The sequence below is a fragment of the Panthera pardus genome, unplaced genomic scaffold, assembly GCF_024362965.1.
Source record: "Panthera pardus isolate Hobbes unplaced genomic scaffold, ASM2436296v1 HiC_scaffold_3, whole genome shotgun sequence".
Classification (NCBI taxonomy): domain Eukaryota; kingdom Metazoa; phylum Chordata; class Mammalia; order Carnivora; family Felidae; genus Panthera; species Panthera pardus.
The window spans coordinates 51097786-51381996 of record NW_026526876.1 but is presented as its reverse complement, the minus strand read 5'-3'; the positions used below and the strand labels follow the sequence as shown (position 1 = coordinate 51381996).

The 284211-nt window shown below is 45.4% G+C and overlaps 10 protein-coding genes and 2 non-coding genes across 38 annotated transcripts; 6 read left to right on the top strand and 6 right to left on the bottom strand.

The window, feature by feature from the left end:
• Nucleotides 1–15618: 15618 nt before the first annotated feature.
• On the bottom strand, nucleotides 15619–60585 carry CCT6B (chaperonin containing TCP1 subunit 6B). Of its 4 annotated transcripts, none has more exons than XM_019423937.2 (14): nucleotides 60367–60585; nucleotides 44634–44697; nucleotides 43705–43839; nucleotides 37876–38049; nucleotides 35657–35760; nucleotides 30182–30292; nucleotides 29635–29794; nucleotides 27079–27161; nucleotides 26402–26522; nucleotides 25948–26095; nucleotides 19614–19747; nucleotides 17642–17744; nucleotides 16315–16387; nucleotides 15619–15803 (listed from the first exon to the last, which is right to left on the bottom strand). In XM_019423937.2, the coding sequence occupies exons 2-14, from the start codon at nucleotides 44634–44636 to the stop codon at nucleotides 15731–15733; spliced, it is 1422 nt and encodes a 473-aa protein (XP_019279482.2). In that variant the 5' UTR covers nucleotides 44637–44697; nucleotides 60367–60585; the 3' UTR covers nucleotides 15619–15730. The 4 variants fall into 4 exon arrangements, with proteins under 4 accessions (XP_019279482.2, XP_019279478.2, XP_019279479.2 ...); XM_019423933.2 differs by lacking the exon at nucleotides 60367–60585 and adding an exon at nucleotides 46347–46578; XM_019423934.2 differs by lacking the exon at nucleotides 60367–60585 and adding an exon at nucleotides 46347–46576 and having other exon boundaries at nucleotides 26402–26498.
• Nucleotides 46638–48069, top strand: ZNF830 (zinc finger protein 830). The gene has a single exon (XM_019423948.2). The coding sequence runs from the start codon at nucleotides 46662–46664 to the stop codon at nucleotides 47772–47774; it is 1113 nt and encodes a 370-aa protein (XP_019279493.2). The 5' UTR covers nucleotides 46638–46661; the 3' UTR covers nucleotides 47775–48069.
• Nucleotides 60586–62830: 2245 nt separating the features above from the next.
• Nucleotides 62831–62936, bottom strand: LOC128774410 (U6 spliceosomal RNA). Its single transcript, XR_008418978.1, has one exon. It is a non-coding gene; the product is annotated as a U6 spliceosomal RNA (small nuclear RNA).
• Nucleotides 62937–63719: 783 nt separating this feature from the next.
• On the top strand, nucleotides 63720–85111 carry LIG3 (DNA ligase 3). 5 transcript variants are annotated; one of them, XM_019423928.2, is made up of 20 exons: nucleotides 63720–63848; nucleotides 65923–66476; nucleotides 69908–70051; nucleotides 71868–72065; nucleotides 73046–73197; nucleotides 73891–74057; nucleotides 74170–74247; nucleotides 74712–74880; nucleotides 76339–76494; nucleotides 78242–78373; nucleotides 78765–78844; nucleotides 79183–79270; nucleotides 79642–79719; nucleotides 80046–80169; nucleotides 80776–80918; nucleotides 81265–81339; nucleotides 81752–81898; nucleotides 82546–82738; nucleotides 83122–83204; nucleotides 84321–85111. In XM_019423928.2, the coding sequence occupies exons 2-20, from the start codon at nucleotides 65927–65929 to the stop codon at nucleotides 84552–84554; spliced, it is 2991 nt and encodes a 996-aa protein (XP_019279473.2). In that variant the 5' UTR covers nucleotides 63720–63848; nucleotides 65923–65926; the 3' UTR covers nucleotides 84555–85111. The 5 variants fall into 5 exon arrangements, with proteins under 5 accessions (XP_019279473.2, XP_019279475.2, XP_019279476.2 ...); XM_019423930.2 differs by having other exon boundaries at nucleotides 63834–63852; XM_019423931.2 differs by lacking the exons at nucleotides 63720–63848; nucleotides 84321–85111 and adding exons at nucleotides 63987–64704; nucleotides 83385–83542.
• A 2491-nt stretch (nucleotides 85112–87602) lies between these two features.
• Nucleotides 87603–153584, bottom strand: RFFL (ring finger and FYVE like domain containing E3 ubiquitin protein ligase). Of its 10 annotated transcripts, none has more exons than XM_053893510.1 (8): nucleotides 153366–153583; nucleotides 105530–105637; nucleotides 105239–105426; nucleotides 98296–98709; nucleotides 95106–95189; nucleotides 93931–94141; nucleotides 92677–92700; nucleotides 87603–90284 (listed from the first exon to the last, which is right to left on the bottom strand). In XM_053893510.1, exons 2-8 carry the CDS (start codon nucleotides 105612–105614, stop codon nucleotides 90103–90105), a joined length of 1188 nt encoding a protein of 395 aa, XP_053749485.1. In that variant the 5' UTR covers nucleotides 105615–105637; nucleotides 153366–153583; the 3' UTR covers nucleotides 87603–90102. The 10 variants fall into 10 exon arrangements, with proteins under 10 accessions (XP_053749485.1, XP_053749486.1, XP_019279488.2 ...); XM_053893511.1 differs by having other exon boundaries at nucleotides 98296–98706; nucleotides 153366–153582; XM_019423943.2 differs by lacking the exon at nucleotides 105530–105637 and adding an exon at nucleotides 137970–138096 and having other exon boundaries at nucleotides 153366–153581.
• Nucleotides 153585–159573: 5989 nt separating this feature from the next.
• RAD51D (RAD51 paralog D) lies at nucleotides 159574–176338 on the bottom strand. Its single transcript, XM_019423953.2, has 10 exons — nucleotides 176016–176338; nucleotides 175623–175684; nucleotides 175289–175407; nucleotides 167379–167460; nucleotides 167014–167148; nucleotides 166411–166506; nucleotides 162938–163028; nucleotides 162746–162816; nucleotides 160370–160534; nucleotides 159574–160224 (listed from the first exon to the last, which is right to left on the bottom strand). Exons 1-10 carry the CDS (start codon nucleotides 176095–176097, stop codon nucleotides 160141–160143), a joined length of 987 nt encoding a protein of 328 aa, XP_019279498.1. The 5' UTR covers nucleotides 176098–176338; the 3' UTR covers nucleotides 159574–160140.
• A 1208-nt stretch (nucleotides 176339–177546) lies between these two features.
• FNDC8 (fibronectin type III domain containing 8) lies at nucleotides 177547–184502 on the top strand. Of its 2 annotated transcripts, none has more exons than XM_019423955.2 (4): nucleotides 177547–177956; nucleotides 181422–181791; nucleotides 183271–183480; nucleotides 184040–184502. In XM_019423955.2, exons 1-4 carry the CDS (start codon nucleotides 177748–177750, stop codon nucleotides 184190–184192), a joined length of 942 nt encoding a protein of 313 aa, XP_019279500.2. In that variant the 5' UTR covers nucleotides 177547–177747; the 3' UTR covers nucleotides 184193–184502. The 2 variants fall into 2 exon arrangements, with proteins under 2 accessions (XP_019279500.2, XP_019279499.2); XM_019423954.2 differs by having other exon boundaries at nucleotides 177584–177956; nucleotides 183271–183507.
• On the top strand, nucleotides 179077–179149 carry TRNAE-CUC (transfer RNA glutamic acid (anticodon CUC)). Its single transcript has one exon. It is a non-coding gene; the product is annotated as a tRNA-Glu (tRNA).
• Nucleotides 184503–185833: 1331 nt separating the features above from the next.
• On the bottom strand, nucleotides 185834–189333 carry LOC128774224 (notchless protein homolog 1). Its single transcript, XM_053892768.1, has 6 exons — nucleotides 189225–189333; nucleotides 189030–189076; nucleotides 188098–188300; nucleotides 187035–187194; nucleotides 186851–186921; nucleotides 185834–186181 (listed from the first exon to the last, which is right to left on the bottom strand). The coding sequence occupies exons 1-6, from the start codon at nucleotides 189310–189312 to the stop codon at nucleotides 186169–186171; spliced, it is 582 nt and encodes a 193-aa protein (XP_053748743.1). The 5' UTR covers nucleotides 189313–189333; the 3' UTR covers nucleotides 185834–186168.
• A 480-nt stretch (nucleotides 189334–189813) lies between these two features.
• Nucleotides 189814–193824, bottom strand: LOC109251941 (notchless protein homolog 1). Its single transcript, XM_019423949.2, has 7 exons — nucleotides 193804–193824; nucleotides 193543–193692; nucleotides 192349–192566; nucleotides 191676–191755; nucleotides 190693–190769; nucleotides 190422–190519; nucleotides 189814–190067 (listed from the first exon to the last, which is right to left on the bottom strand). The coding sequence occupies exons 1-7, from the start codon at nucleotides 193822–193824 to the stop codon at nucleotides 189824–189826; spliced, it is 888 nt and encodes a 295-aa protein (XP_019279494.2). The 3' UTR covers nucleotides 189814–189823.
• Nucleotides 193825–197441: 3617 nt separating this feature from the next.
• Nucleotides 197442–227105, top strand: UNC45B (unc-45 myosin chaperone B). Of its 3 annotated transcripts, none has more exons than XM_019423958.2 (20): nucleotides 197442–197551; nucleotides 198154–198321; nucleotides 198884–198920; nucleotides 200523–200698; nucleotides 202274–202363; nucleotides 204593–204760; nucleotides 205355–205523; nucleotides 208110–208280; nucleotides 210908–211079; nucleotides 213769–214069; nucleotides 214961–215055; nucleotides 215225–215366; nucleotides 216054–216194; nucleotides 217381–217508; nucleotides 218385–218451; nucleotides 219437–219550; nucleotides 219914–220029; nucleotides 220910–221027; nucleotides 223278–223433; nucleotides 226436–227105. In XM_019423958.2, the coding sequence occupies exons 2-20, from the start codon at nucleotides 198154–198156 to the stop codon at nucleotides 226694–226696; spliced, it is 2790 nt and encodes a 929-aa protein (XP_019279503.1). In that variant the 5' UTR covers nucleotides 197442–197551; the 3' UTR covers nucleotides 226697–227105. The 3 variants fall into 3 exon arrangements, with proteins under 3 accessions (XP_019279503.1, XP_019279501.1, XP_019279502.1); XM_019423956.2 differs by lacking the exon at nucleotides 197442–197551 and adding an exon at nucleotides 197682–197804; XM_019423957.2 differs by lacking the exon at nucleotides 197442–197551 and adding an exon at nucleotides 197776–197876.
• A 24989-nt stretch (nucleotides 227106–252094) lies between these two features.
• On the top strand, nucleotides 252095–280663 carry LOC109251945 (schlafen family member 5-like). Of its 8 annotated transcripts, none has more exons than XM_053892699.1 (7): nucleotides 252095–252210; nucleotides 252721–252954; nucleotides 268224–268367; nucleotides 269796–270834; nucleotides 272069–272194; nucleotides 276324–277044; nucleotides 277210–280663. In XM_053892699.1, exons 4-7 carry the CDS (start codon nucleotides 269823–269825, stop codon nucleotides 278015–278017), a joined length of 2667 nt encoding a protein of 888 aa, XP_053748674.1. In that variant the 5' UTR covers nucleotides 252095–252210; nucleotides 252721–252954; nucleotides 268224–268367; nucleotides 269796–269822; the 3' UTR covers nucleotides 278018–280663. The 8 variants fall into 8 exon arrangements, with proteins under 8 accessions (XP_053748674.1, XP_053748673.1, XP_053748672.1 ...); XM_053892698.1 differs by lacking the exon at nucleotides 252721–252954 and adding an exon at nucleotides 252458–252656 and having other exon boundaries at nucleotides 268266–268367; XM_053892697.1 differs by lacking the exon at nucleotides 252721–252954 and adding an exon at nucleotides 252458–252656.
• Nucleotides 280664–284211: the final 3548 nt, after the last annotated feature.

The window sequence follows — 284211 nt, the reverse complement described above, 5'->3', positions numbered from 1 at the left end:
TATGTAGTGACAGGGACCTGCACAAAGATGGCTTGAAGAAGGCTGGGCAAGGTTGGGGCGGGGGGTGGGCAGGGAGCTCAAGGGGTGACTTATCTCCCATACTGTTTTTCTCCCCATGAAATTCAATGATGATGCTATCCATTCAGTGCTTGAGAATTTCACAAAGTGCTTTCCTTCTTATTTGATCCTTTCATGGGTTGTGAAGAAACTCATCATCATGCCCAAGTTATAGACAAGGACACTGAGACTCAAGAGGTTAGGTAACCTTACCAGGAAGTGGCAAACACAAGATTCAAGTACGAGCTTTGCCTGACTCCAAATCCCATGCTCTTTCATTCATCCAAAAGCACTTATGGGCATCTACGTAGTGGCAGGCACTGAACCAAGTATTCATACATGCGAAAGGTGCTTCTCTCAGAAGGATCCCTTGGTTTGTGCCTGTCTCCTACATCCTTCACTCGGCCCCATAAGGAACATGCATCTCATTCCTGGCTGAAGCAAGTGACAGCCTTGGGGCAGATAGGGGAAAAACACTCGTGAGCTCCTGCTCTGAGCTTGGTTTTTTGTGTATTACATCACAGAGTCCTTCCATCAGCTAGCTCAGCAAGGTAGATGTGGCTGGAGCTGCTTGGCCAATCCAGTGTCATGCTTCCCTACTTCTGGAGAATGAGAACTCTGGTTTTACAGAGAGTGTCAATGAGCCTAACTAAAGACTCGTTTTAAAGTCTCTACTTCAATTAGGTATAGCCATAAGACTCAGTTGTAGCCAACGAAATGTCAAAGAAGTCATTGTGTGAGACTTCTGGAAAAGATCCTTAAATCAAACAGACTCTGAGGTAGGCCCTTTGGGCTATTTCTCCTTTTCTCCCACTTCCTGCCTGGAACTCAGTTATGATGACTGAATATCTAATAGACATCATGGATCATAAAGGACACTCTGAGGATGGGAATCTTATGTTCAGAATAGTGGAACAAAAAAAGTAGGGTCCTGGGTCCCAGATGATACTGAGGAACCACTATACAAGCCTGATCTCCCTGCCTCTGAACATGGGTCAGAAATAAACCTCTTTATTATTAATCAAGTTACTACTATTCCTCATCTCATTTGCTGGCAGTCAAATGCATGCCTTAACAGATACAATGGTTATTACCATCATCCCCATCTGGAAACTGAGGCTGACACATTGTCCCAAATCCCACAGCCAAGTAAGGGAAAGAAACAGGATTCAAAGTTGAATCTGTTTCCAAAAGCCACGCCCCTCCCATCCCTTTGGTAAGAGCCCTCCCTGTTCACTCTCAGTAATTCATGAGAAGGCACAGGCATTACAGCGATTTTAAACAGCCAACATCCCTACATCCCTTGTTCTTGTCTTAGAGATACACACCAGAGCAGATTGTCTTCCCAGTTACCCGTACACTCTAGATGAATTAACCACATACCAGGTAGCAGGCAGATTTTTAATTTCCCATTCAATACCTCCTCTGTCTCCAAGTCCCAAGTTGCCAGGTTCTTCAGGACTCCAGGAAGAAAGTCCCCAAAACCATTCTCATACAAACTTGACAATCTTCTCTTAGGACACCTTGTGCTTATTAATTCCTTAGAGTTTCTAGATACCAGACAATGTTGTCTGGGAACACAGTTCTTCCTCTAATACTATGTTAAATTGAAGAGATGAGCGGGGGCATCTGGATGGTTCAGTCGGTTAAGCGTCCCCCTCTTGATTTTGGCTCAGGTCACAATCTCACAGTTCATAGGTTCAAGCCCGGCATTGGGCTCGGCACAGCCTGCTTGGGACTCTCTCTCTCTCTCCCTCTCCCTCTCTCTCTTTGCTCCTCCCCTGCTTACATTCTCTCTCTCTCAAAATAAATAAATAAATAAAACTTGAAGGAAAAAAAAGAGGTGAGTGGACATCTTTGGTTAAGGAAGTTTCCTTCTACTCTTAAGTTTATTGAGTTGTACCATGAAATTTGTTAATGATCTTCCTTATGTGTGCATATTGAGATAATTGTATGGGTTTTGCCCTTTATTCTATTAATATGGCATATTATATTAATTGATTTTTTAATATAAAAACAACTTTTCATTCCTGGGATAAATCCCACTTGGGCCATATACTGCATAATCTTTTTTGTGATACTGGATTCAGCTTGCTAATATTTATTGAGGATTTCTGCTTAGATATTGTTCTATAGTTTTCTTGTGATATCAGGAATATTGTGTTGGGGGCCCCCAAGACCATCCTCAGGTTCATTGATTCACTAAGAAGACTCAAAGTGCTCAGTATATAGTCATACTCATGGCTATAATTTATTACAGAAAAAGAATACAAAGAAAAATCAACAAAGGCACATGGGACTAAGTCCAAAAGAAGTCAAGTGCAAGTTTTCCAAGGCCCTCTCTCACTGGAGTCAGTCAGGATGCTCTTAATTCTCCCAGCAAAAAACTGTGACACCTGTGAAGTGTTGCCAACCAGGGAAGGACATCAGAGGCTCAGTGACCAGGGTTTTTACTGGAGGCTGGTCACGTGGGTGCCCTATGCCTGAGATAAACCCAAGTTCCAGACTCCCAAAAGGAAAGCAAATGTTCAGCATAAACCATATTATTGACAGCTTATCTTAGGCACAGTGAGCCACTCTTACCAGTTATGGTGGTGGGAACACCCCCAAATCCAAGCTACCGGATGCCGACTAGGAACAAATCTTGGAAGCAGGCCTTTGAAAGGAGTCAGGCCTGCTATGTTAGCTCTTTTCTGCACACTTGCATTTAATTTTTTTAATATTTATATCTGAGAGAGACAGAGAGACAGAGTATGAGCAGTGAGGGGCAGAGAGAGAGGGAGACACAGAATCCGAAGCAGGCCCCAGGCTCTGAGCTATCAGCACAGAGCCCGATGTGGGGCTCAAACTCACGAACGGTGAGATCATGACCTGAGATGAAGTCAGATGCTTAAATGACTGAGCCACCCAGGCACCCCTCTACACACCTGCATTTAAAACAAAAACCCAGAAAGCCGATAATGCTTAATACAAAAGAATTAAATGCTGATGTTGGAATTTTAGCCACAGGAGGTAGAAAAGTTTGAGTGTCAGGACATTGTTGGTGCCCTGAGACCATACTCTTTCAGCTTACCCACATGTGTGTGTAAGATCAAGCCTGCATCTCCAGAAAATTTAATTTGGAGCAACAGAAAAGAACTCCCAACTCATGTCACACAATGCTTAAGCAGAAATATTTTCCCTACACTGTAGGGAAAATGGCTTCACAGGCCTTATGGTCTTTCAGCAATATTAGGCCCCCGCCCCCCCCCCAAAAAAACTATGTAAGTTTCATCAGTCATAGTCTAGGGTAGAGACTGACAGCGTATCAAATGGGGAAACAGGAAAGAAACCACTCATTTGACTCACCACTTTGGCATATTCTCAGGCACCCAACCTGTCTCCAGGCAGCATGATCCTGGTCCCACAGTCAAAGCAATGTTGACACTTCTTGAGCTCCAACAGCTAAAGCCAGAAGCTTCCAGGGTTATTGTCACTAGTTGATTTTACTCTATTTATGTCACCAGCTATGCCCCTAACACTTCTCTTATGCATACCATTGATAGTAATTAAAATAATAGCTAAACAGCTGTTAAGTACAAAATATGAACCAAGAACTCTGTGAAGCAATTTATACATACTAACTTATGCCCACAACAATCCTGTAAGATAGGTACAATACTGTCCCCCTTTTACAGATGAGAAAATTTTAGTTAACTGGCCCCAGGTTACACAGCCAATAGATGGTCGAGACAGAATATGATCCCACACACTCTGGTTCCAGAGCCAGAATTCTTAACTGCCAGCACAACCCAGTTCTACAAAGACAACTCCATGACAGAAAGTCTCCAACACTGTCTTTCCCACAGGATAGCCCATCACATTCTCTGAGCCAGATCGGGGGTGAGAGAGAAAAGAGAACTTCTTGAGGCTGTTAGTGAAGACAAAGAAGCAGGTAATACAAATGATATACAATTGGGTAGATTCCTGAAGAAAGTTTCCTTCAGTGGTACCATCTTCCAGAGGACATCTGGAAATGCAAGGGCATTCTTAGTTGTCACAAGGAATGGGGGTGTACTGCCTGAGTGCTAGGAATGTGGAACATCGCCAATGGATAGGACAGTCAAGCACAATGAATGGTGACTCCCATATGTCAACAGCACCCCCGCTAACAAACACTGCATACAACTCCAGGGCTAGAGAAGAAAGAGGCAACAGGAAAGGTCCTTTTAAGCTCACTGCTTTCACAGCCTTACCCTATGCATCTTGAGCTTTTGTGAAGTACCTGCCAGGCAAGCATATGGCCCGAACCTGTTCTTCAACCTCTGCATCTAGATTTATCTCCTGCATGGGCAGGAGCCAGATTTAGGCCCACAGGCTATTTGTCCAACAAGACACTTGGCTCCATCCTGGCCCAGGGAACTAGCAAACACGGGGCTATGCCAGCTGACTCTGGGACAAAGCAACTGAGAAATGTTAAGAAAGTCTCAGAAGGAAGGAAACTGCAGTCATTGCTCATTGTGACTGTCATCAGCTCAGTTCTGTACCATCAAGAGCACAGAGAACATGGCAAACCTGATCATGGGAAAACCATTCTTACCATTTGTAGGCTCTGGGGAAATATCAGCACTCTGGTACTTCTCTCTCTGTCCCCAAACATAATGCCCAGTAAAGGCTCAGTGAAGACTCCAACTCAGATGCCCAAGTCTCCTTTTTAAAGAAAGGCTAATATTTATGAAAAAAGTAAAGAGCAGTGTAATCAAGAATTCATAAGTGTATGTTGTAAGGCAATCTTTAGAAATAGCTTAGCAGCAGGTCGCCTGGGTGGCTCAGTTGGTTAAGCACCCAACTTCATTTCAGGTCATGATCTCACAGACTGTGGGTTCAAGCCCCATGTCGGGCTCTGTGCTGACAGCTTGGAGCCTGGAGCCTGCTTCAGAGTCTGTGTCTGCCTCTCTCTCTGCTCCTACCCTCCTCACTCTCTCAAAAATGAATAAACATTAAAAAAATAAAAAAATAAAAAAAAAGAAATAGCTTAGCAGCAGCTGTTTGTGTTTCACTAAGGCATTAAATCACTGATCTTCTAAATTCTAAAACACTGATCTTCCAGTTTCCCATTCCTGTCCCTTTCCCATATAGCCTAAACATCTGGCCAGGAAAAGTATGATTGAAGATTAACTCTAATTCATGAGGCACCTGATTTCCTGGTTGATAAGCTTAAAGACCTTAATCTAGAATAGGATAAGGAAAGCAAGTCTATTTACAGAGTCACTAGGGATGTCCTTAATGATTGTATCCCTGTTCCCCTAGATCTCTTTGACAATTATATAGGCAGCTGTAAAGGAAGAGTGAATGGATTGTTACAAGGCCTTAATACTTAGAGATATTAAACTGAATTATGTTCAAGAGCCAAAACCCTGGGATGGCAGTGTATTGTGGGAGGTTGGGAGGGTAGTAATGTATGACTATCAGACAGGATCAAAACATAAAGCAATAGTGATGGCACCAATAAAGTGATCTCAAAGAAAGAGTTATTGTTATGGAATGGACTATAAAAAAAAAAAGATAGGTAAGAAACAAACTGTTAGGAGAATGGCAGACAGGGGGATAACATTCTTGGCTCATGATACTTTAACTGAAACTGAGAGGTTTATGAAACAAACTTGGGATAAAGTCTTTTTTTTAAATTATTTTTAAGGGAATTGTTACAAATTTTCACATATTTAAAAGTTGGCTACTCTACAGAAGACAGAAAATTAGTTAAGCAATTTGCATTAAAACAGGATAGGTCTGGCAGTTGTAGCACATATAACATTTAGCTGATGTGGATGACCTCCCGTCAATTCACAAACACAAGAAAATGCCAGATAAAATGCAGCATACTTGAAACTATACGGCACATTATGATATACTATTTTATACTCATTAGGATGGCCATTATGGAAAAAAAATAACAGGGGCATCTGGGTGGCTCCGTCGGCTAAGCATCCAACTCTTGGTTTTGGCTCAGGTCACAATCTCCCAGTTTGTGGGTTCGAGGCCCATGTTGGGCTCTGTGCTGACAGCTCGGATCCTGGAGCCTGCTTCAGATTCTGTCTCTGTCTTTCTGCCCCTCCCCTGCTTACTCGCTCTCTCTCTAAAATATAAAATAAAATAAAATAAAATAAAATAAAATAAAACAAATCAAATAAAACAAAATAAAACAAAAAAACAAAACAAAACAAAATAAAATAAAATAAAATAAAATAAAATAAAATAAAACAAAATAAAAATAACAGAAAAGAACAGGTGTTGGCAAGGACGCAGAGAAATTGGAACCCTTGTGTACTGCTGGTAGTTATGTAAAATGTATGGTGATGGCTCAAAAATTTAAACACAGGTTATCACATGATCCAACAATTCCGCTTCTGCGTATATATCTCAAAAACTGAAAGCAAGGACACAAAGAGATATTTATATACACATGTTCATACCCATTATTCACAATAGCCAAAAGGTAGAAGCAACCCAAGTGCCCGTCAACAGATGAGTAGATAAATGAAATATGGTGTACCTATGCAATGGAACATTATTCAGTCTTAAAAAGGAAGGAAATTCCAACACTTGCCATAATAGAGATAAATCTTAAAGCCATTATGCTAAGTGAAATAAGCCAGTCACAGAAGGACAAATACGATATGATTCTACTCATATGAGGTACTTAGAGTAGTCAGACTCAATAGAAACAGAAAGTAGAATGGCGGTTGCCAGAGACTGTGGAGAGAAGATAATAGGGAGTTGTTGTTTAATGGGTAAAGCATTTCGGTTTTGAAAGAAAAAAGTTCTGGAGATGGATGGTGGTAATGGCGGCACATCAATATGAACGACTTAATGCCACTGAACTGTACACTTTAAATGATTAAAATAGTAAATTTTATGTTATGCATATTTTACACAATTTGAATAATAGCAGAAAACAAGCAAACAAACAAAAAATAAAAACTATCCTGAACTTTAAAAGAGAGGTATATTTTCCTCATGAGAAAACCCACAGAGAATGATAAACTCTAAAGATGAATAGTAGATAGAAGCCCAGGAAAATAAGAAACTAGACATAAGATCCAGTCCAGGTGTCAAGTTTTGATGCCCACACAGAAACATGGCCATCCTGGAAGAACAGAGTTGATACCAGGCCCTAAGTGAGAGAAGGGCCTTGGAAAGGCCACCTCTCTGTGATGCTACACAAACTCTCCCCACCTTACTGCCACGCAAAGCAGTAAGGGAACTTGCTCCGCTCAGGGCTCCTACAAGAAACTGAAGCCCGAAGTCTGCACTGTACTCAGGCTCGGATGAAGATTTTATGCTACCTGATGGGGCACCTGGCTGGCTGAGCTGGTAGAGCTTGTGACTCTTGATCTCAGGGCTATGAGTTCAAGCCCCACAATTGGCCATAAAGCTTACTGTTAAAAAAAAACAAAAAAACAAAACTTTATGCTACCGGAGTTTTTAAAAAAGGTAAAAGTGAGTTCCCATGCTCTATAAATTGGTGACGGGAACACAAACTGGTACAACCCCTAGTGAGGGGAATTTGGCAATATTGTTGAAATTGCAAAGCATATACTATAGCAGAAAACAAGGAAATAATATTTTCAAAGTGCTGAGGGAAAATAATGGTTAACTTAGAATTCTCCACTCAGCTAAATTACCACTCAGTGGTAGGGGGGCAGTGTAAAAAACCTCTTGAGGGAAGCAAAACCGAGAATATCACTGCCAGACTCACACGACAAGGACTAAGGATATATGCATCAGTAAGAAAGAAAGTGAGCCCAGATGGAAAAAGATAGTTACAAGAAAGAATGGTGAACAAAGAAATGAGTAAGCATATGGAAATTATAAACAATAACTGGCTATATAAAACAATAATTATTATGACTAACTAAGGGGATTTAAAAATAAGATGGAACAAAATACTGAATAAGAACACATGTAAAACAAGAGGGGATGACTATATTTAAAATGTTTTAACGAGTTTATAATGCTAGGGAGGAGCAGAAAGTTAGTAACTACATTAAGTATGCAAGTTAAAATTTTTAAAGTAATAATAAGATAGATGATTTCCAAACTAGCAGAGGTAAAAGAGGGGGAATAAACTATAAAATTGTGCCATTCCAAAAGAAGTAAAAGAAGAAAAGCATAAAAAAGAGAGGTAAGCAGAAAGTACCAAAATTATATGGAAGAAATAAATCCAATATATCAGTAATCATAAAAAATTAACTTGCCAGTTAAAAGTGTCAGAGGAGCACATGGGTGGCTCAGTCAAACATCTGACTCTTGATTTCAGCTCAGGTCATGATCTCATAGTTTGTGGGTTTGAGCCCCGTGTCAGTCTCCACACTGACAGTGTGAAGCCTGCTTGGGATTCTCTCTCTCCCTCTCTCTCTCTCTCTCTGCCCTTCCCTCACTTGCACTTTCTCTCTCTTTCAAAAGTAAATAGATAAACTTTACAAAGACAGTGTCGGGCATCTGGGTGGTTCGGGTGGTTCAGTTGGTTAAGCGTCTGACTTCAGCTCTGGTCGTGATCTCATAGTTCATGAGATGAAGTGCCACACAGGGCTCTATGCTGACAGCATAGAGCCTGGAGCCTGCTTCAGATTCTGTGTCTCCCTCTCTCTCTGCCCCTCCCCCGCCTGCGGTCTGTGTCTCTTTCTGTCTCACAAAAATAAACATTAAAAAAATCTTTTAATGTCAGAATTTTAAAAATAAAAATCTAGTTATAGGCTGTTTTTAGAGTCATACTTAAAACTTAATAACAAAGAAAGTAAAAGAATGGAAAAAGAAAAATATTATCTTCTCTCCACCCACCCCATCCACCCCATCATAGCTAAAAGAGCCAGAATCTCTAGAGTAACACAAAACAAGATAAGACTTCAAAGGAAAAAGCATCAATTTATAGAGGGTTTCTATAAAAATATAAATTATCAGAACAGACTCAAAGGAAAACACTTAAGACCTATAACAATGAAAAACATCAGTAGTCAAAAATCTACTCCTCCCATTTAAAAACTGTCCAGAAATTGTCCAGAGAGAACTCTCCATTTTAATGACTCAACTATTCCAAAGAAAAGAGTATGAAAAATAACTCCCAACTCATTTTATGAGGTAACTATGTCATTTATACCAAACAAGGATACAGATGGTCCCCAGCTTACAATGGTCCAATTTACAATTTTTTGACTACACAATGCTGCAAAAGCATGTTTAAGGTATGCTAGGCTAAGTTACACGGTGTTAGGTAGGTTAGGTACATCAAATGCATTTTTAACTTAGTATCTTTTCTTTACTTTTTTTTAAAATTTATTTTGAGAGAGAGAGGGAGTGAGAGAATCCCAAGCAGGTTCTGCCCTATCAGACCAGAGCCCAAATCGGGGCTCGAACTCACAAACCATGAGATCATGACCCAGGCCAAAACCAAGAGTCAGCCGCTTAACTGACTGAGCCACCCCTCAACTTACAATATTTTCAACTTATGATGGGTTTATCAGGATTTAATTTCATCATAAATCAAGGAAAGGCTGTAGTGAACAAGTAGAACCAATACTGCTTATGAACACATGCATAAATTTAAATCAATATTAGCATCAAGTGCAGCAACATACAAAAAGTTAATACAAAATTTCATTGAATCCAAAATGTCACTGACTGTAAGATACACCATTACTTTAAATACTAAGAAAGAAAATCTGCTGTCATTCAACCATAACATAATGCTTTCTTATCACTCATACATTTTATTCCATACTTAACTGAAGAAGCTTTTTTAGACTCACATAGGTTTTGTCATCTATCATTCTCATGCAGCAAAAAAAAAAAAGGTAAGATCCCCATATTTACAGTCTAGCTCCTCTAAATCACTTTTAAACTCAGTCTTTGATATTCATTCTTGCCATCAAGAGGTGGTGGTACATTTCATTGAAGATACTCTACTGCTATTTCTGGCATTTTCTTCTAAGCCACTGGCACACATTCTGAAAGTTTTGATGCTGAAAGTTTCTTTACCGTACCAGAAGACAACAACAAAAGTTTTCAATCAAAAATCAGGACTCATATTTCTTCTCAAGTGATCCTTACATGGTTGCTGATTAAAACACTAAGGAATTACAGGTGACCAAGTTCAAACAAAAGCAATTAGAAGATGCCATTGACTGTGAAATATATTCTAATGACAGAAATGTGAAAAATCTGCATCTCAGAATCAACAAATGTGGTATATCAAATCAAACAGGATTTATCTCAGGAATACAAGAATAGTTTAACATTAGAAACTATTAAAGTAAGTCACCACATTAACAGATTAAAGAAAAAAATCTCAATGTACAGAAAGCATTTGATAAAACTCAATAAGCATAACTTTTTTATTTACTTTTTAACATTTTATTTTATTTTTGAGACAGAGAGAGACAGAGCATGAACGGGGGAGGGTCAGAGAGAGAGGGAGACACAAAATTGGAAGCAGGCTCCAGGCTCTGAGCCATCAGCCCAGAGCCTGACGCGGGGCTCGAACTCACAGACCGCGAGATTGTGACCTGAGCCGAAGTCGGACGCTCAACCGACTGAGCCACCCAGGCGCCCCAAGCATAACTTTTTAAAAAAAACCTCTTAGCAAAACAGAAATAGAAAGGAACAGACTTAAGCCTTTATAGCTAGCTACCTGCCAACATTTCACAACAAAAACAAACAAAACTAGTAAAATAGTAGAAACATCCCCTCTAAAGGCAAGAACAAAATATAAGTGACTGCCATCACTGCTTCCATTTAATATTATAACATGTAAGGTCTCAGAAACTTCAGTGCAACAGAAAAAAAGCAGAGGCAGTACAAGGATTGTTAACACAAAAGAATTATTATTATCAACCCAAATAATCCAAAATAATCTACAGAAAAACTACTGCAATAATAAGAGTTTGGCAAGGTTGTGGAATACAAAAGCCAATATATAAACCTCCATAAAGGGCCAATAGTACAGTGACAAATAATTAAAAAGTACATTTTTTTAAACATCCTATTCATAATAGCTTCCAAAATAAGACACATAGGAATAAATCTAACCAAAGATACATTTTTATATGGAAAATCTAAAGCTTTATTGTAAAAAAAACATTTACTAATGTTAAACAACTGAAGCACTTAGTAAGATACAAATGAAGTGATATCAAATATTTATGAGGTGTGTATATATATTCTACATTCATTTCTACCTGAAAAAAATCTATAAAATAATTGCAGTTCTAATCAAAACACATAACAAACTGATCCTAAAATTCATATGAAAGAAAGAAAAGATGAGATCCAGGAATAGCCAAAACAATCTGGAAGAAAATAAAGAAGGGGTTGGGGGACCATCCTACCACATATCAAGAATTTTTATAAAGTTTTAAGAATTAAAACAATATTGCATACCAATATTGTTTTATGACAATCTACCAGACCTTATGACAATCTACCAGACCAAGGGAACAAAATATTTAAACCAGAAATAAACACAAATTTAAAAATTTGATCAATTCAAGGCAATGCAATGTATGATAGAGGTGATATCATAAATCAGCCAGTCTGAGAATACTTGGTTGTCTATGGGGGGGGGGGGGGGGTGGGAATAGATCCACAACACATACAAAAATGAAAATAAATTCCAATGAATTAAAGGCCTAAAAGTGATAAAATTTGAAAACTCATAAAATATAAGAAAATATCTTTATTGCTGAAGTAGAGGTGCGAAAAATTCAGTATATAAGAATAAAAATATATGTGTCAAATTATTTTGTGTACTTTGCAAAGGTAAGAAGACCTCAGTCTGGGAGAAAATATTGCGAAATATGGATAGACAGACAGATAGAAATACCAATCTGAAAGACAAATCCAATGAAAAAATACATAACAATGTGAATAGGCAATTTTATAGAACTGAAAATGGCCAACAGATTTATGAAAATATGTTCAATTACACTAGTAATCACGGCAATCCCTATTAAGACAAGATATAAATTTTTTTTTTATTTAAAAAAATTTTTTTAAGTTTATTTATTCTTGAGAGATAGAGAGAGACAGAGCATGAGTAGGGGAGGGGCAGAGAGAAAGGAGGAGACACAGAATCTGAAGCAGGCTTCCGGCTCTGAGCCGTCAGCATAGAGCCCGACGCCAGCCTCAAACTCACGAACTGCGAGATGGTGACCTGAGCTGAAGCCGGACGCTTAACCGACTGAGCCACCCAGACACCCCAAGACAAGATATAATTTTATACCCTTCAGGTGGGCAAGAATTACAACTTTAAAAATACCAAGACTTGGTAAGGTTATAAGGGCAAGTAACTATTATATATTGCTGTGGAGAATGTAAAGTGAAATAATCACTTAGTAAATATAAAGATGAGGAACATTAAACCCAAGCCATTCCATTTCTAGGTATAATCTCTAGGAACACTCTCATATATGTGCCCAAGAAGACATATACACAGAAACTCAATGCTGCAATGTTTAAAATGATGTAGAGTTAGAAATAACCAAAAGGTCCATTGATGGATAAGTACATTATAGTATAGAAACACACTTGAAAACAGCTAAAATGAAAGGATAAATGAATGAATGGATAAATCGCAAAACCATATGTCAAGTAGGAAATTAAAGCAGTAAAAGTATATACATTTTATACACTTTTAAAACCCAAAAAGAAAAATTTTGCATTGCTACAGGCATATGCATACATATAAAAAGGTTTTTTTTTAAGTGCATGAGGATGATACATATCAAAGATCAAAGACTACCTCTAGGCAGTCTTTTTCTAGGGAGAAAGAGTGGGAAAAGCAAATGATGGTGTGTGGGAGGGAAAGAGTGGCAATTTAACAGCATCTGCACTTTATTTCTTTAAAGAAAATCTGAAGCCAACATGACAAAATGTTACTATTTGTTAAAGCTAGGTGGAGGGTACAAAGGTGTTAATCATACTTTTTCAATCTTTTCAATATATTTGAAATATTCCATAATTTAAACATTTTACATAGAAAAGAGAAAGTCTGGCAGTATGCATAATATACACATCTTAAAAGGTCTATCCTATAAAACAAAGATAGAAGCTAAAGGAAGAGATGTTTGTTTTTACTGGGAAAAAAAAATTGAAAACTCAATTAAATAATCACAGAATAGCCATACAATGAAATGTCATGTAACCACAAAAAAATTATATAGCTCAGAAGCACGGTTATTAACCCAGAAAGATGTTGACAACATACGAAGTCAGGGGGAAAAGGGGTATAAAAATACAGGTTTTTGTTCTTTTTTAAAATTTTTTTAATGTTTTATTTTGGAGAGAGAGAGAGAGAGAGAGAGAAAGTGGGAGAGGGGCAGAGAGAGAAGGGAGACAGAAGATACAAAGCGGGTTCCACGCTGACAGCAGAGAGCCCAATGCAGGGCTGGAGCCCATGAACCGTGAGATCATGACCTGAGCCAAAGTTGGACATTTAACCAATTGAGCCACCCAGGTGCCCCAAAAGTAGAGGTTTTCAACAAAGTCAGGAAATGGTTAAACAAACCTCCCATATGCACTAACAGAGGCCCAAGTCCCACTAAGGCACCTGCCATATTTTAATCTCCTTATCAACTTGTGTCCATGGAAAGAAATGAACTACAAGCAGCCCAATGATAATAAGAAGTACAATAGATTCATTCCAGTGTTTCAAACAAGAAAGCTTTTGCTATAATACTGAAACAGAAGAGCTGCATTCAAAGCCAAAAACAATTATTTCCCAATGTTGGTGCCAACAATCCCCACCTTTGCAGATGAAACCTGCTCTATTTAACCATCCAGTCGGAGAACTAGCACAGAAGCATAAGTTGCTGATCATATATACCAAAAATCCAGGTAAAATATAACATACTACAATCAAAATAAACTGTCATGTATCAGTGAAATCCAAAGCTATAGTCACAAAGTGATGTCATATTTGTAAGAGGAACGAGTGGCAGCAAGAAGTTACTGAAGGACTTTCGAGGGAGAATAAAATGTTTGCCTGTTATATCTTCTGATAAACTGGAAATTGACTTGAGTACTAGAAAACCTGTGCTCCCTATTTTGTTCACTAAAAGTTGTCGAAAGGTCTAAGAATCATAATGGATTCTATTTTATGAAAAGTACAGTAGCCTATGAAAGGAAAACTGTTTCCTCTTCTCAAAACACTTCTGACTCCAAATGTGTATGGGGTTTTCACACAGCAATCAATTCTACAACTCTCCAGATACCAAGTGGGTGTTCTACAAACAATTCTGACACCAACTACCTGGAGTTAGTGCAGACCCCACAGACCAAGGGCTCACTCCCACAAGACTGCCCCCCACTTCACCTGATCTTAGCCAAAAGGCCGAGAAGCAATTAAGACTGACCTCCCACTTCAGACACCAATTGCAAGTAATGGGTACCCATATTAACTCACACTTCTGTCCAACAGGGCTAGAAATCAGGGTGCCCATGACCCCCTCCTCATGTTTGATAATCTGCTACAGCAGCTCACAGAACTCACGTACTTAGATTTAGTAGCTTATTATAAAGGATATTATAAAAGATATAAATGAACAACCTAATGAAGAGGTCCATGGTGTGAGGTCAGAAGGTTCCCAGACCCAGGAGCTTCTGTTCCCAGGAGGGTTGGAGCACACTCTCTTTACACAGGCTTCATCACATAGGCATGACCTATGACCTAGCAACTCAATCTCCAGCCCTTCTACCTATCCCAGAGGTAGAGGGGTAGAGTGGGAGGTGTGAGGGAGAGGCTGAAAGTTCTAACCCTCCCATCACAAGGTTGGTCCCTCAAGGCATCCAACTGCCCTCCTAAGGGCCCATCAGTCACTCATTAGCATACAAAAAGACACTCATTAATTTCAGAGATTCCAGTGGTGTTAGAAGCTCTCTAGGCCTGGGAGTGCCTGGATGGCTCCATCAGTTGAGCATCCAACTTCTGCTCAGGTCATGATCTTGTGGTTTCTGTGTTCAAGTCCCACATCAGGCTCTGTGCTGATAGCTCAGAGCCCGGAGCCTGCTTTGGATTCCGTGTCTCTGTCTCTCTGTTCTTCCTTTGCTAGTTCTCTCTCTCTCTGTCACTCAAAAATAAGTAAACATTTAAAAAAAAAAAAGAAGCTCTCCAGCCTGGGAAGTGGAAACTAAGACCAAATACTATAACCGAAAAAAAAAAAAAAAAAAAAAAAGCTCCTATCACCCCTATTCCTCAAGAAATTACAGTTTTAAAAGCTCTTGTACCAGGAACCGAGGATGAAGACCAAATATATATTTCTATTATTTCATAATATTATACATACAATAAAGGGTAAGAAGTTAGAAATCTTTTTTTGTATATACTTATTTAAGTAATTTCTACCCTCAATGTGGAGCTCGAGCTCACAACCCCAAGATCAAGAGTCACATGCTCTTCTGAGCCAGCCAAGTGCCCCAAATGTTAGAACTCTTAAGAACAAATATTTTCACTATTATTCCTTTACTGTGAAAATATTTCTTGTATTCTTTATACTTTGATGAAGTATTATTGAGACTGCTAAGACCAACAAATATAAACTGGATTTATTGTACAAAACTTGAGAATGGCTCAGTATATAACGGTAGTTGGATATAAGGTATACTAAATCTCAGCTTCCAGAAGAGTTGGTTTTGAACTCAGTCACCCTTTAAGAGAAGACATACCAGCTCGCATAATTTCATCAACCAGGAGAATGTTGGTGGCAATCACTGTGCTGAGGAAAAAGATAATAGGGTGAGTACAGTCTACCAACCCACTCCCATCTTTTCCCCTGGCAATCTTTAGCTACTAAAAGTACTTTGTTCATCAATGATGTTGGTATGAGATCTTATGAGACAAAGCTATTATAAATACAAACATCAACTCTTGTATTATAATTTCAACTCCTTTGCTGATAAAGTAAAAGTTTGATTTTATAGTGTAGCAAAACTGAGCTCATTTTTGGCACATCATTTGCCTTTCCCCACTATGCATTTGGTACTATTTTAATTTCCCTCTTTCCCTTCCCCCTCAAATAAACAGTAAGATAAACATTTCTTATATATCACACTACTAGAATTAAAATGGAAAAGGGACTGAAAAATGATGGAAGCTTTGTTAATAACTGGATACCACACCTTTTCATACACTTAACCATTTTTCTACTATAGAGTAGTAAAAATAATAGACAAGTTTTAATGTTATTATGTCCCTAAAAGTCTTTATTTTTATTAATATGAATTTACCAAGAGTGAAGAAGTTGTTTTTTCACACAATAGTTATCCCAAACTCCTGCATCAGCTGCTAACATTGGCTCACCTGCAAAGTAAAAACAATGTTAACAGTACAATCTTGGTATATTCTGTTAATGCTGGTTATATATTCTAACAGTACTTAATGTACCAACAAAGCTATGGTGTCCAGGTCACAATGAACTCCATGGTATCAAATCAAATCCAGTGGCCAGTTCTCAGGCCTCATCTATCAGCAACACTTAACACGGCCTCCTCACTACTCTTTCTCACTTGCCTCCCAGGCCACCATGTTCAGCCTGACTTTTTTCTTTTTTGTTAGTGGCTCCTTTTCTGTTGACTTTCTTGGATTTTCCTCTTCTTCCCTTAATTTTGGAATACCCAAAAGCTCAGTCCTGGATTCTTTCCTTCTCCCTCTACACTCACTCCTTAGGTGATTTCATCCAGTCTTCTTGATTTAAACCATGTGCACTTTGGCAACTCGCAAGTTTTTATCTCCAATCCAGACCTCTTTTTTTTTTTTTTAAGTTTTTCTTTTAATTATTGATTTTTGAGACACACACACACACAGAGTGCGAGGCGGGGAGGAGCAGAGATAGAGGGAGACCCAGAATCTGAAGCAGGCTCTGGGCTCCAGGCTGTCAGCACAGAGCCCAGGGTGGCTTCGAACTCACGAACCAGAAGATCTTGACCTGAGCGGAAATCGGCGCTTAACCAACTGAGCCACCCAAGTGCCCCCAACCCAGAATTATTTCTTGAGCTCCATACTCGTACTTCCAATTGTCTATTTCACTTGAAAGTCAAAGACACTTCAAACTTAGCTTTGCCAAAACTCAGTGCTGACCTCCCCCCACACAACCTGCTGCACCCACAGTTCTTCAATGAGGTTAATGACAATTTCAACCTTCCAGCTGTTCAGTGGACTTCCCTCCACAGAACAACCACAGTGATCCTTTTAAACATAATTAGGCCATGTCCCACCTCTACTAAAAATTGCTCCCTATTTCACTACAGTCAAAGTCAAAGTCCTTGGACTGGCCCACATGCCCCTGCATGATCTTTCTATTACTTCTCTCATCTCCTTCCTCCTCCTCAAAAACTTCAAACACTGGCTTTTCCACTGGCTGTTCCCTCTGCCTAGGATACTCTTTCCCCAGTTCCCTAACATGGCTACTTCGTCACTTCCTTTGATTTCTTTCTACAGACATATCCTCAATTAGCTCTACCCTGACCACCCTCTCTTTTTAAATTGCAAACTTCTGGGTCACTGGAGTATAACCTCTTTCTTTACTGAGCAGCTAATTTTTCTTCACTTTCTTACCTGTATTCAAGTCTATGCCAACAGGTTGTTTTGATTCTGAATGTTCAGCCTGAACTTTTACTAGAGTTTCCTGCAGGTCATAACCAGAATTCTGAGCAAGAACCTTTAGGAATAAAAATAATAATAAATATATGTATGAAATACCTTCACACATATATTTGAATATCAAAGATAATAAATAAGCCACTGCTCTCTAGTCTTGTGAAAACACACTTATAATACAGTAATCCCCTCCTTTTAAAGAATTCCATTCTTTGAGAGAGAGTGCATGCACACAAGCAAGCGGGCAAAGGGCAGAGGGGGAGGGAGATGAAGAATCTTAAGCAGGTTCCATGCCCAGCACAGAGCCCAACTCAGGGCTCAATCTCACAACTGTGAGATCATGGCCTGAGACAAAATCAAGAGTCTAATGCTTAACCAACTGAGCCACCCAGGTACCCTTGAAGAATTCTGTCCTTAATCTAAACCAAATTAGTATTTTATGTCTCTAGCAGCTTTTATATTTACTTAAACATTTTCCATATGTACATCACACTAAATTCTGAGGACATTATAGTACCCCCATCCCCACCCCACTACAGTAATTTCCCTACTTGCAAAAGATCTCTTAAAAAATGGAAAGAGGGACACCTGGCTGGCTCAGTTGGAAGAGTGTGTAACTCCGTCTCAGGGTTGTGAGTTTGAGCTTCACATTGGGTGTAGAGGATAGATAGATAGATAGATAGATAGATAGATAGATAGATAGATAAAGAAGTAGAATGGTATGGTTTCTTCTCGTCCCTCTAGCCACACATTTTCCAGCTTTTCCTAGATACCTGCTAAAAGAACCCTTCATATTTGCAGGATGCTTGTGTCCCTCACCAACATGAAGACAGTCATGACCTGTGACAACAGGAATGGAGCTAATAGCACTCCAGACCAGGTTTATTTCCAAGTAGTACAAAACCAACAGCTGATAAGTAAGGAACCACCACTGTATACCAGGCTTACCAGTTTGTGTCAACTACAGGATCATTACTTAACTGACTTTGCTGTTTTGGGGAAAGAGAAAAATAGATATCTGACCCTCAAAGATTCCACAAATTGTGAATAATTTAAAGCAATTACCAAAGAGACTTTGCTAGCATTGTTCTTTTTTTTTATTTTTTTATTAAAAAAAATTTTTTAATGTTTATTTATTTTTGAGACAGAGAGAGACAGAGCGTGAACAGGGGAGGGGCAGAGAGAGAGAGGGAGACACAGAATCTGAAACAGGCTCCAGGTTCTGAGCTGTCAGTACAGAGCCCGACGCAGGGCTCGAAATCACAGACCATGAGATCATGACCTGAGCCGAAGTCAGACGCTTAACCGACCGAGCCACCCAGGTGCACCGCTAGCATTGTTCTTAATGTTTTTAATTCATGGTAATAACATCTTTGACATGGTCTTCTGTGTTTCTAAGTGGTTCACAACCAGATTAAGGCAAAGGAAAAGGAATGGTAGTCTGTTTCCTTTGTTGACACATGGAAAAAATACCTGGTTTCTCTCCTTTTCCAGGAATTATAATGAAAATGACAAAAGCATGCTAGTATTTGGAGTTCTCATTCCCACAGTTTAAAATAATAATTAATACTTTGGATACCACCAACAAAACAAAAATCTACGCAAAAGTCTAGTTAAATTTTAAGTTCTAAACTTTTTCATTATGATTAATCATAAACCATTTTTGAAGGAAATTTCTGGACTTACTTCCACTTTTGGAGCTCAGAGATTAGCAAGGGGGTAACTTAGTGATTTCAGGAAACTCTGACAAGGATTCTGAGCTATTATCCCAAAAGTTTCCCTGCTTTTGCTGTAAAATATCTTAGACAAAACTGTGTGGGGAAATGCAAATTAAAACTCTCTCTACTCTGGTGTTAGATAATGTGGGCAATTTGTAATCCAACACCCTTAGATCTAACCAGTTGTTCTTTAGCCATTAGGATAGTTGTACCTTAGGAATAATGAGTAAGGCATTAGCAAAAGCTTGTACTCCAAGACGAGCTCTTCCTTTTACACTATGCTTGTAATTAACAAGAGCTTCAGCTATTGCCACTTCAACTGCACCTGCTCCTGGAACCACACAACCTATTGGAGGAAAAAAGATTGGCAAGACATTCCATACAGGGAAAAATAATTAAACAAAATAAACAAACAAAAAAAATAGAGAAAAAAGCAATTAGCTATTCAGGTGTGTTCTATTACCTATTATATGGCCTACATCTAAAATATACCTAAGCAGACACAGAAATAAAGTAAGTTGCATAGTTCAGTGATTACTTAGATGTCTTATGAAGCATCCTGAAGTTACATACCATTAAAAAATTAGGCATGGTACAGACAACTGGCTGCAACCAGCTTATTTAATTGTTTGTAAAAGTAGACATTCTTCCCACCTTCATCTTATTCCTTTATGACTACATGTAAAAGGTAATTATTTATCACGTATAGGGACAGGTAATAAACTGTAACATCCGATTTGAAAAAAATTTAGGCCAAGATGATTTGGCCACCATTTTGGTATGGAATTCTTGGGACTTAATGAAGTATTTGTTTTCTATACTGAAGCAAAACCCAAACTGCTACCTAAGGAAAAAATATAGGTGTTTTCATTATTCTAAGGCAAAAGCTCTGTTTAAAAACATCAATTTTCACAACAGGATATGACTTTTATACCTGCTGGTATGGTTTTATAAAGTTTATGACTCTCCTTTGAATCAGCAAATTTGTTTTGGAATCACCCATCTTTAAAACAAAACAAGAAGAATCTCTCCTTTGTCCCACATCATTTTTTTTAATATTTGTTTATCTATTTTGAGAGAGAGAGAGTGAGCAGGAGAGGGGCAGAGAGAGAAGGAGAGAAAGAATCCCAAGCAGGCACCGCGCTGTCAGCACAGAACCCGATGCAGGGCTTGAACCCATGAACCGTGAGATCATAACCTGGGCCGGAATCAAGAGTAGGATGCTTAAAATGACTGAGCCACCCAGGTGTCCCTATCCCACATCATTTTTTAATTACTAGCCCCTTCTTCTGCTTCTCTGTACCACAAAACTGTTCAAAAGAGTTGTCTACCCACAAGATGATTGCATCCTTGCTTCCCATTCACACTTTTAAAAAGTTAAAAGCTCCCAAGGCGTCTGGGTGGCTCACTCTATTGAGTGCCTGACTTCGGCTCAGGTCATGATCTCACAGTTTGTGGGTTCGAGCCCCACATTGGGCTCTGTGCTGACAGCTCAGAGCCTGGAGCCTGCTTCTGATTCTGTGTCTCCCTCTCTCTCTGCCCCTCCCCCACTCGCACTCTGTCTCCCTCTGTCTCAAAAATAAATAAACATTAAAAAAAAAAATTTTTTTAAGTTAAAAGTTCCCTGTGGTGTTACACTGTACGTTAATTATACTGGAATTAAAACATAATTTTAAAAAACTTTTTTAAGTTCCTGTGAAATACTGAATATACACAAAAGAATATTTATATGTGTAAAGTACAAAGAATAAATGCACAAATAAATGTACTCATGTACTTCCCACCCGGCTTAAGAAACGGAACATTGCCAGTAACTTTGAAAACCTCCCTGATATCATTCTGTGAAAACACAACATATCACAATTTGTGGGATGCTACTCAAGCAATACCTGAAGAGAAACTTATATCACTAAACACCTATGCTAAAAAGAAGAAGGGTCTCAAACCAACGACCTCAGCTTTCACCTTAAGAACTAGAAAAGAGCAAATAAAACCTAATATAAACAGAGAAAAGAAATAATGAGAGTGGAAATCAATGAAATAAAAATGAACAGTGTCCAAAAAAAATAAACAATGTCAGAAATGAAAAAGGTAATATCACTATAGATTCCACAGACATGAGAAGCATAATAGTAAGGGAATATTATGAACAATTTTATGCTAATAAATTTGAAAAGTTAAGGGATTAGCAAACTTTCTATAAAAGATCAGATATAAATACTTCAGGTTCTATGAACCACACCATCTCTTTTTAACTAATCAACTCTGCCACCATAGCACAAAAAGAGCCACAGACAATACATATATGAATGGGTATAGCTGTACCCCAATAAAACTTTATTTACCAAAACCAGGCAGCAAAAAGGATTTAGCTCATGGGCAGTAGTTTGATCATCTTAACAGATGAAATGGACAAATTTCTTGAAAGACACAAACTCAAAAAAGACAGATAACCTGAATACCCCTGTCTCTATTAAAAAGATTGAATTCATAGTAAAATTTTCCCATTAAGAAAACTCCAGACCCAGATAGCTTTACTGGTGAATTCTACCAAACATTTAAGAAATAAATACCAATTCTACACAAGATTTCAACACTTTCAGAAAATTAAAGAGGAGAGAATACTTTCCAACTCATTCTATGAGGTCACCATTATTCTAACAGCAAAAAAGATAAAGGCATTACAAGAAAGAAAATACACAAGTACCCCTTATGAACATAGATATAAAAATTCTTAACAGCATAGAGGCGCCTGGGTGGCTCAGTCGGTTAAGAGTCCTACTTCCACCCAGGTCATGATCTCAGAGTTCATGAGATCTAGCCCTATGTTGGGCTCCACGCTAGGCATGGAGCCTGCTTAGGATTCTCTCTCTACCTCTCTCTCTGCCCTTCCCTCATTTGCACTCTCTCTCTCTCTCTCTCAAAATAAATAAATAAAACTTAAAAAAATTCTTAACAGCATATTAGCAAATCAAGTCCAATAATATATAGAAATACATAGCAGCATTACTTACAATACACAAAAGATGAAGTGATCTAAGTTTCCATCACTGGATAAATAGATAAATAAAATGTGGTTTATACATACAATACAGTATTATTCAGCCTGAAGAAGCAAGGAAATTCTGACACATCATTCAAGGATGAACCTTGAAGACATCGTGCTAAGTGAAATAAGCCGGCCCAAAAAGACAGATACTGGATGATTCCACTCAAATGAGGTACATAGAATAGTCAAATTCATAGAGACAGAAAGCAGAATAGTGGCTTCCATGAGCTGGGAGGAGAGGGGAATGGAGAGTTATTATTTAATGGGTATAAAGTTTCAGTACTTAAGATGGAAAATGTTCTGTGGATACATGATCATGATGGCTACACAACAGTGTGAAAGAAAGTATTTATTGCCACTGAACTGTAATACTTACAAATGATTAAAATGACAAACTATATACTTATATCCACAATTTAAAAAAAATAATTTTAAAAACTGTAATCCGTTTTTAAAGAAAATAATACATCATAAGTAAGTAGGGTTTACCCCAAGAATGTAAGTTTGGTTGAACATTTGACAATCAATGTAATTTACCACATTAATAAACTTAAAGAGAAAAAACATATAATCATCTCAATAGATCAACAGAAAAGCAACTGACAAAATCCAACATCTATTCATGATAAAAAGTCTCAGCAAGAGAGGGGAACTTCCTCAATATGACAGAGGGCTTCTATGAAAACCCTACAGCTAAATATCATACATAATAGAGAAAGGCTGAATATTTTCCCCCCATTATCAGGAGCAAGGAAAGAATGCCCACTCTCACTATTTCCATTCAACAATGTATTGCAGCTTCTAGCCCATGAAATAAAGAGAAAAAGGAAATAAAAAATATCCAGATTGGAAAGAAACAAGTAAAACGGTCTTTATTAGCAGACAACATGATTATTTATATAGACAACTCAATTAAATCTGTAAGAAAGCTACTAGAATAAGTGAGTTTAACAAGGTTGCAGAATTCAAGATCAGTAAACAAAAATCAGTATCTATATGTTAATCAGAAATTAAAATTTTAAAAACATCATGTATAATAGGATCAAAATTCATGAAATACATAGATACATCTGAAAAAAATATATGCCACTAAGAATCACAAAATATTGCTGGGGTAAAAAAATATATATATATATACACACATATACATATACATATGTATATGTATATGTGTGTATATATATATATATTGCTGAGACAGAGTCAAGAAGGCCCAAATAGGGGCGCCTGGAGAGCTCAGTCAGTTGAGTCTGACTCTTGATTTTGGCTCAGGTCATGATCTCCTGGTTCATGGGATCCAGCCCTGCATCAACCTCTGTACTAACAATGTGGAGCCTGCTTGGGATTCTCTCCACCTCTCTCTCTCTCCCTACGTCTCTCTCTCTCTCTCTCTCTCAAAATAAATAAATAAACTTAAAAAAAACTTATTTTAAAAAAAGAAGGCTGAAATAAATAGATATACCATGACTCAATATTGTTAAGATATCAAGATTATCAATTATTCCCAAAATGTTCTACAGATTCAGTGAAATTCTAATCAAAATCTCAGCAGTCTTTTTAGTAGTGACAAGCTGATTCTAAAATTCATATGGAAATGCAAAAGATTTTAAATAACCAAAATAACTTAGAAAAGAACAACATGAGAGGATTAACATTGCTGATTTCAAGACTTATTATAAAGTTACAGTAATCAGGATAGTACATTAATATTGAGACAGACAAACAGATCAGTGGAACAGAATAAAAACCCAGAAATAAAACCACACAAATATGGACAAATGGTCTTCATCAAAGATGCAAAAGCAACACATTGGTGAAAGAAGAGTCTTTTCAACAAACGTAGCTATAACACTTCGATCAAAGGTATATTATGGTATACCTAAGAGTTGATTTGCTGGGTCATATAGTATCTCTGTGTTTAACTTTGAAAAAAGAAAAATTTTTTAATGTTTATTTATTTTTGATAGAACACAAGCGAGGGAGGAGAAGAGAGAGAAGGAGACACAGAATCTGAAGCAGGCTCCAGGCTCTGAGCTGTCAGCACAGAGCCCAATGCGGGGCTCAAACTCACAAACCATGAGATCATGACCCGAGCCAAAGTCGGACACCCAACTGACCAAGCCACCCAGGTGCCCCTAATTTTTAAATTTTTAAATGTTTATTCATTTTTGAGAGACAGAGACAGAGTGCAAGCAGGGAAGAGGCAGAGAGAGAGGGAGACACAGAATCCAAAACAGGCTCCAGGCTCTGAGCTGTCAGCACAGAGCCCGACGCGGGGCTCGAACCCACGGACCATGAGATCATGACGTGAGCTGGTCAGTCACCCAATGAACTGAGCCACCCAGGCACCCTGTCTCTGTGTTTAACTTGTTAAGGAACTCCCAGCTATTTTCCAACAGTTCCCACCAGCAATGTTGAAGGCTCCAATCTCTCCACATCTTTGCCAACATTTATTATCATCCAGATTTTTTGATTTATAGCCATCCTAACAGTTGTGAAATGGTATCTCTTTATGGTTTTCATTTTCATTTTCCCAATGACTATGTTGAGCATTTTCCATGTGCTTATCGTTCTATTTTAAACGTCTGTTTTTTATTGAATTATCTACCTCAACTCCTTTTAGAAGGTAGTTTATAAATTATCAATAAATAATAAATGCTAATATTCCATCCTAATCATTCTTAAAATTACACTACATCTAAGGTAACAGAATGAGTTCTAAGCTATTAAATCCTTTTCATGGTTTTAAAAATAAATTTCTAAAAATAAAAAAACTTTATTATAGTGTGGGGTAACAGTCTTTCCATCCTGGAACTATGGCCTAGTTTGTCCATAACCTTGCAGAGAAGGCCCCAGGGCTGGTGAATGAACACCAGCATTTGGTGCTGGTAAGGTCACAACTTACCTGAAGCCCCGACTGGCCACATTTTGGCACTATGCCAAATTAAGCTGGCTCCTCCAATTCCTGCTGAGATCCCTACAGCTATTCAGAGCTTGAAAAAAATAGCCAAAAGCACTCAAACTGGTAGCTTCAAAAGGTTCACAGTTAAGGAATCTCGCTGACTGGTTTGGAGGCCACTGAGGTGTGGATGTGGTTTTATGTCGGTAAGATCATAGGCAAGCATGGCACCATTGGCTATAATGTTTGAAGACCAATCTTTAACATCTATTTACATTTGGTTTGTTATTTGAGCCCTCTTGGACCATGTGTAATCACACTGGTATTTGAATAAACTAAGATAACGTATCAAAAAAAAGATACTATAGCGTTAAATTAAGTGCTTTTTCATTTCATAAACAGAAGCTAATTAAAAGGGCAGCATACTCACTACAAATAATGCAAAGGAAAAATCTTCACAATCCAAATTATAAATTGTCCAAAGTGAAATAAAGAAGAGTAATCAGTCATATCTTCTAAAATACTGTGTGTACCATGACAGATTTAGTACCGCTTTTAAAATACATAAGGTTCATATCCATCATAAAAAAGAGCCTACCATCTTCAATGGCATTTTTGATGGCACGAAGTCCATCCCTTAGAGCATCCTTGATTTGTGTGAGAGTATGCTTATTTGGTCCTTTAACCAACAAGGTGACAGAACGAGGGTTAACACAGGCCTCGATAAAAGTGAACTTTTCTTCACCCTAGAGGGTAATCCAAGAAGATATAACTCTAATATTTAATGTCATTATGAAGTGAAGTCCTAGTTTATAATATTAGAATCCAATCTTGCAAATTTTTCTCATCAAACATAACTAAATAGACACTAAGAGCAGTTAAGTTATATTTGAACTCTTAACAAACATTTAGAAAGATAAATTGTAAAATACATCCTGGGGATTATTCAGATATCAAAAGGTAAAGCCTGAATGAAAAGATTTAGTACGTAAAAAAAAAAAAAAAAAAAGTTTACTCTTCACTTTATAACCACTGCCCACAGATATACTCACTAATGTACACTCATGTACAAGACCAGCATGCCCCAAACAATGTATACTGAGGTCTTCAAGAGAATTCACAGCCATTCCACCACAAGCAAGAGAGAGTCTGAAATTACAGAGGTCGTCGTAGCTTTGATTATGGTAAGCATGAAAGACTTAATTTCTCAAAGGTGAAAAAATACCTAACACAGAAGACTGCATTGTCACTGTATTGTACTGTTTTTAAAATCTGGGTTTTTAAAAAAATTTTTAAGTTAATTTATTTATTTTTGAGAGAAAGAGAGAGCACACAGGGGAGGGGCAGAGAGAGAGGGAGAGAGAGAAAATCTCAAGCAGGCTCCGCACTGTCAGTGCAGAGCCCAATGTGGGGCCCAAACTCACGAAACCATGAGATCATGACCTGAGCTGAAACCAAGAGTCATATGCTTAACTGACTGAGCCACCCAGGCACCCCTAAAATCTGTTTTAAGAAGATGAAAACCTTTGTCCTGCAACAAATTCTGAGGTAGGTTAACAATCTTGATTTTTGACATTTCCATTATTTATTGAAATTAAAAACAAAATTTGGAACATGTATGCTACTGCTTTGCTCAACAATGTTTACATGCAAGTTAAAAGGAATATCATGGAATCATTTCAATTTAATCTGCTAAAAACTTAGGATACATAATTATCTGCAAGCTTACCTTTCCATATTTCTTCTTTTTGCCCTGCGAAGAGCTACTATGCCATGTTTTGCAAGAGCATCTAAGGAAAATGGATCAATTCCCTAAAATCAAATTAGCAAAAAGTTATAAGCACATCTTAAGCCACTAGTTCTCAAACTTTTTTACCTCAGCACTGCTTCACATTCTTAAAAATTAAGAACCCAAAAAACTTTTATGTGGACTCTATCTACAAGTTATCATAAATTAAAATTCAAAACAATAGTAAACTCATTTTATGTTAACATAAATAACATTTTTAAGTGAAAACTTACTATACTTTCATAAACAAAAAAAAATATGTAGGTTAAAGTAATGGCACTGTTTCACATTTTTTATATCGTTTTAATGTCGGTCTTAACAGAAGACATATGGAGTCTCATCTGCTTCTTCCTTCAATATGGTGTGATATTTTGTTTTGGTTAAAGTATATGAAGAAAGCTTGGCCTCACACAAATACATACTGGGAAAAAGAGGAATATTTTAATAACTTTTCAGATAAATGTGGGTGTTCTTCTTTGATACTACACCAAAACTCAGTAAATAATAGTTTCTTAAAGGTTAGTTTTGAGGTGAAATATGGAACTTATCAATAAACTTTTCTTCTTTAAAATTTTTTTAAAATGTTTATTTTTAAGATAGAGAGAGGGACAGAGTGTGAGCGGGGGAGGGATAGAGAGAGAGGGAGACACAAAATCCGAAGCAGGCTGCAGGGTCTGAGCTGTCAGCACAGAGCCCAGCACGGGGCTCAAACTAACGAACCCTGAGATCATGACCTGAGCCAAAGTCCGACACTTAACCAACTAAGCCACCCATGGGCCCCTCAATAAAATTTTCATACTCTCTCATATGAAAATCCACCTGTCTGGGGCACCTGGGTGGCTCAGTTAAGCGTCCAACTCCTGATTTTGGCTCAGGTCATGATCTCACAGTTCATGATTTCAAGCCCCATGTAGGTCTCTGCACTGACAGTGCGGGGCCTGTTGAGATCCTCTCTCTTCCTCTCTCTCTGCCCCTCCCCTGCTCACTCATGCTCACTCCCTCTCTCTCTCTCTCTCGAAAATAAATAAACTTTAAAATAATAATAATAATAAAATAAAATCCACTTGCCTGTCTTACACTTCGAGTGTATTATTTACCCATGTATGATTTTGTTAAATCATATGGTTTTTTTGTCATTTAGAAAACCTTGAGGGTGGGGGATAGGCTAGATGGGTGATGGGTATTAAAGAGGGGACTTGTGATGAGTACTGGGTGTTGTATGTAAGTGATGAATCACTGAATTCTATTCCTGAAACTAATATTGCACTGTATGTTACCTAACTAGAATTTAAATAAAAATCTGAAAAGAAAAAAAGAAGAAAACATTGGTTCACTATGTTAAGCAGAGCTTCCAAATGCTGATACATTTCATAGTTCTACAATATCAGAAATATCACATTTGCTAATATCACCATTAACATTATCAGAAAAGTCCTTTGGGGTGCCTGGGTGGCTCAGTCGGTTAAACGTCCGACTTCGGCTCAGGTCACGATCTCGCGGTCCGTGAGTTCGAGCCCCGCGTCGGGCTCTGGGCTGATGGCTCAGAGCCTGGAGCCTGCTTCTGATTCTGTGTCTCCCTCTCTCTCTGCCCCTCCCCCATTCATGCTCTGTCTCTCTCTGTCTCAAAAATAAATAAAACGTTAAAAAAAAAATTAAAAAAAAGAAAAGTCCTTTAAGTATTGGAGAGCTGTGACATTCACAATGGCAGATACGAGTTTTCCAAAATTTTAATTTTTGCTTGAAAGCTCAAATTTATTGGCAACAAATACTGTCAACTGTTTTCCTTGAAGTGACAGAACCACTTCTTCCTTTTTGAGAAAAACCTGCCAAATACCCACATCTAAATAACCACAGTTTGTCAGTTACTTTTTTTTTTAAGTAATCTGTCTGCCCAACGTATGCCTTGAACTCACAACCCTGAGATCAATAGTCACTTGCTCTACCCACTGAGCCAACCAGCTGCCCCTGTCAGTTAATTCTTTAAAGTAAAAATGGCATTCCATGAAAAAAGTGGCTAGGTCAGCTTGCAACTCTATTATACAAGAGTTTTCCTTCAAGATAACCATATTCTGACGTGCAGATTTCACACTCCGTCACACAGAATTATAAAAGGATGCCTATGTAAGGATCAAAATTCAATAAAATTAATAAGTTTTACCACTTCATCAAGATATTCTCCAATGAAACTTTTTTTTTTAACTGCAAGTGTACGGTAGAATGGGAAAAAGAATATAATGACTATTAGTACAGTTTGGTGCTACTGCTTTGATTTGTACTAATGCACCAGTAGTTTTACCTAACGTTGCCTTTGCATGATCACTGCAAATGTCAGCACAATGTGAAAGGCATTATTATTACTATTATTATCATGAAAATAATTTTGACCTCATAGACTCCCTGAAATGGTCTTATGGACTCCCGGGAATCCACAGACCACACTCTGAGAAATGGTGAAAAACATTTACACATAGTTAAAATCAAAATTTTCTTTCTCACCTTTTGATTAATGACAACAAATCCTTTACTGGACTGAGCACAGACTTTGTCTTTCAGGTCTATTATTTTTTGTACTCGATCTTCAATAAATTTTCTTTCAGCTTTTACCAGTTTCTCTTTCTCTTCAGCAGACTTATAAAAGAAACCAGAGCTCACCTCTCTAAAAGATTAATAAAAACAAGCTAGTAAAGGCAGAAGAGAGAGGAGGAAAAGGCAGAAGGCGTTTACACTAAACATCTGGCAGGGAAGCAAGAGATTAAAATAACACTTTTAGAAAATACAATTTCAGGAGTGCCTAGGTGGCTCAGTCGGTGAGTGTCTGACTTCAGCTCAGGTCATGATCTCACAGCTTGGGAGCTCGAGCCCTGTGTTGGTCTCTGTGCTGACAGCACAGAGCCTGGAGCCTGCTTCGGATTCTGTGTCTCCCTCTCTCTCTGCCCCTCCCCTGCTCACGCTCTTTTGTGTGTCTCTCTCTCAAATAAATGTTAAAAGAAAATTTAAAAAGAAAATACAATTTCAAAATTCACAAAGAGTAACTGACACGTACGTTTTTTCATATTCTAGTGATACATTGCAAGAAAGGATAAACGCATCTTCTACTCGTTTCTTCATATCTGGATGACGGGCACCATGATCCAGAACTAATCCTCTGATCAACCTATTAAAAATATGTAATGTTTCTCCTCTGAATATACACTCTAAAATTTGTTATAAAATAAGGATTGTATTCTTAAAATTGTAACAGAACTACTGGGGCACACATTGTTTCCTTGCACCAACTTTAAGCCTAACACATAATTAGCAAAATTAGAAAAGAAAATTTATTTTAACACAGTGTGACTGGGAAGTCACAATGAAAAGTCAACCCAGAATTATTCTCTAAATTATGTGGCTCACACGTATGACACAGCTGGTCAAGTAATGAAAGGTAGGCACACAGTGAGTTTCTTAGGAACATTTGTTCAAAATAATTATATGGAAGCACCAAACATTGTTAACCTAAATGTCCAATAATAAGGCATTGTTCAGCAAATAAATGACCCAACTATTTCGTGGTCGTGAAAACTATGTAATGACATGGAAAAATATTTACAGTGGTAGCTGATAAACAAACACAGAATAACAAACTACCTATAAAGCATGATTATAACTACTCTTTTAGAAAATAAGCACTTCAGTACTGACAAGAAAAAATGAAAAGAAATTAAGAGTAGAGTTATGCTTGGGTGGTAGGAATACAGATAATTCAGGAGTAGGAGACGCTTTTTTCCTATCGTTGAAATTTTCTTTCAAGAGTAAATATTTTCATAACTTTTAAAACTTCATTTATACCCAATTAGGGAGTGGTATTTCTATTTACAAATCTCTTATAACCAATATTTGTCATACATAAACATAAAAGAAATAATAGTTAAAATAGTTAAACACAATTATAAGGAAATTTTCAAACTTTTAATTTAACTACTAATTTTAATCTGACTACAACATTTTAATCTAATTATCCAACTCCCAGCTGAAAGTACAGATCTTTTCTTTAGGAAGAAAACAAGCAAACTATATGTTCAACACTTGTCACTCTCCAGGTCTCTTTACTCTTCCCCCCTCTCTCATTCTCAGCAAGTGACCTTGTGCTTTGAGAAAACACACTGTCCCATCACTACCTCTACCAGTCCACCTGCACTTGACCCTGAACCTCCTGTTCCTATGAGCGAACTGCCCATGCTCTTCTCTCAGGTTAACCCCTGCATGTGTGTACTCTATTCCCTTTCTGGTCTCTGCTCCAGCATCATCCCCTCTTCCCCCATGTCAGTTCCTCCTGCCTCCAGGAACATTCTCGTCAGGACACAGACTTGCCATGAAAATTCTCATCTTTAAAACAAAGAATGCTTCTCCTTCAAGTCCCTTCCCATCCCCCCTTCTAGCTACTGCCCGTTTCTCTGCTAACCTCCTTGGAGCTGTGTATGCTTGCACCCTCACTTCTTCCTTAACCACTTCTCTCTTTCAAGCCCACTTCAATCCAACTTTCACACCTACTCCTTTATTGAATCAGTTCCCATCCAAGTCACCAAAAACATTAAATGCCTTCCATATCTAATGGTCAATTTTCAATCCACAACAACTTGCTCTAAGTTTCAGCAGCATATGACATACTTGATTATTCTCCCCTTGAAACATTTTCCTCTCTTAGCTTCTGGGACAATACTTTCTCTTGGTTTTCCTCCTATCTCAGTGACCATCCCTTCTGGTGCTGAATCCTTCTCATCTTCTCAATTTCTTTTTTTTTTTTTTTTAAGCTTATTTATTTTGACAGAGAGAGAGTGTGTGAGCAGGGAAGGGGCAGAGAGAGGGGGAGAGAGAATCCGAAGCAGGCTCCATGCTGTCAGCACAGAGCCTGACATGGGGCTCAAACTCACAGACCATGAGATCATGACCTGAGCCTTAATCAAGAGTTGGACACTTAAGCGACTGAGCCACCCAGGCACTCCTTGTCTTCTCAATTTCTAAACATTTGAGTTTCCAGGGACCAACTTTAAACTTCTATCTATATTCACTTCTTTTTTTTTTTTTTAACGTTTATTTATTTTTGAGACAGAGAGAGACAGAGCATGAACGGGGGAGGGTCACAGAGAGAGGGAGACACAGAATCTGAAACAGGCTCCAGGCTCTGAGCAGTCAGCACAGAGCCCGACGCGGGGCTCGAACCCACGGACCGTGAGATCATGACCTGAGCCGAAGTCGGACGCTTAACCGACCGAGCCACCCAGGTGCCCCTAAACTTCTATCTATATTCACTTCTCAGCTGATCTCACTACCTCTCATAAGCTTTAAGTCATCTATACACAGATGACTCCCAAATATTTTTCTAGATCAGACCTCTATTCTGAACTGCAGACACACCTCTCCAACTCCCTACTCACACATGGATGCCTAACAGGCATCTTAAAACACAACATTTCCCAAACTGCGCTCTTGATTTATTTCCCCAAATCTGTTCCTCCGAGTCTTTTCTATCCCAAGAAATGGCATTTCCCCTTCTCCAGATGCTCCATGCAAAGCCCCAAGAGACATCCTTGACACTATTTCTGTCACACTCTATGTCAAACCATCAACAGATCCTATTGTTCCTTCTAAGTGTTTTCACCCCTCACCCGTATTACAACAGATTCCTGACTGGGCTCCACTTCTGCCCTTGCCCTGCTTCACAGTGCATTCTCCCCACAATAACCACAGAGATACTTCTGAAATATAAATCAGAACTGCTATTGCCCTCAGCAAGAGTAGACTAATTTGGACCAACCCTACTACCAAAAGCAAAATGCTGGGTTAAAAACAAAAACCTTAGGAGCACCTGGGTGGCTCAGTTGGTTAGGCGTCCAACTTTGGCTCACGTTCGTGTGTTTGAGCTCTGCATCGGGCTCTGTGCTGACAGCTCAAGCCTGGAGCCTGCTTCAGATTCTGTGTTTCCCGCTCTCTCTGCCTCTCCCCCACTCACATTCTGTCTCTCAAAAATAAATAAACATTAAAAAAAATTAAACGCTTAAAAACACTGGAGAGCTCTAAAATAGTAAAGAAAACATGAACTCCAAAGGATAAGAAAAGAACTGCAAGTACTCTTATCCTAAAGTCACTTGACAATTCAGATCAATCTGAACTTGGGTTTCAACAACCTCACTATAAGAGGGGGACAGAATGAAAAGCTCAGGGCTCATCGAAGGTAGAGGGTCTAATAGGAGACACTCTTCACTTTAAGTAGGAACACCAAAGGGCTACATACTCAGGGCATAAACCAGAAGGATGAACTAGAAGCAAGCAGTCCTCATATGAATCAGCAGTTAGAACTACCAACTGGATATTTGGGATGGCTGGGTGGCTCACTCGGTTAAGCGTCTGACTCTTGGTTTTGGCTCAGGTCATGATCTCACGGTTCATGAGATCAAGCCCTGTGTGGGGCTCTGTGCTGACAGTGAGGAGCCTGCTTCAGATTCTCTCTCTCCCCCTCTCTGCCCCTTGCCTGATCATATGCTTCCTCTCTCTCTCTCTCTCTCGAAATAAACAAACATTTAAAAAAACAAAACTAGGGGCGCCTGGGTGGCTCAGTCGGTTAAGTGACTGACTTCGGCTCAGGTCATGATCTCACAGTTCATGGGTTCAAGACCCGCATCGGGCTCTATGCTGACAGAGCCTGGAGACTCTCAGAGCCTGGAGACTGCTTCTGATTCTGTGTCTTCTTCTCTCTCTGCCCCTCCCCCTGCTTGCAGTCTGCCTCTCTCTCTCTCTCTCTCAAAAATAAATAAATATTAAAAAAATTTTTTAAACACAACTAGATATTAAAAACAAAAAAAAACAAAACCCTCAAGCTGTGGATTTAATTTAAAGTATTCCCCAGGCTCCTTGCAACAGCAAATTCAAATCCTCTGTGCAGAAATGCACCTTCATCCTAGGTCTCAGATAATTTCTACAAATACCTTTTTCAAACATGATGAATGGCACATATAGAAACAAAACACAGGGGCGCCTGGGTGGCTCAGTCAGTTAAGTGTCCAACTTTGGCTCAGGTCATGATCTCACAGTTTGTGCGTTCGAGCCCAACGTTGGGCTCTGTGCTGACCGCTCAGAGCCTGGAGCCTGCTTCAGATTCTGTGTCTCCCTCTCTCTCTGCCCCTCCCCTGCTCGTACACTTTCTCTCTCTCAAAAATAAATAAACATTAAAAAAATTTTTTTTAATAATAAAAGGCAGGCTTGGAAAGATCTGCAGGGAATAAGACACCATAAAAAGTGCAATGGCCAATCTAAGAAAAACCAAATAAAACTTCAAGAAATAAGTAAATAAAGATATCCACAAACACACACATATATTAAAATAAAGTGTTTTCAAATGAAATATGATATTTGGATTGGCTTCAAAATAATCCAGGTTTGGGACGAGGAAGAGAAAGAGGAGTTTATAAGGGGAAATAAAAGGAAAAATAAAATGGGCCACAGATTGAAAATTGATAAACATGAGTGACAGGTATGTGAGAGTTCACTATTCTATTCTTTCTGCTTTTATATATGTTTAGAATTTTCCATAAAAGAAAGTTTAAAATTCATTAAGTCCAAAATCAACAACATGCTACATATTGAGTACATACTTACCCAGACCATGTCAATTGTCTGACCTCTCTTTCCTCTCCAACTTCAACTCCTACTCTTTTTTCCTCTTACTTACTGTGCTCCAGGCACACTGGGACACCCCAGCACACTGGTGCCTTGGGGCCTTTTCAACCGTCATTCCCTTGACTTAGAACTCTTCATCCAAATATACACATGGCTAGCTCCCTTATTTCTTCAGATACCTCCTTAGCTCTCGAGTTTAGTTTCCAATCATAAGGATCTTCTCTGAGCACTCCAAAATCACACACATGCTCTCAGTCACTCTAGTTTCTTCCCAGCATTTATTATCACTTATGTATTTATTATCTCCCACAACTAAAAACATAATCTTCTTAGAGAAAGAAATTCTGTTTTGTATTACTCTTCATTCCTAGCACCCAAAACAATGACTGGCTCAGGGTAAGTATTCACTTAATATATGTTGAATTAACAGACTGATGTTGAGGGGCGCCTGAGTGGCTCAGTCAGTTGAATGTCCAACGTCGGCTCAAGTCATGATCTCATGATTCATGAGTTCAAGCCCCACATTGGGCTCACTGTTGTCAGTGCAGAGCCCGCTTCGGATCCTCTGTTCCCCTCCCTCTCCGCTCCTCCCCCGCCTGTGCTCTCTCTCAAAAATAAACATTTTTAAAAAAATAGACTGATATTGAATTAAAGTAACTAATGAAATTAATGAAAAAAAAGTATCTGAACTACACCAAATATTCTAGAATCCATGTATTATCAAAGTTTATGTAATTTAGGGGCACCTGGCTGGCTCAGTCACAGGAGCATACAACTTTGATCTTGGGGTTGTAAGTTCAAGCCCCATGTTGGTGTAGAGATTACTTAAAAATAAAACCTTAAAAAAAAAGTGTATGTAATTTACTTTGTATCTGTTTCTGATTTATGCTTCATCTCCATGATTTCTATCATGAAGAGATCAATAGGATAACCTGGTCTTCTAATAGCCAAAACAGAATCCACCACAGCCTGAAAGAGAAGTGAATGAGAACAGTAAATTACTGGTCTACTAAAAGAAATCACTGGCCCAAGTAATCATCAGACTAAACAGATAAAGGGCTTCAGGCCCCAAAATATAGGGCAAGGCCACAAAGGCCACTCTGTTATGGACATTAGTAATAACCAATGCCAGTGGGTACTTTAGACCCTGAAGGAACTTCAGAGATCATCAGGCCCAAAGCCTTCATTTTACAGTTAAGTAAAGTAAACTCTGAAACTTTTAAGAATTTACAGACTTAACACAAGGTCTAAAAGCAGAGCCAGGCCTAGAATTCCGTTTTCTTTAACTGCCAAGCCATTGCTCTACTACCAACACTATGCAAACTTTTCCACCAAAAGACATATTTAATGGAAAAGAAGGAAATGTAATCTGAGGTAAAAGCTAAAATTTGCTGGTTACACTAACACGAAGTGTCTTAAATTTTGTGTTTTATCATGAAAAGCTTCTACGTCATGCCATGATATACATTTCTTTTAATGTGAAAGTAATTTTTTTCCCCAAAATTGCAGCGTGAAATTGATACTCCAGAAAGACATGTGTTATTTATTCTGCCACATAACCCCAGGGATATATAGCATGGTACAATAATATATCCTATTGCTTAGCTCAGAAAGCTTGGATGGTTCAGTCGGTTAAATGTCCGACTTCAGCTCAGGACATGATCACACGGTTCGTGGGTTCCAGCCCCGCATCGGGCTCTGTGCTGACAGCTCAGAGCCTGAAGCCTGCTTTGGATTCTGTATGTCCCTCTCTCTCTCTGCCCCTCCCCCATTCGTGCTCTGTCTCTCAAAACTAAATAAATGTTAAAAAAAAATTTTTTTTTAAAGAAAGTAATATGAAATTACATAAATTAAGTATTACAATATAACCACCCTAAAATATAAATAAAGCAAAAAACTATACCTTAGTTTACCTGAGATAACATGATACTTGGTTTTGGAACCTAACAGGGAATAATGACAAAGACCACAGGATAATGAGAGTATCAGTGTTTCTACAACTCCAAAAGAGAATGGGCGCACTAACCAGATAACATGAAGATTCTGGATCACTTGATATATGTACTCCAACAGGAGAAAATACTGTAGTCTTTATTTGAACTCTGCTGAGCAAGAAATTGTCTGATCTTAATCTGATTTGCAAAGTAGGTTTTCCTATTGGTAAGGGGAATTGATCAGAAACAAATCAGGTGTTCTAGTCCATTTGTCATTTATATTTCTCAGAGTAAATTAGCAAGACAGCATTCTGATTTATATATCAATGTCTTGTGATTTTGGTTATGAATTCATCATTACTGATAAACCAATATATTCAAGTTGCAGAAAATACAAAGCTGAGGAACAATGATGATATCAAACTATAGCCACCTGATAAAAGCCTTCCCAAAATACCCAATCTACTCCTTAAATTACATACATTTTACCTTTAGAAGTAAACAAAACAAACACGCATTTCCCAGATGTGAAGATTATCTGTCAGATCAATCACGCTTCATTAAAGTGGTAACCTTAACAACCTATGTGTCACCTCACATAATAAATATTGACCTCTAGGTTTTAAGAGACCAGCACCTCACCCCAATGACATCTACAAGGGTTGATCCACTGGCAGCCAAGCTCCCTTCATGTTAACTTAAAAGAAAGTTTAATATAGAGGCTCTTAAATACTGAGAACAAACTGAGGGTTGATGGGGGGTGGGGGAGAGGGGAAAGTGGGTGATGGGCATTGAGGAGGGCACCTGTTGGGATGCCCTGGGATGAGCACTGGGTGTTGTATGGAAACCAATTTGACAATAAATTATATTTAATATAAAAATAAAAGAAGGTTTAAGAAGGCAGCCAGGCCCCTTTCATTAACTTTCATGTTAACTTAAAAGAAGGTTTAATATGACACTTTTGAAAAATTACACATACTGTTCTGACCAATCAAGTCTAGACTATAACTAAGTGAATAAATGTTTGCCTTCTGTATTTTATTTCATGTTCAAAAGAACCACATACGATAGTTGATTCTTATAGGAAAAATAAAAATATCATCATGCATTAGTCTATATTTGTTCTGAATGCAAAAGTTTAATCACAAACCTCTGTTAACACATCAGCCAATTCAGCAGGAACTTTAGTTTGTAGAGATGTTCTAGCCACATCTAAGAGGACTTCTCTTTTCATCTCTTTGTTAATTTTAACCTTTTCCAGAACTTCAAGTGCTTTTATCTTCGCAGCTTCAAATCCTTCAGCTATTATTCTAGGGTGCAGGCCCTGTCACATCAACATAAAACTAAAAATCATAAAGTAAGTCATCCAAAGTAAAAGTAACCATCTTCTCCTGTTAATAGGTTATGTCCAAAGAAAGTAATATTACCCACATCAATGGCACTCAATACAAATGCATGTACATAACTTATGAAAGTAATTTTTCAGTGCTTCATATTTAAAACAACCTCAAACTTACAGAAAAAAATTTATGTCCAGGACAAAACACTACAAAACTCCTCTTTATTTCCAAAAATTATGACACACTGTCATGTGGTACCCTTCCGAATGGGCACAAAAGAAAAGACTCCTTTAATGCAGAGGAAAAGAACCAACGCTGATTTGGAGGAAAGTACAGACAAATACCACCTTCACCAAATGTTAACATCACAGCAATGGGACAAATAGACATCATGTACCTCCTGATACAATGCATTAAGAACACTACCACACGTCTATGGTATTTCATGCCAGAAGTTTATTACCTGAGTCTAATTGTGATAGTCAAATCCACATTGAGGACTTTGTACAAAATAATTGGTTGTACTCTAAAAGCAGCAATGTCATAAAACACAAAAGACAGCTCAGGATAATTCCAGTTTAAAAGAGACTAAAGGAGGGCACCTGGGTGGCTCAGTCAGTTAAGCATCTGACTTTTTTTTAGATATACTTATTTTGGGAGAGCGCAAGAGGGGAGGGACAGAGAGGAGGGACAGAGGATCCAAAGTGGACTCTGCACTGATAGGCTGACAGCAGCATGCCTGGTGTGAGGCTTGAACTCACAAACCACCTGAACTGAAGTCAGACGCTCAACTAGCTAAGCCACCAGGAGCCCCTAAATAAATGAAGCCTGGAGACTGCTTCAGATTCTGTGTCTCCCTCTCTCTTGGCCCCTCCCTGGCATGCGCTCTCTCTCTCTCTCTCTCTCTCTCAGAAACAGATAAACATTAAAAAAATTTTTTGAGAAAATGTTAAAAATTAAAAAATAAAGAAGACTATAGGGATAGGACAACTGAATGCAATGCATGAATGTAGATTTTCTTCTGCTATAAAGGACACTGTTGGGACAAATGATAAAATAGGAATAAAATCTATAGATTATATTACTGTATCAATGTATCAATGTTAATATTTATTTCTTGGTTTTGATCACTATTCTGTGATTACATAAGAGAATATCCTGGTTTTAAGAAATATACAATGAGGGGCGCCTGGGTGGCTCAGTCAGTTAAGTGTCCAACTCTTGATTTCGGCTTAGGTCACGATCTCACAGTTTGTGAGATCCAGACCCACATCAGGCTCTGCACAGACAGCACTGGAGCCTGCTTGGATTCTCTCTCTCTCTCTCTCTCTGTCTCTCAAAATAAATAAAATTTTTAAAAAAAATTTTTTTAAGAAACATACACTGAAACATTTAGATGATCATGTCTGCAACTTACACCATTCAAAAAATATGTACATACATACATATATGCATACACCATATATACGTTTATATCTGAGAAAGAGAGAAATGTTATTCTTTGGAATATTCCTGAAACATTTCTATAGGCTTGATATTATAACAAAATAATTTTTTTTATTTAAAAAAAATTTTTTTAACGTTTTTTTAAATTTTTGAGACAGAGAGAGACAGAGCATGAACGGGGGAGGGTCATAGAGAGAGGGAGACACAGAATCTGAAACAGGCTCCAGGCTCTGAGCTGTCAGCACAGAGCCCGACGCGGGGCTCGAACCCACGGACCGTGAGATCATGACCTGAGCCGAAGCTGGACGCTCAACCGACCAAGCCACCCAGGCGCCCCAACAAAATAATTTTTTTAATTGTCTTTTCTGGAAAAATATATAAACTTATTGAAAGCTGGAACTGGGTCTAATTTATTCCCTTCCTCCATTCCTCTACATCAGTCCTACAATAATTTTTTAAAGTTAACATTTCTTAAGGATTTGTGCCAGGTTCTAATCTAAAAGGCTTATTTCATTCAATCCTCTCAACACTACGAAGTGGGTATTATTTCTGTTTCACAGATGAGGAAATTGAGGTTTATAAGAATAATGTAACTTGCTTTAGATCACCAGGATATTAAGTGGTAGAGCCAGGATTTAAACCTACGAAGCCTGACTCCAGACCCTGTGTTATTAAACATTTTCAAAACACTTCCTCAGTCTCGGATCTCACAATTTCTCACCCGGACTATGATCCTCTAGTCTTGACTCCCTTAAAGCTGTCCCTCGAATATTTAAAATGGCAATCTGACCAGATCAGTCATTAATATGTTAACATGAACGTTCTTCGTGGTTAGTATACCACATGCCCTTTGTAATCCAGCTTCCACCTACTTCTCCTGCCTTTCATTGCCGTCCCACAGCACTTTAAAGTCTGGCCAACACCAAAATGTTTGCAGCTTTACACACATACCATGCTGCTTCTCTTCTCTGTTAATTTTGCCTCTGTTAATTTTGTTCCTTCTGCCTGGAATGTCTTTCTCCTTGCCCCTCACTCTTTCCACTGGTTCACTGCCTCTCATCCTAAAGATTTAACCCAGGTCTTACTTCCTCCAAAGAGTGCTTCCTAATTCGGGCAAGTTTAGGATATCACTCCTTCCTCAGTGTTTCTATCACATCTGGTACTTAGGTCTATCACTATACTGACACAGTTTCACAATTATGTCAACGCCCGTCAGCATCTCCCCCTTCCCAAACTTTTTTTTCCCTAACCAAACCCTAATCTTGTTTAGGTATCTCTTCCTCAGGTCTTCAGAGGAAGCTACCCTCTCTACCTAACTCAAGGGGTAGATCCTGATTGGATTAAGTCAATTCCCCTAAAACCTGTTATTGATTTGGGATGGACACAGATCAAAGTTGGCCCAATTATATTATAAAGGAAGGACTTAAACTCCATAATTGGGCAAATAGTTTTATCCTCCCTCTCCTGCTGAATGTTATTAAAGGAAGCAAGTAGTCCTACTTTTCTCTGACAGTCTAATAATCGGGACAGAAATAAGCTTTATCATGAAACAGCACTATAAATGGAAGAGCTAAGACACAGAAAGGACCAGGGTACTTGATGACTAATAGACATTTTCAATCAACCAAACTTGGATGTTCTGTAATGGGAGATAACTTACTGTTTAAGTGACTTTCAGTCAAGTTTCTACTGCTTACAGCCAAAGGCATCCTAAATGAGGTACGTTGCAGGTACTGAATTGTTAGACAATTCCCAATACTAAATGAAATGCAAAGAAGTACTAATCTTAGCACTTGGACCAGGTAATGCTTTGCTGAAATGGTTCTTGAAAGAAAGGAAAAAACCCAAATACTTAATTAGATTAGACAGATAAATAATGCCAAGAAAAAGATACAGATTGAACAAAGGCAGTGGCATAGAAATGTGTGTAGTGATTTCAGAGGCTAGTGAGTAGACTGGAGGAGTCTGGCTAGAGTAGATGGTTTATAAGGAAAATAAAATAGAAAGGTAGGTAAATTCACAGTGTGAAAACCTTCAATTATTTTTCCCCAGTTATTTTTTAAAAGGTGCATAATTTGGTTTAGACTTCATCAGTGATGTTTTCTTTTTTAGGTCATTATTCATGAGTATATGGCTAATTTTTTACCTTCTTATATACCTTAAATATTTCATTTTTAAAAAAGGGATATCATTCCAATGAAAGGAATTATTTTGGCAAAAAAAAAGAGTTCATTATTACTTCCATTTACAATTGTACTAAAACCGGGGTGCCTGGGTGGCTCAGTCGGTTGAGCGTCCGGCTTCAGGTCAAGTCATGATCTCACGGCTCGTGAGTTCAAGCCCCACGTCAGGCTCTGTGCTGACAGCTCAGAGCCTGGAGACTGCTTCGGATTCTGTGTCTCCCTCTCTCTCTCTGCCCCAACCCACTCTCATTCTGTCTCTGTCTCTCTCAAAAATAAATAAACATTAAAAAAAGAAAATTTACAATTGTACTAAAGTATCTTGATAAAAATTGGCACAAAAACAGACACTCAGATCAATGGAACAGAATGGAAAACCCAGAAATGGACCCACAAACGTATGACCAACTAATCTTTCACAAAGCAGAAAAGAATATCCAGTGGAATAAAGACAGTCTCTTCAGCAAGTGGTGCTGGGAAAACTGGCCAGTGACATGCAGAAGAATGAACCTGGACCACTTTCTTACACCATACACAAAAATAAACTCAAAATGGATGAAAGACCTAAATATAAGAAAGAAAGCCATCAAAATCCTGGAAGAGAAAGCAGGCAAAAACCTCTTTGATCTTGGCCGCAGCAACTTCTTACTCAACACGTCTCCAGAGGCAAGGGAAACAAAAGCAAAAATGAACTATTGGGACCTCATCAAGATAAAAAAAAACCTTCTGCACAGGGTAGGAAACAATCAGCAAAACTAAAAGGCAACAGACAGAATGGGAGAAGATATCTGCAAATGACAAATCAGATAAAGGGTTAGTATCCAAAATCTATAAAGAACTTATCAAACTCAACACTCAGAAAACAAATAATCCAGTGATGAAATGGGCAAAAGACATGAATAGACACTTCTCCAAAGAAGACATCCAGATGGCCAACCAACACATGAAAAAATGCTCAACATCACTCATCATCAGGGAAATACGAATCGAAACCACAATGAGACATCACCTCACACCAGTCAGAATGGCTAACATTAACAACTCAGGCAACAACAGATGTTGGCGAGGATGCGGAGAGAGACGATCTCTTGGGTACTGCTGGTGGAAACGCAAACTTGGGCAGCCACTCTGGAAAACAGTATGGAGGTTCTTCAAAAAATTAAAAATAGAACTACCCTACAACCCAGCAACTGCACTACTAGGTATTTATCCAAGGGATACAGGCATGCTGTTTTGAAGGGGCACATGCACCCCAATGTGTATAGCGGCACTATCAACAATAGCCAAAGTATGGAAAGAGTCCAACTGTCCATCGATGGATGAATGGATAAAGAAGATGTGGTATATATATACAATGGAGTATTACTCGGCAATCAAAAAGAATGAAATCTTGCCATTTGCAACTACGTGGATGGAACTAGAGGGTATTATGCTAAGCGAAATTAGTCAGAGAAAGACAAATATCATATGACTTCACTCATATGAGGACTTTAAGACACAGAACAGATGAACACAAGAGAAGGGAAGCAAAAATAATATAAAAACAGGGAGGGGGACAAAACATAAGAGACTTCAATACGGAGAACAAACAGGGTTGCTAGAGGGGGTGTGGGAGGGGGGGATGGGCTAAATGGGTAAGAGGTATTAAGGAATCTACTCCTGAAATCACTGTTGCACTATATGCTAACTAATTTGGGTGTAAATTAAAAAAATAAAATTAAATTTAAAAAATAAATATTAAAAAAAAATTTTAAGTATCTTGATAAAAATTAACTTTTGCCCTCTAAAATTAAACCATTGTACGAGTGAAAACAACAATTTCCACCTGGGTGGCTCGGTCGGCTAAGCATCCAACTTCAGCTCAGGTCGTGATCTCACAGTTCGTGGGTTCGAGTCTGGCGATGAAGCCTCTGTCTATCCCCCCTTTTCTGCCCCTCCCCCCGATTCAAAAATAAACAAACATTTAAAACAGTGAAGTACTACATGAATGTGAATTCTGTAATATGCTAATACCTCAGATATGTAAAGATCAGCTTGTTTTAGTAACTCTCCAATAATTAGAACATTGGAAGTAGTACCATCTCCTGTAATGTCATCCTGGGCTGTTGCCACTTTTGCTATCAAGGAAGCTGTTGGGTGTTGAATTTGCTGGAAAAAGCAAGCAACAGATTAAAAGAACGAGATTGAAAAAAAAAAAACAGTCCAATGCAAACAAGATAACCTAAGGGCCACCAGTAAAATTAAGAAATGAAATAAGCCTCACTCTACACGTTCACAAATTCTGTAGTATCAATACTTAATAAATGTCAATACCCAAAATTTTTAAATTGAGAACTAATGAGGTTTGAACATTTTAGAAGAGTCTTTGCTTTAGAATGCAATGACATTTCCAAAATAACATTAAATCCTTCAATCTCTAAGATGAATATATTTACTAAAATTGCAAAGGATTTTTTATATTTTCATGATTACAAAGAACATAACACAGTGCCTTTAAAAGATGGAACTAATTTGGAAGTATCTCTAAGCTATTACTTGGACTGTATGAAGATTTGAAAACAACCAAAAATATCTTTTATTAAGGTTTAACCCAGCAAGTATAACTCATTACTGCAGTATGAGCAAGCTGACAGCCTTGGTTTAAGGATATACAATTTGTGGGGCACCTGGGTGGCTTCATCGGTTGGGCGTCTGACTTCGGCTAAGGTCATGATCTCACATCTCATGGGTTCGAGCCCTGCGTCGGCCTCTGGGCTGACAGCTGGGAGCCTGGAGCCTGCTTCAGATTCTATGTCTCCCTCTCTCTCTGCCCCTCCCCAACTCGTGCTCTGTCTCTCTCTCTCTCAAAAATAAACATTAAAAAAAAATTTTTTTAAGGATATACAATTTGTACTATGTTCTAGGCTTATTAAGGTTTCTTAGAGTCAGTAGCATCAGCTCACCATCTCATGGAGCAGTACGTTGCCATCTTTGGTGAGTTTGATGTCACCTGCACCAGAAATAAGCCTGTTCAGAAAACAGTGATGTTATTAAACTTCAGATGGCAAGGGTCAAGCAAGATATTCTCAGTTTTTCCCAGTGTACAATCCTTGATATCAGGAACGGGGCTTCAAAACATCTATGTGCCACAGGGAGATTCCATGGTAACCACCACCATGTACAGCCTACAGAATCACTTCTCCCCATGTGGACTGCTATAGCAATTTCATTCCAAATGGAGCATTTACAAGTTTAAGGGTAACAGAAATTGATGAGTTATGAATGGCAGTTTGGTCCAAGAAGAGTATTTGTAAGTCTACAAACCACAAATTTGTAAATTTGCTGTAGTTTTGTGTGTGTGTGTGTGTGTGTGTGTGTGTGTGTGTGAAATGTTACCATTCATTCACTCAACTTACTTTCTTCCCTCATCCCTCACATTTATTAGATCATCAAGTTCTGTCAATTGTACAACCTAAGTATTTCTTGAATCTACTCCCTCTGCTCCATGTTCAACTGTCATCTCTAGCCTGGACTACTTAAGCAGCATCCTAATATCTCTGAATTTGAATCTACCCTCCACACTACATTTATCTTTCTAAAAGGCAATGTGGCTCAGTCAGTTCTCTGATCAAAAATCTTTCAATGATTCTTACAAACATGGGGAAAAAATCTTTCAATGAATTTTATGTTCTCCATCACCTTCAGGGTAAAATCCAGACTATTTGGCAATGACCTAGTTCACCCTTCCCAAACTGGTTTATGTCCATTTTTCCTGACATCTACCAAATGAGATCTGGTGGGAAAATACTATGGTTCCTTTAATACGTCATGCTTGTTTTCACTTCTGTTGGATTTACACCACTGGACTTTCTCATTCCTTAACTTACCAGGAGGCCTTTACTCCCTTCTCCAACTGGTGAACTCTAACTTAATTTTCAAGACTCTGATCAAAAATCTGTTTTCGGGAGGTTTTTCCTTCTCCCTACCACCATTAGTAATTAGTCCCTTTCCTCAGTATTATATTTGCGATATATATGATCAATAACATATATGATACCTTCACCATCTGTGTTCCCAGCATCCAATTAGCACACAGGCATTCTCTTTTACCGTTAATATTAATTTTGCTCATTCCTCTTAGAATGCATCTTTCCCCCTTACAAATTTTTTGCTCTTTTTTCCTCACTCTTCCAAAGAAACTTGTGATACAAAGTAAATGCATGCTGATGGCGCGAAGCGTTCAAGTTAAGTTTCCTAAGGACGCACTCTGGAAGGGGAACTTGGATTTGCAACCGCAAGGCCTGTGTGCCCTTAACGCTACAACACACTGCCAAACACAAACCAACCTAAGGGCATACAGTCTCAAAGAGCAGGGGAGTTAAATCGCTTATGTTTCTAAAGAGACACCAGATGAAATGACTTTCCAACTGCACAAGAGCGTTAACGTGGGCGGGGGGCAGGGGGTAGGGGGTGGGGAGTGGGTGTCACAGCTTCATTGGGGGCCCTCTCCTCGGGCTCCTCCCATCCCAGGCCAGGGATGACCTCAGGGCAAGGATGAGAACGAGGACAACCAGGCCCACAGGTGCGTCCCGTCGCTGCAGGCCCTTCATGGAACGTCTGCCTCAGAGCGCGCAGCGACACCCAACAAGCCCCCGGCTCCCTAACCGCCGCCTCACATTTTCATGGTGCCCTTGGGCCCCAAGTTGGTACGTAGCACATCTTGCAGCCCTCGGGCGGCGCATATGTTGACGGCCAAGGCCGACCGGGCCCGCGCCACCTCTGCCTTGGAGTTCACCGCCGTGATCGCAGCCATAGCACCGTTGAGCGTGCGACCGGGCCGGCAAAGACGGCCTTAGCGCGGATCCTGAGGGAAATCCCGGCGCCTCCGCCCGCGCTCGCGAACCCTCAGCCAATCCTCGCCAGCACAGGAAGTGACGTTACCAGGCCTCGCCCTCACGGAAGCCAGAATCACCTTGGGTCAGGGCGCCAAGATGGCGTCCTCCGCCTCCGCCCGCACTCCGGCGGGGAAGCGAGTGGTGAATCAGGACGAACTGCGGCGCTTGATGAAGGAGAAGCAGCGTCTGAGCACCAACCGGAAACGGATAGAATCTCCATTTGCGAAGTACAACCGTTTGGGGCAGCTGAGCTGTGCCCTGTGCAACACCCCGGTGAAGAGCGAGCTCCTGTGGCAGACTCACGTCCTGGGAAAGCAGCACCGGGAGAAAGTGGCCGAGCTGAAAGGCGCGAAGGAAGCCACCCAGGGTCCGTCCGCCAGCTCAGTGCCTCAGTCAGCCAAGAGGAAGGTGTCGGAGGCGGACGGTCAAGATGCCAAAAGACCCAAGGCCTCCCCGCTGCCCCAGGTACAGCCCTCCACATCCGCTTTGTCCACCAACTTTGACAAAGCAGGGAAGGAGTCCACTAGAGCGACCCTCATTAAGGTTTCAGGACTCGGTTTACTCCCTGATTATGAAGATGAGGAAGAGGAGGAGGAGGAGGAGGGAGGAGAAGGGAAAAGGGGAGACGCCGGCAAGCAGCCGCCCGATGCACAGGGCAAGGAACACTCGCTTTCCTCCTCGAGGGAGGCAACAAGTAGTATGCTGCCAAGCGGCTTCTCGGATACAAATCCTCCCAAGGCCCCTTTAATTCCTCATTCAGGGTCAATTGAGAAAGCAGAAATACATGAAAAAGTAGTGGAAAGGAGAGAAAACACAGCGGAAGCATTACCGGAAGGCTTTTTTGATGACCCTGAAATAGACGCTAGGGTTCGAAAGGTTGATGCCCCAAAGGATCAGATGGACAAAGAGTGGGACGAATTTCAAAAGGCCATGAGACAGGTCAATACCATTTCCGAAGCCATAGTTGCTGAAGAGGATGAGGAGGGACGGTTGGACCGGCAAATTGGGGAGATCGATGAGCAGATAGAATGTTACCGTCGGGTGGAAAAGCTTCGGAATCGCCAGGATGAAATTAAAAATAAGCTTAAAGAGGTTCTGACTATAAAAGAACTGCAGAAAAAGGAAGAGGAGAATGTTGACAGCGATGATGAGGGAGAACTACAAGATTTGTTGTCTCAGGATTGGAGGGTAAAAGGGGCTTTATTATAGGGTTTCAAAGACCCAAGATTTCTACACCCTCTACAGTGGTACCAAAAGTGCTGTCTCTGGATATGATATTGGTTACTTCATGCCTAACTGGGTTGTTAAGATACAATGAACCTGTGAAGATAGCACTTTGGAAAGTTGGTGTAAAATATTTTTGAGGTAAAGTTGTTTTTGAAATTTTTCAAGTATTACATACTATATTGCCAACTTTTTACACATTTACTCAAGTGTATAATTTTGAGTTAAGTCTGTAAGCTGTAACTGTTGTACATAGTTAAATATATATTTACTTAAGTAATTCTGTTTTGAAATTTATAAATTAATAGAAGTCGGGCTAGCAGAGAAGGCTTTAGGTGAAAATCAAGTGTAGTATTTGGGATGTATTTGGTTTTTTTCTTTTCTGATCCCCTAAATCAACTCAAGGGTGGAGGATGTTTTTTTATTTTAAGAACACTACTCAAACACATAAATCAGGGCAAATCAGTTCTCTGAATTTTCTGTTTCAAAAATGTGCCAGGGGAACATAGTGAAAACATGCCAAACATGACCAGCCTCCTTAACCCAAAAGTTTCTCTTGTTTAAACCAATGATTCTTGGGTGTAGGTGCACAGGAAGATGACCCGCCAAGCTTTTGAAAAGGTGTATATGAGTGGCCTTGGAGCTTTTAAAAAATTCATGTGCCTGAGGCCTACTACTAGAGACTCAATAAACCTGGAGTGGGGCCCAGGCATTTGAATTAGTTTTGAAAGTTTCCCAGGTTATTCTAATATACACCAAAGTTGGAGAGCCATCTGGCCCTAAATCCAGAACACATATTTTTTCAGCCTGTTTTTTAAGTACCACTTTTTATTTTTTCTGAAGATGTTCTTTTTCTTAAGTAATCTCTACACCCACCATGGGGCTTGAACCCACAACCCTGAGATCAAGCATTGCATGCTCCACCAACTGAGCCACCCAGGCACCCCAAGAAATACTACCTTTTATTTATATCTCATCTAGTCTTAAATGTTATTACATCTTGTAGAAAATTAGGGTTTAGGGGCACCTGGGTGGCTTAGTCAGTTAAGCATCTGACTTTGGCTCCGATCATGATTTCACGTTTTGTGAGTTCAAGCACAGCATCAAGCTCTCTGCTGTCAGCACAGAGCCCACTCCAGATGCTCTGTCCTCTCTCTGCACCCCACCCCCCACTGGTTCTCGTTCTCTCTCTCTCTCTCTCTCTCTCTCAAAAAAAAAAAAGAAAAGAAAATTATTGTTCACAGTTTCTATCTATTGCAGGAAGAGAAGTTGTTTTCTCAAGGAGTTAACAATTGGCTTGTGCCAGTCAGATTGTTTAAATCACTACTTTTCCCTTTGCAGACAGACCTATTCAAATAGGAAAAAGGATTTAGCAGTGTTCCAGAGGTAGAAGTGCATACAGCTTACTCAAATGAAAGTCAGCAATAATAATAATAGCTAAGGTATATAGTTATTACAGTATAAACCAGGCATGGTTCTAAGTGCTTTACATAAAGTCAGTCTAGTTGCTCTAAAGCCCAGGTTTTATGAAGGATAGTACCAAAAGATAAGGAATGAAAAAGCCTGGCTTGAATGCTAGATGAAGGAATCTTCCTTTGGGCAACGTAGGAAAAGTGGAAGTTTTTGAGCAGAGAATTATATTTGCAAAAAAATACTATGGAAGATGATTTTGTTGCAATATATAAAATGGAACGAGGGGCACCTGGGTGGCTCAGTCGGTTAAGCTGCTCTTGATTTCGGCTCAGGTCACAATCTCACAGCTCATATGAGTTTGAGCCCCACGTGGGGCTTGGTGCTAATGGTGTGGAGCCTGCTTAGGATTTCCTTCTCTCCCTCTCTCTCTCCCTCCCGCCCCCCTCCCACCCCCGCTCACACACTCACGCTCGTGCTCTCTAAAAAAAAAAAAAAAAAAAAAATAGACTTTAAAATGGAACAAATGTGGATGGGGGAGAAAAGCTGGGAGACTACTTGGAAACTGAATTTTAAAAGCAAGGTGAGCAAGACTTGGATTAGTTACAAGAGAAAAGGAATAAAATTGAAAAACTTCACAGGAAGGGCTAACATTTTAGTAACTGGATATAGAAGAAAAACAGGGATAAAGATGGAATTCAAGGATTTGGGTTTTTTTTTAGCGTGGGTGACTAAAGGCAATCTAACACTTACTGAACATGTTAACTATTTTGCTGTCTTTGCCAGAAAGTGTTTTCTTGAGCTGTCAGCTGGTAATAGCAACTTCGATTTGATAACGGCATGCCTGCCTTAAATGAATAAAACCACAGGTACTCACAGTTTTCTATCATCCATCACTTTATTATTTTAGAATGAGGTAATACTAAGGTGGGCTTGAGTAGAAGATCCTGTTCTATGTTGGCTTAAGAGGCTAGGCTGATGATTTAGTAGAGCACTGTCCATTTAAAAATACGGTGTAGTGGGGCACCTGGGTGGCTCAGTTGGTTGAGTGCCGGACTGCAGCTCAGGTCATGATCTCAGTTTGTGGGTTCGAGCCCCACATTGGCCTCTGTGCTGACAGCTCAGAGCCTGGAGCCTGTTTCAGATTCTGTGTCTCCCTCTCTCTCTGCCCCTCCCCTGCTCACACCCTGTCTCTCTCTGTTCTCAAAAATGAATAAATGTTTAAAAAAAAATTTGTTTTAATACGATATAGGGGTGGTTGGGTGGCTCAGTCAGTTAAGGATCCAACTCTTGGTTTCGGCTCAGGTCACAATCTCACGGTTTTGTGAGTTCACGCCCCACATCTGGATATTCTCTTTCTCTCTCTCTCTCTCTCTCTCCCCCTCTCTCTCCCTCTCCCTTCCCCTCCCCCCCCCTTCCCACTCGCATTGTCTCTGTCTCTAAATAAATAAATAGAACTTTTAAAAAATAAAAATAAGATGTAAGCCACATATATATTTTACATTGCTTAGGAGCCACATGAAAGTAAAAAGAAATGTGAAATTAGTATCAATGTATTTTGTTTTATACACTATACCCAAAACATTCACTTTTCAATATATAGTCAATATTTAAATACCATGAATGAAATAGTTTACCATTGGGGGTTCTACATTTCTGAAACCTGGCACATCTCAGTTTGGACTGGCTCCATTTCAAGTGTGAGCCATATGTGATGGATGGCTACAATAAAGGACAGTACATACTTAAAGGTGTGCAGGTAGAAAAATAAAACATGCACAGGAGGTAGCAAGCAGACCAGTATAGAGCAGAATGTTCATTTCAGACAACAGTGGAAGCTATGATTGGAAAGCTAGATTATGAACTGTTGTGGAAGGTCTTTAATGCCATGCTCTAAGGAGTTGGAACTTTCTCTAAGTTAACAATTGAGTATCCTTGAGGTTGTTGAGGCCTTAACTGTAACACAGTTAAAGAGTGCTAGGTATAGGGGCGCCTGGGTAGCTCAGTCAGTTAAGCGTTTGACATTGGCTCAGGTCATGATCTCACAGCTTGTGGGTTCCAGCCCCGAGTCAGGCTCTGCGCTGACAGCTCAGAGCCTGGAGCCTGCTTCAGATTCTGTCTTCCTCTCTCTCTGCCCCTCCCCTGCTTCTGCTCACTCGCGTGCTCTCTCTTTCTCTCTCTCTCTCTCTCAAACCTAATGAAATATTTTTTTAATTAAAAAAAAAAGTGCTAGGTATATGTTACTACACATGTAAATAGCATTGGGTGTTCAAGAGGGACAGAAGCTCTCAAAATCTCCCAATGCTCTGCATCCCAGAGAATGAGTGGTGGGGCCCTGAACAAAATCAAGGGAATCCTTGTTGGGTCTGAGATCAATGTAAATAGCTATAGGGGTTAGTGGATCCTTTCAGATCCTCCACACGTTGGAGAGCTCCTTTATGCCTCTCTGAACTGGGTCAAAGAGGTTCTGGCATTAGACTGTAAATCCACTGAAGTTCCCAAATTGTAAGACTTAGTCCCACGGATTTCTTCCAGTCACTGTTCTCTTTTTTAGAGAACCTCCTAATTTAGCCAACAGTATATCAGAGTTACTGTAAATGCTACAGAGGTAATCCTCTTCACCAATTCACTTACCAATTTACTGTAGTTCCCCTGGGTTGAGGGGGAAAAAAGCTGATTTAATTAGCTTTCAAGTGTAAATTTGCCCAGTGCCTTACAACTTTCCAAATGCTTTCACATTTGTATTTCACATAATGATGAAAGTAATGACTACACACAAGGAAACAAGAGGCTGTGGAATGAGAATTCCAGAAAAAAAATAATTTAGGCCTAAAACCTTTAGTAGTAACTCACTAGATTCCTATGGAACAATAGGAAGAACAGAGGAATTGGCAAGAGAACAGAAGACCGAGGTTCGAGTTCCCACTCTACATTTTAATGGTTAGTAATCTTGGGCAAGTCACATCTCTAAACCTTAGTACACCCTACATCAAATGATGATATATCATTTACAGGTCAAATGACGATGCATCATTTACAGGTCAAATGACGCATGCATATGACAGGGATTTATAAATTGAAGTGCAATAAGTGTCTGGTCCCCCACCTACAATGGTTGTATTTCATGAAGTTTTGACTTCATAAGAGTGGGAAAGCAATACACATTCTGTAGAAACTGCTTCAAATTGTGAACTGTGGGCCACCTGGGTGGCTCAGCTGAGCACCCGACTCTTGATTTCAGCTCAGATCACAATCCCAGGGTCATGGGATTGAGCCCTGCATCAGGCTCTGTGCTGAATGTGGAGCCTGTTTAAGATTCTCCCTCTCTCTTCCTGTGCCCTGCTCACACACTCTCTCTAAGAAAAGAAAAGAAAAAAAATTTGTTTTGAATTGTGATTTGAATCTTCTCCTGGGCCAGTGATAGGGAGTATGATATTGTCGTGATACTGGGCATGAGCAGTGAGCCACAGCTACCAGTGAGCCATATGATAACGGCTGTAAACAACCAATACTCTGACAGCCATTCTGTACTCCTACAACTATTCTGTCCTTCACTTTGAAGTAGTCAATAAATTATATGGGATGTTCAACACTTTAGTATAAAATAGGCTTTGTGTTAGATTTTGCTCAACTGTAAGCCCATGTAAGTGTTCAGATCACATTTAAGGTAGGCTAGGCTAAACTATGATGTTCGGTAGGTTGGCTGTGTTAAATCCATTTTCAACTTACAGTATTTTCTTTTTCTTTTTTTTTTAATGTTTATTTTTGAGAGAGAGAGGCCGAGCATGAGAGGGGGAGAGGCAAAGAGGGAGGGAGACAGAATCAGAAGTAGGCTCCAAGCTGTCAGCACAGAGCCCAAAGTGGGGCTCAGACTCACAAACCATGAGATCATGACCTGATCCAAAGTCGGACACTTAACCGACTAAGCCACCCAGGCGCCCCTCCACTTACAGTTATTTTCAACTTATGATGTCTTTATTGGGACTTACCATGGAGTTACGTCCTAATAAACCCATCCTAAGTTAAGGAAGATGGACTGGTCTTACCCTGTCCCATGCTAACTTCATTTTAGGCTAATAATTTAGTGCCCCTTAATTTCCTCTCTGAAACTGAGGTAATTAGAGTAATGATTTACTTGAGATTTCTTTTAACTCCAGATGTTTAATTTTGCCATGAGACAAGTGTCATCTCACCTTTTAAACATTTTTTTTTTTCAACGTTTTTTTTTATTTATTTTTGGGACAGAGAGAGACAGAGCATGAACGGGGGAGGGGCAGAGAGAGAGGGAGACACAGAATCGGAAACAGGCTCCAGGCTCTGAGCCATCAGCCCAGAGCCTGACGCGGGGCTCAAACTCACGGACCGCGAGATCGTGACCTGGCTGAAGTCGGACGCTTAACCGACTGCGCCACCCAGGCGCCCGCACCTTTTAAACATTTTTAAAGTCATTCAATTGATCATCTGGAGACAGATGGCTAAACTACTGTTGCTTTTACTTACAAGATTTGCCCAGCATAGTCCTGTTTGTCTTGGCATAATATGAATAGTGCCCCCCACCCACCCTTCACCCTCAATGCTGTCCTTTTCTGGAGGTATATATACTCACCTAAAATTTTTATAAGAAGAAAAACCACTTTCTAATGAACATGGAATAGATGATCTCAATGGAAATAGCATGTTTCATTAACAGGAAATTGGCATGGGGCGCCTGGGTGGCTCAGCAGTTAAACGTCCGACTTCGGCTCAGGTCATGATCTCACGGTCCATGGGTTCGAGCCTGGCATGGGGCTCTGTGCTGACAGCTCAGAGCCTGGAGCCTGCTTTGGATTCTGTGTCTCCTTCTCTCTCTGCCCCTCCCCCGCTCCCACTCTGTCTTTCTCTGTCTCTCAAAAATAAATAAACATTAAAAAAAATTGAATTTAGGTCGAGTCACTGTCACTTAAAACCCTTCATTACATGCTTCCATTACACTTGGGGGAAAACAGCCCGGGCCCTTATTAAGCTCAAATGGTGCTCAGCTTTGCTGATTCGAATGTCTACTGCCTATGAACTAATGACGGGCCACAAGCCCCACTAAAGGGCGGTGGAAAGGGCAGGAGAGCATAACTGCTCTATGTCGAAATCAACTCATTCAATAGTGGGCTGGCATGGCCATGTCTTTTTAATTATCTGGAGAAATTACAAGTCAAGGTTGTTTTTGTTTTTAGTGAAATCTCAAAAACATCTTGTAGGCTAAAGGTAATCCATAGTATCTCACTCTGCGACCTGTCTTTTCATTTGCTACACTCTCCCGCCTTTATTCTCCACGCCCCCATTCTCGCTGGCTAACTTTCTATTCCTCAGACATGCCATTTTAGGACCTCCTCCTCACAGGACCCTCTGCTTAGAACCTGACTTCAAATAGCATGGCAATCTTATTCTGTTCTCAGCCCTGATGTTTCTTTCTCAGATGATATAAATAGCCATCTCTCTACCTCTTGTTATATCATTCTATGGGTTCATTAAATTTATCATTATCTTGAATTAGCTTATTTATTTGCACATGAATTAGGTCTCTCCCCAACCAGAATGTAAACTCCACAAGGGCAGGGGACTCATCTGTTTTGCCCACAACTTAATGCCAAGCAATCATAGAGTTCAATAAATATCCACTGAATGAATAACACCCACATAGCAGGAAGTTGCTTGGAAACGTGGTGAGAAGACCAAGCTAACTCATGGAAGCCAGAACCAGAACAAAAGTCAATTCAGAGGCCTAAAGGGCTGAGAAATCTTTTCCTACCTTGTGTGTCCCTTGTCTGGCACAAGAAGTCATTACCCACTCTGAGAGCAGCCATACAAGACGTATCCACAAGAGCCTCTGGAGTGCAATGGGCCACCCCCGCATTTAGCAGCTAATGAGAATTCCTCATGGCACCAAATAAGCAAAGAGGGATGTCCAGAGATGTCCATATGTCAGCGGGAGCTAGTGGGCAGCCCTCTTTGCCTAGAGGCCTCTTAAGTGGAGGAAAGGAGGAGTAAAGTGATTCTGTAGCAGAGTGCGATCAAAAAGTCAGCAAGGACACATTGCTTCCCAGCTGCTCTCAGCCCTCGGTGCTCTTGTCTGCCACCGCCATTTCATTTGGCTCCCTCCTCCTGTCACTTGGCAGTCAAAGCTATTTCAGGGTGAGTCTGCACTCAGCCATCCTTCATTAAAATCACCCCCAGTCTCTCAGAGGAGAAAAGGAGTTCCATCTGGCTAGACCTCCCTTTTGCTAACGGCATTTGGCCAGCTTCACATGCACTTGGGAGCCAGCCGTCACCTTTAGGGGAGCACAGAGGACCACACTGGTGGGGTGGTTGATGGTGGGGGTTATTGCTGTTTTCGTTGTGTGCGTGTCTGCCGAATGTGGTTATAACAGAGTGTCGACCAAGCCAGGTTGTCAGGTTATTATTAATAATAGCTACCGTTTACTGGATTCCTACCATGTGTCTGGCTCTATGCTAGGGTTTGACATACACTATCTCTAACCCTCTCAACATCCCTGTAAGTATGTAATATCTTCATTTTACAAATGAGATTGATGCTCAGAAGTGAAGGAACTTGCTCAGGGCAACAATCCCAAAGTCCTCACTATTACCCTGCATCATTATTTAACATCACCTTACATTTACATGGTGAGCATATCTTTTATTCACTGCCTTCACATCAGTTTTCTTCAAGTCTCAATGCCCCCCGGAGGTAAAACAACTGCTATCGCCTCCATTTTAGACATCTAATGACTTGTCCAAGGTCACTCAGCAATTGCTAAAGTAACATTAGATGTAACTTGATTCCCTCTACTATTTAATAGAGAAATGCGGAAAAGGGGAGAAGATCCCCCAAAATAGCAAGAATTAAGACTAGGGAAGTTTGCTATCAACATTAAGAGATCTCAGCGCCGTTCAGAGACCTTGGCTGGGTTGGAAGCTATATTTTTTGAAGTTGTTAACAGACTGTCCACACTGCCCCACCCTCCTCCATTTCACCAGCAATAAATTTTACCCTTTTTTAAAATCTTTTATTTACTTTTGAGAGAAAGAGAGCACAAGCAGGAAAGAGACAGAAAAGGGAGAACAGAGAATTTAAAAGCAGGCTCCCCGCTTACAGCTGTGAGCCCAATGCAGGGCTCGAACTCAAGAACCTTGAAATCATGACCTCAGCCGGAAGTTGAATGCTCAACCAACTGAACCACCCAGGCGCCCCAGTAAATGTTACTCTTTAGTGGTCTCTGATGGGAGCAAGAATAATGACTTCAGTTCCCAGACATTTCAACTAGGAAATAACAGAGCATGCCCTGTGGTCCACCACTTTTTAACTATGCGACCTTGGGTAAGTGATCTCACCCTTCGTTTCCACGACTACAGGGAGAGTAACAGTTCCTACCTCCTAGAATTACTGAGAGGATTAAGTGAATTTCAAGGCATATACATGCTTTTACATATAGCTTTTTTTATTTTTTATTTTTTTTTATTTTAAAATGTAAAAGCATTTTACATAATGCTTTTGAATAAATGAGTGAAGACATGACCCTTAGATTCAAGAAAACTACAAGCTGGTTGTATTGTAAATAGTATAAGAAATTGAGCAGGACCAAGGCTTCTCGGTGGCTCAGCTGGTCAAACGCCCAACTCTTGGTTTCGGCTCAGGTCATGATCTCACATTTCGTGAGTTCGAGCCCCGCAGCAGATTCTGCGCTGACAGCGCGGAGCCTGCCTGGGATTCTCTCTCTCCCTCTCTGCCTCTCCTCCGCGCTCTCTCTCTCTCTCTCAAAATAAATAAACAAAAAAAAATTTTTTTAAGAAAAAAATTGAGCAGTATCCAATTATTTATTAAACTACTGGTATAGGCAGTAGAAAGAGAGCTAATCAAAAGTGTTCAGTCTGACTCTTCCCACTGACTAGTTATGTGTTATTTATCTAGTCAGTTTGCTCTCCAAGCCTTAGTTTTACCATCTCTGGGTATTATGCTATCTGGGTACTCCCTAAGACCCCTCCCACATCTGTCTATCACTGTGATATTGTGATTCAAAATAAGAGATACATATTTTGGGGCACCTGGATGGCTCAGTTGGTTAAGCATCCGACTTCAGCTCAGGTCATGATCTCTCGGTCTGTGAGTTTGAACCCCACGTCAGGCTCTGTGCTGACAGCTCAGAGTCTGGAGCCTGCTTCGGATCCTGCGTCTCCCTCTCTCTCTGCCCCACCTCTGCTCGTGCTCTGTCTCTCTTTGTCTTTCAAAATTGAATAAATGCTAAAAAAAATTTAAAAAGAGACATATATTTTGGCCTTTGTCCCCATTTCTGGCATAGATCTCCTAAAACCCTTGGAATTTCCTAAGTGATTAGGGTGGTAAGAGTGACAAAGGGGTCATTTGTTACTCAAAACAAGCCCCTTTCAAGCACCTCAGAGTTCATGATAATCAGGTGACTTCTGGGCAGCCCCTAAGGTTATGTGCTGCTTGCCAGGGGAAACAAGCTTGCGATTAGAAAGTTAAACTTTCAGCACCCCTCCCCCATCTCTGAGAAGGGAGAGGGGGCTAGAGATTCAGTTGGATCACCGACTGCCAATGATTTAATCAATTGTGTCTCTGTGAGGAAACCTCTGTCAAACCCCGAAAGGATGGAGTTTGAGAGTTTCCAGGTCGGTGAATATGTGGACATACCAGGAGGGTGGCGTGGCCAGAGAGGGCTCTGTACTCCTCGCACACCTTGCCCTACGCATCTCTTTCACCTGGCTGGCCCTGAGTTACATCCTTTTATTTCTCTCTTTATTTTAACGTTTATTTATTTATTTTTAGGAGCGAGAGAGAGCGAGAGATAAAGTGAAAGTGGCGGAGGGGCAGAGAGAGAGGGAGAGGGAGAGAGAGAATCACAAGCGGACTGCACACTGCCAGCAAGAAACCCCATATGGGGCTCGAACCCACAAACCATGAGATCACGACCTGAGCTGAGGTCAGACACTTAAGCGACTGAGTCACCCAGGCGCCCCGGATTACATCCTTTTATAATAAACGGATAATCCAGGAAGTAAACTTTTCCTGAGTTGCTCCACCACATTTATCAAACCCACAGAGGGGGGTCTGGGAAGCTCTGACTTGCAGGTGGTCAGTCGGAAGCCCGGGTGACAACTTGGCCTTGAGACTGGCATCTGAAGTGGGGGCAGGGAGCAGTCTCGTGGGACTGAGCCCTTAACCGAAACCCTTTCATTGCTGGATGTAGAAAACCCATGTCTGGTGTTACAAGTGAAGTAGTCTTCAGAGTATCGTCTGTAATGCAAGTGGAACCAATTGGGGTTTTTTTCTTTACTATCACCAACACCAAGACCGAAGCTGAAGGCGGGAGAGGGAGAGCACAGCGGGCTGCACGGTCAGAAGGTTCAGTAAGAGGGCATGGGTGGAAGCTCCCAGAAGAGAGAAGAGGGGTAGGCCCTCTCCTGATGTAAAGGGAATGGCATGAGACACGAGAGAGGAAGGAAGCATTCGACCTGATCTTCAAGCTGTACCATCATACCCAAACTGGAAAATCAACGGGCACCAAGGCCACCTCTCAGCCAGCCTAGAATCCACTGGAGGAGACAGAACTTAGGTTTGTTTCCCAGATAGGCATATCTCTTTATAAATTTCTCTTTTGAAAATTATTAACTTGCCTCCTAAAAATCGTGACTAGAAAACCCACCCCTGAAGTTTAGGGAAGGCGTAGCAACTTTGAGGCCCGTCACTCTGTATCTGTGACCTCAACTGTCGGGATCGAACGTCCTAAACCCTGCCCCGTCTCTGTCATGGTCAGCTATTCCCTGGAGGCACACGAGACACTTGACTCCACTGGTCTCTGTCCTACCTCAACCTGGCAGCTACTGCACAAAGCTATCCCAAGGAGAGGCCAAGAAACCCCGCTGGTTAAGAACCAACCGCCACAGCCTTTATTGAAAATAAAAAGCCATGGGCTGATGTGAATTATTACATCTTCCCACAGCTGTTCCCTTTTAAATATTTATCCTGGCAAACACCATCACCGTTTTTTACAACTTATTTTAATTGTGTGACTATTAAGCAAACCAAACCGTAAAATTGGCTCTCAGTGCTGAGATTTATGTGATTCATAGACCAGAGCTTATTAAAAAAGGGAATCTACTGAGTGTAAACTAGCTTCACGAGTGCCCCACACTGTCTCTCGGAAGGTGCGAGGCCTTTTCCCTACTCCTGCCTGTGACTGCCAAGCTTCCATAGTGAGTAGCGTAAAAAATGAACAGAATCAATGATTTTTTTTTTCTCCTTAACAATCCTAATGAGCTTAAACTGGAAGTCAGGGATGTTACAGTTGTTTTGTTTTAATTTTTTTTTTTTTTTTTTTTTTTTTTGAGAGACAGAGCACAAGCAGGGGAGGTGCAGAGAGAAAGGGAGACACAGAACCTGAAGTAGGCTCCTGGTTCCGAGCTGTCAGCATAGAGCCGATGCAGGGCTCGAACCCACAAACTGTGAGATCATGACCCGAGCTGAAGTCAGATGTTTAACCAACTGATCCACCAAGGCGCCCCATGTTACAGTCTTAAAAGGGGGCGGCAGAAGCTCTGGGAGACTCAGCAACAGAATCGGTGCCCTGGAGGGTTTGGCAGCAACATCCAAGGGGAGGATTTAATCATGTGGACTTTGAATAACTAGGAACAGGTAGGAGGTACCCTGGTTATTTGTCACCAAGGTCATTTTTGGTTTGGATCATGGAATTGCTTTAGGACTTCAATAAAAGCGCTCCCTTGAAAAATGCACTTACAGGGGCGCCTGGATGGCTCAGACTCTGACTCTTGATTTCTGCTCTAGGTCATGATCTCATAGTTTGTGAGTTCGAGCCCCTCATTAGGCTACATGCTCACAGCGCAGAGAGTGCTTGGGATTCTGTCTCCCAGCTTGCTATCTTTCTCTCAATAATACATAAAAAGAAAAATGCACTTACAAAAATTTACATGAATACTTGGTTACTCTTTCACTGTTACCACCCAAGCTGCCTTCATCTTCCCCTGTATTTTTACGGTAGCCAACTAACTCATCTCTCAGTTTCTCCACACAGCAGCCAGAATGATAGCAATCCTGGTAAACCTAAGTCAGATCATGTTACTTCTCTGCTTAATACAATCCACTGGCTTCCCATTTTACCTGCAGTAAAAGGCACCAGATCTATAGGATCTGTCTCCGGATACCCTGCTGACCTTGTCTCCAGCTCCTCAACCTTAACTCCTGCTGCTGTTTGCACGCCCATCTCCTTGCTGATCTCATAACCTGACTGACACATCCTGGCCTCTGGGCCTTAACTGCTATTCCCTGTACCCTAGACTACCACGTGGCTCTCATTCATCCCTTCCTGTCTTTACTCAGTTGTCACTTTGGGGGTGAGGCCTTCCTGACCACTGTGGGTTTTTTTTTTTTAGTTTATTTATTTATTTTGAGAGAAAGGACGAGCTGGGGGGTGGGGGGCGGCAGAGAGAGGGAGAGAATCCCCAAGCAGTCTCTGCACTGTCAGTGCAGAGCCCGATGCAGGGCTCAAACTCACAGATTGTGAGATCATGACCTGAGTCATCAAGAGTCAGAAGCTTAACTGACTGAGCCACTCAGGTGCTGCTTGACCACTGTGTTTAAAACTGCACCCCCATCCCCGCCTTGCCTGGCACCTCCTATCCTCCTCCTCTGCTTTCTTTTTCTCCAGAGCACTCAACGTCACCTTACATACTATGCATTTTATTTATTATTTATTTTCTACCTCCCCCTTTTTGTTTCACTGCTGTATTCCACTTCCTGGAATAGTCCCGAACACAGAATAGGCATTCGATACCTGCCTGATTGATTCCGCTTCGCAGTGGGATGGATGCATCCAGGCTGGGGAGTGGAGGGGAATGTACATTTAGTGAAATACTTCTAAGTGCAGTTTGCAAGTTAATATAAATCCTATCACTTAACTGTCACACACAATCCTAGAAGGTATTTTTAGCCCCATTTCACCATGAAAACTGAAGCCCAGAGAAGTTAAGAAAATAGTTACACAGCATAGTTCAAACCTAAATTTGTTATTCCAAAGCCCTGCTATTTCCACTACACGTTACTTCACCCTCCTTGGTAACAGTTCCCACTTCTCTAATGAAATGCAACTGCCAGCTTTCACACCTAGTTCTGTTTTATACTGGGGGACAGGGGAATGGAGGGTGAATCAAAGAGATTAGGGGTTCCTTGGAGCTGTATTCAAGCAAAACAAACATTAAGAGCCTGAGTCTTTTTGCACATTTACATCAAACATTGCCAAAGATACAATGTAATAAACATTCTTCTGAGGGAGCTGATCAATTTCAGAGTTTCAAGTCCTTGCATTCACTCATGGGTTTCATTAACGTATTTATAAATATTTGCTGAGTGCCTACTATGTGCCCAGTACTATTCTCCACATTGACGATAAAAAGACACATAAGGCACAGATGTCACCCTCCACAAACACTGAAGTCCAGAGCAGTGCTGTCCAACAGAAGTATCGAGTGGAGTATGCAGTTTTACATTTTCTAGTCACATTTTCAAAAGAGTGAAACAGTTGAGATTAATTTTAATATATTTTTATTTAACTAACCCAACTTATCCAAAAGATTACTTTAACATGGAATCAAATAGATAATTGATGAGATATCTTACAGTCCTTTCTTGTTTGGCAACACATCTTTGAAATCAGTGTGTATTTTACGCTTACAGCACGTCTCGATTTGGACTGGCCATGCTTCAAGAGCCTGATAGCCACATGTGGCTAGCAATGACAGCAGCCAACAGCACAGGGCCTGGGAAAAAGGTATAGTCAAGGGGATTCTCAAAACAATGTAGTAAATGCAGTGATAGAAATCAGGATTCCTCAACTGCCCGTTAAAATTTGAGCCTCCAGTGACCTTCCAACCCCCAAAACCATGCTCATTCTGCAGCACACTAAAGACTGCCCCACTCCAAACAGTGGGATTGTGGTTGTCCTCAACCAATCAAATATGTCCAAACAAAACTCATCCTTTTACCCCAAATACCTACTTCTCCCTGTTCATTTTGTATCTTAGTTGATGGCACCATTATCTCCTGCTCACTCAAGTCATTCTCATTTCATCTTTAGGTAAATGAGCATTGTATCCAAGTATTTATTTTTCCAATCCAAGTATTTATTTTAGGGGCGTCTGGCTGGCTCAGCCAGTAGAGCATGCAGCTCTGGATCTCAGGGTTGTGAGCTCCAGCCCCACATCGGGTGTAGAGATTATGTAAAAGTAAAATCTTCAATTTTTTTTAATAAAAAGTAAAATCCGAATATTTATTTTTTTAAAAAATGCCTGTTCCTCTCCATCCCAACTAACTTAGCACTTTCAGGCCACTTTCTCACATGGGTCACTACCAGAAATGTTTTGGTTTTTTTTCCCAGCTTTATTGAGATGTAATTCACATACATTACTACAGAAGTTTAAGGTGTACACAGCATAATGGTTTGACCTATATATTATGAAATGAATGCGAAACTTACAAAACTTACCCAGTAAGTTTGGGTAGCATCCACCATCATATACATAAAATAAAAAGAAAAAAGGGAAAAAAAGAGAAAAAATTGTCTTTCTTTAATAATATGGAACTCTTTATGAATTTGTGTGTCATCCTTGTGCAGGGGCCATGCTAATCTTCTCTGTATGTTCCCATTTTAGTCTACGTGCTGCCTCAGCAAGCACCAAGAACCTTTCATTTCTTCCCTTGCCTCAGTCTCTCCCTGACCCAGCCTCAAAAGTAGTTTACTATTCCCTAAGGCCCTTTATGGTTGCCCATCCCCTACACAGTAAAAGTCAAGCTCTTTTGCACAGAGCACAGAATTCCCTCCAGAATCTGATTTTAGTTTGCCTAATACTGCCCGATTGTTTGCTGTTCCTAGACCCTGAACAAGTTCGCTTAGGTTCTCTGAGCCTGCTGCTCTTTTGTAAAACTAGCCATCCTAATCCCTCAAAAAGTTGACCTGAGGTTTAAGCAACACAAGGGATTACTCTCCCCAACACTCCTTTACACTTTTAATGTGTGTCCACGTATCTAGTGCTTTTCAACTCAATAGTATTTATTGAATACAACGTGCTAGGGATTGTGCAGGACACAAGACACAGGGAATATAGAAAAATAAATTGAAAAAAAAAAAGGTTGAATGACGCATTCCTTTGCCTTCCCCAAGCTCATTGCAAAACAGTTTCTCAACCATTCGATTTAAGGACTGGAGCATCTCTAACATTATGAACGCATCGGGGCGGGGGGGGGGGGGGGGGGGGATCCTCTGAAGGTCAGGCCAGGGTGCGACCCCAGCTACCACCATGCCCCCCCCGCCCCCGGCACCTCCACTTTTCCTGACCACCACCGCAGGCGGCGAACCACCCCCAAACCCCAACACCGTTCCCAAAGCCGCACTCGGCGGAACCTGACCACCGCCCACGTGGCAGGCGGGGCGGGGACGCGTAGAGCACCTTGGGCCCGGACCTCTGCGCCTGCGCACTGCGCGGGCTCAAGGACCCGGATTTAAAGAGACAGGCGCTACAACCGTCGTGGCGGCGCGCGGCCTGTGGGCGCCCGGTGCGAGGCCTGCGGTGTGCGCTGGAGCGGGGAAGGTAGGTGCGCGGCGGGCGCGGCGGGGCCGGGCAGCGGGGAGGGAGGCGGCCCGGGGGGCCGGGGGCCCGGGGCTCGGCGCGGCCCGGGAGCCAGCCCCCTCGGCTCCTCCCCCGCCCGCCCGCCGAGCCCCGGGGCACACCCTCCGTGACGTGGCGGCCCCCGGGGAGCCCACGGGGGTTGGACCGTCGTTCCCGGGGACCCCCACGGCTCCGCGCGCGGGAGGGTCCCCCGGGGCCCCCGCGGAACCAAGCTGGCCGCGCCGAGGCCGGTGCGCGTCCGTGCCCGTCCGTGCGTGTCGGGAGGCTTTCTCTGCCGGCCGCGTCCCCTTCCCCAGCCCCGGGCCGTGTCCTCGCGCCCTTGGCCGGTCCGAACCGAGGAACTCCTTCCCCGCTTCCTCCGCGGCCGTCCCCGGGCGTTCGCACCGGCCAGTCGCTCAGCCCACCCCCGCGAAGGCGTCGGGGAAGGCCCCCCGGGAAGAGCGGCTTCGGCGCGCTCGCTTCCCGGCCCGGGCTGCGTTCGGGCCCCAGCCGTTTCATTCTCCACCACGCTGGAGGAAACGCTGCGCGGCGGCCGTTGGGGGCTGCGAGCACACGGGCTTGCTCCGAGCAGCGTGGTGCCTCCTCGTGGCCCAGCTCGCCCTGGGCCTCGGGCCCCGCGGAGGGTGGGGTGCTGCGCCGCGCTCTCCCGTCGGCTCCGTGCGGAGCGAGGGGGCGCGCCTCCCAAACATCCTTCTGAGGACCGCGTGGAAACCTAATTCGGCCTGGGCTCCCCCGATGGGCCTGCCCTGCCCACATAACTCACCTCTGCAGACCTCCTCTCCAAGAGAATGCCCCTTGATGAATCTGCGCACTTTGTGTACGTTTTCAGGGAGTTCAGAGCCCCTTACCCCAGCCCATCCATGGACTCCTTTAAATTTTCCCACTCATCCTGTGGAGTAGGTATTGTTTTCCCTACTTTGGAAAGAACAGAAACTGAGACACCAAGGAGTTAAGGGTTTTCTCAAAAATAATATAGTCACTCAACTGAACAGCCCCAGTCGCACTCCCATCCCTGATCCCGATCCACCTGCCTTCTTTCTCTGCTTCATGTTGCACTACAGGAAGTAAAGCCTGCCTGTCATTGTAAACAGCTAACGTTATTTCCCTTTTGCAAAGCATGTGCGGGCTGGAAAGAATTTCCAGGATATTTAAAATGAGAACAATGAAGATACTTTGGAAAATATGAATATAAAAAGGTGGGGGGATACCAGGTAGACATAATCCCTTGTTTCCGTGCGGGTTGATCTATCAGTTCCTTTGATTCTTGCCATCCGTTGCTTCAACATTCCCTGATTCGAGGTGCTATAAATTATGAACAGGCTGATTGCACAGAGGGAGCCTCTCCTTAAAGAATAAATGCTTCCAATGGGTATTGAACCTGTGCTGTGTGCCCAGCTCTGTTCTTTGGGCCTTCCTCTTAGAATGACAAGTTAGGTACTATCGTTTTCCATATTTACAGTTGAGGACATTGAGGAAGGGAGACGTGAAGTGACCTACCAAGGTCACACAGCTAATGAGCTGGGATATGAACCCAAGCAGTCTGGTTCTAGGCTCTCCACTTAATGGCCTCTCAAAGTAGGTCATCTGATTACATCACAAGTCTATATAGTGAATTATTTTCAGAGGATGGCATATATGTTATGCTTCTTCACATTAAAAACTTCACAAACCTAATGCAGTTCTTCTTGGTGATTAAAAAGAAACTTCAGGATAGCTTGTAATACTTACCAGTCATCATCCATTACGAGTATCGGATGTTGCTGATGGCCTGAGAAAAGCTTTTATGTTATTTGGATTTGATCCCCTTGATTATGATTTACTAGATGTACATGTGTGCATTAGATACTTGAACACCCTTTTGCAAACTGAATTTTCCTGTTTTGAACTTGTCTTCATCCTGTAGGCAAGAAATCTTTAATACTTTGGGAAATGTTTAGTTAGTCAGCATGGACTGTGTTAGGACTCTGGCCTCTGGGGACAGTGGAAGCCTAGCTTCTGGTTTATATGTCACTTTTCCTGCCTCTTTTTCATGCAGCTGTATGACTTTGACTTTCAAGATCCTCTTCCTCCCAACCCTCCGCGCACTCGGGCGAAAAGAACTCTGCCTCTTCGGAGAACAACATCGCTGGCCTGACAGAAGACAGTTCGGCCATTGGTCAGAAACAGAGCTGTTTCATGGGCACGGCCTCCTCCAGAGAAGAAAGGCCGTTCTGTCATCCCAGAAAGGCGGTCTAAGACCACGTGCCACCCGCCTTGTTTTCTTGCCAGGGTCGCATGTGGGACTCTGCAGTGGCCCCTGCGAGATGGCCGAGCAACGGTTCTGTGTGGACTACGCCAAGCGTGGCACGGCCGGCTGCAAAAAGTGCAAGGAAAAGATCGTGAAGGGCGTATGCCGGATCGGCAAAGTGGTGCCCAACCCCTTCTCAGAGTCCGGGGGCGATATGAAAGAGTGGTATCACATTAAATGCATGTTCGAGAAACTGGAGCGGGCCCGGGCCACCACAAAAAAAATTGAGGACCTCACCGAGCTGGAAGGCTGGGAAGAGCTGGAAGATAATGAGAAGGAACAGATAAGCCAGCACATTGCAGGTGGGTGGGGAACCCGTGCTGAGAGAAAGGAGGGGGAGAGTAGGACCCCATTTTTTTTTCCTCCCTGCCTGCCTTCTTTTTTGTTGTGTTTTTTTTTTTTTTTTAACTTTTTGAAAACATTTCCAAACTCACAGAAGAGTTGTGAGGATAAAAAAAGAAAAAAAGAAAGCTCTTATTCCCTTTCCCCAGACATACCTGTTGTTACCATTTCGTTGTCTTTGCGTTATCATTTGTGTTCCTATGCTGTTACTCTCTCTGTCCACGCGCGCAGTTTTCTTCCTGACCCATTTTAGAGTAGGTTGCATACGTTATGGCCTTGGCCTTGAAGTACTTCAGTGTGTATATCTTAAGAATAGGAATATTCTTTTATGTGACCATAACAGTTATCAGCTCCAGTAAATCGATGCCTTATATAATACTTACATCCACCATCTGTGTTCAGTTGTGTCAGTTGGTCAAACAGTATCTTTTATAGCTTTTGTCTCTGGTACAGAATCCCACTCTAGGATCCAGTATTGCATTTTGTTGTCTCTTTGTCCTCCTTAATGTGGAACATTTCAGTAGTCTTTTTTTTTTTTTTTTTTTTAAATGCCGTTGATATTCTTAAAGACTAGAGTACCTACCATCACACCCTCTTATCTTTCAACTTCTTATCCTATGGACTCACAGGTTACTTTTTCCTGGTGGCTTGTAATTTTATTGTATTTTATTAATTTGGTACTTATCCCATAGTTGGCCACTTGGGAAACCCCTTTGAGCTGGTTTCTGTGTCCTAGATGCCTCATCATTTTTTAAAATGTTTTTTAAAAAACTTATTTTTATTTTGAGAGAGAGAATGCACACGGTGGCGGGGGAGGGGCAGAAGGAGAGAGAGAATCTCAGGCAGGTTCCACACTCAGCACAGAGCCCAATGTAGGGCTCGATGCCATGATGCTGGGATCATGACCTGAGCCCAAATCAAGAGCTGGATGCGGGGCGCCTGAGTGGCTCAGTCAGTTGAGCATACGACTTTGGCTCAGGTCATGATCTCACAGTTTGTGAGTCCGAGCCCTGTGTCAGGCTCTGTGGTGACAGCTCGGAGCCTGGATCCTGCTTCAGATTCTGTGTCTCCTTCTCTTTCTTCCCCTCCCCATCTTGTGCTTTGTCTCGGTCTCTCAAAAAATAAATAAATGTAAAAAAAAGTTAAAAAAAAAAAAAGAGTTGGATGCTCAACCGACTGAGCCACCCAGGTGCCCTTTTTTAAAAATATTTTACAAGAGCACACTACATACTGTATGTTAGCCAATTTGACAATAAATTATATTAACAAAATAAAATATTTTAAAGTACTTCCTTAATTTTCTGGCATAATGCTCTTAGGCTTACTTTATTTTTTTATTTTATTTCCTTATTATTTTTAAGGTTTTATTTAATTTTTTTTTTTTTTGGATGTTTATTTTTGAGAGAGACAGAGACAGAATGCAAGTGGGTTGAGGCAGAGAGAGAGGGAAGAACAGAATCTGAAGCAGGCTGCAGATTCCGAGCTGTCAGCACAGAGCCTGATGTGGGGCTCGAACTAAGGAGCTGTGAGATCATGACCTGAGCTGAAGTCGGACGCTCAACCGACTGAGCCACCAGGCGCCTCTTATTTTTGAGATTTTAAAGTAATCTCTACACGCAATGTGGGGCTTGAACTTACAACCCCAAGATCAAGAGTCCCATGCTCTGGGGTGCCTGGGTGGTTCAGTCTGTTGAGTGTCCGACTCTTGATTTTGACTCAGGTCATGATTGCACAGTTCATGAGATCGAGCCTGACATCTGGCTCTGTGCTGACAGTGTGGAGCTTGCTGGGGATTCTCTCTCTGCTCTCTGCCTCTCTTTCTCTCAAAAAAAAAAAAAAAAAAAAAAAAATCACGTGCTCCACTAGACTAACCCCCCCAGGTGCCCTTCTTAGGTTTACCTCATGTGTATCCTACCATAACCCTGGAATCTGCCATTTCTGAAGAGTCCTGGTTCTATTAGTGGGGAATGGCTTTAAAGAACAAAATCTAGATGCTCTGTATCCTTGTTATCATGAAGTATCTTTGCTTTTAAGCTCTTTTAGCAGACAGAACTAGAAAATGTATGTTCATATGCAAAAACGGCTGCATATACATACACAGATACATCTATATGCACACGTACATATTCACATGTGTGCATATTTTAGAAATCTTACACTGGTATTTCCAAATCCATTTAGTCCTTTATGACCTTCCTGTGCTCATATTGACCTTTTTTTTTTTTTTTAACTTTATTTATTTTGAGAGAGAGAGACATAGCGTGCAAGAAGGGGAGGGGCAGAGAGAGAGGGAGAGAGAGAATCCCAAGCAGGTTCGGCGCTGTCCGTGCGGAGCCCCATGTGGAGCTCAAACCCACGAATCATGAGATCATGACCAAAATCAAGAGTCAGACACTTAACTGACTAAGCCACCCAGGCACTCTTCATGTGTTCATTTTTAAAGTAATCCTATCTTCAATTAAGTATAGTTCTGGTCACTGAAGGAGAACTATAGCAGTGGCTCTAAAAATGGGCAAAAAGATTAAAAAAAAAAAAAAATGGGCATCTATCTATCATTGTTCTTGGAGAGGAGAGAAGACTTCCAAGAGAGAAAGCTACTTCACATATACTCCTTTCTCAGGTTCCCCATCCTGTCCTGACTTGGCCATTGGCCTTAGCCTTTGTCACTTCTTAACTAATCTCCTTCAGAGGAAGAGAAATACAAGGTAGAGTCAGATTGTCACACAGCTCAAAAAACTCAGCAGCTGGGGCTTTTCCTGCCTGTGCCAACCTGACCTGCTCTGTTTTCCATCTTCATTTTACTTTCCTGTTCATCTATAAATCAGGGGGCTAATTCCATGGAGCTGAGTCCCCAAGTTTTATCTGTGAAGATGTGCTTTCTGATTTTCCCCAAATCTGGAGATTATTATATATGGGATAAGAAGTAGAGAGTGTTGATGAAAATACAAGTTACTAACAGAGGCAGAGTAATGGGGTCTTTTGTTGCCAGAACCTGCTCCTTCTTCCCCTGCCCCCAGTACTCTGTTACCCACTAGCTTCACTCAAAAAGATCAGTCCAGGGACATCTGGGTGGCTCAGTCCGTTCAGTGTCTGACTCTTGAGTTCAGCTGAGGTCATGATCTCATGGTTTGTGAGTTCGAGTTCCACGTTGGCATGGAGCCTGCTTGGGATTCTCTCCCTCTCCCTCTCTCTCTGCTCCTCCCTCCCTCTGTTTCTCTCAAAATAAATAAATAAACTTGAAACAAAACCAGATCAGTCCACAGCCAACCTTTGTAATGCCATGGTAGTAACTTACCAAGCAAGGCTGTAAGAGCAGTTGTGAGGTTCTTTGGAAGCTTTTCTCAGGGAGTTTTCACTGAAACATATTTTCCCTTCTTTTGGGGTCCTACAGATTTGTCTTCCAAGGCAACAAGCACACCAAAGAAGAAAGCCGTTGTCCAGGCTAAGCTGACAGCCACTGGCCAGGTGACGTCTCCAGTGAAAGGTGCCTCATTTGTCACCAATACCAATCCTCGGAAATTTTCTGGTTTTGCAGGTGAGAGATTAGGGCTGCTTTAGCCATTAGGGTTCTTTTAGTTTGGAATCCTATTTGGGATTCTGGCTAAGAGTGGAAGTTCTGTGCTATCTATCTAGCCTCCTTCATAATTCCCTTTCCTCTGAGCAGAGGCAGGTAATGGCTAATTTTCAGCATTCCAGTTGTATAGCAAGCATTTCTTTGTATATGTGAATCTCTGTGACAGCCTAAAGAGGTTTTGTGTTGGCAGGACTTTTTGCCCTTGAAGTAGTCACCTGGGTCGGATGGAGATGATTATACCCTGCCCTAAAGCTTCCTTGTTTTTTGGTACTGAACGAAGTTTGAGAACTTGCATCCCTAACCTTGCCCAAACCAGAGCTGAAAGTATGGAAGAAGGGAGGTGGCATGTGTGTCCTGTGTAACAGGTAGTACTGGGCTAGGTAGGGACTCTTGCCCATGTAATTTGGTTTGTTCTTCAGTTAACCTTACGAAGTACTTTTACGAGGCCTGTCTTATGAAAGAGAAAGCTGACGTCCAGCGTTCATTATGGAATTAGTATTTACGCTAAAGTCTGTTTAACTCCCAACGCCTGTGCTCTTTTCCCTGCACCCTGCTGCCTCTATCATTTGGAGACATTTCTGTGACTCAGGTAAAGAAAGTAAAGCCAAACACATGGCCTTACAAGTTGTGCGCGGAGGTGGCTTTTTGTGAGTGAAAGAAGCGTAGGCTTGAAGTCAGAAGTCCCAGCATGTGACAGCTCGCTCAGGGGAGCACGTCGCTCTACCTCTGAGCTTCTGTGGCCTCATCTGTGAAGTGGGAACTGTAACACCTGCCTCGTTTACCACCCGGTATTCTCATGAGCGCTAATGGAGAAAAGATTGCAAAAACAGTGCCTGATTCTGTGGGGGTTTTATTGTTTTAAAACTCTGAGGTTTGGTTTTTGTGTGGTGGTAGGCCAGAGACAGAAGTACAGAAGAGTTCAGGTAGCAATAAGGACAGCATGTTTCTGGAAGGGCCCTGGTCCTAGGGAGGGAAATTTGGGAGGAACTGAGAGAAATGGGGTGTTCTAAATTCTCGCATCCTGCTGAACGTCGACACTTTGGAGATTTTGTCCCCTAAAATCCTCTTTAGACTCCGGGTCAGAGATGGGGATGGGTTCATAATTTACAAACCTCAGACAAGAGGAAGCTTATGTCAGCAGTCTGCTTGCTAATGGATCTGCTGCAAGCTTGCAGAACAGAATTTGCTTTGTAAATAGCCACAAGTAAGTAAGAGAGGACCATTTGGGGATGTCTGGAGGAAAGTCTTGCTCATTTAGCCAGATACCTGTTATTTTGGCAAGAAGAAAGAAGTGATGGGCGGGTGGGAGTGGCGAAAGGCTGGAAATGCCTTCTCCCTGGTCTTGGGTTCCTCATCAGTATGAGGAGATTGAACTAGGTAATCTTTAAGGCGTCTTCCAGCCCCAACAGTCTGCGGTAGTGATGATTTCCCACTGACTAATATGTCGCTTGGTTTCTTCTGCTCTCCTCCCTGCTTCTCTGGGGTCAGCTTTACCATTGCTGAGGTCTGCTCTCGGCACAAAGGTGACCTGTTCTGTGCGGCACTCATATAAACACATGCGCGTCAGCTGGGCACCTGCATGGGTGTGAGGCCAGTGTTTCTTTCCCATTAATAGCTGTGATGCCTGTTCTTTACCTGTAAGGTGGGAATAATGATATCCCCCCCACAGGGCTATTTTGGGGGATTAAGTGAAGCTCCAGCAGATGGCTTGTCACTTTCCCTTTCTTCTTTCTCAGCAAGGCCAGTGAATCCTCCCTCATGTTTCTCTCTCCAACAGCCAAGCCCAACAACTCTGGGGAAGCCCGCTCAAGCCCTACCCCTAAGGCAAGCCTGTCCTCAAGCAGATGTGACCCTAAGCACAAGGATTGTCTGCTACGTGAGTTTCGGAAGTTGTGTGCCATGGTGGCTGAAAATCCTAGCTACAACACGAAGACCCAGATCATACAGGACTTCCTTCGGAAAGGTTCAGCAGGAGGTGGGGCCTAGAACATCCTGGATGGGCTTTTCCTTTGAAGAGCTCAGAGTCGTGACTGGTTTCGTGGGCATGTGAACTATACGGTTTCACGGGGGGGAGAGGGGGAGCTTGCTTTCGTGTAATCTTCTGTTAATACCATCTTGAAATTCTTTTTTTTCTTTAGATTTTTCATTTTTAAGTAACCTCTACACCCAACATGGGCTCAAACTCATAACCCTGAGATCAAGAGTTGCATGCTCTACCCACTGAGCCAGCCAGATGCCACTTGAAATTCTTAATAATTTTGAAGAATGAGCCCTGCATTTTTACTTCTTCTTTTTTTTAACGTTTATTTTTGACAGAGAGAGAGAGAGAGAGAGAGAGATCGTGAGCAGGGAGGGGCAGAGAGAGAGGGAGACACAGAATGTGAAGCAGGCTCCAGGCTCCGACCTGTCAGCACAGAGCCCAGTGCAGGGCTCGAACTCACAAGCTATGAGATCATGACCTGAGCTGAAGTCGGATGCTCAACCAGCTGAGCCCCCCCAGCCGCCCCCATTTTTACTTCTTATCAGGCTCCACAGGGAGCACAGCCAGTTGTTGTTGGAGCACAGTGGCGTCACTCTTCTGCTGCCCTTATTTTATCCCCAGAAGGCCGGAAGGACCTATTGCATTTGACCAAGAGGAAAGTTCACTATCCTGCATGTTGGATAAGGTTTTTGTGAACGATTCATCTAACAAATGATCATTGAGCATCTGAATGTGCTCATCACTGGGGACACTAAAGCAAAACAGTAGCTCCTCCCTGTGGGAGTTCATCCGGGGAGGTAGATGCGTAAGCCACGAGCCACCAGATGCGGTAGCCTCTACCTCTGTGATGAAGTACACAGGGTATTGTGGCAGCACAGACAGCGATGTAGACATCTCTTTCAGTTCCTTGAGTTTATGTATGTGTTTGTTTAAGCTCCCATTTCTCAAGAAGGGTTCTATTCTTCTGCCTCCAGATGGTTTCCACGGTGACGTGTACCTAACAGTGAAGCTGCTGCTGCCAGGTGTTATTAAGAGTGTTTACAACTTGAACGATAAGCAGATTGTGAAGCTTTTCAGCCGCATTTTTAACTGCAACCCAGATGATATGGCACGAGACCTAGAGCAGGTCAGAGGAAGGGGAGGGTGGGCGGCGTTCCAGGTGGGGCTCTGCCGAGCCAGGCACCTGCAACCTCTTTTTTCTGGTTGGGGCATATACTGTTTTAGGAAACTGAAACCCATTTGAGCAAGCTTCCTTTTAGAGAGAGCTTCCTTTACTAGAGGCCACAGCCGTTAGTGTCACAAGGTTGAGGACGGAAATTGGACTGCTGACCCCATGAGAGGCCTAGATCTCAGCGACGGGGTTTGAGACTTCCCACTGGCTCTCCTTGGGTTCTCATTCTGGGCCCTCCTTTTTCTTGTTTTTTTTTTCACCGTAACTTGGTATAACATTCAGCTTTTGTTTGTTCACAACTCCAGCTTTGGCAGCATAGAAAGTTTCTAACCGAGCGCTGCCCTTACCTGATGACCATATTTGTTTCTTGGTCCAAATTCTACCAGGAACCCAATTGGCTGCGTCCTGGATTAGTCCCTCCTTGCGTCACTTCTCAGCCAAGGCAGATGGCCAGGTCCTAAGGCGGGTAGAGGTGCCCTTTCCAGGAACTGTGGGTGGGATACAGTCTCCAAGAAGTGACGCCAATATGTGCGAGCTGGGAACAGGAGTGATGATTGAAATCCCTGACTCACCTTTAGTGCTGGGGGTTGGGAGATACGCTCGGCCACTCTGGGGTTGCAGCAGAGCCATTTTGGTTTTTGGAGACAGGGTGACGTGTCAGAGACGATCAGAGTCTTCTTTGAGCAGAGCAAGTCTTTCCCTCCAGCTGCCAAGAGCCTCCTCACCATCCAAGAGGTAGATGCGTTCCTCCTTTGCCTCTCCAAGCTCACCAAGGAGGATGAGCAACAGCAGGCCCTGCAGGACATCGCGTCCAGGTCGGGGGAGCTGCCTCGTGGGGCTGGGCGTGGGGAGATGCGATCGCCAGGAGAGGAGGCTTTGGGGGTCCACAGCTCTGCAGAGACCAAGCTGAATGTGCCTCACCCCTAGGTGTACAGCCAATGACCTTAAGTGCATCATCAGATTGATCAAACATGACCTGAAGATGAACTCAGGTGCAAAACACGTGTAAGTCCCAGCCCCTCTGATGGCCTGAGCTGCCAGCTTCCTTTGTTGCCAGCTGGGGTCAGGGCCTTGGAGTCCTGATCTAGATTTAAATCCTCATTATGCCTTATTCCTTCGTGTGGGACCCATCACTAGACCTAGCTCAGCCTCCGTTTTCTCACGTAAAATGTAAGGATCCCCTTCTCACGCAGTTGTTAAAACGGAAAGTATGGAGCATGTTCAAAAAATAGAATATGAGTTCCTTGTCCGCCCCGGCCCCCTCTTTGCCGTGGCAGCACCCATGGAGGCCCAGTATCTCAAAATGCTGAGTTTTTCAAGAGCTCGTTTTCCTGTGAAAGGCTTTAGACAATAGAGCGTCAGCTTCCCCTCTGTATTGAGATGCTCTCTCTCTGAGAACTGACTGCTATCTAAAGCAGTAAGGTCAGAGACAGTGGGTTTTGTTTCCTTGCTCCCATCTGCCTTGGCAGGTTAGATGCCCTTGACCCCAATGCCTATGAAGCCTTCAAAGCCTCACGCAACCTGCAGGACGTGGTGGAGCGAGTCCTCCGCAATGAGCAGGAGGTGGAGAAGGAGCCAGGCCGGAGACGAGCTCTGAGTGTCCAGGCTTCACTGATGACGCCAGTGCAGCCCATGCTGGTAAGGATGCTGCTCCGGCCCCACGTGCTCCAGATACTCCCCCTCCTTGTGAGATCTGCTAGGGTACGATGCTGGAGGGGTTTGGGGAGGGAACAGTGGAATTGTGGAGGGGTATGTTTCCGCGGGGAATTAGAGGTAACAGAGAAGGCGGCGTGATCTAGCAGAAATACCTGAATTCTAGGCCCGACTCTGCCAGCAAGCTGTAGAATCTTGAATGAGTTACTTGGCCCTTCTTAGTTTTTTCCTTCCCTCACACGAGTGATGTATGAAATCTTCTGAAGCATCTACTTAGAATGGTTTGTCGGTCATCTTTCCTGAAAACAGGTGGATGTATTAAGTAACTCCTGAGAGTCTGTGACCTACCCCAAAGTAGCTCTGAGACTTAGTGCCAGAGCCGAGCTGCTTATGACAGGGTGGCTTGGCCTCATTCTTCTGGAAAGCACAGCTCAAGGAATGAAGACCAGGTGTGACTGAGATCATCTTGAGCCTCTGTTCATTTCACGAGATGTGGGATTTCCTTTCTGGCATTGGTTTTTCTGTGCATCGGGCCCCTCCACATATGCTGCCGGGCCTACTATGCGGTCCCTGGGTTGCTCCAGCCGGTGCAGTGCCTTTTGTGAACCTGCCTTGTGTGTGCTACTAACGCCTGCGCAGAAGTGTTCTCTCCCTCCCGGGAATGTGGGATGGCCAGCTCCAAATTTGAGTTCACCATCCCGGGGACAGGACTCTTGTCACCGGCAGTAGTGGCCTTTCTGACTTTTATAAGAGTTCTCTCCAGAGTCTGTTGTACAACTTGTCACTTATTTGAAGAGTGGCATGGGTTCTGTAGCTTAGTGCTTAACCCCCAGGCTTTGGAGTTGGGGCTAGCTGCAAACACCAGCCCTGCCATTGACCAGCTATATAACTTTAAGTAAGGACTCAACCTCTTTGAACGTCTTGTTTTCTCAACCATGAAGCTAAGACAGCGTCCCTCATGTAAGATAGCACATGGAGGGTGTGGCAGGGCTATGTCTGATCTATACCCGTGAATAGCCCCAGAATGGTAGTCAGTCAGTGTTGTGTGAGGCAGGGTGGCCCTGGTATGTGAAGAAACACTCCTGTGACCTGTCCTGACCCCTGTCCCTGACCGCTGCCGCCCTGCCAGCCCCTGTCAACGTTCTGCATCCCTTATCTTACCTCTGCGTACCTCCTTTGCTGACCGGTGTGTTTAACAATAAGCCAAGACCCTGCAAGATCTTAAATTATTGAGAAGAAAACGAAATGCTGTTTCAGTGGAAGTTTATTACTCTTTTAAAATGAATCACATTCGTAGTCTTCAAAAGGCAAGCTCCATGCCAGCCCTGAGGGCATCCTCCGGTCCTCACTCCCCGGGACCTGGACTCTGGGGCTGTCCCTGCTGAGCAGCCCCCAGTGGGAGAGCACCTGTAAGTCTCCAGGCTTGTCTTTCCTCACCCCAAGGCCGAGGCCTGCAAGTCCATCGAACATGCGATGAAGAAGTGTCCTAACGGCATGTTCTCTGAGATCAAGTATGACGGGGAGCGAGTCCAGGTGCATAAGAACGGAGACCACTTCAGCTACTTCAGCCGCAGCCTCAAGCCCGTTCTGCCTCACAAGGTATAGGTTCCTTCTTTTCTGCCAGGACTTTCTTAACCTTCCCGCCTCTAAGACTCTCAGGGGCAGGGTTCCGTAGTCATTTCAGCTCTGGTACCCAACAGGGGTTTTCTCGTATCTGTTGAATGAACGTGTGTTTGTTTTTGGAGTCTCATAACGAGGGGCTGCCCAGTAGGGACAGCCAAAGAGCCCAGACTTGGGTAAGTCAACAGAGCCCCAGGGGACAGTGATGCTCCCCTTGCCCACTGTGACACTGGGACAGTGAGCTCACCTTGCAAGTGACTTGCAGTGCTTGTCTCTTACGTTTCCATGCCCGTGTGCTTCTCAGAGCTAAATTACAGGTCGGGTACAAAAGGCTGTGGAACTGTCGTTCATGAGTTTGGTAAATATTTATCGAGTGTTTTGTCTGTGCTGAGCACTGTTCTAGGTAGTGGGTGTACAGCAGTAAAAAAATGGGCAAAGGTTCTTGCCCCCTGGAGGCTTACATGTTGATGGAAACAGTCCAGTGGGGACATCTGGGAGCCCAGACTCCTGTCCTTCATTCAGGGGCGTTAAGAACCTCACCCCTCAGTCCTTCTCAGCACCAGGGCCTCTGTGAGCCTTGGGGCTGTCTTCAGGGGAAAGCACCTGGAACATCTGGCCCCAGGAGCTTGTGAGTAGATGGACTTCCTGTCCTTGCTACCCGTTCTCTTCTTGCTCAGACTCCATTTTTCAGAGCTCCGGGGGTGAAGGGGACCTGTTGGGTGGCTCCCGTGCTCCCCTCCCCTTGCCTTCCTGCTAGAGCCCTGAGCCTCGGGCTGTTCATTTCAGATGTCCAGAGGAGAGCTCAGCACTGCCCTCCCTGGGGAGAGGAGCGCAGGCTCACTGGCGTGGTCGGACCCAGTAAAGCCGCCGAGGAACTGTTCCCAGGGAGCAGCTGCTCAGTGGGCACCTCTGTTACCCAGGAAGAAGTTCGAGCCTGGCTTTTCGGAGTGTAGAGCCCTTTCCAAAGCTTCATTCGTTCCTTGTCTCTCCTGTACTTCGGGTTTGTGAAGAGTGGGTTGGGGATTGAAGCAGAGCAGGACAGGTATACAGGCCTCTCCTGTCCCAGCTTCCAGCCCCATAGGTAGCAAGGGCCTGCGTGCCCGGCCCAGGGGAGGAATCGGGCCGCAGTCACGCTCTCTGGACCTCACTGCTGGCATCACTTGGCAGGGGCTAGCAAGGGTGACGGTGGGACTCCTCCCTCTCTGGAACTATCAGAGACTAGGTTTCTACCTCTATCAGGAAAAACTCTAATTCCAAACATCCTTTCTTACTCATTTTGAAGATGGTTGTGGATTTCAAGCTCTCAGAGAAGACCCTCCTGTTTCCTTGCTGCTCCTAAGAGGGTTCATTTCTTCCTTTCCATCCACCTCTTTGTAGCTGACCTGTTCTCCCCACAAGTGTCTGCCTGGCCGCACTCCCTCCTCTCATGTTTGTCCACCCCCACCTGCTCCTGCGCATACTCCACACCCTTTTTCTTCCTTTTTCCTCCAAACTCTCCTCCATGGCTCAGGGGACTCAACCCAGGCCCACCTCTTCCTGGGTCCGAAATACCCATTCCTCTGGTCTCAATGGCTGGTAAGGCTTAGGTCTGTTTTGCACATGAGTTTGGCTCCCCGTGTTGATGTTCTGCATTCCTTGTGGGGCCTGGGTTTTGCTTTCTGGCTCGGATGTAGGTCACTGCTGCCCGTTCCTCTGTCCCTTACCTAAGTCACCCTTTTGCCTCCAGGTGGCCCACTTTAAGGACTATATCCCCCAGGCTTTCCCTGGGGGCCACAGCATGATCTTGGACTCTGAGGTGCTCCTGATCGACACTAAGACAGGCAAACCGTTGCCCTTTGGGACTCTTGGGGTGCACAAGGTACTGGCTCAGGGCCACACATGTGGGAAGGAGCATGTGTGCGCATGTGGACGTGGACGTATGCGTGCTGTTGGTCTGAATGATGGGGAATCTGTCACTCACTCAAGGTTAGGCTTATTCTTTGTTTCTGAACTATTTCTGAATGTAGCCCTGAGTTTAGATGTGTTTTTTGTTTTTTACATAAAAGGAGCTAGTACGGGGAACTTAGAATTGGGTTGATTTCCATTTAGGACCATGTGCTAAGTGCCCTTGTGGCCCAGGGCTTCAGAGCATGTCAAGACTTTTCTGTGCAGTGCTTTAGAGGGTCTCCAGAAGTGGATTGGGACTCCCTATTTTTTCTGCCCTCTTGTTTTTGTCCCTCATGTATCTCCTATCTCATTTTTCTTTACAGAAAGCTGCCTTCCAGGATGCTAAAGTCTGCCTGTTTGTTTTTGATTGTATCTACTTCAATGACATCAGCTTGATGGACAGGTGAGGGAGCTCTTTTTGGCTCCTGAGTAGGGAGGCAAGGGCTCGCTCACCTTGGGAAGGAGGGAGGGGAAGGGGCTGGAGCCTGTGCCTCTTTGTACCCAGAGCTGGGGAGGAGGGAGCTAAGAAGTAGCACACTTGCTACACGCACAGTGCTCCACGAAGCAGAAACGGGACCTGCGAGGGTGAAGTGGCCTTTGTGCCGCAGCTCGGTCACAAGGGAGGCTTTGAGCCATGGCAGTCCCTCTCGCGAAGCAGCAGTTCGTCGCTGAGTCCCTCCCTCCTCAGAATTCCTGATGGGGGTCGGAGGACCCTGACCTCAGCTCTCTCATCCCCCTTAGGCCTCTGTGTGAGCGGCGGAAGTTTCTTCATGATAACATGGTTGAAATTCCCAACCGGATCATGTTCTCAGAAATGAAGCAAGTCACTGTGAGCAAAGACCACACCCCAGACAGCCGCCTAGTGGTTTGAAAGGACACACAGCCCCTGGTCAGATGTGACTGGGAGAACGAGTCTCAGTTGTCTTATGGGGGCTGCCGACGTGTGTATGTCGTCCACTAGTCACCCCCGGGAGGACAGGGCATGAAACACTCTTCTGCGACGGGCTCCCCATGTCTCACAGCCGCAGTAGCTTTCTGGTTGGGAGAATCCCTGCTTTGCAAGACCTTGGTTTGTCGTACTCAAGTCGGGGTATTTCCAGTGGGCCCCGCACTAGCGTGCGAAAGGGAACCACGGCCACCTCCCCGCCACAGCAGTGTCTGTTCTCATGCCAACCTCAGCATCTCTCTGTTATCCTTCAGAAAGCTTCGGACTTGGCCGACATGATAAACCGGGTCATCCGAGAGGGGTTGGAAGGGCTGGTGCTGAAGGACGTGAAGGTGAGCCACTCAGCCACTCACACCCTCCGCCTTCTCTCTCCTGCGGGCTCCCCCACCCACCCGGTCTCTCCAGCCCTGGCCAGCAGAGGGCGGCGTCAGCCTGAGGTGGCCGGGGCTGGCTGCAGCAGGGCCCTTTCCAGGGTCCACACAGCTCCGTTCTGTGTCTAGAGGATGGGTTTGTGTATGTTTCCTGGGCCGTGAGCTGGGGGGTCTTGGCCAGAGCGGGCCGGGCACTGTGGTAGAGCCGAAATGTCAAAGGAAGAGGTAAATCCCACCCTTTTGCGGGTTCCATTCTAGTTTGAATCTCTCTTGCTTTTTCCTCTCAGGGTACATACGAGCCTGGAAAGCGGCACTGGCTGAAAGTCAAGAAAGACTATTTGAACGAGGGGGCCATGGCTGACACAGCTGACCTGGTGGTCCTTGGGGCCTTCTATGGGCAAGGGAGCAAAGGTCAGGGCGGCCTCTGGATGGGACTTCTTTGACAGGCACCACTCAGGGTGTAGGCTGGCCTTTTTGCTGGCTTAATCTACCAGCACGGCCCATCATGATTTCCACGGTTCTGGGATCAAGGGCCCCAGACTGGCCTGTGTCACCTCAGGTGGGGACATCTATGTGAGAGCTATAGACTTGGGCAGGGAGAGGTCAGGCAAGAGTACCCTATGCTACCTGGCATTAAGACGCTCACCATCAACTACTTCCTCGGGGCCTGGCCACTTTCTACTCAGAGAAAAATCTCAAAATCTCCTGACTGGAGGGGAAGCTGGGGTCTGAGGAATGAATCTACTATGTGCCAGACATTGTTCAAGTTGTTTTACTCACCGGAATCTGACAAATTCTCTGTGATTGTCCCTCATTGACTAAAGAGGAAATTGGGGCTCATAAAGGTTTAACTTGTGCGGCTAGTAAGAGGTAGAGGAGGTAGATCCAGGAGGGGCACTCGGCGCTCTGATGCCTGGGCCCAGGGCTTTTCCCTCCAGCAGGCTGCCCCTCACTGGGCACGTGGGGCTGACAGCAACGGCTCCCTCCATCCGCAACTTAACTCACCACCCCCCTCAGGTGGCATGATGTCCATCTTCCTCATGGGCTGCTATGACCCAGGCAGCCAGAAGTGGTGCACGGTCACCAAGTGTTCGGGAGGCCACGATGATGCGACGCTTGCCCGCCTGCAGAAGGAACTGGACATGGTGAAGATCAGTAAGGTGAGGAAGGGACCTGGTCGGCCCGGGCCTCTGGACTGGCCGTCGTCACTGAGACTGGCTGTGCTTGGGGGACTGTGGGGATCGTTGATCTGTCTCCACAGAGAGTTGCTGATTGGCCATGGGAGCAGTATTAGGCCTTCAGAGTCTTTGAGTGCCAACCTTGTGCAGACCGGCCCGCCTGCCCCCTGGGCCACACTCTCTCTGGGCAGGGAGGATCCCCTGGGGTGAGGGTCAGCCTTCTGTGAACAGTCACCTCTTTGCACAAGCCTGTGACCGGGGAGGGGAGTAGCATCTGCTTCTGGTTTTGGCGTGGGAACAGCCCAGCACAGCGTCTTTTGTCTTCCAGGATCCCAGCAAGATACCCAGCTGGCTGAAAATCAACAAGATCTACTACCCGGACTTCATAGTTCCAGACCCAAAGGTATCAGCCCAGTGGCCCAAGGCCCTTCAGCCCACAGAACGAGCTTGCCGATTCCGTAGGGCCACAGAGATGCCGTTTCAACCTCGCGGAGAGCCCACCTGAGGATGGGGGTCTAGACCGGGCAGCCAAGTGGTGGGCCAGTCAGCCCTGAGGAATCCTCAATAGAGGGAGGATGACACTGACCTCCCCTAGACACAGAGGGTTTGCTCGAAGTGACCAGGCCCAGTTCCTTCTGTCCACTGACAGAGAAATTGAGACCCTGGAGGAGAGCCAGAACTTCCCTAGGGTCACATAGCGTCAGCAGCACCTGTTAGCCAGTGCTTTTTGGTTTTAACGGGTCTGTGTTGCTTCTAGCTGGTTGGGAGAGGCTTCCCTGCTTCACCAGCGAGTGACCTGACTTAACTCCTGACAGAAAGCTGCCGTGTGGGAGATCACAGGGGCTGAGTTCTCCAAATCTGAGGCTCACACGGCCGACGGAATCTCCATCCGATTCCCTCGTTGCACCCGGATCCGTGATGATAAGGACTGGAAATCTGCCACTGACCTCCCCAAACTCAAGGTGCCTGCTTACACTGCATGTGTGTCCTCTGCCCTGCTGTCCTGGCCTGGCACCCCAGCTGTCTGGCCCGCTCACATGTTCTCTCTCCCGAGACCAGGAGGGCAGTGGAGGGAGACCACCTGTCACAGGGCCAGGAGCTGCAGCACCCCGAGGGAGAATGCCGTGCTGCTCTCCGGCTTCCTGCTCGGGGGCTGGCCCCAGGCTGTGGTCTATGCTGCTGAGAAGAACCGGGGGACAAAGAACAGTGATTTGTACCGACTCCCTAAGAAACAGGGCCGGAGTTTAGAAAAGCACTGAGGGGCACCTAGGTGGCTCAGTCGGTTGGGCGGTCGACTCTTGATTTTGGCTCAGGTCGTGATCTCTCGGTTCGTGGGATCGGATCCTGCATTGGGCTCTATGCTAACAGCGGGGAGCCTGCTTGGGATTCTCTTTGTCCCTCCCTCACTCTCTAAATAAATAAACTTAAAAACATATACACACACACACACACACACACCAAGAAAGCCAGCTGCTTTTTTCCCTGCCATTTATTTGTCTGTCTCCCCTCTTTGTTCCTTAGCCACACAGACCTAAGACACACCTCAGAGGCCAGTGGCTGGGAAGGGAAGGAAAGGATCACACCTGATATTCTCCGTGCCTCTCCTCAGGAACTGTACCAGCTGTCCAAGGAGAGGGCAGACTTCACTGTGGCGGCCGGAGATGAAGGGAGCTCCACTACTAGGGGCAGCAGCGGAGAGAACGAGGTTACCTCGCGGCCTGCCTCCAGGGCCTCCCCGAAGCAGCCCTCCACCAGTGCCAAGAAGGCAGGAGGGAGGCGGAGCAGCCCCGACAGCCGAGGCGGTGAGGAGGAGGGAGGGGCTGGGGGGATGAGTGTGGTGTGAAGGCAGACATCGAAGGACAGGCACCCGGTCTGACATTCCAGCTCTGAGATCGTGTGATTCTCTGCATCCACCATGGCAGACATTGACCGTGTTCCTGTTGTGTGTCCAGCCGCGGGCCAGAAGCCATTCTCCTGGGCCCCCTCCATCTGCTCAGTAAACCTGAGTGACGGGACCCCAGGAGAGCCCACCTGACCTTTGGATAAGCCCCCTCTGAGCTCCCCTCCTGTCTCAGCCGTGCTCCTAGGAGAGCCAGGGCCTGGCCCTTCTGCATGCTGCCCTGATCTCCAGGGTCCGTCCGCTCTCCTCCCCACCGCCTAGTTCTAACCCCGCGCTCTCCCGCAGGTAGTAAGCCCACAGCGAAGCCTCCCCCTGTGAGAGTGGGAGAGAAGCGGAAGGCTCCCGACGAGCCCCCGGGCCAAGCAAAGGTGAGGGGAAAAATGGCGGGGTACCCGCGGCCGGCTTGGCCCGGGGCTGTGCGTTCCCTACCCTGCACCGGAACACAGAGAGATGAGCGATGTCTGGGGACTGATGGCCAGACACGCACCCCACCCCGCCGCAGCTGCCAGCGCCGCTGCTCCACCCTGTGCCCTCTCGTTGCCTTGCAGAGGCGGCCGGCCAGCCAGCAGAGAGGAAGGAGAGCTGTGCCCGCAGGCAGGAGATAGAACAGCCGGGCCTCGCTGAGAGGCTGCAGGGACCCATCGGGCTGCCGCTCCCAAGTCACAGTTTACATTAAAGAAAGGGGAGGAAGCCCAGTCTGGGTGGAGTGCGGCTGGCCGTGTGAGTCTGTGCTGTCTGTGCTCGGGGCCAGAGCAGACCGAGCCCACAAGGAGCGGAGCGGGGAGAGGGCGCTGGCTTGGTGATTGTCCCCCAGAGAGCCCTTCGCCTTTTGTAGCCCCTTCTCGGTCATTGGTTTGACAACAGCTATTGAGCACCTACTGAGGCCAGTGATTAGGCTGGCCCAGGGGGGACGTGGGAAGTAAACACCCGATCTCTGTACCGTGTGACGGAGGCACACAGTCCTCCCCGCTAGCCAAAACAAGCACCTAAGTTTGGCAAGTCAGGCCCTGAGCCCCGTCCCCGGCAGACGTGTAGAACCGTTCCCGTCTTTTCCCTGCGCGAAGCCCTTGAATCCGTCCACAGCCGAGGAGGGCTCCTGACCCCACAGCCTAGCTAGTTGGGCACCGTGGACTGCTCGATCAGCCGGCATCCCGGAGTCCGAGAGCCACTGGTCCCGCCTGCCGGATGGTTCTCGGACACGTACTTCCCCCTTCTCCAGGTCCCCGCATGGGGACCCACCCTGTCTTCCTCCTTTCCCTCTAGGCAGGGAGGGAGGGGGGTGCTTCCTCTAGAGTGGCTGGAGGACATGGGTTTCAGTGCCTGTTCCTTTTCTCCACTGAACTCTCCATGCTGGTGTCCTGACCACTAGGCTTCATCTCTGGCTCTTGTTGTGTCTCAAGTCCCCTTAGTATCTGGCCTGTGCTCGTCTCTGTGGAGGCCCATTGGCCCCACTGCTGACCGCGCTGACCCCTGTGCGTTTGCAGGTGCTGCTGGACATCTTCACTGGGGTGCGGCTCTACCTGCCACCCTCCACGCCAGACTTCAGCCGTCTCAGACGCTACTTTGTGGCATTCGATGGGGACCTGGTGCAGGAATTTGACATGGCTTCGGCCACGCACGTGCTGGGGAGCAGGGACGAGAACCCTGAGGCCCAGCAGGTCTCCCCGGAGTGGATCTGGGCATGTATCCGGAAACGGAGGCTGGTAGCTCCCTGCTAGGACCGCAGCCTTCCGTCTCCCTTGGCCACACTCTTCCTGCCTCCCCACAGGCCTGTGCTCCTGCTGGGCAGGCAGGCGGCCCCAGGAACCAGGGGAGGTGGGTGGCATTTCTTCTCCAAGCGGTGCATTTTCAGAACACGCCAGCCATGCTTGGTCTCTTCCCGACCAGGATGGACTTGCTGTGGGCACCCCTCCAGGGAAATCACTTTCTCCTGCTGGTTTACATAGATCTTTGAGATCTGGGTGCTGGTTTGGTTCTTTGTTTTCTTTCAAAAGCAGCTTCCCCACGCGCCCCCCCCCCCCCATAAATAAAATCTCTTGCAGTTATCCCTGGCCTTGCCCCCCATCCCCTGTAACTTCCCTAGCGATTAAGGCTATTGAAGGCCGTCCACAAAGCCACTTGCCCCTTTTACTTGCAGGCTCATTTTAAAAGTTGTATTTAAAAGATTGCCTTCGGAAACGCTTCTTATACTTGGCGGAACTTATATTCATCTTGGCCCTTTTTGCCAGGAATGAATCCTTATTTGAAAGAAAACAAAATGAATTTTATGACTTAATTCTCTGTGTTCTCCTCTTCCAGGGTATGGGTCCTGGTTTGAAGGGAGGGCACCAGGATCAGGTAGGAAAATGGGGCCTTTCCACAGAAGCGAGGTTGTGTGAGCTACTCCTCTGGGGGACATAGGGCTCCAGGAGGATCTGCCTCCTCCGAATCTGGAAGCAAGACTGGTTTTGAAAGTCAGAAACCCACCCGAGGACAAAACCTACACAGCGTCCTTACCAAGAAAGGCTCCTGTGCCACTGAGGCTGGTTTCTTTGAATAAAAGGAAAACAATTTAGTGTAGAGGAGTGCTGTTCAGTAGAACTTTCTCTGGCAATAGAAATACCCTGTAAATCTTCACTAGCCAAAATAAATTAGGCACACTTAGCTATGGAGCTCTTGGAATGTGGCTAACACAACTGAGGAACTGAAGTTTTCATTTTAATTCAACTTTAAATGGTCCCATGTGGCTAATAACTACCACATTGGACAGTGCAGGGATGGGCCTGGTTCAGATCCGAGCCGAGACTCCGAGGCTGTGACATCTGAGCCTTGCTTCCTCCCGGAGGAATGAGGAGAGGACTTGTGCCTGTGTCCTTAGGCTGCTGCGAAGAGTAAACAGATCCAGGATAACCTGTGTGAAGCACTCAGCACAGCGCCCAGTCTGCAGTTTTCTGGACCAGGGACTGCACGCGTGCCCACTCCCTGCCTGGGACCTGGGAGAGGGCGCCCCAGCCCCTGACTTCCCAGCTCTGGTCACACCACTCCCACAGCCTCGGGTCTGTGTGTGCAGCTCACGCTCTGGGCTGGCGCAGGTTCATCAGGCTGCCCTCTCCTTACAGACCAGCTTCCACGTTTTCCATTCTGCAGACTCCAGAGAGTGAGTTCTTTTTTTTTGTCTTACTATCAACAGGTCGTCAGGCTTGTTTGTCCATCTCTGAGTTAAGTTCATGAGACTCAACCTCTGGAACATGCTGGAGTGTCTGAGTCTCTAAGATTGAGGACCACTGCCTCCCCCAGACCCCCTCCAGTGTGTTCAACTAAGGTGATATTCCGCTGGGAGGCTGCTTGCCAGTCGGCCTGGAGGCCAGCTCTAACCTCGTCTGGGTGTCTACCTGCTGGTTCAAGTGTGTTGGGAGGAAGGGACAGGAGGGGTTGGTACCACCCTGACTCTAGTCCAGCACACTGGTGTTTCTGAATAGGCACCATTCAGTCTCACATCAGTATTGAGAATAAGACTCTCTTTATTCTGTCCTTTGTGGAGACAAAAGCTGCTGCTCCTTTGAGCGCTGACCTACATAAATTTCCACCCCCTTCTCCAGCCTCCTCGGGCCAAGCAGCCAGACAGGGCAGCAGAACAAAGTGTGCCCCTTGGGATTCTGCCAAAGGACACGGTCACTGCCCTTTGGCCCAGCTGACTTAGACCCAACCTACCTGCCCTTGCCAGTCACTTAGACTCCAGGTGTGCCCTCATGGCAGAGGGGCCCTGCCAGCCACAGGGGATCATCTTAGTAATGAGCCTGGCCCTTTTTGGTCCTTCCCGGTCTTGCTGGGTGTTCTTTCAGTTCGCTGTTCAAGGTACTATGTCTGTTTCCTTCTAGTCTCTCTCCTGCGTGTTTTTTTCTGCCGCTGAGATTATACTGTCTACACAGCTTCGTATTTCCCAGACCCTGGGCAACATCATCTTACACCTCCCCAGCACAGTGCTGGAGGCCTGCCCTCCTTGGAGACTGTTGACATGCTGCTGGTTGGCAGCGGACAGGAGGTTGTCCTGGGTGCTCAGTGGGGTGCTCAGCAAGCTGGTCCCCCAGAATAAGGAGGACAGCTGCAGCTCAGCCTCCGGCCTTTACATCTGCCAGGCAAGATTGCTTCCTCGAGTCCCAGGGTAGATGTGCATGGAATCTAGCTCTCCTCACACAGGCCTGTGTGCACACAGCTAGCTGCCCACAAGGCTCGGTGACCTCTGAGCCATAACTACTACAGCTGTATCCAAAAACTACCTTCTGTCTCCCAGGGTCACCTGAAGTCTTGACTGGGCACACTGGCTGTCCTCAGATTCCTTTCTGCCCACATCTTCGAGGCCCATCTCTATGAGATCAGCGTCAAGTGTCTGAACTCAGTTGGTGTTTCTTGCTATTTAGTCTTAAGGCTGGTTCTTTTGCTACGCAGCTCCCGTCCTCTCGTAGGCTGTTCCGTGGCTTCTCCCATACTCCCATACTCTACTCCCATACTCCCATACTCCCATACTCTACTCCCATACTTCTCCCATACTCTCCCATACTCTAGCTGTAAGACCTCGAACAAGTCAAAACAGCACCAAACTTCAGTTTCCCCATCTGTTGAACAGGAATATCAATAAGGCCACAGTGGCCCAAGCATCTCCACAAATAATGCAGTCTCTCAAGAGCATGCCTGTGTGCACACAGCCTGGGATTAGCCTGTGGTGTATCAACTCTCTTGTCAGTCTTAACTCTCAGACCTCTGGTGTTCTCCCACCAGATGAGACAGGCTTCTATAGTGAAATTTTATTACAAAATTATAAAGCAGAGCTCTGTAACAAAAAATACACATTTGGGTTTGCTTTAACACCCAAGTAATTCTGAAGACTCTTAATATAAGCCACTTGAAGTAACACATTCATGTCCCCAAGATTTCAACCAATTTATACAATATATATTGTGCATGAATTCCTGTACAGCTTATTCTTACTAGCTTGGATCCAACTATTCCAATATATTATGAACCAGTCAGCTCTCCTAAGTCTTGAAACAAGTCTCAAATGAAATCTCAGAACAATCACAGCAAAAGCCATGGAATAACTGGAAGAATTAGAGGTTTTCATGATAATTAAGACCCAAGGATCCATGAGGGGTGGGGATGGGGGTTACTCAAAGATAAAAATCAGGTTTTCTACCTAGATTAGATAGTGACTGAAATGGGATCTTGAATTCCCAGCCTTTATTTGGTATGATAATGATGGATGACAACAAATCGGGGTGGTTTGACACCATTTTTCCTGAATGAAAACCTTTGTCAAAATAGATCAAAAGACTCCAAGGCAAGTTCTTTCTCCAGAATGAAACGATACCAGTTATAATTCTTACTGAGGTTACTAACCTTCAGGATATTATTCATAACTTCTGTCTAGGAGAGGGACTGTGGGAGGTGGGGAGAGGGAAGGCCTCAGCAGTGAAAGCAAGTTTTAGGGAGAGAGCCAGCATCTGCCCTGAAGTTATTGCTAGATCTTAACTGAGTTGCATAAATACAGACCTGTTTCACAGTGGAATCGAGAAGTGGTGGAATTCTCTGCCAAACTGGTACGCATTGTAAACCATAATATTTACTGTCCAGCAGAAAGGTCAAAGGTCCTCTCACTGACCTCTTGATTCCCCCAATTCCTACAAAGGCTGAGTCCCAGAATCCAGTCATCCAGGGCTTGGTGTAACGTCAAGGTAAGTGGCCCAGTGGTTCAACTGGCAACCACCTTATGCAATCATTTCACTCCTCTGAAGGGGAATAGTGGTTGATGATGGGGGAAAGCCTAAGCACGTCTGTACCGATAAACAGGTCCCCTTGGAGTTTCCCACTGTCTTCCAAAGTCATGCTAGGTTCCAGTCTGAGAGAACTTGACTGTTCGGCAGGGGAGTAGGGTGGGGGTGGTGGTCTGCCAAGGCCCTCGGTGTCTAGGGTTTGTGTAGTTTATCCATTGGTGATGGCCGCACACACGGCTCTTCGATAGCATGTGTGTGGGTTCTTGACTAAGCTTCTCCAGCAAACCTAAGCCCTTTGGCTCTTCCAGTGGTAGAACAACCCTAAAAGGGCTCAAGAATCCTCTAGCTCAATGTATGGTCTTTCTAAAGGACCTTGAGAGTGCTTCTTCCTGACCTGCCCTCAAGTCAGTGTTCTGAGAAAGGAAATGGGAGTAGAGAGTCCCCACCAACCTGGGGAATTAAGACTTGCAGCTGTCTGCTCAACAGCTGACTCCAGTCTCATTCGGTACCTTCAGATACCCCTCGGGTGTTGAGGTTTGGTCTCCAGGAACTTCAGGAGAAGTCTGGCTAGAGGAGAGCAAGGCTGTCTGCCTTCAGTGAGACCATGGAAAAGAGTGGGACTTCATTCTCAGAGGAAAGTGGTTTGCTATTCCTGTCTGCTGGAGAAGTCAAAGTTAAGCAGAAAGCCCCTGCTTCCACCCAACACTTTCCCTTCTCTCAAACTAACAGGGATGGTGTGTGGGCCCTAGAGAAGCAGAGAGGCTGTGTGAGCCGTCTCACGCAAACGGACTCAAACTTCCCAGCAGTTTGGGAGCCGGGATTGGGGTCAGGAGACTCATCGCTTCCAGTCCCAGCACTTAAGGAAGCAACTCTTCATGACTTTGAAATTTTTCAGTAGCAGTTGAGTTTTGTTTCTCACCAGAGCTAAGTTTACTGGTCCAAATTCAGTCCCAAGGAGGATCACTCTCGGTCTGGTAAGCTAACATCTTTTTGGTCTGAAGAAACAAATGGATTTTAGGCAATGTAGCCAGAGACGTTAGCAAAGGTAGGTTAAAGCACAGAAAGCCAGAGCAGAAATAAATCCAAATGTGCTGGGGAGGAAGAGAACCATTTCTACCAGGACTTCTGACCGGTGAAGGCCAGAGGCAGGCAGCTCAGAAGGACGGGTGGGGTACACAAGGATGAAACTGTTAGACTTTCGGAGGAAAGGAGGAAGATGCGGTCCAAGTTCTGGCAAGTCCTCTCTTCATCAGGTGCCATCATTACCCCAAGATCACTGAGACAGAGACTTGCCCGTGCAGTCTGTTCCGGTTTCCACCGGCCTCCGGCGCTGCCAGCCAAGAGGTGCGCCTCCGCGGCAGGACAGGCATGCCCAGAGGTGACAGCATCCTTGCTTGCCCCGGTCTTACGAGCACTGCAGATTTTCTTGTTAGCCTGCCCCTCCGCGAGCTGCCCAGTCTGGAACCCAGACACCTCAAGCTACGTCCCCATAAGGCACTGAAGAAGCCGATGCAAGCCCTCACGATCGGAAGACGTGCACGGCTCGGATCACGTACTGCCGGCAGATGGGACACTCGTTCATGCGCTTGCCGCACTTGGTGCAGGTCACCATGTGGCCGCACTCCAGCAGGACACAGTCGATGGGCGAGTCCATGCAGATCCTACACAGGTTCTCCTCCACACTGGACGGCGCCGCTACCCCTGTACAAACACCGGGCAGGAAGCGGGCGGAGGGGAGGGGAGGCTGTGAGTGTGGAAGAGAACAAACGCCCCAGTCCACACACTTCCCTCAACTGGAGCTCCAGGCAGACATCTCCCCCCTCCAGTCCTCAATCCCAGCTGCGTGCTTAATCTGCGCCTCTGTGGGGCAGGCTACGGATCTGAAGAATAAAGTACTCAGAGATCAAACACAAGCCAGCACAGGAGAACTAAATAAGGCCAAATCCTCAAAGCTTAAAAGAATTTTCAGACAGTTGAGGATGTAATATGGTGAGAAAGTGGCACTTGGGGACTCATTATCCCCTGAGGCAGAACATGCTGAAAAGATAAAGAACTGGTTCCAAGAAGTTTAGATCTAAATGGTACTGTAGTGAACAGCTCGTTAAGGATGGCAGGGCTTATCGGTAAACATATCCCCGATTTCATATAGCCAAGGATCAGGGGGGCCCCCTGTGCTATCCCACAGACCTCCCCAGGGCCTCCTCCTCGGAGGGGCAGAAGAGCCCAGCAGAGATCATAGCTCCCACTTCTGTGCCCATCCCCCGACGCCTGCTCCTCGCATTGGATCACAGTGTTGATCTCCCCCACCACACCAGGAGCTCCTTAATTCAACAAATTCCATCAATTTCTGCAGTTCTACACTTAGCATTTGTTGTGTGCTCTGAGGTCAGGTATTTCTCTTTGAATCCCTAACATGCCAGTCATGTGGTAGGTGTTCTCTAAATGTCTCAAAAATGAACATCTCCCAAAGGAGTGCTAACAGCTCACGTTTGCGGAATGCTGTGCCAGGCAGGGTCCTAAGAGCTTTGCGTATTTTCACTCTCTGAATCCTCATTAGAAACTAGGAAGTAGGTACTCTTGGCACCTGGGGCCAAGGAGTTAAGTGGCTTGCCCAAGGACACACAACTGCTAAGTAGAGGAGCCAGGATTCGAATCCCAGCAGGCAGGCCTTCCGGGCAAGTGGCCCAAGGACAGGGACTATGGAATTAGTATCAGCTGCTCCGTGCACAGAGCTAGTAGCAGCTGGCTGGCTTGGGCCAGTGATGAGGTGCAGTGGGCATGGCCAGGATCCTAGTTTAGTGCAAACAGAAAATCCACGTCCAAAATCCCAGCCATACCCAGCATGTTTTAAATGGTAGCCCAAACCAGGTAGCCATAAGCAGGGAGCTGGCCGCGTGCCAGTCACCTGTCCCATGCCACTGCTGCTCTGCACTTTCTTCTGTTTCCTGGACTATTCAAAAAGTCAGACAACATTTGAGGTGGGCTAGCTGTGAAAGGAAAGCTGTGAAACCTACTGGCCCCTTCAAGCAGTTGTTGGCCCCAACAGGGGTTTGGAAAGGACTGAACTATATACAGAAAATGATCTAGAGCGAACTACAGAATATCATACTGATTGCTGTTCTTAGGAACAACAATAAACCCATCTACTCAGTTGCCAGTATTCTCCCAGAGAAACAAACAAAAAAGACAGCATGTGGATTAGCCTGATCTTGGCATCAGGAGAGGGGGTGAGTCTAGAACCCCCAAGGGTTTGTGGGGGCCGAGAACTCAATGTTTGAGGATTTATCTGAGCAAAAGGCCATTTTACTAAAGAACAAGTTTGGGAGAGTCTTCTGAAAGTTCTCTCTTGGGGGCACAGCTCAATCGCACAGCCTTGAGGCTTTCAAAAGGCAGAACGAAGGTGTTTTTAGAATGAAGCCCAGGCCCCGCCATATTTCTGTAGTGCTTTCTGGGGTACCTGCAGGCCCAGTGGCTGTCTTTAACACCCAGGTGGGGGTGTGGCAGCAGGGTGGTATAGGAGTCTTGTGGTCAGAGAGCATCACATGTGACACCTTTCCTGCTCCATCCCGAGAGCAGCTCCAGCCACCGCCCAGCCCTGTATGAACAAGGCTCAGGTCACCTCCCTCTCTTTTTGGTTGGCACCAGGAGCTGTGAAACATGTCAGGCGATTTCTCTGCAGGTACACACAGAGACCCTCCCCACTCAGACCAGAACAGAGAGAAAACTGCAGGGGAAGGAGCACCTTAGCAGCAGGAGTATGAAAAATGAAGCGAATGCGACACGCGCCACCACTCACTTTGGTAAATATTTTACAGATGCTGACTCCCAAGCTCTGGCAACCCCGAGACATGCACATCAGTCTGCCCCTGGGTAGGCTGCCACTCTTCACCTTCCCCAGCTTTCCCAGGGAGGCGAGAAGGACAGTTTTTAAAGATGCTGAGAAGCCCTGGTTCTCTGTGAAATTTCCCCTATGCTCTCTAGATGCCAATACGCTCACAATTCTTAGCCTGCTAAGAGGAAGCAGGGTTAGCAGAGGGGAAAAACAGAAGAGCTCAGAGTCCAAACACGGTCCCAAATAGAAGCAACTACGTACCGTTCTGGTCTTCAGCACCACACACTGCAAAGGAAAGAAAAAGAAGATGTCTGAATGTGTGATGGCATGACGAACGTCTCCAACCAGCCTGTCCTCACTTTGTGCTCGGACCGCTTCCCTGCTTGGGAGCCAGGCTGGCCAAGAGCCCAGCCAGACGCCCGCCCTCCTCGCTCACACGCTCAGAGCTCACACACAACTCCCGCTGGCGTATCCGGTCCAGTCTTGGTAAAAGGGATTCCACTGGTTTGGATGAACAACACTGCCAAGTAGGCAGGACCCTGCAGAGGCACAGTATCCTTTTCTATCACTTTTGAAGCAGCATTAACATCAAGAAGGAAGGAACAGTCAGCCAAGGAGTCTGGATGAGGTGCTCCCATGGGGCCATGTCCTATTCCCCAGGACATCACAACTCTACAGGGATTTTGGGGACAATCCCAGAGAGGAAAGTGAGTCTGTGAGCAGGTGACTAGTCAGACATCCTCAACTCTGATAAACTAGTGGGACAGGAGAGCCTGAAATCGGATCTCGACCACCAACAGCATGCACGGAATCAAAATGCTGATTGCAGAAGCTAAATCAGGTGGGGAGGAGAGGGCTCTGGGTGAAATTTTAGGAAAAGAGGAGTTTAAAAACAGCTGAATACACACTCCTCTTCCACAGGACTTCTCTGCCTTTCCTATGGCATCCCTCATGAATTGATAATAGGGAGACGAAGTTCTTTCCCCAAATTCATTCAACCACAGGTCTAGATATTTTACTGGGCACTGCCTAAAACTGATGCCGTGTAGAATGCTTTGGGAAATGACTGCAGGGAAAGCCCACGATCAGGCAGAATAGATCTATTCCCCTGTACCACGTGTGCAGACGCACCTCATCTCCCAACTGCTCAGGAGGGTATTGCTGGGCGGGGTATGGCGGGGTGGGAGGGGGGGAGGGGGACACGTTGTGGGAAAGGCTATGGACTCCGTCCAGGATGCCTTCAGTTCAAATACAGGCTCTACAATAAAAGGATAATGCCAATCATGCCTATTTCGCAGACAGCTCTGAGGATTAAATGAATGTACACGGTGCCTAACCCGGTCCTGGCACTCAACTTCAAATGGCAGCTATTACTGGCCGGTGCAGATGCATAAGGTGACTCCTTCCTTGGCTAAAAGCACAGAAATCTAGTCAGGTCGGTGCCGTCAGGCTTTAGAGTGAGAGCAAGCAAGCAGTCCGGGTCCGTGTGCAGCTGCCGCGCAGCCGGCCCCTCACCCAGGTGCTGGAGGCCCTTCTGGTCCTTGTACAGCCGCGTCACCCTCTCCATCAGCTCCCACTTCTCACAGCAGCCCTTGTAGTTGACGAAGTTGCGCGCCAGGATCTCCTTCAGCTGCCGCACGGTCAGACCTTCAATGTCCTCCAGGTCGGTCAGGTCAGACAGAGAGGCCCTCCGGCCTGGGACGAAGCCGTCCTCTGAGTCGACAGACTGCAATGGCAACGGTGAGATCGGTGGGCTCAGCTCTTACCTCCCAAGCTCTCGCCAAGAGACCATACTTCTGGGCCCGACCTCAAGAAGTAAGTAGGAACAGAGGCAGGAAGAGGACCTGGCCTGATGCTTTGCTTTGCAAAAGAGCCCCCAGTCTCTTCCTGACCCACAGTCCTGGGCTCAGGCATGGCCAGCCCCAAACCCACCAACCAGTGTCATACAGGAGAAGGCGCACCGGTTTGAGTCACGCGGCCCTAATTTTGACTCCTCCACCGACCGATGCTAAACACCATCGAGCAAGTTGCTCGCCTCTCTAAGCCCGTCTTTCCCCTCCGTAAAGGAGAAATTGCCGTCCTGCCGCACAGGGTTCCTGTGAAGATTAAAGGTAGCAACACAAGAAACCACCAAGCATGGTGCTGGCCTTTCCCCTCTCCCCTGGAGTGAGTTCTGCTTCCCTCTGGAAGAGGCAGACTTCCCTGGCCAGCACTCCTCTGTACGCGACCTTGACCACAGCTTCGTGGCCCTGCTGGCTGTGCCCTCTGGACTGGCCCCGCCGTGGCTGAAGCCTGAACTCCGTCTCATCTTTCCTCCTGATTTTCTGACCTCCTTCTCCTGACAATAGCTACTGTGTGCTAGAAGCAGAAGAAAAGAACAACAAGATTTGCGCGGCAGCACCAGGAGCCTGCCCTCTGGTGACTTACAGAAAGGCAAGAGACTAGAAACAAAGGGGCCGCGAGGCTCCCTGGTCTCCACTGTGACCTCTCAACTCCTCACTTAACAACTGACGGCTTCCAAGGTTTATCTGGAACGCTAACACTAAGCTCCACCCCTGAAAACAGAATTGTAGGACTATCATCACAGGCTGATTCTTCACTTCTGAGTCCGCTGAGAGGGTCCCAATCACAGCCTGGCAACACCAGTGAAAGAACAAAGGCAAAGGCACAGACCCAAGCAGAGGCCCCACCTGGGTCTCATCCTCAGCAGGTGCTCTGGCTGTGCTCTCCGGGTAGACGGGTTCCTCTTGGTCCTGAGACACATGGCCATTGGCCTGTGGGAAGAGAAAGGTGCCATCACATCCACAGAGACGACCCAGGGATTTGCACAGCATGGGCCTCTTCCCAGCTCATACCATATCCAAACGTATTCCCATCTCCCCCGGAAATCTGGTGTCTCGAACCACAGCATTACAGAAGACTGCTCTTTAATACTGACTCTGTCGGGCGGAGAAACAATACAAATAGATTTCAACTCTAAAAGACAAGCAATGCATTACTTCTGCTCACCACCAGGGTGGCATTAGTGGCCACTCACCATCAATGTGATCTCAGCTTGAACAGTCCAAGTGAGGGGAGGACCACAGGTCCACTGCACTGCAGGCTGCTCTCTAACTGCCATCCAAGTTCTCCTTGACGCTGATCCCAAACTTCCCTTCCTGTAACTTCTACCCACCATCCTTGGTTCTACCCCTGGAACCAATGTCCACGATCTTCTCACAAATTGTTCACGTCATGTCTTCTCGCCTCCACACCATTATCTCCCTGGCTTCCTCATTTGACCCAGATGAGACTTTTTAGACCCTTATCACTCTGTTCCCTCTCTTCCATCCAGTCACCGCTCTTACATTCTAGAAATGTGCTCCGACCAGCAGTGCACACAATTACTAAGAGCTATCTTGATACCTGGTCAAAAATTACCTTAATGCACCAGAGAATCTATTAGCCTAAAACTATAAAGACAGATGTCTATGCTTAAGGAGTTTAAAATTCTAACTTCTCAAAAGGCTTTGTCAAAGAGTAGTTAAAACTGTGAGCCTCCTAGTTCCATCACCATTTTTTTTAATGTATATTTTGAGAGACAAAGAGAGAGAATAAGTGGGGAAGGGGCAGAGAGAGAGGAAGAGAGAATCCCAAGCAGGCCTGCACTGTCAGTAAGCAGAGCCTGACACGGGGCTCAATCTCACAAAGTGGGAGATCAGGACCTGACCCAAAATCAAGAGTCAGATGCTTAACCAACTAAACCACCCAGGCACCCCACCCCACCCCCACATCACCATTTAAGCCACAACCCCCTTAACTAGAGCCTCTTCACCCACTGCTCCCTCCAAGCAAAGGCCCTGGTGTGAGCCAGGAGCAAACAGGTGTCTGAGCTCACAGGCCTTTCCTCCAGACTCTCAGAACAATAAAGGGACAGCCCAGGAAACCAGTCCCCCATGGCCCCAACCACTCATCCCAGATTACGATGCATGACATAGAGCTAATTAAGAAGAGGCCAATAACTACAATGGAAATGAAAAGTAAAAATCACCACCACCACCAAAAATGCCAGGTGGTGGTGAGATCACACATGTAGCATACACGTATGGGGATGCCCCCAAAACAGTATCTGGTTCTCCCTTAGCTTTACGTGGATGTGGTACCCACCAGTCTCCTGGAGTTACAAAGCCTTTCCGAGCCTAACCTCCTAAGTAGACAGCTTCTGTATGTCCTTTTTTTCCTAGAAAGAGAAACTGCAATCCATACTGCAAAGCATGCTCTTGTCTTTTCAGTTTGCCCACTGGCTAAATCAAAATCTATAACTAGTGTCTACCCACTATTTTGCTTATTCCACCCACTTCTATCCCTAGTAATGATGGCCAGGGTGCTAAGGGGAAGGGAAAGAAGCCTGGAGCGGACGCCATGGCAGATTTGCATCCTAGGTGCAGGTAGCCTGCACGAGTTACTTGACTTCCCATGTCTCTTCTCCTGGCTTGAAAACTGCAGATGTCACCAGAACAGGGGATGTGAGCTGTGACCTGCGGGTGCAGCCTGGAACTTCTGCTTAAGGGCAGGAAGTTAAGAACCTACTCCTTTCATGGAAAAACCCACCTGAAAGTTCTTTAGGGAACAGCAATTTCCTCAAGTTACTTTCCGGGCTCCCCATAAACAGGAGTGCTCAACCCAGCCAAGGGAGGAAGTCATACTAGGGGGTAAAACCTGCCAGGAGACAGAGCCCCAGTGTAGGGAAGAGTTAAACTCCAGCTGGGGAGAGGGCACACCACAGCCCCCAAGAGAGCTAAGTGAGTTTACTGCAGGTGAAGTAAGCCAGCACCCTGGCCTTTATGCCTCAGTGCCTGCCAGAGCTGAATCAGGGGCCCAGTCCCGGCGAAGGAGGGAGTCAGAAGCAAGAGGCAGCGGCCAGCCACGGCCTGCACAGGACCTAACACTAGTGCTAAGCCAGCTGTAAGAGGCTCCCAGGTCTTCAGACCCGCTGTCACACCAGCCAGTTCTCCAAAAATCCTGGTGAGAGCAAAAGTAGTCTGGGATCGCAAACCCCATTTCATCGATGAAGGCTCAAAGCTTGCCCAAGGTGACCAAAGAGTCAGTGACAGATTGGATATGGAAACCAGATCTTCTAGGTCCTAATGCCAGATAAATAAAAGGGTCACCGAGGCACTTCAGTGTATCTCTGGGGCGCCACCACTCCTGACACGCTGGGTAAGTGTACTGGCCTCGCTCTAACCCAGTAGCTGGTTTGCACATCTACCTTCCCTCTCACAGGGGCTTCCTGAAGGCACAGGCAGCTCTGTACTCCCCAGGCCTGGTTCACAGCTCCGCCAATGTGCTGCTCTTTGCCTGCTGTTTCTAAGCCCCCTGGGAGGATGCCAAGGCCACTTCCCATTCCATAGTATACCAACCACAACCTGACCCAAACGGTGACTGGCGAGAGAAGCAGCGACCGTGTCTGGGTCGCAGTGTTCCTCCGTTCTCCCTTCCCTCTCCATGTGCCTTTTCCTATGTGCCTTGTGACGGTTACTAAGGCACCGAGCTCCCCACCTGGCTAAGGAAGACTGATAACAAAGATAAGCAGGAGGGCAGTCTGCACAGGACTAAATTTGGAATTAACAGTTTTCTCACAATATTTCTGGAACAATGAGTTTTTAAAAACTGACTAACAGGGATATATGTCTGTATTGAGAAAATACAAAAACCACAAAAATACCTGATGCTGTGCATTATCGTCTCTGAAAAAAACAAAACCGGGGTCTGATGTCCAGAAAACATGCCTGCATCAGTAGGCAGAAGGGACACTTAGCCTCGCGCCCACTCGCACACAGCGAGCAGGAGAGCGCATGGAGCCCCCTGACCTGCCGGGGGCGGCCGTGACCCGGTGCATACCTGCTGGGTTTCCTGAGCCTGGGCTGGGGGAACAGAGGTGGCCTGTGCGGACGAAGAGGCGAGGTGAGGCGAGGTAGGAGGTACCGTGCTGGCGCGAGGCTGGGTCAGGAAGGCCTGCTGCTCGGGGACATCCGCGGACAAGGTGGGCGCGCGAGTCCTGCCCTCCTGGGAGATTACGGGCTGCTGGCCAAGCACCAAGAACACCAGCTCCTCTTTCTCCCGGCACATTTCGGTGGAGGTGTCATGGAGGCTGAGATAGTCCCTGAGGTCCTTCACCTTCATCTTCATGAGCTCCTCCCGCCGAAAGGCCGTGGCTCGGAACCGCTGGCACAGAAGGCAGAGGCGGGGCCCATTTCCCACCTGGCTCGAACAGCTCAGGCAGAAATTCTTCTTGCAGTCCAGGCAGGTCTGCTGCTTAGAGCAAGAGGCAGCAGAAACCATGTCAGACTGAGGACAAGAGGGGTGGGATGGGGGCCTAGGGCTACATGCCCAGCAAGGCCTCCCCCAATCACTCCTACTTGTACTAAGCTACCTATTTTTTAGGCTATTTTAAAGTAGGCCCCGCGGCCCAACATGGGGCTTGAACGCACGTCCCCGAGATCCAGAGTCGGACGCTCTACCAACTGAGCCAGCCAGGCGCCCCAGGATGTGGGTGCCAGCTCCCTTTTTCAGGTTAAACACCACCCCCAGATGGCAGACCTCCCCCCCGCCCCGTATGCATCTGTGTATCCATGTACAGGATGCTACATTTATTATTCCAGTTGAGGCTTACTTTTTCATTGTACAGATAGAGAAACAGAGGTTACTAAGAATACCAGCTTTAGGGTCGGAAAAAAACCAACATTTTTATTTAGTCTCCCCCCTCCATTGTTTTCAAAAGTTTATTTATTTTTTGAGAGACAGCACAAGCAGGGGAGGGGCACAGAGAGACAGAGGATCATAAGCATGCTCTGCACCATCAGCACAGAGCCCAACTCGGGACTCGATCTCACAAAGCTGTGAGATCATGACTTGAGTGGAAATCAAGAGATGGACGCTTAACTGACTGAACCACCCAGGTGCCCCTCTCCCCCATTTTTTATGGTGTCACCTTGGGTGTGTAACTTAGCCTCTCTAGCCCTCAGTTTCCTCATCTGTAAAATGGGGCAGTAATAGTATCTACTTCATATGACCGTTGTATAGTTAAGAGAGAATGCATTTAGCATACCTGACACATGATTCTTCAATAAGTGTTAACTCTTTTAATTATTATTTCTAGGAAATGGGAGATAATTTTGAGAGCCAGGATTCAAACTCTGAACTACGATTCTTTCTACTTTACTGCTGAGAAAAGAAAGCAAATGCATGTGTATGATGGTGGTTACTACTATTATTAATTAAATTTACTGAGAGGCCACGATGTGCTAGGGCCTGTCATTTAATTCTCAAAGCAACCCCGCAAAGCACTACTGTATCGCTGTATTATGTATTAATGTACATAATCATTAATCAATCATTATTAACAGGCCTCCCTGTTTCACCAAGCAGGCGAGGCCCAGAGAAATTAAGCACCGTACTCGAGGGCAGGCAGGGAACAGCAGAGCTGGGACTCACACTGCAGGCCTGTCCATGTGGAATGTCCGCAGCCACGCCTGTTGCACCAGGCCATGCTGCCTAACTCAGTCCCAGTCAAGCCTACAGTAGGACCTAGTCCAGGGCCTGGCTCTCCATCTCCAAACCCCACCCAGGAAGGCCCAGAGTGCTGGCAATCCAGAGAAGCACGGCAGCATATCCAAGGCAAATACTCAGACAGCTACAGGGGCCCCCCAGACGCGATTAGGGAGCTCTCATCTGCGCAAGTGCAGAGTGTCCCAGCCGCACGACGAGAGCACCTAGCAGGTAGGAGGTACTGCATGGCAGCAGCCTTTCCCCTAACGGCAGACCACACAGCACACAAGGGCTTGCTCAACTCACAGGAAGCAAATCCTCAGCCTCTCGCCCTACAGGCTGAGCCAGCACAGCGACATCTGACTGAGCTCTGTCCCAGCCAAGAGCAGGCCACACTCCCACGGTAGAGGTAATCCGTGGGCACGCTGGCATGGCCCTGGAAGCACACACTAGTCCTCTAAAGAAATTAAAAACTTTTCATCCTCTGGTGACTTGAGCATTAACTAAATATTTCTGTTCCCTCTCTTCTAAATATAGAAAGCTGAATTCAAACTTGCAAGAATGCCCGAGAGACTTAGGTTCTCCTAGGCGAGATCAGATACCCCTGTGCAGGCTGAAGAAGGCTCCAAGTGGCATTCGTGTCATAAAGGGAAACGGGCATGTCTACCACCCAGTTTTGACTACTCATACTTAGAAGGTGTTTTGAAAGGACACATATCCAGCTCCCTCACTCTCTACAGTCATAACCAGACAATAAAATGGTCAGAGCCCAAGTTAAAAGGACACATGGCTGCATAAGCATCATAACAGTCCTGAAACCTGTAGCCACTCAGGTAGAAAATAGATGTTTTGGGGTCCTGGGGGGTTCATTTAGATCTAAAGCTTTTCTATTGGGAAATGAAATACGTTTACGATGACTGATCATGAAATGACGAGGCTTTGGTGTCATAAAGCTGCAGGTCCTGACGTGGAACATTACTTAAGTCAATGCAGTTTGACAAGACCTAGCCTGACGCGATTAAAAAGCCCTGAGTTGCTCAATCAGCCAGATCTAAACAACTCTGTATTTCTTCAAATGTGCCCAGCTTATTGGATTATTGGATGCAAGATCAGAATGCAAAGGCAGCCACCCAGCTTCTCCATATCCCCCTGCTCGCAGGGGACTCTCAAGTCAGCCGGCATCTGAAACACCCCCTCAAGGAGTGAGACAGCCTCCAGGCTAGCATACCAGCCTGCAGAGCCAGGACAGAACAAAAGGAAAGGAGAAAACAGCTGTCAACAAACGTGGGCAGAATGAGCAAAGGCAACACGTGTGTATAAATTCTAGCAAACCCTGCAAACCAACTGAGTAACAAGGAAGCATGAAAGATGAGTTAGCGGAGCCAACGTCCCTGCAAAATTGCCAAGAGTACAGCACCTCCAGGCAGGCACCGCCCTTCAAGGGATGCCCGGCATGGTGGGGGGGGGGGGGGGGGGCGGGTCGCTCTCCTTGGCTAATCTGCCCTTCTGTTATTCCTCCCCACTCCCCGTGCACACTCCCTGGCACAGGTGAGACAGCCCCTCCTCCGCACCAGCCTTCCTATGGGCATTTCTCCCTGCAGCCCACTGCGGGGGGAAGAGGACAGCCTGAGGAGTGACACAGTTAGGATTCATTCCTGGCAGGTCCCTTCCTCGCTAAGGGAACTTGTACAAAATAAGTAAGTTCCCAGGGCATCAGATTCCTCACCTGTAACGTCAGAAGGTCAACCCACCTCTAAGGGTTACTGAAAGCATTACATGAGGTCATGCATAGGAAACCTTAGCATAAGGTGGGCACTCACAAAAAAAGGTAACACAGTCACCTTTTATTCCCTTCCCCCTTTGCCTTATCTCTGAGCTTCTGCCAGTACTCTGAGATCCCAAGATCTCTTCCAGTTTCTAAGTACGACCTCCTCCTCCGCAGCCTCCCCTAACTGGTCCAACTAAAGAGGCTGGGCACCAGCCCCCCCCCCGCCCTTTCCAAAACGGTCGGGGCCCCTGCCAAACTACGCATGGGTATTGCCAATACAGAGGAGGTTTTTGGCTTGGGGCAAAACATTTGGCTTGTCATCCCTCTCTAGGACTAAAAACTCTAAGGCAGGGGGTACAAGCTATGTTCTCTCCAGATAGTCCTGAATGTTATCTGTGCATTGTACTGGATGAGTATTCAGAAGATACTGACCACAATGAAGAAAAGAAAAACAGCAGGATCCTCGTAATCATTTCCTTTCAACCAACTTCTAGAAAACACGTTTTAAAAGCCTGTGGTTGTTATTTGCCAAGCCCTAAAGATATGAATGCTGATCCACTTAAGAAGGAAGTTACAAATGAAAAATTCTCTTAGGAGAAAACATCCTTAATATTCACAAAATCCATTGTGAATTACACAAAATTAATTCTTATTTTTGTGGCAAGACATCGTACCACTAGCCATCTTTTTCCGTTCAAATTGGAACTTTTCTTCCTCTCATACCCCCAAAAGCTCTTTTTGCTACAGAAGCTTTCTCCTTATCTCTTTGATCTCTTTGATCTCTTTGGTTCCTCTGTTCAAAATCTTTCTTGTGCTTCCTTGCTATCTGGTGACAAGCTCCTTCCAGCGGAAGTCATGGCCTTTCACCATCTGATCCCAGTGTGGTCCACCCTAACTCCTCGAGCATCCTGCACTCTGGCCAAACAGGCCACTCACAGTTCCCAAACACACCTGGCACTTGCCCCACCTCTGGTGTCTTTACTTCAGCCGCTGCTTTGCAGATCAATAAACCTTTCATCCAGCTAGAATTATCTGGTGTCTCAATTTACCAGCAATGCCTGATTCCCTAGTACATAACTTGCACAGTTGCTATGAGGGCCTCCTTAGTCAGCCAGGGAGCTCCCCGAGGGAAAGGCCGACTCAGCTCCGTCTCCACAAACCTGTAACCTCTAGCTGCGAGCACACTGCTGCAGCAGCAGAGTTGGGCCCTCAATGAAAATCTTCGGCATGGAATTACCAACCACGAAGTAATGAAAGCAGAAACTCTCCAGCCTACTTCCTCCTTTACAAACTGCTCGCAACTCAACTGCCTAGTCATTCATTCATTTATAAAATCATATTGCCTATGACTGCATGTCAGTCACTGTTCTACTAGCACTGGGGACAAAGTTGCAAACAAAATCAACAGAATCCCCGTCCTGTGCTCCACCTCTGAAGATGGGCCATGCACAAACATTTACATCAGGTGGAAACAGGCACCATACACAAAAATGAAGCCTCCTCCCACGTTCACCTACCTGCCATTCTCTCTTCTCTGGGGGCAGTTTCCTTGCTCACTCATTCTCTTTTCTGGCTCAGAAATGTCAGGAACTCGCCAGATCCCTTGGTTCTCTCAACATGCTTTTCGACACGCTTAGTGTGCTGGTGCCCGAGCTGATCACCATCACTGCACTCTCTGCTCCCCTCCACTCACCTTCCACAGGGTATAACTGATGTTTTCAAGAAAAGGTCACACAAACCTAGAGCAAATTCACGCAGCCTCACTGAAACAAATGTCTTTCCTGTTCCAAAGGAACAGGAAGTTACTTTGCCACTTCTTCCCGCAGTTGTTCCCAGCATTTCTTGTTGAAAACAGCAAGGTCTTGGACTATCCAACAGACTCTAGTTGCACCTGAGGAGTCCTGGAAACTACTGACTACCTTAAACAGAGAGAGCAATTTCTTCATCTCTAAAATGGGAACAAACAATAGCACACGTTTCATAGGCTGTGTTAAGGGGTCAAAAAGGGAACGCATTTGAAACACCAAGCTCAGTGCCCGGCAGGTGACAAGCAGCCCATGGGCCTCCTGCCCATCTCGCTTCGGCTCCCGAACCCACCCCACCGTCTCCATCACTAAGAGGACTCCCAGCTCCTTCTAGTCTCCGCATCGGCCTCCGTCCAAGGACTCGACCTTCCAGTCTAAGTGTAAGGGGAACAGCGCCGCAGCCACTGAACCACAGCTCCCTGGCCACCTGCAGTGGCCTCTCTGGTGGCATTCTAGCAGTGACCAGGGCGGCCAAGCAAATCACGGCAAAGCTCTGCTGAGGGCCCACCTTTGCTGCAGTGGAGGGTAAGCAAAACACAACCTACGAGGCAAAATGCCAGTCCTCCTCCACCTTATGGGGACAAAAGGGTGGTCAGCGCTACAGGAATTCTCTGACGTGCTGAATGTCTTCTGGGAGGCAGCTTGGGAATTCAAAGAGCTGGGTGTGAATCCTGGCTCTGCCCTCTACTAACCACATGATCTTGGGGCACTACCTAAGTGGAGGGAAAAGATGGAGTCGTTCAATCCCTCTTACGCCATCTGCCAGGAACTTGACAAACAGTCTCCTTCTTAACGGTTAAACTCTAAAGCCTCAGTTTCTCATTTGTAAAATGGGAGTTTCGGGACCCTGAAACCTCTATCACAGAGACACTGCGAGGATGAAATGAAACCAAAACATCCACACAGCTCACAGCAGACCCTGGCATACAGCACGTGGCTTAAAAAGTAGCTCTTCCTCTCAAAGTCCCCATCAGCGCCATTCTAACATCACATCCAGGGCTGCAAACCGCCTGCTCTGCAGAAGAATGCAGGAATTCCCAGGTCAGGGTTCACCTTCAGCCCCGGCCATGCTTGACAGAGGAGAATATGCCGCCACTGAGCCCTAACCAGGGACGCCCGCACCCAGGCACAACTCCCCAGCCACTGGTCTCCCCTGCTGCTTGCTAATCTGGAAAACATGATGACTACCGCGCACGGCCAGTGAAGTCGCTACAGTAAAGGAGCCCCAGTCTTTGTTCTGTCAGGGTCTTGATGTACCTGAGATGTCCTCGGCACTGCAAGTGATAAAAAGAACAAGTTAATCTGCGGCCGGGCTTTTTATGACGACAGCGAATGAAGGGAGTAACACTGAGTGCCTGCTCCGTTCCAAGCATCATGCTGGACGCCCCTGGTGGCCTAACCATTTTATTCTCACAACACTGTCCGATGCGTATGACTATTACACCCCCATTTTAGAGATGGGGGGGAAAGAATCTCCAGAAAAGTTAGGTCATATGGCTTGTAAGCAGCAAAGCTGACATCTGAATTCAGGCCTGTCTGGCTCCAAATCTACGCTGAGATGCTCTGCTTTGGGCTAGTTTTTCTTTAACAATCTTGTGAAGGGATCAGGTGTGGGTTATGGGATCAGGCAACGGCAAGGCGACAGGCATTACGGAGGGGTCGGCAGGCTTGCCCGAGGACCTGAGGCTGTAGCGGCCCAGCGGGCTGTGAAGTCAACACTCACCTTCCTGGCCATGTTCGCGAAGTGGGCCCCGCAAGCCTTGCAGCTTGGTTCCGAGCCTGTAGGGGAGGGGAAGGAGCTGTACCCAGGGTTGGAATAGGCCTGCGTCCTGGCTCCCTGGGGCGGGGGGACCTCCTCAGGCTGTCCATCCAGGCAGAACCAGTTGCAGCAGGTTGCCCACATGATAAAATCTGGTGCGAGGGAGGAAGGGGAAAAGGGTCAGAGTTAAGACACACCTCTACTGCATTCCCCCATTCCCGAGGGCACAAGTGAGCCGGGATACTCAATCCACACCTGCTGCCAGAGTTGAGCGTCGAGGTGAAGACATGTTTTCAGGGGCCGTAGGTTTCTCGCCACCTCCTGCTTCACCAGTGGCCATTGCACACAAGACAGACGCCTGATCTACCAGGACGACACGGACGGCCGAGATGGCACCCTACCTTTGAAAGGTTGCTGAGCTATGTTTTGGTTTAATCTGAGACCTGACTTCAAGTAAAGAACTGCCTTAGCAATCGTAAGTGTCCTAATACCCACTTTATTCAGGAAGATGAATTTGCTCCTAGAGCTCAGATAGATAGAACTTTATCAGGGGCGCCAGTGTGGCTCAGTGAGTTAAGTGTCTGACTCGGATTCAGCTCAGGTCATGATCCCATAGTTTGTGAGTTCAAGCCCCACATCAGGCTCTGTGCGGACAGCTCGGAGCCTGCTTAGGATTCCCTCTCTCCCTCTGCTCCTCCCCCGCTTGCGTTCTCTCTCTCTCTCTCTCTCTCTCTCTCTCTCTCTCTCAAAATAAACAAAAGTTTTTTTTTTAACTTAAAAAAAGAAAGGACTTTATCATACATGCACATGCACACACACAAGTATAATCCCATATTCACAATGACCATGGAGAGGAACTATTATTATTTCCTTCAGAGATGAGGCAACCCAGGCTCAAAGAAGTCAAGGTCACCCAGCTAATATACAGAGAACTGAGATTCTGAAAACCCAGGTCTTCTGACTCTAAACCTAACGTTCTTTTCCTGTACCATGCCACCCACCTTGATTTCTCCTCTGCCAGCCAGCAGAGCAAACTGCTCTGACGTTTGTTCTTCCAGTCCTTCCTAAACCTCTCTCCCAGCAGCTTAAACAGTTTGTTGCACAGACATTCTTACCCTCTATTTTCTGCCACTAAAGCATAAATTCCTTGAGGGCAGGGATGACTTCTTAGTCACGTGTATACTGTATCCTAGCAGTGTCCTGCACACAGAAGACGCTCAACCAATGTTTGTAACCTTGCTGAAGAGGTGCCTCTATGGGTTTATTAAGAAATTCTGGAATATTATTCCCATTTAACATATCAAATAGGGGTGCTCCTTTGTCCAAAGGAGTAGATTTTTTTTTAAGTTTATTTATTTTTGAGAGAAAGAAAGAGTGTAAGTGGGGAAGGGGCAGAGAGAGAGAGAGAGAGAGACAGAGGGAGAGGGAGAGAGAGAGACACAGAGGGAGATAGAGAGAGAAAGAGAGAGAATCCCAAGCAGTCTCCACACCACCAGTGCAGAGCCCAATAAGGGGCTCGAACTCACAAATGGCTGGATCGTGACCTGAGCCAAAGTCGGATGGATACTTAACTGATTAAGCCACCCAGGCGCCCCTGATTTTCTTTTTTAATTTTAGAGAGAAAGAGTGAAAGGGAAAGAGAGAGAATCCTAAGTAGGCTCCATGCTCAGCATGATGCAGGGCTCAATCCTACAACCGTGGGATCATGACCTGAACTGAAATCAAGAGTCGGACGCTCAGCCGACTGAGGCACCCAGGCACCCCAAATGCTTTAAGTAGGCTCCACACCCAGCACGGAGCCCAGTGCGGGGCTTGAACTCACAACTGAGATCAAGACCTGAGCTGAGATCAAGTTGCTTAAGCGACTGAGCCACCCAGATGCTTAAGATCACAGAACAAAGAAGATCCAATCCCTCAAATGTCAGAATAACCTAAAGTTGCAAAAGGGTCCCCTGAAATGCCAAGCATTGCCGTGATGAAGTAAGAGTGTGCTTTTCTTAGTACACCAAGGCAGTCAATATGGACATTTTGAGCCTGAACTCTCTGCCTACAGAAATAATAAATGAAACATTTAGTGTTACTACTCAATAATCAGGTCACACAGAAGAATGGTACCTTCTGCTCTGCCTCCTGACTCATGAAAAGTGCCTTTGTAAATCATAGTTCAAACATGTGCTAAGCTGGGAAGTACTAACAGTAAGAAGCCAACTGGTTCAAGCTTGGTCATCTCACAGAGGAAAAGACAGAGGCCCAGCAGGAGGATTCACTTCCTGGTTCACACAGCTATAACCTTAGGTCTCCTGACTACTCTAGGGCCTTCTTAGCTTCTAGCATTTCCCAATACTCCTGATGGAGAATTCATTCCCTTTTGCAGGCATGTCTGATTCACATCCGCCTCCTCCCACCCCCCACCCCCCTCCCTCCCCTGAGAACAGGGACCATGACAGTCAGCCAGTGCCCAGCAGATAGATAGCTCAACAAAGACTACAGGATGAATCACACACGGTATTTAAACTTTAATCGCATTCACTCCATTTCCTACACATCAAACACCTTGGTCTCGGCCTAGTACTTGTCCAAGGCCTCTCAGTTCCTAGAAAAGTCTTAACTGCAATGAACAGTTCACATGGAAAAATAAAATGAGAAACAGTTAAATAAATGAGTTCTGTGTTGGCAAGATAATGGCGCTAACAGCAGAGTGGCCCCTCTGAAAGAGGGGTTGTACGATTCTCTCAATCACCTGGACAAGAGCATCTGGGACCATGTGTTGTAATGCAAGGAATGCAGGATCTGGAACCAAAAGACCTGGGCCCAAGCCTTGCTTTACTACACCTGCCTCTAGTAAGTCCTACCTTTCTGTTCTTCCTTTTTCTCACCTGGACATTCTCTGGGCTGAGAGCCACTAAACAAATATCAGTCGTTGCTACGAGCATTATAACAATAGCTCAGCCACGATTTCTCTGGCAAGGTTCAGATTAAAAAGTAAACCTAGAGATTTCCCCCACAATTACCATTGGCTTTCTGGGCTATCCTAAAAAGGGATATGGACATCTGTGACAAAATTAGCAGAAGGGGTCAAGTAACTGAAGGGGGTGGGGGCAAGGCGAGGATCAGCGCAGCCCGGCTGTGGGTGGTCTGCAGCTTTGGTCAGAATCTCCACTCCCCCACGCAACCTTTATGGAAGCCAGTGCCTTGCTGTTTCCAGTGCTAGGCAGGTAAAGGGAGAAATCTGGCCCTCGAGGGGCTCACAGTCTGGCAGGGGAACAAGAAATGTAAAAGCAGGGGTGCCTGGCTGGATCAGTCAGTAGAGCACATGACTCTTGATCTCTGGGTGGTGAATCCGAGCTCCATGTTGGGTGTAGAGATTACTTAAAATCTTTTTAAAAAGATAGAAAGAAATGTAAAGCCAAAGCTAGAAATTTCAGGGTGCTCAGTGCTTTAACAGAGGTTCCTACAGCATACGGGAGGCTACAAAGACACAATCAACTCCCCAGGGGTGGAGGGATGACCAGAGAAGACTTCTCCAGTGAGACGCCACACATATCCTGCTGTTAGAGTAACTGGCCCAGAGTAAAAAGAATTTGCAAGAAAGAGCAAACTGCATGCAACATGGCATTAAAGAAACCACAAAATGGGGGTGCCTGGGTGGCTCAGTCTGTTAAGCATCCGACTTCAGCTCAGGTCGTGATCTCATAATTTGTAAGTTCAAGCCCCGCTTGAAATGGGCAAGTTGTGCTGATGGCTCGGAGACTGGAACCTGCTTCAGATTCTGTATCTCCCTCTCTCTCTTTGCCCCTTCCCCGCTCGTGCCGTCTCTCTCTCTGTCTCTCAAAAATAAACAAACATTAAACATTTGTTTTAAATTAAAAAAATACAAAAAGAAACTACAAAATGTTCAGTAGGGTCAAGAGTAAGGGTGGGGTGTGCAGCAGGCAAACGAGCAGCCACTAAAGAAGGAATCTGGACTTTATCCTGCAAGTAATGGAACACGGTGAGGGGTTCAGGCAAGCAGGTTTTCTAATCTTATTTACATTTTAGAGTGGGCACTCTGCCGGTAAGCAGCCTGGGGAACAAGCCTGCAAGGGGAAGGCTAGGAGCAGGATGCTGCTATAGTACAGTCAAGACACGAGGACACGGGCCTAAGAGAAAGGCAGACAGATCTCTGATGAACTCGTGGGATGCGTCAGTGAACAGAAGCAGTGGGAGAATGGGGAGAGAAAGCAGTCTTGGACGAATCCTGGGGGTCTCTGAAAAAAAACAACAGGGCACGGTAGAATCCTTAACTGTAATGAGGGACAAGGCCCTCAGGAGGAGGCATGTGTCTGAAGGCAGGGGGCAGTTAAGACAAGTGGGGTTTTGTACCCAGGGGACTTGCTGATGGACACAGCACACAGGAGCACAGTCCTGGTTGAGGAGGAAGGTCTGGGAATCCTCAGCCTGCTGGAAGCATGACAAGCCAGAACGGGGCAGAAGACTGAATTAGACAGTGGGGGGTCAGAGAGGGTGGCCAGGGAGTGCCCCGGGGAAGACCCGACCTAAAGGGCTAGTGGAGGAAAACCATCACAACAGTGGAAGGAAGAATGCTCAAAGGTGGGTGATCTGGGGGCACCTGGATGGCTCAGTCGGTTAAATGGCTGACTTTAGCTCAGGTCATGATCTCACGGTTCACGAGTTAGAGCCCCGCGTTGGGCTCTGTGCTGACAGCTCAGAGCCTGGAGCCTGCTTCGGATTCTGTGTTTCTGTCTCTCCCTGACCATCCCCTGCTCACGCTCTGTCTCTCTCTCTCTCTCAAAAATAAATTTAAAAAAACAAACAAAAAACCAAAACTAAACAAAACAAACAAATAAAAACAAAGGGGGGGGACCTGGGAGAGGGTTGTGTTTCAGGAAGAAATGATCGATGCTGTCAAATGACCCGGAGAGTAGAACGCATGGAATACAAAATGTCCAATGGACCCAGGCCCCAGTTTCAAGAAAACGTGAATGTGTTCTTCATCCGAGCAGTTAAGGAAGAGAGAACCTGATGGCTAACCACAGGTCAGACGTGAGGAAGAGCCAGGCCCTAAGGATTAACTATTCTCTGAAGAAACTTCTGGCCATGAAGGGAAGAGAGAAGGCCAGAGCTAAAGAGGATACAGGTTACTAACACAAGACAGAGAAATGCAGAGACTGCAGGAGACCCCCAAAGAGGAAGAGGTTACAGGGGAAGGGAAGCTGGCAACACAAGGTGGGAGTCAGGGCCAGGAGGAGAAAGAAAGACTGGGGGTGGGCGGGGAGGAGAAAGGTCACCTCTTTCACCAGAGACTGGAAGCAAGGGGAGACAGATGTCACCAAAGATAAGCTGCCAGCAGACAAAGGTGAACGGATGAAGTAAAAAGACAAGGGGGGGGGGTGTTAACCACAAGAAGAAAACAAACTTTTCCTTCGCACAAGGAATCTGCACGTTGCAATTTTTTCTGAGAGCCAAGGACTTTGCCACACGATGGGTAGGCCCGCACAGCAAGGCGTGATCAACAGGAAAACAGCCAGAAGGCCAGCCAGCTGTAGAGTGTTTAAATTCCTGTGCTTTCCCAAGCACTTAGGGAGCACCAGCGCCGTGCTGGGCACTGGGAATACCAAAAGTGAGGTCGACTAGGTCCTTGCCCCCAGGGGACTCTGGGCCCAATGAGGCACAACTATACAGCTCAACTCGGCCATCCTGACAGAAGAGCTAAGAAAGGTCTTCCTCAGTCGAGAACCAAGACAATCTATCTTCCACGGTGGTATTTTCATTCTCTCAACTTTGGTTCTAATCTTAGCTGCCTCCTCTGAAGAGCTGTGAAAGAAAAGCCATCAGCCTATCCAAGTATGTGGCCTGGCTCAGGAGGTCTTGGCTCTGGGAGAAGACTTGAAGATTGCCTCTGGGTTCTTCCCCCGGCCCCATATGCAGGTGGAGAACGGAGTCTTATCCCGGGCATATGAGTACGTGGGGACGGGACTATTACAGAAAGGGCTGGGGCGGGGGGAGGTCTCCAGTGCTGAAGTAGCTAACAGAACAGGGTCACCAATGTCAGGAGACCAGGCTTTTACTCTGTTTGACATATAATTAAAATACCATTTCCTAATGTGGCCAGTTAAAAGTACTCTCTTGCCAAACCGGAAAATACGAAGCCTAAATTACAACCGTATTCAGGATTACCTCAGGGAGTGAAAGGAAAGCGTTTGTAGTTTTAACATTGCCATACAAACCAAACGCTTTTCTCTTGGCAATATTTTTTCATCCCTCAGCCCTAAACAGACACACACACACTTGGCATCTGATCGTGTTACCAAAGGGCTGGAAGTGGAACCAACCGTGGGCGTATAACGAATTTTGCCCATGGCGCCATCATGAGAAAGTTCCCTTTCTGATCTGCAAATCTCCTGATCTTGAAAGAAAATGATCAAATCTTCTTTGAGGGTTTGAAAATTCCTTCCCCGATTCCCCTCACCCTCTTCGGAAAAGACGGACTTGGCGATTTAATCCCCAAATACAGTCTCTGACCAGGGTCCCAGGGAGCTTGTTTGAAGCCTGCGAGGCTCTCTCCTCTCCCGCTCTGCAGGACCGGGAGGAAGACGGGAGGTGTAAGGCCAAGATGAGCAAGAAAACTTGCTCCTCCCTGTGGAGGAACCCTGCGGGTCCGGGGCCGAGAAGGCTAGTCAGCACGTGGGAGTGTGTCAGCTTGACAAGTATGCTGGCATTTCTTGAGAGACTAAGCTCTGCTGAACAGGAAAATTACAGTTTTAATAACAGGGTTAAGATAAATGATCTATCCCAGGTAGGCTGAGTACAGTTGTAGTTAGAGGCAAGAAGGGAGATAATGTGATTTCTCCCCATTAAGTCCTAGAATCCTAAGTAATTTTAAAACAGTCACTTCTGCACTCGTTCACCTGCCCAAGGCAAATAATTTTAAGCAGATCAGTGGTTGTCATGGGCTTTACCGAGGAGGAGGGAAGGGTCAGAATGGACCCATGGAGTAGAAGGGTCAGAATGTCAGTGCCCTAGTAAAATAAGTGCTAGTTTGCAATGCGACTCCAAACCACCTTGCTAACCTCCAAAATCTAAGGCAGTAAAGTCAAGTCCCCAAGGTTCTCATCCAATCTGTTCTGATTTTAATTAACTGCTCTGTGTGCCAAGGTACTTCTGCAACAACGGGCTTTACATAGATGCAACATCCTGGAATTAACATACTTATGGTGAACCACTGTGTAAGATTTCACAAAAATCCTTTTTAGAAAACCTAATTACAATGCCCACAATCCTCAAAGAAGTACCTTTCTGACAGGGCAAATCAGAAAGTGGCTACGAAGCAAGCCTTCAAGAATGTCTGCAGTTCCATGAGGGAGGTTTGCCTATTGTCACTACCATATTCCTGGAATTGTTAAAAGCAGCTAGGCTGTAAGTGCATTAGGAAAACTATCCCACGTTATGGATCATTAATACAGAATAAGTTTTGCTTCATCTTGTATATTATCCTTAAAAAGCAATTAAAGTACAATTGCAATGACTTTGAAAGGAAATGCTATGAAAGCCTATCAATATGGCTTAGCTATGCCTCTTTGAAATAACTGATAAGTAATTACATGTTTTCAGAAGTAGTGAAGAAAGTAGTCATTCTCCACTCGAAGAATACTTCTGATCTGTCAGGCACGGACTACCTAGTGCTTTATCATGTGATCCTCACAATTCTGACAAGGCAAATTAGATTAGTGCATCCCATTTACAGGTGAGAAAACCAAGATTCAGAGAAGTTAACTTGCTAAAGTTCATAGCTAGAGGGTAGTAAAGCCAAGATGTGAAACTAAATTGCTTATACCATGAAGCCCATGCTCTGCAGGCTGCAAGAAGGAGTCCTGATTCCATAGTCCATCAATCAGTCAAATAATAATAAAATCAGCCTAGGGCGCCTGGGTGGCACAGTTAAGCATCTGATTCTTGACCTCGGCTCAGGGCATGACCTCATAGTTCATGAGTTCGAGCCCACACAGGGCTCTGTGCCGACGATGCAGCCTGCTTGGGATTCTCTCTCCCTCTCTCTCTGCCCGTCCCTTGCTCGACTGCTCTCAAAAATAAATAAATAAACCTTAAAAAAAAAATTCTCCCAATACTCAGCTCACTTCATCAACTTCACTCTTTAAACCCTCCAGTCTCGCTTGAACCACTCCACCTAATCTCTTCTTCTCAAGGTCACCAAGGAATCCCAAGTGGCCAGATCCAAGTGACACTTCTCTGTCTTCCTCTTAACCTCCTGGCAGAGCCAGACACAAGTGACCCTTGCCTCCTCCTTGAAACACTCTCCACAACTCCGTGCCCTTGGTTTGCCTCCCAGCTCAAAGCCTATTTGCTGCTCTCTCCCCTCCCTCTGCTCTTCAATGTTGGGAGCCCCTAGGCTGTCTTTGGCACTCTCTCCATCCATAGTCTCCCGAGAGGAGCCCTGTCGGGTGACTTTGGATACTGTTTTTAAGCTGAAGATTCATAAATTCCTATCTCCATCTCCCCTGTCACCACCCCCCTTCCCCCCTCTCCCCCCCAATACGGCAGAGATCTCAACCGCCATCTCTGATCTATTATGCACACGGCACACTTCCCTCCTTAGACGTTGAATCTGCTGTTTGCTTCTGGAAGAGTCCTGCCTGGACTCTTCTCCCCAGGATATCACATACCTGGCTCCCTCCTGCCATTCACTCTTCAGTTTCAATGTCATTTTCTAGTCTCATGCCTAACAGCATGAACTGGTATTACTGGCTTACTTGTTAACTGCTTTTCTAACTAGAATTTTTAAAATTCTAGGCAGGGATTTTACGCACTACTGTAATTCCAGAGTCTAGAAGGGCTTCTTGGGTAGAAGAACTGATCCTAACTAGCTTCCCAGCTTCTGTTCTTGCCTCTCTCCAATTCTTTCTCCCCAACACACACACACACACACACACACACACACACACACACACACACACACACAGGCTCTTGAACAGAGTCCCACTGCATTTCAGAAGGAAAACTCAACTCCTTGCACGGTTAAAAGACCCTGCATGTGCCACCAGTCCACTTCTCTGATTCGTGTCATGCTGCTTTTCTCCCTGCTCGCTAAGCTTCAAGCCATGGTGGCCTTTAGGAGGTCAAGCACACGGCTCCATCCTGCCTCCAGGTCTCCGCTTGTTCTCCCTGCCTGGGTTGTTCCTCCTCATCTTTCAGGATGTAACCGGAACACCACCGATTGAGAGGAGTCCTCCTCAGTCACACTGCCTCTCTCTCACTGCCCTTAGTTTCCTTCCTGAGCACTGCCATAATCTGCAATTATAAAGCTTTGTTTACAGCTGATCTACCCACAGACTGGAAACTCCAAGGCCAGGAACCCCACCTGTCCTCACTTTTTTATCCACATCTAGCACCATGCCACTTTGCAGCAGGCACCCAAATAATTGGTGGAATGAACAAACAGAGGTCAGAAGAACGTTCAAGTATTTTATCAATACAGCCAATGAGGCAAGTACTAGTTATCTCTCCTTAGGGCCCAAAGCATTTTGTCAATATTTATAGTGACATAAAGGGACTATGAAAAAAAAGCCCTTTATCAAAAACAAAGGGTAGCTAACCTTGGACAGGTGACTTAAGCTTTTTGAGTCTGTTTTCTCACCTCTATAAAAAGGATAATCCCTGCGTTGGGAGGTAACTGTAGGGATGAAAAATAATATTCAGAAAGTGCCTAACCCACAGTAAGTGATCACTGATCAATAAATAACGTGCTAAAAGAAATTATCATTTAACTTTAAGTTACAATTCTAAAATGGCAACAGCCTAGATGTTTAACAGTGACTATGGGCCAGAAAGCCCCATACGTCTCATGCTTTTTCTCTCTGGTGCCCCAAAGCTTGAGTCTCCTACCACCTAAGGGACTGGGTTAGGTGGGGCTCCAGCACAGCTGATCACACCACCCACACGATAAAGAATCCTTATCTTGAGAACTCACCTGAAATTTACAATCATCTCTCAACTTGGAAGGCTGCTCACTTCTAAAGTTTGAAAAGAAACTTGAAATCCCTCAAAACTATTTAATTTAAAACCCAAACTCAAAGTCACAACTTGAATTTTCCAGCAAACCTGCCTAAGGTAACCACCCTGGCTGGGGAAGGTTTAAAGGGCTGGCGACAGACAACACCATGAGCATGAAACAGGGCCACTGTTGCATCTGTGAGTAAGCAACCCACAAGTGCACCATATTACACACTGGTCTCACTTGCTGGGCGTGGGAGAGTGAAGCATGTTCTCTGTGATACGGACATTATTTCTGAGATATTTACTTTAGGATAAAGAATTCAGAACACCTAAGTCACAGAGAAGACAAGTATATTATGGAACTCTAACACCCAAGGCCTGAATCAGATCAGCAGCCCTGGTAAAGTGGTGTCTGGGCTGGGCATAAACAAGGGATCTGTCACAAGGCTGGAACACAGCAGACGAAAACATTTCCAAAGGCTTTAAATCCTAATAGACATTGTCCATCCTCCCAAGCAGTCCTTAGGATGTGGGGAGTGGATAATGCATATTTCCTAGCTAGGCATTTCATTTGGGGGCTAAATTTTTAGAAAATACAAGAGTTAAAAAAAAAAATTCTCGGGGCACCTGGGTGGCTCAAGTCGGTTGAGCATTCATTCCACCTCAGCTCAGGTCATGATCTCAGGGTTCGTGGGTTCGAGCCCCACGTCAGGCTTTGAGCTGAAAGCGCAGAGCCTGCTTCAGATTCTCTCTCCCTCTCCCCTGTTCGCTCGCACTCTCTCTCAAAAACAAAAAAAGGGGAAAAAAAATTCCCAACTACATCTTACTCTGGTTTTAGCTTCAGTCAGACGTGACCTTAAATCCAACTCTAACAAGGAGTAACGGAATGAGCTTGAGAAAGTGGGCTCTCTGAGCTTCGGTGGAACAGGAATAAACTTGCCTGTACCTCGCAAGCTGGACACAGAGTAGGTGCTCAGTATAAAGAGGGAGCGTACTTTACGAGCTAATTTTTAGTCTTACAAAAAGAGCAGAAGATGGTACTAGACATTCAGTAAATGGCTGGCCTTATAATAAGGCATGGGGCTAAGGAGGATTCAATGTTTGCCTCTCTCCAAACCAGCTCCCAGGGCCCCTATTCATTCTGAGATGTCAGACTTCAAAGATACTAGGACTCCTATGTCCTCCAGTTCCCAAGTTCTACTTTAATATAAAGGATCAAAGCTCTAGGTGAGAGAAAGAATTTCCTGTGCTGTTATTTCAGGGGTAGACAAGGGGAAAATAGGAGGTATTTAGACTCAGGGGTTCAGAAATCCCTTCTCAGATGATCCTAGAAAACAGTATTTTTTTCAGGAAAAGTAAAAACACTACAAAACACCTGAGTTGTTTTGTCGGCGTTGTCTCATTTAATACAATAATCCTGCAAACATCGAAATTACAATGTTCTTTTTGTAAATCAAGAGGCTGGGCCCTTCGGGTTGGGTCATACAGCTAGGGGTGATTAATTTGTGGCCCTACAGAAAGAGGGCGATGCTTTCACCACCCACAACTCCCTCCCCACAGCACTACTAACAGAGCCTGTGTGCTGGAGAGCAAGGTAAATGAGTTGACCATAGGAGAGGCAGTGGAAACCACCTACCCGCCGAGCCAACCTTTCAACACTTGAGGACCTTATAAAAGGGATGGCAGACAAACCATCTCCGGGAATACAGAATTTTAATTTATACATCCAGTAGGCCATCTGCATTTCCGACCCACTACAACTTTGGGGTACTGATGCTATGAACAGACCCCCAACTTTCTAAAGATAGAGAGCCCTTAATCAATATTTAAGATGTTTCGGTTTCCATCCTTGCCCACCTTGGTTCCAGCTGAGGAGGAGGGGTTTTTCAGTTCATTGTCTCAACTACCTAATGCTCTATTACTCTCCTTTTAATAAGTGTTTTCACTGGTACCCATTAAATAATAATGAAAGCAAATCCTTAGCAATCAGGGCCTCGCTCTCCTTGCTCTTAGCTCCAGCTACCCTGCTCTTCCGTCGACCCCTCAAAGACCAAGCTAATGTGGGTTTTCAGGAACCTCCCTCACGCTATACCCTCGACCTTGACCTCTTCATGCAGCATTTACTTCCTCAGGAAAACCTCCTCTGACCCTGTCTGTGCTCCCACAGCATCTCGTACACCTCCCAAGAACTTTAATTCATTCACCTGACTGTCTGCTTAGCGCTACTTTCTGCAGAGCTCTCTTCCAGGTGCTGGGGACTCCAAGAGGAACAAAACCAGGCAAGGTCCCTTCACCACATGGTGATTACATTCTGAGGGGATGAGCATTCTAGCAGCACTGCATTTAATCAATTGGCTAACAATTTGTGTAATTTTTTTTTTCAAGTATTCTTCTCCCATGGTTAAGGAGTGAAACAGGAAAAGAGTCTACTTTACAGCTTAATTCCCAGCCTTAGTGCCAGGTAAACGTGATCACCAGGTATTTGTTGAAGTCTTATTAATGATAACAGCAACAGAGCTTTAAAGAGAGAGAGAGAGAGAGAGAGAGAGAGAGAAATTCATGCTTGAAAACTCTACAATCCTGATTACAGGGTGATGAGCAAATTAAGGGTTTTAAACCCAAATGACCATAGCAGTATGTTAAGGGAAAGGCTTAATAGGTACATGCCTACCTCACACTTGCTGAGGATTAAGTTTTTAAAGTGTCTGCTAAGAATGGTAACAGACTGAGTTTCTAGAAGTAACAGACACATGTTAAAACTGCCAGTTACGATAGCATTAGAAAGCCAGAAAACCTCGAGGATGAACAGGATCGGCACGTCCATCCCCTCCCTGCATCGAAAGGCACAGAAGCCTTCAGTGACCTCCCAGCGGCTTCGGTTGGAAATAAATAGCACAGTGATAAGAACTGCAGAGAGCACAAATTAAAGTGAAATCAACACATGGAGAAGAGAAACAACAGAGAAAAGCAATGCTAGACAATCAAAGAGACTCTACCAGATCCACCCAGGTCTAAGCAGAGCTTTGCCAGTCGCTACCGATGTGCGCAGCTCGAGCCAGAGGAGGGAGAAGCAGGACACAAGGACACAAGGAACCACGGCAGAGGGTCTTGGAACACAAAGCGTTAAAATGACAGCATGAAGAAGGGGAAAGGAGGGAGGTTTCACTTTTCGCTAGTAATACATGAGCTCTTTTCCTGAAGTGATAACTGTTGTAAACAAGTGAAAAACATACACAATAATCTAAGTTATAAATGTTCTTGAAAACTCCCTCGTTTCAACTAGTCTATGACAAATACTTGCAGAGGGACCTCAGCATCTGCTGCGAAGTTCAGGGAAAAGTAATTCTAACCAATGGCCTTGTGCCAAAATCTCACCCTCGGGGTCTGACCAATTAAATGGCTGCTTCTTAGTGTGGCGTTCAGGAGAGATGACAGATTGAACACTGCAGCAGAGAAACCTACACATTTAATTTCAGCCCAGGCATTTTGCCCCAAAGGGCGAGTCAATCAGGAAAGAAAGCAGTTCAGAGGAGTCTTCAAACAAGCTGAAAACAGAATAAATGGACCTGTGGTTTAATTACCACAGGATCCTTCTTCCATCAAAACTGATGACAGAGCTCATCAAGAATAAAGAGATTCTGATCCCTCTGAACTCTCCTGCAGAAAACAGGATTTACCAGAAAGGCTATTCTGGACCCAAGAAGTTGTTCTCCTGAGCTACTATCACGGTGACAGGACTACTGAGTCACCAGGATAAGGAAGCCAGGGATTCACTGAGAGGGTTTCTGCCACATGCAATGCCCTGGGGAAAGGCAGCACTTCAGGGCGTGAATTCTGTCTAGGGTCAAAATGACCCTGTCTGCCTTTCCAAAGTGGACAGCACAAAACTGCGGCTAAAAGTACAGTGGCGTGAACTCAACTGAGGACTCTAGCCCCTGGTGTTATTTAATCCCCTTAAACGTTATTTTTCTCAAAAACAACAGAGCTTGCTACGTTGAAAGGATAATTGAAAGGATTAAAATAATGCAGGTCAAGCATGTACTCCAGAGCCTAGCACAGAACGGTACTCAATAAAAGCTGGCTACAAGTAACTTAAAGAAAAGCTGTTTTAAGGTTCTTTAAAGGGACAAAATTTACCTGCTCTATCCTCTATCTGCTTTTTTCAAGACCTGCTAATACCTTTCTTTCATCAGGCAAAGTCTAGTTTTCTAATGATCCTCCAAGAACTAAATCACTCAGGCCCCTCCCACCAGCTCTTAACTTTATAATCCCTGAAGGGGCAGAGGGGGTCTGGAGGTGGTTTTCCCTTCACGCAGCCCAGCCTGCTACACTTCGTCCCAAGTCCACCGCTTTGCCAACAAGTTTGCCAATTTTCCCACGGCTCAGTTACTGGAGACTCTCCCTCAGCTCAACCCTTCTGTCCACCTGATGCAGAGGACTGAGCACACACACACCTCTGGCCCCCACCTGGTGCCCCATAACTGCCTGTGCTGTGCTGAAGTGTGATGGGAGTTTGTGATAAACCCAGGATAAATTCAGACTAACCACCCCCTTCCTCCCACAGACCTTTGGCTTGGTTTGATGTTTGATCTCAATCTAGAAATTATGCTGACTCTCTGAAATGTTTTCTGCTCTTGCCAGGATGTGATATGTCCACTATCTCTCCCAAGAGGCAGAAATGGAGATTTCTAGTTCACCTCATACCACAAAGAAATCCTTCATGTTCTTGGTAAGAACACCTGTGCTTAACCTGGTCTTCGGGTTTTATTCTTTGCCTGTATATCCCACAATGAAGTGCAAACTGGCTCATATTTACCACTCCTTGCGAGAGTCAAGAAAAGAGACACCTGTGCTGATATCGGTCTATCATAATACTGATACTGTAATGCTATTCTCATTGATGCCAACATGTGCCACTTTACCCATCTGCTCCTGGAATTACAAAGTGGAACGACAGGGGTGCCTGGGTGGCTCAGTCAGTTGAGCACCCAACTCTTGGTTTCAGCTCAGGCCGTGATCTCACGGTTCGTGAGTTTGAGCCCCACATGGGGCTCTAAATGCAGCCTGCTTGGGATTCTCTCTCCCTCTCTGCCACTACCCCCTCCCCAACCCCCTGGCCACATTCACGTGCACAAGTGCACACTCCCTCTCTCAAAATAAATAAATACTTAAAAACAAGAAAAGTGGAAGGATAGTCTGCAATGTGGCAAGGATGTGGATTGCACAAAAAACATTACCCAGACTTGTACCTGCTCCATATTCATTAGTTTATGGTTTGAGACCACCAGAATGGACCTGTTCTGAAATAGCTCAAGTGGTTATGATAATCCACAAAGATCCCAAGATTACTTCCCAAAGGGAATTATTCTATAGACCATCCAGTTCCCTAACGAACGTAATAAAGCAGATTTCAGCAGTGGGAAGCAATGAGGAATGAGAAGGGGTTTATCAAATAGAGGTTCCTAAGATTGTTTACCAGCTGAGTGACCTCCCCAACAAGCAAACTGCTTATTTAATCTCTTCTCCAGAAACATGCCTACAGGGGTAAAACAGTTCAGCAGTTAGCTTTAGATCCAGCCTCCAACATTCAAGGAAATTTTCAATTCAAAGACTAAAAAGGCCTGGGGGTAATTTGTAAACTACCACACTTAGGAAGCACTCAAAAGGTGTGCTAGAAATCCTGGAATCCAACAAAAGGAACCTGTAATTTAAAAGGCTGGGGAATTATAGGCTAAGATTTTCTACTGTTATTAAGAAATAAATAGCCAAGCACAGCTTGGATCGCTCATCTACCAAAAGTAACACATCAGCAGGCAATTCAGTGGTTTCATTTTATGAAACATATGGATGCAATACGGTGTAAGGGAGGAAAAACCATCATGCACCAGGAAGAATGGCTTAATCCCTAGAAGAAAGATGTGTACCTGTATACAGGCAAGGGCAGTAAAGGACTAGTTAGTTGCCTTACCACCTTTTCAAACCAGAAACAGAGACATCTTTGGTCAAGCTCAAATACTAGAAGTCTTGACTTTTTAACCACACCAAGTTTCAAAACACAGATACACAAAGTTACAGTAAAGACAAGCACATCCTGTTTGCACTTGACTTCCTGTTCTGGGCAGTCTGATCTATTTACTCTGCTGCTGCCTAGCCACAAAACAGGTAACCTTTCATATCTGCCAACAAATGGTTCACTGAACAGCAGTCCACTGACAACATCTGTTCTATGAGTTGGGTTAAAAAAGATTCACCTGAAGAGCACCAAAAAAACAATCATGAGCTCCTGAGCCACTTTCGGTCTCTCCTACGCTTCCTACTGACGCCTGACCTAAATAATAAAAACTGAACACAAACACGCGCTGAGATAAGAAAGTCACGCCTGAAACAAAACGTGAAATATGAAGGCTGGGAAAAGAGCAAGGAAGATTGGAAATGTTTTTATTATTAAACGTGGGTCTCTTTTCAAATGTAGAAGAAACAGGTTTCTGTCGGCCCAAAATCCCCACTGAGCAGATGCCCAGAAGGGAACCACCCGAGTGATCACAACACTTAAAAGGGCCCTTCTGGTGAACACTGCCCCCAACCCAACCTGCTACCAATCTGGGTCTACTTGGCAGCAAAAGCCTTCTGGTTTTACAGACCTGAAGCCTCCATGTGAAGTGAAATTTTCACCGCTTTCAAAGAGTTAGTGGTGTCCCCCACAAGCCACATTCAGTGTTGGGAATAAATGCTGGGCCAACAAATATCCCAGTTTTTATGGACCCATCGGTTAGCCTCCTAGGGTCTGTTTTCTCATCTGGAAAACAGGAAGGCTGAACGACACAAATCCCTAATGTTTCTTCCAGCTGTAGATTCCAGGATTCAACACTAAGAGAGGAAGCTTCTGTGGCTTTTGGCATTATTTCTTTGGTCAAAAAAGACACCTCCAACACCCCACAAATCCACAGTGTGAATACATGCCTTGATCTACCTCTCAAGTACCCAAGGATTCTTTTCCCTTCCCTTGAAATGTGGATCGGAAAGTTTCCCATTTGCAAGCTAAATAACAAACCTTAAGGACTGTTCTCTTTACACATGGTCTTTTTATTAAAATCTTAATGTAGTCACCACTCGGTTCTCATGCTGGTTATATGATTCCTGTACAGAATAAAGCCACAAAAGGATGGAGACAATCTGACCAGCAGCTTGTGGCACTCCCACACAGTGATTGTTAATGGGGAAAAAATGAGGCAAAATCTGAGTAAGAAAAAGGAGTGGTAAAGACAAGTTCGGTGAGTCAGTACAAAGGAAAACACAGCAAGTTTAACAGAAAAGAAAAAGAAATGAGAAAGGAAAAAAAAAAAGGCGGGGCGGGGGGCAGAATCCAAATCAATGAGCAGAAACTTAAATCTTAATTTCTGCTTCAGGAGGGGCGCCTAAGTGGCTCAGTTGGTTAAATGTCCAACTTCAGCTCAGGCCATGATCTCCGGTTTGTGGGTTCAAGCCGGCATCAGGCTCTGTGCTTTGGATTCTGTGTCTCCCTCCCTCTCTGCCCCTGCCCCACTCATGGCTCTGTCTGTCTCTCTCTCTAAGCAAATATTTAAAAAAAAATTTAGTTCTGCTTCTCCATTTACCTATTCATCCAACAGATATCGAATGCCTACTACGTGCAGGGAACTGAATTAGACACTAGAGGAGATACAAAGGTCATCCGGATAAATCTATTCAGTGAGGTTATGGTCTAGTAGGAGATAAAGGCATGTACACAAACTATTGAAATATATAGCAGAAAGTGTACTGTGCCATAAAAAAGAATTCTCTACTATGAGACCCAGAGGAAAGAGTGATTACTCCCAGGGAGGGATCAAAGAGGCTTCACAGGAAGAATGACATTCTAAGCCAAAAGCACAACAGAAAAGCAAGGACACCCAAGTATGAAATCAAGGACACAGAGGTACAGTGAGAAACTGGATTTGATTTGAGCTGTAAGTGGGCATGAAGGGAGGGATGGTAATAATAACAGTTAGCAATCCATAGAGCCACAGCTAAATTGGATAGCTGGACTGGAGCCAGACAAGTATTCCAAAGTCAGACTCAGAATTTGAGTTTAAATCCAGTGGAGAAGGAAGAGGAAGGAGAGAGGGTGACAAGTTAGGAGCTTGGAGGAATCTCATGACCCATAAAATTAAGATAATAAAATTAATGCAAAATCAATGTGTACAGATTAGGACCTCCAAAGAGATACAATGTCTCCCAAACTAAAAGCAAGAAGACAGGAAGACAAAAGGGCTTGGGTGATGGTATTCACATATTTAAATAAAGAATGTGACCACTTTGGGGTGCCTGGCTGGCTCAGTCGGTACAGCACATGGCTCTAGACCTTGGGGTTATGAGTTCAAGCCCCACATTGGGGGTAGAGATTACTTAAAAATAAAAAGAACACAAGCACATCAAAATGTGGTCAACAAACTTAGAAAAACCTAGAAAAAAACAGAGGGGGCCATTTTGAGTCCAGAATAACCCAAGGCAGAGAAATACTTCAACTAGGTGGCACACCATCTTCTCTCCTGTGGGACAAGGTCTGTTCATGAAGCTTAAACGGGAACTGCGTACAGCAGCAGTTAGGGGTATGGGATCTTAGAACTGGAGGGACTGGGTTCCAATCTCAGTTTATCCTCTTACTGGCTTAGAGCTTTGGTTTCTTTATTTATAAACTGAGGATAATTGGCCCACTGGGAGAATTAAATGTCCTACTCTATGCAAAAGCACTCAGTACCAAACTGAGCATATAGTAGGCAATCAACAATCTTTTTTCTTTTTCTTTTTTTTTTTTAAGTTTATTTACCTACTTTGATGGGGGTGGTGGACAGGAGAGAGGGGAGAGAGAGAATCCCAAACAGGCCCCACAAACCTGGAGATTAAGACCTGAGCTAAAATCAAGAGTCAGACGGTTAACCAACTGAGCCACCTAGGCGCCCCAGGCAATCAATAATCCTAGCTTGTTTTTTTTCTAACTTCCCTCACAAACTATTCTATTATTCCATGCTCATCAAGCGTGGTATTATTAAATTTCATTTCTCAGATCTCTTGATATAGAAAAGCAATACCCTAGCAAAATCCAGAATCCTGTCAATAGGAAAGGCCTCAGTCACTCTAAAATAATAAGTTGTCATTCCTTTCTGATCACAGACACTGAAGTCTGAATACAGTGCTGTCCCCAAAAGACTGATCATTTCCAGGCACGAAACAAGACAAATGTTGTGCCTTGAACCAGACCTAAGACGTAGTGACCGAAACCCTGAGGGGTCTTCCTGAGGAAACAGATGGCACCCGCTGGGCCGGCCCTACCTAGTGCCACCCTCGATCTACAACAAGCCAGTCTGTAGAATACTTCCCCATACTTCTTCCCCTTCTACCGCTCCATACCCTTCAATCATGCACCACAGTCAAACACTTTCTCTCTCTCTGACCTTCTAGAGGTCAAAGATCCCATCTTATCATCTTTGCATTCTTGCCTCCATATCCCAACATACCTTGCATCAAACAGAACCACATTTATTATAAAAATGAATTTCAAACACAACTTTCTTCGACACCACAATCCATTGTAATCCACCAGTCCTACACCCTGAGGCAGGATTTATTGAAGTCTCTTGATTTACTGAACTCTTATTCTATGGTTTTCTTCCCTTCTAACTCCCCAACCTCTCCACACCTGAGCTACCAAGTATGACAGAAACGTCAGAAGACTTTATTTACTGGGTACCCCACAAATTCATACAACTGGGACCAAGCCACCACTGGCCTCAGAAATCTTTTATTCATCGTTAGTTGATGTCTCCACAGGAACTTTCCAAAGAGCAGTGTTCAGCAGGGTTTGGGACATGGGGCCTGAAGTTAGACAGAACTCACAGTCTTCCTACGTGACCTCAGTCAAGGTGCTAAACTTTCCCAATCTTCGCGTCCACTTCTGTAAAATGGAATCCCTAAATGAGGTAATTAATGCAAGCCCTTAACAACACAAAATGCTCAAAAAGCGGGAACTATTACTGTTTTCTACACAGTAGTACTGTTTTCTTACACAGTTGTGTAAGCCCAACCAATCCCTCTCCCCTCTTCCACGCCTTGGTCGAATAACCAGCAACTGCCTCACCTACTTTACCGAAACAATTCAACAGGGTTCTGACTATTTACTTTGAGGCAGTGGTGGTACCTTGGGAAGAACACGGTGATCAGGCGCGCCGCGCCACTGGTGCCCTACCCTAGATATGGGACCACGTGCTAACCGTTTACCTTTGCCTCAGACTCTTCAACTGCAAAATGTGGATTTCATTTTTAATTTTTTTTAATGTTTCATTATTTTTGAGACAGAGCACAAGGGGGTTGGGGCAAAGAGAGGGAGACACAGAATCCAAGGCAGGCTCTGAGCTGTCAGCGCAAAGCCCGATGGGAGCTCAAGCCCACAAAACATGAGATCATGACCTGAGCTGAAGTCAGACAGTCAACCGCCTGAGCCACCCACGGACACCCAAAATGTGTATTTTAAGATGTGAGAATTAAATGGAAAAATATGAAAGAGCCATCAAGCAGACGAGGGGAGGGGGAAAATATGTCAGGTAAGAAGACTTTCAAGCAAAACAGACCTGGCTTCAAATTCCAGTTCTACCACTTAACTAGCTGTGTGACGTCGGGCAAGTTAGTCTCTGGTCCTCAGTTTGTCTGTAAATGGCGGAAATAGCATCACAGGGTTTTGGACAGGTTTAAAACAACGTACAAACTACCTGGTATGCTGATTCCCCACCCCCCTTTCTGCCTCTTCTTTTCTTTCCATCTCAAAAACTCCCCTTTATTCAGTAGACCAGGAGAGCACCATTTCTGACCATCAGTTAAAAAAATTAGCACATCTCCAATATATCTATATGTAATATAGGTGCCCCTACTGTGTTCTTTCTAAAACATAATACTAAGAAGAAATTTCAAAGAGTAAAATAAAAATATTTTTAAAAACTTAGTTCTGGGGCACCTGGGTGGCTCAGTCGGTTTAGTGTCTGACTTTGGCTCAGGTCATGATCTCGCGGTTCTTCAGTTCGAGCCTGGCGTCCGGCTGTGTGCTGACAGCTTAGAGCCTGGAGCCTGCTTTGGATTCTGTGTGTGTGTGTCTCTCTCTCTCTCTTTGCTCCTTCCCCACTCACCCTCTGTCGCTCTCAAAAACAAACATTAAAAAAAATTAAAACACACAATAAAAAACTTAGTTCTGATGTCTCCTTCCTATACCCCAAAGGAAGTTCTTATATACCTTAGAATCTAGAAATTCATTTTGGAGGTCACTACACTATTAGGCAAACTGTTTAAAAACAAAGATAAATAGAACAGGCTCAGTATAGTTCCTAGCACAGCAACTGGCATAGAGTAGATGCTCGGTAAACACTGGTCCACTAAAGTTTTTATAAATCTGTTTCCACACATATGCTTCTCTGTGCAAGTTTGCACAAGTGGGCTCTCCGCTTAGTCTCCCTTTCTCTCGAACTCCCTACTTCTCCAACAAAGAGTGGTGCTCTGCTTCACCTCCAGGTCACACACTCATTTGTTAGCTCCACTATCTTACCCAAAGCCCTTTCTCCAAGGTCACCAAAGATCTGATGGCTGGACGCATGACTTTTCCCTAAATCCTCCACCTTCCTGACCTCCCTGCAGCGCCATATACCAATGACCTACCCGGGTTCTTCCTTCTGGCTCCTTCTTCCCCTTCGGTTTCCACTGAAAGTGCAGTAGCTAGACTCCCCTTTGACTTCAAAGACCAATCTTTCTCCCAGTCCTTCCTGGCTCCTCCTTTTTGCCCCCTTAGTATCCCCTAGGACTCTGTACTTACCATTCTTCTTTTCCTTCTCTAGTGAATTCTACTGGGTCTTTTCAAATCTATCCTGCAAATATCCCATTCTCACTCTATACATTGCCATACCCTGTCCTACGTACCATTATCTTTCTCAAGAACTAGGGCAAACACCTCCTGACTGGCCCCCTCTTTGCCACTCTCTTTTCTCCACACAGTACTCAGGATCACCTTTCATTTAAAAAACAAAAACAAAAAACAAAAAAACATACTGCTTGTTACTCTCCTGCTTTAAAACCTTCAGTGACTTTCCCACCACCATGCTTATTTTGGTAAAGCTTAGACTCCCCATAGAGCCCACAAAGGCCTGTGTGATATGGGGCCTGCCTTTCTCTCCTGCTTTACCTCGCCCCCCATTGCTGCCCTGTTCCCCCATTCACCTCACCCTAATCCCCTGGTGATCCTCCTTTCAGGTCCTCAAAAAGAAAAGGATGATTTATTGCCCCCCCCCGCCCAGGTCTGCCCACTTGTGGTTCCTTTTAGGCCTGGAACATTCTCCATAGCTCTCTTCACCAAGCTGGCTCCTCTTCAGCGAGACTCGAGCTCACCTGCCCTGTAACACAGTTTTCTGACACACAGTCGGGGCTTGGGGAGTCTGTGTTGAATGAATGGATTCCACAGACTTTAGTCAGATAACTCCCAAATCTAAATATCTGGAATCAGTTCTCACCCTTCAGTGTCAGCACCTGACTTCTAAATGCTTCCTAGATATCCATACCTCAAATTTAGCACAGCAAATACACTCAAAACCAAACCCTTCATCTCCACCCAAACCAGTTCCTCTCATCTTCTAGAATTACATGAGCAATTTAATCTACACCTCCACTTCAGAACCATGAATTTCCCAGTCATTTGCTCCACCTGTCCACAATTCTAATCACCCTTTAAAACTGAATTCAAGTATCACTTCATTCATGCATGCATTCAATCAACCACTTATTCATTCAACAAATACTTGCTGAGTGCCTTTTATGAGGCAGGTACTATGTTAGCTACTGGAGAGCAAAGCAGACATATTTCTTTCTACTGTATATCAGTCAAATAATCACACAAATATTACAAATTGTAAAAACTGTAAACAAAAAATGTTATGAAGGAAAAAGGTGCTAGAAACTATGAGAAAAAATATGCGAGGTTTCAAAAAACATTCCTTAAATGATGTGCTGAATGAATGAGACATAATTTAGCCTAGGCAGACTGGAGGGCAGAGCATACCAGGCGGAGGGTTCAATCAGGTCCTGGAAGCAAGAGGAGACCAGCAGGCCTATCTTAAGGCACCCACCATTCTGCCTTATGTTATACCTATCTGGATCAGTCTTGTTCCCTTCCTCAACCCCCACCCTCATTTTAAGGTTATCTGAGAGAAAGGACATAGACTGTCTCATATGTGCCAACACCCTCCAGGAGATACTGATTAACAGGCCCAGGCCCAGGCCTTAAGAGGCCCTGCAGCTTCCATTATGGCCACCTTGGAAACCAACCACCATGTAAAAGGAGCCTGATTTTGATTAATGAATGATGAGAGACCAAGAGAGTGTCAGAACTCATGGAGGAGAACCGAGATGTCTCAGCTAACAGCTAGCAGAGAGGCCCATGTATGTGAGTGAACCCATGTTGGATCTCCCAGTCAAGTCAAATCACATGGAGCAAAGCAATATGCCCTTCTTCCCTGAATATAACTCACAGATTCATAAGCAATAAAATGGTTGCCATTTGAAGCCACTCAAATTTTAAGATGATTTGCTACACAGTAATAGAAAACTGAAATCGTCAGAAATTCAACGCTCTCTTTTAGCAATCATTCAAATGTTTCCCAACTTGGATGATCAAGAAAATCTTCCTCATATTCATTACAATGACTCCTCCTTCAATTTAAGCCCATTTCCTCTTAGATCTTTGAAGTACCAAAGAACAATTAATCAAAACCCCCCTGGCAAAAACTATTCTTATACTTTAAGATGGTAATCAAGCCATCCCTTAGCTTTTCCTTCAGTAGGCTAAAATCATTCCTTTTTTTTCTTAAACTTACAATGATAGGACTTGTTTTTAAACTTTGTAATCATTTTTATCCTCTCAAACATTGGGGCAGTGCGGGCAGGGGGACAAAAATTGGAGGTCACATGCCAGCATCTAACAGAGATTATTTCCTTGCTCTATGGTTCATCGTATTGGTTCAAATTCCACACAGTCCCAAATATGGCATGTTAGCACCACAGAAGTTATTACCCTACAAATGCAATCATATGCTGACATTATTATGAAAACTTTTGGGCTCTTAACGTTCAGCTTACTCCACCTTGTGCCGACTCCCTTCACTCATCAACCTGGTTTCACACTCCATTATTGAAATAGATTTTAACAAATTCTAGATATAGGAAATACAACAGAAAAGCTTGAGGTTGGAGTGGGCACGCCATTAATTTCAGTCAAGATCTCTAACCACAGTCAAGGCCTTTCTGTAGGTCAGGCGGGCTCAGGGTACCTCCTTCCACCTTGATGGCAACGGTCTTGTAAAAGGCAAGATCTTTAGCACTTGCCTATTGAGCAAAGGCACCTTTTTTTTTTGTAGAACCCAACAGGGTATATTTAACTATAAAGAGACAAACCAGTTGCTTAAAGCAATGTAAAAACACATTTTCTCTCTGAAGTATCACATGAATGTAGGCTTCAATGTCAAATGTAGCTTTATAATCACCAGTAAAATAGGGATAAATAAAGCCCACCCAAAACAGAGTATTGTAGGTATCAAATAAAATGATACAAGGGAAATAATTTTGTAAAGTACTATATAAAAATGGTAGGTGATATTGTAGAACTAAGTTTCAGCAAGCCCAAGAAATATTCAAATCAACTTTGAATGGTTACCTGATGGTTTCAGGTGAAATATATGGAATAGGCACCATGGGCTCAAGTTCATCAAATAGGAACTAAAAAGCTGCCACTTAATAAGAAAGCTTATGAATTTTCTAATACTGCCAAGACTAATAAAAATGTTCGGACTAGTGGTTGGACCCTGGGAACCCACTTCAAACACTGTCTGATGGCGTCAGGATCTAGGCCAGGGAACAGGCTCGGTCAAGGAATTCAACAGTCTACTGGAAGAAACCAAATAATAAACTGTGGAAGTCCAAACAAGGAGGAATAACTCTACTTGAAGAAGGCAGGGAAGGTTTCACATATGAAGTAAGTCTCCTGGGGGATGAGTACTTGGCTAGTCTGAGGGGGAGGCCACCAGAAAAAGACACAGAGTCCTAGAAGAAAGTGCAATAACCAGGGATTCGGAAAATGAGAGAAGTTGGGAAGGGGTTGGACTGGAGAGAAATGACTGGGGACAGGAAGGAGATGAGATAGGTAGGATAGGGTCAAATTGTGAAGGACTTCACCTATCAAGCTAAGTTGGAAACAGGGAACCAGTGGCACTCTGAAAACCTGAGAACGAAAAGATTTGATTTGGGCTTTTAGGATGATAACTTTGGCAACAATGTGGAGGAGACAGGAGCAGAGAAAGACCCATGGTAGAGTGGCAAAAGCCCAGTCAAGATTTGATAAGGGGGCAGGAGTGGTGGTGGAACCTGGCTGGCTCAGCCGTACAGACTCTTGATTTTGGGGTCGTGAGTTTGAGCCCCACATTGGGGGTACAGATTACTTTTTAAAACAATAAATAAATAAATAAATAAATAAATAAATAAATAAATAAAGTCTTAAAAAAAAAAAAAAGATTTGATAAGGGTCTCAACCACAAGTTTTAAACTCAAATTCCTGGAGGCAAAGTAGGTAAAATGTGACATCTTTAGTATTTAACATCTGGGAGAAGGGTTACCTGTAATCTTTTTTTTTTTTTTTTTTTTTTTAATGTTTATTTATTCTTGAAAGAGAGGCTGAGCGTGAGCAGGGAAGGGGGAGGAGAGACAGAGACAGAGAATCTGAAGCAGGCTCCAGGTTCTGAGCTGTCAGCACAGAGCCTGACGTGGGGCTCAAACTCATGAACTGTGAGATCATGACCTGAGCTGAAGTCGGACGCTTAAATGACTGACTCACCCAGGCATCCCAGTTACCTGTAATCATTGAAGAGTGCAGGCCCTGCCTAAAACTATTTACACACATTTTAAGCCATTGGACTAGTTAAACAAAATGTCTACTTTCTGACCTCTGGTACAGTAATGCAATACAGTGGAAATGAAGGAAAGCCACACATCAAACAGTACTCCAATAATACAATCAAAAGGGTTTAAGCAACCATGGATTTAGCATATTTAGATGATGTGAGGCATTAAAAAGTATGAATAGGAAGACCTGGTAGACATCATTAACAGAGTTCAAACCTACAGCAATACAAGCAGATAACTGATACTGGGTAGTGGAGATAATGTATGTAACAATTTAAGATGCCTTTTGAACACTCTGGTAGGTTTGTCAAGTTGGACAAAGTCTATCAAATTGGAAATAAGGATCTGAAGCGTGGGACAGACAGCCGGTTGGTAAGACATACTGAGGATAGCTGAATTTATGGGTATATTTGAGATCCTTGGAGTAAAGCTACGGGGAAGAGTGGAAAGACACCCAAGGCAAAGCCTTGGAGTATCTCAACATTTATGGGATAGTCAAAAGAGAATATAAAGAAATAATAGAAGGACACTGGAAACTCAGAAGAGACAAGGTAGCCTCAAAGCCAAATGAAGAGGGTTGGGGGTGGCAGGGAAGGAATGGTTCAACACTGCCACATGCCAAGCAGAGATTAAGTAAGGTGGAGGCTAAAACCACAACACTGGGTTTGGTAATCTGGAGTTTACTTGGGTTCTTCAGGAAAACACGAGCAAGGTAATGTGGGTAGAAGCCGAAATAACAAACGGTTTGGTAAGAGGATCAGAGCTGAGGAAGTACACTATAGGTTCTTCCTCATTCTACCCTGAGAACCATGTGCCAAGTAATATGGATAGAAGTCTAAGAAAACAGATGGTGATTCTTGATATACCCTATGGTCAGAGTAAATTCTGTGTTCTCCTGAGTACTCATCCAGTCTCGGTGAATGAGACTTTGTGGAAGAAGTGACTTCCGGGCTAAAGCCAGTAGCTAGGTTAAGTTGGGGCAGGGTGTTTTAGAGACGGCTGGCTTATGTAAAGGCCTTAAAGGCCTTAAAGGCCTGAGGTAAAAGAACATGTGCCACTTGGGGGGAACTGGAAGGAGCAGAAGCAAACTTTGAGAGGGACAACTGCCTAGCATTGAGGCTGAAGACTTAAAAAGGTTAGAAGAGAGGGGCGCCTGGGTGGCTCAGTCAGTTAAGCGTCCAACTTCGGCTCAGGTCATGATCTCACGGTTCATGGGTTTGAGCCCTGCATCAGGCTCTGTGCTGACAGCTCAGAGCCTGGAGCCTGTTTCAGATTCTGTCTTCCTCTCTCTGCCCCTCCCCCATTTGCACTCTGTCTCTCTCTGTCTCAAAAATAAATAAACATTAAAAAAAAATTTTTTTTTTTAAAACAAGGTTAGAAGTGAAGAGCAGGAGGGAGAGAGAATAGTAGTCTGATCAGAATTAGGGATGAGGAGAGGTGCTTCATAGTACCTCAGAAATATGGAAACTCACTGATAAGACAGCGTTCCCTATAATTCGATATTCCCAATGATTAGGTAGATAATAAAATACCTTTGCTTCTCTCTCTTCCTTTAATAACGGTTCAGTTTGACCAAACTGCTTCTCAAAAACCATAGGACAGAAACTATAAGAGCAAAAGATGGATAAAGCTGTAAGCCTGATGTGTTTGGCTTCTCTAAGGTTTCTGTAATAAATGGTCTAATTAGGTCTAAAACCACATCCAGATCCCAAATGAAGTGAAACTTCTCCCCTTCAGACCCCCTCCAAAGGACTGAAGGACTGACTTTAAGACACCCAAACTTAAGGCATTAACGAACTTCTGAGACAAAGGACTGGCCCAGTTCGTCCTGCAGCTCAGTCTAGCTGATGAAAATGAAACTAAGAGAAAACAGTCTGGGGTTACCTGGTTTTGCCTGTTTCAAAACATTACCACAGCAGAGAGCAGGCTGCCTCCAGTTCCTGCCGCTGAGGTCCTTGGAGCCATTTCAGATGAGCTCATCTCAGGAGCCAACAGCAGCAGCTTTCAGGCAGAGTGAATGGTGCCGCCTGGGGACGTATCTTTGGTAAGCGAGATTGCAACAGAGCAGGCGGTTTACCCAGGGCAGTGCTGACTCATGCTAGGCAAAACTCCTCTTTCCCAAACAACCCAGCCTGAGCCAACCACAATCAAGTGCAACCTCGAAAAAGAAGAGGCGCCCCACTGATTTTTTTTTTTAATCCAGTGCTGATTACCAGGGGCAGCTTCCTCATGGCCCTCCTGCTGGTCGATCGGCTGCCTCTGGAGCCCTTACCTGGGAGGCTCCAGTGGTCACTTTCCAAAGTTTCATTTGAGAACTGCCCAGGGCTCAGGGCAGCAAGATTACAGAAGGTAGCAGGTTCACAACCCTGAAGATTTCTCCAGAGTGGCTGATAAAGAAGTCACTTTGCATTTACAAATTAGAACATCTGGGTCAGAGGACTCCGGAACTTGCCCAGTCATCCTTAGCTGGTCAAATCATCAGAGTGAATTTCTGTCAGCCAGGACCAGGCTCACTCTTCTTTTTCCCTACTAGGCCTTCTCTGACCTTTCTATTTCCTTAGGCAATTCAAAATCTCAAATTAAGACAGAAATAACTGAAGGCTTTTTTGTTTAATCAGCTGCCACACACAGCTTAAGCTACATTATCCACCATCACACCTACCAGATGCTTAAGGAATACAGGAGTGTGTGAAAACTGTATTACCACTTACATTTAAAAATCCCTAAATCTAGGTCGATTCTCATTTATTGGCCAGCTTATTAAATAATCAATTCTAGAATGACTGGTTCATCAAAGCTATTAATTATTATTGAATTTGCCCTGCCCAGCTAGAACGGGCTTTGGTGCTATACCAAGAAAACAAAAGATTAAGCCCTTGCTTTCTGTGTTTTCTCATTTGATAAGAAAGAAACGAGATTTCGTATCAGATCCTTCTGTTGCCTGCTCAAAATTTCCCACGGCTACCAGCTCTTCCTTAGCATGGGCATTCAAGGCTCCCATTGCAAGCCTTGTCCATCCTTCAAGGCAGATCCCACATGCTATGAACTCTGGATATAACTACCAGCCCAGCCTGTCATTCAGTAAATGTTATTAGGTTAATTAAAATGTATGTGCAGACCGTCAGATTTTGGGTTTAATAACTATGCTACTTAATTCTATTCCTTTTCAAGGGTCTAGTTAAAGAAAAAAAAAGTTATTTATCCAACTTGCTTAGTTCCCCTTAATTACATTATTCCAGTAGGCTAGCCACACTGGGCTTTATAAGGTTTTATAAAATGTTCTCTCTTTTATTTCCTCCCTTTCAGCATTTTCTTTTTCAGAAAATGGCTGTTTAAAAGAAGTTTTCCTACAGTATGTGTTAATTAGTTCTTTTCAAATGATAAAAGCATTTTACAGCAGCTGACAACCATTATCTCATGGACCACATTTTAAGAAATATTTCTGTAGTTGATGATAAACAACATTCTGGTATGGAGCAACTTTCAAGGTTCGTACAGTAATGGACAAATATGAAACCTCTTTTGGAAAAAACATTGTTAGAGGCTTCTGGCTCATTCTATATTAGTAACTGTAAAAAAGGAAGAGAAAATTCAGATGGTACTATACCCAGGAAGTAAATGTAAATTATATAAACAGCAACACGGGGGCCAGAAGCATGAGAATCTCCTAATTCTGCTAAAATAAACACCATTAGCAGGTGAAGAGAAATATGGCAGATTATCATTTCCCGGTTTGGGATTCTGTACAGTTCCAATCAGTTTCCCCAAAATATAACCATACATACCCATCCCAGTTCCTTCTTTTAGACTGGAAAGGCTGAGGATTACACTGATTTAGGGCTTTCAAAAGATGCTAAATCTGAACAAATGGCTTCAGGCACTTGAAGTTTTATGAGGTTATATGAAAACTAGGAGGTTATATGAAAACGAGAAATAAAAAAAATAATTGTGGCTTTGTGCTTATTAAGTTCTCTCAATGCATTATGAAAACTCAGACAAGTTATTCCTCACCTAAAGGTACATTTTATGGGTGGTCACAGGAGAGATTGTGTGTGTGTGTGTGTGTGTGTGTGTGATATCTGCACACACTCACACTGCTTTTCTTGAACAGGAATATGTAATGCTATTTATAGGCCCCCCCCCTTTTTTTTCTGCAAGAGATCTTAACGTTACAAATGTTAAGTAAGCCAGGTGTCAAAAGAGAAAAAAAATTCACATCTCTGGATTCTGTCATCTTCCAAATCCATAGAGAATTACCAAATACATACAAAAAGATATGGGAGGATACACACATCAGGGAGGGAGCTGCAATGGGAGATCCAGGAGGTATTTTTAGTTTCGCGAGAATTTTAATTTTTTTGTTTTAACAAGGAACACATATTCAAGTATTGGTAATTTATTTTTTTAAAAAAATTTTTTTAATGTTTATTTTTGACAGAGAGAGAGACAGAGCATGAGCGGGGGAGGGGTAGAGAGAGAGAAGGAGACACAGAATCAGAAGCAGGCTCCAGGCTCTGTGCTGTCAGTACAGAGCCTGACGCGGGGCTCGAACTCACAGACTGTGAGATCATGACCTGAGCTGAAGTCGGATGCTTAACCGACTGAGCCACCCAGGCACCCCAAGTATTGGTAATTTAAAACTGGGTTAAACGTTTTACCATTTATTAACTAATCTTTTCCCTTTCTCACTTTTTCCTCTTATCATCTCCCTTTTACCTACTTTCCCCTCCCCAACATCCTAAAGGATACTGCACATTTATTCTTTTCAACAAAATTAATCTTATTAATGTCCATATCCTTTCTCTTATGGAGAAGAGGTTGAATTGATAAATCCAAGTCTCCAGAAACCAGTGGCTGCCTCAGCTTGTTGAGTATTAGGGACATTGCCAAATTCTCATCTTTGGAGTTCTAGGATCTTCTAACCTTTTTTAAAAAACTAGAGTACCTCCCCTTCAAAAAAGACAGATGAGCATCAACCAAACATCTATCATCTAATAAATCACAGAAATTAAATGTGAAAAATCAGTAAATTTTAGGATACTCAAGAATCCACTCTAGGGGTACTTAAGAATCCACAGGGGTGCTTACTGAAAATAATTCTTTCTCATCCGAGTCCCTCAGACATTCTGGATTAGCCCAAGTGGAGAGGCCCAAGAATCAGAATTTTCAATCATCTCCTGCTCCCACGTGATTCTGATGCAGGTGGGACTCAAATATTTTGAGATACCAGTCATATAGCTATGTTCCCCGAGCACTGTTTACAATAAAATGAAAAGTTGTGTTTCAAAGACCACCAAAATGAGCCACAGTCTCCCTGAGTATGCCACAGACATTAGTCCTCTTACCCACAAGAATCACCAAGTATACAACAACTGAACTGTATTTATTTTGTCAACTGGACCATTATTTTCTTCAAGCCTCCAGAGACAATTATTACCCTAACTACTCTTAAGGATTTTAGCTGTCACCCACAGTCGTTATACTGAGACACTTTCACACCTGGGATGCAGTACAAGGGGCTTAATGGAATTTTTATGGCTGTAAAGATTAAAGTTCACTTGACTCAACAGAATAGTCAAATAAAACAAAGGATAAAACCTCCCAAAAGGCACAGGTTGAAAGTAGAGGCTTTTGACTTCCTGATGAGGCAGTTTTGCCCAGAAATTCAAACCATGGGATGCTATATAGCTCATATGTCTTGAGAGTACCCAAATGCCAACTTATCACCATAGCATCAGCCAATGCAGGCTTACTGTAACATTTGGAAGCACAAACCTCCTGTATAAAATGGCCTCTCCTGGGAGACAGAGGCTGTCGCCATGCCGGGGATCATTCCATCTTGGGGCCAGAAGGACCAGGCAGTCCTTTTAATCTTTAACGAGCCACTTTCACGTTCAGGTGTGGGAACCTGCTTCACAGCACTTTGCTGCAAAACAACACCCGCCCCCCCCCCCACAACCAGCTGTGTGAGGGCACGTGATGTGAGTCTGTCTCTGATGGTACAGTGACCAGAATCTGGTCTATAATGTAATTGTGGGCATTTGATTATCCACTGCGGTGTAATAGTTCAGAAGGGTATCCAATATCGAGGGTACAGCAACTGCCTACCTCAGTCACAGTGAAATACTAGATCCCTAAATGTCAGGGAATTGAAAAAGTAGCAAGCCTGCGGGAAAAGGAAGAATCCTAAGCTGACAGGACACAGTCGGAGGCCCTAATAACAAGATGGAGGGAAAGGAAGTCAGCAACGTGACCAATCTGCTATCCTGGGCAGCTCAATTTAGAAACCTGGCGATGGAAATGTGGGAACTCGTCTGATAGTGTAATTTCCTTTACAAAGCTATTTCTTCATTTTCTCTCCTGAGTTGTTAATACAGAAGAAGGGTAGGGACAGGCCCTTGTCCTCCAGCTCCATCACGTAAACAACTCCCATAGCTTCATAATGAAGTGATTAGTAGGCTCACGTCCTATTCCCCAGTAACCACCCTCTCGGAACAAAGATTCTGTAATTCAACTCTGAAGATTTCCTGAATTCACAATTCTTCTTTACTGTGTACCTCTGGACTCTCCTCTTTAAATACATCCACACACACTCCTCTTTCTCTCTCTACTCCCTGCCACCTCCCATACCCATGCCCTGCCTCCCATAAGTCAAACTTTCTGACTTTTCACTTTGGTTTCCACTAAAATGCCACAAGATGTAAGTTACCTTCTCGCAGGTGCCCAAGTCTATGGGGCCTCTGTTAACATGTGTCTCATCTGGATGGGTGATTTCTGGCCAAGTAGACAAAACTACCTGTTCACCTACAGTTAATCTTCAAACTGGCTTGTGTAGGCTCTGGAAATAAAAGAGTAAGGCTGCACAGCTTGAATGTCCCATCAAGGTAATCAAAATAATGGAAGAGAGACAGTAGACAGGAGAGATTTCAAAATAAAGACTGAACTGTGCATTTCAGTAGCACTTAAGAAAACACTCCATCTGATTAAGCCCCTGATGAGTAGGCTAATACCCAAAGGACTGTACGTTCTCCAAAGATTATTGTGCTCACAGCTCTTCCTTCCCTCAAGGTTCATAAAATCAAACTTGCATTACTTATAATAAAGTGGATAGGTAGATTCCAACATCCAGAATTCTGCTGATTTCCTTGCAAATAAAGCTACAACCTTATTTCAACCCAAACTCATGTAACGAAGAATAAAATACATTTTGTTTAGGTCTTTCAAAGGTACCTCTCATGCCTTCTCTCATGCCTTTTATAAGAGAACAAAAGGGGTTAGAAAAAGGAAAACAACACTATCCCAAGCTGAAGCACTTAAAAAAAAAAATCACAGCCAAAATGCCCATAATACATTCTCCACTGAAAACAAAAAAAGCATTAACACAACAGCAGATGGGGACTACAGGAACACGAACACACACACACAGAATATACATACACATAGAGTGAAAGAAGATACAAAACACATATAGTTCAAAAGTTTAAAACCATTTCATAGTAGTTACTTCTGATAAGGATGGGGTTTACCTCCTGCTTTATATTACACTCTCGTGCTATTTTAGTATTTTTTAAATGAGTGACATAAGCTAAGTAATATTACCAGAAGTGGGGTATCTAAGGTCACTTGACAAAAAAACAGCTATGTGAATAAGATGGTAGGGCCATTGTAAAACCAATTTTCAGCATATTTAAGGATATACTCACTGAGGCAAATTTCTAAAGAACTAACCAGAAATTTGGGGCACCTGGGTGGCTCAGTTGGTTAAGCATCCAACTCTTTTTTTTTTAACATTTATTTATTTTTGAGACAGAGAGAGACAGAGCATGAACGGGGGAGGGGCAGAGAGAGAGGGAGACACAGAATCGGAAGCAGGCTCCAGGCTCTGGGCCATCAGCCCAGAGCCTGACGCGGGGCTCGAACTCACGGACCGCAAGATCGTGACCTGAGCTGAAGTCGGACGCTCAACCGACTGAGCCACCCAGGTGCCCCAAGCATCCAACTCTTTAAAAAAAATTTTTTTTAATGTTTATTCACTTTTTGAGAGACAGAGGCAGAGCGTGAATGGGGGAGGGGCAGAGAGAGAGGGAGACACAGAATCCAAAGCAGGCTCCAGGCTCTGAGCTGTCAGCACAGAGCCTGACGCAGGGCTCGAACTCACGGACTGTGAGATCATGACCTGAGCCGAAGTCAGACGCTTAACCGACTGAGCCACCCAGGTGCCCCCAAGTATCCAACTGGATTTCAGCTCGGGTCATGATCTCATGGTTCATGAGTTTGAAGTCCCCCCCCCCCCCCACCTTGTCAGGCTTGCAATTCTCACTCCCCCTCTCTCTCTGCCCTTCCCCAACTCGTACCCTCGCAAAAATAAATAAAACATTAAAAAAATAAAAATTAATAAAATAAAGTAAAACATTAAAATAATAAGTAAAAATTAATAAAATAAACATTTTTAAATTATACATAAGTATAAATTAAACATTTTTGAATTATAAATATAAAATAAAATAAAAATTTTATTATAAATAAAAATAAAATAAAATAAAAAAATAAACATATATAAACCATCCGACTCAGCAATTGTACTCCTAGGCACTTAATCTAGAGAAATTAGAACTTGTATACACAAAACACCTCTAAACAAATGTCCGTGACAGTTTTATTTACATTCTGAAAACTGGAAACAACCAATAGGTGAATCGCTAAAAAAAACCTGTGGCACATCCACTACTTCTCAACAAAAAGGAACGGGCTACTACAACACACAACTTGCATGGAAGGCATCGTGCTAAGTTAAAAATGCCAATCTCAGAAGGTCACATATTGTTGTGAATCCATTTCCATAACATTTCAGAAATGACAAAATTATACAGACAGAGAACAGATCGCTGGTTGCCGAGGATTAGGGATGATGTGACTATAAAAGTGCAATTACTCATTCAACTGTCCGATCACCACGGGGAACCCAGAAAGGCGAAAAGTTTGTAAAGCAAAGCACATTTCTTCTTATTTTGCAGTTCCTACCATGCCAGAAAAAAAAGAAAGAAGATTCTCTAAGCATGGATCAGTTGCTGGCCCAACCACCTGAAATACATTTCAGGCATTACCTGTGCCTCATCCCTCCCTGCATTTCCGTCTGAGCTCCCCCAGAGCCATGAGCAATGAGCCAAAAGGCAGAAGTAACCCATACAGAATGAATTCTGCTGTAGTTTCAGCTCAGCATTCAGCCAAAAGTACCCTGCTGGAAATCAAAAGCATCTGAACACTGCAGCAACAAGACAAAGAAATTGTGAAAGACGTGGTTACCAGGTAGGGCACCTCACATGTGACAGGCTTCTTACTACAAATAGCTTTCCTTACAAAAGTCTCAGGAGCATTCTCCAAAAATGTGAGGGAGAGGTTAGCAGAAAAAAATTAACTGATGCTTCTTCTGTGATTCTTCAAGCCAGTCCTCAAGGGTTTCATACGTAGGGGAAGCAGGACACGTGTCTCAAGCCCAGAGAGCAAAGTTTTACTTTCTATACTGATCAGGACTTCCTCCTGAAAATGGTCTATCACCATTTATTCCATTATCATTTACAACAGGAAGTCAGAACATCTACATGTCTTATGTAGAAGGCAATTTATTGAGGCCTAGTGACAAACAGGAAGACACTGCCCCCACCAGAAAAAAAATAATTGAAAAATGAAAAGCCATCAATAAATCCTTCTCTAAGCCAAAGCTTTAGCTGTTTAGCCAAATGTGCTTTTAAGGGCGACTGGTTTATACACCAAATACAATTACAGGGGCACCTGGGTGGCTCAGTTGGTTGAGCATCCGAGTCTTGATTTTGACTTAGGTCATGATCTCATGGTTCGTGGGTTTGAGCCCCACACTGGGCTCTGTACTGGCAATGCAGAGCCTGCTTGGGATTTTCTCTCTGCCCCTGCCCCACTTTCTCTCTCAAAAAAATAAATAAATTTTTAAAAATACAATTATAATGTTAGAATTTGGAATAAACCATGAAACAACACTTCAGTGCTAACAGAACTAAAACTAGTAAGTAACAAGTGTTGCTAACATCTTTTCTTTTTTTTTTTTAAGAGAGAGAGCTAGAGAGCCAGCAGGGGAGAGGGGCAGAGGGAAGGAGAGAGGGAGTGGGAGAGAGGGAGAGAGAATCTTAAGCAGGCTCCATGCTCAGCACAGAGCCCCAAGTGGGGCTTGATCCCATGACCCTGGGATCATGACCTGAGCCAAAACCAAGTCGTACACTCAACAAACTGAGCCACCCAGGCACCTAATACTCTTTTTAAATACCATTCCACACAAAGAGGCCCACATATAAGAAATTTCAAAGCCCACCACTATATGAACTAGAACCTACTTCTGAAGACATACTCTGAAAAGTAATGGTAACGGATGTGTCAGCGGACCATGCGGCCACTATAGCCTGGTGGTTGAAAGCTTGGACTTCACAGTCAGAAGGGTTCAAACACTGTGTGGCCTTGCACCCATCACTTAACTTCTCTGTGCAGTGTTTTCACATCTGTGGAACACAGAAACTAGTACCCATGCTTCGTAAAACTGTTGGGAGGATGAAATAAGTTCATATAGTCAAGTCCCTGCACACAGCAAGTACACAGGGAGTGTTGGTAATTTTTATACAGGTAAAATATGGCACAAAGACAAGTATAACACAGCAAAAGAAATGTCAGTCTTTTCATCAGTCTTCCACCAAATTCTCTCATACTTTTAGACAAGAGTAAGCCTTCCCCTGACTCCCACCAAGCAACCCATACAATTCTGTTCAGAAAAAACGTATCATTTTACACAATGGAATGAGTAAAATAAATCCTGCTGAGCAGGCCTAATGCTTCCCAAACTCTCGCGGGCAAAATATGATTTCAATAGGAAAGGGGGCTGTTTTGTCGAGACAGTTTTAATAATGTCCTTCACCAAATCAAATGTTCAAAGTGCAAATTCAAGGCTTCACACAGCAGGCACAGACTTTCAAACACATCTGTATCCTCATCCTTCTTTCCTAATCAAGGTTATAATAACCAAAGTCCTCTGTAGGTGGCACACTGCCGGACAACATGCCATCCTACTGAATAGTCAGTAACTAGGAAAGAAAGGCCCAGGGTGTCAACATTCTCTTTACAGTCCCCCACCCCCACCCCACCCCACCCCACCCCACCCCACCCCAGTCAGAAAGATAACGAGAGACATTTGTTCGAGAGACACTTAAAGAAAACAGTTTTAGGGGCGCCTGGGTGGCGCAGTCGGTTGGGCGTCCGACTTCAGCCAGGTCACGATCTCGCAGTCCGTGAGTTCGAGCCCCGCGTCAGGCTCTGGGCTGATGGCTCAGAGCCTGGAGCCTGTTTCCGATTCTGTGTCTCCCTCTCTCTCTGCCCCTCCCCCGTTCATGCTCTGTCTCTCTCTGTCCCAAAGATAAATAAATGTTGAAAAAAAAAAATTTAAAAAAAAAAAAAAAAAAAAAAAGAAAACAGTTTTGACTTGAATAATCTAGACACAATGCCATACCTTTCTCCACTTCTAGGTTTCCCAACTATTCAGGGAACAGCCAAGACGTTTTGGAATCAGAAACGTAAATTGTTTCCAAAAGTGTTCAACAATGCTTGTCCAAAGGCCCCAACAGAGCTGGTAATTTAGACAGCTGTGCTAGGAGCCACAGAAGCTGCATTTTCTAACTAGTATTGCTTCTGAACAATTGAAACTTTCTCCAGTGCAAAGTCCAGACACAGGGAGCAGTGTTCCTTGAGAACATCCAAACAGTTTCATTTTTGTTTAACCACCAAAATAACAGCTCCAATAATCTATCAAGTTTGACATTTTATCCAACTAGGCAATTTAAACCAGGATGCAAAGCCTGCAGAGATTATCCCCCCCTGCTCCATATCAACATTCATGTTGACATTACAGCAACACAAACTAGGAAGATTTGTTCCTAGACTACTTATAAAAGGCTTCTAAAAAAGGCACCGCAAACTTTAGTGCCTCAAAAAAACCGCACATCCCCATTTTATTTTGTCTTACACTTTTAAGGTTTTATTAACTGTGAGTAAAGTTACTCACAGTTAGGCCAAGAGGTTGAAAACTCCTTTTTAGTGCTTAGTCAAAAGAGGTAAACATCCCTCCTGATCCAGGCACCAAATGCAAGTTGTACTGACTTATTCTTAAGCATATTAAAGGTAAGTATCCCTCACCTAATCTCCAAGTAGTAACACTGTGGTTCTGAATTAGCAAATCACCAGGTGATGGAACTTCTCTCCCCAAGCAGGGATGGGAGCTCAGGGCTGTTTCATTTACAGGTAACAGGTAGCTGAGGAAGACAGTGATTATCAATGTCCTCAGAACCACCTAGAACAATGCAATACAAAGTGCCTTAAGCTCCTCTGGGCCTTAAATTCCTCCTCTGCAAAATAAAGGCAGCCTCCTAATTTCAGAATTTCTCAGTATCATCACCACCACCACCACCACCACCACCATTATGGTCGTCAGAAATCCAAGCCTCAGTCCCAAACACTGATTGTATAGGTCTAGGCTAAGAAGCAGGAAACTGAATTTTTTTTACAAGTGCCCAGGGATTATGGGGCACACTAAAATTTGAGATCACCCATATATTTTTATATACTATAGCAATGTTTTTAGGAATAAAAAAGGTTACAATTTGTGTGTAATCCCTGATAAATTATCTTAGGTAAAGAATATTTTTAATTTCGTACATTAAAACTTACAGAAAGCATATTTTAATGTTTAAAAAAAATTTTTCAATGTTTATTTTTTAGAGAGATGGAGTGTGATTGGGGGAAGGGCAGAGAGACAGGGAGACAGACTCTGAAGCAGGCTCCAGGCTCTGAGCTGCCAGCACAGAGCCCGACGCAGGGCTTGAACCCACGAAACATGAGATCATGTCCTGAGCTGAAGTCCAGCACTTAACAGACCGAGCCACCCAGGCGCCCCTAATACACTTTTATAATATTTGTAATATGTAACAAATTTCAACTTTTCCCCATTTTTAAATTTTTTTTTAGTAATCTCTACATCAATGTGGGGCTCGAACTCATGACCCTGAGACCAAGAGTCACGTGCTCTACCAACTGAGACAGCCAGATGCCCCAACTTTTCCCCATTTATAAAAATGACATTGGTGAGGGTGCCTGGCTGGCTCAGTAAGTGGAGCCTGTGGCTCTTGATTTCAGGGTTGTGAGTTTGGACCCCATGTTGGGCACAGAAGTTAAAAAAAAAAAAAAATGATGTTTGGTTGGGAAGACCAAATGTAAATTAAAATACATGTAAATATGTACATGTTATGACATCAAAATTGTTTTGTTTGTTTTTAGAGAGAGTGCAAGCAGGGATGGGGAGAGAGAGGGATGGAGGGAGAGAGGGGGAGAGAGAGAATCTTAAGCAGGCTCCACGTTCAGTGAGGAGCCCATTGCAGGGCTCAATCCATAACCCTGGGATCATGACCTGAACCGAAATCAAGAGCTGGATGCTTGACCAACTGAGTCACCCAGGCACCCCAGAACTCTTGAATTTTCTGCAATCCCTCCCAAATAAAACCAGTGGCTTATTTTTATGTTTGTGTTGTTTCTAAAAAGATGAGACAGGAGGATTTCAGGCTACAGTTTATGAGCATTTCCAAAAGTGTGTACAGTGCAGGTATGGACAGCCTATATCTTAAATAAAAACCAATTTAAAAATAATTGTCAGTGTATTTTCATTTCATATTACAGACATGTTGATATGCTGTATGAAAAAAAAATGTTTAATGTTTATTTATTAATTTATTTTGACAGGGGGTGGGGAGAAAAAGAGAGAGAGAGCACCTATGTGCCTGCAAGCAGGGTAGAGAATCCCAAGCAGGCTCCACTCTGTCAGCACAGAGCCCAACACAGGGCTCGATTTCACAAACCCAGCCCATGAGATCATGACCTGATCCAAAATCAAGAGTCAGACACTTAACTGAGCCACCCAGGCACCCCTCAAAAATTTTATCACACAAAGTTTAAGAATCTGATGAAGATCATCTGGAGGTGAAGTGGCAGAAGGATACCATTTTTATGTCCCCTATTAACTGGCTGGCTCACTGTCCCTATTCATCAAGCTGCTGGTCCGCAACTGTGACAACAACCCAGAGAGTTAGGAAACACCTCACTGGATCAGACCAGTGGGCATGGGAGTAGAGGATTCAGATTCATCTGGAGTGCTGGGTCCAACTATACGGTGAGGGCAGTAAGGAAGGTGGAGTGGCCTTTGCCAAGCTTTCTCGGAATATTCAGGCACCCCCTCTCCCCATCCACCCGTCCCGTAGCAAACACTGGCAAACTTCAGCTTGCACTCAGAATGACTAAGCAAATTCTTCCATCAGTAAATAAAATGACCAAGAATGGTACCTGAAGTCCAGTCATGCCCAAAAGGTAGAAACCAAGGCAAACAGGAGAGAAGCTGAAAGACTAAGAATTTGCCGCTATGGGCTGAGAAGGTCCTAGCATCCGCAATTCTTCCTGCCACCTTCTTCCAACTGTACAAAATGTTAGCCCCTAACTCTCCCTCTTCACCCCTCCAAAAAATCCCAAATGCCCAAACAATGGCTGCTACTTTACAAAAAAACCAATTCCCCCTCTTCCTAGAACCATCCTTGACTAAAGATTCCTCCAACTAACTGAACTTCAGCTGACCTACTGCTGCTAGAGCAAGCCCTAGAAAACACTCTGCTCTCTTTCTTCAAACTAGAATGCTCCTTTTGTCCAGCATTTTCGATTAAAGCCTTATGCTCTGGTGAATCTTCTTCCACACTAATAAAATAATAGTTTACCATGGTCAAGAGGAGGTGTAATTAATTGGTTGTGGTCAGGACCTAGGAAAAGGTTGGAAGCAGAAATAGGATGAGGCTATTTCCCAGGCAGATGTCTTAAACATTATCATAAAGAAAAAAGGTAAGATTCACAGAAAATGCTGGAGGGACAACACACTTCTATACATTTTAGGATCAAATCTTGTGCTGTTCGTCTGTATGCCTGTCATCTGGACTGAGACTGGAAAGATTTTCCAAAGCAAATGAGTAGAGCATGAAGAAGATGGGGTGGGAGAGAAGGATGCTCCATTTACTTAAGAAAAGCTTTTTTTTTTCTTTTTTTGCAAGTCTTTTAACATAATCCAGCAGTTGCAAATAAACAATGGTGCTGATTACTAACGAACTGCATTAACCACTCAGAGGCCAGCAGAGCCTCCAGTTGGCCTAACTTCCTGTAAGTTTCAGGATGACTAGGCAGCATTTCTTTCAAGAGGATCAAGGCAGTTAAAATGTTTTCGGCGATCAGACTGGCTCCTGGTAGTTCAAATGGGGATGGGCTTCCCCTCCCTTTAGAACTGGACTGCGGGGAAACAAACAGTTGTCCTAGGGAGCCCTGACCACTCCACAACCCAGAGACAATGAAAATCGGGTCTTTATACGCGATTCCAGAAGGCCTGAGCATGTTAAACTGGGAGATGGGGGCCTAGCCCCCAGCACCAGAGAGGGGCAGCTTTAAAAAGTCAAGTAACACTTGCTCAACAAAATTTTTTAAAAGTTCAAAATCAGCACGAGGGGTAGCTGCTGAAAAAGGCTGCTGAGATTGCAAGAAGGTTTTGCTTATCTTTTTATAGGAGAGGACAATGGAGAAATTACCAGACCAAGGTCACTTTCCATTTAAAAAAAAAACAAAAAACAAAAAACACAAAAAGAGGCTGGAAGCCTTAACAGAGCTAAAAACCTGTGTAAAGTCATGACTCCATGAAATCAGCAGCCTGGTGAGAATCTCTGCAAGAATCCTATAGGAAATGAAGGGCGGATTAGAGTAATTAAATGTAAAGTCTCCTCGAGAGCAACTTCTGTTCCCGAAGACTAGAGCCATTTCTGTGAAACGTATCATAGAAAAATTGTGAGGAGGATTTGCCAGGCAGCTCAGCCTCTCCACTTTCACATCAGGTCTGCAAACGCTATGATCTAAAAAGAACAGAGCGGTGATTTGGGGAGGGCATTAAATAATACACCTTATCAGAGAAACCCACTCCACTCTCCAGTCTTTGCAAAAGTCCACATGCTCGTGTAAGTGTAATATACTTAGAGGTTTCAAAAATTACACACATTTCCTCAAAAGAGATGTAAGGAAAAAATATAATCATGGGGTAAAGGCCAAACATTGTCTCTTCTGAATGCTTAAATAGCCAATTATGTGCCTTAATACATTAATTCTATGGAGAGAAAGAAGACTATTACAGGAAAGTTGAATAAGACATCTTAAAAAATGTACCCTGGGGCCTAAGTCCATTCAACTGACAGTAAAATCACCCCCTCAAAAAAGCAGTTTTATGCAACATCTAGTATTTTAATTTCCCAGCTGCCAAGAGAAATATATAAGGAGCAGAAATTAAACTAATTATGTCAGCAGCGCAGTGAACAAAACTTTAATTGTATTACACACCAGTTAGACATTTGCTGAACAATACAAAGGCCCTTAAGGGTAGAAACTTCTTTAGAATATAAATGATTCCCAATCAAATGACAAAAATTAGTCTGTTTGGGCAATAAACAGATTCATGGTTTAGACACAAACTTTCAACCAACATCGTAATTCAATATAAAAAATAAATATATGGTATAAGAAAGAAATCTTGAAAATGGCTTTGAATCACTCTCTGATTTACATATGCTGTATCATTAATAGGTCCTTTAAGCCAGTATTGTACTAATCAGCTTTTTTAACATCCTGCCCACAAAAGGGCCTATTCATTTAGCTGGGAGACAGGTGTTAGCAACCAGCAACCTCTCTTTTAGCCTGGAGTTTCAGGGGCCTGGCCTGTGATTACTGGGGCATGATTGGCAAGTCGAAAGGAAGGGCACTTTGAAAGGGAGGAGAGAGGGAAAGAGAAACAAAAGAGACCGAAAGGGAGAACGGGAGATGAGGGAAGAAATGGATGTCAGCTGCTACTTAACGGGGCCACCCTTACAGCCTCGTAGACTGACGTGAGTGCCCGCACACTACCACCCAGATAGACAGATACGTATGGCTGAATTTGGATGGCATTAATTCATTTCTGCAAACAGTAACTCTGGATATATGCCTATACTCCTCTCATTCTAAAAACACTTTTGAGTGTCCTATGACTCATTCTTCTTTACCCATATCATCCAGTTCCTAACTTTAGTCCTCACTCTTTCAGAGACTCTCTAAAAGAGCTGACAGAGTAGATATTCCTGGAAAGAGATACAGAGAAGGCCAGATTTAGAAAGACATCTTAAGCCTCTGGAATAGAAATCCTAGCAGAAAGTAGGAGAAGTGAACATTCATGGAGTTGCCTGCAATGTATAAAGAATGTATCTTCTCTCTTTTAATCCACAGAACAATCCCATCAGGTATTATTTTCATCTCGGGGATGAAGAAAATGAAGCTGACAAAGATTAAGGAACGTGTCTTGAAGTAGCAGAGGCCAGGAGGTGGAAGAATTGGGATTCAAAACCAGGTTTGTCTATTTCCTCAACTGTTACACTTCTCCCAAGTTTAATTCCCTAACTAACATGTTGAGTGCCCCAATTCTGTTTTAACTGGGATGGTTCTGTACTTCAGCAATTGTGCTTCCTTCCATGAACTCCGCAAAGGACCCGTGACTAAATTTTATTGACTATTAAGCCTCCATTATTTTCAATAAAGCTCTTTGGCTATGAAGCAGTGAAACATCTGGCAAGTTGGCTTTATTTTTAAATCCTACACGCGGAGAATTCCCAGGCATCTCTCCTATCCAACACTGATCGTAACTAGATTCGACTACCGATTCAGACCTCCAGTCGTTTCCACATTATCATTCATTTGTCCACTCAGGAAATAAAGGAAGCTACTTTCACCAACCCTCCCTCATGACTCCAGATAGATAATACAGCGGGAGGGCGGGGGGTGGGGGGGGTGCCTCTTTGTAAAGTAATTTACATAAAAGTTATAAAAGCTCTTTGTTATCTGTCATGACTAGGAAATGGGCTATTCTAGCAAATCAAACATCCTGGATACCATAATGATGCTTTTAAAGGGACTACCATTTGTAAAGAATTTCAAAGCAGTGCAACAGTGGCTCCCAAACCTGACTGCATATCAGAATCGCTTTGGGGACCTTTTTGGAAATAGATGCCAGAATGGTTTTTAAAATGTAGATTCTTGGGGCGCCTGTGTGGCTCAGTCAGTTAAGCTTCTGACTCGGCTCAGGTCATGATCTCACTCAAGTCATGATCTCACAGTTCGTGGGTTGGAGCCCCCCATTGGGCTCTGTGCTGACAGCTCGGAGCATGGAGCCTGCTTTGGATTCTGTGTCTCCCTCTCTCTCTGCCTCTACACAGCTCATGCTCTGTGTCTCTCAAAAATAAAATAAACATTTTTACAAAATTAAAAAAATAAATACATAAAATGTAGATTCTTGGTCATCACTCATTCACTCAGTCAAATCTCCAGGAGGTGGGGCTGGGAAATCTGTATTTTTAAAGAACCCCTTAGTGACTCAGCTGCAAACTGCAGCTTTCAAGGAATGGCTGGCTTTTGGGAACTCCTTGCAATAAAACACACTAAAAAGGCTAAAGGTTGCACTGAATACAATGTGACCTTTTTTTTACTGATTCGGGAAGACTTGGGGATCTCCCAATGGCTCTAGTTCATCATTCACTACTGTCACCAGTCACTGTACTAGCAAAACCAGAAAGGAAAGGTTAAGATTTTGTATTGGTACAAAGCTGGAAAAACCAGCTTTGGTTTTCCTATCAGATTCAAAAAGGTAATTTCCCCCCCAGAGGAAACACAGATTTTATGCTTGCTCTGAAAAAGGAAAATGTTTAAGATTGTGCAGTAGGATTCTCTTAACCAACTGTTTGGCTCCAATTCAGAACGTTAACAGGCCCAAATGCATCAAAAATGGGGAATATTCAACCTGCACAGGGGAAAGCAAAGAAACTTCATGACCATCTTAATCAAGAGAAAGGAAGATAATGGGTTTAAAGTAAGAATGGCATTATAGGATTAGATAAAACCACTGTCCTGACCATGGCAACTGATAAATCCTGGAAACTGGGAGAGCCAAGGCCTAGGATTCCTTCCTGTCAGGGATGGCTTTCATTTGAGATGTAACAGAATATCCTATTAAAAGTCCTATTTAAAACGCTGTTGATAATATAAAGTCACGATACAAGAAAATGACCAAACCATTTCCCTATTGAAAGAATGGGAGTTCGTGTGTTTGCATATAAAAAGACTGTCCTTGTGTGTCAACTATAGTTCAATTAAAAAATAAACCAAAAAAATGTAATAAAAAAATACAGATTGTCCTTATAATTACCAAAATCTTTCTTACATAAACACAAGTAACCACTACCAATAACCAGTAACCAAACAAAAATAATAACCAGTAATCATTACCAAACCAGTAACCATTACCAAACAATAATAAAGCAGCTCGTCCCTTGAGATTTAACCAATAGCAATTGAAAACTATGTATTCTCATTAAACTCTAAATTATAACTTAGCTCTGTATTGGAGAGGTGAGGAGATTCGAAAGGTACATAGGTTAAAACTTTCATCCCAAAATATAAACACTATGGTCAGTACAAGTTTGATATAAAAGTCTCTAGGGGCGCCTGGATGGCGCAGTCGGTTGAGCGACCAACTCTTGATTTCAGCTCAGGTCATGATCTTGAGGTTCGTGGGTTCAGACCACATGTGGAGCTCTGAGTGGATATTGTGGAGCCTGCGTGAGATTCTCTCCCTCCCACCCTCCCTCTCTCTGTCTCTCTCTCCCCCTCCCCCTGCTCGTGGGTGCAGCACTCTCTCTCAAAATAAATATTTTTTTAAGTCTCTAGTCTACCATTAAAGCAATAGCAGCATTAAAGATTCTATTATAAGACATCAAGGTGGAATTTGTCCCCCTAACACTCTTTAGGTGTCTATAGGTGTTTCCAGAAAGTTCTAGGGACAATACTCTTACAGATGGGTGTGGCTATAATAAACATGACAGTGAACATGTGTTTAGGGAAGAAATTGTGCCCTTTTTTGTTACTGTTGCTGTTTTGTCTTTTCTAAATGCTGGTAATTGAAAATGCTTCTTCCACTGCTATCTTAAGAGGCCTTAAAGATGCATTATTAGATAGTGCTAAGCAGTTAGTTATGTCAACCCCTTGGCCATGAGAAAGATTAAAAACAAATTAATTTCTGGGGCACCTGGGTGGCTCAGTCGGTTAAGCGACCGACTTCGGCTCAGGTCATGATCTCACAGTTGGTGAGTTCGAGCCCTGCGTCGGGCTCTGTGTTAACAGCTCAGAGCCTGGAGCCTACTTCAGATTCTGTTGCCCCCCCCCCCCACCCCTCCCCTGCTCACACTCTGTCTCTCTGTCTCTCAATAATAAATAAAAACATTAAAAAATTTAAAAAAAAAACAAATTAATTTCTAATCTGAGAACAGCTCTTGTTTTGTGCGTATTATTTTAGCAAATGGTTAAATTAAGTCAATTTAGAGAATTTAAAACCCTTGATCCCAATGTAAACAGTCAGAGTAACAGCTCTCTACCTCTACCTGACCAATTTGAAAGTTTTTAGTGGGCTTATCTTCATAATTAGATATAGACATTAAAGTGTGTGGGTGTCTCCTAGATTACATGGAAATTTCCTTCAAGCACAATCAAGTTATTATTTAGCCTTGCCACATCAAGTTGTTATACACAACTTCCAAACTTAAGAAAAATAACACCTCTAAATCAACTGTAATTTATGAACTGTACTCTGAAGTCCAAAATTATTAGGAAATATGCCATAATGCTTCAGAAATACTTGCCATCACCCACTTCCTTGAATGTGAAAAAGAACACAAAAAAAGATAAAGAAGTTATTCAAACCTGAAATCCCCTGAACAGAGAGCAACCCTGCATCTCCCAACCCTGGAACTCTGTATAGGAACTCGGCCCAGCACCTGTCCCCTGCCTACTCCCACTCCTAAAAAAAATGGCTCAATAAATAGGACAGCTTTGGTCACATTGCAGTAACTTGAATTGTCACTAAGAAAATCACAAGGCTCCCCAGACAGCTGTATCAACAGGAGTGACGGGAAATCTTCCCGGTCCTCCAAACCACCTGTAAAAGGGGATGAATAAGGAACTCGCTGCTTTCTAGAAGGCCACATGCACCTGTGGATGTCTGTAATTAGGTCACCGTGGCCTTTAGCCAAGGTGCAAAGTGACAGTAGTGGGTAAAGCCCTATTTCCAAGCTAACCGTAATTCCTCCCTGCGGTAGACTGGGAGGAGCTTGATACACCCTTCCTTGATTACACAAGCAGTTTTTTCCCACTAGAATAAATGGCAGGCCAACAAAAAGGAGAAAATATGCTGTTGTTTGTATCTTCTACCGGCCCGAAATCAGGCTCTGAGCAGACAGATGCCTGCCATGCTCTGACTCCCCTGGTCTAGCCATACTTTCCTACGCCTGGGCAAATGTCTCAGGGGCTGCCGGCTGCAGAGAGGCCCCACTTCCCTCTCCGTCTTGGCCACTGACGACCTCACACACCACCTCACACGAACAGAGGACAAATCCCTAAAGCGGGAGGGGGTGGGGGGAGCACTTTCCCAAACTTCTCCACTAAGCCTCCAAACTCCAGCCGCCTCCTTCCGAGAGGCCCGAAAGGCTCCTCCGCTAGGAAGCAGGGACAAGCCAGCTCCTTTAAGGGGACACCAGGCCGCCGCGTCCCTGACTCAGTTTCCTCTGCCGTAAGGCGGCATCTTTCCCCCCACAAGCCAATTGAACCTGCCGGTATGTAAGGCGTTTGGGGATATTTGAAAAGACCCGTCTCCTGTTACTGCCCCCACAGGTGAAATGCTTTCTTTGGAGGGACTTTTACTGGGACAGGTGCGAGCTGCCCCGGATGCGGAGACTTCCAGCGAGGCAGGGAGAGTCCCAGGCCGCGCCCCGCACGGAGGAGGCGCTTCCAGACCACAGCGCGGCGAGAGCCGAGGCCGAGCAGCGCTCCCACCCCGGCCTCCCCCAGGACCCCACCCAGGCCGGGCGCCCCGCGGATCCCAGCGCCGCCGCCGCCGCCTCCTCACCTGCCGCGGCCGCCCGCCCGGTCCGCACCTGGGAGGGGAGGGGAGGGGAGGAGCCGGATCCGGGCCGCGGACGCCTCAGGCAGGGGGGCTTCGGACTCCGCCGCGGCGGCGTCTCCGGGGCTGAGGGGCACCGGGGGGCGGTCGCGACATCCTCACGGGCGGCCCCAGGAAGTTGGCCCCCCCACCCATCCCCAGCCGCCCGGCCCGGCCGCTCCCGCCCCTCGCGCGGCCCCGCCCCCGGCGCGGCCCCGCCCCCTCTCGGGAGCGCGCCTCCGCTCCCGCAGCGCCCGAGCCACCATAGAGAGGGGCGAGGCACGCGGCGGGCTAGAGCGCAGCCTCCGAGCGCGCCCCCTGGCGGAGCTGAGGCCGCCGGAGGCGGGGCTGGCCGAGTCTGAACCTGAGTCCCGTGCATGCCTGCATTCGCCCCTATCTGGGCATCCCTCTGCTTCTCGTTGCCTTGGTCACCAGACTGTGCGACGAGCTGGAGTCCAGGTCTGAGGCTCAGCTAGATGGTGGTCCAGCCTGGTGACCTTGAACGAGTCCCTTAACATCTTTGAACTTGTTTCGTTGTAAGAGGTTGTGAGTCGCCTCTCCTATCTCATTGTTCCTCGCAACAATGCTATAAGCAGGTAATGGTTCATAATGGAGGCAACCCGGGCCCATCAGGGTTCATTAGTTTAGTCAAGGTTCTGTAGCTGAAAAGCTATTAGAAGCCAGATCTGTAAGACATCAAAACCCATGCTTGTCCCACTCACTCGCTGGCACCTCCCTCTTCTAGGATTTCCCAGTCTAAACCCCCAGGGTTAGTTTTACCCTAAGAGGGTGAGGAAACTTCTCAGAGGAAGGCCTTAGTAAAAGGAAAATGACCCTGTGCTTGGGAGCCCACCCTGGCTATTCATCGGCTGTGTACCTTTCAGCAGGTACTAACACCTCCGAACTCCAGCTTCCTCATTCTTGAAAGAATTGGAATGGTTTAGGAGGTAGGTTGGTATGAGGATTACGGAGCACTACGGAGAAGTGCTTAGCAAACTATAAAGCACATGGGTTGCATGGGGGATCGTTAGCCAGTGTAGACTAGGAAAATGCCTTAGGAAAATAATATACATTCTCATCATTCTTCTGACCAAGTCTAGTGATACTTTCTCCTATTTTTAGGTTCCTATCAAAACCTCCCACAGTTGTGAACAGTTTGTATTTGAAAATAAGGAGCATCACAAGGAAGTGATGTAAAAATGCTATCATTTATACACGTAGACTCTCACAAGTATGATTTCCAATCTTCACAACCCAGCAAACTGAGTCCTGTCATTCCCATGTTATTAACGAGGATCTGAAGATTAATTCACCCAAAGCCACACAGGTAGAAAAAGGCTAAGTTGAAATTTTAAACCAGGTGTTTCCATCCCCAGGAACTCATGAAAAGACTAGCCTTCTAGAGGCCTCCTACCCCTAAATTAAATGTGCTCATCTTTTTCCTACCTGACTATATTCATAACTTTCCTTGATGGAATTCTGTCCTCTCTGCTTCTCTCCAGGGCTTTAATTCCCCCAGTGAAGGCATTTATTGTCTCTTATTTTCCCCTCTCAGGACATTGTTCATCTTCATTCTGAAATGGATTTGTGACCTGTGATTAAGGCCCGGTATTCTCCACCTGATCTCTCCTTCTCTCAGTGTTAATTATAGTCATAGAAAGTTAATAGGTTCAGAGCAAGGACAGGGTGAGGCCCAGAGATGTTTTTGTAAGCTCAGTTTACAGGCCGAATGCTCAGTTCCAAAGGGAAGTGCGCTCAATCTATGGGTTAGAGCCTAGATTCATAACATCCTATGGAGGTCATTTTTTTCCCAGGGCCCTCTGGTCCATATTATAGCTAAATCATTGGAATGCTGCTAAATAATGTGCAGATCTCTGAAGCAAGGAGGTCTCAGAGCTGCATTTACCCACACTCCTCATTTCTCCACCTTTAGCATTATCACCATCACTATTTTTCATCTTTATCGTGTCCTTCTGCAGAGGCACTCAATAATGTACCCATTGTGCAAGTAATCTAAAATCCTTTTCAGCAAGCAATAGTATTTAGTAGTAATAAAACACTAATTTGTCTACCAAGTGACATATTTATAGGAGCAGTTTACTTTGACATATTTTTATTATTTCTACTCATTTGCTAAGTACTTTCCAATACATATTTATGAAGCACATGCCTTTCCCAAAACAGTAGTGAAAAAATAAATCATATCATTTCTTTTATTAGTAGCAGCATGGTTTGTAAGTTCTAGTGCCCTGATTTTGTTACATCTGGCAAGAGCCGAAAGAATTAATGGTGATTGAGCACCTACTAGGTGCCAGACTCTCTATGGAAGGCATTTTGCATAGATTATCTGTTAAATTCCCCTGAGACAATGTAATTTTACCAATAAGGAAAATATAATTCCCCCGCAACATAGATTTTACCAGTGAGACAGACACCTTACCTTGCCTGAGTAATTTGGCCAGAAAGAGCCCCGCAGCATTTTGAATCTGGATCTTTTCCTTATCCAAAACCCCAAATCATCATTCTACTTCATCAGCCCCCTCTTAACTTCTCTGAACCTAGTAAATTATGTAAAATATAAAGTATTCCTTTCTGAAAGAGGCCATGTAGATTACCCCAGAATGGAACAGAGATAAGACACAAGATGTTAACCCCAATTTTTCTATAGTAGGTAACTCTCTAAGGGAATTATTCCCTAAGAAATCAATGGTAGGGTATTTTCCAAAGGGAAGGGCCAGTACAAGAGTTCTACTCATTGCTGGGGACAGGCCTGGTTACGTAGCTTGCAGGGCACAGTGCGAAATATGGGATGCTTGTTCCAAAAGTATCAAGAATTTCAGGATGGCAACAGTAGAATATAAGCACAGGGCTCTGTGCAACTGCACTGGTCATACTTCCTTGAAGCTGGCCTTGCCCGGACAGAAGGAAGCTGTCACTAATTATCTCCCAGGCATCAGAAGCCTCATAATAATAATATGAGGTTAAGTCCCATTATAGGCCTGGAAAAGTCTTCAGTGCTTTACGTAAACCATATGAACCTAAAGCAATTATAAGCAGCAGGTCTTATTTTCCCTATTTCACAGATGAAACTGAGGCTTAAGGAGTCTAAGTGATGCAGCCTCTTGTAAATTCCCTAGGGGAAATTGGAAAGAGCTAATAAAGTAGATCTCTGATCCAGCTTTTTATGGTGAACTAAGCTGAAAAGAGCTCAGGATGTGTAGCCTTGGCTGCTCTCTGGGCAAAATATGAAAAATAATCTTTTTTTTTTTTTTAGGATTTTATATTTAAGTAATCTCTACACCCAACATGGGGCTCAAACTCACAACCCCTAGATTAAGAGCTACATGCCCTTCCGACTGAGCCAGTGAGGCACCCCAACAAAGAGTTTTATCAAAACGTTTACATATTCACAGCTGAAGGCAGCATGAGGATGGACAGAAGAGTTTAGAATGAGACAGACCCGAGTTTGGATTCTGTTGCTATCACTTATTAGCCTTATGTCCTTAGCCTTGCTGGGCTCCTATTGTCTGTACAATGGAAATGATTCCCCATGCTAGAAGGGTGTCTGTTCTAAGATCTAAATGAGATGTGTACAAAGGGCCTAAGCACATGAGAGCCTTGAAAAACTTGCCTTCTGGACTTGGGGCTGCCCACTGGATGTCTAATTCCTCCATGCAACTCCCTCCTTTCTAGTAGTGCCCCCATTTCCCAGAAGGCCACAGCATGTGCTTAAAAGAAGCCTGACCCCAGCCCTAAGGCTATTTTCTTGTTGGTCTGAGCCAATCACAGACCCATTTCCCTTGCCATGATTTAGGTGTGGGCTATAAGAAAGCAATTCTGTGCTAAGGTATGAGGTAAATCTGCTCTGGCCGGAAGTTGAATTTTCCTGGTTCTTAAAAGGACCCAAGGCCCGGGTTCCTGCCTGTATATACTGTCATGTCTGGATTGATGCTCAGAATGGCCACATCCAGAATTTAATGAGGAAAATGAGCTTGAAGACAAAACCAACACAAAAGGAAGGCAGAGTGGAGAAATGAAAGAGGCCTTATACCCCTTCACACTGAGCCACTGAACAAGCCAAACTCGGACTCCTTGTAACTGGAGATAATGTCCTTATTGTTTAAGCCTCTTTAGGCCAGGTTTTGTTACTTGCAGTGGAGAGCAGCCTCAAGGAGACCTGGACCTTTTTTTGCCTGAGAGTCTCTGGGGGCTCAGGTGCCTGACTTAAAGTCATCAAGTGCCAGCCCGGAGTAGGGACTCAACATTAATTTTTTTCTAATATCAAACCCAGGACATACAAGAATCCTCCGTAGAAAGTTATATAAAAAGCTACTCTGGGGAATCAATGACTATTTAGATCTAGAGAAAAACATCCCTGCGTTCCTCATTTGCCATCTTTAAAATGCATTAGAGCCCACCCATTCATATAGTTAACCATTACTGAGCTCCCAGACCGCAGAGAGAACAAAAGGAAAATTGACATGGGGGCTCTTAAAATGGATCTTGAGCTCGTGGGCAGACAAGTGAACAGAAAGAGAGGCAGAGAGGGGTTATGATGTCTATCTAGACAATACTTGCTGCATAAAAAAGGGAGGATGTCAGGGTGAGTGTGCACCTGACACAGCAGACACATAAGCAAAGGGAGCAAAAGGCACTTGGGCAGAAGAGCCAGCCCGGCCCGAGGCTTGCTAGGCCAACGCACCGTGCAGCCTGCCCAGAATGGAGTGTGCAGTGGCAGCACGCAGGGTGAGGTGAAGCCCTGGTCTGAGAGCAAGATCCAGGGAGGAAGCAAGCTTGGGGGTTGGGGGGACAGGATCCTGCAGGAATGTCACAAGGTGGTCTGGAGCAGCAGTGAATGGGGCAGCTTCCCGTGGCCAGTGAGGCCACCTGGGTGATGGCTGTGGCACCCTGAGTTGCAGTGAATTGTCCAGGGGAAGAGAAGTATGCAGATGGGAAACTAAAGGTAACAAGGAGACCCAAAGGTCTCTGGGGTCCTGGGTGCCCACTCCTGTTCTGCCATGGGACCATCACTCCTCCTCTTTGGGCCTCAGTTTCCCTCTCTGGTTGGTCGTGACTATCTGGACTCCTGAGTTCCATAAAAAAAAGAACCCTTGAGTGATTGGGGAGACCGCTGTGCAGAAATTACCTCTGTGGGCTCAAAGTGCCCAAATGTCAGGAGCGGCAGGGATTTGCAACTCCTAGCTTAACGTATTTTTCCCTGCTATGGTTGCAGAAATGCGCCAGCCCCTCATGGTGTGAGAATACCGAACATTAATTTTTCTCAGGGTCCTCTCTGCAAGCAGCAGTGCCGGGCTCCCCCTCATCTTAGGCTCACCAACCCTGTCTTCGTTCAGGCAGATACCCCGGAGCCAGCATGCTGCTCGTTCCCGGTCCTCCACGCTTCCTGCTTCTGCCTCGGCTACGTTCATCATCTTAATGTCCTAGCTTCCCCCTGTAACTCTGACCCCCCTTTTCCTGCAGCCAAGACACAACTAATTAATTACATGACAGGCTCTCTAACCAAGAAAGGCGACCTTCCTTTAAAAAATGTAGTCAGTAAACAATTCTGATCATTTCTCTACTTTGCCTTTTATTATTCTTTCCCTGGTGTCCTCCTCACCACCCCCTGCCACCCCCCCCAGCCACGGCTACAGCCCTCAGATGGATGGCCACAGTGCCAATAACAGACAGGGGGGTTATTTCATACACTAGGGCACCAGGCTGTGGTACAGCTGGCAGGAAGAGAAGGGTAATTATATTGCATCTCGGAGCCACTGGCAATGAATTTCTGCATAAAGGACTAGATTTGCCATGTATTATTTACGCCGGCATCAATTTTCCCAGCTGGCTCTATTTACTGTGCAAATTCTCCTCTGTCTGTTTATGGGCAAGGCCATGGTTCAGCACCTTTGGCTACTCTATACTGTAGAGGGGCCCTGCAAGGCACCGTGCATAATAAACAAGTAGCTGGATTCACTGTGGTCACATCCTCCCTTCCTGTTAGATTATATCCCTGGGACTGCAGGGAGTTCACAATCTCACCTAGTCATGGTGATGCATGCAGGTGTGTGAAACCAAATCAGCAAGAGGGAAAAAAGGAATAACCGTTCTTTGGAACCTCACTAGGGGAAACTGAAAAACAACCTTCTGGGGGGAAATTAGGTGGCTTTGGGGCTCAGGGAATTTCGTCTTTGTATTTTTCAGAACATGACATAGATAAAGGTTTTGCATTTACAAGGGCACTTCCACCTAGTACCTCAGAGACAAAGCTAGGGGAGCTCCATCTTACGGATGGAAAAACAGAGGCCAAAAACCCCCAAACAAAAACAAACAAAACAGAGAGAAGCGGGGGCAAGCTGGAGGCTTCATGGCTCAGTCACTGTGTAAGGATGGAGTGCAGGCACAACGATGACACACAGGGTTCTGCTCAGTTACTAGCATGCCTCTTCAGAAATGCCCTAAGCAAGAGTGAACTCAGCTCCCACTGGAAACATACGTGATAGAAACAAGGAAGAAAACTTGGCACTGGCATGGATTTCTGGGTCCTTCCACCACAGCACCTCTCTCGCCTGTAGCTCTGTTTCCACAGAAAGAGAAGCTGAGGAAACAGAGATGCCTCTTCTGTCCAGCCCAAGAGCTTCAAGTGGAATCCCAAGCGCTGGGTGGCAGTGAACAGCAGGTGTTACTGTGCACAGAGTTGGGGGGCCCATGATGGCCCTCCCTTTCCCAATCAGTAGAACAGTCACATCTGATCTCCCTGTGACGTGGGGCTCTGCTCTGGAGTCCCCCAGGTTCCAATGTCTACCATCTCCTGGAAACCTGTTGGCTGGGAGAAGACAGGAGGGAAGGGTAAGTTTTTGAGTGAAGCAGCCCAAGCCGGTGGCCATTTTGGTTGCAGGGTCTCAGCATCCAAGACATCTCTATAAGACATCTGGGCCCAGATTCCTGGCTTTCCCCTGGGGCTGGCTCACCAGACGGGGAGATTTGGTCAGATAGGCCCTGCGCCAACTGCCTGACGTCCCTGCCCCTTCCTCAATGTCCAGGAGAATCCGGGTGCTGGGTACAAAGCTCCAGGAGCGTCCAAGGGCAGGTTTGAGCTTCCCACTGTCCCTGTCTCGGGTCATGTGATTGGTCACCTGGGGAAGAAAACATCAAAGACTTAATGCAAGTGTAGAGGACATCAGTTCCTACTGCTTCATTCTACAAGTGGGAAAACTGAGGCCTCGCACAGAGAAATGACTTCCCCAAGGCTTCATAAGTTAGTAACAGCAGGTCTTGCGTTAAGAACCGTGGGTCCTCACTTGTGCTCAACTCTTTCCATTAAATCACAATGCCTCAGGCTGGACTTGGACAGAAGGTGATGGGGCATGTGTCTGGGAAAAGCAGTGTTGTCTGCACTTTGCTGAAGGGAAGCCAGCGGCGGGCTTCCCTGACCCAGCAGACAGGCATCCTGAGACCACATCCACCCAGCCTTTTGTGTCAGGGAGTGCCTCTGTGTGTGGGGAGGTTGGGGGAGCTTTGAAAGGGAGGTCGTAATCTGGTCAGTCCGTTCTACTCTGCCCAGGATAGTCATAGGTAGGCGACCTGAGCCTCACGGCATCCTCTTAATAAGATTCTCCCCACCAGACTCCAACCAGTGGCAGGGGCTGTGGCTTATTCGTCACCGAGTCCCCACTGCCTGAGCCAGAGGCACAAGCAGGTGATCACGTGCATTCTAAAGTCAGGAGAGGGAGGCCCTGGGACTCAAGAACACTGCTGGTGGGTGTAGAAATGAGAATACCTCCCTGGAAATTAGTTGGCAATACCGTATCTACACATTTAAAAATGCATGCACCCTCGGGGTGCCTGGGTGGTTCGGTTGGTTAAGCATCTGACTTCAGCTCAGGTCATGGTCTCATGGCCCCGTCGGGCTCCCCGTCGTGCTGTGTTGACAGCACAGATCTTGGAGCCTGCTTCAGATTGTGTCTACCTCTCTCTGCCCCTCCCCTGCTTGTGTGTGCTCCTTTTCTCTCAAAAATAAGTAAATAAACATTAAGAAAAAAAAAAAAAAAAGAAAATGCATGCAACCCTGACTCAGGGAATATACTTTCAGGAGTTCGAGGAAATAATATGAAATGTGCAAAGAGATTTAGGTATCAGCGTGTTGTTCACTGGTGTCTTCCTTAAAATAAGAGGAAAACCAGGAATGACCTACAGGCCCCAAGATCATTATGGTATACGATCTGGGCTGGCAAACTAATACCCAAATATGGCCCAAAATTGTTATTGAAAATCAAATGTGACTGGAACATAGCCATGCCCTTTTGCTCAAGTATTGTCTATGGCTGCTCTCATGCTATCTAGGCAGAGTTGAGTGGTTGTGATGCAAACCATATGGCCATAAAGCCTCAACTATTTACTGTCTGGCCCTCTACAGAAAACTTTGCTGACCCCTGTAACCTAGGTATTAGATAAAATATATAACTGCTAAAAATGGCATTCTTAAAACATCTAAAGATATGGGAAATGGAACGAGTTTTTTAAAAAAAATTTTATTTATTATGAGAGAGAGAGAGAGGCAGAGAGAGAGAGGGAGAAAGAGAAGCCCAACCAGGCTCCACACTGTCAGCACACAGCCCAAAATGGGGCTCAATCCCACAAACTGTGCGATCATGACCTAAGCTAAAATCAAGAGTCAGACGCTTAACCAACTGAGCCACCCAGGTGCCCTCAGTTTTTTTTTTAAACAAGGTTACAGTTTGGTCGGAAAGCTGGTTAAACGTATAGGTATATATGCAGAGAAAAAAGATCCTATGGAGATATACAAAAATATTAATATGATTTCTGTGGATGTGGCGATTTATTGCAAATTTGATTCCTATATTTAACTATTTTGCCCTATGAGAAGCATGCAGACTTAAAAGGGAAAACTATTGAGATAGAAACCAGATTGGTGGTTGTCTGGGGCTGGGTGACCTTTTTGGGGTGACCAAAATAGTCCAGATCTTGATTGTGCCAGGGTAACAAGACTGGATACATTAGTATCTGTTAGCCAAACTTTAAATGAGAAGAGAGTTACTCTGTGTGAATTATACCCCAATAAACCTGTCTTAAAGTAAAAAGAAAAACAAGACTGTCCTTGACCCCTTGGCTATTTACGTCCAATCCCGTCAAAATCCAGGGCTCGATGACCGAGGGAAGTTGGGCCAGGACCCTTTCCTAAAGGGCCACTTTCGGGTTTCAGAGGCTGCCATTTAAGGGAAGTAAACAGCCTAGAAACTGAATTAGAAATTGAATTCATGTGCCCCCTTGGCAAAGCCCTGGGATCAGACACAAAAGCAGCAAGCTGGCCAAGCCCAGTTCCTCACCATTACCGCCACACCAACGTCCCGGGCCAGGGTCTTCAGCTCTCGAGCCAGCTGCATCATCAAGGCCAAACCTGGAAGAGAAGCAAAGGGCGAGGGCAGCAGGGCACCCGGGACTAGGCTGGATGGGGACTGGATTTCAGAGCTGGGAGGCAAGCTCATGTCCCGGACTGTGGGCTCTGCCACACCTCTTACCTTCCCTCTGCTGACCTCCCAGAAGTGGGGAGACCACGGCAGTGACCGAGTCCACAACCACCACCTTCACAGTCGCTGAGGCACTGCTCACCTGGGGAGAAGCAGGTGCCATGAACCAGTTAGTCTCTAGGGGGTGTCCATTACAGGACAAGATTGCTCCTCTATCCGGAACTGGTAAGAAGTAAGTTCCCCAACCCCAAATATTAGCTGTGCAGGTTTCACGGACTTTCAGTCCCCCACCCCACCTCCTATGTAGGTATGAGAGATTTTACTGAAGACTTGGGTGGAGAGAGAGGTTTTAAATCAAAGGACATCACAGATATCCCAAAATATATTTGCGAAATCCCTGTTCCAAGTTCTATAGCCCTAGCCATGAATTTTCTTTTTCCTTTTTTAGGATTTTATTTTATTTTATCTTATTTTTTAGAGAGCACATACACACACGTGCGAGGGGGATAAGCAGAGGAGGGAAGAGAGAGAATCTTTCTTTTTTTTAATGTTTATTTCTTTTGAGATAAAGCATGCGAACAGGGGAGAAGCAGAAAGAGAGAGGGACAGACAGAATCCCAAGCAGGCTCCCAGCTGTCAGCACGGAGCCCCACACAGGGTTTGATCTCACAAACTGTGAGATCATGACCTAAGCCAAAATCAAGAGTAGGGTGCTTAACTGCCTGAGCCACCCAGGTACCCCGAGAGAATCTTAAGCAAGTTCCATGCTCATGTGGAGCCCAACTCAGGGCTCGATCCCACGACCCTGGGATCACAAGCTGAGACGGAATCAAGAGCTGAACGCTCAATCGACTGACCCACCCAGGCACCCCTTAAGATTTTATTATATTTTTTAAGTGTATTTACTTATTTTGAGAGAGAGAGAAAGAGTGCATGAGCAGGGGAGGGGCAGAGAGAGAGGAGAGAGAGAATCCCAAGCAGGCTCAGCATTGTCAGTGCAGACCCTGATGTGGGGCTCAGTCCCACGAACTGTGAGATCACGACCTGAGCCGAAACCAGGAGTCAGATGCTTAACCGACTGAGCCACCCAGGCACTCCTTAAGATTTTATTTTTAAGTAATCTCTATACCCAACGTGTGGCTTGAACTCACAACCTTGAGATCAAGAGTTACATGCTCTACTGACTGAGCCAGCCAGGTGCTCCAGTCCTGAATTTTCTTAGCAGCCATCTTTCTCCTGATGGCCAGCCCTCCACCATCTTTTCAGGTCCCTCTTCTCCCTCTCCTTCCTACTCCCCAAATTCCTAACTCCCTGTGCTGAAGGGTTAGCCTTCTCTTTACTTCACTCTTTCCAGATCATCATGCCTCTAGGGCCTCATCTTATGCATCTGAAGTGGTTCTAAATCTAGACTATATAGACAGCCATCTGTTAAAACCATAAACTTTTGTCTTTACACAAGCATTAGCATCTTGGACCTAACCTCCCTTACTCCTTATATACAAGTCATTTGCTGATTCTGTTTCTACAGCTTTCTTTCTCACTTCATGCCGACCAGATCTTGGATATTCAGCATTATCTGGCCTGTCTTTTGCATGTCTTCGTTCATCTTCCAGTTTCTGACTCTCGGCCATCAGCTTGTCTAAGAGAAGACAGCAAAAGAGAAGCTAAAGCTGAAATCAGCTTAACTCTTCCTTACTCTGGGAGAGCAGGTTGAAATCTCTGGCTAAAATGGGGACAGCCAGCCTTTCACTGCTGGCAACTATGGAGTTATCAGGTCATCCATGGCAGACAGAACCTAAAGCAGCCCCTTGACCCCCACCTCCAGGTGTACAAGCTCTCATATAATCCCCTCCCCCCAACTACAGGTGAGTCTTATGGCTTGCTTCTGACTAATACGGTGTCAAAGGTGTTGGAATGTTACTCTCTTGTCTAGGCTACGTTATACAGCAAAGGTAATGAGACATCACTCCCAAGATCACATTATGTTATATGAGACTGTGTGTTGCTCTCATTCTTGTGCTGTCTTGACGAAGCAAGTGGTCATGCTGTGAACTGCTATGGAAAGGGCCACATGGCAGACAACAGGGGGCAGTGTGCCAGCAAGAAACTGGACCCCACTAGGAAATGAATTCTGACAACAACCTGAGTGAACTTATAAGTGGATTCTCCCCCAGTTGAGCCTCCAGATAAGAACACAGCCCAGCTGCTATCTTGATTACAGACTACTGAGATCCTAAGCAAAGGCCCCAGCTAACTGTGCCAGACTCCTGACCCATAGAAATTGTGAGGTAGTAAACATGTGTTGTTTTAAGTCATTAAATTTATGTAATTTGTTATACAATAATAGGATATATACTATCATAATGGTCTTCCAGTAAAAAATACAGTCATTTGACTTGGGAGTTGAGAGATTTGGGTTATTCACTTAGTTCTTATCCTTATTATGTGGTGACTATAAATAACTTACTAAACTTCTCTGGCCCGCACTCTCATCTCTAGAAATAGAGGGTTGGATTAGATCAAGGTTACTTGACTTCATGTCTCAACACACATGGGTCATAATCAGTGATGGCTCCTATGGCAAGTATCTGTTCAGTACATTCTAAAGTTTGTAAAAATGATTTACTTTACATGCACATGTTATGCTTTGGGATCAGAGTTTAACATGAATTGAGCTATTCTTTTCTTTCTTTTTTTAATGAATTGAGCTATTCTAAGATGTCTTTCTAAATCTTGTAGCTCATAAATCAGTGCACCAAATCCTAAGTACCTAGGCAAGTATAGTGCAGTACCAACCCAAATGCCATTCTAAACTCCTCTTCCTTGTTAACAGGATTCTGAAGGTTTTCAGGTACTGGGCAGAAATCTCCTGACATCATGGAAAGTGGGCCCAACTCCTAGTCTGAGATACACATAAAACTCTGTTTTGCCCAACTAGATGTAAAGCAAAGTCTACTAGTGGCTTCTGAAGTCAGATTTTTCTTTCCTGATCAAAGGAGAGAAGTGCAGAAAAGGGGCCATCTATTACTTCCCTGAACACCGGGGTTGATGTGTGAAGACATAAGGCTTAGAGCTATAGCAGCCACTTTGCAATCATGAGGGGAAAGAGCAAGAGAATCAGACACACCAACCTAGAGCCCTGATACTGTGGACCAGCCAACCTCCAGACTCATGTGAGATAATTAAATGTCCTCAAGGTTCATGTGTCTGTCAGGCAGACTCTATCACTTGCAGCTGAAAGTAATCCTAGCTGATCCTGTGAGGGAATGAATGCAGAAATGAGTATGACAGGATCCTTGCACTCAAGGGTCTTACTGTTCAGCGGGAAAGATGGGCATGTAAACAATGAGGTACTCAGGAATGGATTTAGCACTCAGGAGTCCCATCCTGGAAGTGGCATGCACAGCTGGAGTCACCAGATTGCACATCTGCATTTCCAAACAGTCTGTCGTAGGGCACCTGCCCACATACAGATTGCCCCGGCAAGTTGGGTGAAGCAGGAAGGGACAGAACAGCAGGCTCACCTGCTGGGACATAGCGCCTCGGAGGTCCTGCAATACGTCCAACATCTGGAAGATGTCAAATGCACGAACCACCTGGATCCTCTGGAGAGCTCCTGCCTAAAGAGGTGGGAAAGAGAAGGAGGGGCTTTCAATAAGAGGGAGCAGGGGATCAAGCAAGTTAAAGAGGGATTTTAAACCTGAGCAGACGCATCTAGACATAAGGACTCAAGTCCAAGATGGCAGATGAGCTTTGTCTACTGGGCCAGTTCTCACACTGGTGGTTGCCGGGAGCTGACCTACAAAGCCAAGTCAGAGTGCAGTCAGGGAAGTACAACTGGCAGGTCTGGTTAGGAACGTCTGCTGAGAGCAAGCAATGGGAAGGAAACACAGATGCTGGGTGTTTGCCAGCCATGACTTAGGGTGAGCAAGGGGTTGGATTACCTGGGAGATCAGTGCGGTAGCATCCCAGCTAGGATAATGTCATAACAGGGGAAGCTTGAAGAGTACAGGAAGTATTAATAGAAATGACTATTAATCCAAATGGCCATAATTCTTGCAGTATAAGGGATACTTGGGTCTTTCTGTGTCAGAACCTCAAAGGAACTCAACCCTCCTACCCTTTACCTGCTCCTCCTCATCTGGGGTTCTAGCCTGAAGCAGCTGGAGGAGGCGGGAGGCTGTCAGTCCTCCATTGGAATCAACGTATACAACATTCTGCTGCAAGCCATAGGCCACATTTGCAGCCACACAAAGACATACCTGAAAAGACAAGGCATTGGGAGAACTTGAGCCCCCAAAATGAGAACTCCCCACCAAATCCTGTGCAAATCCCAGTGACATGATCAAGCCAAGTTCAAGCCCCACTCCTCATCACCCATCCTCTCTCTTCCAAGTTCTGAGTCACAAGCACATTGGCAGAAACTCCCTCAGGGATATGGAGCTATGCACCCACCTCCCCCTGTCCTCCTGGCTGCTGGCCGCACATGTACCTGGGTTTTGCCGCTACCTGGGCCTCCTACAATTTCAGTCACTTCTCCAGTGTAGAGACCAGCATCAAGCAGTTTGTCCAGGCTGATGAAAGAAGAGGAGGAAGGAAGAGAATCAACCCAGGGGACTGGAGGGAACAGAGGGGAGTAGGAACCAAGAGAAAAGGAAGACATTCCTTCCCAGCACTGGTTCTGCCCAACGATCTGAACATCTCTGGGGAAAGAGGGCACGGCTACAAGATCCTGCTTGGGGCCCTCCTCATCTGTTCACTCTCAGCCTAAAGATCACTCCTCACAGAGGTCTCCGCCGCCCCATCAAAAGGTCCTCCTTCCTGATCTGAATCTCAGTCCCTTGTGGGTTTCCTTTAAACTCTGAAATAATTATAGATTCATTAGGAAGTTGCACAAAAAAAATCGTACAGGGGTGTTGCATGTACCCTTCGCCTCACTGTCCCTAACGGCAGCCCCCTGCACTGTAAGATACACTGTACCACAGTACAACATCGCCAGGTGACCCTAGTGCAATCTGCAGAGCTTATCCAGATATCCCCAGTGTTATGTGTGTGCGCGTACAGTTCTATGGAATCGTATCACACGTGGTTTATGCAACCACCACAATCAAGATACAGAATGTTTCCATCACTATAAGGCTCCCTTTATAGCCACCCTTTTATAGCCACACCCCTCCATTCAACCCCTACTCCCCTAACCCCTGGAAACCACCAATCTGTTCTTTATCTCTATCATGTTGTTTCAAGAATGTTATGGACATAGAATCACACTGTATGCAGCCATTGTGGCTGGTTTCTTTTGCTCAGCATCATTCCCTTGAGATCCATCCAAGTTGTTGTATCCATAGCTGTTTCTTTTCATTGCTGAGAAGGAGCCCATGGTAAGGATGTACCAAGTGTGTTTAACCACCCACCCATTGAAGTCTGTTCTAGCTGTTTCCACTTTGGGGCAATTATGAATCAAACTGCTATGAACATTTGTGTACAGGTTTTTGTGTAAACCTGTTTTTATTTCTCTGGAATAAATGTGTAAGAATAGAACTCCTAGGGGGTGCTTGGCTGACTCAGTAGAGCATGCAACTCTTGATCTTGGGGTTGTAAGTTCGAGCCCCACGTTGGGTATAAAGATTACTTAAAAATAAAATGTAAAAAAAAAAAAAAAGAATACAACTTCTGGGTTGTGTGGTAAGCATATATTAATTTTATAAGAAACTATTAAACGATTTTCCAGAGTGGCTATGCCATTTTACTATCCCACTAAGAATGTATGAGTAATCCAGTCTCTCTATATCCTTACCAGCATTTGGTATTTATCACTGCTTTTTAAATGTTTGCTTATTTTTGAGAGAGACAGACAGAGCATGAACAGGGGAGGGGCAGAGAGACAGGGAGACACAGAATCCAAAGCAGGCTCCAGGCTCTGAGCTGCCAGCACAGAGCCCGATGCAGGGCTCAAACCCATCAACCCTGAGCTGAAGTTGGGACACTTAACTGACTGAGCCACCCAGGTGCTGCTATCACTACTTTTTATGGTAGCCATTCTGGTAGGTGTGCAGTAATATCTCACTGTGGTTTTGTTTTGTTGTTTATTTTTTTAATGCTTATTTATTTATTTTTGAGAGAGAGAGAAGGGAGAGAGAGAGGGAGGGAGGGAGGGAGAGGGATCATGAGTGGGGGAGGGGCAGACAGAAAGGGAGACAGAACCCCAAGCAGGCTCCGTACTGTCAGTTCAGAGCCCAGCACAGGGCTTGGACTCGTGAATTGTGAGATCATGACCTGAGCCAAAATCAAGAGCCAAACGCTTAACTGACTGAGCCACCCAGGTGCCCCTCATTGTGGTTTTAATTTGCATTTCCTTAATAACTAATAATGTTTGACATCTTTTCATGTGATTATTTGCCACCTGTATGTCCTGCTTGGTGAAATATCTGTTCATGTCTTTTGCCCATTTGCTAACTGGATTGTTTCACCATTGAGTTTTGTTTTTTTAAGTTTATTTATTTATTTTGGGAGAGAGAAAACTTGTGTGCACACGTGGGAGAGGGGCACAGAGAGACAGAGAGAGAGAGAGAGAGAGAGAGAGAGACAGACAGACAGACAGAAAGAGAGACAGAGAGAAAATCCCAAGCAGGCTCTGTGCAGAGACTGAAGTGGGGCTCGACATGGGGCTTGAACTCATGAACCGTGAGAGATCATGACCTGAGCTGAAATCAAGAGTCAGATGCTCAACCGATTGAGATACCCAGGTGCCCCTCACCATTGAGTTTTAAGAATTCTTTATATATTCTAGATGCAAGTCCTTTGTTGAATATGTGGCTTGCAAATACTGTGCCCAGTCTATAGCTTGTCTTTTTGTCCTCTTTTGCAGGGCAGAAGTTTTAAATTTTGACTAGTTTTTATTTTTATTTTTTTTATTAAAAGTTTTACCTTTTTTTAATTGATCACACGTTTGGTGTCACATCCAAGAACCATTTGCCTAGCCCTAGTTCCAGAGATTTTCTATATTTTGTTCTAAAACCTTGACAGTCTTAGGGCACCTGGCTGGCTCAGTCGGAGGGTGCAACTCTTGATCTAGGGGTTGTGAGTTTGAGTCCCACGTAGAGTGCGGAGATTACTTTAAATAACATCTTGAAAAATAAAAATACAGGGGTGCCTGGGTGGCGCAGTCGGTTAAGCGTCCGACTTCAGCCAGGTCACGATCTCGCGGTCCGTGAGTTCGAGCCCCGCGTCAGGCTCTGGGCTCATGGCTCGGAGCCTGGAGCCTGTTTCCGATTCTGTGTCTCCCTCTCTCTCTGCCCCTCCCCCGTTCATGCTCTGTCTCTCTCTGTCCCAAAAATAAAAAAATAAAAAAATAAAAATTTAAAAAAAAAAAAAAAAAGAAAAAGAAAAATACAGATAAAAGCTTGACAGTTGTACATTTAAGTCCATGATCCATTTTCAATTTTTGTGTGAGATGAGGGGTTTAAGGATACTTATTACCCCATGATGCCCACCAGCTCCAGCACCATTGTTGAAAGATTATATCCTTCCTCCACTGAAGTGTTTTTGGACCTTTGTCAACAATCAGTTGGCCATATCTGTGAGTGTACTGCTAGGTTCTCTACGCCACTCCACTGATCTGTGTCTTTTGCGTGGCCAATACCACACCAGTCTTGATTACTGCTTTATAGTAAGCCTTAGCATGTGGCAGACTGATTCCTCCAACTTTATCCTTTTTTAAAATTGTTTTAGTGATCCTACATCATTAGCTTTTCTGTTTAATTGTTACAATAAGCCTTATCTCTACCATCAAAAAAAATCCACGGGGACTTTGGTAAGAACTGCATGAAGTTTTTAGGGCAGTTTGTGGAGAATTGCCGTGTTTACTCTGCTAATCCACGAATATAGTGGGTCTCTCTATTTATTTGGGTCATCTTTCATTTCTTTCATCAGCAAGTTTGAATTGTCAGCATACAGCTCCCATACCTGCTTTGTTAGATTTAGACCCAAGTATTTCATTTTCTTTGGGGCAACTGTAAATGGTATTATGTTTTAATTTTCCAATTCCACATGTTCATTTTCAGTATACAGAAATGCAATTGATTTTTATGTGCTGATCTTGTATCCTGAGGCCTTGCTGAATTCACTCAGTTCTAGGAGCTGGTAATTATTTTCTATGTGCTTGTTTTTGTCTGTCTTCCCCATTTGGCCCAGAGCACCCACCGGCAAGGACTAGGCTCCGACATTGGCATAGAGCCAGAAACACAGGAGATGCACAATGAATGTTCCCAGAGAAACAAGTGATAGAAAAGTACCAATTAGTTCCTATATTGCCAAAACCCTGGCTGCAGAAGCCTTGGGATAAACTCAAGACACAGCCAATTCCTAATCCACATCCTGTCCTTGAACCACGATGAAACAGGTTTCCACTCCCTACCCGACCTGTGGGCTGAAGCTTCTCTATCTACACCACAGCCCATACTAATGGCTCCATGTCCTGACCTCATGCATCCCTTTCCCAGCCCTGCAAACCCCTTCCCAGGCCCCAGTACTCTGCAAAGGTTCTGGAAGACCTCCCCTGACCCTCCTGTGTACACCAAGCATCACCTCAGTAAATACCCCATCTATTTCGATTCCAAGGACTCCATGATTATAGGCACACGTCCCTGCCAGTCAAAACGCTCTTATCACCACTCCAGTAGCCTGTGGCTTCTCCCGCTGGGACCAGACAATCCCTAGCTCCATCATGGCAGCGATTCTCCTGGTATGGTCCCCAAACCAGCAGCAACAGGGTCACCGGGAACTGGTGTGTAATGCAAATTCTCAGGCCCCGCCCCACATCCGCTGCATCAGAAACTGGAGACTGTATCTGATTTCAACAAGGCCTCTAGGTGATCTGGATGCGTGCGCATGTTTGAAAACCACTAGGCTAGACTAGTGATTCTCAATCCTGCCTGCATATTAAAGTCTCCAGAGGAGTTTTGAAAAAGAGGCCTCTGTCAGCAGTTCCCAGACTTGTCCGCACAGTGGAATCAACTGGGAACTTCAAAAACGACTGATGCCTGGGGCTCAGTTGGTTGAGCATCTGATTTCAGCTCGGGTCATGATCTCGCAGTTTAGGAGTTCGAGCCTCAAGTCGGGCTCTGTGCTGACAGCGCGGAGCCTGGAGCCTGCTTCCTATTCTATGTCTCCCTCTCCCTCTCCCCCTCCCCCGCTCGTGCTCTGTGTCTCTCTCTCAAAAATAAATAGACATTAAAAAACAAAAAGTGTTAAAAAGAAAAAAAACAAAACCTACTGATGCCTGTGTCCCATCCCCAGAAAATGTGATTTAATTGGCCTGCAGGAGGCATGGGCTTTGGAATGTTTAAAGATTCCCCAAGTGATTCTAATGCCCAGACATGTGTGGGACCCACTGACCTAGAGTAATTAAGTCAGAATTTTTCTTAACCTCCCATTTGATTCTAACGTGTAGCCTGGGCTAAACCACTGGTACTGACTCTCCAGACAAGAATCAACCTCATTCTTGGCCAGGAGGACCACGCTACATAAGGAATTCTCAAATCCCCCTCTCCGCTGACTTCTTAGCTGTGTTCCTGTGTTTTCATTTCATGCCTCCTACTGCCCACAGGACTCTCCTACCGAGCACTTCTAACTCGGGGCATGTGACGTCAGAGAGAGACACCTCGCCCCGCCTGCCTGGTGCAGCAGAAGCACACCCTGCTCTTACGACTTGCTTTGAATCCGAGTGATTTCTGGGAGTTAGCCTCCCCCTTTCCCTTGGGATTGGCTTTTAGTCTTTTCTTTTCCGGCCGTTCATTCCAACATGACCTAAGTACCTCACCATTTCCTGAAGGTCTTACTCTAAAACGAGGGAGATACAGAGACACAGAGAGACCTAGCTCCAGCCTTGGAGATACAGAGATAAGAGAGACCAGCCTTCAGGGAATCACCTGTCTCCCCCAGTCAATACAGCTTCTTACAAGGTCCACTTCACTCTCTATTGTCCTTGTAAAGACTGACATTGCACATCAGGCTCTGAGATGGCCTACAACAAAGAAACTCATTTAATTTGGGTTAATGAAGCATTTCCTCAGCGTGACAACAGAACTCCCCACCTCCCTTTTAAAAGTTACATCCATCCGTTAACTGTCCAGAGAACGTTGTGAGGAGGGCAGAAACCCAGCATATCATCTGATTGATTCCTCACAGCTACATCCCACCAGGTAGCAAGGCCTGTTGCGCATCTTTTCAATGCGTCTCCTGCTGTCACCTGCTCTCGATGGGACTCACGCACTCCACCGCTACTATCTCGGTCTTGGCCTCTCTCCTGCGAGCCTCCCTAGTCCAGTCCACCCTGCACACCTCTGCCTCCGTGCCCCCAGCTCACTTTCACATCACGGCCTCCCTCCTGGAGGCAGGCAACAGGACAGAGCCGTCCGAGTCAGAAGTGTGACAGGTACGGCCTCAAGGGCCTGGTCTGCCACTTACTAGTTGTGCGAACTTGCCCACGTCACTTAACCGGAGTTCCGGTCTCTTCATCTAGCCAATGGTTGTTTTACCTGTGATGTGTCCATTGGTGGTCGTGGAGAACAAAGGAAATAATGTACTGTGGAGTGCTAGCATGGTGCCGGGTTCTTGGTAGGCACTCAGAGAAGGCCCATACGTTCCTCAATGCCCACAGCCTGCCTCCGCCTCAGAACTTTCCAGAACCACTCTGATTTCCTTTTCTTTAAAAAAAAAATTTTTTTTTTACGTTTATTTATTTTTGATATAGAGAGACAGAGCACAAGTGGGGAAGAGGCAGAGAGAGAAGGAGACACAGAATCCGAAGCAGGCTCCAGGCTCCGAGCTGTCAACACAGAGCCCGACGCGGGGCTTGAACTCACAGACGGCAAGATCATGACCTGAGCCGAAGTCAGACGCTTAACCGACTGAGCCACCCAGGTGCCCCTCTGATTTCCTTTACAACACCCCACTGCAGCCACAGTCCTGACCATTTATGACTTGACTTCTCCCTAAACGCTTCCTCTGCCCATGTTGCTTTTCTAAGCTCTCTAAGCCCAAAGGCCAGGTCTGCTTCCGGTGAATCACTCCCTCCTTATGCTGCCTCCACACATGCGTACACCTCTCTTCTGTTCACCTGCTCTCCTATCTACCCACTACACCACACATTCATTAAGTGCAGGAGCCGTGCCATACTGGGACACCTATAATCCGCATGTATCTGGCACCTAGTAGGCATGCAGTCGGTGCTTGAGGGGTAAGAGACTTGGACCACCAACCAGGAGGAACAAGCACCATGCTGTATGAATCTTGCCAAGAGAACGTGTTAGGGAAACAGCAAGGGCCAAACCAATCCAGAGACCTTTCTGGTGGCAGAGTTCCTCATCAAATTCTGCACGAACAGGCCAGGAAAGAGGTCAGACTCCCTCGGCCAGAAACTGGCTGTGGTCTTCCAACTCTTTCCCTTCCAAGACCACGCAGCAGAATATAACTACTCCTCCACGGAAGCTCCCTTGGCCCCTCTTGCTGCAGGGTATGGGGCACACACCCGGCTCCGATCAAGGATCTCAGGGCTTTTCCCACCACTCCACGCCCCTCAATCTCTAGGGCTAAACTCAAGCCTGCTTAATCATCACTAACTCACAAGGTTACTGAAGAGATTACATAACCTAATGTCAGTGGCTGGCACGCAGGAGGCACTCAATGAGTGTCAGTCTTGCCATGTTCTCTCGACCTATCCTTTTTGTTTTATTCATCTTTGAGAGACAGAGCACAAGTGAGAGAGGGGGCAGAGAGAGAGGGGGACAGAGGATCTGAAGCAGGCTCTGCACTTACAGCAGAAATCCTGATGTGGGGCTTGAACTCACAGATAGTGAGATCATGACCTGAGCCGAAGTCAGACGCTCAACCGACTGAGCTACTCATGTGCTCCTTGCCCTGTCCTTCAGTGAAATGGGAAGCAGGGCCAGAGAAGAACTGCTTTGATCTGCTGAATAATAATGAAATACTGACATTTTGTGTGATAGGATAGTGGTTCTCAACCAGAAGCAATTGTGCCCCCACAGGGGTCATTTGGCAACATCTGGAGACATTTTTGATTGTCACAACATGGGGAGAAGGGAGGTACCACTGTTATCTATTGAATAGAGTCCAGAGATGCTGCCCAAAATCCTATAATGCACAGGACAGACACCCTCCCACCCCCTGCCCCGGGGCAAATAATTACAAATCCCAAAATGTTAGAAGTGCGAAGTCAAGAAACCCTGTCATAAGGTAAGACAACTCAGAAGTCCTGGCCATCTGCCCATGCTGCCCTCATCACAGCTTGAAAAACCCTGCTCTCTCTAGATTCAAGAGTGAAAGGCGGTACTGGAGGCAGTGCGGTCCTCCAGCCTCTCACCTTCTTACCCAAGTACAAACCTTCCGATGCCAGTGGACAGGATGGCTGTGGAGGTCTTTAGTTCCTCGTACAGATCAGCGCCATTGAAGGGGAAAGCTGAGAACTGAGCCAGCAGCACCCTTCTCAGGGCAACCAGGGCCTACGAAAGGGGCGGGGGCAACTCAAGATGGGGCCCGGATCGCTTCAACCCAAAGCAGCCCGGAGCACACAGCAATGACCCGCCAAGGGAGGGGGCATCCCAGGGTCTCATACGCTGCTGCCATCCCAGTTATCAATCTCTGGGAGCCCTTTGTTCCTTTGACTCAGGGTTGAGCATTTAGAGACACCCAAGTTTGTAGCGTGGAGATAGCTCACCTTGTAAGACAAGCCACACTTCTGGGCTACATCCTCCAGGTCTGCAGAAACCAGGTCCACCACTGAAAACAAAGCACACGTGGTTGACTGGCAGGAAGGGAGGCGCCGGGCTTCCCACACGTGGCTTTTCCTCTTCTGTAAAGCGAGGTGCCGGTTCTACCCCGGGGCAGGCAGTCCCAGGCGGCCTACGTGACAGCACAGAGCCGTGGGGCCTGGCGGGGCGCCTGGCACCCAGTAGGGGTTCTGCCCTCCCCAGGGGCTCGGTTGGCCCCACTCCCGCCTTCCCGAGGCTCTGCAGAGCGGTGCGGGGCAGAGCACGGGGGTGCGGGGAGGACCCCTCCCGGGTACGCCTAGTCGGCGCTGTGCCCAGCTGGGTGGTGCGCACGCGGTCACCTGTCTTGATCCCGCGGCTCCTCAGAAGCTGGACCGTGTCCTGGGTGAGGCCCGGGCACAGCCCGGCCCTGAGAACGCCCATGTTCCCTGGGGGTCGGTCCGGGTAACGCCAGGCTCGGGGCTGGTCGTCCCGCGGGCCTCCGCGGGGCCCTCTCCCTTCACCCGGCGGCACCCTGCTCGAGAAGGGGCGCAAGGCGGCAGCGCGGAGGGGGCGCGCCCCGCCGGGTCTCCGCGCCTCTGCCCAGCTGCTCGCGCCACGCCGCGCTTCCGCCTTCCAGGCGCCAGGACCTGGCCTTGCAGCGCCATCTGCTGGCCGCGCGGCGACAGGGCGGTTGGGGCGGGAGCCGGCCCCCAGTCCCCAGTCCCCCGCCCCACGACGCTCCACCCCCGTGCCCCCCCCCCCCCCCCCCCCCCGGCGCCCGCCGCGCGCTGCCGACTGGACCCGCTCTCCGCCCGCCACGCCCCGCGTCCGCACACGCCTCCACCCGCCTCCGGGGGCGCGCGCGCAGGTCGTGCTGCGCGCCCCCGGGCGTCGGCTTCTGTTCTAAACGCTGGGCCGCGGAGTTCGACCCGACGGACCATCCCTACCCTCAGGCACCTACGTGTTAGTGGGGAGGACAGTGAAGAGGAGTCCAAGATACCGGGTAATTACAGATTTCTATGGTAGGTGCTCAGAAGCAGCAGAGAGGGCATCTGCGGCTCTATTTTTGAAACAACACTTTCTCTTTTGGGGGATGAATTAACAACAAAAACCCTGATGATTTGGAACACAGAAGATATGATTTGGCGTTTTTAAATGTCCTTTGCTTTGCCTCGTCCTCTTGGAAACATAAAACAACTTGACATCTCCTCACAATCCAATAAGGCGGCTGCTGTTTTTATCCCCATCTCCCAGAGGAGGAAACTGAGGCTCAGCGAGGTGAAGTCACTTGCCAGAGGTTTACACAACCTGTAGGTGCAGAGCGGGACTTAGAGTGGACAAATCCACATGTGAGTGCAAAGCCACTCTAACCACTCCCGGAGTTATGTGTTGGTTTTCATACGGTAAGGTGGTTTCCTTGAGAACAGAAACAGGTCTGGCCCATATTTGTATCCCTGTGCAGCATCCACCGTTGTCACTCAACACACAGAGACGCTCGGGGTGAGGATGTGGCACATTTAGAGTTCTAGCAGCAAAACCTGGCTGTATGTGGGCTGTGAACCCCATGAGCCATCTGGACTTTCCCTGTGCCTACTGACATAGTTGGGGTTTGCTGCCCAGGATTTCTGGATATAGAGCCTCAGCATTCTGGAGACAAACTCCCCCCTCCCAGAGACCCATTTCAATGCTGCCTGTCTCCCAGGGCCCCTGCCGACTCCCACCTGCCCCCGGGAGCCTTTCTCTTACCACCTGCTCCTCCTTCCCAGAGCAGCTCCAAAGGGAACAGGTGGTAAGCATTTTGAGATCTTCAGAGAAGGACAGGGTTGCTGTAACCACAGAGCATTAGAACTGGAAGGGGCCCAAGGGATGATGTAGTCTGTCCCTTGTACCCCACTCCTAACACTGGCCCTGGGCGGCAGCAGCCTCCGATCAAGGGGGAGGCTGGCCCCTAATTGTTACACTCTGCCGTGATTATGAAGTCAGCTCATTGCACCCCCAGCCCACGCAAACTACGGGTGGGTCCACTGCCCCCAGTTTCTCTCTGCTTCCTGTCAGCTGTGTGGTGACGGCTGCGGTCCCAAAACAGACAAGATGGCATCAAAGGCACTGTGTAAAGTGGGAGATGGGGGGGAGGCCATGCTGAAGAAGGAAAACCTCAATGTTCTGAATGCACTCGATCAAATGTCGAAGCCTTTTCCAAACCCCAAGTCTATGAACAGGACCGTCACTACCAAAGGACTCCCACTTTCCACAAGAGGCAGTTTGTTTAACTTCTTGGAGGAAGATACCATCAATCTACCGTAAGACACAAGTCTGGTCCTTTCCTTCTTTCTAAGGCCGGAACTGAGGGGCAAGGAGAGGGTCTCGGAAAAGCAATCCTGCTTCCTTGACCTGTCACAGCTTGGTCCCTGAACTCCCCAGGAAGAGCACAGCATGTGTACAGGTTGCACTTTGGATGTCTGACCCCAAATCAGTTCTTGGAGGCTTGGAGGCCTCCTGCTCCAAAAGGCCTTCGAGGATTAGAGTTTTGTTGACGGTACTTCTCATCCTGCTTTGTCTAGCTGTGGTCCTCCCCACTCCCACACCCCCGTACAGACACCCCTAGTCCATTCCATTCCCCATGGCTCCTCTTCCTCAGTCCCCCCTTTTGGTGCCTTTGCCTGCCTGATTATGTCCCCCCAGTAGCCTGCCTGCTGTCAGCCTGAAGTTTATTGTTCTTCCTCAGTGATTGTAGGTTCTCTTTAGTTTGTTCCACAAAATTCTCTGAGCATCTCTAAGGTGTCTGGCCTAATGTCAAGTTCTAGGAATGCAGAGTTGAAAAACACAGCCCCTGCCTTCAAGGAGTGCTCAGTCTGGTGTGTGTGTGTTTGTGTGTGTGTGTGTGTGTGTGTGTGTGTGTGTGTGTGTGTGTGTGTGTTTGGAGATGTTCGGCAAGAATCAAGAATAATAAGCCCAATCTGTGCTATGACAGGACACCTTGAGGAACCAGACAGGGCTGTCACTGTCTAGAAATTCTTAATAATTTTGAAGAAGTGGCCCCATGAACTGTGTAGCTAGTCTTGATTACATGAAAGGGATATGACGTCCAGTCCCTAAGGGACCTATAAGTAAGCAGGTGTGGCTAAAGTGACAGATACTTGTAGGAAATGTCATGTGATATGACAGGAAAATCTTGGGCTAGGAGCCCAAGTTCAAATCCAAGTTCTATCACTTAAGAAACATGACTGTAGACAAATTAATTAAGATCAGGGACCTTCAGTCCCTCATTTGCAAAATGGGGCTAACACCCATCCAGCAGGGCTGTCATGAAGAGCATAAAAAATTTTTGTCCAGCATATAGCTCAATACTTAACTACTTTCTGTGCCCACTTCAGCACTGCTCTTTTGAATAAGAGAATCTAAAACAGATATTCTTGGGGTGCCTGGCTGGCTCAGTCGGTAGAGCATGTGACTCTCGATCTTGTGGTTGTGGGTTCGATCCCTGTGTTGGGTGTAGAGATTAGCTTAAAAAATTGCTTTAAATCTTATAGATAAATAGAGACTCATTAGGACAATCTTAAGTATAAGTGACCTAAATACAAGACTCCAGCCTACAAAGGACCTTGATGGGGGAGTCACCTATGGCAAATGTTCGCTAGCATAGAAGGTTTGGACGGATCAGGATTTCTCAGGAGGTAGTCTTTGGGGTTGGAACTCAAGGAAAAGTTGGCATATCCATCAGCCATGAAGCCAGTGGTTGGCCTGGAGTGAGGGATCCGGGCATGTGTATTGATTGCTGGATCTGTCCGGAGCAGCTGGGGAAATGGGGTAAGAAGCAGAGGAGAGGAGCCAGAATGCACCAGAGGCAGCTGGGAGCTGTGAGGCATGGGACCCAGGAGATCTGGGTTCTGGTTCAACCTCTGCCTTCAACTCACCTTGTGACCTTGGTTAGGGTACTTGGCCCCCAAAGGCCCAGTGACTGCTCCTGCTGTACCACTGCTCTTCAAAATGTGGGTTGTGGTCCATTAATGGGTGAGCAACTCACTCTAGTTGACAGAGACCAGGATTATAAAAATGAAACAGAAGAATAGAAAATTCCAGAGCACATCACACATAGAGTAATTACTGGTTCGTGAAATGTGTTTCAGTTTTACACGTATGTATGAGTATACCAGGTTTCCAGGTAGTATGTATTTCTTCCTTTTAGTCAAGGAAAAAAAAAAAAAGATTTGAGACCCAACCTTTTTGGATTCTGGACTACATCAGTAAAAAAAAAAAAAAAAAAAAACAAAGAAACAAACAAAAAAACAAACTAAGGAAACATGTATAAGGTTTTTCTTTGTAATAGCAAAGAATTGGTAACAAGACAAATCTCCATGTAATGGAAAGTGTACAACAGTTAAAATGTCTGAACCAGAACTACATGTATCAACACAAATGAATCTAAAAAAAACCAATGTTGAATGAAAAAAGCAAGCTGCTGATGGATATGACACCATTTATTTATATGAAGTTTTAAAATATGCAAAATAACAGAACTTGTGTAAGGATAGCGTACACATGTAACAAACCTATAGAAACACACATGAAGAATAAACACAAAATTTGGAATGTGCTGTACTGGTTACCTCTGAGCGGGAGGATGCAGACTGAGGAGGGGGACACAAGTGTCAGGGGCTTTAACTGTACTGCTGAGGCTTTAGAAGGTGTACATGATTTGATACGTGTGTGTATTATGAAGTGATTATCCCAGTAAGTTTCATTACCATCTGTCACCACACATGGTTATAGACTTATTTCTTATAAGAACTTTCAAGTTCTACTTTCTTAGCAACGTTCTTCTTCTTTTTGTTTTAAAAAAAATTTTTTAATGTTTATTCATTTTTGAGAGACAGAGACAGAGCATGAGTGGGGAAGGGGCAGAGAGAGGGAGACACAGAATCTGAAATGGGCTCCAGGCTCTGAGCTGTCAGCACAGAGCCCGACGCGGGGCTCGAACTCACAGTTCACGAGATCCTGACCTGAGCCGAAGTCATACGCTCAACCGACTGAGCCACCCAGGTGCCCCTTTCTTACCAACTTTCAAACATACAATATAGTAGTACTAACTATAATCACCATACATTATTATATATTAATATATTATTCTTGATATCTTGTGTATGTCTAAAATATTTCATAATTTAACAAAATTAGAATGGAAGAAAGATTTTTGAGCTTTTACCCCAATATATTCATATTTATGTGTACTATTAACTTTACATGCTACATATTAATAAATATTGTTAAATGTTGCAAAATCTAAGTAAAGAAATTAGTAATTACTGTTCAACAGTAGCAAGTATTAGTAAAGCTTAATTATTTTTAATTTAGACACTTAGATATTTTTCCATACCCCACTAGATTGGTTTGGGCATTCCCCAGGGTATTTGCACCCTGCTGTGGAAGGAGGACTTAAGATTTTAGCAGTGTTTCTCAAATTCTGGGCCTCAGAACACATGCCTCAGAATCATCTGAAGATCTTATTAAAGATACTTTAGTAGCTTCCCCAGTCCCACCCCAAAGCAGGGCGGGGGGGTGGGGGCAGGGACCAGGAATCTGCATCTTTCAGTAAGTGCCCTGGTGGGTTGAATGGACTGCTGCAGGGTGATAAGGATGTTCTGAGCTATTCAGAAGCATCTGGGGTTACTGGCGAGTCAGGCTCAAGGCCTGCCTTCGGGGAGATTCCCAGCTGCATGGGCTGGGGTGGCCTCCTTCAGTGGCTCACCTGTCTCCCTCCCACTCAGGAAGCCGATGCCAGTGGAGGATTCTGAATGCAGCTCTGATGACACCAGCATCTCCCCACTCTCATCCACCTTGTTGAATCCCATCAAACTGGCTGTGACCCAGCCCAACAGCAGCTTCTTTGCAGGGATGTTAGAGGGGGAGCTGAACAAACTCAGCCTCTCCTCGGTGGGCAACGACACACACAAGAGGGACCTGGCTCTCTGCCCCCGTCCATCGAAGTCCCAAATAGTCCCTGGGGGCCTGCTGGACCTTGACAACCCTGAGCTGGACACAGACACCTCCTCAACACCCTCAGAGTCCTCTGTGGTCATGGATGTGCCGGAGGCGCCCTTCATCTGCGAACACACAGTCAGCGACTCCACGGCTGTGGTGAGTTTCCCTCTTTGTGCCTTCAGGTACAGGCTTACTGGCTGCCCCCGTGTGCCAGGCACTGAGCTGAGCTCCACGGGGAGTGCGAAGATGCCTACCACCTGCATCCTGACCTCACGCTCCTGGCACAGGAGAGAGGCCATGTCTGTAAAGCACTCCAGTGCAAGCTGGATTGGATGCAGTTCTATGGCCAGAGTTCAGATCAAGTGCCACCAGGAATTCAGGGGGAAAGAAAAATTACTTCCAGGTGTAGGAATAAGCTTGGTGGCTTTGGTAGCATTTAAGCTGGGACGCAGAGGTAGGATTTAAACATCCAGGGATGGGAGAAAGACATTCCATGGAGGGGTTGACACTAGCAACACCTCACAGGTGGGAAAAGGTGGGAGCAAACAGCCAGGTCCCAATGTAGGGCTCTCGCACTTTTCTGTGCCTACAGAGCCAACCGTCTTCTTAAAAATGAGATTCCTGGGCCTCATCCCTAGAGATTCTGATTCAGTAGGTCTGGGGTGGGGCCTGAGAATTTGCACCACTAACAAATTCCCAGGTGGTGCTGATGGGCCTCATGTTGAGTAGCACTGTTTCAGGTCCAGGACAGGGAACAGAGTGGGGGAAGTTAGCCTGGAGTCATTTTTTTGGAGGTCCTGCAATGTTAGGCTACTGTATAGATTTTTCTGTAAGCAGTAGAGAACAGCTTTTTGCAAAGCCTTCTATCTGGTGATATAAGGTGATATTTGAGCTGTATTTTAGGAAGATAAATCTGGAAGTCCCAGATGAGCAGTGTCTCTCCAAGTGTGGTTCCCAGACCACCAACAGTGTCAGCATCGTATGGCAACATGTTTGAAATTTAAATTCTCCTCTCCTCCCCCTCCACCTGGGCCTACTGAATCAGAAACTGTGGGGGCCAGCAGTCTGTTTTAACAGGTCCTCTAGGGGGTTCTGATGCACACCCAACTTTGAGAACCGCTGGCCTAGATGGAGGAGAAATTGGTAATGGGAGACCTGAGAGAAGACAGCATGGCCAGGAATCTGCAGTGCTATAAAAACTCCCCCAGCTCCTTAGCCAGGCTTGGCAACCACTGTTGTAGCACAAAGTATGTGGGCTCTGGAACTACTGGTTTGAACTTTGGCTCTGTCACTCTGTGTGACCACGGGCCAGCCACCCGCCTTCTCTGAACCCGTAATCTCATCTGCAAGGAGTGAGGTGCACAAGATGATCTCTAAGGTCCCTCTCAACTAGTCTAGAAGAAATATGGGCTGGGGGCACACCCTGAGGTGGGTGGGGCTGCCCAGGGAGAGTTGCAAATGCTACAGGCCCGTAGCATGCCTTATCCCTTCCATCAGACCTGCCTCAGCCCCAGGAGGGACAGGGGATGGGAGTGGGGCATTTGGACCCATGGTTGGGGGTGGGAGGTGAGGGGAGGACAGCCTGGAGCAGGTCTGAGGAAGCCTGGTGGTGGGGGGGGGGGTCTCTTCTTCTAGATTTCCTGGACCTATTCCCTGGGCAAGCAGCAGGTCAGTTTCTACCAGGTCCTGTTGCAGGAGGTGGTCAAGACAAATGACAATGAGCCGCCCAAGACAAAGAATCGCCCGTGGATCTTCAACAAGATCTTGGGCACCACTGTCAAGCTGATGGAGCTGAAGCCTAACACAAGTTACTGCCTCACCGTCCGTGCGGCCAACACAGCCGGGGTGGGGAAGTGGTGCAAGCCCTACAAAGTGAGCCCTGGGAGAAGAGGGCCGGGAGGTCAGGGGATTTGGAGGCAACTCATCTTCTTGCTGGCTGCCTTTCTGCCTGGGCGGATGAGCATGAATTCCAGGTTGCTTCCTTCTGGGAGGTTTAAGGATTACACCACTCTGGGGCCCACTGGGAATGCAAACTAATATATTCATCAGCACCTCTGTAATGTTCAGCTTCCAAAGCCACTACTTTTGGGATTCTTCAACTCATAATAATCGTGAGTGGGCCAGGAAGTCAAGGGCATCAAGGGAAACACAGGGAAGAGGCGAAAGGGGGACGAAGAAGGGAAGGGAGGTGGGCAGGGGCACGGGAGGAGAGGCCCAGACGACTGTGGTTGGAAACCTCACACGACAGAGAAGGCACTGGTTTGTACCTGTTCCTGGAGTCCGTGAACAGGCGGTAAGGCTATCTAAGATCCCATTTGGCAAACAACAAGGGGGTTGCAGAGACGAAGAGCTGAGCTAGGGTCAGGTCTGGGATGGAATTCTGAGGGGTTTTGTTTTATTTCAGTTTGCAACTGTGGCCACCGATTTGAACAGCTTCCCCGAGAACAACCCCATCCAGATCACCGTGCAGCGTAAGGAACCCCAGCGGAAAACCGTGTCCATCGGGTTGGAGGAGATGCGGAAGCTGGAAGATCTAGAGTACCTATTTCCCTACTAAGGAGGGCCCCGGGAAGCCCCTCACCTATCTTCAGCTTCAGCCTCAGCCCAGGGCTCTCAGGAACCAGAATCATGAGATGTACCACCAGCACCATGCCAGGGAACTGCTGACCACCCTGCCCGGAGCCTGGTGGCGATGCTCCCAAATCTCCACTCCTGGGCCCGGGCCTAGGCTAGATAGGAGCTCCATTCACCTGGAGACGCCACAGGCCAGGTCAGGTCAGCTACTGACTACAGCTGCTCGGCATCCTCCTCCCCAGATCTGTCTGGGCTGGGTCGTCCCTTATTAAAGCACTGCAGGTCACCCAGCATACTGAATTGTGCTTCGTGTTGACAGCCAGGCTGGCTGCCATTCACCTTCTTAGCTTCTGCCAGGACTGAGAGTCTGGGTCAGGGGCTGGGGGAATATGGAACATAAGGCTGGCAGGGCAGTGGGGTGCTATCACCACCTATTGCTTGGCTCTGCCAGCCTCACCCCTTTCCCTGGGGGAGGAAGAAATGTTAAAGACTAAAACGCACATACACTGGGATAAGCAGCAACACTGGACAGAGGTGGTGGCAGCTTGTCGATTGTCAACATCAGCTTGAGCTCTGGAAGGACGTGGCGCAAAGTGCACAGGTTATGGGGCAGGGTCTGCTCTAATCCTAGTTTTTCCTGGATGCGAGGGCACGGACAAACCATCTAAGCTTCCTGGGCTGTTTCAGGGAGGTGAGAACCCTACGGGCAGGACAGTAGGGGGTCCCATGAGGATCACGTGAGCACATAGAACGAGTGCACAGGGTAGGAACTCCGCCACTGGTGGCCCCCTTTGCCCTTCCTGCAGCCTCCCTGCAGAGACACACAGGTGGAGATGGAGCACATCCAGATGATGTGCAAAATCACAAAGGCATGGTGGGCGGGGGACAAGAGGTTAGAAATGCCGTGGCCTTGAGCAGTCCATACAAGAATCCAACTGCCGGAGCATTGAAACGGGACAAAGCCAAGGCAGGATGCATGGGAGGCAAGACTTGTTCAAGCATGTGAGGACATCCAGTGGGGATTCCTTTCACTGTGTGACAGTCCTTATGGGGCAGAGAACCATCCTCCCATGTCGCATCACACCCACTTCTGCTAGAGCCCTCACCACTGCACGCTGTTAGAGGGAGCCCCCTGGGACAGCGGTCACCTTCTGCTCTGTACCCTGAGAGCCCGGCACAGTGCTCGGTGCACTGCGGGAGCTCAGGAAGTGTGTTGTGTGAGAGAGGGGCGGACAAAAGAAGCCCTAGAACAACACTGGCCCGCACAACTCCATGGGCTGGTGAAGGTGTTCTCCATCTGTGCCGTCCGGTGCAGTGAGTAGCCTTCAGCTAGCATCACAGAACTGCACTTCTAACCATGTGGAATTCTGGTAAACACAGCCACATGTCGCTAGCATCTGCCACACTGGACAGCACAAGCTCACATCATCCTCTGGCCACTATCCTATGGCTTCCACCAGCGCCCCCAGCCACAACGAGCCTCTCCCTCATAGGCACAAGAGAAAGAGAAGAAAGGCCACCTTCCAGTCAGTATGGCTTTGGTGTAGCCCGGAGGGAAGGGTTAGACAGACTGACTCAGCACAGCCCTTGGGTGAGCCTTGGGGACAAGGAATTAACCCGAACACACAAAATAGAAGTTATTTATTTGGTCACAGGATCCAGGGTCTGATGCTGAATAGAGAGAACATTCAGGAAAGGAGGAGGGGCAGCAGCAAGGGTCTGGTCACTGCCTGCACCCCCCCCCCCCCAAGCAAGGTACGGAGTAACGGCCAACGGCTGAGCCCAGTGATATTTTCCCGTAACTTCGACCTCCTGCTCTGGGGAGGGACCTCACTGGGGTCTGTCCAAGGACAGCAGACCACACTGGTTCACAGGGGCACCACCCTGGCCTTTGGTCTCTGTCAGGGCGGGCACTGGCAGCAGCTGAGTCCAGGTGGGAGTCCAAAAACTTGGGATTTCTCATCTCCTCCATCTGTGGAGAAGGGGAGGGAACAGCATGGGGATCCCATCTTGGGAAGGGGAGGCTGCCATATAATCCCAGGAGCCCACTACGGGGGAGAACCTGTATTCACTTGGTCATTAAGAGACTGGCTACCATTTCTGCTCTGGCCACCCAAACTCAGGCTGGGCACCCACTGCCTGGCCTGGCTGAGACCTCATCCCAGGGCCTGGCCTCTCAGATGCCCACCAAGGTCATCTGATAGCAAACAATGACAACATTTACAAGTACACATGCTTTGGGTTCCCAAGTGTGTTCTCCTCCTATCTTTGATCTTCCTATCTACTGAGGCTTGACAACTCCCAGGAGGCAGGTGAACCACGCTCTCCAAAACCACACAATGAAAGTCAGAACCAGGATCGGAACTAGGTGTGACGCCTTCAAAAACCAGTGTTCTAAGAACTACTGCCTCATGCTGGAGGGACTCTGGGCTCGCCCTTCGGAGAGCACCGTCAGGGTCTCCCATAATCACTGTAATTCTGCAGTTCTCCCTCTTAACCACCGAGAGAACGTGGCACCACACACTGTCTTAGGCACCTGCAGAACCCTTAGAATTCTATGCTAGAAGGGAAAGGTGCAAGGAGTGACCAACTTAAGGGCAGCAGAGCCAAGCACACCAACCGCCACCTCCCCAAAACTCACATCCGGAGGCATTTGTCCTTCCCACCACTTGCCACTCTCTGGCCATCTGGACTCCAGTCGACAGCATATACCTAAACCGAGGTGGGGGGTGGGGAGAAGCAGGTAAGGTGTGTGTGTGGGGGGGGCAGGAGGGCCAGGCTTCAACCCCCACCTGCCCCACCTCTGCTCACGAGGTCAGCCATACCTCATCTGCGTGGCCTGGAAGATCAGCAGCCAGCTTCTGGCCCTTCACATCCCACACCTTCAGCGTGCTGTCACTGCTACCACTGACCAGGAGCCGGCTATCGGCTGACCATGCAATCTGGTACACAGCAGCCACGTGGCCACGCAGGGAAGCCAGGTACCTGGGCCAGGAAAGTGATGATGGGTATTAGGTCTGAAGGGGCCCCTGTGCCCTCCGTATCTGGACAACTTTGCATGACTTCGAATCCAGTGTAGTCCCTGCTCAGCCCATCTGCCTGATATCCCCCTAACACAAGTTGCTTGCTGACAAGTGGCATGGAGTAGTGGGCCAGGCTCACCTGGCACTTTCAGGTCAATACAGATTAGCTATGTCTATTTGGACAAGTCATTAGGACTTGTCATTTTGGACAAGTCTCCGAGACTCAGTTTCCTTATCTTGAAAAAGAAGGGAACGATCTATTTCAAAGACCGCTATACGGAAACACACAATGGCCGAGACAGCAAGGCCCCAGCAAGGGTTTCCCTCATCCCTTCTCTTCTTGCCCGTGCCTTTGCCTCTCTGCTGACCTGATTAACCTCAAGGGCACAGTATCTCCTTATACTGAGGCCTCTCAGACTTCAACGGAGCAGAATCAGCTGATGACTTTATTAAGATGCAGATTCTGATTCTTAAGGTCTGGGGTGGGGCCCAAGACTCTGCATTTCTATCAAGCTCCCAGGTGATGCTGCAGCAGCTGGTCTGTGGATCACACTTTGAGGGGGGCCGGAAAATGACTGCAGCTCAAGTCTACACTTCTGCCGCAATCCCGGCTGTCTTAACGTCATTTCTCTCCTTTGATACAAAATGAACTAGCACTTCAGTGCCCATTTATTGCCAGTCCTAAATATACCATCTCCCTTAGTCCTTGTAACAAAGCCGAGAGGTAGGTCTGCATATTACAAAAGAGGAGACAAGGCTCAGAATATCCAAATGCTTGCCAAGGCCACGCAGCAAGTAAGTGACACAGCCAAGCTCCTTCTAGAGGACCAGTGCCCTTCCTCTCCCTCCCCACACCTCCACTCACCTGCCTGTCCTGCCATCCCACAGTTTGATGGACTTGTCAAAGGAGGCACTGGCGATGATGCGGGAGTCAGGGGAGAAGAGCACCTGGTTGATGAGGGCCTGGTGTCCCGTCATCCGTGCGAGGGGCTTCTTGTCTTCTGCTGGGGACCACAGGAATAAGGTGAAGTCGTCTGAACCAGACACTAGCCTCTCTGGGCCCTGGCCCTAGGAGAGGCAGAAAGCACACCGTGTTGGGCACGGTCTCAGACAGGAGAGCCCGACCTGGGCAGCAAATGCACCACTGATTGCCCAACACCAGCACGGAGGCCAGGACTAGGAGAAATGAGGCCTGGCCTGCTACCAACTCACATGGGACCCCTGGCAGTCACTTCCCCCAAAAGGAAATGTTATGCACCTGGGATAATTTCTAAGATACCTAATCACAAGAAAAAGCAAGATACAGAATAGTGTATTAAAAAAGGGAAAGATTTTATGTGTGGGTTTGTACACACGTGTATGTATACTGCATCCTGTGTACACATACACGTGTATGTGGAGGTATGAAGTCTCTGGAAGGAAAGACAGGACACTAGTAGCTCTGGATGTTTCCAGAAGGAAAGGATGGATGGGCAACAGAGATGGGAGACTTCTTCACCATCTACCTTTTTGTGTTCTTTGAAGCCTCGACCACATGAATGTGCTACTTAAATTAAACACAATAAAAAATACAGAAAATGCAATAAACAGATAAGCAAGTGAATGCAACAAAATCACATGGTCCTATACATTAAGATTTCAGGATTAAAAACTAGGATTTTCATGAAGAACTTTCTGGAAGAGGAACGTCTGAGCTAGGGCTAGAAGGGGGAGGGGCCTGAGTGCCTGCAGAGGGTTTGAGAGACCAGTGGAGGAAGAGTAGGGAGCCGGGCATGCTGGCGGCGGGCACACACTCACCCGCACGAGGCTGTATCGGCTCAGAGCCCTCTCCTTCAACTCCTGCACTGTGGCCAGGTACCAGAGGGGAGAGGAAGAGATGAGGAACAAGGCTGATTAGAAAATCCAACACAAATGGCAAACACCCCCGGCCCAGGTTGCACAGTAAGCCCGAGAACCGGCTCCTTCCCAGGCGGCCCTCTCCCACGCACTCACAGGACCCTCGGAGATCTTGGGCGTTAACCGAGGCCTCAGCTGGCTCGAAGGCACCCGTGCGCAGGGCGTAGTCAGTGCTGAGTGCCATGGTGTTCACCCAGTGGCCATGGCCTTGCAGGGTCCGGCACAGCACACCCTAGGGCAGAGGAAGACTGGTCAGACGCACACCCACCCTACTCTCCACCCTAGGGAACTGGTACCCCCAGATTAACCCCAGAAGACAGCGACATGGGACTCAGAATTAGGTCCCTCGTTCATTGTGATCTTAATCAAATCACCGCTCTGGGCTGAAGTCTCTCCTCACTTACAAAATGCAGGTACTGGCCCAGATTGTTGTTTCCAAAAGTATGTTTCATGGAAAGGAACTTAAGTATGTGAGAAGAAAAGGGTTCCAGTCAAGTAACTGCCACATGGGACGTGGCAGGTTTAATAAAGCTAACAACAGGCTTCCTGCAGTGGCAATTTCTGGACCACATTAATGAACACTGGAACCTCCACTATCATGCAGCACCAACCACAGGAACCCACTGTTCCTGAAGCACCTCCCGCCACCCGGATCCCAGAACACACTGGTCAACATTCCTTCCAGCCCTGGCATCTCATGGCCCGAGATTTCCCCAGGCTGCTCTCTGGACCCTCCCAGCTCTTACATCGTGAGCCCTCCAGACTTTGATGGTGCGGTCCTGGGAGGCAGAGTAGAGAAGCCCGTCCCCTCCCCACCGGAGACAGGTGACTGACTGTGTGTGCCCGGTGAGGATGCGCTCACAGCGGCCCACAGTTGTATCCCAGACCCGCACGCTGCCATCCTTGGAGCTGCTGGCCACATAGCGGCACTCGGGGTTCCTGGAGAGGGGAAGGGAGATGTGGCCCCACTTCTGATGTGGGAACGGCAATAGCACCTCCCCCTCCCCCCTTCTTAGCTCAAAGGCCAGGGACAATGACTCAACAGCTTCCTGACTCCAAGACCCAGCTGCATTGCAAGGCAACTCTCAGGGCCCATGATGAACAGCCCCCTCTCAAGCAGCAGCACAGATTTGGAAGCCCTAGCCCACTGCCCGCCATGCCAGTACTGTCAGTCGGGCTGGTCGGGCTGGCCATCCCACCCCCTGAGGCAAAACCCCTCTGCATCAAGCAAGGGAGGAGACCACCTTGAAGCCCTGGCTCCTCACTTCCCCCAGTTCTGTGAGCATCACTTACACGTGGAGGGGCTCCCAGCTCAGGCCTGTGATCCACTTGCTGTGGCCAGCGAGGGGCCTGCCCACCTGCTTCCCTGTGCTTGGGTCCCACAGGAGAATCTGAGGGACAGAAGCTTACTGAATAACCCTCTCCATCCTGTCCCTAGGTCCACCAAAGTTCCCGCCCACTGCCCCCAATCCATCTTTCCCTGAAGACCCCAGAACCTCACTTGACCCATGTCCTAGGAAGGAAGCCCAGAGTCCCTGAGTGGTTACCAATGACCACCATCTACCTGGCCATTCTTGCAGCCCGAGGCCAACTTCTTGCCATCTGGGGACCAGGATATGCTAAGGACCCAGTGTCTGTGTCCTAGGAAAGCAGGGGAGGGAGAAAGCAAGGAGCACGTATCTGTCTTTATCCCCAGTGCCTAGCATGCCTGACACGCTGCAGAAACTCCTCAACTAGCCCGAGAATAAATGATTGGTCAAACAAAAGGGGAGACGCAGCTTTCTAGGCAAAGGAAGAATTCATCCCAAGTGCTACAGTTGTGCTTCCTGCTGCATAGATAGTACTTCCGCTTTCTAATAATTCCTTCCATGATATGTGGTATAAAGTTTCAAATCCTTTTTTTTTTTTTTTTTACCTTGACCAAAAGTAAGAAATGCATGCTACCTGGAAACCTAGTATACTCATACATACACGTGAAACTAAAACACATTTCACCAACCGGTAACTACTCTATGTGTGATGTGCTCTGGAATTTGCTTAAGGGTATGGAGCAAAGCAAAAATTATTCCCAATTTTCCAGATGACAAAACTGAAGCTTAGGGAGCAGGCCCTACCCACACCCAGCTAGTGTGACCTCAAACTAGCAGCATCAGCACCAGCTGGAAACTTGAAATGCAAATTCTCAGGCCTCATCCCAGAACTAAAGAGACAAAAACTCGGGGGTGGGGCCCAGCAACCTGTAGGTTAACAAGCCTCCCTGCTGATTCCAGTGCTCAAGTTTGAGAACCACTGTAGTGGGGGTTGGATTTAAGGCAGGTTCTCCTTGCTACTCAGCACAACTCACAACCCCACACTGACTCTCTGGTCCAGTCTGGAAGTGGCTGGCTGGGTTCAAGGATAGCCTCTACATAGGAACAGGCAGCTGCTAACTGGGTTAAGGGGTTGAATTGGCTCTGGGCCTCCTCAGAAACTAAAGAGCTGAGTAAATGATCATCCACCTACCACTGGGTTAAGACCCTCCCTCTAAATGGCTAACTGCATACTGACCCTGGCATGTGAAATGGGGTGTCTCGGTGCTGAGATCCCAGAAGCGCACAGTGGTGTCTCCGGAGCCACTGGCCAGGTACCTGAGGAAGAAGAGAGGACACCTGACCTCTGCAGTGGGGACAAGGGGTAGGGCTTACACCAAAACAGGGCACATGTGCATTTTGGCTGCCTATTCAATTGTCTTCTGCGCATACAGTCTGGGACTGGACTTTTCTCCCTCCCCTGAGGAGGAGAAGTATAACACTGATACCATATGGGAGAAGAACCCCCTACCTCAAGGCAGCCATATCTCTCTTCTTCCTTTCTAAAAGGAATGGCCACAGCCATAATCAGATTTAGAGTTTCTCGTTATCTGTGTAGGATTGCAAAAAGCAAACAAATTCAGTTTCACAGATGATGAAATAAGTCAGAAAGTGATTTGTCTGGGGCACACCGCCAGGAAGCCTACAGTTCAGCTCTCCTGAGATCAAGGCCAAGAAAGGCCCTTCCAATATGGGTGTCCTTCAAAACCAAACCCCACTGGGGAAGTCCTCTACCTGGAACCCATGCCCTGAGCTCAGGTCTATGATAGGCAGCCTGAGGTCCCATTGATTGTTAACTTGGGGTATCTGCCCCACCCCAGCCAGAGGCTGTACCCCCACATTCTATTCCACGATTCTGCAACTGTTCTTACTTTCCTGTGGGGCTGAAGGCCACAGAAATGACTGCCTCGCTGTGACCTTCCAAAGAGCTGGTGCAGCGGGTCACAGCACGGACCCTGAAGATAGCCTGTGGCTGGTAGATGATGTCAAGGACCTTCTCTGTCTCCACTGCCTGTGACTCCAGCGTCCTCCCCAGTGATGAGACGATCTCAGCATCGTGGACAAAGAAAGCCAGCGGCACGGGATCCTCCTGGAGGGCAATGGCAAAGGGCAACTCCTCCGTCAAAGGATAGGAGCCAGGGGTGCTCCCCATTGTGCTATGGCCAGGTGAAGCTTTTCTCTCCAGCCACGGTGTGGGTACCCCCACCATGCCCACCCAAAAAGGCCTCTTTTATCCTCCAAGAGCAACTGCAAGATACTTAAAATAGTACTTTAAAATCCTTTATCTGCATCTCACAACAACCCCGGGAGGCAGGCATTCATATTCCCACTTGACAGATGAAAAAACTTGAGGCTCAGAGCAGCTAATTAACGCAACGTCCTATTGGTAACGACTAATCCAGAAAGAAAACTGAAGTCCAGAATTAGTGTCAGTATACAGGATTATGCAGCGTTTTCTAAACTGCTACACCATGATGTACAATGTGTAAGAAGCATCCAAAACTCTGGCTGAAAACACAGACTCTGCCTTACCCCAGGGTCTGGTGTAGTAAACCTGGGGTGGGGTCTAGGTATTATATTTTTAAGCCCCCAGCCCCCCACCCCCACCCCCCGCCCTACTATAATGATGAATGGCTCCACTGGTTTAGAAGACCACGGGTTTTGAATCTGACATTCGGGTTCTAATTCCCAATCTACCACCTACGACATAGCATCGTACAAATAATTTACTGCCTCTGGGCCACACTGTCAGATGGGGATATTAATGAGGAGCTGCGTCGCGGAATCTGACGATGTACCCGATGCGTTCAAAACGAGCGGTCTCTCTTCCCAGGTGGACCTCGCAGGTCGAAGCGTAAAGCGCTGTCACACGAAATACATCTCCTGACCGTCCCCCGACGTAGGTGGCACTGCCACGGACGCGCGCCAGGGTGGTTCTCCCAGTGTCGGCGAGCGCTGGGACCCCCGAACCCCAGACCTTGGGTCTCCCGGTCCCCTGCGGGCCGGCCCAGAGCAGGCCCTCCCGCCGAGGGGAGGAAAGAGGGAACGCCCGGGCCGCCGCTCACCTGGGCCAGCAGCGCGTTGCACACGAGCTGCAGCTTGTCCGGGGTGATGTCCACGGGCACGTCGAACGGGGAGCCCAGGAGCTGCCCGCCCTCATCCTGGAACTGCACCAGCAGCCGCTGCACGTCGCGCGCCGCCGCCTCGTCCTGTGCCTACAAGCGCCGCGGGGGTCAGCCACGCCGCTGGGCGGGAAGGCCCCCACTGCCGCTTCCCTCTGAGGTCGGGGACCCCGGGCCGGAGCGCCCCCGCTCCCACTCACGCACACCCAACGCCGCCGCCGCCATCCCGCGTTCGCACGTGGAGGAAATAGACTCAGGCGGGACGGAGCGCCGTCCCCGGGGTAGGGCGGCGCTGCAGCCCGCGACAGCGCCCTCTGGTGTGGCGGAGGGGACGTGTCACGCCGTGCCGGCCAGGCTTCGGCAGTGGGCGCACCTGGTACCTGCTTCCACAGCCCCACCTTGGACAGGTGGCTGTCACCCCGACCCAGTCCCTCCCAGTGCCGTGCAGGATACAAACAGCCTTTTGTCTCTGCAGAACAGGGATTTTTGCCCCACTTCATAGGTGGGGAAATCGAGGCTCTGAGCGGTTGACTTTCCCCCAAATCAGAGACCGGAAATGGCAGAAGACTAAATTGGGTTGGCTCTGGCAACAGCGCCCCTGCATGGGTGGCTTAGGAAACTAGAGCCTGTTGGGTTGCAGGCAAGAAATTATTATTCTTTTTTAGATGGACCAAATCGATTCATAATTCTTGAGTACAAAAGCAAAAAATGTCTGCAGTTTTCAACACTGCAAAGCAATAACAATAATGATGATAACGAGAGCAGTGTGTCAGGCATTGTTCCAAGTGTGTCACACATATAACTCGTTAAATCCCCACCTTCCTCTCCCCACATTACAGATGAGGAACTGAAGCGCAGACCCACTAACATGAGGGCTCTTACCAGAAACGTGGGGTCTTCCTTGGCAGGTCTCCCCACATCTGGACGGTCTCAAGCTTGGTCAGGCTGGCCTCCTTAACCTGTCCTGAATTTGTTCTCTCCATCTCCACTATTACACTTTGGACTGAGTCACCGAGGTTGCCTACAAAACCCTCTTCACTTGCCTCTCTGTTTCCACTCTTGCCTCTTCCGATGTATCCTCCACACTGCCACTGGGGTGACGTTTTCCAACCAAAAATCTGGTCTGTCACTCTCCACCCTAAAACCCTACAATGTCTCCCATAATAAGCAGGGCAAAAGCCAAACTCCTTATGATGGCCCACTCAGCCTTACTTACCTCTCCAGCCACTCTCTCTCTCTCTCTCTCTCTCTCTCTCTCTCTCTCTCTCTCAATTTTCTCTCTCTCTTTTTAATGTTTATTTATTTTTGAGAGAGAGAGAGAGAGAGCACAAGTTGGGGAGGGACAGAGAGAGAGGGAGACACAGATTCTGAAGCAGGCTCCAGGCTCTGAGCTGTCAGCACAGAGTTTGATGTGGGGCTTGAGCTCGTGAACCGCGAGATCATGACCTGAGCCGAAGCCTGATGCTTAATCAACTGAGCCACTCAGACACCCCATTCCTCTCTCTTTAAGATTAAATTCTTCTGGCTTTTGCTTAGTTCTTCCAAGGCATGACCCTTCTTACATCGGTGCCTTTGTACATGCAGACTTCTCTGCCTGGAACTTTGATGGGCAGTGTTGTGTCCCTCCTCCCCAAATTCATATGTGGAAGCCCTAACCCCCAAGGTGACTGTATTTGGAGAGGGGGCCTATATGAGAGTAATAAAGGTTAAATGAGGTCATCAGGGTAGGGCCCTAGTCTGATAGGACTGGTGTCCTCAGAAGGAAGAGATACCAGATATTACCTCTCTTTCTCTCTCTCCTCCTTTCCCCTCTCCCCACATGGAGAAGAAGCCACATGAAGACACAGTGAAAAGGTGGACATCTACAAGCCAGGAAGAGAAGCCTCACCAGAAACGAATGTTGGTGGCACCTTGATCTTAAACTTCTAGACTGTGGAAAAATACATTTCACTTATTCAAGCCATCCCACCTGAGTTTTTTTTTTTTAAGTTTATTTATTTATTTTGAGAGAGAGTGAGAGACAGAGAGAGCGCAAGAGTGGGGGAGGAGCAAAAAGAGAGGGAGAGAGAGAATCCCAAGCAGGCTCCACCCTCAGTGCTGAGCCTGATGCAGGGCTCAATCTCATGATCTCCAGATCACGACCTGAGCCAAAATCAAGAGTCAGCCCTTAAGGTACTGGGCCACCCAGGCGCCTCCTGCCTGAGGTATTTTGTTATAGCAGCCTGAGCAGCTGAAGACAGGGACAATTCCTCATTCTTCAAGTCTTGCCTGAAATATACATGCATTCATTCAACAAATGTCTCTGCCAAACATTGTTCTAGGAACTCTACATATATTAACTCATTTAATCATTCACTCAGGAAGCTTTCTCTGAAACAATGCCATGTTTCCCTATTATGTGTTTTCACAACATCCTGGTATTCTTTGTATTTAGGAATCACAGATCCATGGAATTATTTCATCCATTTATTCATCAAATATGGTTGAGCACCTACTATGTACGCACTGTGATAGCCACATGAAATATGTAAGTGAACAAAATAGACACAAATCCTTGCCCTCATAAGTGGTCTCTGCTTTCACTGTCATTCACAGTTCCTGCTGCATAGTAGATGCTTACGAATTGACATGGAGTGAATTACTGAATCAGGATTTGAATCTAAGATTCCTAGGACCTAAAGTCAGAGAACCTCAGTTTTCTGCCAGTGGCAGGATCCTTTATCCCATTGCTTCATTACTACAAGAGCATTTGCCCCACAAAGGGGCCCAGGGTTTAGGACACCATGATGGCAGGGAATCCCTTCCTCCATTCATTCCTTCATTCATTTATTCAGTCAACAAACCTGCAACAGACAAATATGCATCAGAGCTGGGCCTTGGGTCCAGCAGGACAGTAGAACTTGTCCACAGTCATAGCTGTGTGTCCAAGGATACCGATCAAAGAGCAGAATCTTCAGTGCGTTTCTCTGCCATGGTCAGGTAGGTTTGAAGATGTATGGGGGGAGGGGGCAGAATTGTGGTAAGTGAAGAAAAGCATCAACAGGAAGACACCATTCATTCATTCACTCATTCATTCAGGAAGCCCGCATTGGGCACTCACTCTGCCAGCCTCTGTGCCGGGGTAAGTCAAACTGCAATGAGATGCTGTCTTTACCCTGTGGGAGGGAGCTCACAGCCTAGGCTTGGAGACACTGGGAGGTGAGAGGGTTCTGAGTCCAAGTAGGAACAGACTCAAATTTGTCTCAGGAACCCTCAGTCAGATGAGAAGAAACAAGTCCTGCCCCAGGGGAGACCTGTTTTGTTCTTCCTTCTTGTCCCAGGAAGACCCTCTTTTGATGAGGGAGACTCAGCTGATCCCAGGAGAGGTCCCACGTAGATGGGGGGGGGGGGGTACGGTCCTCGGGCTCAGGGAATTCCAGATTGACCTAGCTCTGACCAAGAAGAAGCCTATAGTCTAGTGGGGGACATTAAGAGCCCACCCTCTCTGTCTACTGGGAGGGGTAGGCTGAATGCATCCACTCCACACGGATGGGGGACACAGGAGAAGGCATGCAAACCAAAACAAAGCACCCATTTCCACTAAACTTGAACTAGTAAGCCCCTCTGTCTTTCAGAAAAGGAGGGACATTTCAACAATGAGTACTGGAGGGGTTGGGGAGTTGTGGGCAAGTGGAAGAGAGGGAGGAACTCTCCTCCTTCCAGAAGGCCATTTCTGGAAGTCTCCAGTTGGTCCTGGACCTGGGCAGCTGCTCTAAGTCTGCCAGCCCCTCAGCTGTCACTCTGCTCCCAAAATAGCAGTGATTGGGGGAAGGGAGAGGAGATTGTTTATCTGGGATGGAGGGGGAGAAGGGGCATTATAGCTGTGTCTCCCTCCCTTCTGGATCTTTCTCTGCTCTTTGTGGTATGAATGCCCGAGTCCAGGACTGCCCCTGAGTAGGACGCTGGGGCATAGGTTAGTCAGCACTTCCAGGTGACTAATGACTATCCACTCTGGGGAGGAGGAAGGCCCTGAGTATCAATGACAGACTCCAGGGACACCTGACCCTGTGGCCAAATATGGTCCGGAGCTACTGGCAGGGGCGATAAAACCTCTTGGGTGGGGGAGGGAGGCAGATTAAGGCTTGGTGGCCAGGGGGTGGCTCACAAGGGAGCTCAGCCGAACAGCATCACAGGAGGACAGACCAGGAGCACCGTCCTCTGAGAAAGTGAGCCCGTGTGGAGAGTTCCTCAGACCGGGGAGGGAGAAGAGGGACTGAGAAGAACTTTCAAGGCTTGCAGTGAGAATTCAGGCCTCCGGCGTGGTGGCTTCACCCGCCCAGCTGGGAGGGAAGGAGAGGGAGGCACGGGGGCTCTAAGATTCCTTCAGCCATGCTATTCTGCAAGCAGGTGCTATCATGTCCTTCTGAGCAATGGATTTGGGGGTGATAGGCATGGGTCCTTTCCAGGCAGAACCCTCACCTTCCATCCCAGTAGAAGGGGCCCTGGAGCTCCAGACCTCAGGCCAGGAGTCTGGAGTGGGGGACTGGCCAGACTGAGCTGCTCCTGTCCTGACAGATGGCAGAGGCAGAAGCAGCGCAGCTGAAGGAGGAAGGGAACCGGCATTTCCAGCTCCAGGACTATAAGGCTGCAACAAAGAGCTACAGCCAGGCCCTGAAGCTGACCAAGGACAAGGCCCTGCTGGCCACGCTCTATCGGAATCGGGCAGCCTGTGGCCTGAAAACGGTCTGGAGCGGGAAGGGCGGGAGGCTGACGGCCAGCACTCAGAGGCAGGGGTGAAGGCAGCCCCCCATCTTGCTGGGTATCAGACCCTTAAGCCCCCTTGTCCCAGCCCTTTCTGCTGGAGCCCTCAGGGCAGAGAAGGGCACCTCCCACTGCTTTCCTGGGCCCACTGCCTGACCCACTCCTCTGGGAGACAGAAATTCCTCCAGTTGGGAATCAGCCTAATGGGAACTGGCATCACGCCAGGGGCTTTTTCCATGTTATTTCACAGCATCTTACTAACAGCCCCGTGAGTCAGCTGCTGTTGTCGTGCCCATATAGCAGATAAAACAAACTCAGGGCTCGGGGGGCTTAGTAACTCACCAAGATCTCCCAGGTCATTAGTAGCAGAGCCTGGATTCAAACCCAAGTTTGCCTAATGTCAGAGCTCATCTGCTCTCCCATGCCCAGCCGGGGGTCCGCCCTTGGTTCCCTGACAGCCAGCAGCTCCCCAGCAAACCCTGTCTGGTTGTCTCTGCGTTGGGCCTGCATTAACCCCTGCTGCTTCCCCTTCTCCATTTCTCAGGAAAGCTATGTTCAGGCGGCGTCAGATGCCTCAAGAGGTGAGTTCCCTTTCCCCAACCACTCCCCCATCCCCAACCCCAGCATCCCTGTTTGTCTCAGAGGCTCTTTGTCAATTGAAGAAATGACAGATTGTGGAAACAGCATCCTAGGCATTGTAGGTGGGGCTTCGGATGTCCAGAGAAGCCATCCCTAAATTGCATTTTTGCAACTCGAATTATATATTAAATCATAGGTTGAGGGAAATTAAAATTTTTTTTTCAAAAAAATTTTTTTAATGTTTGGTTTTGAGAGAGAGAGTCAGAGCATGAGTGGTGGAGGGGCAGAGAGAGAGAGGGAGACACAATCCAAAGCAGGCTCCAGGCTCCGAGCCATCAGCACAGAGCCCGACGCAGGGCTTGAACTCCCGGACCGTGAGATCATGACCTGAGCTGAAGTCAGACGTTCAGCTGACTGAGCCACCCAGGCTCCTCTTAAATTTTTTTTAATGTTTATTTATTTTTGAGAGAGAGAGAAAAATAGAGAGAGAGAGAGAGAGAAGTGCAAACCAGGAGGGGCAGAGAGGGCAGACAGAATCTTAAGCAGGATCCAAGCTCTGAACTGTCAGCACAGAGCCCGATGTGGGGCTCAAACCCACGAACTGTGAGATCATGACCTGAGCCAAAGTTGGATGCCTAACTGACTGAGCCACCCAGGTGCCCCTTAGGAGATTCTTTTATTAAAAGATGTTTCCAGAAATCCTCGTGTCTTGGTAATGACACACCCTCTGTTGTAAATTAGGGTATGCTCATCCTGGGGCTCCCCAGTGGTTCTGGGCATCAGCCCACTGCACTCTGTGGGATCAGGCTTCCTGAGAGGAGGAGGGAGGCAGTAGCCCATTGCACAGAGACTAGGGAGAGATGAACATTAAAACAAAGCAAACCTTTAAATGTAACTAATTTCAACTTGCGCTTAAGTCAATGTTGACTTAAACCCATTGTCAAAATGGGAAGTCTTTTCTTAGCTGCAAGTGTTGGGTTTTGATCTGGGCACCATTCTTTTAGGAGAAACAGAGACAGTGTGAAGTGAGCTCAGAAGGAAGGGAACCAGCTGGAGATGGGCCTGGAAATACACCCTGTGAAGAGCAGTTGAGGGACGTGGCAATATTTAGCCCAGAGAAAGCAATTCCCAGGTGGGATGGAGAGCTGCCTTCAAACACCTAAAAGGCTGTCACAAGGAAGAAGGATTGGATTTCATCTCAGGGGTTCCAGGGCTGAACTTAGGATAAAAGGGCAAAGTTACAGGGAGATATATTTCAGGTCTGAAGAGGGGAGGGCTTTCTTGATGGAGCTGCCTGGCTGCCTTGAGAAGGAGGGAGCTCCCCATTGCTGGAGGTATGCAAGTATCCATTGGATGAGTGCTTGGCTGGGATCATGATGTAGCAGAGACTGAAATATCAAGAGCTAGACGCGATGACCCTTAACCTCCCTTGAGACTATGATTCTTACTGCCTTCCTCACAAAGAGGGAGCCTGGGGCCAGATAGTCCACATGGGTGGATAATCTCCAATGAAGACACAGTGGCCCTGGAATTGGGGACAGTGGCAGGGGAGGGAGGAAGGCGATCTGCAGCCCAGGCCCCTGAGGCCCCGTCTCCCTCATTAGCTATTGACATCAACTCCTCGGACATCAAGGCTCTCTATCGGCGGTGCCAGGCACTGGAGCATCTGGGGAAGTTGGACCAGGCCTTCAAGGACGTGCAGCGCTGTGCCACCCTCGAGCCACGGAACCAAAACTTCCAGGAGACACTGAGGAGGCTCAACACTAGTATCCAGGAGAAGGTGAGCTGGACCCCTACCCATAAGCCTTGGCTGCCTCCCCTCACTCCTAATGGATGAGTTAGGGAAGCAGGACACCAGAGCAGGTCTAACCCTACCTCCACACTCTTGGATGGAGTGAATGCATGGCACAGGCAGGTGCCAGAGAACAGCCGAGCAGAGGCACCCATCTTTGAGTGATCGGAGATGCTTGTTCCAGGAGACAAGCCAGCCAGGACTAGAACACGGGTCTTTTAAATTCCAGATGGAGGCTTTAAAAAAAAATTGTAACTTAGTATGTATGCGACATGATCTTCTCTTTCTAGGAGGACAAAAGCAGTACTGAGGGTAGGGTACTGCTGGATGATAGAGCCAGTAGGGAAATCTTTTCTAGGAAAACGAAGTGGGGTGGAGGAGAACTAGGATCAGAGATGAGAAATTCTACACCCTAGTCCTGGCTTAGTTGCCAGTTTTCTAAGGGATCCCTTGGGGTGTCAGTTCCTCCTCTGTAAGAGCAGGAGGGTAACTGATCACTAAGCTCCTTGCTCCAAGACTCAGCGGCTCCTCTGTGTCTGGGGCAGCCCCATGGTGGGACCACAGTACACTGTCCAGAGTGCAGACTCAGGGGCTGAGTAAACACAAAACTGAGGAGTGACCAGAGAGGGGGTGACAAATGAGAGACCCACTGGGAGGAAATGAGCCCTGATGGAAATAGGCAGGACTGTGGAGGAGCAAAGCAAAGTAGTGGGAGGTACGGAAGGAGCTGGCAAATGGTGGGAGTGGGGCGGTGGGGTGATGGGTGATCAGTTAGGTCATTTTATGGTAGATTCAGAGCACTGGGGTTGGGGGTGGGGGTGTGAGGGATGAGACAGCCAAACATAATGGTTAAAATTTCTTTTTAATGTTTATTTTTTTGAGGGAGAGAGACAGAGCATGATCAGGGGAGGGGCAGAGAGAGAGAGAGAGAGAGAGACAGAATCTGAAGCAGTCTCCAGGCTCTGAGCTGTCAGCACAGAATCTGATGTGGGGCTTGAACCCACAAATGACGAGATCATGACCTGAGCTGAAGTCAGCTGCTTAACTGACTGAGCCACCCAGGTGCCCCCAAATGTAATGGTTTTAAATTGAGTGAAGAGGTGCTTGAAAACTGCTTCAGGTTTCTGATCTTAGAAATCGAGTTCTATTTTAGCCCATTTTTAAAGTATGTGATAGCTAATTATTTACTGGACTGCAAAATTTGGGTGATGATCCAAGCCCTCCAAATTGGCATAGCAAACTTAACTAGACTGTAAGCTTTGTGGAGTGAGGACTTGATTTTGTTCACCATTCTATCCCCAGCATCTGCAACAGTATCTGGCATGTAGTAGTTATTCAGTAAGGGTTTGTTGAATGAATGAATAAATGAATGAATGAAGAAAGAAAGAAAGAGAAAAAGAAAGGAGAAAGAAAGAAAGAAAGAAAGAAAGAAAGAAAGAAAGAGAAAGAAAGAAAGAAAGAAACATAGTGTAGGGGCCCAGAGTAGATACCATAATATTTACTGAGCCGCCTGGAACGTGGACTCCTGCCTACCTCCTTCCCCACTCCCTCCTTTCTCCTCAGCTTCGTGTGCAGTTCTCCACAGACTCGAGGGTACAGAAAATGTTCGAGATCCTCCTGGATGAAAACAGTGAAGCGGACAAGCTGGAGAAGGTGAGTGCGGGGCAACCAGCCGGCCAGCAGAGGGCGCACTCGGGATCCCCCCTCCCCCCTCCCCCTCCCCCTCCCCCTTCCCTCCCCCCTTCCCCCCTCCTCCCCCGCCACGGCCGATCTTCCGCTGCTGGCCCCACCGGATCTCAAGACAGTAACGCCCTGACCGGTCGCGGAGGAAGAGGAGGGGGGTCTCCTTGAAGAACGTGGACACAAACGGGCCAAAGGTTAAGCACTTTAGAAAGCACTTGGCTATAAGGGCCAGGACTAGGGTGAGACCAATGAGAGCAGGGTTGGAGTTTTTATTTAAATTTTTGAGATTTTGTTCACTATGATTTTTTTTTTTTGCATTGCATTGATTTTGATATTTTAAAATATTGCATTAGATGTTACTCACCTTGATTGCCGAGGTTTTCGGTGTCCCTGTAAATGGTGCATCCAAGGCAAGTGCCTCACTTGCCATACCCAGGTTTCCACCCTGAGAGCTGTTGAAAACAACATGTTAAAATAATGTTCTAGTCCATTATAAAATATTGTAAAAGGTCATCCTGAAATATGAGAATGGTTGCTCATAATACCATCCTCTTAGCCAAATTTGTTGCCTTTTTTTTTTTTAATGTTCCCTTCTGGTTTTTTTTCAGGGGGAAAAAAATTGAACATCTGAATGGTTTTTGTTATTTGTTTATTTGAGAGAGAGAGAGCTGAGTGTGAGTGGGGGAGAGGGGAAGAGACAGAGAGAATCTTTAAGCAGGCTCCATACCCAGGACAGGGTCCCAAGCGGGGCTCAATCCCACGACCCTGGGATCACGACCTCAGCTGAAATTAAGAGTCAGATAGATGCTCAATCGACTGAGCCACCCAGGTGCCCCTGAATATTTTATAGTTATAAGAATTGGACAGACAATGCGTGGGGAATTTTTGTTAGTTTTATGATCAATAAGTCCATGTAACATGCAAATACCTTTTATAACAAACTGATGTGAGGACTTAATGAGTTGCTACAGATAAATGCACTTGGCGAGTACACAGCCCTTGACTGGTAGAGTGTTGGTGGTCCTGGTGGTACTTGCCCGGGAGTCTCTAATCAGCCTCATACCCAGCGTCCCACTCCCTCTCTCTTTGCTCACCTTCTCCTTCTCTCTCATGAGTTCTTCCTCCAACTCCAGGGTTTCAGGTTTTGCTGAGGCCTCCTCCCCTGATCTGGGGCCATTTAAGGTATATGTATCCTCCTCAAGGTTTTAGGGTGGGAGGACACTGGAGAACTTTCTAGCTCAACTGCCTAATTTTGCAGTCTGGGACCCAGAGAGGTACCATGACTTGCCCAAGGTCACACAGCTAGCATACAGCAGAATCAGTCTTCATACCCAGGACTCTTGAGACCCCTCTCCTGCACTGTCTGCCCACCAACCACCACCTCCCTGAGAATGCCTGTAACTTCAGATTGCCCAGAACAGGTAAACAAGCAAACCCAAAATGCTGAAACCATATTCAAGGGAAAAATTTTAAAAGAAAACAATTCACTTCTGTTAAAAGGTAAACCGTGGCATATTCATAATTTTCAGGGTTTATTTGGGCAAAATTGATTCAAGTGGGGTAGCAGCAAAACAGGAAGTGGTTAGGAGCATTGTACCTACAGGAGCCAGGGGAAAGGCTTCTAGAAAGACATGGGTGGAAAGAAAGCAATGCAATTATTTGATTGGCTATAGTTTAAGCAGTTACATTATTTGGGAAAGCCTAGTTGGCTGTGATTGACTGTTCTTAAGTTTCGATTTCTTAACCTTGAGACATTACAGGCTTCCATTTGGGTTTGCTTACATTAGCTACTAGGGCATTAATACCACTCAGTCTAATGGCCTTCTTGTTTAAATAATTTAAGACTTCAATACCTTGGTTTAGTACTTATCCGTAAGCATACATACACGGTTTTGTTTAATGTAAGTGCAATCAGAGTGAACCTACTTCCTAATGTTTTTTTCCAAGTTGCTGGGTGATCTCATTTATGGCTTTGTGGCTACAGTATATCTCATCAACTTGGGCTGTATGTCAGTTACTTTGTTTCTTCTGTTGTGTCATGTTCCTAGGCTAGGTCTCTGGGAGCAGGATTGTAGGGGAAGAACCCAGTATAAAGATGTTTTGGAAACCAAGTCCTCAACCAGCCCCTGTACTTGGCCCCTGCCCGAGGCCTTGATAGCCAAACCTCCCCCTCCCCCTCATCGTGTCCTCCCTCCTCAGGCTGCCAACAACCTCATCGTCCTGGGGCGTGAAGAAGCAGGGGCCGAGAGGATCTTCCAGAACAACGGAGTGGCCCTGCTGCTGCAGCTTGTGGACACCAAGAGGCCCGAGCTGGTGCTAGCGGCTGTGCGGACCCTGTCGGGCATGTGCAGTGGCCACCGAGCTAGGGTGAGGGCCTGGGTGTGGGGCTGGCGGCACAGGTGGCTGCCAGGCAGAAGATCTGGAGGGCGACATGTGGACAGTTAGTGGGTGGCATAAATAGACCCAGATGCCAAGTGGAGAGTGTCCCCGCACCCCCCGCCATCCTCGATTGTACGGTCCCGGATCAACAGAGATTGATCCTCTGCATTTCCCTTTGAGCTGGAAATGCATTTATGCAAAGATAAGGCTAGTGAAAGTTTATGAGGAAGAGCTGAATGCAAAGGTTATGACAGTTTACATTGTATCGTCCTAAGTCTTCCGAAGCCCGTGTATATTTTACGCGTAAAGCACATCTCAACCTAGACTCACCACATTGCAAGTGCTCAAGGGCCCCATGTGGCAAAGTGGCTACTATATTGGACGGCCCAGGCTTAAACCTCTGGAAAGGGGCCTGGCTTGTGTCAAGATCCTGCCTAGACCATGGGCCCCGTGAGGCATGGCTGCCTGGGCTTAGTTCCCTACTGCAGGGGCATGGTGGGGATGGACGTCACCCACTTCCTAACCTGCATGGCAGCTGGAAGAGAGGGGCGGGCAGCTGACTCGTTCTTGCTGGGGGTATAGGCCACAGTGATTCTCCATGCCGTCCGGATAGACAGAATCTGTAGCCTCATGGCCGTGGAGAACGAGGAGATGTCTCTGGCCGTCTGCAACCTGCTCCAGGCTGTCATCGACTCTCTGTCAGGAGAGGACAAACGAGAACATCAAGGGAAGGAGGAAGCGCTGGTCTTAGGTAGGAGGGATTCTTCAGGTTTTTTTCCACGGGGGTGGGGGCCAGGGAGAGTCGGTTGCCACCTTAGACAGGTCATTCCCTGTAGGTGGAGGTGGCCTGGTTTTATTTTTATATTTATTTTCTAATTAAAAGAGTGTTAGAGGCATAGGAGCATCATTTTCAATAACTGAAAGGCGGAAGCAACTCAAGTGTCCATGTGCGGGTGAATGGATAAATAAAACGTGGTACGTCCACACAATGGAATAGTATTCAGCCTTAAAAAGGAAGGAAACTCTGACATGTGCTACAATATGGATGAACCTTGAGGACGTTATGCTAGGTGAAATAAGCCAGTGACAAAAAGATAAGTACTGTTTGATTCCACTTATGTGAGGTATCTAGAGTAGCCCAAATCATGGAGACTGGTGCCTGGTTGGCTCGGTTGGTTAAACTTCTGACTTGGGCTCAGGTCATGATCTTGCAGTTTGCAGTTTGATCTTGCAGTTTGAGACCCACGTCCAGACAATGCCTCCCTGCCTGCCTCCCTCCCTGCCTCCATGCATGCCTCCCTCCCTCCCTGTCTGCCTCCCTCTCTTCCTCCCTGCCTGCCTTCCTCCCTCCCTGCCTGCCTCCCTCCCTGCCTGCCTCCCTCCCTGCCTGCTTTCCTCCCTCCCTGCCTGCTTTCCTCCCTCCCTGCCTGCTTTCCTCCCTCCCTGCCTCCCTGTCTCCCTGCCTCCCTGCCTGCCTCCCTCCCTGCCTGCCTCCCTCCCTCCCTGCCTCCCTGCCTGCCTCCCTCCCTGCCAGCCTTCCTCCCTCTCTGCCTCCCTGCCTCCCTGCCTCCCTCCCTGCCTGCCTTCCTCCCTTCCTGCCTGCCTTCCTCCCTTCCTCCCTCCCTGCCTCCCTGTCTCCCTGTCTCCCTGCCTGCCTCACTGCCTGCCTTCCTCCCTGCCTCCCTGCCTCCCTCCCTGCCTGCCTTCCTCCCTCCCTGCCTCCCTGTCTCCCTGCCTCCCTGCCTGCCTCACTGCCTGCCTCCCTCCCTGCCTGCCTCCCTCCCTGCCTGCCTTCCTACCTCCCTGCCTCCCTGCCTGCCTCCCTCCCTGCCTGCCTCCCTCCCTCCCTCCCTGCCTCCCTGCCTGCCTCCCTCCCTGCCAGCCTTTCTCCCTCTCTGCCTCCCTGCCTCCCTCCCTGCCTGCCTTCCTCCCTTCCTGCCTGCCTTCCTCCCTTCCTCCCTCCCTGCCTCCCTGTCTCCCTGTCTCCCTGCCTGCCTCACTGCCTGCCTTCCTCCCTGCCTCCCTGCCTCCCTCCCTGCCTTCCTCCCTCCCTGCCTCCCTGTCTCCCTGCCTCCCTGCCTGCCTCACTGCCTTCCTCCTTCCCTGCCTGCCTCCCTCCCTGCCTGCCTTCCTACCTCCCTGCCTCCCTGCCTGCCTCCCTCCCTGCCAGCCTTCCTCCCTCTCTGCCTCCCTGCCTCCCTGCCTTCCTCCCTGCCTCCCTCCCTGCCTGCCTTCCTCCCTCCCTGCCTCCCTGTCTCCCTGCCTCCCTGCCCGCCTCACTGCCTGCCTCCCTCCCTGCCTGCCTCCCTCCCTGCCTGCCTTCCTCCCTTCCTGCCTGCCTTCCTCCCTTCCTCCCTCCCTGCCTCCCTGTCTCCCTGTCTCCCTGCCTGCCTCACTGCCTGCCTTCCTCCCTGCCTCCCTGCCTCCCTCCCTGCCTGCCTTCCTCCCTCCCTGCCTCCCTGTCTCCCTGCCTCCCTGCCTGCCTCACTGCCTGCCTCCTTCCCTGCCTGCCTCCCTCCCTGCCTGCCTTCCTACCTCCCTGCCTCTCTGCCTGCCTCCCTCCCTGCCAGCCTTCCTCCCTCTCTGCCTCCCTGCCTCCCTGCCTCCCTCCCTGCCTGCCTTCCTCCCTTCCTGCCTGCCTTCCTCCCTTCCTCCCTCCCTGCCTCCCTGTCTCTCTGCCTCCCTGCCTTCCTGCCTGCCTTACTGCCTGCCTCCCTCCTTGCCTGCCTTCCTCCCTGCCTCCCTGCCTCCCTCCCTCCCTGCCTGCCTTCCTGCCTGTTTGGGATCCAACCTAGAATGAGAACAAAAATCCCTAAGATGCAGGGAAGTCAGACAGGGCAAAAGCAAGAAAAAGCATTTATCTTTTAATCCCCCAGCAGGTGGGGAAGACCTGGCATCCCTTCTGAGGCTTGAATGCAGGCTCCCAGCATGCCTGAATCTACAGGGAGTAAGATGTCTGTAAGGAGTATAAATTTCTTGTCTGGAAAACATTTTGTTAAATCAGTTTATAAAGAGCTACATGAAGTGTCCTTGGCTCTCTGCCAGTCATGCTTTGGAATAAAGAACTTTCTAAGAACCAGAGCTATTCAAGGATGGCATGGGCTGTTATAAAAGTCAGTGTGCACAGTGGCTGGAGGGCCACTGGGGGGTAATGTTTAGGGATTTGTCTCCTTTTTGGGGGGTGAGATGGGCAATTCTATACTCTCCTGGGAAATTCCAACATCCGGGATGCAGGGGATTCCATATTTCCAGAGTCCTTCTAGAAGCCTCTGCCATTCTTGGTCCTATAGACCTGAGATTCCCTACTCTCTATTTACCCCATCCTCTCCTTCCTTAGATACCAAGAAGGACCTAAAGCAGATAACCAACCACCTGCTTGACATGCTGGTCAGTAAGAAGGTGTCTGGCCAGGGCAGGGACCAGGCCATGAACCTGCTCAATAAGAACGTCCCCAGGAAGGACCTCGCCATTCACGACAACTCACGCACCATCTATGTGGTGGATAACGGTGAGGAGGTGGGAGGGTCTGGGGCTCGCTCCAGCCTTTCACGTGGGCACCAGAGTACCTGGCACTGAGCAGACGGCAGAAGAGGTGTGGCCCTTGTCTGGGAGAAGTCTTCAGTCCCAACTGAAAAACCAGGAAAAGGCGTTAGCAGTTAGAACCCACCAGCAGGCTGGTGGGGATACTGATCAAGACTGGGCTCTTAATTCGGGGCCCCGAACACACCCAGACAGTGTCCAAACACACCCAAAAACAGCTGGGCAGAGTTACCTGACAAGCGGGGGCAAGCAATGCCAAAAGCAAACAGGACCCCACCAACCATAGGATAATGTTCCTGAAGTCCCTTGGTTGGCAAAATACTTCACAGGCCTTCTGGAAGGGAGAATTGGCATCTACTGTCCCATATATAGGTTCTAGCAGATGGCCATTATATGTGTCAGCTCCGGGGGGGTTACCCTTGTCCCAAGTCAACTTTAATTGTTCAGGAATCACACCCATGGCTTTATCATCTACTGTGATGAACTCCCACAGGTTGGATGACATATAGACCATCCTTTGATCTACAAGGTTCAAATTAGCTTTCACCGGCTTGAAACGTATCCTCTTGTGATATTGTGCTTCCTTGTTTGGTTTGCACAGATCTCAGCAAAGTGCACTTTAACAAATGACTCTAGTGCTTAAACCTTCTCCCTCAACACTTCCCCTCCCCTTCCCAGTTCTGGTCTTTTCTGCATCCATTACAAAGGGTGAACAGCAGACCTCTTTCTCTCAGCGAGAGGACCTACGTCCAACCACAAGCTAATGGGTAGGGCAGGTGGGAAGCAATATTTGTTATTCCAGGCACCAAAATAAGTAGCTCTTGGGTAAACAGAACATGGATGTACAAATCCTGTCACACTAGTGAAAAGATGCCTTGTTGAGGTTGTGTGTTGTACAAGCTGGTCTGGGAGACTTGCCTTGGGAACCATCAGGACATCCAGCCAAAAGTGAGCGTTTGGGTTCAGGGAAGGGCAATGATGGATGAGGAAGAGGTCCAGAGTATCCTAGAGGAAGAGGAATGAGATGCTCAAAGCATGTGTGGGAATGGAAGGGAAGCATGGGGGATGGGCATTGGGGAGGTGGTGGGAAGTGAAGCAGGTGCATTCACTGGCTCTCTTTGAGACCCGGGCTGGGAGTTTGGGTTGGTTCATCAACTGCTTCCCATGACTCCCCAGCCCTGCCAGTGCTTTTGTGCGGGTGGTAAAGTATGCAGGGCAGAAAACATACTGCTGACATTTTTTTTAAGTTTATTTATTTTGAGAGAGAGCGTGCATGCACACACACACAGGGCAGAGAGAGAGAGAGAGAGAGAGAGAGAGAGAGAGAGAATCCCAAGCAGGCTCCACGCTCAGCACAAAGCCCAATCTGAGGCCTGATCTCACAACAGTGAGATCATGACCTGAGCTGAAATCCAGAGCCAGATGCTTAGCCAACTGAGCCACCCAGGTGCCCTTGAGCACTTTTAATTCCCTCCTAACATCCAGAGTTTCACGCCTCCCAGCATCTACCTCTTCCCACTTATCTGCACCAGCTAAGGTCTGACGAACTCCTAGCCACTCCCAAAACCTGGCTCCAAAGTCAAGCTTTCAGTTATCCCAGAGGCAGCACAACATAACTGTTAATATCGTGGGCATTGAAATCAGACGTTGCTGGGAGAGTGCCGTTACAATGTCACTTGCCAGCTGCAAGTTGCTTTTGGGCAACTTAGTTGACTTCTCCATGCCTTGGTTTTCTGCTCTGAAAAATGGGAATTATGATTTCTAACCAGTAGTTTTTTGTTGGGATTAAATGGAGTAATGTGTATGAAGCTCTCGGCACATAGTAAGTGCTCAAAATAATTTACAACTCTTTGTTGGAGCAAATCACCCCATCTGCAGTGTTAACCACTCTGTCTTTATCACACCTGCTGTCCTCATTACACCTTACTATAATCTTTATGTGACTGTTCCTTATTGCGTTCTGAACTTTTTGAGAAGAGGATTGTGTCCTTTATTTCAGTATTCAGTGGCTAAAAATTGCCCGTTGATTTATCCACTTATTCATTCATTTATTCAACAAATACGCAATGATCGAATTAACCTGATGGGTAATAGGAAGTCACTGAAGATTCTTCCACAGAAGAGAGAAGAGATAGCGATCATAAATAGCAAATGTAGCATTTACTAAATAAATAAAAAATGTGTATTGAGTGATAACGATGTGTCTGGATTGGCCCCAAATGGTTACCATACATCACCTCACTGAGTCCTCAAACTCTCTGTGGTAGGTAGCAGTGTTCCCATTTTACAGAAACTGAGACCTGGGGAAGAGAGAATATCAAATAGTATTTGAGGAAGGTTATACCATCAAATGTTAACACTGGTACTCAGTCCTCTGAGATCAACTACCACAGTGGGAGGTGGATTGCTCACCTAGGGGCAGAGTTAGGTGTAGAGCCCGGGCCTCTTGGCCCCATTTCAGTGCCCTTCACTCTGGATAAGCCATGTGCTGTGTAAAGGCAGGCTGGAGAGAAGGTGGCGTTAAGACGGTGAGAGGGTGTGTTTGTGAGGAGAGACCCAGCAGGAATCTGACACTTGCCATCATCTGCCCTGCAGGCCTGAGGAAGATCTTGAAGGTGGTGGGGCAGGTTCCAGATCTTCCATCCTGCCTGCCTCTGACTGACAACACCCGCATGCTGGCCTCTATCCTCATCAACAAGCTCTACGATGACCTGCGCTGTGACCCAGAGCGTGATCACTTCCGCAAGATCTGTGAGGAGTACATCACGTGAGTCTCCTGGATGTCCCGCGGGGTCGGGCTCTGTATTAGTTATCAATGGCTGTGTAACAAAACACCCCAAAATGGAGCAGCTTAAAATAACAGCAACTATTTATTATCTCACAGTTTGACAGCAGTTTGGGAGTGGGTAGGCTGGGTGGATCTGGCTGTGGGGCTCTCACGAACTTACAGTCACATGTCGTCCTGGGCTGCAGTCATCTGAAGGCTTGACTGAGGCTGGAAGATCTGCTTCCAAGGTGGTACACTCATATGGATGGCATGTTGGTGCCGCTTGTTGGCGGGAGGCCTCGGTTCCTCCCCCTGTGGACCTCCCCGTGTCATTACCACGTGGTAGCTGGTTTCCCCTAGAGTGAGTGATTCAAGAGAGCAAGGCCGAAGCGGCAATGTCTTCTATCATCTAGCTTCAGAAGTCACACACGATCACTTCCACCACATTCTATGCATGAGAAGCAAGTCATTAAGGATGGTCTACATTTAAGAGGGGGGGAATTTGGCTCTACCTTTTGCACAGAAGAGTGTCAAATATTTTGGGGCTTATTTTAAACCTACTACAAGCTCCTGTGGTTGAAGGAACAAATGTCCGCTTATCAAGGAGGGAGCGAGACCGGGCTCTGTCAGGTTTAAGCGCTGTGTGGCCTTGCAGAGACTAGACAGGAGCCTGGGACTCTCAACAGTGGAACTCTGGGTCTCCCCACTGTCACTCAACCATCATTGTGACTCAGATGCTCTCTCTGCGTCTCCGTTTTTTTTTTTCTGTGTGCCCTCTCCCATTCCCTCCCACTGCTACGCGGTCTTTTAATCCTTTATTCCAATGATCCTCAGACTTGTAGATTATTCAGATTTCTGGGACCCTACTTGACTCAGTAGTCTGGGATGTGGCTCAGGAAGTTACATGTTTAAAAAGTATCCCAGGTGAGTCTTGGGAGAGTGGAGCCACTCTGCTTTTCTTTTCTCCCCTCCAGGGGTTGGCACAGTTTTCCTCTAAAGGGCTGGAGGAAATATTTTATATTTGCTGGGATGTGCAGCCCTCTAGTGTATACTTTAAAAAAAAAAACCCTTTAAAAATAAATAAATAAATAAATAAATAAATAAATAAAAACCCTTTAAATCATGAAAACCATTCTTAGCCTCCCGGACTTGGCCAAGCAGCCAAGGTTTGCCAGCTCCTGCTCAATCCCGTCGCTTCACCTGACCCCCGAATGTTTCCCTGAAAGCTCTTCAGGGCTTCTCTGGTCTTTCTCTACCTCAGCTTCAGCTTTGGCAGCTAACTTCTTGAGTCTCTCATGAGGTCCCAAATTGAGTTCCAGTAACTGTCACCTAGACAGACCTTGTGAGGGCAGAGGATTTTGAAGGAGGGCCCCTCCCAGCCATCCTGTGGAATGTTGCCTCTGCACAGGCCTGCCCCTGGACCAGCCACCAGCCCCTGGACCAGTCATGGAGGTTGAGTGAGTCTCTGAGGTGCCTGAAGAGACCTCCTCCCTCCCCCCAGCACAAAGGGTGTAATCCCTACCCTGCTCTGTCAGGGGCCGGGGTGAGTGGAACCAGCACAGAGGGCAGACCTGACTGATTGTGAAAGGCTCTGGCTTCCCTGGCGGAAGTGGAGACAGGAGGTACAGGATGCAGAATGTCAGAACCGGAGGGGCTCTTGGAGCTTCCAAAGCTGCCTTCTCTCCGACAGGGACTTGCTCAGGTCATCCAGCCTCGCAGAGGCAGATGTGAGACCAGAGCCCGGGTCTCCGACTCCTGCTTGATCTGAGGTTCTCTTGCCTAGTCCGGGTCGCCCTCTTTCTTTCATTCATAACAGCTGCATTTCCACTATGCCCGTCTGCCCTGATCCCTCCCATCAAACCAACCGTGGCAGATCACCAAAAGATCAGAGGACTTGTCATGAGTGACATCCCCATGCGGAGATTCTCCCACAGGGTAGATGGTAGTAGATTCCAAAAGCAAGGCAGAAGCCTCACCCACTGGGGGAAGGGACTGGGACCAGACGGGGGAGTCACCACCTCCGGCTACTGCGTGACTTGGTCACATTGCAGAGTGATGCTGCGTGCCGGGCTCCACAGTAGGCCCTTTTGTGTTGTTGTGGCTGCTGTTCTGTCCCACTAGATGGTCCAGCTGCTGGGAAGCCTGTTGACTGACAGCTGTCACCCGCAACCTTTCCTTGGGACTTGCCTCAGCTGGGGACAGCCGCTTCACCCTTCCCAGGGTGGCCAGCATCCAATGACTTTTCCCTCCCCCCCAACTAGAAACAGCCTGGGCATGTGTCCCAGCTGTAGCACTCATTACAGGCGGAGGCTTTCTGGTGACTGAGTCGCAGCCTAGTGTGTCCCAATGCTCAGTCTTGCTTCCTTCCCTTCTCCCCCATGAGCTGATCCCAAGAACTCTCCCTAATAAACTCACATGTCAATCCCCATCCCTCTGCGTGTGCTTCTTGGGGGACACAGCCCATGGCACGTCTGTTATATCACTTGTCCTCATCATAACTCTGATAAGTAGTAAGACTACTACTGTCAGTTTATAGGTCAGGAAGCTGAGCTTCCGTGGATTGCCCAAGGTCACCTGGCACACGAGTGGTGGATCCGGGTTGTGAATTCAAGTCTGTCTGCCCCTCAGATCCCACACTCTTCCCACCCACCTTCAGCCAGTTCTCTTAACCACCTTCCCTCTATTTTAGGAGCAAGTTTGACCCCCAGGACATGGACAAGAACGTGATTGCCATTCAGACAGTGTCGGGGATCCTGCAAGGCCCCTTTGACCTGGGCAATCAGCTGCTGGGACTGAAAGGTGTGATGGAGATGATGGTAGCCCTGTGTGGCTCGGAGCGTGAGGTAGACCAGCTAGTGGCCGTGGAGGCCCTCATCCATGCCTCCACCAAGCTCAGCCGCGCCACCTTCATCATCACCAATGGCGTATCGCTGCTCAAAGAGATCTACAAGACCACCAAAAATGAGAAGATCAAGATCCGCACACTGGTGGTGAGTGTTGGTAGCAGGCTTCGTGCCGGGGCACCAGGGGCACCAAGATGAGCGAGGGGTGGCCCCATCCGTGAGAAGACCGTGCAGTAGGGGGCGCTCAGCCCTATCCATGGGCCCCCGCAGAGCAGGGTGATAAGTAGGAGGCTGTGAGAATGGAGATTCAGGAAGGTGGGCGCTGCTGTTTAACCCTGGGGACCTTTGCCTCCACGCTTTTCAACAACGCTGACACCGAGGAGCTTCTGTCCAACCGGTATTTTCAGAGCAAACTCTAAAAAGTCTGTTTCCTTAATCAGTTTCTAGGTGGCACAGATGACCAGCTTCACTTTTTCCAATTTCATTGAACAGAAAGTATTTTCGTGGGTCTTTTACTTTGCTTGTAAACAATTACAGTGAGGATCGGAGTCATTGATCTGTTTTGTGGTTGTTGTTTGTATCAGTTTTTAAAACAAGCTGGTTATAGCTTCTGCCACCATGAGTTTTCTCTTACGGAAGGCCTGTTTTCCCAATAAGAGTGCAGTTTCTCCCTGAGGAAATTCTGCACATCTGAGTTTGTTACATACAAGGTCTGTCTGCCAATATCTTTCACCATTGCAGTTTCTGATAAGATTAGTATTGTCTTGTGCTCATTTTGCAAGACAACAGACACAGAGCCAATATGTGGGATCAAAATGGTGGTGGAAAGGGGCAGAGTAAAAACTACAGCCTTTGGGCACATCTGCCCTATCCTGGAAGCCTCAGGGAAGGCATCTTGGAAGAGGTGACCCCTGAGCTGAGGTTTGTAGTATGCACAGAGGTTTATCGAGGCAAAGAAAAAGGGGCAAAGGGACGAGTTTGACCAAAGCCTTGTCCCCAAGTGTCCCTGATTCTACCAGCGTTTCCCTTCCTCCCCAGGGGCTCTGTAAGCTCGGCTCTGCAGGTGGTACAGACTATGGCCTCAGGCAGTTTGCTGAAGGGTCGACAGAGAAGCTGGCCAAACAGTGTCGCAAGTAAGGGGGTCCTATTTCCCTGGGCCCACCATCTCCTCTCTGGGGTGTGCTCTCGTGGGGCCACATTGTGAAACGCTCCCCACCTGCTACCCACTAACCTGAAATGGCTCCACCATCTTGACCGGAGCCATGGCACTCTTCCCCAGCGCTCTTCCTCCCCGATTTCCAGGTGGCTGTGCAACGCGTCCATAGATACCCGGACCCGGCGATGGGCAGTGGAAGGCCTGGCCTACCTCACGCTGGATGCTGACGTGAAAGACGACTTTGTCCAGGACATCCCTGCCCTGCAGGCCATGTTTGAGCTGGCCAAGGCAAGCGTGGCCCTGACCTCTGGCCTCAGGAAAGGTCTACTGGATTCAGGCTCACAGGGTCCTCCCCTGAGCCTGGGAAATTGGACTCCTGTGTCTTTATCCTGGCCTTGCCCCTACTGCCCACGTAAACCAGATTGGTTATTTCCCTCTGTCTGGCCCTCATTTTACCTGACCATAAAATGGGCTCGTGATTCTTCGTGGCTGCCAGGCAGTGGGAAGATGAATAAGAGGACGGTGAGGTCCTGAGGGACTGAGAGCCAGTGGCTAGCCCTTTCTGGGCCCCTCCCTCCTTCCCAGCACTGGGCCAATCCTTGGCTCTTTTCCACCACCAAAGGGAGAAGGAAGTTATCACCAGGGCCAGACCAGCGGAGTCTAGCCCCCACCCCATCCCATGGCAAAGTGTGTTGGACTCGGCTTTTGAAAGAGGCACAGAGTACCAAAAGGGTGCCCATTTGTGCTCCCAGGGGTGCTGTTGCAGGTGCAGGAGAAATTTCTGCCCACCCTGCTTGAGTAGAGCTGGTTCCTCCTCCCTCTGTGCCGCCTGCTTGCCTCCAAGCTGGGCAGCACCAGCCATATTCCTCCCAAACCAACTCACCAACCAGGCCAGGGGACCGTCTTGGAAGCAGAGATTTGTTCTAAAGTTTCCTTTCTGCCTTTCCCCTCCTTCCCCTCACCCGGTAACTCCAGACCACGGACAAGACTATCCTGTATTCTGTGGCCACCACCCTGGTGAACTGCACCAACAGCTATGATGTCAAGGAGGTAATCCCCGAGCTGGTGCAGCTCGCCAAGTTCTCCAAGCAGCACGTACCTGAGGAGCACCCTAAGGTGAGGATAGGGATGATGCTGGAGGGTCACCAGGCCAGCTGAGAGGTGGAACCGAAGGACAGTGATGTCTGGGTGCTGTGTGTATGTGCTTGGGAGGATTTGGCACAGGACACAAATAATTTGAAGATGATCATGGCAAATCTCTCCCATTAGATGACGCTCATTTCCCCCTTATTTAAAAAAATTTTTTTTAATGTTTATTTTTGAGAGAGAGAGACAGAGAGAGAGAGCGCGCATGCGTGAGCACGAGCGGGGGAGGAGCAGAGAGAGAGGGAGCCACAGAATCCAAAACAAACTCCAGGCTCTGAGCTGTCAGCACAGAGCTGTCAGCACAGAGCCAGACGCGGGGCTCGAAGTCACAAACCACGAGATCATGACCTGAGCCTAAGCCGAAGCTCAACCGACTGAGCCACCCAGGTGCCCCTCCCCCTTACTTTTAATGTTCTATGGGGAGTGGGGAGTGAGGATCCAACCATTAGTCTGAAAAACCAAATGGAGCTACGATGAACATTTTGCAATTTATATTGCTGGTTTCATGAACATCAGACCGTATATTTCATGTTTCCAACAATTACAGAAATTTTGTTTCCTGGGATATCTGGCTTTGGGGATCTGGGTGTTAAGTAGAAATAATGAGACAGGGGAGAGAGGCCCGTCAGCGGTAGCCCAGACGTTACAAAATCTCCTTAGGGCCCTCCCCAGTGATTCCCTGCACTCAAGGGTATGCTTTGTACATGGTTTGAATATGAACGTATAGGTATTTCCAGCCAGTAAAAGATTTAGATTTTTGTAAATCTGTCAGCACAGAGCTCAATGTGGGGGTTGAACCCACAGGTCATGAGATCGTGACCAGGGCCGAAACCAAGAGTCGGACATTCAACTAAATGAGTCACTCAGGTGCCCCCTCCTTACCTCCCTCTTATTGAGACCCTCATGATTATGCTGGGCCTACCCAGATAATCCAAGATTATCTCCCTGTCTCAAGATCCTTGATTTAATCACATCTGCAGAGTCCTTTTTGTCATGTAAGGTAATATTCACAGGTTCTGGGGATTCGGATGTGGACATCTTTGGAGGTCATTATTCAGCCTGCCATAAGCAGTCAGAAATGCACCACCTTTAGTTCCAATATAGATTGGCCTGGTGCCTGGGCTCTTTCCCCATTGCTACCCTTTTGTCTCCCCAGGACAAGAAGGACTTTATAGACATGCGTGTGAAGCGGCTTTTGAAGGCTGGTGTCACCTCTGCCCTGGCCTGCATGGTGAAAGCAGACAGTGCCATTCTCACCGACCAGACCAAAGAGCTGCTGGCCAGGTGGGGCTGCAGTGGGCAAGGGCTGGGGTCTGAGGGAGCTGGGGGTGAGAGGCTGGGCAGGGAGATAGAGATAGCAGGGAAGTCAATGAGGGAATGAGCCCTTGGAGGGATCTGGAAAGGAGACGGAGGAGATTGACATTGAAGAGTGATGTGGCAGGGCAGGTGATCCCAGGTGGAGGTTTGCATCGGGAGGAAAGAGGTCACTGTCCATCCTGGTTAGCTGCCTCCCAGGCCCCGAGTGGGACCTGCTATTCCAAAGATGGGGAGGCAGACAGGCTCACAGGTACAATACGATGCATCGGGTGCCATGATGGGGCAAATACAAAGGGTTGGTTGGAGCACAAGCAGTGGCACCCACCAGCCAACTGGAGGGGAGGTGGGAGGGCAGCCAGGATAGGCCTCTTGGAGGATGTGGTAACTCAATGGAACCACGAGGTAAGAAAAGGAGCCACCTAAGTTCCAGGGAGGAAGAGTTCCAGGCAGAGGGGACGGAGGGAGAAGGAGTCAGTGAGATGAGATTCTCCTGCAGCATGTCTGGAGCATGGAGAGCACAGGAGGGAGCCATGCTAGTAGGACCAGAGAGGGGGATGAGGGTCAGATCACAGAGGTCCTGGGTTGCATCTGCACTGAAGAGTTTCTCCCGGTTGATGGGCAGCAGGGAGCCATTTGTTGCCTTCCCAAATAGGGATGGGGGCTCTTTGCTGCTCACTTGGCTTTACTTTCTCCCCAGCTCCTTACATCCACGGCAGTATCTTGCCAAGCTGCCTAATGATGGGGCAGGTGCAGTACTTTCCAGGGCTTCACTGGGTCTGACTGGCTGGCCTGCTGATGCCTGGGAAAGGTTCACATGATGTGTCCTTTATCCTTGCCCTACAGGGTATTCCTGGCGCTGTGTGATAACCCAAAAGACCGAGGAACCATTGTGGCTCAAGGTGGTGGCAAGGTAATTGGTGGGATAAGGTTCTTGCCATCCTAAAAGATGATCCACTGGGGAGAAGCAACTGTGTGTGTGTGTGTGTGTGTGTGTGTGTGTGTGTGTATGCTCTTTTTGCCTGGTCCAAAAATAAAATATGCTTGCTCCAACCTAACCTCCTTGGAACACTGTCATTCAAGTATCTGTCCTATCTGTGCGGATGGTCCCAAATCAACTTCTGCCTGATTTTACGGTGTGTCATGGGATTTACTGTGGAATCCCATTCATGCTCCTTGCTATGGGAAGGAAGCAAGGTACAGATACACAGACCGTGGATCTTGCTGTAGAAGACTTGTCTTTGGGTCCTTGCTCATCCCCTTTTTAGCTGGATAACTTTGGGCAAATGACTGTCTCCCTGAGCCCCGGTTTCCTCATCTGTAAAATGGGAAGGGGGATCACACATTCACTCTGCAGAATGTCACAAGGATTACAGAAATACTCTTAAAGTATTGGTTCATAGTAGGTGCTCAGTAAGTGTCTGCCGTGATGATTAGGTTTGACCTAGTCAGGAAGTAAAAAGTCAGTGTGTCGATCTATTTATTTTTCCAAAAACAAACAGTATGGATGGGGAGTGTGGGGGAAGACACCAAAGTGTGCTGGGAGGTTTTCTGTGATGCTCAAGGGTTGTTTATGTTGTAGAGTCTTCCTGAACTCCTTTTTTTTTTTTTTTTTAAAGTTTATTTATTTTGAGAGAAAGAGAGAGAGGGGCAGACAGAGAGGGAAAGAGAGAATCTCAGACAGCCTCTGCACTGTCAATGGGGCTTGATCTCATGAACCATGAGATCATGACCTGAGCCAAGACCAAGAGTCAGACACTTAACTGACTGAGCCACCCAGGCGCCCCTAGTTGTCCTGAACTCCTAATGGAATAGGCAGACAGCAGCTAGAGGAGGAGGATGGGGAGAGAGGTCTCTAGATGTTTGTGACCAAAGAGTGACCATGCCCTCTCTTGCAGGCACTGCTTCCCCTGGCTTTGGAGGGCACAGACGTGGGCAAGGTGAAGGCAGCCCATGCCCTGGCAAAGATCGCCGCCGTGTCCAATCCAGACATCGCCTTTCCGGGGGAGCGGGTGGGTGCTGGTGCCGGGGCAGCGGAGGGGTGGGGGAAGGGGGCATTGGGAGGAGTCTCCTTTGCTCCTAGGGCCCTTTGCACCCTACCCCAGGCCTGGGAGGGGGCATGGTGTTGTCACAGAGAGGACAATGAATTAGAGGTGCCTGGCTCTGCCTCTGACTAATGGGACTGTCCTCTTGGAAACTCAGTTATCTCATCTGCAAAGTAAGGAAAGTAATCCTGCCTCTCAGGGTCATTGTGAAGCCTGAGTCGTACAGTGGGTGGGCAAGGAATTTGGAAATTCGGAAGCCCAGCATCTATTGATGTTTGGGTCTGGGGGAATGCGGTCTCCACCCAACTCACTCCTTGACCCTCCACACAGGTGTATGAGGTGGTGCGGCCCCTCGTGAGTCTTCTGGACACACAGCGGGATGGGCTCCAGAACTATGAGGCTCTCCTGGGCCTCACCAATCTGTCTGGGCGAAGTGACAGACTCCGGTGAGTGGGGTGAGGAGAGAGCAGCGGGGAGAGATGTGCCCCTTGCAGGGTTTGGTGGAAATTTCATGTACACACCCCGTGTGCTTTCCTCTGAGGACAGGATCGAAGGCAATGGGTAGAAACAACAGTGGGAGGGTTTCGAGTTAGCACATAGTGAATGTAGGAAGGCAAAGGCTATTATTTCTTTCTGATGGAAGTAGTAAAAAAAAGATATCCAGATGGATGGGTGGGGATAAAACAGATTCCTTCTTGGGAGCCAAGGAGACGGTGGAGAGCTTTGGGTTGAGATTCTTTCAGTTGGTTGCAAGTGACAGAAAACTCAACTCAGAATGGCTTAAGCACAGAGGGGATTTAAGGACTCATGTAAATGAAAAGCCTGGGGTGACCAGAAGCAGGTGCAGCTTGATACAAGGGTTACAAAGCTTCCCCACCTCCCCACTTTTTCTTTACCACTTTCCCTACTTTTCCCACGTTCCTACTTCTGTCCACTTCTGCCTGTGTTGTCTTAATTATCAAATGGGCTCTTCCCCTCGATTGTGATCACAAGGGTTGCTCCAGACCTCACATCTTCTGGGCTTCATAGCCAGCAGGAGAGAGAGAAAGACTCTCTCTTCTGCACCAATAATACAGAAGAATCTCCAGCCTGGTGACATGTTCACCCCAGACCCCATTGCTATGGCCAGGATGTTATGCTATCATTTAGCTTATGCCCTTTGGTGCCTCTCCTGGAGCTGGGGGTGGGATCGATGTTGTCCAAACCCTGATGAGGGCGTGGGAGGGAACCACCAGCAGGGTGGAGTGGCCCTTGGATGGCCCAAAACTCCAAATGCTCACTCCAGAGGACTCAGTCGCCTCTCTTCCTCCACCTCTCAAACCCTAGGCAGAAGATCTTTAAGGAGAAGGCCTTGCCAGACATCGAGAATTACATGTTTGAGAATCACGACCAGCTGAGGCAGGCGGCCACTGAATGCATGTGCAACATGGTATTGAACAAGGAGGTGAGGCGGGCTCAGGATGGGAATGGGGCAGGTGAACCCAGGAACCCCTGAATCTCTCCCAGATTGCAGTCCTCTTCCCTGTAGGGACTCTGATTGGAATATATGAACCAAGGAGACAAAGAAAAACACACAAAGTAGTATTATTCCTAGCTGGGGCTTTGACCCCACAGTTTGGGCCAGCCAAGGTGGAAGGTACCATTTCCCTAAGTTATTTATGTCAGAATAATCTCATAACAGAGAAGAATATAAGACCAGGGTCTTTTAGAGATCAAAAGAGGCTAGACCACTTACATTTATTGAAGCTCCACATATATAAAAATATGAGAGAAAACACAGTTGTACAAACAACTTTAGAATATTTTAAATGTTAACAGTTTAATGAACTATTGCTGTTTCTATGGAAATTGCAATGCACTATAACTGTGTTCTTCACAGAGTAATTACAGGATTTATAAAAATAAAATGAATTCAGAACATGCCAATGGCTTCATGGTCCAGTAATGGAGACCAGTTATAACCATATGGTAAATGAATGCCTTCTTTCCATCCTGCCAGAGTACTGCTATGCCTGTAGGGATAACCTCATCAGAGGTAACAGTAGGGCCAAAGTCTGAGGCCCTTCATGAACATGAGGGCCAGGCCATGCGTGAGACCCCTCTGTTTTCCCTTGATTCTTAACTCAGGTCTTGGATCTTCCCACTGGTATACTAGGAAAACCCAACCCACGAAAGCCTGTTGAAGTAAAAAATAAATTTTTAAAAAGCTTAACGGGGGGGGCGCCTGGGTGGCTCAGTTGGTTAAGCGTCTGACTTCGGCTCAGGTCATGATCTCGCAGTCCGTGAGTTCAAGCCCCATGTCGGGCTCTGTGCTGACAGCTCAGAGCTTGGAGCCTGTTTCAGATTCTGTGTCTCCCTCTCTCTCTGACCCTCCCCCATTCATGCTCTGTCTCTCTGTGTCTCAAAAATAAATAAATGTTAAAAAAAAATTTTAAAGCTAAACAGGATCCACCAGGGAGCTGGCCTAAGGCTGGCCTGGAGGGCTGGCAGCCATGTGGGAGAAAAGAGTGTATCCAAAGAAAGTCGGGGGAGGAAGAGTGGGGGAGAAGGAGTAGGCTTCCCCTGGGAACATCAGCTGCTGTGACACCCCAAAATCAAAATATACAGTGGTCCCACCAAGAGAGAAATTCATTTCTCACTCACCTCATTTCTTGCTTACATTTGGATCTGCTGGCTTGCTTCTAAGCAATGACTTGGGATCCAGGCTTCTTCAACCATTGAGAACTAGCCCCCCAGCTGAAAAAGAACTGTCTCCCTCTCTGGCACTCTGGGAGTGGTCTCCATTTGAACAGGGAGTGAACCTCTGGGAAAGGCACCTATGGTACTCCGCCATGGTGGCCTGAAGTGACACGTATCACTTCCTCTCACATTCCATCACGAGCACTGGCTTATGGCCACATCGGTGGGGAATATAGCGGCTTCCAATCACCACTGTGCCCCATGAGAGGGGACTGCAGTGACTATCTCTGCCATACTCTCGCCTCTGAGGACCTCTGCCCCAGCTTCAGTGAGATGCGGGTCATAACCTGGGCAGCTGTGACTGACCTTAGACCCCTTTCAGAGCTCCACCTCTAGGAAACCTGACCCGACAAAATGCCCTTAAATTTGACCAACTAGATTTTACTGTGGAGCAGACGGTGTGTGTGTGGGGGGGGGGGGCAGTGAGCTCTGAGACATGTCAGGGCCCTGAGCCCCAGGAGGCTCTTCTGGCTTTAGGGCCCTTGGGAAGCTCATCCTTCACCCATTGAATGGTACAGCAGCTCTTGCTCTGTCCCCTGCTCTTGCCAAGCCCCTGTACCTTCCGGGACTGCAAAGCCATTTTATGGCAGACCCCGAAGGCCCGTCTGTTGTGGGAGAAACATTCCAGGCTTCCCCAAAGGGAAGTGAAACACGACTCTTTGGGGAACACCTACCATCCAGGAGCCTGTGCCCTTTCCCCTGACGTGGATAGCCAAGTGCAAACAGAGATGGCGGCAGTCTCTTTAACCTTTTAGCTGGAGGAGTTTATAGCCCCTTTCTCCAGTTAATCAGAGAAGACTTCCTGGGGGAGGTGGCATGGGTGAGCTGCTCAAAGGAAAGCTCCAAAGGATCTTAGGTCAGAGAACACGGCTTCCAATACCTCTTTCCCTCTTCACGCTGGCAGGTGGGGGCATTTTTTCATTTTTTCTCTGAGCCCTGTACCTGCCTCCCACAGGTACAGGAGAGGTTCCTGGCCGATGGGAATGACCGGCTGAAGCTGGTAGTGCTGCTCTGTGGAGAGGACGATGAGAAGGTGCAGAACGCGGCCGCAGGGGCGCTGGCCATGCTGACAGCAGCACATAAGAAACTGTGCCTCAAGATGACCCAAGTGGTGAGAGCGGGCCCTGGGGGTGGAAAGGGGACTGCCTTGCGTGGTCCTCTATGGGGAGGCCGGCCTCTGTGGTAACACTTCCCAGGCCCCTGGGTACCTGTTCCTACAACCTAAGAAGGGGCGTCTATACCATCTGGCCCCCTACCTCCACAGCTGGGACTCCCAGGTGTGCTAACTCAGGTCCCTCCCACTGTACCTTCACCCACTGCCTTTGGTGGTGCTTACAGCTCATTAGTTCAGAATGATGACAAGGATGGCCACAACACTAACTACTGTGGGGGAGCCCCCGAGCTCCCCGAGAGGAGCATGGATGTGGTTGGGGTGCCACAGGGAGCTGGTGGTTGGGCAAAGAGATGGCAGATTCTCTCACGTGAACGCGGTGATCAGATCCTTCGGTGGGACTGTGGCCATCTCAGCAAAGTGGTATAAACGCAGCTGCGGACCCGGCCACGCAAGGTGCAGATGGCTTTAGCCCACCAAACAACCTAGTTTGTAGGTATCATCTCCACTGAAGGCAAAAACTGTAAACATCTTCGTTCAAATGTACTCAAGTCTGCTTTAAAGGAAGGCTCTTTTAGACAGTTTGTGGTGGTGGTGGTGGTGGTGGTGGTGTGTGTGTGTGTGCGTGTGTTCCACAGGCGCTTATGCTGCCTGGCACCAGGGAAGGGTCTCTCAGCTGGATGGAGCTCATCCTGGTTGGTCCTTGGGCTTTAGCATTTCCCCGTAAGGCAAGTTTCTCAGAACTGAGAGGTGTGTGAATCACCTGGAGGGCTGATGAAAACACTTTCCCTAGGTATTCTGCATCAGTAGATGAGAGGTGGGGTGCCTCCAGCCTGAGGACCACACTTTGAAACTGCTGCCCCGAAGTGGCCTCTGCTGAAGTCACTGGTCACACAACATCTGTCCCACAGGGTGCTCTGCGACTCGCCTGCTTACCGTGCTGCAGACACTCCTCTAAATGTTTACATCGATTAAGTTGTTCCATCCTTCCAACAGCCCTGTGTGGTGGATATGGTTATTATTATCCCCATTTACCGGTGAGAAACACTGAGTGCAGAAAAGTAACCCACTCAAGATCACATCGCCGGGTAGTTGGGAAGGGATTGAAATCCTTCAAGATTGCTGACCCTCTCCTGGCCACTTCTTCCTTCCGAAATCTTGGCTTCATTTCTGTGCCCGGGGAGCACTGGCACTGGACCTGTTATCAGTTACCCATCAGCATTCAACCTTCCCCCTGAACTCTACCGCAGCTAGCTGAATTTTCCTTTCCTTTCCTTGTGGTGCGCTCGGTGCAGAGTTTACCAAAATCTGCTTAGAAGCCGAAGAGCCAATAATTAGTCTGTCCTTTCCCCCTGTGCCTGTCTCCCCATCTGTGAGTGGTGCCTGTGGGAAGCTGCCCCTGTTGACAAACGGAGGGTGAGGTAATAAGTATACGAGGAAGCAAAGGGGAAATGCTTGGACTACTGCATAAAATCATAATCCCCATCCACGCCTCCTTGTTGAGCACTTTACTGTGCTCCGGCCACCATGCTAAGCAATTTCTTGCACCATATCACTGCATCAGAACAATGTGAAGAAGTAGGTGTATTAGATGACAGAGGGGCTCTCGAGACTCGGAGAGGTTCAGAACTTACCTAAGGTCACATTTGGTTAAGTGGTTGAGCTGGGACCTGAACATTGATCTCTCTGACTCCAAGACCCATACCAATAAGTCTCCTACTCTGCTGCTCATGTGTGTCTGTTGAATGTTGTAAAGTCAAGCCTCCTGGTTCTATGCTTAGCTCCAACTCTGTCTTCTGGGCCGATCAGAATGGTCTGGAGTCCTGTCTTCCCCACGCACAGTAGTTGGGTTGCTTCACAACCGGGAATGGAGGAGAGAGAGAGAGGAGGGATGGTGGAGTGCAAGCCCAGGGCATGCCTGGTGGTCATATCTCTAAGGGCACTGGGTTAGCAAGGGGTGCCTGGGTGGCTCAGTGGGTTAAGCATCCAACTTCAGCTCAGGTCATGATCTCACAGTTCATGGGTTCAAACCCTGCGTTGGGCTTTGTGCTGACGGCTCAGAGCCTGGAGCTTGTTTCGGATTCTTGCGTCTCCCTCTCTCTCTGCGCCTCCCCTGCTCACTCTCTCCTTCAAAAATAAATAAACATAAATAAAAAAAGAAAATATTGCTTTCTTAGCAACTATAAGAATATTTGTGGTAAGTTATGCATTGCTCTGAAAAAATTAAAAAGCCTATGTAAGGACCTGGTTCATGCAAATATGAGCCAGAGGAGAAAAGCAGACAAAAACCAAAATTTATGCCTGGGTGGCCCAGTCAGGTGAGCGTCCAACTTCAGCTCAGGTCATGATCTCACAGCTCGTGAGTTCGAGCCCCACGTCGGGCTCTGTGCTGACAGCAGAGCCTGCTTCGGATTCTGTGTCTCCCTCTCTCTCTGCCCCTAACCCACTCACATTCTGTTTCTGCCTCTCTCAAAAATAAATAAACATTAAAAAAAAAAATAAGGGCACCTGGGTTGGCAAGAAGCAGTCATTGCCCATGTGCTCAAGGCTAGAATTCTCCTTTCTGAACACTCTCCATCCCCATTCTAATTAGGCATGCAGTGGGCCTGTCCCTTTGCTTCTCAGATGGTTAAGAAAATAAATGAATGGGTGGATGTTCATTCTCTACTATTCCCAGATGTGTGACCATAGATAAGTTACTTCCACTTCCTAGACCTCAGTTCCCCCACTTATAAAATGAAGTGGATTGGACTATGTCAAGTTCCTTTTAGTTTTCTAATTCTTGCCCTGGCTCTGGTAAGGAGATGGGCATCAGCCAGCTAGTCCCAAGGGGCTCAGATAGGCATAAACTGAGTCCCAACAGATAACCAGACATGTGCTTGTCCTTTCAGAGCCCAGAATCTGGGCCTTACCAGCGCCTTCGGTTTATCTTGTCCCGAATATCCAGTCTCTGTGCCTCCACTGATTCCTCCAATCCTTCTTTATCCACAACTCCCCTCCAGACAACTCAGTGGTTGGAGATCCTCCAGCGGCTTTGCCTGCACGACCGGCTGTCAGTCCAACACCGGGGCCTGGTCATTGCCTACAACCTGCTGGCAGCAGATGCTGAGCTGGCCAAGAAGCTGGTGGAGAGTGAACTGCTGGAGATCCTGACTGTAGTGGGCAAACAAGAGCCAGACGAGAAGAGGGCAGAAGTGGTTCAGACAGCCCGGGAATGTCTCATCAAGTGCATGGATTATGGCTTCATTAAACCAGTGTCTTAGACAGGGGCCCACAGGGCTGCTAGGGCTGGTTCTGTACTATAAAGAGTCCTAAGCTGAGAACTCCTGGGGTGTCAGTTCAGCTAGGGATCATAGCAGTGACAATGAAGTCTCCATATAAAAGAAAAGACTTGACTGTTTCTTGAGTTGTCAATCTTCCTCTTTTCCCTAGGAAAGTATGGATGTTTCACTGGCTGTCTTGCTCCCTGTCTTTTACATCTGTCATGTTCCAAAAATTCCTAGAATGATTTTCATCAGTGATTGGGAAGACAAGTTGGATAATTCTTTCTGTACCCATTCCCAAAGCCAGGATAATGGGCTGAATTCTTTGTATTTTGGAAAATGGATTGTGTGGTAAGGTAGGACCTAATGCGTGTGTGAATATAAAGGTTTAGTGCTGATCTATCTGGAAGTTGAGCTGTGCTGGTTTTCATAGCCTGTCTCGCATATGTTTAAGACTGCCTAGAATTGCATGTTTTAGCTGCAGTGCCCAGCCCCATGCCCAGTCCCATCACTCAGCTGTGATGGAAATACAGTTTATGTTCAACAGCCTGATATGCATTTTTGCAATTTGCTTGGGAAAACCATCCCAGCAAGATGGGCATAATGAGTACAAATAAGATAAACTCAGAGTACTTTAAGAAAAGAAAGTTGATTGGCTCGTATAGCTTGTTTATCTAGGAAAAGTTTGACATTGTTAGATCCAGGGTTTAAATGTTGTCACCAACATTACTTTCTGTGTGGGTATCTTTCTCTCTCTCTCATACTCCCCCCACCCATATCTTGGCTTTGATTTCCTCTGGGTTGACCTTATTTTCTGGCAGGCTCTCTCCATGTGGTAGGAAAGATATTCCCAGAAGCTCCAGACTTACATAGCTGTTATAGTTCCAAATTATGGGAGAGAAGAGAGAGGATCATTCTCAATGACCCAGCAAAACTCCCAGGGATGACTCTAATATGTCTAGCATGCATCACATTTCCATTTATCGCATTAACAGAATAGAGAAGAAAAATGATATGGTTATCTGAATAGATGCAGGAAAAACATTTGATAAAATTAAACAATTTGTGATAAAAGTTTTCAATAAACTAAAAGTAGGAGACTTCCTTAATTGGACAAAGATCACAGAAACTCTACAGCCAGTGTCCTAGCTCATGATCTCCCTGAGATGAATGAGACAATACTTGCTATTACCAATTTTATTCAACCTTGTGCTGGAGGTTTTAACTAGGGCGATAAAGCAAGAAAGGGAAATAAAAAGCATAAAGATTGAACAATCAAGAAATAGAACTTTCAACTTATTCACACAGCAGGATTATACATGAATGCAATCTGAAAATATCTACAGGTAAGCTTTTAGAAATAATAAGTGAATTTAGATACAAGGTCAATTTACAAAAGTCAGTTGTGTTTCTGAATACCTGTACCAAGCAATGAGAAAATTGAAATTTAAAAGACAGTGCAATTTATAATAACATAAAACACATCATGGGGCTCCCGGTTGGCTCAGTCAGTTAAGCATCCGACTTCGGCTGAGCTCATGATCTCACCATTTGTGGGTTCGAGCCCCGCATCAGACTCTGTGCTGACAGCTCAGAGCCTGGAGCCTGCTTCAGATTCTGTCTCTCTCTCTCTCTCTCTCTCTCTCTCTGCCCCTCCCCCACTCATGCTCTGTTCCTCTCTCTCAAAAATAAATAAACATTAAAAAAAAACACAACATATCAGATGCCTAGGAATGAATCATGGGAAAGATTCTGAAAGACTCTGTACAGAAAACTTTAAAGTATTATTGAGAGAAAAAATGAAAGTCAGCCTATGAGAGATATTACCATGATCATGGATTAGATGACTCAACATTATAGAGATGCAAATTCTCCCCAAATATATATATATAAATATATATATTCTGTGAAATACCAATCAAAGTTTGAGTCTTTTGGGGAATAGGGACTGATAAATTGTTTTAAAAATATATATACTTACACACACACACAGAGTCAAGAATAGTAATGATTATCTTGAAGAAGAATAAAGTTGGAGCCAACTACTTGAACAGTTACTTCATAAAAGAGGCCAATACATATATAGAAAGATGCTCAATCTTACCAGACATCAGGCAAATGGAAAATAAAATTATTATGAGAAACCACAGTAGACACATCACAATGGCTAATATTTAAAACACTGACAGAGACACCTGACTAGCTCAATCAGAAGAGCATGCAACTCTTGATTTCTAGGTTGTGGGTTCAAGTCCCACCTTGGGTGTAGAGATTACTTAAATAAATAAATAAACAAACTTTTAAAAAATGTGCAACAACAACCACCACTGGCAAAATCAAGTGCCGGTGAAACTGTGGAGTAACTGGAACTCTTATCCATTGTGGGTGGGCATGCAAATTGCTACAGCCACTTAGGAAAATGGCATTTGACAGTAACCTCTAAAAGCACAAGCACAGTCAGCATCTCCTAAGTACGCAGCCAACAGAAATATGTGCACCAAGAAAACATGTATAGCCATGAGATAACACTTTCCATCATAGCCGCCTAAGTGTAAGTAACCCCAATGTCCATAGAAAATGGATACATTGGCATACACCAATGCACACCAATGTAAGTGCAAACTTACAAAATGTAAGTGCACTTACAAAAGTGCAAAGAACAAACTATTGCTACCTACAATGTGATGGTAACTGACATAATACTCAGTGAAAGAAGCTGGACCTACCAGAGTATACTGTATAGGGCATAAGATGGGTTCAGAACCAGGCAAAACTAGCCTACGATCTTAAAAAGTCAATTTAGTGTTTACTTGTAGGGAGAAAGGAGTGGCTAGTGGGGGTGTGTGGCACAGAGAGTCTCTGGGTGTGTCCTAGGTCTGGGTGGGTGTGTCCCAGGTCTGGGTATGTTCGCTTTCATCAACCTTATTATTTGTGCATTTTTCTGTACAACGCTGTGTTTTTAAAGACTTTTAAAAAAGTGAATAATGTATTTCTGTTAGAGTGTGAGGATTACATAAAATAATGGATCCAAAGCACCTGGTTCTTTGTATATGAGTAGTCAGTATTAATTAATTAATTCCCTTCCTTTAGTCTGTTTGATAGTCCCTACTCCTTATGAGCCAGTTGGAGTGTGATACCAGGATGAGCTCCCTCATTCGTGGATCTCTACTTCCACAGGTCACTTGCGGGGAATGGGGACATGGTTCCCATTTGCAAATCCTCCCAAGGAGTGGCGGCCGTCTGTCCCCAGTATGTTTAGGAAACTAAGGGTTCTGGTCAGGAAAGCGGGCGGTGGTGAAATGGAGAAAGTTCTGTACACCGAGGTTCCGAGGCAGATTGGCCCGAGGGCGCCTGTGAGAGCAGCAGCTGGAGCCAGGATTGGATTAAACCGCCCAGGAACCCCCACTATGTGTGTAGTCCGCAGGACACGCGGGTTCAATCATCTCTCCACGCGGCTTGCTCTGGAGCCCCTCGTCTTCTTGGGCATGTTGGAGTCCCGGCAGGGCGCGTGGCGCAGAACCTGGAACCACGCTAGTGCCCAGAGAATACGAGCTTGACTTTGTTTTCCCTGAACCCCAACACCAGCGCCTTTCACCATCTATAGCCAAATCCTAGCTCTCTGCCTTTGACTCGTATGCTTTAAGAATGTCAGCAATACGACAAAAAGGGGAAGGGTGTGCGTTTGCAGAATCAGAGGCGTGATTTCCTACCTCCTTCTCCCCCACGTCGCCCACACTCACTCCCTTCCCCGGGCAGGGGACAGGGCGCACACATCTGGGCAAGTCAAATAGGAACCCACCTGCTGGAAGCATCCTCTGGGGGTGGGGGCGCAGCAGCCGGAGCGGGGAGGCCACTCGGGTCCACCCGCCATAGCCACCTGTTGTCCTTCCAGGCGCGGATGCCCGGATCGGGCAGATGCTGTTGTAGCTCGGTGCCCCCCCCTCCGTGCCACCCTAGCCCGGCGGCGTGCCCCAGGAATACAAGGAGCGGACACAGGCGGGGGGAGGCTGGAGCACGCTGGTGCCTCCTCGGAGACGCCTACGCGGTGGGAGGCGAGGGGGTAGGGAGGTTCTTCCAGCAGCTTGGCTCAGGTCCTCAAAGCCTCGCCTCTCCCCATCCCTCAGGGGTCTGGTCCGCTCCCGATCCCCGTCTGCAGGACGCGGACCATTGCAGCGGGCGCTGGCCCGCGCGCTCCTCTCCGGGCCCGGCGTGGTCGCTTCTCTGCTCCAGCCTCTGCAGAGACTTCCCTAGAAAGACTAGCGTGGCGGTCTCAAGGCCCGGGTGACGTGGGCTGCGGGCGGGTGGGGCAGGTGGAGAGGGAGCGAAGCCAGACGCCACCACCTGCGCGCACCGGGAAGCACAGAGCACACAGAAAGGAGGGGTCTCTGGGGCGCTAGAGAGGCAGTGGCAGCCTGGTGTGACAGCGAAAGCCCCTTTGCACGGACAGGTCCAAGGACGCTCAGTCGGACGCGAGTCTCCAGAGTTCCTGGACGTTCCTCTTCCCCCAGGTTCTGAGAGCAGGCAGAGGCGTGGAGAGGGAGTTCCCAAGGCACCAGCTGTGGTGCAGACATGCGGATCGCTTACACAGTACTCTCCTTTAGGATTGAACAATCTATAAAGGGGACAGAGAAAGGGAAACGCCCCAGTACAGTAAAACACTAAGCCACAAAGAGGCGAAGACGTCTATCACCTCCCTTGTCTATAGGGTTCTGCCTATAGACTGACCTTTGGGGTTCCAAGATGGGTGGGCTGCTTCCCTCTCGATATTGAAGTCCAAACCGGAAGCCATGGAAATACCAAGGTAATCGATTTCCTCATAGCCAGTACATCCTTTCATAAAATGTGAAAGATTTCAGAGGCAACAGCCACACCATAAGCCAAGATTCTGGGATCCAAGTGAGGTGGTTGAGCCTTGGGTCTCCAGTACAAGCAGGTTCCTGAGATTATTTTACAAGGCGTTGTGTTTCCAATGATTGCCTTTGATCCACCTCCTTGAAAGCATGTGGGCAGGGTGGGAGCTGGGCTAGCCCATAGAGCCTGTGTATCCCAACCCAAAGATCAAGGAGACTGCTGTGGGTACAGTCCCAGAGGTTGAGGCCTTCGTGAAAAAAGACTTCCTTGGCCCTCTATTTGTGGTGGGTGTGGGAGCTAGAAAGGAATCCCCTAGGGCAGAACCTGAGGAAGAGGAAAAGTGGGCTAAGGCTGTCCCATGGAGTCTGGGAAGGGAAACTGCTTCCTAGCACCGTCTTTAGGATTGATTGGACTGTTCAGAGGGAGTTGGTAGCTGTTTAAAAAAACAAAACAAAACAGGGATGCCTGGGTGACTCAGTCGGTTAGGCGTCCTACGTCGGCTCAGGTCATGATGTTGGGGTTCGTGGGTTTGAGCCCCACGTTGGGCTCTGTGCTGACAGCTCAGAGTCTGGAGCCTGTTTGGGATTCTGTGTTTCCCTCTCTCTCTCTCTGCTCCTCCCCTGCTTGTGCTCTGTCTCTCTCTCTCTCTCTCTCTCTCTCTCTCAAAAAAAAAAAAAAACATTAAAAAACAAAACAAAACAGGCACCTGGGTGGCTCAGCTGTTCAAACTTCTGACTCTTGATTTCTGCTGAGATCTCACAGGTTCCTGAGCCCCTCATTGGGCTCTGCGCTGACCACACGTGGAGCCTGCTAGGGATTGTCCCTTTCTCTCCCCCTTTTCCCCCTCGCACTCTGTCTCTCTCAAACTAAATAAACTTAAAAAAAAAAAAAAAAAAAAGCTTGTGGTACAGAGCCCAGGACACCTATGCACCCACCCTAAAAGCATAGTTCCTGTGACATTCTGCCTTCCACTAAGTTTGGGGATTTCACACCAACAAATCTAAAGGGTTGTCAGGTTCTTGTTTTTGTCTTTAAGTTTATTTATTTTGAGAGAGAGCAAGCCCGCAGAGGAGGGGCAGAGAGAAAGAGAGAGAAACCCAAGCAGGCTCGAACCATCAGCACAGACCCACAAACCATGAGATCAGGTCGGGGTGGAGGGGGGGGTGGTGAAATCAAGAGTAGGAAGCTCAAGGGACTGAGCCACCTGGAGGTCCCAGGTTCTTATGAAAGCCTCTGGCTGTAATGTAGACGGCAGTAGTTGGTGGATGAGTCATAACCCATGTGGTAGCCACATGGCCACCAGTGACGATGAAGTTACTGCGGCATGGTTTTTTACTCTCCGTACAACAAGGAAGTATAAATACTCTTACACAAATACTCAGCACAAGGGGAACAGCACCCTGGAGTTTCTTGGGGGTGGAGCGTTCCCAGCACTCGAAGGTCAGCCTCCTGGCGTGACAGCAGTTCCTGGGTAAGAAGTGTTAATTTAAAGGAAACAAACTCCCAAACTCAAGAAACTAAGCAGAAGCCTAGGTTATTATCGCCCGGAGTGGCGTGCGCGAGAACAGAGAAAAGCTCTTCTTCCGACTTGAAAAAGCAACTTTGTAAGTGTCCAGCGCTGCCAGGAAAACAGGTGTGGCTACCAATGTTATCACAGCTGTCCATCATTGAGTTACACAACACAGCAGGATAGCAGACTTTCTAGCAGTTAGCGATTTACTTGATTTACTTTCAACCGACCTGGCACAGTCTCCAAGTCCAGGTGTTTAAACAATTCTCCTTTGCCAGAAAGGGCATTTGGAAAGACAGCTTTACCCAGCTGAGTCATACCTGGTTTTATGCAGCTTTTAAAATTTTTTAAAAATGTTTACATAAGAGAGAGAGAGAGAGAGAGAGAGAGCGCTAGCGTGAGCGCATGAGTGGGGAAGGGCGGAGAGAAGGAGACAAAGAATCTGCAGCAGGCTCCAGGCTCTGAGCTGCCAGCACAGAGCCCAACGCCGGGCTTGAACCCACGAACCTGAGATCGTGACCTGGGCCGAAGTCGGACGCTCAACTGACTGAGCCACCCAGGCGCCCCTCTGCAGCTTTTATAAAGGGATATTATCTACTGGATTCCACTCCTGAAATCATCATTGCAGTATATGCTAACTTGGATGTAAATGAAAATAAATAAATAAATAAATAAATAAATAAATAAATACTTTAAATTGCTTTGTGTTTTAAAAGAGCATATTTTTATCTCTGAATTTCAAAAGGCTCTATACTTTTAATTAAGTCTCAAATGTATCTAATACATATTAACCATAAGCCATATGTGAAAATGTATTGTTCTGTAGGCATGTATTAGATATATATTAAAAAGAAAATGTCTTTATTTTTTAATCTAGTCAAACAAGTTAAAATGCCTATGCCTCTACATTCATCATCATCTTAAAGAAAATCTTCTTGTAGGATTGACTTTTAGTTATGTAAGTTTGAGGTAGTAACTTTTGAAAAAAGAACATGTTTCTCTACCATCATTATAAATGGAGTTAAAGATGCTCTGGATTAACAGAAGGAAGAGATAGCACAAGCAAGTGGGAGTTTTATTTTTATTTTTTTAATGTTTATTTATTTATTTTTGAGAGACAGTCGCGCGCGCGCGCTGCGCGCGAGAGAGAGGCAGGGGGAGGGGCAGAGAGAGAGGGAGACATAGAATCCAAAGCAGGCTCCAGGCTCTGAGCTGTCAGCATAGAGCCTGACATGAGGCTTGAACTCATGAACCTCAAGATCATGACCTGAGCCAAAGTTGGACACTTAACCAACTGAACCACCCAGGTCCCCTATTTTTTTTTTTTTAAAGGGACATTTTCTGCTTATTCACTGACTGTAATTTTTAGGGCCAAGCACTGCAGTTTGGTTGCTTTGGAAAGAAACAAATGCCCAATCCAAGAAACTAAAAACCTAGAATATGCAAGAAGTTCAGAATGGCATTATTATTATTGGGACTGTTGAGTGTGTGGCCTTTTACATTCAAGAATATGGGACTAGGGGCATCTGGGTGGCTCAGTTAGTTAAGTGTCCAACTCTTGGTCTCAGCTCAGGTCACGGTCTCACAGTTGGTAAGTTCGAGCCCTGTATCGGGCTCTGTGCTGACAACACAAAGTGTGCCTGGGATTCTCTCTCTGCCCCTTCCCTGCTCACTCACTCTCTCCCTCTCAAAATAAATAAATAAACTTTAAAAAATTAAAAAAAAAAAAGAATATGGGACTATAAAACATATTACATAGAGACCCAGTTTATATGGAAAAAAGCGTTCCATAATAGCAGACAACACGTTTCCTACTACTTTCCAGATAATTATATTATAATAAGAATGCTTATGAATTTAAAAAATCAGAGTTACTGTAGACGCACACAGCTAGTTGGTCAAATAGTTCTATGAGGCTTGGTTTAAAATTAGCTGTTTCCTGCCCCACCCCTCTTCCTGCTGCCCAAAGGCGACCACTTCAATATTTCTTTTGTATATACCTCTGTTTCCAAATTGTGCAGTTTTCGGCTTCATATAGATATTATCTATTTGCTTCTGAAAGATTTAGTTCAATTACACTCCCTCCCTAGCTTCCTGTCCCCACCTCCTGCCAATATGGTTTCTATCACCATTTGGGGTTAGAAGAATATTCAGTGTTTACCTTGTTATGAATTCTCTATTCACAGCTGGGCTAGGTGATATACTGAGTCTATTTTATTTCCTGTACAATTTTCTGCTTTGCTTGGAATTTACCATCATTTTGCTTTTTGTTTGTCTAGTTTTCTACGCATGTAACACTAATTTATCTCCAAATCCTCTGCCTCAAGTGAGGAAACATTTTGGTCTTGTTGTTAATCATGTGAAATGTAAATACATTAAGTATACCATCAATAAACATCAATTCAAATTTCATGTCTTCAGGACATACTGCCCTTGGATCCTGACTGGGGGCTTTCTAGGGCCACCGCTCAGCTGTCATCCTGGGCTCTCCCTTCCCCTGTGTCCCCTGTTGTGTTTTGTTTTTTTCTCTTTGCTTTCCCCCAGAGTTAGATCCTCGTATTCCCGATGGAACTGCTTGCAGGAGTATATTGTGGACATTATACTGCCCTGCTTGCAGGGCAATGAATGCTTGGGGCACCAAAGTTTCCCTGCTCCACCGTGAACATGGCACAGGGTTTTATAACGACCTGTTAAGAGGATTGGTGTAGCTTCCCTCTTTTCCGAGGCTAGATATTGGCAGCAGCGGGCTGGTTGTCTTCCATAGATATTTTTCGGCCCTGAAGAATGATTAGTAAAGATGATGTATCTCTTTCGCCAACCCTTGCTGTCAATCCAGAGATCCGGGAACTCCTAAAGCTCACCTCTGCCATCAGTCTGGTTGTTCAGATAATTAGTGATGGAGTTTCCTCCTCAGCCTCTATGAGGTGCTCAATGCAGAGAACACCCTGCTTGGAGTGCTGTGCCAGTATCTGGAGTTGCAGATCTTCTCTCTTCGCGTCTCCTGCACTCAGCAGCCTTGGCCCTTCTTCACAAATACTGAGGTCTGCTGGTGTGCCTACTGGCATTTCATTTGTCACTCTCGCTTTAGGGCAATTTTCTTTCTTTCTTTTTTCTTTTTTAAAGTTTATTTCTTTATTTTGAGGGGGGAGGACAGAGAGAGGAAGAGGGAGACAGAATCCCAAGCAGGCTTTGCACATCATCGCAGAGCCCGATGTGGAGTTGGAACTTCATGAACCATGAGATCATGGCCTGAGCCAAAACCAAGAGTTGGATGCTTAACCAATGGAGCCACCCAGGCGCCCCTTGGGCAATTTTCAATAAGAGAGTAGAGACATCTTTGCGGTGGTATCTTAGAGTTGCCTCTTCCATAAGCAGCAAAAAGAAAGGTTAAAAAATCCACCATGATTTAATTGTTGACCTGCAAAAAAAAAAAAAAAATTTTTTTTTTTTTAGAAAAAAAGACCAGATAGATTACATCATACTGATAACAGTTTGTAAGTGATAAATCTATGTTACCCCCTCCTCCATTGTTTATCCAGAATTAAACAAAAAAAATCGGAACATTGACCGCATAGATTTGTCAGTGGCAGAAAATAAAATGAACTGGAAAATGTAAGTACTGAGTGTTAAAACCTTTTGATTTTGAACTAATTTAGACAGAGAAAAGTTGTAAAAATAGTACCAAGCTCCTTATAGCTCTCACTCTGATCCCCTAATATGAACATCTTAAAAAATCATAGTAGAATAAGTAAGAATAGGTATGCTATTATTAACATTGGTACATTATTATTAATTAAATTACAGACATCAGTGAAATTTCACCAATTTTTCCACTAATATCCTGGTGTGTGTGTGTGTGTGTGTGTGTGTGTGTTTGTGTTTAAGAAAAGGAAAAAGTGGGACTCTGGAAAGGAGTGGTTTGCTTTTTTAATTTTAATTTTTTTCTCCAACTGGAGCTCATATTATCCAGATGATCCTTCTGCGTCTATTCTCTATATCTTTTAACTTTCCTTTATATTTTCTATTTCTTTATCCTTCCCTGCTTGTTTCTGTAAGAGGTCCTGAATCTAATGCTGTAACTCGGAAATCAGTATTTTATCTCTGTCCATTCTGTGATTGATCTTATCTCCTGGGTTCTTTATTTTGCCCACTATATTTTCCATACCTAATGGTTTCCCTTGGTTCTAATTTCCAGCCTCCTTTCATATGTCTTTTTATTTATTTATTTATTTATTTATTTATTAAAGTTTATTTCTTTATTTTGAGAGAGACAGAGACACGTGAGTAGGGCAGAGGCAGAGAGAGAGGGAGGGAGGGAGGGAGAGAGAGAGAGAAAGAGAGAGAGAATCCCAAGCCAGCTCTGCACCATCAGCTCACAGCCCGATGTGGGGCTCAAACTCACAAAAAACTGCGAGATCATGACCTGAGCTGAAACCAAGAGTTGGACACTTAACTGACTGAGCCACCCAGGCGCCCCTCATATGTCTTTTTAAATAATGTTTGTTTAGTTTTGAGGTGGGGGGGGAGAGAGAGAGAGAGAGAGAGAGAGAGAGAGAGAGAGAGAGAGAGAGAGAATGGGAGTGGGGGAGGGGCAGGGAGAGATGGAGACAGAGGATCCGAAGTGGGGTCTGCACTGACAGCAGAGATCTCAACGCTGGGCTTGAACTCATGAACTCTGAGATCATGATCTGAGCCAAAGTTGGATGCTTAAGTGACTGAGCCACCCAGGCACCCCTCTCCTTTCATATTTTTAATGCCTTAACTCTTCTGGTATATTTATTACATTTATTTCAAAATCTTGGTCCATTCTTGGTCTGCTTCCTATGATATCTAACCCATTTTGTTCACTCCCTCATTAGGAATTTGGCACAAGGGTGTGTTGTGATTTTGGCGAGGGAGCTCAGGTTCCTCTGGAGGTACCAGACAGTCTGTGCTGGGGCAGTTCCAAGAGCCAGACCCTAGTTTACATCAACTGGATGAACTCAAAGAGAGTGAAGGAAACGAGCATTCGTGTGAACAGAACCAGACACCAGAAAATCACTGTTAAACACTTCAATTTAGTACCACTCCCCCAAGCACAGCCACTCTTCAGCTCAGGGCTCTGACCTTCAGTAGCCCAGAAAGAATCACGTAGGGGAGGCACTTCCTATTTAGTAAATTGTTCACTCTGAGGGTTTGGAGGAGGGGGAAGGTAATGAAGGGCTGAGGCTAGACACTCCCTAACCCATCATCCTGGCTGCCCTGATTTTATCCCTGTGACTCCTGCACCATTGCTCCTGGAGAGCGTGTGTATGGGGTGGGTAGAGGAGGCAGAGTAGAATCCAAATCTCTCTCCTCTCTCTCTTTCTGTCCCTCTCTCTTATCTATCATCTATCATCTATCATCTATCATCTATTTAATCTTTTTTCCCTCTAATTACCTTCGACTGTTATGACTCCTCTACCTCAGGCTTCAGCTACCTTTACACACACACACACACACACACACACACACACACACACACACAGAGGTAGGTTCAAAATAGTCTTCTCCCAGAGGTTGCTCACAGACTTTTCCTAGTTCATTCTAGGATCCATGATGCTTCTCTATAATTCCTCCAGGGTTGACCTTGATGGTTGGAGCCAGAAGCTGGTGCTAAATTACCATCTTGCCAGGAACTCTAGAAATCATATGATATTTAAAAAATTTTTTTTTAATGTTTATTTATTTTTGAGACAGAGAGAGACAGAGCATGAACGGGGGAGGGGCAGAGAGAAAGGGAGACACAGAATCCGAAGCAGGCTCCAGGCTCCGAGCTGTCAGCACAGAGCCCGACGCGGGGCTTGAACTCACGGACCGTGAGATCATGACCTGAGCCGAAGTCGGACGCTTAACCGACTGAGCCACCCAGGTGCCCCATTTCTCTTATCTTTAATGGGTATGGCGCAACCAGGAAGTGCATTGGCTAGGTAGTCAGTTACCTTATTACTTTTTGTTTGTATGGCCTCACTTTTAAAAATTTACCAGGGATGCTTGGGTGGCTCAGTTGGTTGAATGCCTGACTTCAGCTCCTGTCATGATCTCACAGTTGGTGAGTTCGAGCCCTGTGTCAGGCTCTGCGCTGACAGCTCAAAACCTGGAGCCTACTTCAGATTCTCTCTCTCTCTCTCTCTCTCTCTCTCTCTCTCTGCCCCCCCACACTCTCTCTCTCTCTCCCCTCTCAAAAATCAATAAACATTAAAAATCTTTTTAATTTACCTTAAAATGAGTATACCTTATTTTTGGCATGGTTTTAAGTTCATGGCAGAATTGATCAGAAAATACAGAGGGTTCCCATATACCTCCTATCACTACACACACACACAACCTCTCCGGCTGTGGGTATCCCGCACCACAGTGCACACTTGTTACACCCAATGAACCTACATGTACGTACACATCATGATCACCCAAAGTGCACAGTTTATATCGGGGTGCCCTCTTGGTGTTGTGTAATTCATGGGTCTGGACAAATGTATAACGACTTGCATCCACCATTATAGTATCGTACAGAGTAGTTTTGTAGCAGGATTCTCACACAGACAGTCATGACACCAAGGCTTTTTAATTTCCAGGAAGCAACTTTATTCGTGCTGGCACCTCTCAGTTGGGTTCGTAAGGGAACTGAGGCCTGGACGTGGCATAGTTTTTATACATTTTCTATTTTTTTTTTTTTGTCTCCCATATATGGTAACACACACAAACATACAGTCTGTTTAAGTAGTCTCAGTTTACAAGGTCATGAGGGATGTTGTTATGCTGGCACGTAGCCAGGTTACCTTGAAGTTTTCTCTCCTTTTTTTCCCCCCTCTCTCCTTAGGGAGGGGACCCTACCACAGTTTCACTGACCTAAGAATCGTCTGAGGTCATTTCTTGATCTAACAGGTACAGCACATACAGGAAGTCATTCTTTAGGTAAAGTCAGTTTCTATCTCAGAAAGAATCTGAAAGCTCCTCTAGCTGTTGCAGAGCCTGACCCTATTTTGTTTTGTTTCAAAACATCAGAGTAGGGGCACCTGGCTGGCTTAGTGGAAGGCATGGCTCTTGATCTTGGGGTCAGGACTCAAACGCCATGTTGGGCATAAAGCTACTTAAAATAATAACAAACACCAAATGTGTGTATACACACACACACACACACACACACACACACACATTTAAAAAACCCTCAGAGTAAAAGCAAGTATGTGAGCTCAGAGGAAGAGAGAGGGCCAGGGAAGGGAGAGCCCATTTCAGACTCAATGTCTGGTGTCTCCTTATAAGCTTGGTCCTTTTTGCTCGTCCACTTCCTTCCACTGGTGTTTCCAACTCAATAGTGCCTTAGAATTATATTCTTCTCCCTGAAGCAGTTGGTAATTTAAGCCCCAGTCACCTCCAATCCAATCTTGGATCTAATCAATTTCACTTGCTTTGGCTTTTTAAAAATCAGTTTAAAAATGAATACTTCACTGTTGAGTGAATCTCTTCACACTTGACCTGGTGCAAGTGGAATCAGCTGATAAAGTATTTTCTATGCATTTTTTTTGTTGTTATATAGGTTTCTATGCATTTTCATTACATTCTCTGCAAGGCGTGTCTGTACTATTTACAGTTGAAGAGGGAGAAACTCGAAGAAATCAGGTAATTTCCCCAAGGCTTCAGTGTCAGAAACAGTCTGAGTCCACAGACCATGGTTTTTCCACTGCACCAAGCTGTTTAGTGCTTGCAGATTGCATTTGAAAGAGCCCCTAGGTAGACTTGTAAATCATGTATTGACTGAAGACACTAATTGACATAACGCCTTTCTTTCCCTTGCAGAGAGAGTGGTGTGGAAGACAAGTGATCAGACCCAAATGCTACCTAGCCATTCTAGGGCAAAACAACTGTGATGGTTAGTTACAAAGTAGATTTAAGAGAATACAGACAATACATAACTCAAGGCCTCAAACAGGAAACCAATATATATTGGGACGCCTGGATGGCTCGGTCTGTTAAGCCTCTGACTCTTGATTGTAGCTTAGGCCATGATCTCATGGTTTGCGAGATCAAGCCCCGTGTACTGTTTGGGATTCTCTCTCTGCCTTCCCTCTGCCCCTACACTGTTCATGCTCGCTCTCTCTCAAAATAAATAAATAAACATTTTTTTAAAAAAGGAAACTAGGGGCGCCTGGGTGGCTCAGTCGGTTAAGCGGCCGACTTTGGCTCAGGTCATGATCTCGCAGTCCGTGAGTTCGAGCCCCGCGTCGGGCTCTGTGCTGACAGCTCAGAGCCTGGAGCCTGTTTTGGATTCTGTGTCTCCCTCTCTCTCTGACCCTCCCCCGTTCATGCTCTGTCTCTCTCTGTCTCAAAAATAAATAAACGTTAAAAAAAATTTTTTTTAAAAAGGAAACTAATATACATGGGTCATGTTGATTAATGACATTCTGAGCCAATTTTCTACTAAAATCTCTACTGTAACAGACCATTAAAACTTACCTACAGGGATGAGCACTGGGTGTTGTATGGAAACAATTTGACAATAAATTATATTTAATATAAAAAAAACTTATTTACAAACTTTTCATTGGAGCTGAATCTAATTCCAGCTCAACTGTTTTTAAAGTTTTAACATGAGGATGAGCTCATACAATGCCAAAAGTGATCAAGTTTATACTTTAATACTAAGCCCCCTGGAAGTCTGGTCATAACTCTCTGAGACAATAGTAACCAATGTTTTTTCCCAAGTAAAAAAAGTAATAAAATTGGTATAGTCCTGATGTGAAGCATCTCTGCACCTTCATGGAAACATACAATGGCTACAAAATAATGTTTTTATTCAGAACTGGATGGTGTGTGTGCGCGCGTGCGTGTGTGTGTGTGTGTGTGTGTGTGTGTGTTTCAAAATTAACTGGGGTAGGGGCGCCTGGGTAGCTCAGTCGGTTAAGCATACGACTCTTGATTTCCGTGGGGTCGTGATCCTGGGGTCATGGGATTGAGCCCCATGTTAGGCTCTGCGCTGAGCATGGAACCTGCCTGTAGTTCTCTCTTTCTCTGTCTGACTTTGCCCCTCCCCCGCTCACACACGTGCGTCTTTCTCTCAAAAAAATTAAGGTAAATATAAAAAACACAAAATTAACTGGGGCATATTACTATCTCTTCTAAAAATGTGTTTTTGTAGTTTTGTGGAAGGTAGAAGGAATTGTGGAAATATTCAGATGAACACAAAAGTAGAGATAATAATACAGTGAACACCCTTGCACCCATCACTCAGCTTCAACAATTACCCTTTTTTCCAATCATCTTATTTCCACTCAGTTTCATTTTCTAGATGATCTTAAAGCAAATCCTAGACAGCATATTATTTTACTTATAAACATTTCAGCATATATCTTTATCAGATAAGGACCTTTAAAAAGGTATGAGCACCATGCCATTATCACATTTAACAAAATTGCTAATAATTTCTTATTATAATCTAATACCCAGTCAGCCACGGTCAGAGTTCCCTGATCGTCACAGGTTTTTATTCGGTTGGTTGGTTTTTTACGTTTTGTTGTTGTTGAAGTCAGGATCCAAACAAGGTCCACACGATGTGTTTAGTTGACAGGTGACTTAAGTCTCTCATAATCAACACCATTAAGCCCCCTCTTTCCTCCCCTGTGATCTGTTAAAAAAAAAAATCCAGTTCACTTCTCCCATTGAACTTCTCACATTAACAGTTCAGGTGATTGCCTCTTTGTGGTGCCATTGAATTTCTTCCCGCGTGCCTGTGTTTTGTCTCAGACCCAGAAGATTGACCATGTAGGCTCAGTTATGTGTGTGTGCTGGGAGGAAGAGGTGAATCGCTAGAATACCTCATAGGTGGTGCTGCATATCTGCCAATGGACATAATGTCTCATCATAACATTCAGATTGGTGAGCAGGTTGGGTCTCCCTGGGCCAAAATCAAGGTGTCAGGAGGACGGCAGTTCTCTCTGGAGGTCTAGGGGAGAATCCATTTTCCGGCTTTCCCAGCTCCTAGAGGCCTCCAGTGTTCCCTGGCTCTCAACCCCCTTCCATCTTCAAAACCAGCAGTGGCTGGTCAAGTCTTTGTCATCTTGCATCACTCTGACATGGATTCTTCTGTCTCCTTCCACCTGTAAGGCCCCTTGTGATTACAGTGAGCCCTCCCAGATAATCCAGGAGATTCTCTTTATTTTAAGGTCAGTTGGTTAGCAACCTTAATTGTCTCTACAATCTTCATTCCCCCTGTAATGTAGCATAATCTCTAAGGTCCCGGGGATTAGGGTGCGGACATCTTTGGGAGGCTGTTATCCTGCCCACCATACTCATTCTCAGTGAGCTAAAGACCTGAGGGAGGGGACAGAGAGAACATTCTGAGCCACTTTCCTACACTTCCAAGAGCAAATGGAGCATTGGACTCATACCAACTGGGCACCTTTGGGGAAAGCATAATCACCCACTGGGACAGGAACATCAGGATGGTCTTGGAACACAGGGTCAGTGCTGAGAACCCACAGAACTGAGATTCCCCCCCACAGTCTTCTCTGCTGTGTGTGATTTTTTTTTTCAATATATGAAATTTATTGTCAAATTGGTTTCCATACAACACCCAGTGCTCATCCCAAAAGGTGCCCTCCTCAATACCCATCACCCACCCTCCTCTCCCTCCCACCCCCCATCAACCCTCAGTTTGTTCTCAGTTTTTAACGGTCTCTTATGCTTTGGCTCTCTCCCACTCTAACCTCTTTTTTTTTTCCTTCCCCTCCCCCATGGGTTTCTGTTAAGTTTCTCAGGATCCACATAAGAGTGAAACCATATGGTATCTGTCTTTCTCTGTATGGCTTATTTCACTTAGCATCACACTCTCCAGTTCCATCCATGTTGCTACAAAGGGCCATATTTCATTCTTTCTCATTGCCACGTAGTATTCCATGGTGTATATAAACCACAATTTCTTTATCCATTCATCAGTTGATGGACATTTAGGCTCTTTCCACAATCTGGCTATTGTTGAGAGTGCTGCCATAAACATTGGGGTACAAGTGCCCCCATGCATCAGTACTCCTGTATCCCTTGGGTAAATTCCTAGCAGTGCTATTGCTGGGTCATAGGGTAGGTCTATTTTTAATTTTCTGAGGAACCTCCACACTGCTTTCCAGAGCGGCTGCACCAATTTGCATTCCCACCAACAGTGCAAGAGGGTTCCCGTTTCTCCACATCCTCTCCAGCATCTATAGTCTCCTGATTTGTTCATTTTGGCCACTCTGACTGGCGTGAGGTGATATCTGAGTGTGGTTTTGATTTGTATTTCCCTGTTAAGGAGCGATGTTGAGCATATTTTCATGTGCCTGTTGGCCATCCGGATGTCTTCTTTAGAGAAGTGTCTATTCATGTTTTCTGCCCATTTCTTCACTGGGTTATTTGTTTTTCGGGTGTGGAGTTTGGTGAGCTCTTTATAGATTTTGGATACTAGCCCTTTGTCTGATATGTCATTTGCGAATATCTTTTCCCATTCCGTTGGTTGCCTTTTAGTTTTGTTGGTTGTTTCCTTTGCTGTGCAGAAGCTTATCTTCATAAGGTCCCAGTAATTCATTTTTGCTTTTAATTCCCTTGCCTTTGGGGATGTGTCGAGTAAGAAATTGCTACGGCTGAGGTCAGAGAGGTCTTTTCCTGCTTTCTCCTCTAGGGTTTTGATGGTTTCCTGTCTTACATTCAGGTCCTTTATCCATTTTGAGTTTATTTTTGTGAATGGTGTGAGAAAGTGGTCTAGTTTCAACCTTCTGCATGTTGCTGTCCAGTTCTCCCAGCACCATTTGTTAAAGAGACTGTCTTTTTTCCATTGGATGTTCTTTCCTGCTTTGTCAAAGATTAGTTGGCCATACTTTTGTGGGACTAGTTCTGGGGTTTCTATTCTATTCCATTGGTCTATTTGTCTGTTTTTGTGTCAATACCATGCTGTCTTGATGATGACAGCTTTGTAGTAGAGGCTAAAGTCTGGGATTGTGATGCCTCCTGCGTTGGTCTTCTTCTTCAAAATTACTTTGGCTATTCGGGGCCTTTTGTGGTTCCATATGAATTTTAGGATTGCTTGTTCTAGTTTGAAGAAGAATGCTGGTGCAATTTTGATTGGGATTGCATTGAATGTGTAGATAGCTTTGGGTAGTATTGACATTTTGACAATATTTATTCTTCCAGTCCATGAGCAGGGAATGTCTTTCCATTTCTTTATATCTTCTTCAATTACCTGCATAAGCTTTCTATAGTTTTCAGCATACAGATCTTGTACATCTTTGGTTAGATTTATTCCTAGGTACTTTATGCTTCTTGGTGCAATTGTGAATGGGATCAGTTTCTTTATTTGTCTTTCTGTTGCTTCATTGTTAGTGTATAAGAATGCAACTGATTTCTGTACATTGATTTTGTATCCTGCGACTTTGCTGAATTCATGCATCAGTTCTAGCAGACTTTTGGTGGAGTCTATCGGATTTTCCATGTACAATATCATGTCATCTGCAAAAAGCGAAAGCTTGACTTCATCATTGCCAATTTTGATGCCTTTGATTTCCTTTTGTTGTCTGATTGCTGATGCCAGAACTTCCAACACTATGTTAAACAACAGCTGTGAGAGTGGGCATCCCTGTCGTGTTCCTGATCTCAGGGAAAAAGCTCTCAGTTTTTCCCCATTGAGGATGATGTTAGCTGTGGGCTTTTCATAAATGGCTTTTATGATGTTTAAGTATGTTCCTTCTATCCCGACTTTCTCAAGGGTTTGTATTAAGAAAGGGTGCTGGATTTTGTCAAAGGCCTTTGACAGGATCGTATGGTTCTTCTCTTTTCTTTTATTAATGTGATGTATCACGTTGATTGATTTGCGAATGTTGAACCAGCCCTGCATCCCAGGAATGAATCCCACTTGATCATGGTGAATAATTCTTTTTATATGCTGTTGAATTCGATTTGCTAGTATCTTATTGAGAATTTTTGCATCCATATTCATCAGGGATATTGGCCTGTAGTTCTCTTTTTTTACTGGGTCTCTGTCTGGTTTAGGAACCAAAGTAATACTGGCTTCATAGAATGAGTCTGGAAGTTTTCCTTCCCTTTCTATTTCTTGGAATAGCTTGAGAAGGATAGGTATTATCTCTGCTTTAAACGTCTGGTAGAACTCCCCTGGGAAGCCATCTGGTCCTGGACTCTTATTTGTTGGGAGATTTTTGATAACCGATTCAATTTCTTTGCTGGTTATGGATCTGTTCAAGCTTTCTATTTCCTCCTGATTGAGTTTTGGAAGAGTGTGGGTGTTTAGGAATTTGTCCATTTCTTTCAGGTTGTCCAATTTGTTGGCATATAATTTTTCATAGTATTCCCTGATAATTGTTTGTATCTCTGAGGGATTGGTTGTGATCATTCCATTTTCATTCATGATTTTATCTATTTGGGTCATCTCCCTTTTCTTTTTGAGAAGCCTGGCTAGAGGTTTGTCAATTTGGTTTATTTTTTCAAAAAACCAACTCTTGGTTTCGTTGATCTGCTCTACAGTTTTTTTAGATTCTATATTGTTTATTTCTGCTCTGATCTTTATTATTTCTCTTCTTCTGCTGGGTTTAGGCTGCCTTTGCTGTTCTGCTTCCAGTTCCTTTAGGTGTGCTGTTAGATTTTGTATTTGGGATTTTTCTTGTTTCTTGAGATAGGCCTGGATTGCGATGTATTTTCCTCTCAGGACTGCCTTCGCTGCATCCCAAAGTGTTTGGATTGTTGTATTTTCATTTTCGTTTGTTTCCCTATATTTTTTAATTTCTTCTCTAATTGCCTGGTTGACCCACTCATTCTTTAGTAGGGTGTTCTTTAACCTCCATGCTTTTGGAGGTTTTCCAGACTTTTTCCTGTGGTTGATTTCAAGCTTCATAGCACTGTGGTCTGAAAGTATGCATGGTATAATTTCAATTTTTGTATACTTATGAAGGGCTGTTTTGGGACCCAGTATATGATCTATCTTGGAGAATATTCCATGTGCACTCGAGAAGAAAGTATATTCTGTTGCTTTGGGATGCAGAGTTCTAAATATATCTGTCAAGTCCATCTGATCCAATGTGTCATTCAGGGCCCTTGTTTCTTTATTGACCGTGTGTCTAGATGATCTATCCATTTCTGTAAGTGGGGTGTTAAAGTCCCCTGCAATGACCACATTCTTATCAATAAGGTTGCTTATGTTTATGAGTAATTGTTTTATATATCTGGGGGCTCTGGTATTCTGCGCATAGACATTTATAATTGTTAGCTCTTCCTGGTGGATAGACCCTGTAATTATTATATAATGCCCTTCTTCATCTCTTGTTACAGCCTTTAATTTAAAGTCTAGTTTGTCTGATATAAGTATGGCTACTCCAGCTTTCTTTTGGCTTCCAGTAGCATGATAAATAGTTCTCCATCCCCTCACTCTCAATCTAAAGGTGTCCTCAGATCTAAAATGAGTCTCTTGTAGACAGCAAATAGATGGGTCTTGTTTTTTTATCCATTCTGATACCCTATGTCTTTTGGTTGGCGCATTTAATCCATTTACATTCAGTGTTATTATAGAAAGATACGGGTTTAGAGTCATTGTGATGTCTGTATGTTTTATGCTTGTAGCGATGTCTCTGGTACTTTGTCTCACAGGATCCCCCTTAGGATCTCTTGTAGGGCTGGTTTAGTGGTGACAAATTCCTTCAGTTTTTGTTTGTTTGGGAAGACCTTTATCTCTCCTTCTATTCTAAATGACAGACTTGCTGGATAAAGGATTCTCGGCTGCATATTTTTCCTGTTCAGCACACTGAAGATCTCGTGCCAATCCTTTCTGGCCTGCCAAGTTTCAAAGGAGAGATCAGTCACGAGTCTTATAGGTCTTCCTTTATATGTGAGGGCACGTTTATCCCTTGCTGCTTTCAGAATTTTCTCTTTATCCTTGTATTTTGCCAGTTTCACTATGATATGTCGTGCAGAAGATCGATTCAAGTTACGTCTGAAGGGAGTTCTCTGTGCCTCTTGGATTTCAATGCCTTTTTCCTTCCCCAGTTCAGGGAAGTTCTCAGCTATAATTTCTTCAAGTACCCCTTCAGCACCTTTCCCTCTCTCTTCCTCCTCTGGGATACCAATTATGCGTATATTATTTGTTTTTAGTGTATCACTTAGTTCTCTAATTTTCCCCTCATACTCCTGGATTTTTTTATCTCTCTTTCTCTCAGCTTCCTCTTTTTCCATAACTTTATCTTCTAGTTCACCTATTCTCTCCTCTGCCTCTTCAATCCGAGCTGTCGTTGTTTCCATTTTGTTTTGCATTTCATTTAAAGCGTTTTTCAGCTCCTCCTGACTGTTCCTTAGTCCCTTGATCTCTGTAGCAAGAGATTCTCTGCTGTCCTCTATACTGTTTTCAAGCCCAGCGATTAATTTTATGACTATTATTCTAAATTCACTTTCTTTTATATTAGTTAAATCCTTTTTGATCAGTTCATTAGCTGTTGTTATTTCCTGGAGATTCTTCTGAGGGGAATTCTTCTGTTTCGTCATTTTGGATAGTCCCTGGAGTGGTGAGGACCTGCAGGGCACTTCCCCCGTGCTGTGGTGTTTAACTGGAGTTGGTGGGCGGGGCCACAGTCAGACCTGATGTCTGCCCCCAGCCCACCGCTGGGGCCACAGTCAGACTGGTGTGTGCCTTCTCTTCCCCTCTCCTAGGGGTGGGATTCACTGTGGGGTGGGGTGGCCCATCTGGGCTACTTGCACACTGCCAGGCTTGTGGTGCTGGGGATCTGGCGTATTAGCTGGGGTGGGTAGGCAAGGTGCACGGGGGCAGGAGGGGCAGGCTTAGCTCGCTTCTCCTTAGGTGATCCACTTCAGGAGGGGCCCTGTGGCAGCGGGAGGGAGTCAGATCCGCTGCCGGAGGTTTGGCTCCGCAGGAGCACAGCGTTGGGTGTTTGCGCAGAGCAAGCAAGTTCCCTGGCGGGAACTGGTTCCCTTTGCGATTTTGGCTGTGGGATGGGCAGGGGAGATGGCGCTGGCGAGCGCCTTTGTTCCCCGCCAAGCTGAGCTCTGCCTTCCGGGGGCTCAGCAGCTCTCCCTCCCTTTGTCCTCCAGCCTTCCCGCTTTCCGAGCAGAGCTGTTAACTTATGACCTCCCAGATGCTAAGTCGCGCTTGCTGTCGGAACACACTCCGTCCCTCTGCTTTTGCCAGCCAGACTCGGGGGCTCTCCTTGGCCGGCAGGCCGCCCCTCCGCCCCGGCTCCCTCCCGCCAGTCCGTGCAGCCTCTCCGCCCTTCCTACCCTCTTCCGTGGGCCTCTCGTCTGCGCTTGGCTCCGGAGACTCTGTTCTGCTAGTTTTCTGGTGGTTTTCTGGGTTAGTTAGGCCCTGTGTGTGATTTGTATAAACATTTGTAAAGGATGCCTCATCTCTCCTCCAACTACACTTGTTTCGGTGAGGTTTCCACCCCACTTTGTCAAATGGCAAACACCATTCTTAAAAAGTCTTAAGCATGTTTATATAAAATGTATCTTTAAAACTTTGTTGTTTATTGCAAAAAAGTAAAAAGGAAGAAGGTGGCAATATATCTTTGCCCGAAGAGTGAATATTATAAACAAGTTGCTTGGGTTTGAAAGAAAGACTGTGGAAACACTGATAAGATTCTGTGCTAAAACTCATGCCTGCTATGACTGTCAGTCCCCCTAGTAAAAGTCTGACCAGCCACAGTGTCACTGAGCATGGACCCAATCTCCCTGGGTCTCTCATGGAGAATGCTGAATTGGGTTTCATATGGACAAACCTCATGTGCTGGCAGACGTTGCCAACACATGGCAGTGATACTCTGACTTTAATGCAGTATTTCTCTTTCCATGAGAGACTGCCTGAACCTTCTAAGGTGATATGTCTCTTCAATCCCTTCGAAGATGCTATGTCCCTTCTCATTAAGTTGCTCCCTGCTTAGCTCGTTGAAGGAAAAAAAATATATATAAAGTTTGCTTTAACCGTGTGTGTGTGTGTGTGTGTGTGTGTGTGTGTGTGACCAATAGTGGCTCTTGGCATTGCTTACTCGAGCAAACCCGAGTTTTACTTTTAATCTTCAGTAAATACTAAGAATAAATCACATTCTGCCCTCGCCCACCTCCTACCCAAAACAAACAAGCAAACATGCAAGCTTGCTAGAGGGGCAACACTTCATCAAAGCACGACTCCCTTTTCCCAGACCTTCCAGAAGCTTCCAGAGTGTAGGACGGGGAAGGAGCAGTAGAAAGGAAGATGCTGTGATGTGGCAATTATGACCCCAACGTGGGCAGAAGCTGAGGTCTTTTGCAGGAAAAGTTGAGGAGACCTGGATAATGTGGAGACCAAAGGGGATGGATGGAAAGGTGGAAAGGAAGGATCCATTTTTACAGCAGTGAAATGAATGATCTAGATACGTGGATACATCTTTAAAACGAAATGTTAAGGAGTTGGAAGCAAGTTCTGCAGAATATATACAATATGCTACTATCTGCACGTGCTTGCTGTGTGAAACAATTTCATGTATGAGTGACGTATGCACATGTAATAAAAGTACAGAGAATTGTATGAGTGTAGTAACTTCAAATCTAGAAAATCATCTTGGGTATCAGGTGAGTAGGGGACAGGTGGGATGAGGGAATGAGCGAGAGGTACACAAAATTATTGCTGATGTTTTATCATTTAGCTGGGTGGTGAATACATGAGTGTTCAATGTATTATTATTTTCGTACTTTCCATACACCTTAGATATTTGACAATACGTTTAAAAATCAAAAAGCAGAACCCCAGAGATGACTACAGGTGGTGTCCTCTAGACTGTTCTCTTCGCTTTGGTTTTCTGGTAACTGGTCAGCATCCTTGTCTCCCTGGCTTGCCCCAGGTTCTACAGAGTCTCCTGCCAGGAGTGACCACATCCTTTCTGAGCATCGATTTGTTTGTTTGTTTGTTTTCGGTTTATTTATTTAGTTTAATAATCTACAATTATAAATTATAAAGTCCCAATGTGGGACTCAATCCCATGACCCTAAAATCAAGAGTCTCACGCTCCTCCCACTGAGCCAGCCAGGCGCCTCCGCTGCACGGATTTGAACGCGCTTGGGCAACGAGGCAGACTCATCAGAAACCTGTAGTCCTACATTGACATTTTTCCAGCCCATTAGCTCAAAGCTGCGGACTCTCCCGGTGCCCAAGGGTCTGGTTGGAGCTCATCCCTGCACTGGTCTTGAGAAGTGAGCGCGACAGCGAGCGCCCAAGGGGCCAGACTGCCACAGCCCAGATCCTGCCTGCCCCAGGCACCATAGTTGGCCTCAGTTTCCTTAGCCCCACATCCACTGAGACCTGGAGCTCCCAGGGAGAAGGTAGGAGAGTGTTTGCTGGAAGGGCTCCAGCGGTCCTTTGGGCTGGACTCGGGAGTTGGAAGTGAGGAGATGGGGAAACAAACATCTGTTTACCAGAAATTTAAGAGGCCCGAGGAAGACAGAAGGAGGTCACTCGGGAGAGGGGCAGTTGGGAGTCAAGACGGAACTGAATGCTCCAGGGGCCCCCAAATGCTACTTACGCCCCTGGGGGCGCGGGCTCGGATCAGTTCCCAGGCAGCCGACTCCTCGTCCCCTTCCCCTGGCTGCGCCGTTCCTTGGATGCCCGGAAGGGCGGTGCGCGCGGCCGGGTCCCTTACCCCTCGGGGAGCGCGGCACGGAGCCAGACCCTTCGTGAGAGCGCCCAGAACACGTTCGTAATAAAACTAGGATGAACGCCCTGAAAACTGACGGTGTCGCGTAAGACCTGGGTGTGAAGTCTGCAGGAGCAGACGAATCCAAAGGACAATTTCTGTTTTCTTTCACCAAAATGCCATCGCCGGGGCCCTCCGGGGTCCCCCCAAACGGCGACACCCGCGGCCAGTCTCGGGGCCCGGTCATCACCCTTTACAAATTAAAGCACCAGCAAAAGGAGGCCGAATGCAACTTCTCGCCTTGGGGCGGGGGCGAGGGCGGGGACCGGGCGGGGGAAGCGAGAAAGCGGAAGCTTAATTTTCTGTTTCCCGCTCAAACCACCTCCTCACTACCCTAGGACAGAGCTCGAGACTGGTCGGGGCTAGTCGGGCTGGAATCCTGGGGCTGCCGGCCTTTCGAGGAAACACCTGCGGAGCGCGCTGCCAGAGCCTGGGAGGTAGGGGGCAAGGGCTGGAGCGGGGCGGGGGAGGACTGGAGGGAGCGAGGTTGTTCCCGGAACTCCGTCCCTGTTGGCGGGGGGAGGGGGGGGGTGGGGGTGGGCGGGGGGGGGGGTGGGCAGGGGGGACCTGCCAGCTTCAAAAAGTTAATCAGAAAACAGAGAAGCAACAAAAAAGATCCCCCTCTCCCTCCCCCCAAACCCCACGTGTATCCACCAAAAGTAACCAAGGTTGTTGTCCTTGCAGAACTGGGTTCCCAGGTACACAGAAATGGGACTGTTGGTTTGTCCCACTCTCTCCCGCGCGGGGCCCCTCCCCGTGAGGTATAGCCTAGTTCCCCTGGTGTAAAGCGGGCGCCTTGCAGTCAAAATCCTGGTTGCGGACTTGGGAGGTTCCGTCGCATTCTGCCGGAGGGAGGCGCTCTGCTGAGGAGAAACCTTGGCGGGTAAGGCGTCTCCCGCGCTCCTTTGCACAAATCCTGCAAGAGCTGGGCTTCTTTCCCTCCCCAGGTCTGCGCCCGTCTCCCGAGCTCCCCTGCGCTCCTTTCCCGCTCGGGAGCTTTTGCCCTGCAGTCGGTAGCAACTTCCAACGACAGGCGCACAGTGAGAGATCAGGGAGCCGGGAGGCTGGGAACGCCGAGCGAACAGGGGAGGAGCGGGAGGCGCGCAGCGTCACAGCCTAGGTCTTACCACGCTGAGCTTGGTAAAATTTCCCACTGTTCAGGAGCACGAAGAACTTTAGAGGTAAGAACCACATCAGTTACCGGGGCTCCTGAAAGTGAAGCCAGCGAGTTTGTGGCCCGGGGACAAGATAGGGTCAGTGTTCATTGTATTACAAGAAGCTGCGTTCCCAGGATGCCTGTAAGCCCCTGGCTTGCAAGGTCAGTCTTCAAACAGTAACGGCGTGGGGGCAGGGTAGGAGGATTCCCAGGGCAGTCCACAAAGCCCTGTATCCCCCAACAAGTGGCTAAAAGAACTCCCGTGGATTCTGTCCAGAGAGGCTAAGCTGCGGTGAATGACTCCATTCCCCGTTTGTACATGACTGTCATAGGACGCAGAAGGGACTCCTTGCATTGGAGTGCCTAAGAGAGGGGGATGCCTAACGGTGCCCCCCCGCCCACTGATGGCAGGTCTCACAGCGAAGCCTCTACAAGGAGATGGCGGTTCTGGCTAATGTTGGCGAGGCTATGGCTGCCTTGAAAAAGGAAAGAGAAAATGGTTCCTCTTCAGTCTGCAGGGGGCAGAGGTGAGAGCTCCTGTGGCCAGATGAGCCGCTAAGCGTGATAACGTCCTGTGTCAGAAGTGTTCCTTAAAATGTCACAAGACTCTTCTTTTGTTTAAAGAAGAAGATGAAAAATCACTTTAAAAAATTAGAAGAAAAAAGAAGGGGACACCTGGGTGGCTCAGTCGGTTGAGCATCCGACTTTGGCCCAGGTCATGATCTCACATTTGGTGGGTTCGAGCCCCGCATCGGGCTCTGTGCTGACAGCTCAGAGCCTGGAGCCTGCTTCAGATTCTGTGTCTCCCTCTCTCTGGTCACGCTCTGTCTCTCTCCCTCTCAAAAATAAATAAACATTTTTAAAAATTAAAAAAAAAGAAAATGGACAATCACAAGTTTTAGTACCTTTTGCGAATCAAAGAAGAGTGAAATGTGATGATAGGCTCCTGGCCGGAATATGAAATGCACAGGTGTTTATGCCTACCAGAAAATAGAAATGGGGCACCTGGGTGGTTCAGTTGGTTAAGCCAACAACCCTTGATTTCGGCTCAGGTCATGATCCTAGGGTTGTGGAATCCAGCCCTGCAGCTGGCTCAGTGCTGAGCCTGGAACCTGATTGAAATTCTCTCTCTGCCCCTCTCCCCCGTGTGCTTTCTCTCTCTAAAATAAAATAAAACTAAACTTAAAAAAAGAAAGAAAGAAAACAGTAATCAATTGCAGTATTGTTGTCATAGCAACAGGAAGTTAAGTTTACAACCATTCATAGTTATAGTATCCCTCAAGGCTAATGCACATGATCACAGGCCAGAGCAACAGTCTCTGAAGACCAGGTGTCTTAAGAGGATTCCTTTGCTAGGGGAAAAAAAAAATCAACAAGGGGAATTTTATGAAATGGAATACTTCCTGCTTTTATGCACCCGTAATGGAAGGGACAGCATTTTCTCTTATTTTGCTGAGGTAATTTTCACTGGCAATTAGGAGTGCCTGCTGTTTTCCATGCCAACCACTAGATTTCCACTGAGAAGGGAGTTGGCAGGCCTGAAAAGTGTAAATTCACAATTTGCAAGGGAAAAGACAGGGTGGGGTGGTGGTTACTAGCGAATGAATATGGGGCATGCCAAGGTGTCCTTTTGGAGTATGCACGATTTGGGGCTTCAATACCCTAGTCCTATCAAAGGTTTAGTTTCTATGGAAAAATATTAGTAATAACAGGCACATCAATTTCTACTGGTTTTTGAGCTAAGCATATTATAACAAAATATGTTTTACTTTGTTTTCACCATCATTCATACATGTAATTTTTTTAAGTTTATTTACTTATTGGAGAGAAGAGAGAGAGCATGGGGAGGAGCAGAGAGAGAGAGAGAGAGAGAGAGAGAATCCCAAGCAGGCTCTGCGCTGACAGGGCACTAACTGATCTCACTAACTGAGAGATCTTGATCTGAGCTGAAATCAAGAGTTGGATATTTAACTGACTGAGCCACCCAGGTGCCCCTCAGATATGTAATTTTTAATAGCTTTATTGGGGTATTGTTGACACGAAATAAACTACACATATATTTTTTTAAGTAAAGCTCTACACCCAATGTGGGGCATGAACTCAGACCCCAAGAACAAAAACATGTTCTACTAATTAAGCAGTCCGGTGCCCCTCAACTGCACATATTTAAAGTGTACAAGCTGGGGCACCTGGGTGGTTCAGTCAGTTAAACATCTGACTCTTGATTTCAGCTCAGGTCACGATCTCACAGTTGGTGAGTTCTAGCCCCGTGTTGGGCTCTGGGTGACAGCATGGAACGTGCTTGGGATTCTCTCTCTCTCTCTCTCTCTCTCTCTCTCTCTCTCTCTCTCTCCCCCTCCCTCCCTCTCTCCCTCTCCCTCTCCCTCTCCCTCCCGCCCCCCTCTCTCTCTCTGCCCCTCCCCCACTGTTATGAACATTCAGCACAGGTCTTTGTATGGAAATACGTTTTCATTTTTCATGGGTAAATACTTAGGTGTGAAATGGCTGAGTTATATGGTAAGTGTGTGAAACTATCAAAGTCTTTTCTAAAATGGTTGTATTTATGTTCCCACCAGGAGTGTACGAGAGTTCCCTTTTCTCCATATGCTTGCCACACCTTGTATGGTTAGTCATTTTAGCTATTCTGATAAGTGAGTAGTGCTATCTCAGTGGAGTTTTATTTGCCATTTCCTAATAACTGATGATGTTGAACAATATTTCATGTACTTATTTGCTCTTCATATATCTTCTTTGGTGAAATATCTGTTCAAATCTTTTATCCATCAAAAAAATTTAAAAAAAATTTTTTTAATGTTTTTATTTTATTTTTGAGAGAGGGACAGAGTGCAAGTGGGGTAGGGGCAGAGAACGAGGGAGACAGAATGTGAAGCAGGCTCCAAGCTCTGAGCTGTCAATGCAGAGCCTGACGCGGGGCTTGAACTATTGGACTGCGAGATCATGACCTGAGCCCAAGTTGGATGCCCAACCGACTGAGCCACTCAAGTGCCCCTAAAAAAATGTTTTTAAATGTTTATTTCTTTTTGAGAGAGAGAGCGAGGGAGGGGTAGAGAGAATCACAAGCAGGCTCTGCTCTGAGAGCTGCAAGCCCGATACGGGGCTCAAACTTACAAATGGAGAGATCGTGACCTGACCTGAGACCAAGAGTTGGATGCTTAACCAACTGAGCCACCCAGGCACCCCATTGTACTTTAAAAAATTTTTTTAATATAACTTATTTTCAAGTTAGCTAACATACAGTATATACAGTGTGCTCTTGGTTTCAGGGGTAGATTCCCGTGATTTGTTACTTACATACAACACCCAGTGCTCATCCTAACAAGTGCCTATCTCAATGCCCATCATCCATTTTCTCCTCTCCCCCGCCACCCCCATTAATCCTCCATGTGTTCTCTGTATTGGGTTTGCTTCCCTCTGTTTGAAATTATTTTCCCCCTTCCGTTCCCCCATGGCCTTCTGTTAAGTTTCTCAAGTTCCACATATGAGTGAAAACATATGATATCTGTCTTTCTCTGACTGACTTACTTCACTTAGCATAATACCCTCCAGTCCCATCCACGTTGTTGCATCCATTCTCCATTTTTAAATCGGGTTGTTTTCTTATTATTGCCTTTCAAGAATTCTGTATCTAATCTAGATACAAATGATCAGATATATCATTTGGAAATATTTTCTTCTGGTCAGGGGCTTGTATTTTCATTCTCTTAACGGGTGTCTTTCAAAAAGGTGTTCTTGAAGTCCAACATATTCATTTTCTCTTTTATGTACTGTACATTTAGTGACATCTCTAAAAAAATGTCTGCCAAGCCCAAGGTAAAAATATTTTCTCCGATGTTGTCCTCCAGAGGTTTTGAGGTCAAGAGACTGAACATACAAATGGACACTGGTCAGACCATATATGAACACAGAACTCTTGACCCACAATGCAGGAGCAACCACCTCCAGAAGCTAAACCACAGCCCATGCAGCAAAAGTGCTCAGGACTTGGTTAACAACTCCCAGATTCCCTGGTATGTGGCCCCACTTCTAACTCAGAAGGAACCAAAGAAAGCTAAACAGGCTTCCAAACCAGTCACATAAGATGTGCCATTTCTAGTAAGCTCACTTCCAGCTTCCCTAGAAAAACAACTTCAAATCAGGGCTTACCTGGGCGAGTGCCTCCCCCTTCTTCTCTCACTATAAAGCTTCCCCAGTCCCCTGCCTGCCTCTGAGTCTCTGCCATCGCAAGTGGCTGACTCCCTTGTCACAGTGCACTCTGAATAAATAGCCTCTCATTATTCCCATTTGGGCAGTCTTCATTTATTTCCACATAGTTTCACGTTTTACATTTAGACCTGTGACACATTTTAAATAAATTTTTGTAAACGGCATCAAATATGAATTGGGGTTCATTTCTGTTGTATGTGGATGTCCAATTGTTCCAGTCCTCTTTGTTGAAAAAGTAATTACGCTTTCTCCACTCGGCATCTTTGTTGTCCATATGTATGTGGGTCTATTTCCAGACCCTTTCTTCCCTGAATGTTTGTCTTTATACTGGTTCCACACTGTCTTGTTTACTATAACTGTATTATAAGGCTTGAAATCATTTAATGTTAGTATTTCCATTTTATTCTTCTTTTAGAGAGATTTAAGTTTAAAATATCTTATGTATTTCCAGTGTTCTTTCTTGCTTTGTGTATATTCATTTTCCAACTAGTATCATTTTCCTGCTGCCTGAAGGCTGGCTTTTGCATTTCTTACATTGGAGTTCTACTACAAATAAATTCTTTCAGCTTTTATCAGTTTGAGAAAGTTTTTATATCACCTTCTTTTTCGATTAATTTTTAAAATTGAAATGAAACTCATAATAAAAATTAATCATTTATTTTATATTTTCTTAAAAATTTTAATGTTTATTTATTTTTGAGAGATAGAGCATGAGTGGGGGAGGGGCAGAGTGAGAGGGGGACACAGAATCCAAAGCAGGGTCTAGGCTCTGAGCTCTTAGCACAGAGCCCGATGTGGGGCTTGAACTCACAAACTGCGAGATCATGACCTGAGCTGAAGTCAGATGCTTAACCGACTAGGCCACCCAGGTGCCCTAGAATTAATCATTTTAAAGTGAACAAATCAGCAGCATTTAGGACATTCACAGTATTGTACAACCGCCACCTCCATCAACCTTCAAAATATTTTCATCACACCCAAATAAAACGTCATTGAACGACTATGCACCAGCCCCCTCTTCCTCTAGCACTTGGCAATCAACCCTCTTCTTTCTGTTTCAATGACTTTATCCATTCTGTGTATTTCTCATAAATGAAATTTTACAATATGTGACTGTCTTAGTTCAGGCTGCTATGACAAAAATACCATAGACTGGGTGGCTTAAACAGTGAACATGTATTCATCACAATTCTGGAGGCTAGGAAGTCCAAGATCAAGGTATCGGCTGATCTGGTCTGGTGAGGAAAATTCCTGGTTTGCAGATAACTGCCATGGTGGAGAGAGCAGAGAGAGAGGAAGCAAGCTCTCTTGTACTTCTTCTTATCATGGCACTAGACTCATAATTAGGGTTCCACCCTCATGGCCTAATTACCTCCACAGAGTTCACAGCAGCTAAGACCATCCCCATGGGGATTAGGGTTTCAACATATGAATTCCTGGGGGGGGGATATAAATATACGGTCCATAGAGTGACCTTTTGTGTCTTGCTTCTTTCACTTAGGATAATGTTTTCAAGGTTCTCCCATGTTGAAGCATGTCAGTACTTAACTCCTTTTTATGGCTGAATACTATTCTATTGTGTGGTTTGTAGCACATTTTGTTTATCCATTCATGTGTTGATGGCCATTTGAGTTGTTTCCACCTTTTGACCTTTGTGAATAGTTCTGGTATGAACATTTATGACTTATTTGAGCCTAAAGGATTTGCTGGATCAGATACTAATTCTATGTTTAACTTTTGTTGTTTTTGTTGTTTTAGAGAGAGAGGGTGAATGGGGGAGGGGCAGAGTGAGATAGATGATAGATAGATAGATAGATAGATAGAAGGAAGGAAAGAAAGAAAGAAAGAAAGAAAGAAAGAAAGAAAGAAAGAAAGAAAGAAAGATATGTAGAGAACCTTAACCTCGATCCCCTGACCCTGGGATCATGACCTGAGCTGAAATCAAGAGTTGGACACTCAACCAACTGAGCCATGCAGGTGCCTCTACACTTAACTTTTTGAAGACTCTTCAAACTGCTTTTCACAATGACTGCTTCCTTTTTACATTCCAGCAGCAGTGATTCCTGTTTCTCTACCTCCTCACCAATACTTGTTATTTTCCTTCTATCATCATCATCATCATCATCATCATCATCATCATCACCATCCTGATAGGTGTGAAGTGGTATCTCATTGTGGTTTGGGTTTGTGTGTGCCTAATGACTAATGGTGTTAAGCATCTTTTCATATGCTTATTGGCAATTTGTAAATCTTCTTTGGAGAAACATCTATTCAAGTCCTTTGTCCATTTAAAAAAATGGATTGTTTGTCTTTTTGTTGTTAACTTAATTTTTGAAAAACATTTTCACTGGGTATAGAACTCTAGGTTCATAGTTTGTTTTTCTTTCATTGGTTTAAAGACGTTTATCCATTATCTTGTTTTGTTTCTGAAAAAGAACAAAACAAAACAACAACAACAAAAAATCCTAATGTCATCCTTTGTCCTTCTGTGTGTGTAATGTATCTTTTTCCTCTGGTTGCTTTTAAGATTTTTCTCGTTATCATTGGTTTTGGTCAGTTAAATGAAGATGCACTTTGGTATTGTTTTCTTTGTATTTTTAGTGCTTGGAGCTTGTTGAATATTGTGGATCTTGATCTTAATTTTTTACAAGTTACACCAAATTTGGAAAATTTTCAGCCATTTTTTCTTTTAAAATGTTTTTCTTATTTTAGAGAAGAGAGTGATCTAGTCCCTGGTACTCTATTCTGTCTGGGAGTGGGAGTCTCATGTGTGTAGTTTTGAGAGTCATAGTTTCATAAGACATAATAAGAAAATCAGTGGCCTCTTACCCTCTACTCTGCCCCCTTTTTCTGCTCTCTGGGCATCCTCTTGCCTCTTTGGCTTTTTTGTTCAGAATTACTTATATATTTCTAAACAACATGCTTATGTTTACACACCTCCCCCCCGCCCCCACCTTAAATGCTGTCTGTTTCTGGAGATAATGACCTCCCTCCTCCACATTTCACTACCCCTTTTCTCCCTACATCCTGCCAGTATGATTACGTCATCATTTCCGGTCAGAACAATATTCAGAGTTGATAATATTATGACTGTCATTTTGTTTATAGCTATGCCATGTAATCGGTTACAGGTATGGTTTTTTTTTTTCCCAAACAAATGTAGACTTTATTGTTTTTATTTTATTTTTTTAATATTTATTTATTTTTATTTATTTTTTAATATATGAAATTTACTGTCAAATTGGTTTCCATACAACACCCAGTGCTCATCCCAAAAGGTGCCCTCCTCAATACCCATCACCCACCCTGCCCTCCCTCCCACCCCCCATCAACCCTCAGTTTGTTCTCAGTTTTTAACGGTCTCTTATGCTTTGGCTCTCTCCCACTCTAACCTCTTTTATTTTTTTTTCCTTCCCCTCCCCCATGGGTTTCTGTTAAGTTTCTCAGGATCCACATAAGAGTGAAACCATATGGTATCTGTCTTTCTCTGTATGGCTTATTTCACTTAGCATCACACTCTCCAGTTCCATCCACGTTGCTACAAAAGGCCATATTTCATTTTTTCTCATTGCCACGTAGTATTCCATGGTGTATATAAACCACAATTTCTTTATCCATTCATCAGTTGATGGACATTTAGGCTCTTTCCATAATTTGGCTATTGTTGAGAGTGCTGCTATAAACATTGGGGTACAAGTGCCCCTATGCATCAGTACTCCTGTATCCCTTGGGTAAATTCCTAGCAGTGCTATTGCTGGGTCATAGGGTAGGTCTATTTTTAATTTTCTGAGGAACCTCCACACTGCTTTCCAGAGCGGCTGCACCAATTTGCATTCCCACCAACAGTGCAAGAGGGTTCCCGTTTCTCCACATCCTCTCCAGCATCTATAGTCTCCTGATTTGTTCATTTTGGCCACTCTGACTGGCGTGAGGTGATATCTGAGTGTGGTTTTGATTTGTATTTCCCTGATAAGGAGCGATGTTGAGCATCTTTTCATGTGCCTGTTGGCCATCCGGATGTCTTCTTTAGAGAAGTGTCTATTCATGTTTTCTGCCCATTTCTTCACTGGGTTATTTGTTTTTCGGGTGTGGAGTTTGATGAGCTCTTTATAGATTTTGGATACTAGCCCTTTGTCCGATATGTCATTTGCAAATATCTTTTCCCATTCCGTTGGTTGCCTTTTAGTTTTGTTGGTTGTTTCCTTTGCTGTGCAGAAGCTTTTTATCTTCATAAGGTTCCAGTAATTCACTTTTGCTTTTAATTCCCTTGCCTTTGGGGATGTGTCGAGTAAGAGATTGCTACGGCTGAGGTCAGAGAGGTCTTTTCCTGCTTTCTCCTCTAAGGTTTTGATGGTTTCCTGTCTTACATTCAGGTCCTTTATCCATTTTGAGTTTATTTTTGTGAATGGTGTGAGAAAGTGGTCTAGTTTCAACCTTCTGCATGTTGCTGTCCAGTTCTCCCAGCACCATTTGTTAAAGAGACTGTCTTTTTTCCATTGGATGTTCTTTCCTGCTTTGTCAAAGATTAGTTGGCCATACGTTTGTGGGTCTAGTTCTGGGGTTTCTATTCTATTCCATTGGTCTATGTGTCTGTTTTTATGCCAATACCATGCTGTCTTGATGATGACAGCTTTGTAGTAGAGGCTAAAGTCTGGGATTGTGATGCCTCCTGCTTTGGTCTTCTTCTTCAAAATTACTTTGGCTATTCGGGGCCTTTTGTGGTTCCACATGAATTTTAGAATTGCTTGTTCTAGTTTGAAGAAGAATGCTGGTGCAATTTTGATTGGGATTGCATTGAATGTGTAGATAGCTTTGGGTAGTATTGACATTTTGACAATATTTATTCTTCCAGTCCATGAGCAGGGAATGTCTTTCCATTTCTTTATATCTTCTTCAATTACCTGCATAAGCTTTCTATAGTTTTCAGCATACAGATCTTGTACATCTTTGGTTAGATTTATTCCTAGGTATTTTATGCTTCTTGGTGCAATTGTGAATGGGATCCGTTTCTTTATTTGTCTTTCTGTTGCTTCATTGTTAGTGTATAAGAATGCAACTGATTTCTGTACATTGATTTTGTGTCCTGCGACTTTGCTGAATTCATGTATCAGTTCTAGCAGACTTTTGGTGGAGTCTATCAGATTTTCCATGTACAATATCATGTCATCTGCAAAAAGCGAAAGCTTGACTTCATCTTTGCCAATTTTGATGCCTTTGATTTCCTTTTGTTGTCTGATTGCTGATGCTAGGACTTCCAGCACTATGTTAAACAACAGCGGTGAGAGTGGGCATCCCTGTCGTGTTCCTGATCTCAGGGAAAAAGCTCTCAGTTTTTCCCCGTTGAGGATGATGTTAGCTGTGGGCTTTTCATAAATGGCTTTTGTGATCTTTAAGTATGTTCCTTCTATCCCGACTTTCTCAAGGGTTTTTAGTAAGAAAGTGTGCTGGATTTTGTCAAAGGCCTTTTCTGCATCGATTGACAGGATCATATGGTTCTTCTCTTTTTTTTTGTTAATGTGATGTATCACGTTGATTGATTTGCGAATGTTGAACCAGCCCTGCATCCCAGGAATGAATCCCACTTGATCATGGTGAATAATTCTTTTTATATGCTGTTGAATTCGATTTGCTAGTATCTTATTGAGAATTTTTGCATCCATATTCATCAGGGATATTGGCCTGTAGTTCTCTTTTTTTACTGGGTCTCTGTCTGGTTTAGGAACCAAAGTAATACTGGCTTCATAGAATGAGTCTGGAAGTTTTCCTTCCCTTTCTATTTCTTGGAATAGCTTGAGAAGGATAGGTATTATCTCTGCTTTAAACGTCTGGTAGAACTCCCCTGGGAAGCCATCTGGTCCTGGACTCTTATTTGTTGGGAGATTTTTGATAACCGATTCAATTTCTTTGCTGGTTATGGGTCTGCTCAAGCTTTCTATTTCCTCCTGATTGAATTTTGGAAGACTGTGGGTGTTTAGGAATTTGTCCATTTCTTCCAGGTTGTCCAATTTGTTGATATATAATTTTTCATAGTATTCCCTGATAATTGTTTGTATCTCTGAGGGATTGGTTGTAATCATTCCATTTTCATTCATGATTTTATCTATTTGGGTCATCTCCCTTTTCTTTTTGAGAAGCCTGGCTAGAGGTTTGTCAATTTGGTTTATTTTTTCAAAAAACCAACTCTTGGTTTCGTTGATCTGCTCTACAATTTTTTTAGATTCTATATTGTTTATTTCTGCTCTGATCTTTATTGTTTCTCTTCTTCTGCTGGGTGTAGGCTGCCTTTGCTGTTCTGCTTCTAGTTCCTTTAGGTGTGCTGTTAGATTTTGTATTTGGGATTTTTCTTGTTTCTTGAGATAGGCCTGGATTGCAATGTATTTTCCTCTCAGGACTGCCTTCGCTGCATCCCAAAGTGTTTGGATTGTTGTATTTTCATTTTCGTTTGTTTCCCTATATTTTTTAATTTCTTCTCTAATTGCCTGGTTGACCCACTCATTCTTTAGTAGGGTGTTCTTTAACCTCCATGCTTTTGGAGGTTTTCCAGACTTTTTCCTGTGGTTGATTTCAAGCTTCATAGCACTGTGGTCTGAAAGTATGCATGGTATAATTTCAATTTTTGTATACTTATGAAGGGCTGTTTTGTGACCCAGTATATGATCTATCTTGGAGAATGTTCCATGTGCACTCGAGAAGAAAGTATATTCTGTTGCTTTGGGATGCAGAGTTCTAAATATATCTGTCAAGTCCATCTGATCCAATGTGTCATTCAGGGCCCGTGTTTCTTTATTGACCGTGTGTCTAGATGATCTATCCATTTCTGTAAGTGGGGTGTTAAAGTCCCCTGCAATGACCACATTGTTATCAATAAGGTTGCTTATGTTTATGAGTAATTGTTTTATATATCTGGGGGCTCCGGTATTCGGCGCATAGACATTTATAATTGTTAGCTCTTCCTGGTGGATAGACCCTGTAATTATTATATAATGCCCTTCTTCATCTCTTGTTACAGCCTTTAATTTAAAGTCTAGTTTGTCTGATATAAGTATGGCTACTCCAGCTTTCTTTTGGCTTCCAGTAGCATGATAAATAGTTCTCCATCCCCTCACTCTCAATCTAAGGGTGTCCTCAGATCTAAAATGAGTCTCTTGTAGACAGCAAATAGATGGGTCTTGTTTTTTTATCCATTCTGATACCCTATGTCTTTTGGTTGGTGCATTTAATCCATTTACATTCAGTGTTATTATAGAAAAATATGGGTTTAGAGTCATTGTGATGTCTGTATGTTTTATGCTTGTAGCGATGTCTCTGGTACTTTGTCTCACAGGATCCCCCTTAGGATCTCTTGTAGGGCTGGTTTAGTGGTGACAAATTCCTTCAGTTTTTGTTTGTTTGGGAAGACCTTTATCTCTCCTTCTATTCTAAATGACAGACTTGCTGGATAAAGGATTCTCGGCTGCATATTTTTTCTGTTTAGCACACTGAAGATATCGTGCCAAGCCTTTCTGGCCTGCCAAGTTTCAAATGAGAGATCAGTCACGAGTCTTATAGGTCTCCCTTTATATGTGAGGGCACGTTTATCCCTTGCTGCTTTCAGAATTTTCTCTTTATCCTTGTATTTTGCCAGTTTCACTATGATATGTCGTGCAGAAGATCGATTCAAGTTACGTCTGAAGGGAGTTCTCTGTGCCTCTTGGATTTCAATGCCTTTTTCCTTCCCCAGTTCAGGGAAGTTCTCAGCTATAATTTCTTCAAGTACCCCTTCAGCACCTTTCCCTCTCTCTTCCTCCTCTGGGATACCAATTATGCGTATATTATTTGTTTTTAGTGTATCACTTAGTTCTCTAATTTTCCCCTCATACTCCTGGATTTTTTTATCTCTCTTTCTCTCAGCTTCCTCTTTTTCCATAACTTTATCTTCTAGTTCACCTATTCTCTCCTCTGCCTCTTCAATCCGAGCTGTCGTTGTTTCCATTTTGTTTTGCATTTCATTTAAAGCGCTTTTCAGCTCCTCGTGACTGTTCCTTAGTCCCTTGATCTCTGTGGCAAGAGATTCTCTGCTATCCTGTATACTGTTTTCAAGCCCAGCGATTAATTTTATGACTATTATTCTATTTTTTTTTTTTTTTTTTTTTTTTTATTTTTGGGACAGAGAGAGACAGAGCATGAACGGGGGAGGGGCAGAGAGAGAGGGAGACACAGAATCGGAAACAGGCTCCAGGCTCCGAGCCATCAGCCCAGAGCCTGACGCGGGGCTCGAACTCACAGACCGCGAGATCGTGACCTGGCTGAAGTCGGACGCTTAACCGACTGCGCCGCCCAGGCGCCCCATGACTATTATTCTAAATTCACTTTCTGTTATATTATTTAAATCCTTTTTGATCAGTTCATTAGCTGTTGTTATTTCCTGGAGATTCTTATGAGGGGAATTCTTCTGTTTCGTCATTTTGGATATCCCTGGAGTGGTGAGGACCTGCAGGGCACTTCCCCCGTGCTGTGGTGTATAACTGGAGTTGGTGGGCGGGGCCGCAGTCAGACCTGATGTCTGCCCCCAGCCCACCGCTGGGGCCACAGTCAGACTGGTGTGTGCCTTCTCTTCCCCTCTCTTAGGGGCGGGATTCACTGTGGGGTGGGGTGGCCCGTCTGGGCTACTTGCACACTGCCAGGCTTGTGGTGCTGGGGGTCTGGCGTATTAGCTGGGGTGGGTAGGCAAGGTGCACGGGGGCAGGAGGGGCAGGCTTAGCTCGCTTCTCCTTAGGTGATCCACTTCAGGAGGGGCCCTGTGGCAGCGGGAGGGAGTCAGATCCGCTGCCGGAGGTTGGCTCCGCAGAAGCACAGAGTTGGGTGTTTGCGCGGAGCGAGCAAGTTCCCTGGCAGGAACTGGTTCTCTTTGGGATTTTGGCTGGGGGATGGGCGGGGGAGATGGCGCTGGCGAGCGCCTTTGTTCCCCTCCAAGCTGAGCTCTGCCGTCAGGGGGCTCAGCAGCTCTCCCTCCCTTTGTCCTCCAGCCTTCCCGCTTTCTGAGCAGAGCTGTTAACTTATGACCTCCCAGACGCTAAGTCGCGCTTGCTGTCGGAACACAGTCCGTCCGGCCCCTCCGCTTTTGCCAGCCAGACTCGGGGGCTCTGCTTGGCTGGCGAGCCGCCCCTCCGCCCCGGCTCCCTCCCGCCAGTCCGTGGAGCGCGCACCGCCTCGCCGCCCTTCCTACCCTCTTCCGTGGGCCTCTCGTCTGCGCTTGGCTCCGGAGACTCCGTTCTGCTAATCCTCTGGCGGTTTTCTGGGTTCTTTAGGCAGGTGTAGGTGGAATCTAAGTGATCGGCAGGACGCGGGGTGAGCCCAGCGTCCTCCTACGCCGCCATCTTCCCAGGATCTACCACAGGTATGGTTTTTGATACTATTTTTCATTTTGTTCTTAGAGTTATTGTCTTATATTTGTATTTACATGTTTTCCCAAGTCCCTATTACTAATTCAGCCCCAAACTCTCTACCTCTTCAGCTGACTAACACATGAAGCATCCCATTGGTTGTATAGTGTCCATCCACTGAAGCCTGAAGCCACTTGTTCCCATTTTGGATAGTGATCCTCTAGGCCTGCCCCACAGCTGTCGTTCTGGGGTCCCATCCAGAGGACTGTGTTGGCTTCTTTTTTTTTAATTTAAATTTTAGTTAGTCAGCATACAGTGCAATATTGGTTTCAGGGGTAGAATTCATCACTTACATACAACATGCAGTACTCATCACAGGTGCCCTGCTTAATCTCCATCACCCATCTAGCCCATCTCCTACTCATCTGCCTCCATCAACCCTCAGTTTGTTCTCTACAGTTAAGGGTCTCTTGTGGTTTGTTTCTCTCTCTTCTCTTCCCCTCCTTCCCATATGTTCTTCTGTTTTTTTTCCTTAAATTCCACATCTGAGGGAAATCATAGGTATTTGTCTTTCACTGATTGACTTATTTCACTTAGCGTAATACATTCTAGCTCCATCTACGACATTGCAAATGGCAAGAGTTCATTCTTTTTGATGGCTGAGTAATATTCCATTACATATATGTATACATATACATATATATATTTAAATATTTTTTTTTACTGTTTATTCATTTTTTTGATAGAGACAGAGAGTGAGTGGGGGAGGGGAAGAGAGAGAGGGAGACAGAATCTGAAGCAAGCTCCAGGCTCTGAACTAACAGCACAGAGCCCGACATGGGGCTTGAACTCATGGACCATAACATCATGACCTGAGCTGAAGTCGGACACAACCGACTGAGCCACCCACGCGCCCCTATATATATATATCTTCTTAATCCGTTCATCAGCTGATGGACATTTGGGCTCTCTCCATAGTTTGGCTATTGTTGATCATATTGCTATAATCATTGGGGTGCATGTAGCCCTTCAAATCTGTATTTTTGTATCCTTTGGGTAAATACCTAATAGTGCAATTGCTGGATCATAGGGTAGTTCTATATTTAGTTTCTTGAAGAAACTCCCTACTTTTCTCCAGTGTGGCTGCACTAGTTTGCATTGCTACCAACAGTGCAAGAGCGTTCCCCTTTCTCCACATCCTCACCAACACCTGTTGTATCTTGTTAATTTTAGTCATGCTGACAGGAGTGAGTTGCTATCTCGTCATGGTTTTGATTTGTATTTCCCTGATGATGTTTCCCTGATGATGAGTGATGTTGAGCATCTTTTCATGTGTCTGTTAGCCATCTGTGTGTCTTCTTTGGAAAAAAGTCTATTCATGTCTTCTGCCCATTTCTTAACTGGGGTTGTTTGTATTTTGGGGGTTGGGTTTGATAAGTTCTTTACAGATTTTGAGTACTAACCGTTTATCAGGTATGTCATTTGTAAATTTCTTATCCCATTTGGTAGGCTGCCTTTTAGTTTTGTTGATTGTTTCCTTCGCTGTGCAGAAGCTCTTTATCTTGGTGAAATCCTGATAGTTCATGTTTGGTTTTGTTGCCCTTATCTCCAGCAATGTGTCTAGTAAGAAGATGCTACAGTTGTGGTCAAAGACGTTGCTGCCTGTGTTCTCCTCTAGAATTTTTATGTTTTCCTGTTTCACATTTAGGACTTTCATCCATTTTTAATTTATTTTTGTTTATGGTGTAAGAAGTTTCATTCTACTGCATGCTGCCATCCAGTTTTCCCAGCACCATTTGTTGAAGAGATTGTCTTTTTTTTCCATTGGATATTCTTTCCTGCTTTCTCGAAGGTGAGTTGACCATATAGTTGTGGGTTCATTTCTGGGTTTTCTATTCTGTTCCATTAATCTATGTGTCTGTTTTTGTGCCAGTACCATACTGTCTTGATGACTATAGCTTTGCAGTACAGCTTGAAATCCAGAATCGTGATACCTCCAGCTTTAATTTTCTTTTTCAGGATTGCTTTGGCTATTTGGGGTCTTTTGTGGTTCCATACAAATTTTAGGACTTTTTGTTCTAGCTCTATGAAAAATGCTGTTGGTATTTGGATAGGGACTACATTAAATGTGTAGATTACTTTGGGTAGTATAGAAATTTTCACAATGTTTGTTCTTCCAATCCATGAGCATGGATAACTTTTCCTTTTCTTTGTGTCCCCTTCAAATTCTTTCATTAGTGTTCTATAGTTTTCAGAGTATGGATTGTGTTTTCTTCTCTCTCTCTCGGGTTTCTGTCTTTGGTTTCCTGCAACTTGTTTTTGAGGAAGGAAGCTGGATGAGGAGATAGCAGAACATCTTGGTTCACAAAGAACTGTCTTTTGATGGAGACCTGTGTAATTATGTGTGAGTTGGTCTAGTCACTCCTTCTTTTTACTCAACTGCTACCAAAGAGTTAAAGATAAGCAGCTGCAGAAATGTGCATCCCTCACACTGCCCTTCCATCATGAGGTGTGGTTGTCAAGATGGTGTGTGCACACTTTCACTCAGCTTTACCTCTTCTGAGATTCCCTGTTGTCACTTAAAGTTTAGGAAATGCCAAAAGCCCACCTCAACCTGCCAGCTGGGTTGATCCAAACAGTCAATAATTTGTCCGTTTCTAATAAATTATGTATGTGTGTGTATATGTATATACTTACATATATATATACTTACATATGTATATACTTATATATGTATATACTTACATATATGTAAAACTTACATATATATATGTAAGTTTTCATGAGATGAGAACTTCTTGAACGAGGGAAAGCTTAAAGATCTGTTCCATAGCAACAATCCAAGAATAGCCCAGTCTCAGTGAGAGGAGAAGGAGCACCGAGAAAATCAATACACATCAACACACCCCGGGGACACCACTGACAGTGAAAGCTTTCTGGTTGCATTGCAGCCCCCGTCCTCATGTATCTTTGCACAATTTCTACTTTTCTGCAGGTGATCTGGGAGACTTTGCCACTCAGAGATCATGGCACAAACAGTTACTAAAATCACAGCGTCAAAATAGTCTCTTGATCATTTCTCGGGGGCAGTGGGCTTCCAGTAGACTTAGCTCCTCCCCTTGGCCTCTGCACTTATTTCATGCACGAAAGTGGCTTCAAATTCTGTGTGCATAAATGAAGTGACCAACTTCAGAAGAGTGGCCTCAAAGTGTCCGTTTTCCCACCTCCCCTATGCTTGTCCTCTTCTAATCGTTCTGTCTTCCTGTTTCTTATATTTCAGGGTAGGAAAAGGACCTGTGCTGAGAAGATGAGTCTCAAGGTTGATTTGGAAACAAACTTTGCCGAATGTGTCTTAAATGCAGGAAAGATCATCCTTGGGGATACACAAAGGAAAGAAATGAATCCTGAATTGCGGAAAAAACAGAGGAAAAACATCTTGAAAGCAATATGTGCTCTGCTGAATTCTGGTGGCGGAGTGGTCAAGGCTGAGATTGAGAACAAAGACTACAATTATGAAATCCATGGAGTAGGCCTGACGATGCCTTCAATTTTTAAAGGCTATTTAGATGAGATGCAGCAGGGAGAACTCTTTTTGATTTTTGTGAGATCCTGGAACGCAGATGCCTCTGGTGTACGAATCGCTACCTTGTGCTCCAATTTGTGCTATAGATACAGAGCATCTACTGATGTCATGGATTCTAAGGAAGCATTGGCATTCCTCAAAGGGAAAACTCAGACTCTTAGGAATACTGATTCCAGTTCATTAAGTCCACACAAAGTTCAGGTTGGTGTGCGAAACGAGTATAACATAAGGGCCTCAGCTGCTGCTGTATTCGCTAGAACTCAGCTTCAGTACCTAGAAAAGCTCAACTTTACTAATTCCCTCCACGTTGAATTTAAAATGTTCTCAACAGAGGAGTCACAGTGCTTTCACCAGAGTCTCCCCAGTTGTGTTTCTGCATTTGCAAACACTGAAGGAGGGTATATATTTTTTGGTGTGCATGATGAGACCCATGAAGTCATTGGATGTGAAAAGGAGAAAATAGATCTTGACATGTTGAAGGCTTGTATTGATTCCTGTATTAGGAATCTCCCTGTCCATCATTTCTGTACACAGAAGCATGAGATAAAATATGCTGTCAAATTCCTTGAAGTACACAATCAGGGGACCCTTCATGGATATGTCTGTGCAGTCAAGGTGGAACAATTTTGCTGTGCAGTGTTTTCCAAGATGCCCAGTTCCTGGCAGGTGAAGGACAATTGTGTGAAACAGCTGGACACGAAGCAATGGATAGCTTGGATGATGGAAGCCGACCCAGGTCAGGGAGCAGAATCCACAATGATTATAATGTTCATTTGGGGGGACAGAAGGGGAGAGGTGAGGAGGGAGGAACTAGGGTATTATTTCAAGATCTAGGCAAAGAAAAGCACTGTCTTAATTGCACATGCCTGATTTGTGATTTCCGATAGATACAGTTGGTAGGTCACTGCACTTCACTCCCTCTGCCTATCTTGAATACCCTGCATTCAGCAAAAAGATGTTGCCCTGGGCTAATAGACCTACCAGAGGTTGGTGCAGGGGGCTGTCTGACCTAGTAATTTTTATTTTCACTCCCTTTCTTGTGTTCATTTTGAAGTCTCTTCTTTACCTTTCTGAATATGAACTCCTTTAATTATTCAGGAAATTCTTTTTCACGTGCACATATGTGTCATCTTTAACCCAACTGTCACTTTCCGTTCTTGGTCCCTGGAATAAATATTCTCCCTTTCTCATCGCCCCTCTTCCATTCTGAACCCAAACACAACTAGTCCGTGGCTAGCTCTCTCCTTTCCTACTTTTCCTTTTCAAAGTGAACATGTGCTACTCACCAAGAATGATAAGCCAGAGTAGTGTTGGTGATGTACATCCCACTTGGAAAAAGAAAGCCCAAGATGAAATTAGACAAAATAAATTAATGGTAACATCTTCAAAATTCCACAAAAATAAAGAACATTTCAGAGTCTTCTCAGAAATATGTATCCATTGAACTTCATTCCTTCTTTTTAAAAAATTTTTATTTATTTATTTTGAGAGGGATAGAGAGAGCACATGAGCAGGGGAGAGAGGTGAGGTGGGGGGGGGAGAGAGAGAGAGAGAGAGAGAGAGAATCTCAAGCAGGCTCCATGCTCAGTGTGAAGCCTAATGTGGGGCTCAATCTCATGACCATGAGATCATGGCCTGAGTCGAAATCAAGAGTTGGATGCTTAACCAGCTGAGCCACCCAGCACCCTAAACTTTATACTTTCTAATTGTATTTTTAAAATGTAAGCATTCTAAAAAATAAAACATGAGTTTCAATAGAATACAATTAAAATGAAAACTATTGCTCCATATAGTACCTCACCCTGCCCAAGATATCAATAAACTTTCTTGAGTTGACTCAGAATGTATACACAAGGATCTGTGGGCCAAGGCTTTGGGTTCTAAGACAAAGTGAAAGACTACAACACAGCTTAGCTATAATTTGGAGTCTGCATTTTTGCATATTGAACTGTTACTTCTTACTTCCTAAGATCTTTCCAGATTTTCTGAGATGGTCCTTGCATTGAGTTTGTCATCCACTACACCCCGCAGCAGGACTGTGTGCACTCATAAGAATTTTGAATGTCTGGAAGCACAGCAAAAATGTTACTTTCCAGGTAATTCATGTCTGGTTGCTTTGGAACATGTTGGTTGTTCATTCATATGAAAAAAACCCTGGACTCCTATTTATATTACAGAAAAAAAATCAATTCCAGAAGGTTTAAGGACTTAAATGTCAGAAACAAACCCTTGAAACTTTAGTAGATGTACACAAATAATTTTGCATCATTGAGGTAGGACAGGATTTCCTACACTAGACCTAAAAATATTAACCTTAAACAAGAAGATTGATAAATTTCACCACACTAAAATTAAGAACTTATGTTACTCAAAAGATACCTTAAAGAGAGTGAAAGAATCCATGACAAACTTGAAGATTATGAAATCCATGCAGTTGACAAAGGACTGGTATCAAGAATATATAAAGAACTTACAAAACTTGTTAAAAGCACAAACCACCCCGTAGGCAAATACACAGTAGTTATAAAGATGTATTTCTCCGAAAAGGAAACACCATGTCCAATAAACTTAGGAAGGGCTGTTCAAGCTATCGGGATGAGTGAAATGCACTTCAAAACCACAAGTAGATACCATCCTACACTATTTAACTGAAATAACAGATGTTGGAGACGTTCTGGGTAATCAGAATCTTTTTTTTTTTAGCGAGATACAGAAAGAACGTGAGCGGGGAGAAGAGTAAAGGGAGAGAGAGAATCCCAAGCAGGCTCCATGCTCAGCATGTAGCCCAGTGCGGGGCTCAGTCCCACTACCCTGGGATCATGACCCAAGCAGAAATCAAGAGTTGGATGCTCAACCAATTGAGACACTCCAGCGCCCCTAATCAGGATTTTTGTACATTGCTGCTATGAATTAAATTGGGTTGATCCCTTTAGACTAAATTGGTCATTTGGATATTATGCCAGTCAGTAACTTTTTCTAGTTTCTAGGGAAGCATGTGTACATATGCATCAAGAGATGTCTAAAATTGGAGAGATTCCCGTGACTGCTCTAGGTTACTATTCGTATTGTAGTATACTCACCTAGTGGAATACTATTCAGCAGTGAAAATGAATGTACTACAAATATATACAAGCATAAGGCTGAATCTGAGTGACATAAGTCTGTCTTGTCATGACGTTACTCATAGATTTACCCAATTCTTTTATTGATTGTGTAGTGTTTCGTAGTATCCCTAAACATAAATGTTACTAATTTTAGCTGCTTTTATTGTAAAATATACTATACGTACAGAAAGTACGTTGGGTGTAGAGATTACTTAACTAAATTCAAACTTTAAAAAAGAATAATTAGTACACAGCAAAACCTGTGTAACCACCACATAGGTCAAAAAATAGAACTTTGCAAACTACCCTGCTACCCACTTCTTTAACCAGTCCTTTCTTTGATGGAATTTTATATGACACCTAATTTTTTTCTATTTTCAACAATGCTACAATATACATTTTTCTAAAAATGCCTTGAGGTGTTCCTTAAAGATAAATTCCAAGTAGTAACAATTGCTTGTACCCTTCGGTGAACGTTGCCAAATCGTAATTCAAAACATAGACCAGAATCCACCAAATGGTATTATCATGGCATTTCTCTTCTAGAAGAAGCTTGGAATCATTTTGTTCCACCTAAAAGAAAAGGACACGTGGAGATTATTGTGATGGCAACCACATGAAATTGATAAATGACTTTGGGAAGAATTGTCATTTTTACAACAGTGAATTTCCTCATAGGTGAACATGGGATGTTTGGCCATTTATTAAAGTCTTCTTTTACTATATTTCATCAAACCCAAGGAAACAATATTGTATTATTATTTTATTTACCACGAATAAAGAAAATATTGCCAATTAAATTAGAAGATGTATCTTGATTTCAGAGATATTAAAGTACACTTATAATCAGTGAAATAGGTTACATCTCTTGATTGTTTCGGTTTTATCTATATTGTTGCTATATATGTCAAATTTTATTCCTAGAATGATAAGTCAGCCAGAGAAAGACAAATACCATATGACTTCACTCCTACGTGGAATTTAAGCAAGAAAGCAAACAAAGAAAAAAAAGAGGCAAACCAAAAAACAGACTCTTAACTATAGAGAACAAACTGGTGACTATGAGAGGGGAGGGGTGGGGGATGGGTGGAATAGGTGATGGGCGTTAAGAGTCACTTATGATGAGCATTGAGTAATGTATAGAATTGCGAAATCACTGTATTGCACACCCGAAACTAGTGTAATACTATATTCTAACTATCCTAGAATTAAAAGGTTTAAATTTATTACTAAAAGGAGATCCTTATATGATAATAATTTCTGATTGTGAATTGCTGGCATTTAGGAAAGCTCTTAGCTTTAAAATATACATTATACCATTTCCAAACATTTTACTTAATAATCGTATTAATGTAAAACCAAAGGTAGTTTTGAACTAACCTTTCCTATGTTTATATGTTATTCCTTTACTTAGTTGAAATCATTGCTCAATAATTTGAAAATGATGTTAGATTAAAATAGGAGGAGGAGGAGGAGCCCTTAGTTTAGTCCATTGTATAGAAAATAACTTTAGTATTTGTCTGAGCCCAGACCAATGGTACTGGTGTGTCCAGATTACTTCCTGGATACTTGATGTACCACAGGTATCTTAAACTGAACATTTCCAAAATCAGTCTTCCATGCTGACAATCTTCTACTTGTTCTGCATATTCTGAATATTAATCTGTATGAAGTATTCTTTTTCTGCCATTTCTTCCACATTGTGTCTATGAATTGGAGAGTCCATCCTCCATCCAGCCAATCACAGAAATCTGGATTCATGCTTGTGTCTTCCATCTACCCTGAATTTAAAATTTAAATTTTGTGTTTATTTTTTTCCTGGGGAGAAGGTTCATAGATTTTGTTAGAGTCCCGATTTGGGCTTGTGATGCCAAAAATTTCAAGAACTCTTTTTATACATATAAAACACCTGAATCTTTTTAAAAAATACTTATAAAAATTAATTTTTAAAATTTACATATATAAAATGGGCTTTTTTCTTAAAGAATTCTAAAGGTATAGATTCATGTAACCACCACCAGAGTAAAGACACAGAATAGTTCCATCACCCAAAAAAGGCCCCTTCATTCTGCCCCTTTGTGGTCAAAATTCTCCAATCCCTAACCCTTAGCAGCCGTTGATCTATTTTCCATCCCTATAATTTTGCCTTTCACAAAATGTCGTGTAGGACACCTCATATAGTTTATAACCGATGATAGGTGTTTCTTCCTGATTTATGGAGACATAATTGGCATATAACATCATCTATATAAGGTGTACAGCATGGGTTTTTTTTCCCCTATTTTTAAAAAAATCTTTCATTTTTTAAAGTAATCTCTACATCCCACACGGGGCTCAAACTCACACCCCAAAGATCAAGAGTTGCATGCTACACCACCTGAGCCAGCTGGGAGCCCCCAAAATGATTTTTTTCAAACCTGTACATATTACACAGTGATGACCACAATAAAGTTAGCTAACATACCCATCACTTCACATAATTACCATACGTGTGTGTGTGTGTGTGTGTGTGTGTGTGTGTGTGTGTGTGTTGAGAACATTTACGTTCTCTCTTAGCAACTTTCACATATATCACACAGTGTTGTTAACCCTAGTCAGCGTTGCCAGGTGCTAAGATAGCACCATAAGGCCTTTTTCTCCATCCTCATTTCCTCCTTTGTGCCTTTCACTTTAGACATCACAACACAAACTACTTGGAGGTGCTTGCATGAGTTTCTTGTCTTGTGCTTTACTCATGAGTCCCCTGTTGCCTATCTCTCCATTCTCGCATCCTTCAGAGGGCTAACTCACAGCCATCCCTTAAGCAGCTCCGGTGTCTCCTTCTTCAGAAAGACTTTCACATTTTCTTTTTTCCTGAGGGCTCCCTCTCCTTGGTGATTGCATAATGCTCTGTGCACTTCTTGCCCATTGCATTTACCACTTTGTATAATTATTGTTTGTCTCTGTTATGCCAGTCACTTATCATCTCCATTGGACTGGGAATTGTTTTATTTCCTATCACTAATGCATCCTTATGCTGACACGTGGTTGGGCCCAAATGTGGATTGAATCTATTACGGATAATGATGATTCTAGCTTGTTTGCAGATTCTCGAATTTATTCCAATTCTTTTCCTGTTTAGTATTACCAGACAGAATGGTGTATACACCAGAAAGCATCTACAAGGAGCTGTTCTCAACACATAAAGGACTCAAAAACTTAATAAATAAGGAAATGCGCTCTTTCTCTCAAGGAATATTGATATTCTCTCGAAGCTGGGCTGTGGACGTGGGTCTGCAAGAGAAGCAGGGAGTCATCTGTGATGCTCTTCTGCTTTCCCAGAACAACACCCCACGCCTCTACACTATCCTCAGTGAGTGTGACCCAAGCTGGAAGGGCTACTCTAGGACAGTCGCCCGCGTCTTAAAACAGACGCTGGTGAACACAGGTGGCTACACTGGGAAATTGTGTGTCACTCCCTTGATCTTCCTACTGAATCCTGATAATACAGCAACGACTCTTCATGATTTGGATTTGCAAATTTACCCCAACTCCTATAACCTTAGGACCACCCAGCACATGGAAGCTCTGTTACGGTCCCTTGTGATAGTCTTGCTCGGATTCCGATCTTTCTTAAGTGAAGAGCTGGGCTCTGAGGTTTTCAGCCTCCTCACAGATAAACAGTATGAGTTGCTTTCAAAGAACATTCGCATGACTAGAGAGCTGTTTGTTCATGGCTTACCTGGATCAGGGAAGACCATCCTGGCTCTTAGGATAATGGAGAAGATCAGGAATGTGTTTCACTGTCAACCAGATGATATTCTTTACATCTGTGAAAATCAGCCTCTGAAGAATTTTGTGAGGTATGCAGCCTAACTCTAATGATTTTTTAAAAATAATTTTGGTGTGGTTTTAAGTTCGCATGTGAAAAGTCATATTGTAATGACTAGGTCCAGATGTGTTTAAGAGTATAATTGGCTTCCTTTGTTTGAGTGGGGTAACTTGACTGTGTTTCTCTACATTTTCAGCCAGAGACATGTCTGCCAGGCAGTGACCCGGAAAACCTTCATGAAAAATGACTTCCAAAAGATTAAGCACATCATCATCGATGAAGCTCAGAATTTTCGCACTGAGGATGGAGACTGGTATGAGAAGGCAAAAGCCATCACTCAGAGAAAAAAGGATTGCCCAGGAATTCTCTGGATCTTTCTAGACTACTTTCAGACTACCCACTTGAGCTCCAGTGGCCTCCCTGCTCTCACAGCCCAGTATCCAAGAGAAGAGCTCACCAGAGTGATCCGTAATGCAGATCCAATAGCCAAATACCTACAAGAAGTAATGCAGGAGGTCAGAGAAAATCCTCCATGTAACATCCCGCCTGCGTCCCTGGAGATGGTTCATAAAGCTGAATGGGCTCAGGGTATTCCGGGCTACGTGGAGATTATGGAGTACTTGGACATGGAAGATATGGTGTTCCAAGTAGCAAAGAAATGCCACTTTCTCTTTAGGAATGGTTATTCTCCCAAGGACATTGCTGTGCTTTTCAGCAAAGCAAGTGAAGTGGAAATATATAAAGATAAGCTGCTAAGAGCAATGAGGAAAAGAAATACATCTCAGCTCGATGGGGAATCTGATCTTTTAGTACAGATCCAAGATGCATCGGATATCATGGCCAATAACATCGTGTTGGACAGTGTCCGTCGATTTTCAGGCCTGGAAAGAAACATCGTGTTTGGGTTCAACCTAACAGCTGAGCCAGATATTTTCCATAATCTTCTGCTCTGTCTGGCTTCCAGGGCAAAGAAACATCTCTATATTCTGAAGGTTCCTATTTGACAGGAAGATCCCAGGCTAAGAAACAATTAGGTAGCTCTCATCTCTAGTTAACCATGAAACTATTTGATCTAAACATTGAATTATCGAGTATTTTATGAGCACTCACTCTGAGCCATGTACTCTCCTAGGTGCTGGGGATCAGGGGTAGGGTATCAAACTAGGCAGACAAGATTTCTTCTTTAGGGCAGAGGTAAATCACAGACAAGTAAACAATACAAGTACAAGACATTTCAGATAGGGGCACCTGGTTGGCTCAGTCAGTTAAGCCTCCACCTGTTGATTTTGGCTCAGGTCATGTTGTCATGGTTTGTGAGATGGAGCCCTCCTGTCAGGCTCCATGATGACAGCACAGAGCCTGCTTGGGATTCTCTCTCTCCCTCTCTCTGCCCCTACTTCATGTTCACTCTCCCCCACTCCTCTCTTTCAAAATAAATAAATAAATATAAAAAAAAGAAATTTCAGATAGTAATTAGGGTCATCAGAATAGTAATTAGAGGGCCCTGAGATGCAGACATGTGTGTGTGTGTGTGTGTGTGTGTGTGTGTGTGTGTGAACACGTAGGCAGGTATAGAGGGAAGAGCTGGTTATTCATGGTGGCTGAGGAAGCACTCAATGAGGGAAGGAGTCACAGGAATATCTTTGAGCCATATGTGCCAGGCAGACTCAGATATTGTGACTTTTAAAAAAATACTTTCACTATTTTCAATACAGCAATGGTGCAGAAATGCTTGATATCATGTACTGGGAGAGTATGAAGGACACAGAGAGGTCATGTGTCTGGCCTTTTATGGGCCAGGAATGGTTGTGGAATATTTCAAAATATAAGATCAGAAAGTACAAACTGCAATTTTTTAGAAACCACATTACATGATTCTTTTCCATTAAGTTTTTTTAGATGTTTATTTATTTTTGAGAGAGAGAGAGAGCACAGGCTAGGGGCAGAGAGAGAGCTACACACAGCATCTGAAGCAGGCTCCAGGGTCTGAACTGCCAGCACAGAGCCCGATGCAGGGCTTGAACTAGTGAACTGTGAGATTGTGACCTGAGCTGAGGTCCACTGCTTAACCGGCTGAGCCAACCAGGCGTCCCTATGCCTTTCCATTTGTATTCTGTTAGTGATGGTAGTAATTCTGATCACGATGTTTGAAAACATTTTGTGTGCCTTTTGGTTATTTGGGATCTTGTCTCCTTAGCTCTGCTTTAATATTATTCCCGTGGAGAAAATAGGGTACTGCATGAACCTATTCCCCAGGGAGACACAATTCCCCAGGGAGACACATTGTATTTTATTTCTTAACTTTAAAATAAAAGGGCCTTAAGAAGATGAATGTACTGGACTTAAAAGGTCCATTTTGCTTTTAATTTAATCTAATAGCCAATGAAATTATAAAGTAAATATACAATATTTTTATTCTGCAGAATCTTGAGGATTTCAGCTAGTTTCTCAAAGGCTATTGCTATAGAAGAATTTAGGAAGTCTTTAAATTCAATGAAACAAGCCTTGAAAGACAAAGTGAGGAAGCAGCCAAAAGAGACAAAGAGGGATCTTGCTAAGGACACAGATTGTGAAACAATACAGAATAAAAAATAAATTAGAAGCAACAAGAAATTGAAAACCCTGTTCCTGACATAGAGGAAGTCTTGAGATAATCACACAAATGGAGAGAAATTAGACAAATATTACTGTAGTTATCAAGAAGATCTATCTAGAGTGTGAGGATCCAGTAAGAATGGATGTGGAGTAGAAAAATCAATAAGTGGAACAATAAAAATGTTCTAAGATATAATATGGGAAAATTATAAAATATATCTTCGGATTGAAAGATTTCTTAACAATCACAGCAGACAAATCCAATTGTCTGATCCTTCTGGCTTCTGATTTCTCTGGAGCAATATTCAAAGCAACAAGACAATGGGCATGCTGTATTTCAATTACATTTGATCTCTTTTATTGGCTTATTGGTTCTCTTTGTATTGTTATTTTAGTGGTAGCTTTAGGGTTTACAGTATGTATCTTTAACTTATCACAGTCTTCTTTCAAGTGATATGATACCATTTCATGTGATGTATCAGAACTTTACAACACTATCCTTCCATTTCTCTCCAGGCTTTGTGCTTTGTCCAGATACATTGTACTTCTATAAAAACCATAATATGTTGATGTTATTTTGCCTTAAACAGCCACTTGTCCTTTAAAGAAGTTTAAATAATATGAAAAAAAATTCCTTATCCTTACCCATGCCATTACCATTCCCGGTGGTGTTCATTCCTTTGTGTCTTGCATCATATTCCTTCTGCTCAAAGGAATTTCTTTAACATTTTTTATAGTGTAGGTGAGTTATTGATAAATTTGTTCAAATTGTGTGCGCATGGAAAAAGTACTTTACCTCTGCTTTTGAAACATAGCTTTGTTGGATAGAGGCCTAGGTTGGTAGTTTTGTCTTTCAGTAACTTACATATATTCCTTCATTGTCTTTCATCTTACATCATTTCCAAAAATACGCTGTAATCTGCATCTTTGTTCCTCTGTACACAATGTGGTATTTTCTCTGACTTCTCTTAAGATTTTCTCTTTAGTCTTGGTTTAAGCATTTAATTATAATAATGTTTGGTAGTTAATAAATTTCTTGGTGAAGGAGCCAAAATGACACATGGAAGTTTTTTTGTGTGTCTCACATCCATGAAATACAGCCAGACCAACACTAAACCTGCACACCTAGAAAACTATCTGAGGATTAACACAATAATCTGCACAATCTGAACCACAGAATTCAGCAGGTATGTGGCGCAGAGAGGTGAACTGGGGGAAAGAGAAGCCACGGAGGGCAGGGAGCCGCTTTTGCATGCAGAAAGAGGACAGAGATGGGGTGGGAGAAGAATATGGGAAAAGCACTCCCCCCCCCCCCGAAAGCAGCTGGAGAGAAAGTGGAAAAGTGGAACAGCCGCAGGGACTGAACAAAAAAGGGAGAAAGGAGAAAGGAGAGGGTTTAAATTCTATTAAGATTCTAAAAACAGGGGTAGTGCAGAGCCTGAAACTCTGCCACTCAATACCTGGTGTTGCTGTCATGGGAAGGGCAAATCCCCAGGAGCAGAGAGCAAGGTCCTCAGGGTCATCAGGCCTCATGGAGGAGAGATGGTTCTCCTGATGGAAGGACATATGGTAGATGTAGGGTAGCCAACCCACAGGCAAAGTTCCCAGTGGACCCCAGAGAACAACCACATTCGGTGGTGCTGGAACAAGGACGTTAAATGGCAAGTCTGGTGCCAGATGTGTGTTGTGATGTACCATAATCCCTGAATCGCTGCCACTCCATGATCACGTGAACTTTCTCTGGGGTGGGTTGGCACCCAGCCACAGTCTCTGGGCATCAGCAGCAGCATGGTCTTGAGAATGTTCCTGGGGACAGGTGGGCACCTGGCCCTTGCTCAGTGAGACCCTCCCCCCAAAGGTCTGAGCGGGGCAAGACTGCAGTCCCTCAGAAGTGAGGGGATGGGAAACAGCTGCATCTGAGATAAAACTCAGGAGGGATGTGCTGCCTGGCAAGCTGATGGCTTAGTCATGGACAGTAAAAGTGGGGAGTGGATGGAAGCTGGAGACAAAGGAGGGATACACGATTGCTGGTCAGAGCACAGAGTTCTAATAGTAGAGACTGGGAAGCTGGGTGATGCCATTTTCACCCCTTCCGTGCATGTGCATACACACCCCTAGACTCCACAACAATCTACCCCAGTAAGCTAAGCAGCACCATCTGGTGGAGAATGGAGCCATTACAGTAAGCCCTGCCCATCTGGGCCAACCTCACTATTCAGGAACACCACAAGTCTCTCCATCCTTTCATTTTATTCTATTTCATTGTATTCATTTTTTTTCAAATTTCCAATCATTTTCCTTTTTTCCTTTCTTTTCTCATCTTTCCCTTTTTTCTGTAATCTATCAAGCTCCTTTCAACAACCAAACCAGAACACACCTAGGATATAGCATCCTTTATTTGATTTTTTATGTGTTGTTTTCAATTTTTTAATTTTAAGTTTTTAACTTATTAATTCCTTTTCTTCTTTCAAAATGACAAAATGAAGGAATTCAGCCCAAAAGAAAGAACAGGAAGAAATGACAGCCAGGGTCTTAACACAGATACAAGCAAGATGTCTGAACCAGAATTTAGAATTTTAATAATAATACTAGCTGGGGTTGAAAACAGATTAGAATTCCTTTCTGCGGAGATAAAACCTAGTCAGGATGAAATAAAAAATGCTATAACTGAACTGTAATCTCGAATGGATGCCACAGTGGCAAGGACAGATGAGGCAGAGCAGCGAATCCGAGATATAGAGGACAAACTTATGGAGAACAATGAAGCATAAAAAAAAGAGGGAGACTAAGACAAAAGAGCACGATTTAGGAATTAGAGAAATCAGCAACTCATTAAAAAGGAACAATATCATAATCACAGGGGTCCCAGAAGATGAAGAAAGCAAAGGGTGTAGAAGGATTAGGTGAGCAAATCCTAGCAGAAAACTTTCCTAATCTGGGGAAGACACAGACATCAAAATCCAGAAAGCACAGAGGACTCCCATTAGATTCAACAAAAGCTGACCATCAACAAGGCATATCATAGTCAAATTCACAAAATACTCAGGCAAGGAAAGACTCATGAAAGCAGGAAGGGAAAAAAGTCTTTAACCTACAAGGGAAGACAGATCAGGTTTGCAGCAGACCTATCCACAGAAACATGGCAAGCCATAAATGAGTGGCAGGATATTGTCAATGTGCTGAATTGGAAAAATATGCAGGCAAGAATTCTTTATCCAGCAAGGCTGCCATTCAAACTAGAAGGAGAGATAAAAAGTTTCCCAGACAAACAGAAATTGAAGGAGTTCATAACCACTAAACCCACCCTGCAAGAGATTTTAAGGGGGACTCTTTGAGGGGAGAAAAGACAAGGAAGAAAGACCAAAAACCACAAGACTAGAAAGGACCAGAGAACACCACCAGAAACTCCACCTCTACAGGCAACATAATGACAATAAATTCATATCTTCCAATACTCACTCTAAATGTCAATGGACTAAATGCTCCAATTAAAAGACATAGGGTAACAGAATGGATAAAAAATGCTGTTTGCAAGAGACCTACTTTAGACCTAAAGACACCTTCAGATTGAAAGTAAGGGGATGATCATGCTAATGGTCACCAAAATAAAGCCGAAGTAGCCATACTTACATCAGACAATCTAGACTTTAAAATAAAGACTGTATCAAGAAATGGAGAAGGGCATTATATCATAATTAAGGGTTCTATCCACCAAGAAGTCCTAACAATTGAAAACATTTATGCGCCAAATGTGGTAGCACCCAAATACATAAATCAATTAATAACAAACATAAAGAAACTCATTGGTAATAATACCATAATAGTAGGGGACTTCAACACCCCACTCACAGCAATGGACAGGTCATCTAATCAAAACATCAACAAGGAAACAATGGCTTTGAATGACACACTGAACCATATGGACTTAACAGATGTATTCAGAACATTTCATCCTAAAGCAGCATAATATACATTCTTCTCCAGTGCACATGGAACGTTGTCCAGAATAGACCACATACTGGGACACAAATCAGCCCTCAGCAAGTACAAAAAGATTGAGATCATACCGTGCATATTTTCAGACTACAACGCTATGAAATTCGAAATCAACCACAAGAAAAAATTTGGAAAGGTAACAAATGCTTGGAGACTAAAGAACATCCTACTAAAGAATGAATGGGCTAACCAAGAAGTTAAAGAGGAAATTAAAAAGTATATGGAATTCAATGAAAATAATAATACCACAACCCAAAACCTCTGGGATGCAGCAAAGGCCATCATAAGAGGAGAGTATATAGCAATCCAGGCCTTCCTAAAGAAGGACAAAAGATCTCAGATACACAATCTAACCTTATGCCTTAAGGAGCTGGAAAAAGAACAGCAAATAAAACCTCAAACCAACAGAAGACAGGAAATAATAAATATTAGAGCAGAAATCAATGCTATTGAAACAAAAACAAAACCAGTAGAACAGAGCAAAAGCTGGTCCTTTGAAAGAAATAACAAAATTGATAAATCCCTAGCTACTTTGGTCAAAAAGAAAAAGGAAAGGACCCAAATAAATAAAATCAAGAATGAAAGAGGAAGGATCATAACCAACACA

Coding starts and splice junctions, on each gene's coding strand:
- CCT6B (XM_019423933.2), bottom strand. CDS start 46,483: ATGGCTGCGATCACGGCGGTGAACTCCAAGGCAGAGGTGGCGCGGGCC. Junction 35,761..37,875: donor TGGCTGATGTGTTAACAGAG/GTTTGTGATTAA, acceptor CTTCTCTTTCAG/GCTGTGGTGGATTCTGTTTT. Junction 26,523..27,078: donor AAAAGAAGAAATATGGAAAG/GTAAGCTTGCAG, acceptor CCATAATCAAAG/CTACGACGACCTCTGTAATT.
- ZNF830 (XM_019423948.2), top strand. CDS start 46,662: ATGGCGTCCTCCGCCTCCGCCCGCACTCCGGCGGGGAAGCGAGTGGTG.
- LIG3 (XM_019423927.2), top strand. CDS start 64,676: ATGCCCCTTGATGAATCTGCGCACTTTGT. Junction 66,477..69,907: donor GATAAGCCAGCACATTGCAG/GTGGGTGGGGAA, acceptor GGGGTCCTACAG/ATTTGTCTTCCAAGGCAACA. Junction 83,205..84,320: donor AGCCCCCGGGCCAAGCAAAG/GTGAGGGGAAAA, acceptor GTGCGTTTGCAG/GTGCTGCTGGACATCTTCAC.
- RFFL (XM_053893510.1), bottom strand. CDS start 105,614: ATGGCCACTGGTGAAGCAGGAGGTGGCGAGAAACCTACGGCCCCTGAA. Junction 94,142..95,105: donor CTGCTGAGGATGAGACCCAG/GTGGGGCCTCTG, acceptor TTGCCATTGCAG/TCTGTCGACTCAGAGGACGG. Junction 92,701..93,930: donor GAAGGGCCTCCAGCACCTGG/GTGAGGGGCCGG, acceptor TTTCCTTTGCAG/TGTGTGGTGCTGAAGACCAG.
- RAD51D (XM_019423953.2), bottom strand. CDS start 176,097: ATGGGCGTTCTCAGGGCCGGGCTGTGCCCGGGCCTCACCCAGGACACG. Junction 175,685..176,015: donor GAGCCGCGGGATCAAGACAG/GTGACCGCGTGC, acceptor CTTTGTTTTCAG/TGGTGGACCTGGTTTCTGCA. Junction 167,149..167,378: donor CAGGTAGCGGCAAAACCCAG/GTACATGTGCGG, acceptor TTGTCTTTTCAG/GTATGTCTTTGTGTGGCTGC.
- FNDC8 (XM_019423954.2), top strand. CDS start 177,748: ATGGCATCAAAGGCACTGTGTAAAGTGGGAGATGGGGGGGAGGCCATG. Junction 177,957..181,421: donor GAAGATACCATCAATCTACC/GTAAGACACAAG, acceptor CCTCCCACTCAG/GAAGCCGATGCCAGTGGAGG. Junction 181,792..183,270: donor TCAGCGACTCCACGGCTGTG/GTGAGTTTCCCT, acceptor CTCTTCTTCTAG/ATTTCCTGGACCTATTCCCT.
- LOC128774224 (XM_053892768.1), bottom strand. CDS start 189,312: ATGGCACTCAGCACTGACTACGCCCTGCGCACGGGTGCCTTCGAGCCA. Junction 188,301..189,029: donor GCCGATACAGCCTCGTGCGG/GTGAGTGTGTGC, acceptor TGCCTCTCCTAG/GGCCAGGGCCCAGAGAGGCT. Junction 187,195..188,097: donor TGGGATGGCAGGACAGGCAG/GTGAGTGGAGGT, acceptor TTCCTGGCCCAG/GTACCTGGCTTCCCTGCGTG.
- LOC109251941 (XM_019423949.2), bottom strand. CDS start 193,824: ATGGCGGCGGCGGCGTTGGGT. Junction 191,756..192,348: donor GCCTTCAGCCCCACAGGAAA/GTAAGAACAGTT, acceptor CTTCTTCCTCAG/GTACCTGGCCAGTGGCTCCG. Junction 190,520..190,692: donor CGGGCTGCAAGAATGGCCAG/GTAGATGGTGGT, acceptor TCTGTCCCTCAG/ATTCTCCTGTGGGACCCAAG.
- UNC45B (XM_019423958.2), top strand. CDS start 198,154: ATGGCAGAGGCAGAAGCAGCGCAGCTGAAGGAGGAAGGGAACCGGCAT. Junction 215,056..215,224: donor CTGGCCAAACAGTGTCGCAA/GTAAGGGGGTCC, acceptor CCCGATTTCCAG/GTGGCTGTGCAACGCGTCCA. Junction 219,551..219,913: donor TCGCCTTTCCGGGGGAGCGG/GTGGGTGCTGGT, acceptor CCCTCCACACAG/GTGTATGAGGTGGTGCGGCC.
- LOC109251945 (XM_019423960.2), top strand. CDS start 269,823: ATGAGTCTCAAGGTTGATTTGGAAACAAACTTTGCCGAATGTGTCTTA. Junction 270,835..272,068: donor GATGATGGAAGCCGACCCAG/GTCAGGGAGCAG, acceptor TTACTTCCTAAG/ATCTTTCCAGATTTTCTGAG. Junction 277,045..277,209: donor CCTCTGAAGAATTTTGTGAG/GTATGCAGCCTA, acceptor CTACATTTTCAG/CCAGAGACATGTCTGCCAGG.